The sequence below is a fragment of the Leptodactylus fuscus genome, chromosome 2 (assembly GCF_031893055.1).
Source record: "Leptodactylus fuscus isolate aLepFus1 chromosome 2, aLepFus1.hap2, whole genome shotgun sequence".
Lineage (NCBI taxonomy): Eukaryota > Metazoa > Chordata > Amphibia > Anura > Leptodactylidae > Leptodactylus > Leptodactylus fuscus.
The window spans coordinates 72908323-73196680 of record NC_134266.1 but is presented as its reverse complement, the minus strand read 5'-3'; the positions used below and the strand labels follow the sequence as shown (position 1 = coordinate 73196680).

Genomic DNA, 288358 nt, shown 5'->3' with positions numbered 1-288358 from the left:
ACATTATGCTATGTGCAGGGCTGCTATGAGACATTATACTGTATGGAGGCCACTATGACACATTAGAGTGTGTGAAGGGGCTTCAATGGAACATTATACTGTATGCACTATGGGACCTTAGTCTTATAGGGTCCAGGAATTGGACAACCTGCAGAGGGGTCCATGGAAGGTGGAACTTTAAGAAATAAACATACTAACCTGTCCCAAGTGCTCTGGCGTCCACCGCTACAGCCCATTCTGTTGTACATAGGGCCTTGTTCTGTGCACCCTACATCAGGCATGTCAAACATGCGGCCCTTTACAGGCATATCTGCGGCCCGCACAAAAGTCTCAAACTTTGTCTCTAAGAGACAAAGTTTGAGACTTTTGTGCGGGCCGCAGAGGTGCAATACTCACGCGGCTATTCGCTGCTGTGTAGACGTGATGTGACGTGATGACATCACATCACGTCTAAATCTTCAGACGGAAGCCGCGCGGGTTGAGCCGCACGGCTTTCGCCCCCGGCAGCTCCCTCCTATGTCGGCTCATTCATTTGAGCCGACAGCGGAGGGGAAAGCCGCGACCGCGATGGTCCCGGCAGGCGGGAGAGAGAGAGAGAGAGAGTGCGGCGGGGGAGCGAGGACTCGGAGTCGTCGGAGAAGGTAAGTTTAATGTGTGTATGTATGCATAGAGGTGGAACGTGAAACAGGGCAGATGAAGGAGGGGACGGCATGACACTGGGGACAGAGATGGGGGACATGAATCTGAGGGCAGAGATGGGGGACATGAATCTGAGGGCAGAGATGGAGGGGACATGAATCTGAGAGCAGAGATGGAGGGGACATGAATCTGAGGGCAGAGATGGGGGACATGAATCTGAGGGAAGAGATGGGGGACATGAATCTGAGGGCAGAGATGGAGGGGACATGAATCTGGGGGCAGAGATGGGGGACATGACACTGGGGGCAGAGATGGAGGGGACATGACACTGGGGGCAGAGATGGAGGGGACATGACACTGGGGGCAGAGATGGGGGACATGAATCTGGGGGCAGAGATGGGGACATGAATCTGAGGGCAGAGATGGGGGACATGAATCTGGGGACAGAGATGGCGGGACATGAATCTGGGGGCAGAGATGGGGGACATGAATCTGGGGGCAGAGATGGGGGACATGAATCTGGGGGCAGAGATGGGGGGGACATTAATCTGGGGGAAGAGATGGGGGGGACATGAATCTGGGGGCAGAGATGTGGAGACATGAATCTGGGGGCAGAGATGGGGGGACATGAATCTGGGGGCAGAGATGGAGGGGACATGAATCTGGGGGCAGAGATGGAGGGGACATGAATCTGGGGCAGAGATGGGGGGACATGAATCTGGGGGCAGAGATGGGGGGACATGAATCTGGAGGCAGAGATGGAGGGGACATGAAACTGGGGGCAGAGATGGAGGGACATGAATCTGGGGGCATAAATGGGGGACATGAATCTGGGGGCAGAGATGGGGGGGACATGAATCTGGGGGCAGAGATGTGGAGACATGAATCTGGGGGCAGAGATGGGGGGACATGAATCTGGGGACAGATATGGGGGGACATGAATCTGGGGGCAGATGAAGGGTGTGTATGTAAATAGATAATTTTCTTTTATGAAACTAACAAAATCTTCTCAGAGAACAAGGCTGACTGATCACCACTTATAATCTAAAAAAAGATTGAAAAAAATGATAGCAAATAAATGTTTAGTTTTTAATTGCTGTATTTTTGTTAAATATTAGAGATGAGCGAACACTAAAATGTTCGAGGTTCGAAATTCGATTCGAACAGCCGCTCAATGTTCGTGTGTTCGAACGGGTTTCGAACCCCATTATAGTCTATGGGGAACAGATACTCGTTAAGGGGGAAACCCAAATCCGTGTCTGGAGGGTCACCAAGTCCACTATGACACCCCAGGAAATGATGCCAACACCTCTGGAATGACACTGGGACAGCAGGGGAAGCATGTCTGGGGGCATCTAACACACCAAAGACCCTCTATTACCCCAACATCACAGCCTAACAACTACACACTTTACACACTCAATACCACCTCTCTGACAGTAGGAAAACACCTTGAAACATGTGTATTTGGCACTTGCAGTGAGGAGAGCTTGTCACCAGCAGTGAATTTGGCCCTTGTAGTAAGTTGAGGTTGGCACCAACATTTGTTTTGAAAATCAGGGTGGATTGAGCCTCTAACCAGCAGAGTTTGGGCAAATTCATGGTGGAGGGAGCCTCTAAACACCCCAGTTTGGGCAAATTCATGGTGGAGGGAGCCTCTAAAAACCCCAGTTTGGACCAATTCATGGTGGAGGGAGCCTCTAACCAGCCCAGTGTGGGCAAATTCATGGTGGAGGGAGCCTCTAAAAAACCCAGTTTGGACCAATTCATGGTGGAGGGAGCCTCTAACCAGCCCAGTTTGGGCAAATTCATGGTGGAGGGAGCCTCTAAAAACCCAGTTTGGACCAATTCATGGTGGAGGGAGCCTCTAACCAGCCCAGTTTGGGCAAATTCATGGTGGAGGGAACCTCTAAAAAACCCAGTTTGGACCAATTCATGGTGGAGGGAGCCTCTAACCAGCCCAGTTTGGGCAAATTCATGGTGGAGGGAGCCTCTAAACAGCCCAGTTTGGGCAAATTCATGGTGGAGGGAGCCTCTAAACAGCCCAGTTTGGGCAAATTCATGGTGGAGGGAGCCTCTAACCAGCCCAGTTTGGACCAATTAATGGTGGAGGGAGCCTCTAACCAGCCCAGTTTGGGCAAATTCATGGTGGAGGGAGCCTCTAAACAGCCCAGTTTGGACCAATTCATGGTGGAGGGAGCCTCTAAAAAACCCAGTTTGGACCAATTCATGGTGGAGGGAGCCTCTAAACAGCGCAGTTTGGGCAAATTCATGGTGGAGGGAGCCTCTAACCAGCCCAGTTTGGACCAATTCATGGTGGAGGGAGCCTCTAACCAGCCCAGTTTGGGCAAATTCATGGTGGAGGGAGCCTCTAAACAGCCCAGTTTGGACCAATTCATGGTGGAGGGAGCCTCTAAAAAACCCAGTTTGGACCAATTCATGGTGGAGGGAGCCTCTAAACAGCCCAGTTTGGGCAAATTCATGGTGGAGGGAGCCTCTAACCAGCCCAGTTTGGACCAATTCATGGTGGAGGGAGCCTCTAAACAGCCAAGTTTTGGGAAATTCATGGTGGAGGGAGCCTCTAACCAGCCCAGTTTGGACCAATTCATGGTGGAGGGAGCCTCTAAACAGCCCAGTTTGGGCAAATTCATGGTGGAGGGAGCCTCTAAAAAACCCAGTTTGGACCAATTCATGGTGGAGGGAGCCTCTAACCAGCCCAGTTTGGACCAATTAATGGTGGAGGGAGCCTCTAAACAGCCAAGTTTGGACCAATTCATGGTGGAGGGAGCCTCTAAAAACCCCAGTTTGGACCAATTCATGGTGGAGGGAGCCTCTAACCAGCCCAGTTTGGGCAAATTCATGGTGGAGGGAGCCTCTAACCAGCCCAGTTTGGACCAATTAATGGTGGAGGGAGCCTCTAAACAGCCAAGTTTGGACCAATTCATGGTGGAGGGAGCCTCTAAAAACCCCAGTTTGGACCAATTCATGGTGGAGGGAGCCTCTAACCAGCCCAGTTTGGGCAAATTCATGGTGGAGGGAGCCTCTAAACAGCCCAGTTTGGACACATTCATGGTGGAGGGAGCCTCTAACCAGCCCAGTTTGGACCAATTAATGGTGGAGGGAGCCGCTAAACAGCCCAGTTTGGACCAATTCATGGTGGAGGGAGCCTCTAAAAACCCCAGTTTGGACCAATTCATGGTGGAGGGAGCCTCTAACCAGCCCAGTTTGGACCAATTAATGGTGGAGGGAGCCTCTAAACAGCCAAGTTTGGACCAATTCATGGTGGAGGGAGCCTCTAAAAACCCCAGTTTGGACCAATTCATGGTGGAGGGAGCCTCTAACCAGCCCAGTTTGGGCAAATTCATGGTGGAGGGAGCCTCTAAACAGCCCAGTTTGGACCAATTCATGGTGGAGGGAGCCTCTAACCAGCCCAGTTTGGGAAAATTCATGGTGGAGGGAGCCTCTAAAAAACCCAGTTTGGACCAATTCATGGTGGAGGGAGCCTCTAACCAGCCCAGTTTGGGCAAATTCATGGTGGAGGGAGCCTCTAAACAGCCCAGTTTGGGCAAATTCATGGTGGAGGGAGCCTCTAAACAGCCCAGTTTGGGCAAATTCATGGTGGAGGGAGCCTCTAACCAGCCCAGTTTGGACCAATTAATGGTGGAGGGAGCCTCTAACCAGCCCAGTTTGGGCAAATTCATGGTGGAGGGAGCCTCTAAACAGCCCAGTTTGGACCGATTCATGGTGGAGGGAGCCTCTAAAAAACCCAGTTTGGACCAATTCATGGTGGAGGGAGCCTCTAAAAAACCCAGTTTGGACCAATTCATGGTGGAGGGAGCCTCTAAACAGCCCAGTTTGGGCAAATTCATGGTGGAGGGAGCCTCTAACCAGCCCAGTTTGGGCAAATTCATGGTGGAGGGAGCCTTTAAACAGCCCAGTTTGGACCAATTCATGGTGGAGGGAGCCTCTAAAAAACCCAGTTTGGACCAATTCATGGTGGAGGGAGCCTCTAAACAGCCCAGTTTGGGCAAATTCATGGTGGAGGGAGCCTCTAACCAGCCCAGTTTGGACCAATTCATGGTGGAGGGAGCCTCTAAACAGCCAAGTTTTGGGAAATTCATGGTGGAGGGAGCCTCTAACCAGCCCAGTTTGGACCAATTCATGGTGGAGGGAGCCTCTAACCAGCCCAGTTTGGACCAATTAATGGTGGAGGGAGCCTCTAAACAGCCCAGTTTGGACCAATTAATGGTGGAGGGAGCCTCTAAACAGCCAAGTTTGGACCAATTCATGGTGGAGGGAGCCTCTAAAAACCCCAGTTTGGACCAATTCATGGTGGAGGGAGCCTCTAACCAGCCCAGTTTGGGCAAATTCATGGTGGAGGGAGCCTCTAACCAGCCCAGTTTGGACCAATTAATGGTGGAGGGAGCCTCTAAACAGCCAAGTTTGGACCAATTCATGGTGGAGGGAGCCTCTAAAAACCCCAGTTTGGACCAATTCATGGTGGAGGGAGCCTCTAACCAGCCCAGTTTGGGCAAATTCATGGTGGAGGGAGCGTCTAAACAGCCCAGTTTGGGCACATTCATGGTGGAGGGAGCCTCTAACCAGCCCAGTTTGGACCAATTAATGGTGGAGGGAGCCGCTAAACAGCCCAGTTTGGACCAATTCATGGTGGAGGGAGCCTCTAAAAACCCCAGTTTGGACCAATTCATGGTGGAGGGAGCCTCTAAAAAACCCAGTTTGGACCGATTCATGGTGGAGGGAGCCTCTAACCAGCCCAGTTTGGACCAATTAATGGTGGAGGGAGCCTCTAAACAGCCAAGTTTGGACCAATTCATGGTGGAGGGAGCCTCTAAAAACCCCAGTTTGGACCAATTCATGGTGGAGGGAGCCTCTAACCAGCCCAGTTTGGGCAAATTCATGGTGGAGGGAGCCTCTAAACAGCCCAGTTTGGGCACATTCATGGTGGAGGGAGCCTCTAACCAGCCCAGTTTGGACCAATTAATGGTGGAGGGAGCCGCTAAACAGCCCAGTTTGGACCAATTCATGGTGGAGGGAGCCTCTAACCAGCCCAGTTTGGACCAATTAATGGTGGAGGGAGCCTCTAACCAGCCCAGTTTGGGCAAATTCATGGTGGAGGGAGCCTCTAAACAGCCCAGTTTGGGCACATTCATGGTGGAGGGAGCCTCTAACCAACCCAGTTTGGACCAATTAATGGTGGAGGGAGCCGCTAAACAGCCCAGTTTGGACCAATTCATGGTGGAGGGAGCCTCTAAAAACCCCAGTTTGGACCAATTCATGGTGGAGGGAGCCTCTAAAAAACCCAGTTTGGACCGATTCATGGTGGAGGGAGCCTCTAACCAGCCCAGTTTGGACCAATTAATGGTGGAGGGAGCCTCTAAACAGCCAAGTTTGGACCAATTCATGGTGGAGGGAGCCTCTAAAAACCCCAGTTTGGACCAATTCATGGTGGAGGGAGCCTCTAACCAGCCCAGTTTGGGCAAATTCATGGTGGAGGGAGCCTCTAAACAGCCCAGTTTGGGCACATTCATGGTGGAGGGAGCCTCTAACCAGCCCAGTTTGGACCAATTAATGGTGGAGGGAGCCGCTAAACAGCCCAGTTTGGACCAATTCATGGTGGAGGGAGCCTCTAAAAACCCCAGTTTGGACCAATTCATGGTGGAGGGAGCCTCTAAAAAACCCAGTTTGGACCAATTCATGGTGGAGGGAGCCTCTAACCAGCCCAGTTTGGACCAATTAATGGTGGAGGGAGCCTCTAAACAGCCAAGTTTGGACCAATTCATGGTGGAGGGAGCCTCTAAAAACCCCAGTTTTGACCAATTCATGGTGGAGGGAGCCTCTAACCAGCCCAGTTTGGGCAAATTCATGGTGGAGGGAGCCTCTAAACAGCCCAGTTTGGGCAAATTCATGGTGGAGGGAGCCTCTAACCAGCCCAGTTTGGACCAATTAATGGTGGAGGGAGCCTCTAAACAGCCAAGTTTGGACCAATTCATGGTGGAGGGAGCCTCTAAAAACCCCAGTTTGGACCAATTCATGGTGGAGGGAGCCTCTAAACAGCCCAGTTTGGGCAAATTCATGGTGGAGGGAGCCTCTAAACAGCCCAGTTTGGGCACATTCATGGTGGAGGGAGCCTCTAACCAGCCCAGTTTGGACCAATTAATGGTGGAGGGAGCCGCTAAACAGCCCAGTTTGGACCAATTCATGGTGGAGGGAGCCTCTAAAAACCCCAGTTTGGACCAATTCATGGTGGAGGGAGCCTCTAAAAAACCCAGTTTGGACCAATTCATGGTGGAGGGAGCCTCTAACCAGCCCAGTTTGGACCAATTAATGGTGGAGGGAGCCTCTAAACAGCCAAGTTTGGACCAATTCATGGTGGAGGGAGCCTCTAAAAACCCCAGTTTTGACCAATTCATGGTGGAGGGAGCCTCTAACCAGCCCAGTTTGGGCAAATTCATGGTGGAGGGAGCCTCTAAACAGCCCAGTTTGGGCAAATTCATGGTGGAGGGAGCCTCTAACCAGCCCAGTTTGGACCAATTAATGGTGGAGGGAGCCGCTAAACAGCCCAGTTTGGACCAATTCATGGTGGAGGGAGCCTCTAAAAACCCCAGTTTGGACCAATTCATGGTGGAGGGAGCCTCTAAACAGCCCAGTTTGGGCAAATTCATGGTGGAGGGAGCCTCTAACCAGCAGAGTTGGTGGAAATCAGGGTGGAGGGAGCCTCTAACCAGCAGAGTTGGGGGAAATCAGGGTGGAGGGAGCCTAGTATTAGCAGAATTGTGCAACGCTTATGGTGGATGAGTATGAGGATGCGGAGGAATTGGAGAGGTTGAGTACAGACATGGAGTTTCATGTTGGGGTGCTTTACACAGGTGGGCACAAAAATGACGGCTCTACCCAGTGGTGGTTCATTTTTATCAAAGTGAGCCGGTCGGCACTCTCAGCTGACAGACGGGTGCGCTTGTCAGTGATGATGCCACCGGCTGCACTGAACACCCTCTCAGATAGGACGCTGGCGGCAGGACAGGACAGCACCTCCAAGGCATATAGGGCAAGTTCAAGCCACAGGTCCAACTTCGACACCCAATACGTGTAGGGCGCAGAGGGGTCGGAGAGGACAGGGCTGTGGTCGGAAAGGTATTCCCGCAACATGCGCCTATACTTCTCACGCCTGGTGACACTAGGACCCTCCGTGGCGGCACTTTGGCGAGGGGGTGCCATCAAGGTGTCCCAGACCTTAGACAGTGTGCCCCTCGTTTGTGTGGACCGGTGAGAACTTGGTTGCCTACTGGAGGAACTGCCCTCCCTGCCGCCAACGTCACATGCTGGAAACATCTCCATCATATTCTGCACCAATTGCCTGTGGCAAGCATTGATGCGATTGGCCCTCCCCTCTACCGGAATAAAAGACGAGATGTTGTTTTTATACCGGGGGTCAAGGATAGCAAAGATCCAGTACTGGTTGTCCTCCATGATTTTGACAATACGCTTGTCGGTTGTAAAGCACCCCAACATGAACTCAGCCATGTCTGCCACAGTGTTAGTTGGCATGACTCCTCTGGCCCCACCGGAAAGTTCAATCTCCATTTCCTCCTCATCCTCCATGTCTACCCATCCGCGCTGCAACAATGGGACGATTCGAAGTTGCCCGGAAGCCTCCTGTATCACCATCACATCATTGGACAACTCTTCTTCCTCCTCCTCCTCCTCCTCCTCCATTAAACGCAGTGAAGCGGACAGATGTGTGGACCTACTCTCCAGCTGTGACGGATCGGATGCTATCCCTAACTTCTCTGAGTGATCTGAGTTATCCCTGATGTCAATCAGGGATTCTCTCAGAACACACAAGAGCGGGATTGTAAGGCTCACCATCGCATCCTCAGAGCTCACCCTCCTTGTGGACTCCTCAAAGACCCGTAGGATGTCACAAAGGTCTCTCATCCATGGCCACTCATGGATGTGAAACTGAGGCAGCTGACTTTGTGGCACCCTAGGGTTTTGTAGCTGGTATTCCATCAAAGGTCTCTGCTGCTCAACCACTCTATTCAACATCTGAAACGTTGAGTTCCAGCGTGTGGGGACGTCGCACAAAAGCCGGTGTTGTGGCACATGCAGGCGTTGCTGGAGAGATTTTAAGCTAGCAGCGGCTACTGTCGACTTGCGAAAGTGGGCGCACATGCGCCGCACTTTCACCAGTAGCTCTGGAACATTGGGGTAGCTCTTTAGGAAACGTTGCACCACTAGGTTGAAGACGTGGGCCAGGCATGGAACATGTCGGAGTCCGGCAAGCTCCAGAGCTGCCACCAGGTTCCGGCCGTTATCACAAACGACCATGCCTGGGCCCAGGTGCAGCGGCTCAAACCATATTGCCGTCTCATCGAGGAGGGCATCCCTCACCTCGGAGGCAGTGTGCTGTCTGTCCCCCAAGCTGATCAGCTTCAGCACAGCCTGCTGACGTCTACCAACGCCAGTGCTGCAACGTTTCCAACTCGTAGCTGGGGTCAATCTAACAGCGGAGGAGGAGGCGGTGGCGGAGGAGGAGGCGGTGGCGGAGGAGGAGGCGGTAGAGGAGGAGGAGGAGGGGGGTGTTCTTCTCGTGTCCCTGCCAGGAATGTTAGGCGGGGAGACGAGGTACACCGGGCCAGTTTGGGAAGCAGTCCCAGCCTCAACTACATTCACCCAGTGTGCCGTCAGTGAAATGTAGCGTCCCTGTCCGCATGCACTTGTCCACGCGTCGGTGGTCAAGTGGACCTTTGTGCAAAGCGCGGAACTAAGGGCCCGCCTGATGTTGAGTGACACGTGCTGGTGCAAGGCGGGGACGGCACACCGGGAGAAGTAGTGACGGCTAGGGACGGCATAGCGAGGTGCCGCAGTTGCCATCAGGTCCAGGAAGGCGGGAGTTTCAACAAGCCGGAACGCCAACATCTCCTGGGCCAGCAGTTTAGCGATGTTGGCGTTCAAGGCTTGCGCGTGTGGGTGGTTAGCAGTGTATTTCTGCCGCCGCTCCAATGTCTGAGAGATGGTGGGTTGTTGTAAAGAAACGCCTGATGGTGCCTTTGATGGTGCAGGAGAAGGAGATAAGACAGGACCAGGGGAGGATGAGGTAGAAGTCAACAAAGTGGCGGAGGCAGATGAAGTGGTGTCCTGGCTCGTCCTCTGGAGTGCATCGCCAGCACAGTCAGCAGTGGCAGTGGCAGAGGCAGAGGCAGTGGCAGAGTCAGTGGCAGTGGCGTGAACGGCAGGCGGCCTTTGTCCTGCCGTTGCTGCCTGCCACTGATTCCAGTGCTTGGATTCCAAATGACGGCGCATTGAAGTGGTGGACAGGTTGCTCTTCTCAGAGCCCCTAATCAATTTCGAGAGGCAAATTGTGCAGACAACACTATATCTGTCCTCGGCGCATTCCTTGAAAAAACTCCACACCTTCGAGAAACGTGCCCTCGAGGTGGGAGTTTTTCGGGGCTGGGTACAAACTGGAACATCTTGGGAGATTCCGGGTGTGGCCTGGCTTCGCCTAAGCTGCTGACCTCTGCCTCTGCCTCTAGCTACCCTTTTTGGTGCTGCACCTGCCTCAACATCCACACTACTTTCCCCGCTTGACATCCCCCCTGTCCAGGTCGGGTCAGTGTCCTCATCATCCACCACTTCCTCTTCCAACTCCTGTCTCATCTCCTCCTCCCGCACAATGCGCCGGTCAACTGGATGCCCTGACGGCAACTGCGTCACATCATCGTCGATGAGGGTGGGTTGCTGGTCATCCACCACCAAATCGAACGGAGATGGAGGAGACTCTAGTGTTTGAGCATCTGGACACAGATGCTCCTCTGTTAGCTTCGTGGAATCGTGACGTGGAGAGGCAGGTTGAGGGACAATGAAAGGAGCGGAGAACAGCTCTGGGGAGCAGGGACAGTTTGGGTTATTGTTCTGTAAAGCTTCGGAATTTTGGGAGGAAGGAAGACAAGACTGTTGGGTAATAGGAGGAGAGGAGGCAGAGTCTGACTGGCTGCTGGACAATGTGCTGTAAGCGTTCTCTGACAGCCATTGCAAGACCTGTTCCTGGTTCTCGGGCCTACTAAGGTTTGTACCCTGCAGTTTAGTTAATGTGGCAAGCAACCCTGGCACTGTGGAGTGGCGCAATGCTTGCTGCCCCACAGGAGTAGGCACGGGACGCCCTGTGGCTTCACTGCTACCTTGCTCCCCAGAACCATTCCCCCGACCTCGCCCACGGCCTCGTCCACGTCCCTTTCCGGGAGCCTTGCGCATTTTGAATTCCTAGTTAGAAATTGGCACTGTATACCAGTAGTAAAAATTGTGGGTGCACGTAACCCCAATATATTCTTTGAATTCCCAGTCAGACACTGGCACTATATGGCAGTAGCAAGAAATGAGGGTATTTGTATTCCCAATATATTCTTTGAATTCCCAGTCAGACAATGGCACTGTATACCAGTAGTAAAAATTGTGGGTGCACGTAACCCCAATATATTCTTTGAATTACCAGTCAGAAACTGGCACTATATGGCAGTAGCAAGAAATGAGGGTATTTATAACCCCAATATATTCTTTGAATTCCCAGTCAGACAATGGCACTGTATACCAGTAGTAAAAATTGTGGGTGCACGTAATCCCAATATATTCTTTGAATTCCCAGTCAGACACTGGCACTATATGGCAGTAGCAAGAAATGAGGGTATTTGTATTCCCAATATATTCTTTGAATTCCCAGTCAGACAATGGCACTGTATACCAGTAGTAAAAATTGTGGGTGCACGTAACCCCAATATATTCTTTGAATTACCAGTCAGAAACTGGCACTATATGGCAGTAGCAAGAAATGAGGGTATTTATAACCCCAATATATTCTTTGAATTCCCAGTCAGACAATGGCACTGTATACCAGTAGTAAAAATTGTGGGTGCACGTAACCCCAATATATTCTTTGAATTACCAGTCAGAAACTGGCACTATATGGCAGTAGCAAGAAATGAGGGTATTTGTATTCCCAATATATTCTTTGAATTCCCAGTCAGACAATGGCACTGTATACCAGTAGTAAAAATTGTGGGTGCACGTAACCACAATATATTCTTTGAATTACCAGTCAGAAACTGGCACTATATGGCAGTAGCAAGAAATGAGGGTATTTGTATTCCCAATATATTCTTTGAATTCCCAGTCAGACAATGGCACTGTATACCAGTAGTAAAAATTCTGGGTGCACGTAACCCCAATATATTCTTTGAATTACCAGTCAGAAACTGGCACTATATGGCAGTAGCAAGAAATGAGGGTATTTGTATTCCCAATATATTCTTTGAATTCCCAGTCAGACAATGGCACTGTATACCAGTAGTAAAAATTGTGGGTGCACGTAACCCCAATATATTCTTTGAATTACCAGTCAGAAACTGGCACTATATGGCAGTAGCAAGAAATGAGGGTATTTATAACCCCAATATATTCTTTGAATTCCCAGTCAGACAATGGCACTGTATACCAGTAGTAAAAATTGTGGGTGCACGTAACCCCAATATATTCTTTGAATTACCAGTCAGAAACTGGCACTATATGGCAGTAGCAAGAAATGAGGGTATTTGTATTCCCAATATATTCTTTGAATTCCCAGTCAGACAATGGCACTGTATACCAGTAGTAAAAATTGTGGGTGCACGTAACCCCAATATATTCTTTGAATTACCAGTCAGAAACTGGCACTATATGGCAGTAGCAAGAAATGAGGGTATTTATAACCCCAATATATTCTTTGAATTCCCAGTCAGACAATGGCACTGTATACCAGCAGTAAAAATTGTGGGTGCACGTAACCCCAATATATTCTTTGAATTCCCAGTCAGACACTGGCACTATATGGCAGTAGCAAGAAATGAGGGTATTTGTATTCCCAATATATTCTTTGAATTCCCAGTCAGACAATGGCACTGTATACCAGTAGTAAAAATTGTGGGTGCACGTAACCCCAATATATTCTTTGAATTCCCAGTCAGACACTGGCACTATATGGCAGTAGCAAGAAATGAGGGTATTTGTATTCCCAATATATTCTTTGAATTCCCAGTCAGACAATGGCACTGTATACCAGTAGTAAAAATTGTGGGTGCACGTAACCACAATATATTCTTTGAATTACCAGTCAGAAACTGGCACTATATGGCAGTAGCAAGAAATGAGGGTATTTGTATTCCCAATATATTCTTTGAATTCCCAGTCAGACAATGGCACTGTATACCAGTAGTAAAAATTGTGGGTGCACGTAATCCCAATATATTCTTTGAATTACCAGTCAGACACTGGCACTATATGGCAGTAGCAAGAAATGAGGGTATTTGTATTCCCAATATATTCTTTGAATTCCCAGTCAGACAATGGCACTGTATACCAGTAGTAAAAATTGTGGGTGCACGTAACCACAATATATTCTTTGAATTACCAGTCAGAAACTGGCACTATATGGCAGTAGCAAGAAATGAGGGTATTTATAACCCCAATATATTCTTTGAATTCCCAGTCAGACAATGGCACTGTATACCAGTAGTAAAAATTGTGGGTGCACGTAACCCCAATATATTCTTTGAATTCCCAGTCAGACACTGGCACTATATGGCAGTAGCAAGAAATGAGGGTATTTGTATTCCCAATATATTCTTTGAATTCCCAGTCAGACAATGACACTGTATACCAGTAGTAAAAATTGTGGGTGCACGTAACCCCAATATATTCTTTGAATTACCAGTCAGAAACTGGCACTATATGGCAGTAGCAAGAAATGAGGGTATTTATAACCCCAATATATTCTTTGAATTCCCAGTCAGACAATGGCACTGTATACCAGTAGTAAAAATTGTGGGTGCACGTAACCACAATATATTCTTTGAATTCCCAGTCAGAAACTGGCACTATATGGCAGTAGCAAGAAATGAGGGTATTTGTATTCCCAATATATTCTTTGAATTCCCAGTCAGACAATGGCACTGTATACCAGTAGTAAAAATTGTGGGTGCACGTAACCCCAATATATTCTTTGAATTCCCAGTCAGACACTGGCACTATATGGCAGTAGCAAGAAATGAGGGTATTTGTATTCCCAATATATTCTTTGAATTCCCAGTCAGACAATGGCACTGTATACCAGTAGTAAAAATTGTGGGTGCACGTAACCACAATATATTCTTTGAATTCCCAATCAGACACTGGCACTATATGGCAGTAGCAAGAAATGAGGGTATTTGTATTCCCAATATATTCTTTGAATTCCCAGTCAGACAATGGCACTGTATACCAGTAGTAAAAATTGTGGGTGCACGTAACCCCAATATATTCTTTGAATTACCAGTCAGAAACTGGCACTATATGGCAGTAGCAAGAAATGAGGGTATTTGTATTCCCAATATATTCTTTGAATTCCCAGTCAGACAATGGCACTGTATACCAGTAGTAAAAATTGTGGGTGCACGTAACCACAATATATTCTTTGAATTACCAGTCAGAAACTGGCACTATATGGCAGTAGCAAGAAATGAGGGTATTTGTATTCCCAATATATTCTTTGAATTCCCAGTCAGACAATGGCACTGTATACCAGTAGTAAAAATTGTGGGTGCACGTAACCCCAATATATTCTTTGAATTACCAGTCAGAAACTGGCACTATATGGCAGTAGCAAGAAATGAGGGTATTTATAACCCCAATATATTCTTTGAATTCCCAGTCAGACAATGGCACTGTATACCAGTAGTAAAAATTGTGGGTGCACGTAATCCCAATATATTCTTTGAATTCCCAGTCAGACACTGGCACTATATGGCAGTAGCAAGAAATGAGGGTATTTGTATTCCCAATATATTCTTTGAATTCCCAGTCAGACAATGGCACTGTATACCAGTAGTAAAAATTGTGGGTGCACGTAACCCCAATATATTCTTTGAATTACCAGTCAGAAACTGGCACTATATGGCAGTAGCAAGAAATGAGGGTATTTATAACCCCAATATATTCTTTGAATTCCCAGTCAGACAATGGCACTGTATACCAGTAGTAAAAATTGTGGGTGCACGTAACCCCAATATATTCTTTGAATTACCAGTCAGAAACTGGCACTATATGACAGTAGCAAGAAATGAGGGTATTTGTATTCCCAATATATTCTTTGAATTCCCAGTCAGACAATGGCACTGTATACCAGTAGTAAAAATTGTGGGTGCACGTAACCACAATATATTCTTTGAATTACCAGTCAGAAACTGGCACTATATGGCAGTAGCAAGAAATGAGGGTATTTGTATTCCCAATATATTCTTTGAATTCCCAGTCAGACAATGGCACTGTATACCAGTAGTAAAAATTGTGGGTGCACGTAACCCCAATATATTCTTTGAATTACCAGTCAGAAACTGGCACTATATGGCAGTAGCAAGAAATGAGGGTATTTGTATTCCCAATATATTCTTTGAATTCCCAGTCAGACAATGGCACTGTATACCAGTAGTAAAAATTGTGGGTGCACGTAACCCCAATATATTCTTTGAATTACCAGTCAGAAACTGGCACTATATGGCAGTAGCAAGAAATGAGGGTATTTATAACCCCAATATATTCTTTGAATTCCCAGTCAGACAATGGCACTGTATACCAGTAGTAAAAATTGTGGGTGCACGTAACCCCAATATATTCTTTGAATTCCCAGTCAGACACTGGCACTATATGGCAGTAGCAAGAAATGAGGGTATTTGTATTCCCAATATATTCTTTGAATTCCCAGTCAGACAATGGCACTGTATACCAGTAGTAAAAATTGTGGGTGCACGTAACCCCAATATATTCTTTGAATTCCCAGTCAGACACTGGCACTATATGGCAGTAGCAAGAAATGAGGGTATTTGTATTCCCAATATATTCTTTGAATTCCCAGTCAGACAATGGCACTGTATACCAGTAGTAAAAATTGTGGGTGCACGTAACCACAATATATTCTTTGAATTACCAGTCAGAAACTGGCACTATATGGCAGTAGCAAGAAATGAGGGTATTTGTATTCCCAATATATTCTTTGAATTCCCAGTCAGACAATGGCACTGTATACCAGTAGTAAAAATTGTGGGTGCACGTAACCCCAATATATTCTTTGAATTCCCAGTCAGACACTGGCACTATATGGCAGTAGCAAGAAATGAGGGTATTTGTATTCCCAATATATTCTTTGAATTCCCAGTCAGACAATGGCACTGTATACCAGTAGTAAAAATTGTGGGTGCACGTAACCACAATATATTCTTTGAATTACCAGTCAGAAACTGGCACTATATGGCAGTAGCAAGAAATGAGGGTATTTATAACCCCAATATATTCTTTGAATTCCCAGTCAGACAATGGCACTGTATACCAGTAGTAAAAATTGTGGGTGCACGTAACCCCAATATATTCTTTGAATTCCCAGTCAGACACTGGCACTATATGGCAGTAGCAAGAAATGAGGGTATTTGTATTCCCAATATATTCTTTGAATTCCCAGTCAGACAATGGCACTGTATACCAGTAGTAAAAATTGTGGGTGCACGTAACCCCAATATATTCTTTGAATTACCAGTCAGAAACTGGCACTATATGGCAGTAGCAAGAAATGAGGGTATTTATAACCCCAATATATTCTTTGAATTCCCAGTCAGACAATGGCACTGTATACCAGTAGTAAAAATTGTGGGTGCACGTAACCCCAATATATTCTTTGAATTCCCAGTCAGACACTGGCACTATATGGCAGTAGCAAGAAATGAGGGTATTTGTATTCCCAATATATTCTTTGAATTCCCAGTCAGACAATGGCACTGTATACCAGTAGTAAAAATTGTGGGTGCACGTAACCCCAATATATTCTTTGAATTCCCAGTCAGACACTGGCACTATATGGCAGTAGCAAGAAATGAGGGTATTTGTATTCCCAATATATTCTTTGAATTCCCAGTCAGACAATGGCACTGTATACCAGTAGTAAAAATTGTGGGTGCACGTAACCACAATATATTCTTTGAATTACCAGTCAGAAACTGGCACTATATGGCAGTAGCAAGAAATGAGGGTATTTATAACCCCAATATATTCTTTGAATTCCCAGTCAGACAATGGCACTGTATACCAGTAGTAAAAATAGTGGGTGTATATAGCCCCAATTCTATTGCTAGGGGACTTGCAGGGTATTTCTGGGGTGAAGGTGGGGGGGCACACCGTTGGAACGGGTATCGGGGTATATATCGGGTATACGGGAATACACTGACAGTGTATTCCATTCAGGATCCTGGGAAAGCTGGGTTGCGGCGATTGAGCCCGTCAGTGCCACGTTACACTGACAAGCTTCTCCCTGGAATTTAGCTCTTACAAGAGCTGTTGGTTGTCTTCTTCTTCCTATCCTAGCCTGTCCCTGCCTACCCAGAATCTAAGCCCTAGCTAGCTGGACGGAAACCTCCGTCCTCGGTGAATTGCAAGCTCAGAATGACGCGAACCTGGGCGGCGCTGTTCTTTTAAATTAGAGGTCACATGTTTTCGGCAGCCAATGGGTTTTGCCTACTTTTCTCAACGTCACCGGTGTCGTAGTTCCTGTCCCACCTACCCTGCACTGTTATTGGAGCAAAAAAGGCGCCAGGGAAGGTGGGAGGGGAATCGAGTAATGGCGCACTTTACCACGCGGTGTTCGATTCGATTCGAACATGCCGAACAGCCTAATATCCGATCGAACATGAGTTCGATAGAACACTGTTCGCTCATCTCTATTAAATATATTAGTTGCTGTTACATATTACTACTTCATATCTTGTTTTCATGACTGCTGTTAAAATACGTGTGTGACATTAGCTGCTGTGTGCGGCCCTCGCAACAACTTCTTGTTACTCATGTGGCCCTCGGGGTACCCTGAGTTTGACATGCCTGCCCTACATGATCGCTGAGGCCAATTAACAGTCTCTGTGGTCACTGGAAAGGGACCAGTGATGTCATTCACATACGTCAACAGGTAGCAGACCTTTGTAAGTTAGTTTGTCTGACATGATAATTTACATAGGACTGCTGCTTCTTCCTCTAGGTAAAGCAAACCCCTCAGACTGAAACTGTAATGTACATTATAGGACTGCTGCCTATTCCTCCATGTAATACAGTCATGTGCACAAATACTTTACACATGACTGCTTTACATGGAGGGGCATCTTGCGCTAGCCCTGCCTCCATTGAGTCTGCCTATACAATGGGGCCACTCTCAGTTCCCAATTCCACCTCTGCCACCTGATACCAGATTCCGATTTCTGGTAGCAATGGCCACACTTATTAATGCTGCAACACCAAACAATCCAGGTCCAGTATTTCATGCCCTATCCAAGTGACAACTGCAGGCAGAACAGCAACAGTATTTTGTTTTATTTTAAACTAGCTGGTACCCGCGACTTCGTCTGCGGTGATTGTAGAAGTGGGTATATACAGGCGTGGGTAAGGTTTTCGTACTGTGTATAAGGTATGGGATATGAAATGTAAGTTTGTATCTTGTTTTTTCTGTAATTCAGAGAATACGTGAGACTTTTGTGTTCGATGTAATTTGTATTTGAGCTGCTATATATACTGTGTTGTGAGAAACTTTACATAGTGACTTTGGGACAGAGGTAGTTGAAGTTAACCCTTTCCCGCAGATGGCATTTTTTGATTTTCGTTTTTGACTCCCCTCCTTCTAAACCCCATAACTTTTTTTATTTCTCCGCTCCCAGAGCCATATGAGGTCTTAATTTTTGCGGGATAAATTTTTCTTCATGATGCCGCCATTAATTATTCTATATAATGTACTGGGAAGCAGGGAAAAAATTCAAAATGGGGTGGATTTCAAGAAAAATGCATTTCTGCGACTTTCTTACGGGCTTTGGTTTTATGGCGTTCACTGTGCAACCAAAATGACATGTTCCCTGTATTCTGTGTTTCGTTACGATTCCGAGGATACCAAATTTATATGGTTTTAGTTACATTTTGACCCCTTAAAAACAAATCCAAAACTGTTAAAAAAAATTTTTTTGAAAAGTCGCCATATTCCGACAGCTGTAACTTTTTTATACGTCCGTGTACGGGGATGTATAGGGCGTCTTTTTTTGCGGGGCCGGGTGTACTTTGTAGTTCTACCATCTTCAGGAAATGTTATTGCTTTGATCACTTTTTATTCAAATTTTTATCAGAATCAAAACAGTGAAAAAACGGCGGTTTGGCACTTTTGACCATTTTTCCCGCTACGGTGTTTACCGAACAGGAAAAATATTTGTATAGAGCGGGTGATTTTGGACGCGGGGATACCTAACATGTATGTGTTTCACAGTTTTTAACTACTTTTATATGTGTTCTAGGGAAAGGGGGGTGATGTGAATTTTTAATCCTTTTTTTTTTTTTTAATATTTTTTTTAAACTTTTTTTTTTTGCATTTATTAGACCGCCTAGGGGTATTGACATGGGTGGGCGGTGTCGCGGATTGTCATAGCGGTGGGGGTTGGCAAACATGGCTGCTCCGGAGCGTTAAAGAGAGCCTCCTGGAGTATCGTTAAGGTGAGGGGCAAAGTGGTAAAGTATATGTATATGAGATTGTGTGGGGTTAGGGGCGAGGCTGTAGAGGGCAATATGAATTTTGTGGCTTGCTATGGTCCAAAGTGTGTGAGATTGCAGAGATGGTGATGTGAGTTTGGGGTTTGTGGGGGTCCTGGGAAAAACGTATGTGCGCTATTGTGACGAAAAGTAGCCTATTGCGCAATCGGGTGTATTAACTATGTTTGTGGAAAATTTCAGCCAAATCGGTCAAGCGGGTTTTGCGTGATTGACTAACAAACATCCGAACACACAAACCCACAAACATCCAAACTCACAAACTTTCACATTTATAATATTAATAGGATGTGTTTTTTATTGAAATTTTTCAAATACAGAGAATAAAGGTGGGGGCAACATAAACAATGCTCCAACAGCAAGTTATTGACACAGTCCTAAAGGAATCGGTATAATATGCAGCAATCAGATAGAGTCAAGAAAGAAATTTCCAAAGTGGCAAGCGGCTAATCTATGTGTTATTCATGCCATTTTTATCTACACACAGACTGCACACGATTGTGTGCATGTAGCATTAGGTAGAGCAATCTTTAGACATAAAAGTGCAGGCATATTAAACTACCAGCAAATATGCAGTCATGAGATGTTTGGAAAGTATAGCACTCATATTCAGGAAATGTCACTGAAAAGTGCCAGGGAACTCTGACCATTATTACAGTCATTGGTTCCCTCTGTGGTATGTAGTGCTATGTAGTGCTATCCAACTCTTACAAATAGAATCTAGCTATATTCATACAGCGGTGAGCCAAGGACAATGCCTAGGCCAACTTAGAGACACAACGATAGCTGAATACAGATCCTTAGGTTCTTTTTAGTGAAGGACAACATCTTGCTTTCTGCCTTTAATGTGCAATGAAGATAGAAAACAGATTTAACCGTTAAGGCGCAGAATACAGTCACTTTGCAAACACTGTAGATCACTAGATGATAAGTAACCAGCACTCAGCATGGTAGAGAAATTGGAAATTATTGGATTTTAGCACATTACAGTTTTTCACAAGGAGCACACCATATACCTCAAGTTACCAAAGGCTGAACACTATGTATATATTTACCAAACAAGAAATCTCCTGCGGCACTACGTAGAAGAGTGAAAGCCAAAAAAGCTTCTATGTCAATAAAATAAAAATTGTAGCACTCCACAAAATATAGTGACATAATGCGCAACATTAGCTCAAGAAAGGCTCCTGAATAAATCCACATTTATTTTTTTCACTGCATTTTGTTGAATGCTATATAATAATTTATGATAATTAATAATATAGGAAGGGACAACCCCAGGAAAGTCAGTGTGTCAGAAAGATGGCCATTGACTAATCATGGGGATAGTCCCATCCCCTAAACCCTAAGGGCCCCTTCACACTGAGTTTACACTCCGCTCATTCAGACACGTATACACGAGCGATTCAAAACACATCCCATTCACTACGCATGCTCCCATTGAAGTGAATGGGATGTGTTTTGAAGCGCTCGTGTATACATGTCTGAATGAGCGGAGCGTAAACTCCGTGTGAAGTGGCCCTAAGGGTTTTATCACATGGAGCAAAATGGCACTGTTTAAGGCGCCAAATTTTCCACGTGGAAAAAATGCGTCCCGTTGACTTCATTCAAAGTCAAAGGAATGCTTTTTTTTCTGTGCGGAAAATTCGGTGCCATAAACAGCGCCATTTTGCTCCATGTGAAAGGACCCTTAATCTACAAAAAAAAACAAATATTTCATACTCTGCATTAAAGAGGTTTTCCCATGGTTTACAAATCTAAATATGGTTATGTTCATTGGAAAACCCCTTTTTATACCCTAAAGGTCTCTTCACGCGGTGTAAGCAGTAAAAAGAGCCCATTGATTTCAATGGGAAGCGCGCGTAAATGCCGATAAATGCGCGCTTCCCATTGAAATCAATGGGCTCTGTTTTGAAGCGCCGCGCTCGGACATGTGTATACGTGTCTAAATGAGCGGCGCGCTTACGCCGTATGAAGGGGCTCTAATACTTCAGTTTACTAGGACAGACACATGTAGACACACACATGGGCAAAATTGTTGGTTCCGTTAAAGAACGAAAAAGCCACAATAGTCACTGAAATAACTTGAAACTGACAAAAGTATTAATAAATTTAAATTTACTGAAAATCATCTGATGAAAACAAGACATTGCTATTGAATTGTAGTTTAAAAAAATAAACTAATGAATCAGCCTGGACAAAAATGATGATACCCTGAGAAAAAACTGAAACTGAAAATAATTTGCCCATAGGAAATGAGAAACTAAAGTATGTCCTGTAATAAACATAACACGTCTTCAAACTTCTAAGAAACTATTTAAATGGTGAAAAGTAGCCAATGTGTGGTGTCATGGTGCGCACCACATTCAACATGGAACAAAGAAAGCTAAGGAGAGAGCTGTCTCTTCAGATCCTTAGGTTCTTTCAACAGTAGTATGTCATTCCACATCTCTACCATGTTTCTCTGAAAATAAGACCTACCCTCAAAATAAGCCTTAGCATAATTATTTCAGGATTTTTGGAGTATGCTTGAAATATAAACCCTAATCTGAAAATAATCCCTATTTGGAAAAAAAAAGCCCTAGCTATAGTTCATGGGAAAAAAAAGTATCCAGGCAGCTATACATCTAACAACCAATCTGTCCTATTTCAATAATATTGTAAGAAATATATATGGTAGTAACCTTTCCAGCTATTCTTATTATGGTTCATTATGACCAAAATCCCTAAGATATAAGTTTCGTTCAATAGAACCAAAGCATCTGGGTGTTAAATCTGGAATATGGACAAAACATTCCAAATAAGATCTAGTACTGGAACCGACTGACATATAAAATAATCCTTAGCCAAAGGTTTGTTTTAGAATGCGAGAATAAAATGTTGTGCAGAATCTTTCCTTCCTGCAAATCATCTGTTATAAATACAAGTATATATCGTAACCAAATTAAATTACATCTGCTACATTTTATTTTGTACAAGAAGCACTGGAGACCCTACATTGTTACTGGGATTCTTCCTAGATACTAAGCTCTTTTGATTGTAGTCACAGACACAGCATTAATCAACACTTGCTGAGTATATCGATGTCTGGATTTGATAGCCATATTGTCTCTGCTTGCAATCTTAAATCACTCTCCCTTTCTCTCTCTCTCCCTTTGTGGACATTTTCTTGTCAAGGCAATAAAGAAAGAGCATTACAAATCTTTAGTTTTATACGATCCATATGCACTAGAGGAATAAACAACACATAGAAATAACTGAAGATGTATACATATATTTAGGACAAGATTTCATAATTGACTTTTATTATCTTGCTTCATAATTTTGCAAGAATGAAATGTGTATATCTGATGTATGTGGGAAAATAGCAACCAGGGTACCAGAGTTTAGCTTGAATTTTACACTTAGAGAACAATATATGAACACTTGATTTTTTTTCATAAATAACGTAATCTACAGTGATCAACATTTGAAGGATTTATCAAAGTACATCAACATAAAACCTTTATTTTGCCAAAAACTTGATGATCAAAATTAGAGAACAGCAATGACTGCAGCACAGAGAAAGATAAGTAAACTAGCTTCTGCCCGCGACTTCGTCTGCGGGTTGTTGGCGTCGATGATCCGCCTATATTCAGCAAATTGCTGACGTCGATGGTTTGCCTGCTCCGGCATTTTGGCAGCTTGCAAGCTGTCCTTCTGCTGACCTTGTTCCTCACACTGTGCCTGTGATTGCTCCAGCATCTCAGCAGCTCACTGGGACGCCATCTAATGAGCATGTTGTTGGTGTTGATGATCCGCCTGCTCCGGCGTTTTGACAGCTGTCAAGCTGGCCTGCTGCTGAACTCGTTCATTGATCGCTCTGTACTCGGGATTGTTCTGCTATCCCAGCAGCTCGCTGGGACACCATATAATGAGCGTGTTGCTGGCATTGCTGATCCGCATGCTCTGGTGTTTTGGCAGCTCTCAAGCTGGCCTGCCGCTGAACTTGTTTCTTGCACTGTGCCTGCGATTGTTCCAGCATCTCAGTATCTCGCTGGAATTTAATATAATGAGCGTGTTGTTGGTGTTGATGATCCTGCTGCGGCATTTCGGCAGCTGTCAAGTTGGCCTGCCTGCTGAACTCATTCCTTGAGCTGCGCCCGTGATGGTTCCAGTATCTAATCAGCTCGCTGGGACACCATATAATGAGTGTGTTGTTGGCATCAATGATCCCCCTCAGCTCCCTAACAAACATCCAAACACACAAACACACAAACTTTCACATTTACAATATTAGTAGGATTTTCTGAAGGTAACAACAGTCACCAGTCAGAAGGAAATGTCCAGGCCTTTACTTTGAATGACATCATCACAACTACAGCCACAGGACATCACTAGTCTCTCATACTGGTCTGATGTAAGGAAAATGTTTGTTTTTGTACCGTGTTAGCCAGTGGGTAGGAAATATAAAAACAAAACACTTGAGAGTCTTCAGTAGTTGATACCTTTTTTAATGGCTAACTAATAATTATGACAGGTTACAATGTTTCGAAGCTCTGGGCTTCTTCTTCAGGTATATCTAAAAACAATTTCTGAAGGATGCATATTTATTTACAAAAGGACACTGAGGAATAGAATTCTAGGAAGGAGGGTGGAAGAAGGTTATCAGTTATTGTTACATACAAATAAACAATTCATCAGCTTGCAATGTTCTTATCAGTTCACAGAGTGTCGTTTATAGCTGTTTCAGTTGAGTGATTTCCGTAGGATGCCATGAACCCATGTGACAGATTCATCCCTTCCTGCAATGTTGGAAGCAGGGTCATAAACTTGTACTCATAAATCCGTCTCTGTTTCCTTGATTTAACATTCCCTCTTAAAACCAAAGTTTTCATGTCAATGGTGATATTATGATCTTCATTGCTGAAATGTTTCGACATGGGAAGGTCCATTCTTTGTTCTCTAATAGTATGACTACCATTTTTAAGTGTTTTGGGGGTTTGGTCTAATTTGTTACAAACATGAAAACTACTCATATACTGTTTATACATTATATATTTTCACATACAAGGGGGGGTCAATTTATTAAGACTTGGATTCATACTCTAGTCTTAGGCTAGATTCACACGACTGAGTTTCACCCGTGAGACTCAGTCTGTGTGTCCGCTAGATATACCAGCCTGACCTTCATGCTGGGAATGGAACTCTTAACATCATAATTATCTGATCAGCATAAAGGTCAGTCCAGTAAATTTGCTGAATACATGGACTGAGTTTAACAGTTGAAACTCAGTCACGTGACTCTAGCCCTAAAGGGGTTGTCTACTTTCAGACCAATATTAAGAGACAAATGTTATTGTTTGTATAATAAAAAGATATTCAATTGTCCTATATATTTTCTGTATTAATTCCTTCTAGATCTCTACTTGCTGTCATTCATTATGTTACTTTTTGAGATGAGCGAGTACTATTCGAAATGGCAGTTTCGAATAGCATGCACCCATAGCAATGAATGGAGCCAGCTGGCATGCAGACTGGGCTGGCGTCCTGCCGCCAGTCAGCAACTGGCGTAGATTTCAGGTTTAACTTACTCCACCTTCGTCTTTACCCTACTCTGCCCACTTTCATAAAGAAAAGTATTGATAGAATAGTCACTGAATCAACAATACTGCAAATCTTTGGTGCAAAAAGGGTCAGGCCCAAAGGGTCATACCCATCTATGCTAGAAAAGTGAACAATATGTCTGAACATGTGAATTTGGTAAGTGTTTTGCATAAATTGCATCTTGTTGGGTAAAATATGGGTGGATTTAAAACACATATTTCTGTATTGTATTTTTTCAGAATTTTGGAGAAACCCAATAGATAAATTGTAATTTATTATGCATCTTCTCTAAGCATTTATATATATTTACTGTACATTTGGCTTTATGAGGATGGTTAGGGTTGGTCATGTGGCTATTATTCAGTGTACTGTATATTTATGTAATTCACTTGTAAGCTTGATCCATTAGCAGTGATAGAACATGCCTTAGGCAAATCCATTCTTGTGTATGCACTTTGAATAAAATTATTTTGTTTTTCCTCTATTAAAGTGTCAGCAAAATTGTGGCTTTAATTCACCAACTGAATTGGAATGATGGCAGCGATCTCCTATTTTGGAAAATAAGTTAGATAAGCAAACACAATCATAGACTACGACCCAGTAGTATTATTTTCATACAATCTTCACTTTAAGACTGGCAAACAAGCCACCGAATATTAAAATATAGAATATTTCTAATTCATCTTCATTACCTTTTTCACATTCTACTGAAGCTATATCTAAGTTTAGCTTTGTGTTAATTCTAATTATGTACCTGTCCCCAGGCATTTTGGTCCACTCTTCATGAGCTAACTGCTCTAGCTGTCTCATGTTTGAAGGGTGCCTTCTCCAGACCGCATACTTCAGCTCCTTCTCCAGATTTAGATCACGGCTCATAGAAGGCGACTTCAGAATAGTTTAATGCTTTGCTATTAGCCATTCTTGGATGTTTTAAACTATGTGTTTGGGGTCATTATCCTGTTGGAGGACCCATGACCAATGACTGAGACCAAACTTTGTGACACTGGACTGCACATTTTGCTCCAGAATGTCTTGATAGTCCTGTGATTTCATTGTACCCTGCACAGATTCAATATCAGGAAAAGAGTGTGTTTAGCACTCAATGCCTAGGAGGGATAAATAGGGTCCCAACCCCTCAGATATGGTTTATAAGAGACTTCACACTCAGAAAAGCAATGTCCAAATTCCATTTATTTATCACTGGTTCGGTGCAAGTAGTAATCGTGAACAGAAGTATCCAAATAATATTATAAGATCCGATCAATTGAGTGCGTACAGATGTAAACATTTTCGGAGATGAGAAGCTGGTCCGCTGACCAGATGGGGTAGAGAATGCCAAGAAAACACAGATAAATGGTGAAGTTTTGCTCCAGCTTTGTCTCATCTGCCCAAAGGACATTGTCCCAGAAGATATGTGACTTTTCAACATGCATATTGGTAAACTCCATTCTCAGTTTTTATGATTTGCCTTCAAAAGTGGTTTCTTCCTCAGTTGTAATTCCATTATGCCAACTTTGGCAAAAACAATGACAGATGTTACGATCTGATACATGTTTAGAAGTGGTACTGGGCTCTTCGTTTACCATTCATATTATCTGTCACGTAAATTTTTCATAAAGTATCCCATTGTAGCCATGTCCAGGGAAGTTGGCTACAGTCCCACAGACTTTAACCTTTGGAATAATATATACAACTGTAATAACATGAGCATCAAGGTGTTTGGTAGAGATGAGCTTCAAAAACTTATCTATCCATTCCCTATCTCTCTAAGACAAACACAGCTGCAGTTATGATGCTCCAAAAGTTACCCTATTATTAGGGACAAAAGGTGCTTGCCTTACACACGTGGGTTACACATTAGCCCGTTTTGATGACTTGGAAGCTCTACAGGGTTTTTGCTGTTATTGGACAGACACAATTTTGGCTGTGAGCCTAGCTGAAGAGTGATGAAGAATTGGCTTTTCAAAAAAAAGCCATTAAAAATTATCTCTTGATGGGAGCAAATGTGAAATCAAAATTATTATTTTTTTATATCAACACTGTGGCACCAGCAGTGCGGTATAGGACACTGTGATGGATCAGGCGGCAGGAGTGGCGGCAGAGGTGGTAGTTGTGGCAACATGTGCAGCAGTGCTGTAAGGCTTAATACTATAAATCAGACTTTTCTCTCTGCATTTTTCAAGTGAAATGGGGGACAGAAACCCCCAAAGGAGACCAAGCACTAGTGTGAACCTAGCCTGAAGGTCTAAAGCCTAGCCCACTATACTTTCTAATCAAAACAAAGCGCAAACCAGTAGTAACAAACATTAACCTCTGTGTTTCTTACTACAGGTATGTCAATTATCTGAACACTTGATGGTAGCAAAGAACTACTGTAGTAATATATGGAATGACGCAGCATAACTTACAATGAACATGAATACAGAGTATATAACAAGGGAGGCACATTGGTTTTCAAGTAGGTCATATAAATAGTTAAGTAGTTGACAAGTTCTAGACTTCTCTCTGGTAAAGTAAAAATTGCTAAGCTCAAAATAAAGGGATAGGATGGACAATGCCAGGTTTAGGTCCCAGTAGTATGACATGATAGAGGCTTATGAGCCCCCAACTGGATGACAAACTCTGTTTAATGACCTGAGAGAAGCCACTATACACAGCCCTAAGCACTCCATACAGGGCACGATATCTATGTCATGTCATATCCAAGACAGAATAATTTCTGAAAAAAGGAAGGGGAAGTGAAAGTACAAGGATTTATTAGACCACTAGCTGCTACCCGCGACTTCGTCTGCGGTGATTGTAGAAGTGTGTAAATCGAGTCGCGGGAGCAATTTTACGATCGGATTTATGCGGAGTTAACGCCGTGTACATGCGACTGTAAATGCGCACTGTAAATAGTGCGGCGCAAACGCTCCCGTAACGCGGCGCTCGGCGTAAAAATAAGTACCAAATGAGCGCCGCGTTACGCCGTGTGAATGGACCCTTACACGTGTATTTGTAGACGTGTATTTTCAGCAAATACATGGGCGTTTAGTGGGTGTGAAGGAGAGCAGGGGGTGCGCTGAATAACGCAATGCATTGTAATAGTTATGTATTGCAATGCATTGCCTAATAGTGTGAGTGTATGCAGGCGTAATGTTTAGTTCAGTTAGTAGAGTGGGGGATTTCGGAGGCAGGGATAGGTAATGTGTGTTTTTCACAGTATTGTTTTTTTATTTTAATGCTAATGAGGTTTGCAGGCTGCATCCAGCAGCTTGAGAAACAATACCGTTGTACACCAGCAGGGGGTGTCCTGAACAATGCAATGCATTGCAATCGTAATGTATTGCTATGTATTGCATAATCGTGCCAGTGCTATTGCAGGTTACGTAGCATAGCCTGCAGCAGCCTGGACACAATGAGCTGTGTGGGAGGCGGGGGAGAGCTAGCGGCTGCTATAGGAGCCTTTGCGGCAGCAGCCTAGCCCAGTGTAGGCGGTGGAGATGAGCAGGAGGATGCCTCTGCACAGCGAAGGACAGACAGGAGCCGCGGGACAGGTAAGAGAAGGCGGCGGAGTACGCAAAGTTGGCAGGAACTGGAGACATGACGGGGGTTGTGTATGCGCGATTGTGTAAGGGAAGGGCTATGGCGGGCGTACGGCTACCGGCCACCTGGCAGATGGAAAGTGTCAGCATGCGCCGTAGTACAAGAGCAGAGGCAGTGTGAGCAGAGGCAGTGTGAGCAGAGGCAGTGTGAGCGGTGGTGTGCAAGGAAGCGTCGGCTATGGCGGCCGGTTGCCATAGGAACATCAGTGGCATGGGCTGTAGCAAGGAAAGGTGCTCTACAGAAGTGAGCGAGTACTGTTTGGATCAGCCGATCCGAACAGCACGCTCACATAGAAATGAATGGACGTAGCCGGCACGCGGGGGGGTTAAGCGGCCGGGCGCCGTCAAAGCGGAAGTACTAGGTGCATCCATTAATTTCTATGGAGCGTGCTGTTCGGATCAGCTGTTCCGAACAGTACTCGCTCATCTCTAGTGCTCTATCATTGGGAAAAGTCATTTTTAGATAAGGACATCCTTGCATAGCCTTTAGAAAGACTATTTCACACCTACCTTTTGTATGTAAATCACCTAAGGGCTCGTTCACATCTGCTCCCAGTCTCCTTTCATGCAGGTTTCCGTTTCCTGCACAAAACTGAGCAGGAGACGGAAACCTGCAGGACTCTTTCAAAGCCATTCATTTGAGCCCATTCAGGTGAGCGTTTTATGCGCTCCGCCGCAAAACCATTTTTCTTTTTTAAATCGGACACAGAGTCGGACATGCAGTACTCTGTGTCCAGTTTAAAAAAAAACGGTTTCGCGGCGGAGCGCATAAAACGCTCACTGGCGCTCACGGCCGGACCCGGTCTGACAGCTTTCCATCTTCTGCATGCAGAAGACAGAAAGCTGAGAACGGACTCCGGGCGCTAGTGTGAACCCAGCGTTAGTAGTGTTTGAATAAGTCCATTTTTATTCATATGCTAATGAACTTCCACCATACACCAGAAGTGTCTGTGATCACAGCTCTATGTGTATGTATAGCAGAGATGAGTCATCAGCACAGCAGCCTCTGGTATACATACACATAGAGCAGACAGTGCACACAGACACATCCGGTGCACGTTTGAAGCTCATTAGCATATGCATAAAAACGGACTTATTTAAAAACTGCTGAGGCAATTTACATACAAAAGGTAGGTGTGGAATAGCCTTTCTAAAGCCTATGCAAGGATGTGCTTATCTAAAAATGACTTTTGCCAATGATAGAGCCCCTTTAAATTCATAAATACCAACACCAATATAGAAAAAAAATAAATACCAAAGAAATGTTTTTTTTTATTATTATTTCGGTGGGACAGGTGAAGGGAAAATAATTCCTTCCCTATAGTGTTATCCAGATTTCTTCTATCCTCCTGTTTTGTGGACTCTTTTTCTGCTTTTGGTTCCTATTAGAACAAAATACAAGGGTTGAAAACTCTTCGTCTGTCTTTCCTGCCTCTGCTGCAGGGAAAGACCTTTTTTCATCTGTTGTGTAGTTAAGTCTACTGTTTTTAGTGTCCGCATTGAACTCTTGCGGCTCTGTAAAGCCAAAAAAAAGAAAAACTCCTTTAGGTGTAGCGTAAATGCCGTGATTTTGCCACTGCGTTTTATGGTACCTGCAGAGTGAATGGGATTCTGGTTAATCTCAACCACATATTGCATAGAAACATCTGCAGCAGACATGCTGCGAGTCTAAAAACATGCACGTTAGCATTAGCATTACAGTCAGGTAAAGATTGGTTCTCTCTAACTGCAACTCTGGAGTTGATCTACAAACTGTAAAGCTGCCATAGGTTCATTGGTAATAGCGTCTTTAATTCTTTTTAGGTCAAGCTGTAAATGTTGTTAACAAGTTCAAGCTTCAGTTCCCCTAACCAGGGCAGAAATGGCATTTTCAGTAATCACTAATTATAAACTCATTCATGCCCTTTGATGTCTTCACCAACGGGCAGTTCAATGTAGTCACAGTAAACTTCAACTTTCCAATAGCCTCAAAGATGTGCATAGTTATTAAACACATAGCCTTCTGATTTATATGCAGACAAAATTAATAACTTGCACATAGATGTACCAAAAATAATCATTCCAATTCACCTTGGGTCACCTGCTAATAGAGCGGTAGAGCTATAGCACTAGGTGATTTCACTGGCAAATCATATATCAACCATTTGACTGCTAAGGCTTTTGCTTTGACTTGTTCTGATAAATGCAAGTTTATTATCACTTAAAATAAAACAATGGAAGACGTAATCGTTGTACTAAAACTAGGGCTAAATGCCTAATATTATGAATGTGTTTCTGAAAACTCAGTCTGGAAACACAAATGCAGTTATTTATAATGTGACATTTTTTATTCAATGAGGAAAAGGAGAATAAATTATTCCTTTATATTTCCCATTTTCTTTAGAATGTAATCTTAGTTTTCCCTAAATATAATCTGCGTCAAAAACTATACCACAAACTGTGTGCGTGTGCATAAAAAACTGCTGGTGTGATCCCATTATTAAAAGAAACTAATAAAGTACTGGAGCACCTACACATTACACCTACAGAGGCTTTTATGATATCCCATTTTAAATCCCTAAGGGTCCATTCACACGGAGGAAAATGGTGAGGAATTTGGTGTGGAATTTCAGCACTAAACAAAAGCCTCCCATTGACTTCAATGGGTTCTTTTTTCTGCAAGCAGAATTCAATGGGAGGCTTTTATAAGCACTTAAATTCCACACCAAATTCCTCACCATTTTCATCCCTTAAGCTAAGGCCCCACGGGCCGAAAAACGCCGCGATTTGCCCGCAGTGTAGACGCTGCGGGAAAAATCGCGGCGTTGTACAGTGCAGGCAAAGTGGATGGGATTCATGCGATTCCCATCCCCACTTTGCGGAAAAGATCGCAGCGCGGACATGCTGTGATTTGCAAAGTCATTGCAGCTTTGCAAATCGCAGCATGTCAATTATATTTACGGAAACGCCGATGGCTTTCCCGTAGATATAATGTTAAAAAAAAAGTCCGCAGAGGAAAAGTCTGTGAACTTTCTCTTAAAAGCGCTGCGGAAAGAATCGCAATGCGTTCACGCAGCGGTTCTTCCCACAGCGTTTTAGTGCTGCGGATATGGCCATGGGGCCTTAGCCTAGGCTGCATTCACACAGAGTTTTTTGGTCAGGAATTTGGTAAGGAAACTGACTCAAATTCCTCCTCCAAAAAATTCCTCACCATAGGACTGTGTGGTGAGGCGTTTTTTGGAGGAGGAATTTGTGTCAGTTTCCTAACCAAATTCCGGACCAAAAAACTCAGTGTGAACGCAGCCCGGGCCGGAAACGCTGCGCTAATACGCTGCGGGAACAGCATCGCGGTTCTTCAATGGGTGCCGTCTTACGCGCTACACATTGAAATCAATGGAAGGCTTTTTAACACATTGATTTCAATGTATAGCATGCATAAGACGGCACCCATTGAAGTCAATGGGATTCTGTTTTACAGCACTCACTCTGACACGTGTTTACGTGTCAGAATGAGCAGTGTGTTACTCCATGGGAACGGGGCCTTATGTTTATTTTCAAAAAACAGGGAAATAAAATAATGCCTTAACTACAAGAAAAACACAAATCAAAACCTGCTCGTCTGAGCTCTAAATAATACAAAACCAGACCTAACCATATGTCTGGCTTGCTTCAGCCACACAAACAGAACAAAATAACATATAGTTCTCTCCAGACTATAGTACTCCAAGACAGTCCCAGGTGCCTCCACTCTCTCCCCAGACTGAAGGCTCTACAATCTTTTATTTGGCCCAGTGATGAGCCCAGCCATCACACCTGGCCTGAGGCCTCCTCCCTAGCAGCACTGGACTATACCATCACCAGACATATGTGAGGAACCTGGGGATACTAACATGATTACAGCACCCTGCCTGTCACCTTCTCACAATGTACAAACATAAAATAATAACCATAGTTTATTATTTCATATAGAAATCACTTATAGGTATAGAATTAATAGTGGTTCCATATAAAAATCTTGCAGTTACTTTATTGTATTATTTTAGGTAACCATAAGACCTTTTAATTCTCTCCCTTCACTGTTACAGAACAACACGCATATTTATTCATCAATAACACATTAATAAAATAGAAACAGGATCATTGTGTTAATTAGAAACTTGTGTCCCATTATAATTCTCTATCTTTCCAATTTGCTTGTGTCCTGCTTGCATTGAAATAGCAAGGAAATTGTTTGGCCCAGTGGTATACTGAGAATAAGACTGTATTAATCAAAATACAGATTTGTTTTATGAATGAAGGTCACTTCCTCTGTTGAGAATTGTTGACTTTTTAAGGAAGAAAACCAGTTCTGAAAAGCAAACAAAAAGCACTACATGGTGCTTCCTATTTTCTGTTATACATACATATGTGTCTCAGAAGGTCATCAGGTGAATATGACTTTCACATTAGTAAATAGATTGTGTAGTTATAGGCTATGGACACCTTAGGGGGCAGTAACATTCAATTTTATTGACAGTACATGCTGTAGCACTGTGCTGACTTACTGGGTATGAATGTTCTGATACTGCTACACACTCAGTCCCTTGCAGCACTGACAGTGTGACAGCCCTGATAAGCTACAAAGCCTCCCATTGATTTCAATGAGTAGCGTGCGTAAGCCGGCACCCATTGAAGTCAATGGGATCTGTTTTGACGCGCCTCACTCTGACGATTGCCAATTGAAAAAAAAAATTGCAACTGCACCAGAATCAGTGGAGCAGTGAAGCATGTAAAGATTTGGTAGAGGTAGTAAAAGGTTCTCTTTCAGGGTTGGACTGGTCCACAAGGGAATTCATGAATCTCCCGGTGGGCCCCGAGCCCCAACTATTGGACCTCATTTTGTCAATGCAGATGCATTGGTCAAGGGCCCGATTGGGATGGACAGGAAAATCAGCAGCCTAAGGGAAGGGACCTGGAACGTCACAGCCTTTGAGGACTTCAAAAAGACAGCAGAGCTGCAGGACCAAACCGTGCTGCGAGGACACTGGAGCACTGGGGATAGGCAAGTATTTTTAGTATGGTTTTTTTGGGGGGGAGGGTGGGGTGAGATGGGTTCCCCTTCCACGAACTAGTTATAAAAAAGAAAAAAATTATACTGGACAACCTCTTTAAAGTGTCATACATTAGGGGGGTTATATTAAAGGGGTTGTCCAGGCATAATTTGTTATGGTTTATCCTCAGGATAGATTTTACATCTCTATATGATGTAGTGAGCTGTAGTGAGGGCACCGGGTCACTCTTTAAAGGGTTAATAAAGACCAACTTGAAAAAAAGCCTTTATTTCAAAATAAATACAATGCAATAGTTGAAAAAAAGCATTCATAGGCTGTAATTCTTCAATTTAGTGATAAATATAGACACTAAGAAGAACATTCCACTATAATTATTGTGAATTCTAAATTAGGCTATGCATTACATTTTAGCAAGTTTCAGCACCAGCATTCTGATGTTGATGGTTACGGTAGTTATGTTATCACAAGGATTACTACAGGAAGCACCACTGCCATTTTCATTATAGGGTTATTTAGATTACATGATTCCAAGGCCGTGTATTAACAACCATCACAAAGCCTCATAGACTTTAATTCATGCAACTGTTGCTTTAACAGTTCATGTGACCAATCCGAAAAAAAAAATAGGACATGCTATTTCTCAGGCCTATTTCACAGGTCCCTCAATAGACTCACATCTGTGAAAACTTTTCATGGCCACGTGTACGGCACTGTCGTGTGAATGAGACCATGCAAGTCATTCAAACTATTTCTGTGGTCCCCAAAACAGTGATCCCACATTAAAGGGGTATTCCCAACTCGCCTGTTCACCAACCTGCATGCTGTGTGCTCTGTTCACTTCCTGGTTTTCTCGGTACATTGGTGGGCGGGGTTTCACTTGCTGTCTCCCAGACAAAGCCAGCTCTGCTATCTCTCTTCATAGCAGTACATGTTTGCAATCAGTAATGAGGGATGGTAACAATAGGGTCTGCCAGGTTTCCACCCGAAAAATGCGAAGAGAAGAGTACTGCAGTTTTCAAGCAGAATGGAGGACAGAATTCCTAATCGGTCACCAAATGAATTTGTGACTGTAGCCTGAGTTATCACACTGTTTCTACTGATTTGTAAACTTGATTTGTAAAGTGCTGCAGAATATGTTGGTGCTATATAAATCAAGTTATAATTATAATTATATTACTGCAAGTTAAAATTATAATTATATTACTGCAAAAGAAATTTGTAGTTAGCCACAGCTATCTTTGCAATAACAAGTGAACACTGGGCTGCACAAATTAGTGTTTTCCTTTCTAACATTTAGATCAGGTTAACACAGATCTCATATGCCACAAAACCTTTCCGGTGTGTATTCTATTGAAGTTTGGCACAACATATAATTGTTGGGGTAAACAGACAAGCTGGAGGACTAGGATTTCTAGTTGATCACACTGGTAATTTTTTATATTACACAATTGTCTGTACCCTCTTCTTTGTCTATTACACTACCCATCCTCTCCGTTCTTCCAATGACTTTAGACTTGTATCCTATATTATACAAAGATCCCTCTCCCATCTCCAATTTTGAAGTCAATGGGAGCTGAGCTGCATTACTGGCGCCTGCTCACTTTTCACAGCACAGAGCCAACTGCTTCCGTACCCATGCACTGTATAGTTCACAGAGTGCATCAATTCTGATCATTCCCCCACCGAATGGAAATCAATGACCTATCCCTAGAACAAACAAACATTCTCTTTAAGGATATGCTCACGTATGGCGGATATGCTGTGGAATTTACACGCATAACCATGAATAGAAAATATGCAACATATTACAGTACGAAACACAAAAGAATAAATCTACAATGAAAATTGACCCAAAGTATGGATTATAAATCTGCATCATGTCATTTTATACTGTATTTTCACCATATATTTCACCCTTTCAAAACATAATAATGATAATAATAATTTTATTTATATAACACCAACTTATTCCACAGCCCTTTACAAATCAGGGGATACATAAAAAGAAAATATTTGACATTACAATGTGATAATAATTAACATATCAAACAACAAGAGTGAGGGATTTGCTTGCAAAACCTTATAATCTATGAGGAAATAGGGAGACACAAGAAGTAAGAGGTAGTGGCGTAACTAGGAATGGCTGGGCCCCAAGGTGAAAATTTGACATGGTTGACATGGTCCCCTGGGCCTTCGATCATTATATTCTGGGGTTTGAAAAGAATCCAGAGTATAATGATAGCAGTGTTAGTGGGGTTCGCGCGTCCGTGGCCTCACTTACCGATCCCCGCTCCTGCTCACAACCGTCTCCACTTCCGCAGAAGGGGAAGTGTAGGCAGTCATGAGCAGGAGCAGAGATCTGTATGTAAATAGGGCCTGTTACCTGCTAATAATGCAAAATAACATAAAAAACACTAGCAATACATAAATTCAGCAGCAAAACCACAATAAAATCCATGACAAATCTGCACATAAAATTTTGCCACAGAGACATTGTGGGTTTACCGTGAAAATGCCATTACAAAATCTGTACATGTGAACATATCCATGATGTACTAAACCATCTACATACTCTAGTATAAGGTAGCCTGTTGTCACTGATGACTGTAGAGTACTTCTTCCACCAATGTATGTTTTCAAATGCCTCTTTAGATTTATTTTTCAGAAAATAAACTTACATTGCATGAATAATTGCAATTAACCTATATTAATTCTATCTACTGTTATGTGCAAAAATAGCATATTTTCTACAATTACTCTTAATTTGCAATATTTTAATACAGTGAAATATTAACACTGATACATTTTTGTGGCTTTTGGCTGTGTCCTTGAAAACATTATGCAGATGACATTTTTTTTCACGTTTCATGTAATTTGGCTTGCTTAGATATGGCATTAATACAACTAAATATTCAAATTTCCTTTTAGCCTAAACAGTGAAAGCATCAGTCTCAATTAACATATTGTAACTCAAAGTAAAAACTTGAGGACCCGTAATACACATGTATGTATGGAATTGTCGGTTTTATCATCTGACACATTTCAGGTCACTGCTCAATATACAGGGCCTAGAATCCCATACAGTCAAGGGAAAATGACGCATTAAATTCCTCCCTCTTAAAGTGAACTACTGATTTTGAGTAATATGTATACAAGAACAGATTGTAATATATTCAAAATTCAATTTCTTTGTTCTGTTAGCCTCTTTAGGTCCTGCAATTCCTGTTATTATAGGCACCCATCAACAGAAACTTTGTACTCGGTTTTCTTCAATAAATTACATTACAACATTTCTTCCCTTCTCCTGCATAGGATATGTGATAAGTGTCTTGACAGATATGGATTCCCCACTACTTTCCTGGCTGCGACATCACTGAGAAGACTTTCAGCTATGGGATCTACAGAAAGAGACAATAGCAGAAAGCGTTCTCAGTTAGGTCGCAGCTGGACAAGTAGCGGGGCATCATGGCAGGGGGCTCATCTTAGAGATAGTTGCTGTTCCAATATTGGAGGTTATGGGCTAACACAGCAATCAAAATGAATTTTGAATATATTAGAATATGTTCTTGTACACATATTGCCCAAAAGCAATAGTCGCAAATCTATTCTCCAGGATGTAATTAGGAGAAGAGTGCCTCTGTATGCTGCCCTCTAGGGGCAGCCCCCTTAACATCATGCATGACTCATTTAATGAGACTGCTAACATAATGCGGGGTTTATTGCCAAACTAGTATTTCTATTCCAAAAGGAACAGATTGGAATATTTCAGATTGGAATAGAAATACTAGTTTGGGAATAAACCCTGCATTATGTTAGTAGTCTCATTAAACGAGTCATGCATGATGTTAAGGGAGCTTCCCCTAGAGGGCAGAGTACAGAGGCACTGTTCTCCTAATTATATCCTGGAAATTAGATTTGCATATTTTTTATCCAGCGGAGCAGAAATGGCTTGTAAATCTCTGTTCGCCTGTATAGGTGCACACTCTCCCTAATGTGTATTATTATCCCCCTGACCAAAAGCAACAATTCACTTTAGGAGGGAGGAAGATGGAATTTAATGTGTCATTTTCCCTTCACTTTATGAGATTCTAGGCTCTGTATATTGAGCAGTAACCTGAAATGTGTCAGGTGATAAAACAGACAATTCCATATATACATGTGCATCTATCAGACACAATGTCTTTTGTGGGAAGACCCCTCTATAGGTGGCTTCACATGGGTGGGTCATGTCGGTCTTCAAGATACAGACCAGATGCTAGCCATATTTTCTGAACCAAACCCTGAGCTGGGTCCTAGATGCCCAACATCATAGTCATCTACATCAACATCATATACAATCTACTGTCCTATACTGTAGTCATGTTTAGAGTGCAGGGCCAGTAAAGCCTTGGGAAAGCAGGGACTCCTAGCATCATAGATGACTATGATGCTGAGAATCTGAGTCCGGGCTGATGGTTTGGTCTGAGAAATACATCCAACATCTGGTCTGAATCTCAAGGATCAAAACCACCCAGGTAAAGCCATTATAGTAATTAGCTGAAATGTTAACTTAGGACAGCTCCTTATTAGAGATGAGCGAGTAGTACTCGATCGAGTAGGCATTCGATCGAATACTACGGTATTCAAAATACTCGTACTCGATCGAGTACCACTTGCTGTTCGAATGTAAAAGTTTGATGCAGAACCAGCATTGATGGCCGAATGCTATACAGTCGGCCAATCAATGCTGGTTCTTCTCCTACCTTTAGAAGTCTTCTCCGTGCAGCTTCCCCGTGATGTCTTCCGGCTCTTCATTCACTCTGCCAGGCATCGGGCCTGGGCAGAGCTGACTGCGCATGTCCGCTTGTAGTGCGGGCATGCGCAGTTGGCTCTGCCCAGGCCCGATGCCTGGCAGAGTGAATGAAGAGCCGGAAGACACAGCGGGGACGCTGCAAGGAGAAGACTGTACAGAGGATCCAGCCCGACCCTCACTCGTGGACTTGGTAAGTATAATTTGATCGAACGTTGCCTACCCCTGAAACGAGCATTTTCCCCTCATAGACTATAATAGGGTTCGATATTCGATTCGAGTAGACGAATATTGAGGGGCTACTCAAAACTAATATCGAACCTCGGACATTTTACTGTTCGCTCATCTCTACTCCTTATATGATAATAAGCTCTCATGTTGCAGTCAAAGTGCAATTCTTATTATGACTTTCCAAAACTGCTGCATTTTTCCATTTGTGTTGCCAAAGTAGTTTAACCCCTTCCCGCCGATGGCATTTTTTGATTTTCGTTTTTCGTTTTTGACTCCCCTCCTTCTAAACCCCATAACTTTTTTATTTCTCCGCTTCCAGAGTCATATGAGGTCTTAATTTTTGCGGGACAATTTTTTCTTCATGATGCCACCATTAATTATTCTATATAATGTACTGGGAAGCAGGAAAAAAATTCAGAATTGGGTGGATTTGAAGAAAAAATGCATTTCTGCGACTTTCTTACGGGCTTTGGTTTTATGGCATTCACTGTGCAGCCAAAATGACATGTCCCCTGTATTCTGTGTTTCGGTACGGTTCCAGGGATACCAAATTTATATGGTTTTATTTACATTTTGACCCCTAAAAAAAATTCCAAAACGGTGTTAAAAAAATTTTTTTCTAAAAGTCGCCATATTCCGATGGCCGTAACTTTTTTATACATAGGTGTACGGGGATGCATAGGGCGTCTTTTTTTGCGGGGCCGGGTGTACTTTTTAGTTCTACCATTTTCGGGAAATGTTATTGCTTTGATCACTTTTTATTCAAATTTTTATCAGAATTAAAACAGTGAAAAAATGGCGGTTTGGCACTTTTGACTATTTTTCCTGCTACGGCGTTTACCGAACAGGAAAAATATTTTTATAGATTTGTAGAGCGGGCGATTTCGGACGCGGGGATACCTAACATGTATATATTTCACAGTTTTTAACTACTTTTATATTTGTTCTAGGGAAAGGGGGGTGATTTGAACTTTTAATACTTTTTATATTTTTTATATTTTTTTTTACTTTTTTTTTTATTTTTTTTTTTGCATTTATTAGACCCCCTAGGGGTGTTGAACCCCAGGGGGTCTGATCACTAATGCAATGCATTACAATGCTAATGCATTGCAATGCATTGCAAAAAAGCATCATCTCTTTTGCAGGCTGTATACACCAGCCTGCAAAAGAGAGAATTTGCAGACCAGCTGGGAGCCTTTAACAAGGCTCCCGGCTGTCATGGCAACGGGGGTCGGCCCTGGAGCATGCTCCAGGAGCCGGCGATCCCTGCCAAAATGGCGGCGCATGGCAGCCCTTTGACAGCAGCGCCGGAGGGGTTAATGCCTCCGATCGATCCGGGGACCGATCGGAGGCATTAGAGCCGGTTGTCTACTGCTTAAAGCAGTAGACACCTGGCGGCTATGACGGCCGCCCGGCTCCCGGGAGGTCACCATAGTTACAGACCCGACACGCGCCGTACTATTACGGCGCATGTCGGGAAGGGGTTAATTGAAATGATCATGGCTTACTACATTAGGAGTTAGATTCAGGCAATGTGTGTGTTTGTATTGACAACATAATAATATTTAATTATTAGAAATATGTTTCAGTAACCAATTATCAATGGTTGTGACAAGTAACCATTGGACCCCATTTCAAAAGTTGGAATAAAGCCCCACACCATTATGACCACATAGGCCATAGGTCATTAAAAGCTTATACATTTTCTTCTCTATTGTGTAATTCACAAGGTTGCATAGCAGAGGGAAAATGCATACAGTAATTTCACAGCATTGATAAAATACACACATTAAGGAGATAGTTGATTTGGCGAAGACAGACGTTAAAGGCAATATTTCCTACTAACTATACCTATCCACTCAAATGTATTCCCTAGTTCAGAACACAGAGAAAATCAGCATATGAGATCTTAAAACACAATGATACACAAAGGACCAATCCGGATGAACCCGGCACAAAAGGAACTGCGCTCTTCTTAGTGGCAAATACAGATTTATTGGCAACAAACTCACACACAACGCGTTTCGGGCGTATAACCACGCCCTTCTTCAGGTGTAATAGTTTCTACAATCAAATCATAAAATACAATGTAACATCAAAAAACTACCAAGAGAGGTATACCCAGCATCTATATGCATATTCGCGCCACAGAGTACATTTAAACGTTCAAAAAGTCACAGACCTATGATGTACACACGATAGTGTTAGGAGAGGACAATCTCTGTCTTTTAAGTGGATGTCAAAAATACACTGGCCTTCAAAGAATTCCTTTATATACTAACCAGTCCCTTTTAACAACGTTTGCATGTCATAATACTCACCAAAACACATACAAGGGGGTTGTGGAGGCTTCAAAAATAATAATGAATAAGTATGACCCATAATTCAGTACTGGCCCATGCCCTATTCAGTCCAGCACAATCCTCACACAATAGCCCCAAAATATAAAAATCAATATTAAATATATCATTTTAAAGCTGATGATCTTATACTTATTTATTGAATTTTATATTTATATTTTTACCTATGTCGATATAGTCCCCATAAGTTATTACCAGTCCTACCACTTTTTATTACCTTATCATTTATATTCCCCCCTTTTTTTGGGTGGTTACATGGGATTGGTATTGTTAGAACCAATTATCTTTACACTAAAATCTTATCTGTGTTGTTTTTGTTTTTGCTTTTATCTATATTCTGCCATTATATTTACCATTGCATCTGCGGCCATTTCTATTATGCCCACTTATTTGAAGGTTACAAGTTTGAGAACCAAGTGAGGGGATTGAACCCCTGCCCCTTTGTGAGTTGAGCTCTCAATCGCTGGAACATGTAGGAAGCTTCTGTTAGAGGCTGCTCCGTATGTGTTTCTGGCAGACGCTGACAGTCCGCAGCGTCTGCTAGAGCTCGGAGCGTCTCAGACCGGCACACAAATCTGCGCATGCGCGGGCCGGCCGAGCGGACGCATGCACGCTCTGTATTTTGAGACGCGCTGCCACAGATTGGTACGGGCACACGTGCACCTTAGAGCGCGTGCGCCCGCGCGGGAAGCAGCAGCTTCCTCTATCCACTCCCACCAATGATTTAAATCACCGTGCCTTCCGCTGGGCTGCGAACCTTTTCTCCCAGCAGCGAAGGTAAGACACCCTTATATATGTAATATTGATTTTTATATTTTGGGGCTATTGTGTGAGGATTGTGCTGGACTGAATAGGGCATGGGCCAGTACTGAATTATGGGTCATACTTATTCATTATTATTTTTGAAGCCTCCACAACCCCCTTGTATGTGTTTTGGTGAGTATTATGACATGCAAACGTTGTTAAAAGGGACTGGTTAGTATATAAAGGAATTCTTTGAAGGCCAGTGTATTTTTGACATCCACTTAAAAGACAGAGATTGTCCTCTCCTAACACTATCGTGTGTACATCATAGGTCTGTGACTTTTTGAACGTTTAAATGTACTCTGTGGCGCGAATATGCATATAGATGCTGGGTATACCTCTCTTGGTAGTTTTTTGATGTTACATTGTATTTTATGATTTGATTGTAGAAACTATTACACCTGAAGAAGGGCATGGTTATACGCCCGAAACGCGTTGTGTGTGAGTTTGTTGCCAATAAATCTGTATTTGCCACTAAGAAGAGCGCAGTTCCTTTTGTGCCGGGTTCATCCGGATTGGTCCTTTGTGTATACGGTTATACACCCATGTGGTGTTAGGAACATGCTGCCTCAACCCGAAGATTAACCCTTCGGTCTCATTGTATTGCCATTTCAGAGTTGTGACTTGGGCTCACAACTCTACAAGGTGAGCGTCATTCCTCTGTTTAAACGTTCCAAACGTTTTGTAAGAATACTACACTACGGTCTGCTCGGTGTCTATATTCCCTTTTGTTTTCGAGATTAAAACACAATGAGGCTTGGTTCATACCTGCGCCCGGTCTTCACTCAAGGATTCTGTTCCCACTTTAAAAATGTGAAGAGAAAATTCCTAGGCAAACTTTAGGACAACAGACTTAGTTAAACACTTTATTAATGTTCAATTATTAAATCACCTTCCAACCTCTGGATTGTCTCAGCTGTAAAACTGTGCCCTCCTTGTGTCATACACGACTTAGGCATTACTTAAATTAGTTGTTAACATAAACTGAAGCTTCAGGGCCACAAATCTCTTGTGAACTTGAGAGCATCCATGTATACCATGCTCAATGAACTACAGGTCTAGTACTCAAAAACAAATCAATGAAGTAATTATAAAGAAGCCATATCAATCCTATTAGTGAAGATGTTATGCTTATGCTAACATTTCAGGACAGCACAAGGGCTATTTGTGAATTGAAAAATAATTCTACTTTATCAGTTTTAATATATATATATATATATATATATATATATATATATATATATATACATACATTACTAAGTATGTAACTGTATACATTTCTGATTGTAGCTGTAAAAAACTGTAAATGTATTCAAAGGAGCAATACTATAAAGTTAAAAAAGTAGTAATCGTTACAATGCAACCCATTCCTTATGGAAAATTTTGAAAATTTTATATTAAAATCCAAAGGGCAAATGAATAATAGCTGGCAATAGCCATTTATTTCATTCTCTTCCTTTATCCCCTCCAATAATACCTTCATGTAAAAAAAAATAGGTCTGAAAAAAGGGGAGACACGGCAGGAGTGTAATAAGCCTATAGTCTCTTAAAATCAGCATGATCAGGAATACAATCTGTCGCGCCATTTCCTGACCACAAAAGTAACTGTAAACACACTCGCTTGCATTTCTGTACTTTTTTCAATTGCGGGCACAGACAGACAAAAAAAAGCTATTGGTGGTGTGATCTGCTGAATAATTCTGATATGAACTCATTTTTCATCATATCCTACAAAATTGTGCAACCATTAATCATGGGGGTTTCTGATACATTAATTTGCCATTAATTTATCATATGGATAGTTGTTCAAACAACAACCCATTTCACAATTTAACACATGTTTGGCTGTATTAACCCCCGTCTCGAATCATGACGTAATAGTACCACGTAGTATTACTTAGCGCACCCTGATGCACTATTACGTCATGGCTTTCACTGGTCACCATATCATCCTTATCTATCGGGTCTATGACCAGAGCAGTCTCGGCCCCACTGTCTCTGCTGTTAGTCAGTCAGTGATGACTGGCCAATAGCAGTTTAGCAATGGTTGGGAGGGCGGGCAGACACAGAGCCCATGCTGTAAGGGTAAGTTCACACTGATTTTTTTGGTCAGGGTTTTGAAGCCGTAATCCCTTCAAAACCCTGACTAAAAAGACGGCTACCATTGAAATCAATAGGAGCCGCTCAGGTCTTTTTTCTGGGAGCCATTTCTTCCGGCTCCCGGAAAAAAGAAGCAAGGTGCTCATTCTTCAGGCTGAGTCGCCTCACGATTCGGCCTGAAGACACTCCCTCCTCCGGACTAGGCCCACTCATTGAGCCTAATCCAGAGCGGAGTGCACGGCCAGATGCAGTGCACAGGCTTTCAATCCCTGTGACTCGGCATTTGGACCGGAGCCTGAGGCGGCCTCTGACTCTGATGTTCCTTGAGCTTGAAGTTCACTTTTAATCTCCTTAAAAGTTTTTCTGGACTCTTTTGTTAGCATTCATATTGTTCTTCTCTTTGATTTATCATCAATTTCCTCCTGTGGCCGTGTCCCAGGAGGTTGGCTACAGTCCCATGGATCTTAAATTTCTGAATAATATCTGCAACTATAGTCACAGGAACATCAAGATGCTTGAAGATGGTCTTATAACCTTTACCTTTAACATTCTTGTCTATAATTTTCTTTCTAAGCTCCTGAGACAACTCTTTCCTTCACTTCTTCTGGTCCGTGTTGAGTGTGGTACACATCATGTCACCAAACAGTACAGTGAGTATCTGTAGCCCTATATACAGGCCCACTGACTGATTACAAGATTGTAGATACCTATGATGCTAATTAGTGGACATACCTTGATTTCATATGTTCCTTTGATTACATTATTTTCAGGGGTACCATCATTTCTGTCCAGGCCTGTTTCACGAGTTTTCTTTTTAACACTTAAGTACTATCATGGTGTCTATAATAATGATATGCGTGATAGTGATGTATGATAGACACCATGATAGTACTTATGGGTAAAAAAAAATTCTGTTGAAGCATGGTTGAAGATGAATGCCTGACTTTCATTTGTTCATTTTCATAGAATTTATATTTATTATTACTTTTGTTATTTTCATATAATTTTTATTAATTATTACTTTTGTCACACTCAAGTTATTTCTGTGACCATTGTGGGTTTTTCTTTCATTAAATGAGGGGTACCAACAATTTTGTCAGCGTGTGTATTTCTCCCGTCTGCTCAATCCAGTCCTGGCTTTAGGTAAAAAAAAAAAAAAAATGCAGAAAAACCTGCAATAAAAAAAAGCTGTGTTTTACTAAATAGGGGCCTTAACCTTATTCCAAAATTTTCCAGCTGCATACACCTTGTAGATTTATCTCGGAGGATGAATCCCCCGTTCATTTTAAATGGGAGGATACAGACCCTAAAAATACCTGCGCAATAAGCGAGCAAGTTACGGCATACAGTGTTGGACAAAAGTATTGGCACCCATGCAATTCTGTCAGACAATACTCATTTTCTTCCAGAAAATTATTGTAATCACAAATTCTTTGGTATTATTATCTTCATTTAATTTGTCTTCAATGGAAAACCACAAAAAGAATTGTCAAAAAGCCAAATTGGATATAATTCCACACCAAACATAAAAAAGGGGGTGGACAAAAGTATTGGCACTGTTTGAAAAATCATGTGATGTTTCACTAATTTGTGTAATTAACAGCACCTGTTACTTACCTCAGGCACCTAACAGGTGGTGGCAATGGCTAAATCACACTTGCAGCCAGTTGAAATGGATTAAAGTTGACTCAACCTCTGTCCTGTGTCCTTGTGTGTACCACATTGAGCATGGAGAAAAGAAAGAAGACCAAAGAACTGTCTGAGGACTTGAGAAGCAAAATTGTGAGGAAGCATGAGCAATCTCAAGGCTACAAGTCCATCTCCAAAGACCTGAATGTTCCTGTGTCTACTGTGCGCAGTGTCATCAAGAAGTTTAAAGCCCATGGCACTGTGGCTAAGCTCCCTAGATGTGGACGGAAAAGAAAAATTGACGAGAGATTTCAACGCAAGATTGTGCGGATGGTGGATAAAGAACCTCGACTAACATCCAAACAAGTTCAAGCTGCCCTGCAGTCCGAGGGTACAACAGTGTCAACCCATACTATCCGTTGGCATCTGAATGAAAAGGGACTGTATGGTAGGATACCCAGGAAGACCCCACTTCTTACCCAGAGACATAAAAAAGCCAGGCTGGAGTTTGCCAAAACTTACCTGAGAAAGCCAAAAATGTTTTGGAAGAATGTTCTCTGGTCAGATGAGACAAAAGTAGAGCTTTTTTGGAAAAGGCATCAACACAGAGTTTACAGGAAAAAAAAAGTGGCCTTCAAAGAAAAGAACACGGTCCCTACAGTCAAACATGATGGAGGTTCCCTGATGTTTTGGGGTTGCTTTGCTGCCTCTGGCACTGGACTGCTTGACCGTGTGCATGGCATTATGAAGTCTGAAGACTACCAACAAATTTTTCAGCACAAATGTAGGGCCCAGTGTGAGAAATCTGGGTCTCCCTCAGAGGTCATGGGTCTTCCAGCAGGACAATGACCAAAAACACACTTCAAAAAGCACTAGAAAATGGTTTGAGAGAAAGCACTGGAGACTTCTAAAGCGGCCAGTAACGAGTCCAGACCTGAATCCAATAGAACACCTGTGGAGAGTGTTAGAGTTAAGTCCTCCATCTTTGTATTTTGTGAGCCATCTTGTACTCTTTCACATATAAACTGTATAAGTATGTATTTTTCTGCTTAAGTCAAGGAGGCCCCTTGTTAGACTTTAAGGAATGTGATAATGAACGTTAATGCATAGGTTGCTAATCCTTATCTCTCAAGGGCCTCATTTTGAGAAGATGCAGCTGACTTTGTATATCTCTTATCTCCTTTACATGATGTATGGACACATAACCAACAAAAGTATTAATCTTATGGTATCTGGGCACTTTGTCATATTTTATGGTATATGAAGGTCACTTAGAGTGTGTATAGACACAGAGTCTATGGAACGTGTCATCTTATCTCTTTTGCCATGATATATACATATAGACATAGTCTGGGATGTTAGCTCACACATAAGTATTTTGAATCCTTCTTTGTTTCATGGGAAAGTCCATCCCAGTGTGGAAAGCTATAATGAGATGCAGATTATAATGAGCCTCAGCCAATAGTCATGTGCCAGGCTTGTCTTATATCTCTATAACCAATCATGTTGTACTGAATAGAATAGCCAAGCCAGCTCTTTGTCTGTAATGTATTTAAACTACCTTTTTCTTACAATAAAATTAGAACTCTTTTGATACACCATCTTGTGTCTTAATCAGTTCTCCAGGCCTAAAGAAGATGGCTGCAGTCCATCTAGGCCTGTTAATTAATTATCTAATTAGGACCTCTACAACATACGGAGGGATCCATATGTCCCTATCAAGAGATCTCAAAATGGCAGTTTTGAGAAGGCACCCTTCACATCTCAGGGACCTGGAGCAGTTTGCCAAAGAAGAATGGTCTAAAATTCCAGCAGAGCATTGTAAGAAACTCATTGATGGTTACCGGAAGCGGTTGTTCGCAGTTATTTTGTCTAAAGGTTGTGCTACCAAGTATTAGGCTGAGGGTGCCAATACTTTTGTCCGGCCCATTTTTGGAGTTTTGTGTAAAATGATCAATGATTTGACTTTTTTTTTTTCATTCTCTTTTGTGTTTTTTTCATTGCAAGCAAAATAAATGAAGATATTCTGGAAGAAAATGAGTATTATCTGACAGAATTGCAGGGGTGCCAATATTTTTGGCAACACTGTAACACTGTACAAGCTCTGTGATAGTTCGGGCTGCATCCACCAATTTCAAACTTATAAGGAGGAAGAAAGCCATATAAAGCCAACAGAATGCCCCCCCACCCCCTGCACTCTTCAAAACATTTGTATCTAGAAGCATGGCAGCACATGGAACAGTCAGGAGCAACCTGCAGGGTCTTCTTTGAGTGCTGTTTAGAGCACCATTAAGAAAGAATGGTTGTATGGCCATGTGTTCTGACAGCTTGTTGTGCATCAGTTACAAAGACAAAAGATATGTCGTTTTAATGTCTATATAGGACGCTGTACCAAGGTCACCCACAAGCCCGTAATAGCATGTCAATTATACCTATGGGGAAACACTGGCAATTTCTCTATAGGTATAATTGAAACAGAAAGTTCCCAGAGGAAACCACTGTGGACTTTCTGTGAAAACAAATGTGGGAAAAACTGCAATGCATTGCGCTGTGGTTTTTCCACAGTGCTATTCTACTTCGGCCCGTTATGTGAGGCCTTAGCCTAAATGCTGTTTTGAAATATTTCAGGGGTGCAGTATTTAAAATGTGTTGATTAATAGCGTTTCTAATATAAAGACCTTCTAAAGCCCCTTGGACCGATCAGCCGTATAGAGTCATTTCTTTTTTTTTTTTTTTTAATCAGATAATTTTTATTAACAATTTTTTTTGTACATAAATTCAAACAATTGACAAAACAACAGCAACACAACAACAATTTAAAGTAAATATGGAGACCTAATCCGACATATAAAGGGGGGAAGTCCATTAGGACCAGTGCCGCACTTCTAATGAGGCGACGTGAGGCAATTGCCTCAGGCGGCGCTATGTCGGGGGGCGGCATTTTTACTGACCTAAGCCAGTCCAGGACAAGCTTAGCGTCACGGCAGCCCGGCAGGAGAAGCGAGCGGTGGTTTGGGGTGGCCCTGTGTACGCAGCGCTGCTTCAACTCTCACCTATTAGCAGCAGTGCTGCTCCAGCGGCTGCCCCTCATTCTTAGCAAAGAGCAGGTTGTCTCCCTGACTGCTCTCTGCATGTTAACGCCGCCCCCTCCTCCCGACATGCCGGGTGACATGGCCACGTAAATCAGGCCCGCACCCGACGTGTGCCTGCTCTCCTACGCGGTCTCCAGTGACAAGACCGCTGCACAGGCAGAAGAGCAGAAGCAGGTAAGCTTCTGCTGAAAAAAGTGATAGGGGATAAATACTAGATTGATGATGATGATGGGGGGGTTGGAGTGCTGGGGGGGGTTTGGGGTGCTGGGGAATGGGGAGGGGGGCTTTTGGATGTCTGTCTGGCCCTTCCTTGGGCTTGAGGACTGTTTTTTTTTTCCCACCCACTTGTAATTCTTGCACTTGGGGGTTAATAAGAGCACTACAGACTGTAATGCTTCTATTAACCCCCAAGTGCAAGAATTGCAAGTGGGTGGGATAAAAAACAGACCTCAAGCCCAAGGAAGGGCCAGGCAGACATCCAAAAGCCCCCCTCCTCGTTCCCCAGCACCCCAATCTCCCCCAGCACTCCAACCCTTCCCCTGCACCCCAACACAATAATGGTGTCTGCTGTTTTAGCATTAACCCCCCAGCTTTGACTGAGGCGCCATTTTACCTGCAATCGTAGGCTCCCGGAGCAAGCTTCGGGGCCTGCGTGCGTTTTTATGGCAGCCAGGAGCCTTGTGAAGGCTCTCCAGCCTGTCATTCTATACTTTCAATTGCAGGCTGTTCTATGTAGCCTGCAATAGAAATGCCGGATTTTTGCAATGCATTGTGATGCATTGTATTAGTGATCAGACCCCTGGGGGGGTCTAATAAGTACAAAAATAAAGTAAAAAAAATAAAATAAAGATATTAAAAAAATAAAAAGTATTAAAAATACATGTTAGGTATCCCTGTGTCCTAAATCGCCTGCTCTACAAATCTATAACAATATTTTTCTCATACGGTAAACACCGTAGCTGGAAAAAAAGTCAAAAGTGTCAAACTGACGCTTTTTTTTACTGTTTTGCCTCTGATAAAAATTTGAATAAAAAGTGATCAAAGAAATAAACAATCCCCAAAATGGTAGAACTGAAAAGTACTCCCAGCCTCGCAAAAAACGATGCCCTATGCAAGAAAGTATAAAAAAGTTACAGGTTTTATATACCGCTGGAAAGCCGACAATGCGCTGAATTCAGCGCACTGTAGGTTTTCATGATCTGTGCCCCCAGTGAAGAGCTATCAGTACCGGTACCGTAGCTCTTCATAGTCAGAAGACTGTCTTCCTCACAGCAGTGCCTATAGCACTGTACTGTGAGAGCGGTGAGGAACGCCCCCTCCCTCTGCTCACAGTTCTCGTTCATAGACTAGTACTGGGGGAGACATTCTTCCCTCTCTCACAGTACAGCGCTATAGGCGCTGCTGTGAAGAAGGATGTTCCTGACTGACTGTCAGGAACGCCCTTCGGACTGTGAAGAGCTACAGTATCGGTACTGATAGCTCTTCACTGGGGGCACAGACAAGGAAAGCCGACAGTGCGCTGAATTCAGTGCACTGTTGGCTTTCCAGCGGTATATAAAACCACGTGCCCCAACTCATGAAAGGTCCTCTTTAAGGGGCGTTGTGTAGGAGAGGACAATATGGGTCAGGTTCCTGGAGAAGTGAGGAGTCAAAGATGTCTGTGTTGCAAACCTTACAGAGACAAATCACCTGCTGGAAGAAGTGGTCACGGCGGTCCAGAGGAGCGATTAGTCAGGGACGTCTCCGGTAAGTCACCACAAAATGTTACTCACTGTATTCACTGCTAATGTTACCACTAGCAACCCAGCCTCCCCCCCCCTCCCCCCGGTATTCAGTCTGGCGGTGGGGGGGCACCTTTCTGTCGTCCGCCTCAGGCAGCAGAAAGGCTAGGTTCACCACTGATTAGGACCCCACTAAATCCCCCAAACATCCTTCAATTCATAGCAAATAATAGCGCTCAGGGGATCAGGAAACAGATAAAGTAGAGAAGTGAGAGATCTATCCCTAATCAGAGACGGTCAGGTGTATCCAACCATGCCCCACAAATTTTTTCAAATTTAGTTTGGGCCTTTCTTTGTGTATATAATCCCGTCTCCAGCCTAATAGTATTATTAACTCTAGATATCAATTCCACCAGAGAAGTAGGGCTCAGGTCCAACCAATGGTAAGAACCAATGGTTCTTGCCTGATACAATACCCTAGACAAGAGCTGCTTCTACTGCTTGTCCTGTACACTCGGGGCTGAAAACAGAAAGCTCTGTCCACTATATAGAATCCAGGCGCTGTATCTCAGAACTAATTGAAGTCAGTGGGAGTTGAGCTGCAATGAGGTGCCTGGTCACAATACCACTGACGGAGCTTTTTGCTTCCAGCCCATATTTTGTACAGGACTGGTGCCAGAAGCAGTCCTATACAGCTGATGGGGCCGGGTGCCTCTTAACAATTATGTATTTATGGCCTCTTCAGTGAATTGAGCCACTGTATGGGGGGGCCACTGAAGGGGCCACTATATGGACCATACAGTGGCCCCTTCACTGGCCCCCCTTATAGCGGTATTAGATCATTATTTACCTGTCTGCTCCCCAGTCCTGCTGCTTCTTGAATTGGGCGCAATGTTGTGATGTCATGTGCGCACAGAGCAGGAGAGGCTGGAGAGAAGACTGTGGCCAGATAATTTTTTAATAAAACTTTTGGAATACAAACAGTAAAATAAGCTAAGCTATACAAAATACAAGAAAAATTAGGAAAGGGAAAAAAAGGGAAGGGGGAAAATTCTAGGGGAAAAAACCCAGCAAGAAATAATTAAAAACGCTCTGAACAAGGACATATAGAACACAAAGCATAAAACTCGACACACACAAGGTTTGTGAAACAACAAGAGGGAAGGAAGCGGAAAGTGAGATCAGAGACCATGGAAAGTGCAATATGTATCCCAGGGGGACCAGACTGCCTGAAAGTCATCCGTTGTGTTGCAGAGCATTGCAGTGAGATACTCCAGGCTGCGCACATCTTGGACATGGGCAACAAGGCAAGGACCAGTAGGAGGGTGCACGCTTTTCCAATCAAGAGCCACAGGCATTTTAGCAGCAGTGCAAAGATATGAGAAGAGTTTATAGGTCTTTTTGCCAAGGTGTTGGGGAGGTAGACTAAGTAAATAAACGAGAGGATCCAATGGGACACCCTTGAGAAAGAGGTTGTCAGTCAACCTCTTAACTTCTGTCCAAAAAATATGGATTAAGGAGCAGCTCCAAAACATGTGGAACAACACGCCCCATGCAGAAAGGCATCTCTGGCAAGCTGAGAGAATGATGGGGTTGAGGGTGTGTAAGAGGTCCAGGGTATAGTACCAAAACGTCAGAAACTTATATTGGGTTTCACGGAAGGTAATACATGTGTACCATTTGCCTGAGTAGGGCCATATGATCTGCCATTGTGCTGGGGAGATCTGCCTGCCCTTTGCTTCTGTCCACTTGACAATCCATTTATTTAACAATTGGATTGGCAGAACTGGTTGACTCTACTTACCGAATTCCACTCCTGTTCGTGGCTTCTTTTTCAGCCTTCAATGGGCCCTGTGCGCTGCACATCAAGTCATGTTCACATAATCTGTTGCGCATGGAGGCCCCTTGGAGGCTTAAGAATACTGCAATGAGCTGGGCAGGTAAGTTAATAGGGGCCGTTACCGGACCTCCACTGCCTAATAAGCAGTGACAGTCCAGCAGGGCCACCAAAAGGCATGGGGGACACCGGGGGATTCACCAATACCTTGGTGAGCCAGTGTGAGCCTGCCCACCAGTATTCACTGTGTGGAAAGTGAAAAGAACCTCCCCCCATCTACTCAGTGTCTTTCAATCTTGCTTCTATCTATAATCTAGGAACATACACTACTTCTTTGGCAACAACTGCAAATTAGCTAGAAGGGAGACACCTAGTGGCAGGGACTTTAAAAAATGTTTTTTTAGTTAGAAAGCAGACACTTTTTTCATTCAAAATGTTTATTAATTTTCTAAATAGTGTACAAAAAACACTGGTAACAGTTGTAAAAATAACCAGCAACAATAAACAGTAAGCAGTTAAAGCATATCTCTGGTGTAGTAAGTAACTACATGAAGGTACAGTAGGTAAAAAGGGGGAACGGGGGAGGTATGGGAGGAGTGGTGGAAAAGCAGAGAGGTAAAGGCGAGGTCAGAGAGAAGGGGTATTAGGGAAAGATGGGTGGAAAGCAGAGGAGTGATAGAAAGAGTTACAGAGAAGCCAAACCTGCTGATGGGCCCTAACGTCTGGTTTGAGTTCCTAGACTAGGTTCTCAATACATCTGAAGTACAGGAGCTCATTGAGCCAATCCATGACGGAGGGAGCTAACATACATTTCCACAATCTCGGGATGACTGATCTATCCACAGCTAACATAAAACCAAAAAGCTTATAGTGATGCTTGTTAGGGCTAGTTCACACGGGGACATGGACGCTGATTTTGACAGCGGATTTCGCGGCCAAATCAGCGTCCATACAATGTATCCCTATGTGAACTGCTCGCTTTTTTTTTTCTGCTAGCGAGCTAGCAGAAAAAGAAGCGACATGACCTATCTTTCGGGCGGAAGCCGCTCGCGATGAGCCGCGGCTTCCGCCCAGCCGCAGCGCCCTCCATGTCGGCTCATTCATTTGAGCCGACAGCGGAGGTGAATGCCGCGACCACGATGGTCGCGGCGGGAGCAGTTCACATAGTGTGGACATTGTATGGACGCTGATTTGGCCGCAAAATCTGCTGTCAAAATCAGCGTCCATGTCCCCGTGTGAACTAGCCCTTAATCTTACAGGGGAAAATAGATAGGAGAAAGAGTGCAGGGTCATCACCCAAAACTACTCCCGTTACCTTCTCGACCATCTCTCAAACTTCATGTCAAAAAGGGCGTAAAATGGAGCGTTCTCACCAGATGTGTAACATTGTTCTTCTGTCTCTCCTACACAGCCACATTTTTAATTAAAGTGCATTACATTTTGGTCCAGAATAACATGCTCTATCAGATGAGACTAAGTTGTCTGAAAAGTTAGTAACCATTTAATGAAATATTTATTTTCACTGGGGCAATATGGTGGCTTAGTGGTTAGCACTGCAGCCTTGCAGCGCTGAAGTCCTGCGTTTTAATCCCGCCAGGAACCACATCTGCAAGGAGTTTGTATGTTCTCATAGATTTCATATGTTTGCATAGATTTCCTCCCATTCTACAAAGACATACTGCTAGGGGGAAAAAAAGTACATTGTGATCCCAATATGTGGTTCACAATCTACATTTAAAAGAAAAAAATATTTTCACAGACATGATGCAATAAGATGAGGTCTTTATAGTGAGACAAACCCCTGAATATATAAATTGTACTATCAACCTTCAAGAATGGTGGTCCTTAGTAAATGTATCATTTGAATGGTAAGCATTTCACTTTGCTAATGATCTGTCTAGTCATCTACCTTTGCTATATCCCAACAATAGATCATGTAAGGCCACCCATTCATCTTTGTGTTTTTTCCAACAGTCATTTCAAGGTTTGTTTTTTTTTTATATAAGTTTTCCATACCAGAGTATATGCACACATGTCCTCTGGATTGCCATTTTCCTATGTAACTGCTGAACTACCACCATAAGAGCTGTAGCGGCTGCTACGGTAGCAGGTACCTTAATGTAATTATTGTAATAGTGTCCTCCCACAGTTAATAACATTGCTAATTTTGGGTAGGAGACTGTTATCTGTGGGAAGGTGCTATAAGGACATTGCTAATGTGGGGTGCAGGGACTATTACCTATGGAGGGTACTATTACAGTAAGTCCCCACACTGGGGCTATAATGTTCCTATTACTTTTGGGAACATTATTATCCAATGTGGGACCTATTACTTGTGGGGGAACTATTAGGGTCTGTGAACATGGCGGAATATGACGAAGAATCAAGTCAGACTTCCATCTTAGATTCCTCTGCATTTCTCTTTTCACTCATTAGTCACAGTAGAATGGGGTTTATCAGTGCAGGCTCATGCTGCAGGTTGTGGATCTGGTCAGCAGGCAGAATCTGCAGAAAGATCGAGCAGGATGCTTATTTTTTGCCCAGTGTAGGGAACATTTTAATGGGAGGGGTGCCATTTTAATTTTTCCCTCAGACAACAAATAGCCTTTAATCAGCTCTGTTCACTTTGGACGGTTGGCTATTGGCCAATACTTCTTTCTACCCGGTACTCCTGATGCTGCTAAATACTCCTCTTTGACCTTTTGATCATACAATTTTTTACAAAGGCCTCTTTTTTTTCTCTCCCGTGACTGAATAGAAATTAGCGATCTTTAAACTCTATTCTGGTGCACAGGACGTCTTGAGATTCACCATGTTTATTCATTGTCGTACACCTGAGAGGTCCTATGTACTAGAACAGGGGTAGGGAACGTACGGCTCTCCAGCTGTTGCAAAACTACAACTCCCAGCATGCATACTGGCTCTGCTGTTCTGGGAACTCCCATGGAAGTGAATGGAGCATGCTGGGAGTTGTAGTTTCACAGCAGCTGGAGAGCCAAAGGTTCCCTACCCCTGCACTAGAAAGTGAAACTAGAGATACATATGAAACACTTCATTAGTTATGTGATCACGGTTACTAATGGTTATTGACCGCTTATAACCCCAATCACATAGACAAGGCCAAAGCAGCAAATGCTGGTTCCTACTGTACAGGGAGTTGGGTCAGGAGGTAATGCCTATTTACTGGGAGGGTTTTGCATTCACACCAGTTCATTTCAATTGATAGGCTGTTCCTGTCCTTACAGGTGGTGCGATGCAGATGTGAATTATTGCATGTCTCAATGCCAAGTTAGTTTCACTCCTGTTATGTCTGTAAGTTCTTCATCACTGACACAATTAATGCTCTGGCTAATAATGAAGTGACAATAACACTGCCGTCACTAAATTTCATTTTTACGCCACAAACAGCCTGAATGCGTTTTGGTACATAATGCAATTTTCTGTTTTGCTGGTTCAACGTAAAATTTGTTAAAAGTGCATTTTGCAGGAGTGGGTGGAGAAGGGTGGGCCTGACTTCAAGACAGTACAGGTCTTAGACTTTATATCATGTGCAGTTAAGCACCAGGTATGCTTTTACTTAAACAATGCTGGTAATCTGCAAATCCAGTAATCTCATTCTGGTTAAGAAACAGGTGAGAGAGTATACATGATATTGGCATTTTTAGTATTAATATTGTAGCTCTTGTATGTAAGGTGTTAGTGGGTTTTCCTTTTAGCAGCTATAGGTTTTATATATTTAGGTTATGCTTCTATTTCATGTTTATATTTATGTGAAGAAGGGAAAAAAGCTAAGACCAATATAAATTCTACTATAGCAGTCTGCATTATCTACAGTGTTGGTCAAAAGTATTGGCATCCCTGCAATTCTGTCAGATAATACTCGTTTCTTCCAGAAAATGATTGCAATCACAAATTCTTTCCATCTTGTATATAATTCCATTTCCATCTTCATTTAATTTGTCTTCAATGGAAAACCACAAAAAGAATTGTCAAAAATCCAAATTGTATATAATTCCACAACAAACATAAAAAGGGGGTGGACAAATGTATTGGCACTGTTTGAAAAATCATGTGATGCTTCTCTAATTTGTGTAATTAACAGTACCTGTTACTTACCTGAGGCACCTAACAGATGGTGGCAATAACTAAATCACACTTGCAGCCAGTTGAAATGGATTAAAGTTGACTGAGCCTCTGTCCTGTGTCCTTGTGTGTACCACATTGAGCATGGAGAAAAGAAAGAAGACCAAAGAACTGTCTGAGGACTTGAGAAGCAAAATTTTGAGGAAGCATGAGCAATCTCAAGGCTACAAGTCCATCTCCAAAGACCTGAATATTCCTGTGTCTACCGTGCGCAGTGTCATCAAGAAGTTTAAAGCCCATGGCACTGTGGCTAACCTCCCTAGATGTGGACGGAAAAGAAAAATTGACGAGAGATTTCAACGCAAGATTGTGCGGATGGTGGATAAAGAACCTTGACTAACATCCAAACAAGTTCAAGCTGCCCTGCAGTCCAAGGGTACAACAGTGTCGACCTGTACTATCCATCAGCGTCTGAATGAAAAGAGACTGTATGGCAGGATACCCAGGAAGATGCCACTTCTTACCCAGAGACATAAAAAAGCCAGGCTGGAGTTTGCCAAAACTTACCTGAGAAAGCCAAAAACATTTTGGAAGAATGTTCTATGATCAGATGAGACAAAAGTAGAGCTTTTTGAGAAAAGGCAAAAAAAAAGAAGCCTTCAAAAAAAAGAACACGGTCCCTATAGTCAAACATGGCGGAGGTTCCCTGATGTTTTGGGGTTGCTTTGCTGCCTCTGGCACTGGACTGCTTGACCGTGTGCATGGCATTATGAACAGTGGCGTAACTACCGTAGAGGCAGCGGAGGTGGCTGCCACAGAGCCCGGGCCATTAGGGGGCCCGGTGACAGCCGCTACCGCTGCGTTTTTTTTTTAAATAGGCTGTTACGGGCCCTATTCACTTGCCGATCCTGGCTGGGCCGGGATCGTAAAATGACACCGCGGGCCCCACAAAGACTATCATTATACTCGGGGGTTAAAACTGTGTGCAGGGGACATTATTGGGGTTAATACTGTGTGCAGGGGACACTATTGGGGTTAATACTGTGTGTAGGGGACACTATTGGGGTTAATACTGTGTGTAGGGGACACTATTGGGGTTAATACTGTGTGCAGGGGCCACTATTGGGGTTAATACTGTGTGCAGGGGCCACTATGGGGGTTAATACTGTGTGCAGGGGACACTATGGGGGATAATACTGTGTGCAGGGGCCACTATTGGGGTTAATACTGTGTGCAGGCCACTATTGGGGTTAATACTGTGTGCAGGGGCCACTATTGGGGTTAATACTGTGTGCAGGGGCCACTATTGGGGTTAATACTGTGTGCAGGGGCCACTATTGGGGTTAATACTGTGTGCAGGGGCCACTATTGTGGTTAATACTGTGTGCAGGGGACACTATTGGGGTTAATACTGTGTGCAGGGGACACTATTGGGGTTAATACTGTGTGTAGGGGACACTATTGGGGTTAATACTGTGTGCAGGGGACACTATTGGGGTTAATACTGTGTGCAGGGGACACTATTGGGGTTAATACTGTGTGCAGGGGACACTATTGGGGTTAATACTGTGTGCAGGGGCCAGTAAGGGACATAATAGAGTGCGGAGGAGGGGGTCGGTCGAGGTCTTCGGCATCAGTTGGGATGGGGGGGGGCCCATGTCAAAAGTTCGCCACGGGGCCCCGCCATTCCTAGTTACGCCACTGATTATGAAGTCTGAAGACTACCAACCAGTGTGAGAAAGCTGGGTCTCCCTCAGAGGTCATGGGTCTTCCAGCAGGACAATGACCCAAAACACACTTCAAAAAGCACTAGAAAATGGCTTGAGAGAAAGCACTGGAGACTTCTAGAGTGGCCAGCAATGAGTCCAGACCTGAATCCCATAGAACACCTGTGGAGAGATCTCAAAATGGCAGTTTGGAGAAGGCTCCTTTCACATCTCAGGGACCTGGAGCAGTTTGCCAAAGAAGAATGGTCTAAAATTCCAGCAGAGCATTGTAAGAAACTCATTGATAGTTACCGGAAGCGGTTGTTCGCAGTTATTTTATCTAAAGGTTGTGCTACCAAGTATTAGGCTGAGGGTGCCAATACTTCTGTCCGGTCCATTTTTGGAGTTTTGTGTAAAATGATCAATGATTTGACTTTTTTCATTCTCTTTTGTGTTTTTTCATTGCAAGCAAAATAAATGAAGATATTAATACCAAAGAGTTTGTGCTTGCAATCATTTTCTGGAAAAACATGAGTATTATATGACAGAATTGCAGGGGTGCCAGTACTTTTGGCCAACACTGTATATACACCAAAGGCAATTTTGTTAGGTAGGGTTCACACTACGATTGGTGTCCGCTCAGACACAAGATAAAATCCCATTGAATGGAAATTGCAAACGAACCAGCTAGTGCCCGTTGCTAAAATCTTGCATAGACAATAGCCACAGACACTGCTGAGCGGACACCAACGGTAGTGTGAACACCCCCTTACTCACCTTGTTACAGAAGATGCACTAAATACCTGACAGGTTTATTCATGGCATACAGAATTCATGTAGAAATAAAGTAACACGCTTCATAACATATCCTCTATAAGGTATCTAGAAGCAGTGAATTCAGTATTTCACAAGTAAATTTCGATACAAGAAAATTAACCTCATCAGGAAAGGAACAGCTGCAACACTGTTCTGTTCTGTGTATACTATTTTAGGCCAACATGCTTGTGCTTAAATGCAGAAAATCTAAGACTTGTTTTCTACATGTGACAATAGGTGCTTTCTGATAGCTGTACATTCTCCTAAAGGGGTTCTCAAAGGTTGGATAGTGGTGGCTTAACAGTCACATTTAAGTCATCAATGGTCATCAGTGGGGTCTATAACTCGGCATCTTCTATTCAAGTGAATAGGAGCTCAGCACGTCATGGCCACTACACGGAGTATAGAAAGATTTATTTTCCGCTCCATAAACTGCACTCCATTTAGCTGATTGGTGGTGGTATCGAAAGTCAGACTCTCACCAATCTGACAATGATGACCTATTCTAACAATAAATAGTCATCAGATATAAACTATGAGAAGGTGACAGAGTGCCAGAGTCCCGGTATATCTCACCCAGGATTCTGACATGTCTGGTTCAGGGCGCATCTTGAGTAGGCCTCAGCCTCAGGTGTAGGTACTAGTAGGGCCGCCATCAGGAATTTTGGGGCCCCATACAGCCTAAGTGTCTGCCCCCCCCCCCCCGCCATTTTAAAACGACCTTATTTTGCGACACACCAATTCTGTATTACATTTCCCTTTATTTACATTACATTACAAGGCTTAATCAGATTCTATTTGCAGGTAAAATCTGCTCCGTGTGACAGCGCCTACAGAGAGCCAACACCATCTATAAGAGCTCTCCTAATAAATCCTCAGGGCTTATTCACATTGCGTTTTTGGCCTCCCTTGCCGGGATACGTTGGTAACCAGTCAAAATCAGCTGTCAACTTATCCCTGCATGAAGAACTGGCCATTAAAAAAAAGGGGGCCTGCAGTTCTCCGTGCAGGGATAAGTGGGGAGCTGATTGTGACTGGTTACCAACGTATCCCGGCAAGGGAGGCCAAAAACGCAACGTGAATACTCCTTTACAGTGAAAGTCCCACCCCCAAACAGGCTGCTATGCTAGTAGCATAGCGGCCTACATCATTATTATTCTCCAGCTAAAAACTTATATATTATATATTATTGCCCCAGTTCCCTCTCCGCAGTGCCGCACACCCGATGTCCCAACAATCCCCCCCCGTCCACCCTCTAAACATCTTTCCATTGCCCCCTGTACCCATACCTCCCAATCCTCCTAGAGTCACCCGTAAATTATATGTCCCCCCTCCGTCTCTCCCCCAGCTTCATATACACCCTTCATCTGCCCCCAGATTCATGTCCCCTCCATCTCTGCCCCCAGATTCATGTCCCCCCATCTCTGCCCCCAGATTCATGTGACCTGTGTCAGCTCCTCGCTTCGCCGCCTCTCTCGCTGACACATATGCGGCTGAAGCGAGGAGCTGACCTGTGTCAGCTCCTCGCTTCAGCCGCGTATGTGTTCAACTCAGATCTGCGTCCTCTGGACGCAGATCTGAGTTGAAACAAGCAGGACATACAATGACTGCTGCCGGCGCCAGGGGGCCCGGGCCCCCCCCCCCATTTTTAAATTTGGCCGGGCCCCTGACGCCAGTAGCAGTAGTACTGGCCTATCGGCTGCCCTGGGTCCTAGGCTCATTGCTGGGCCATAAAAGACTGCAGAGCCTGCGCTTCAGAGCAGATCCTGGGAGCGAAAGGAGGCGGTTGGGTCTGTCCTGAGAAACTGGTGAGACTGTACTGTACTACTTTGTTTGTTTGTGTGGTTGGTAGTAAGCCACATATATAGTTAGTTCTTTACTGTTTAGTTAACACTGGTCCGCGCAGGATTTTGTCTTTTTTTAACTGAAGTTAAGGCTGTATTTTCTTTTGCTTATTCTGTGCCTGACATGAAGGTTTGTTTATTTTTGTTGTTTTTCCAAATAAACTTGTTTGCACCAGACATCGTGTCCCTGTCTCTAACTGGTTGGATCTGCACTATTGCTACTACTGAGCAACCTTCCCTACAATATATAAAAACCCATAAATATATTTCACAACCAACAGAGGATGAAAAACTACTCACTGTGGATCATGATGCCTCCCAGCCCCATATAAATGTTTTATAACTGCCCACAGTACATAATAAATAACAATAAATAACTAGATACAAAAATACATCATATTTAGCATGACCACACATAACAATATTCATAAAGAGGAGGGGGTAAAGAGTTATATCAACTACAGAGATATGATATGGGAGTCATATTCCTGTGGTCAGAATAACTCTCCCCCTACTCCCCTTATTGTTATATGTTCTCAGGATAAATATGATGTATTTTGATATGGTTATTATATACTGCAGGCAGTTAGGAAATATGTTTATATGGAGCTGGGAGGTATCATGAGCCACAGTGGGTAATTTTTTTTATCATGTGATGGTTGTGACATACACTTATGTTTTTTATTTATCTATCTGAAGACTAATAAAATGGTATATGTATTTACATTTTATATGTTGTGCTGTGTGATTTCTATTAGTGTTTTATTTGCTATTTTGCAGCACCATTTTCTGGTGTTTTGTAGACCTGGAACCTTAAGGCTTAGTTCACACAGGGGGGCGTATGGGCGGATTTTGACCATATTCTGACACGGGAAGCCACGTCAGAATATGGCCAAAATCCTCCTGCTGTGACTTCCGACAGTCGCGGCACTCCGGTTAGGCGTAGGCCCAAATGAACGGACCTAGTCCGGAGCGTGCTGCTGCGAGGATTCCGCCTGAAGAAAGGGCAGCTTGCTTCTTTTTTCCACTAGCGGCAGCATGCTGCTAGCGGAAAAAAGAACACTAGCGTTCTCCATAGACCACCATTGTAAGGGAGCGGATTATGACGTGGATTCCGTGCCATAATCCACCCCCTCTGTGCCCGTGTGAACGGGCCCTAAGTGTGCTTACCCTAACAATAGGCAATCAATATTCAGTGTTAAAGAACCCTTTTAATATTTTATTCCATATAAAACATGGATAAAACCAAGTGGTAGAATTCTAGTGTATATTTCTGAATTGAATCTTTGCACTCTGACAAAGACAGCTTTTGCACTTCAGATGTATAACTTACTAAAACCTGTCTGAGGCTAAGGCCCCACAGGACGACCCGCAGCAAAAAAAGCACTGAGGGATAAACTGCGGTGGCAACACATCACGGTTCTTCCCGCAGCGATTTAGACAGAAAGTTCGCAGAGGTTTCCTGTGCAGACTTTCTGTTTCAATTATACCTATGGGGAAACCACCGGCATTTCCGTAGGTATGATTAACATGCTGCGATTTCCAAAACTGAAATGGTTTTGGAAATCGCAGCATGTCTGCAGGAGGTAATTTTTTCACAAGGTGTGCATGGTATTCACTCTAAGGGAGCGTTCACACTACCGTCATTGTCCGACAGGCAGTGTCCATTGCTAATGTCCGTTCAAAATCTTGCACGGACATTAGCAGTGGACACTAGCTGTGTCCGTGACATTTTTCATTCATTTCAGTGGTGATCAGGTGCGTTCTTTTGCACTCCGTGCCTGTCCTTAACTGTCCGTTCCTAAAGATGTCCGACTTTTCAAGCGGACAGCAAAACCTGACATGTAGGTTTTTTCTGTCCACTTGAAAAGTCGGACATGTTTAGGAACGGACACTTAAGGACAGGCACAGAGTGTAAAACAACGCACCCGATCGCCATTAAAATGAATGAAAAATGTCACGGACACAGCTAGTGTTCACTGCTAATGTCCGTGCAAGATTTTGAACGGACATTAGCAGCGGACACTGCCTGTCGGACAATGACGGTAGTGTGAACGCCCCTTTATAATAGTAATAACATTTTTTATTTATATAGAGCCAACATATTCCGCTGCACTTTACAATTTGTAGGGTTCAAATACAGACAAAAGATACATTACAAAGAAGCCATTTCACACACTGGGACTGAGGGCCCTGCTCGCAAGAGCTTACAATCTGTGAGGTAGAGAGGGTGTCACAAGAGGTAGCAGGGGCGGCATTGCTTATACAGAGGTGAGACAATGTTGAAATAGAGGTTACTGTCATTACACAAACATAAAACTTTATGAGCCATCACTAGTGGTGTCCTTTAACATGTGGATGGAGCGTGGACCTATAAAATTAGCCTGAAATGGCATCATATCATGAGGGGTAATGTGGAAGCGGGGACAGAGGAGGGTTAAATTTTGGGGATTCTAATTATGGCACAGAATGGTTTACATTAGAAATTGTGATAGGCCTGTCTGAAAGGATGTCTTTAGTTTGCGTTTGAAGCCGTAGAAATTGGGAGTTAATCTTATTGTCCGGGGTAGAGCATTCCAGAGAAGTGGTGCAACACAGGAGAAGTCTTGTATACGAGCGTGGGAAGTTCTGATAATAGAGGATGTAAGTGTTAGGTCATTGAATGAACGGAGAGTATGGGTTGGGCGGTAGACAGAGAAGAGGGAGGAAATGTAGGGAGGTGCAGCATTATGGAGAGCCTTGTGAATGAGGGTGATAACTTTATATTTTATTCTATAATGAATAGACAGCCAATGTAGCAACTGGCACAGACCAGAGGCATCGCTGTAGCGTGTAGCCTGATAGATGAGCCTGGCCGCTGCATTCAGAATAGATTGTAGAGGGGAGAGTTTAGCAAGGGGAAGACCGATTAGTAAGGAGTTACAGTAGTCAAGGCGAGAATGAATCAGAGAGACAATAAGTGTCTTTAATGCATCTCTGGTAAGGAAAGGGCGTATTCTGGAGATGTTTTTGAGGTGGAGATGATCTGAGCGTGCGAGTGATTCAATATGAGGATCATACTGCCTAGGAGTTATAGTAAGGCCTGAGACTACAATGGATATATCAGGACAGATCTATTAGATGGTGGAAACAGTAGTAGTTCAGTCTTAGAAAGATTTAGTTTCAGATAGAGCGAAGACATGATATTAGAGACAGCAGAAAGACAGTCACTGGTGTTCTGTATGAGTGCAGGGGTGATGTCACGAGAAGATGTGTATAATTGAGTGTCAACAACATAAAGATGGTACCTGAAGCCAAATCTGGTGATGGTTTGTCCAATGGGGGCTGTGTAGAGAGAAAAGAGCAGGGGGCCTAGGACCAAGCCCTGAGGAACCCCAACAGCAAGGGAAAGAAACAAAGCCCGCAAATGATACACTGAAAGTGCGGTCTGAGAGATGAGAGGAGAACCAGGAGAGCGCAGTGTCCTTGAGGACAACTGAGAGGAGCATAGTGAGGAGGAGTTGATGGTCAACAGTGTCAAAAGCTGCAGAGAGGTCCAGAAGAATAAGAAGAGAGAAGTCACCATTGGATTTAGTCATTAGGAGGTCAATGGAGACTTTTGTGAGGGCCGTTTCAGTAGAGTGCAGAGCACGGAAACCAAATTGTAAGGGGTCAAGCAGAGAGTTAGCACAGAGATAGCAGATTAAACGAGAGTAGACCAGGTGTTCTAAGATTTTAGAGATGAAGGGGAGGTTAGAGACGGATCGATAGCGGCACAGGACGTGTCCAGGGAGGGTTTTTTCAATAGCGGGGTTATAACAGTATCCTTGAAGGAGGATGGGAAAATTCCAGAAGAGAGAGAAAGGTTAAATATTTCAGTAAGGTAAGTAGTGTCAGGAGGCGACAGAGATTGGAGGTGTGAGGGGAAGGGGTCACTACTGCAAGTTGTAGGGCAAGATGATGAAAGTAGCTGGGAAACTTCCTCTTCTGTAACAGGTTCAAAAGATGAGCATGGACAACCGGAAGTGCGGTTGGTGAGGGAATAAGTACTATGGTAGGTGTGGGAATCAATGCCACCTGGGGATTGGGCAGTTATTTCCTGATGGATCTTATCAATTTTATTATGGAAATAAGTGGCCAGGTCATCAGCCCTAAGGTCTGTGAAAGGCGCCTGCACCTTGGGTGTGAGTAAGAAGTGAAAAGTTTCAAAAAGCCTTTTAGGGTTGCTGAAGAGAGAAGAGATGAGAGCCGTGAAATAGTCTTGTTTGGTGAGGTAAAGGGCAGAACTATATGTTTTAAGCATAAATTTGAAGTAGAAGAAATCTGCAGGTGTACATGATTTTCTACACAGACGTTCGGCACACCTAGAGCACCGCTGAAGAAAAGGTGTCTGTGGCATGTGCCAAGGTTGCTGCTTCCTATGTGGGATTTTATGAGTGATTCACTAGAAATTTTTAGTGACTAAAACGTTTCTGCCACAGCTAAACCATGCCATTTATGCCATATAGGGCCCTGCCCTTAATCATTTTCTTGCCTTTTTGAACGAAATTTACACTTTTTTAATTTTCTTCAATAATATGTTATTTTATCCCTAAAATTTTCACATTCACAAACAGTTAAAGGAGAAAATGCATGTCACAGTTTGTTATGCAAATTCTTCCATGTCCGCACCACAGTTTTTACCGCAAAGTGGGCATAGGATTCCTTAGATTCCCATCCACTTTGCTCTGAATGTAAATTGTGGTGTTTACGTCCTGTGGGGCCACGCCATAAGATAATGTGTTAATGTGGATATTCAGATTAGATTGTAGTGGTTTTCCAGGACTTTTGATTTGATAGGGTGGATCAAGTTGTCATGAACAGACCGTCTTAGAACATGACGTGGATGTAGCTGTCAGGGGATAATTCAATCCACTCACTCAGTCTTGCACTCATCTTTATGCAAATTGAGTGTAACATAGTCCAAGCACCCCAGATACACGCTGCCGCTGCCTACTGATTGTGGGATGGGATGAATCCCACTCACGTATCTCAAACAGTCAGATGGCAAACACACATTAAAAGGCAATAAATGCATAGAGCAGACTTGGACCACTATTAGGGTTACTTCACACGTGAATACCGTGTGGCATAATTTGGTCCGGAAAAAAAACGCTTCAGGAATTATTAGTATTCCTGAAACGGTTTTTGGACACTGAGGCGTTTTTGGTAAAAACCGCCTCAAAAAACGCCAGGCATTTTTTTTTCCTCCAGCAGTGAATGGACCTTGATAAAGATAAGATAATCCTTTAATAGTCCCACAGTGGGGAAATTTCAGTATGTTTCAGATGCATAGTAATACAGATACATGATAATACACAGTAAATATTACAGAAGTAGTAGACACACATATGCTGAGAAAGATATACTAGGAGTCCATAGCAGCTTAGGAACAGAGAAGAAAGGAGGACATTCATAATCATTAGTTCTCTGTGCAGAGTGATCTTCGCTTGGTCTGATGTAGATTATACAGCCTGGTCGCGGTTGGAAGGAAGGACTTGCGATAGCGCTCCTTCTCACACTTGGGGTGAAGCAGACGGTCACTTACAGTGCTGCCAAGTGCCATCAAGGTCTCATACATGGGGTGGGATTTGTTCTCCCACATGGAGGTCACCACGGACAGTATCCTTCTGTCACCCACCACCTGTACTGGGTCCAAGGGGCTCCCCAGGACAGAGCTGGCCCTCCTGATCAGCCTGTCCAGTCTATTTCTGTCCCTGGTTGACATACTGCTCCCCCAGCAGGCTACACCGAAAAAGATGGCTGAGGCAACCACAGAGTTGAAGAAGGCCCTAAGAAGTGTCCCCTGGACTCCGAAGGCCCTCAGCCTCCTGAGCAGGTACAGTCTGCTGTGGCCCTTTCTGTGCAGCGCCTCCAGGTGATCAGCCCAGTCTAGTTTATTATTGAGGAGCACACCAAGATACTTATAGGTCCTGACTATCTCAATACATGTTCCTTGGATCTCCACCGGGGTCGGAGCACTCCTCCGTTTCCACCACCATCTCCTTGGTCTTCCCAGCATTAATCCTGAGCTGGTTCCGCTGGCACCATTCAACAAAATCCCGGTTTAAGTCTCTGTATTCCCTATCGTCGCCATCAGTGATAAGGCCGACTAAAGCAGAGTCATCAGAGTACTTCTGTAAGTAACAGCTGGAGGAGTTGTGCCTAAAGTCAGCAGTGTACAGTGTGAAGACAAATGGGGCAAGAACTGTACCTTGTGGTGCCCCCCTACTACAGATCACAGTGTCAGACACACAGTCCCGGGCTCTCACATACTGAGGGCGGTTTGTCAGGTAGTCTAGGATCCAGTTGGACAGGTGATGGTCCACTCCACCAAGGTTCAGCTTCTCCCTCAGTAGTTCTGGCTGAATGGTGTTGAACGCACTGGATAAATCAAAAAACATTATTCTCACAGTGTTCCCGGGTTTCTCCAGGTGAGAGAGAGCTCTATGAAGAAGGTGGATGATGGCGTCATCTACCCCAATGCCCGGCCGGTAGGCAAACTGGAGGGGGTCCAGAGCGGAGCTCACTAGGGGGCGTAGGTGTGTCAGGACCAGTCTCTCTAGGACCTTCATCAGGTGGGATGTCAGTGCTACAGGTCGGTAGTCATTGTAGTCCATCGGGTTGGGTTTCTTTGGGACTGGTACCACACAAGATGTTTTCCACAGTTGAGGTACCACTCCCAGCTTTAGACTCATATTGTACATGTGCGTAATAATACCACACAGCTGGTCACTGCACATTTTAAGAACTCTTGCGCTTATCCCATCGGGCCCTCCGGCCTTGTCTGCCTTAATCGTCTTGATTTCCCGACACACCAGAGACTCTTTGAGGATCAGACATTCGGATTGCAATTTACTGCCAGTTGGTGGGGGTTGGGTCTTGGTGTGTGAGGGGAGGGGGGTTGCTTGTGAGGGGGGAGTTGGTTTGGAGTCGAATCTATTGAAGAATAGATTAAGCTCATTAAGCCACTTCCTGTCACCTTCTATCTGATGAGCTGCCATTTGTTTATGTCCGGATATCACCTTCAGACTGTCCCAGACCTTTGAGACTCTACCCTCCCCCATCTGTAGTTCCATCTTCCGCCTGTAGTTGGCTTTCCCTTCTCTGATCAGTTGTCTTAGCTGTTTCTGCACCGCCCCCAGGCCATTTTTGTCCCCAGACCTAAAAATTCGCTTTTTCTCCTTAAGAAGAGTTTTAATCTCAGAGTTGATCCATGGTTTGTTATTGGAGAAACACCTCACCTTTCTAGTTGGTACTGTGCTGTCCACGCAGAAATTAATGTAGTCCGTTATGCAGTGTGTGAGTCCCTCAATGTCCTCTGGAAATGAGTCTTGAAATACTTCCCATAGAGTTATATTAAAACAGTCCTTTAGAGACTCGACACTTCCCTCTGACCAAATCTTCACTGTACGGGTAACCGCCGGTTCTCTACGCACCAGTGGAGTGTAAGTGGGTTGCAGATGTACCAGTTTGTGATCTGATCTGCCTATCAAAAAACCACGACGTAGTTTCCACCTCCCATTCACTTGTATTGACTTCCTGAGGTGGAATCCGTTCGGATATTCAGTTTGGATATTCTCTATGTTTGAATCGCGTGATAGTGTCCTTACTGAGTCATGGTCCTTCTGGTTCCATGGAGCTTGGTAAGAACAATAGCCAGTACCCAGCTTGGCTGACTCCAAAGGTGTGACAAAGTTTTTTTTTATATCAACAGTTTTCATAATGATGGGCCTTGTCTCATGATCAGACACCCCCTCTATTCATGAGTCTCATCTAGTTCAGGTGCATCTTTGTCAGGGCATCCCTCCCCTTTATGAGTTGGAAGTTGAAATGTTTCCTTTTTGCTATGGGAAAGCTGGGTTCCCCCCTTTCACTGATGTCCAAGAAGAAATACCTGTGTTTGGCAGTTTATTCCCCTTTCTTCTGCTACTTCAAAAGAATTTCTGTGCACAGACAAAACCACAGGGAGTTCTGTGACCAAAGGAAGATAATATCCTTGTCTTGGATAGTCTTAGACACTAGATACATACACATGTAAACAATATAATTCACTGATGGTATATATAAGTAAGGTTATAAGCAGAGGAGCTCCCTGAGTACTGCATTCACTTCACAGGCCGTGTGACATCACGTTCATCAGTCATATGGCTTGAACACAGCTCATTACCATTCTAGTGAATGGGCTTGGCTGCAACATCAAGAACAGTTGCTGCACAAATATAAGGTACTGTACTTGTAAAGTACTGAAAAGGCTGCAGCACTTGTGACTGCTGCAGCTTCTTTAAAGAGATGATCAGTCAGGGGCCTGGGTCTTAGATCACTAACAATTTTTATTTGATGTCCTATCCTAAGGATAGGTCAGAAATTATGAAGCCTGGAAAACCCCTTTAGCTGCTTGTCAATCGCCCATTGACTTTATACATCCAGTAAGCCGACTGTTAAGGGTTGGTTCACATTAGCGCTTGTATTCCGTCCGCATGGTGACCCCCCCCCCCCCCCCCGAATGGAATACCAACGCTAATGCAAGTGCTGTGCAGTTAATCACACGGAGTGCATAGACTATAATGGGCTCCGTGTGCTTGCCGCGCACTGCCCGCACAATTCATTCATGCGGGCAGTGCGCGGCAAGCACACGGAGCCCATTATAATCTATGGGCTCCATGTGCTTTGCAAGCAAATCGCCTGCAATTGCATTCCGTCCGGGGGGGGTCTCCATGCGGACTCCTTGTGGACGGAATACAAGCGCTAGTGTGAACCAACCCTTAGTCTTCAAGGCTGTAGTTGTATGCCCTTGCAGAGTTAAGCAGCTGTGGTAGCAGGGAATCATCTGGTATTAAAGGAATTTTGTCAGCAGGAAGACTAATGACAGTGTCTTGTAGGGCTGCTTCTACACTTTCCAAAGATGTCTTTCTCATGCTGCAATACAGCTCCATTTTCATGGCTTTAGGGGTATTTCTTCTCTTCCTGGGGCTTCACTCTCTGCTATAGATAACCCATCCTAACTGAAAATAAAATATGGCAAATTGGAAGATGTCACTCAAGCAATGGGGGGCATACTTGGGAGGCAGTTATCCAGAGCAGAGAGTTAAAGGGGTTAGCCTGGGAAAAACTGGACAACCCGTTTAAAGGGATTCTACCATTAGATTTAGGCAAATTTGCCTAACGACATGTTGCAATATCCTTTAGAAAGGCTATCCTATCCCTACCTTTCTTTAACTTTTATCCAACACCATTTTTGAAATACAGACTTTATTCTTATATGCTAATTCTGAGCACAGGGGGTTTTCCTCCTGTGCTCAGAGCACAGCACTGTCATATCCAGTATCTTAATACCTTTAAGTATTAAATAGGCAGGGGCAGTGAAAAAATAAAAAAAATTCATACTCACCTTTCCACAGTGCTCTGGTGTTTGCCTGCGTGGTCTGGTCTTCTGGGTCCCGTGTTGACATGTGGCAGAAGTCCCGGCCACAAATGACCACTGAGACTGCGGCTTCAGCTAAAGGGATTTGCGATGTCACAGCCAGTGAGCAGTTTCTCTTTGAGAAGACGCCAGAGCAGAAGGACTGGAACGTGCCAGATGGACATTGGGAGTATTGCGTACAGGTGAGTATTTTTTTTTTCAACTCCCCCGGTTTCCCAGGCATACAAAAAAAAAAACGCCTGGAAAACCTCTTTAAGCCATGGTAGTAGCCAGAAGACTTCTAAATACCTTTCCATTCCAAATACAATCCTGATTTTCATGATAATGGAGCTGCAATGATGAATAAGAAAGGCATTTCTGCAAAGTGTAGAAACAGCCTTAGAGGGTACTGTCATTAGTCTCACATTGTTTCTGCTAAGAGATATCCGAGAGAAGGCAGGGATTGTCTATTACCATCCCTGCTTTCCTGATAGCTGTATACATAGTGATATCACAGTGCTTATATTGTGTGATCTACTTAGTTACGTTTGCCTCTTTACTTACATCAATTATAATTTACCGGTAATAAAAACTAGAAGGCTCGCGATATTTTGGCCAAATCTTTACATTAATGGTCAGTTTATCAATGTGGCCAGGACTAAGAGTAGATATCATTACAATGGGAAAAATGTCTTGTAGGCCGTTTTCACAGGGGGGTAAATATGGAACAGGTATTAGCCGTATTTCTTGGATCAAACAGTTGGGACCTCAAATTCCATTTACCAACCATTTTTTTCAAGGAAGTTTTTTTTTTTTTTTTTGAAACAAACACATTACTATACTTTTCTACCATAATTTTCAGGCGCTATAGACTTTAAAGGGGCTCTATCACTAGGAAAAGTCATTTTTAACTAATCACACCTTTGCATAGCCTTTAGAAAGTCTATTCCACACCTACCTTTACTATGTAGATTGCCTCAGTGGTTTCTGAATAAGTCCGTTTTTATTCATATGCTAATTAGACTGGTGCACACCTCTCCTATTGTTTTCTATGGGAGACTGCTGCTGCTGCTGATGACTCAGCTTCCTGTTTGCTTCACACACATAGAAGATAATAGGAGAGAGGAGGCTGCTGGGAACTTCCTGAGCTGGCTGGAAGCTCATTAGCATATGAATAAAAAGGGACTTATTCAGACACCAGTGAGGCAATCTACATACTATAGGTAAGTGTGGAATAGAATTTCTAAAGCCTATGCAAGCATGTGTTTAGATAAAAATGACTTTTCCCAGTGATAGAACCCCTTTAATAGAGCTCTGTAGTGGTCCACCCACCCAACCAATATGGAGCATCAACACGCACACTATAAAGGGATCCTATCACTCAGACACAATTTTTTTTATGTACCATGTCGGAATAGCCTTAAGAAAGGCTATTCGTCTCCTACCTTTTGCCGTCTTCTCAGCGTCGCCATTCGCCTACAATCCAGATTTTTCTTGGTATGCAAATAAGCTATCTCGCAGCACTGGGGTCGGGCCCCAGCGCACAAACAGCACTGGGAGCTTCCCCAATGCTGCGAGAGAACGCTTTCCAACGCCGCCTCCATCTTCGTTAGCAGCGTCCTCTTCTTCCGGCGGTGGCTTGTAACTTCTAGGCCTCGAGCAGAGCAGACTGCACATGCCCACACACCACGAGAAAAGGGCCACTTACAATACTGTGAAAGTGGCCATTTTCTCGTGGCCTGTGGGCATGCACAGTCTGCTCTGCCAAATGCCTAATAATTACAAGCCACCGCTGAAAGAAGAGGCTGAAGAGGACGCTGCTGACGAAGATGGAGGCGGCGCTGGAGAGCGTTCTCTCGCAGCATTGGGGACGCCCCCAGTGCTGCGAGAGAGCTAATTTGCATACCGAGAAAAACCGGGATTGTAGGCGAACAGCGGCGCGGAGAAGACGATGAAAGGTAGGAGAAGATTAGCCTTTCTCAAGTCTATTCCGACTTGGCACCTAGAAAAAATTGTGTCTGAGTGATAGGAAACCTTTAAAATAAATGGCTCCACATGCAATCCATAAATATGGCGAACTTGTGAAAAAAGCTTTAGGATGAGTTCACACCTGTAAGCAGAGCTGCGGTCTTGTTACAATAATAGAATCCATTAGTCATAAGTCAGTGAAGTCCAAGGGAATCCACCACGCAGACTGAAATAGCGCCTAAGTGTGTACAATGACCGATATCTAAATTTCATCTAAATTTTCTACAACACAGTAAATAAATGAAGGTGGCCATAATGGATATAGTAACAGTATATCACATTCACCTCACTAGTGAAGCAGCTCCTTTGGGCTAGTGGCTGCAGCCCTTCATTCCCTATGACTGTCTCAGTGCTGGCAATGGCAGCCCAGCATCCAGAAATCCCACACTTCCTATGTGATGATCAATCCCTGCCCTCCCAGCACAGGCTATAGGAAAGCAGGGCTGCCACTCTCGTGCTGACTGAAGCCATTGGCTCGTCACCTCACACAGGCTACTCCCGCCAGCTCCCTATTGGAGAACATGAGTCTTATAAGAGGACAGCACTGCTGGACTAGGAATCCAGGGAATATCAGCAGCCAAGGCAATAGTCGGTGTAGGGAGTAAAGGCTGCGCTCCTTACAGTGAACTGTTACCTCACGTCTCCACTCCCCCTCCCCACCGACGTGCACGACATCGTGTGCGCGCTTCACGTTCACCTCAGGCTTCCCCGGGGGCGCGCAGTAGACCCTTCCCTATTGGAAGGCTAAGGAGAGGTGGAGAATGCGTGCTCGTTCCCCGACGTCATCTACGGAATGAACCGTCACATGGGCGCGCACGGCTCTGCCTCCTCCTAATATCATCTGAGGGGAAGAAGCAGAGCGCGCTCCCGCCTCAGGTTTGAAATGTGGGGCACGGTTATCTGTGGAACGGACACCGCCATTTAAACCGGGGGCGCGCTGCTCGTGAACGACGGCAAGTCGAGGCGCGGTCTCTGTCCAGTGTGTCTCGGCGCCGGGAGGCGCTCGGTTTCCTAGGGATGGCGGAGCGCTGGCTGAGCGGCGGCCCTGAGATGTAGAGCGGCCGCCTGCCGCGGTCCATTGATGAAAGGGGAGCGCCGGGTGTCACCTTCGCCTCTGTCTCGGTGTCATTGTGATAGGATTTGTGCAGCCATCCTCCGCTTGGGACCTAATACCTTCCCGGCTGGACCTCGTTTGTACAGTTCTTTGGTGGTTTAATTGAAATCCCCCCTCAGGACCATGGCCGACGACGACGTGCTGTTTGAAGATGTGTATGAGCTGTGTGAGGTGATTGGGAAGTAAGTTGTGCCTATAGATGAGCGCATCTATATCTCTAATATGTATGCATGCCTGCACAATGACAAATGCAATGCACATCTACTGCAATCCCCCCAGATGTTGTGGGTCCACAGTGCTGGGCGATCCCTGGCTGGATCTAGGCAGGGCATGTTGCAGTGCTGGATTACCTGTGTGTTATCCACCCTGTTCACACCAATCATGATTGTGCATTAGCAGGATGTGACCATATGGCTTTCATGTGAGGCGGGACAAACCTAGATTTTCCATCCCTGTCCCTTGACAAATGGGAGTCTTGTCACAAATTGTACAGAGTTGGGTCTCTCCCTTAAGATGGCTTTCCTCCTTCAAGGGTCCTGAGGTTTTGACAGATGCAAGACTTGCAGGCAGAGGGCTGTGCACTTGCAATGAAGGACTGGCATTCTCTGTGTCCAGCCTGTATGTATCTGCATCATGGTGGCAACCTGGCTTTGCAGAGTAATTCTTGAAAAGCTATTCATTTTCAAGTTATTAGAAGTAGGAGGTGGTTGGACTTGCTGTGCATGATTTCTCCAGTCATTAACGCCGCCCACTCTTTCCATGGCTCTGCTGAATATGTCAGTGTGTGTACAGGGTGCTATGTGGTGGTATAATGCACTGCATGGAGTGCTGGTGTATGATCTGGGATGAGATGGTTAATTGGTGTAGGATCACGATCGTTCACCATTGATGGTTTCAATGAGCAGATCTATAACGCTAGCAGAAAGCTATTGGCTGAGATGTAACTTGAGTGTGTTTTATTTCATCATTGTGATTAATATATTTTCTACTACTGTTTCTAGATGGATTTTACTAGTTGCAATGTTATGTGTGTAGTGGCTGCGGTTATAAGTCTGCTATGGAATATGCTTTTAAAGGAGCAAGTCCTGGATCAACACTGTAGGGATTGTAGGGTTATAGGTTGGACTCGATGTACTGATGTCTTTATCCAACCTCATCTACTGTGTAAGTCCACAGACTATAAAATAACCGTGTATTTCATCAATATGTGTATAAATTTATCTGAAGTGTTTTCCATTAATAACACTTATCCTCTATCCATGTGAATGGAGCAGTGGTTCCTCATTTTTGCTCACCACTATTTCTATTGGACTAGTGAAATGCTGTATTTGGCAATCTCCATCAGTTGTAAAGACTTTAAAGTAGCGGTAGCCGAGCATGCACACCAACGCTGCATTCACATGGTGTGCTTGTGGTTGCTAGGGGTCTCGCCAGTCAGATACTGCAAATAAGGATTTGAAATAGCACAATGCTTGACTGTGTGAGAAGGGTCATTCAAACTCCTTGACCAGAGTAAGGTGAAAGCTAGATGTGACAACCAAGAAGCAAATGCAAAGGATTCAGAAATCTTGGATTTTACAGGTTTACACTGGCCTTACTCTAAACATATGCAGCAGGTAACCAGATTTGCACATTTACTGGCTGCATTGTTTATGCTGATATAAAAGTCAGCAATGGCAAACATGAAATATACATTGTTATTGTAACAAATGCAAGTGTTGCAAGTCCAAGTGACTTGCTGTACCATAGATCCTCTCATTTATCTTTCTGTATGAAAGGACCCTTTGGTTATAAATGGCTGACTTGTTGGACTTCTTTTAAAGGGCTTTTCTGGAACCGATGTTAATGCCCTTAGAGTAGGTCATCAATATTCTATTGGTGGGGGTCTGACAACCATGCCCCTTTGATGAGGTGTTGGAAGAGGATGCAGTGTGTGGACATATGCTGCAGAATCATCGACTGCTTACCAAGCATAGCACCCTGTATAGTGGCTGTGTCTGGTATTGTAAGCACATATGAATGGAATCAAGTAGCAGCATATACGTGACCAATGGACATGATGTCACAGGCCTACTGACTGTGGGGGTGTTGGGAGTTGGATCCCAATGAATATGATGCAACTGATAGGTGCTGCTCCACTCATTTTGACACCAGTTGGAAACTTTCATTAGCCCTCTAGTACCAGAGCAACCGGTCCAAGACCCCCCTCCCCTGTCAGTAGACAGTCTAAATCAGAGGCCATCAACTTTCAGCACTCCAGCTGCTGTAAAACTACAACTCCCAACATGCTCCATTCACTTCCACGGGAGTTCCAAGAACAGCAGAGTAAGTATGCATGCTGGGAGTTGTAGTTTTACAACAGCTGGAGTGCTGAGGTTGCCTACCCCTGGTCTAAATTAGTTTATTGGATGTTGCAATGAACAGAAATGATTGCTCAGGAATGGTGGGGGCTACAAAAAATATTTCAACTGTGCAGGAATAATTTTGATGTTGATCAAACTGATGAAAAGTTCACTTAATGCATTTTCTAAGCAAACACAACTGCTCTATTTTTGGGAAAAGTATCAGTTTGGGGTTGGTCTAGAACAGGGCCCTGCTGACGCTAGGTTCACACCTGCGTTCTTCTTTCCGTTCTGTGCTTTCCGTCTTCTGCATGCCAGAAGACGGAAACCACAGACCGGGTCCGGCCGTGAGCGGCGGTGAGCGTTTTAGGCTCTCCGCCGCGAAACCGGATTTTTTTATCCAGACACAGAGTACTGCATGTCCGACTCTGTGTCCGGATTATAAAACCCGATTTCGCGGCGGAGAGCGCAAAACGCTCACCGCCGCTCACGGCCGGACATCTCTCTCACCCATTCAAATGAATGGGTGAGAGAGACTCCTGCAGGTTTCCGTCTCCTGCCTCTGTTTTAGGCAGGAAACGGAAACCTGCAGTACGGACACCACAACGCAGATGTGAACGAGCCCTGATGTGTATGTGCAGGTGTTTGATCTTTCCAAAAATGGCTGAGGCTGCCTGCTTGGCTATTTTCATGAGACCTGTGGGTCTTTCTTACTTGTGTTCATGATTGCAGCCTTGTTTTTGAGATGGATGAGAGTCTAAAATCTAGAACTTGAATTTATATGTAAATGGAAAGAAAGGAATTTTTTTTTTTTTAAATGCTCAATAACAAATTTTGATGACTATTCAGGTACCGCAGTTATTCCAGCAAGAGCTGAGCATTTTGCCTGACTCTGTATAAACTATTACTCCCATGTTGTACCAATTAAAAAACAAACAAAAACGCTACTGACAAGAGTATGAAGAGGTTGGGCAGTTCTTGTGGTCACTGCTTAATAGAGCTTTTAATTTAGTGAAATATATCCTAATAAACAGGAATTCTTCAAGCTTATTTAAAATAAACCATTTGTTTGTATTACTGGAATAAAATTCAGCATGTGCATTGAAACTTTATTAAAAAGGACCTTTCACCCTCTCTAACAAGTCCAGCTCTTTATATAGTTTAATACAGGGGTGCCCAATACGTTGATTGCGATCTACCAGTTGATCGCAAAGGACGTATGGGTCGATCGCGGGATGCAGCCAAGGATCCCCGATGTCTGAAGGCCCCGCCTGCAAATGTCCGGAGATGACTCTCAGCCTGCGCAGTAAACAAGCACTCCGGACACTTGCAGGCCGGGCAGCAGCAGGACCTGGGGATGATGTGCTCCCCGCTCTTAGGGATGAAGGGAGCTGGGGGGCTGCTTGTTCACAGTGCAGGCTGAGAGTCATCTCCGGACATTGGCAGGCGGGGCTACCGCAGCCCTGACTGCGAACGAGTGCAAGGCCCCGGCCTGCCAGTGTCCAGAGATGATTCTCAGCCTGCGCTGTGAACAAGCAGACATTGGCGATCTGTCTCCTGCTCTCGCGCTCCGCCCCGGCCCGCCCACAAAAAGTGGGTAGTAGATTTTATCCCTTGGTCAGTTTATAAAGTAGCTCACATGCTGAAAAAGTGTGAGCACCCCTGGTTTAATAGGCTCTGCTCCACTGTATCTGGCACTGTTGGAGTTTTTTCTGTAGCACCAAATATTCCCAAGAAATCAATGCTGTTAGTTTTGGTGACTGATGCGCTATTTCCACTCTGTACTGTCAGGCTGGAGCAGACAAGGGGTGCGATTCTAACATTGGGGACTAGAGAAAATAATCCCAACTGCGCTGGAATCTGTGGAGCTAGACCTTTAAGTGATGGTAACAACTTGAATTGGTGGAAGAGGTGAAGGGTCCTCTTTAACTATGACTGCGTGTCTATCAAGCAATGCTGAATTGGTGCTGCTTCTTCTTCATTCTTAGGACTGGTGGGGGTTTGAGGTCAGACCATCATAATTGAGGGCACATTATAGAAATGGAAGTACCGTATATACTCGAGTATAAGCCGAATTTTTCAGCCCAGTTTTTGTGCTGAAAAAGCCCCCCTCGGCTTATACTCGAGTCAGCAAATTTTTTTTTTTTTTTTAGGGGGGTGGGTCTATGACCAGCCACAATATTAATGTATATAATCTCCCATAAAATAGTGCAAAAAAAAAAAAAAAAATGTTCTAAATCGCTCCTTTCCCTAGAATACATAGAAAAGTAGAAAATGACTGTGAAACACATACACATTAGGTATCCCTGTGTCTGAAAGTGCCCGGTCTACTGACTATAGGGTATCTGCAGTGCTCCTGTTCCATCAGGAAGGGGTTAACAGGAGCACTGCAGATACCCTATGTTCAGCCAGGCTGAATTCCAAGTGGGGGAAAAAAAGGAAGGGAAGGGACAGACAAAACTAAAACACCCTTCCCCAGCACCCAGCATCTACTGCACCCAAAAACTCTGACCATTTTAATTTTTGAAATTTTCCAGTAGCTGCTGCATTTCCCCCCCTAGGCTTATACTCGAGTCAATAAGTTTTCCCAGTTTTTTGTGGTAAAATTGGGGGGGTCGGCTTATATTCGGGTCGGCTTATACTCGAGTATATACGGTACCTGTTTAATTTCCAATCAAAAGTTTTTGGAAAAAAACTAAGTGGCTTCATATCTGTGCAATTCTGTAGCAATATCTACTGGATGGCGTTATATAGCATGGATGGTGTGGTCATGTGTCTGCACTGCCTTGACCTCATATGGCCTCTGTTTTGAACTGCAGATTTCTTGCATAAAGAATGTGAAGAAAGATGCCATACTTGTTCATATAATTAAAATTCTCCTCTGTTCCTGTCATATTTTTATTTATTTATTTTGTGTGGATCCTAGCTAAATCTCTATTTAGGCTAAAGACCCTCGTTGTGGAAACGCAACTTTTTTTTGTAGCAGATTTTGTTGCAGTTTTTTGAGCCAAAACCTGGGAGTGGGTTGAGCAGAAGGTAGAAATATAAGAGCTTTCTATACATTTCCCATTCCTTTTGTAGCCACTCTTGGCTGGAAAAAACGCAACAAAATCTGCATTAAAAAAAAAGTAGCGTTTCTGCAACGTGGACCTTCAGCCTTAAAGAGGACCTTTCACCACCTCCACTAGTTAAAGTTCTTAGCATCCGTGAATAGGCGCCCCTCCCACTTTTTTCTCTAGCCCCCTCTATTCCTAAGCAATAATTATAGCAAGGTTTGGTCCTAGATATGCCATTTAGGCTCTGTAATATCAGAAGGGCAGTGTCAGGTAGGGGGAGATAATTCAGAGCTCAGACTCTTACCTCATTTGGGGGAATTCACATGGGTTCCTTTTTCTGCGTGGAACACATTGAAATCAATGGGAGGCTTTTTAACTCATTGATTTCAATGTATTCCGTGCGGAAGACGGAACCCGTTGAAGTCAATGGGAGTCTTTTTTTTTAATTTATTTATTTTTTTTTTTAATTTTTTATCAATGCTGATTCTGCCGCTAGTTATCGTTGCAGAATCAGCGCCACTTTACTCTGTGTCAATGCCCCCTTTCTGCTCCTGCCTGACACCGCCCTCTTGACAGTACAGAGACTATTTATCAGATCAGGCTCTAAGACAAACAGCATTGTTTGCTCAAACTGCGCAGGCTAGATTTTCAACTGTCTGGATCAATGGAACAGCATCAATTGATGTACAGAGGACCTCGCTGTCTCAACCAAGTCTAACTCTTTGCTTGTTAAATAGATGCTACTCCACTAATTATGGCACAGTTGTATCTTTTTTTTTTTTTTTTTTTTTTTTTTTTGTGCAGCCCCCCCTCCCACACTGATACTGAACAGTCATTGCTATTATTTGTACTGCACTACTGCTCTCTTCTGCCAGGTGAGTAGTCCCAGTCTTTCTGCTCCATCCTAGGACTGCCCAACTGACAGTATAATTGTACTGAAACTAATAAAAATGATTCCTGGGAATGGTTGGGGATAGAGAAAAAAAAATCAATCTGTGCTGAACTCAGTGGATCTGTGCCTACTCAAGAATGCAGTGAATTGGAGTTGATGGAAGTAGTGACATGTCCTCTTTATCTAACTTGTGAATGGTTATTTCAATTATGCTTGATCACGTCTTCTGCCAGGTTATTGACAGTGATGTCAGGAGAGGTGGACAAGCTTCCACTTGTCTAGGCTACTGTATGATGCTGGAACTTTCTTTTTATAGCAATGGATGTTGGGTTATAGAGGACTACTGACCAGGTCTGAAAAGCCCAGTGATGTACATCACCTGATAGGTGCGGTCACCCTGAACATTTTGGTGTTTTTTTTTTTTACCCAAACTTGTTCAGCCATTCCAAAGGTATAAGCCCTCTGCATAATAATGCAAACTAGGATCTACGAGCCAAGTAGGTGGTAATGGTACATGAGGTGTAAAACACAATCCATGACCCCAGACAATGAATTATTGCCTACTTGGCTAGTATGTCTTAACTTCCAGTAACACTATCAAGGCCTCCATCTTTGGAATGGCTGAAAGGGTTTGGATAAACAAAACGCCAAAATGTTCAGGAAGATGGTGCTTATAAGATGTGTGCTTTTCAGATTTGGTGGCAGGTCCTTTTTAAGCATTAAATTAGCCCATATGTAAAAGTGGCTATAGACATAATGAAATGGATCAGTCAGCAAATGTCTTTACCACCTTTATGGGCTCAGTAAAATATTTTCTAGCAGGAGACTAAAAAACGGCAATGGAAATATTCCCATATCATATGTATTTTCAACTCTTCTGTTAAAATGTTCAAAAATGTTTTTTTTCTTCTAAAAATATTCAATTACATGGTGAGAAATGGAGTGTAGTTTGCAATTATAATTTCTGGTGAGCTATGCTATACAGTGCAGGTGCATGGTAATAAAATCATCCGAGATGAATGTACTGCAAAGCTGGAGGATCAAAGAACACTTGCTGTCATGTGTTAGTGTGGATTTCCTTTTTTGAAAAATGTATTTTGCTGCTCTAGGTAAAGAGGAGGATTAGCTTTGCATCAATTTAAGTGGTCATCTGACTTTTTTTTAAAAAAAAAAAACTTAGGTAGTTAAAAAAAAAAAAAAAAAAAAAAAAAAAATTCATATAAAGGGCCATTCCACCAGTGCAGGTCTTTTAGTTTTCAATAAAATGAAACTTCTTCATGTTAGGTTTTTTAATTTTAGATTTTCTGCCGGCAAGACGATGCCTTTTTTTAACCTCTACTAGAAATATTGGGGAGATTCTGACGACAGATTTTGACAAATTAAATTTGTATAGCGGAAGTTCTGTTTTTATTCCTCTTATCTCTACTGTACTGACAAGTTAATGTACTCACCGTGATGAAAAGTTGTACAATCTTCTAGTATACGTTCTATATCAATTCCTAATACTCTGCAGGATCGCTGCCTGGAGTCAGTGAATAGGAAGAAGTCGTCTTTTGTTTTTTCCCAGTGGATTAAAATGTGTCCTGGCCATGTCACCCTGGTGCCCCACTTCTCTCATCTTGTCTCAGCTGTACTGTACAGACCTTGCAAATGTGTGTTATGCTATACAGACAGTTTCTCAGCTCCTGGATGTAAACAATGAAGAGTCCTAGTCAAAGACTTTTAAAGATTGGATTCTGTGTGGAATTGATGTAACAAGTGCTCTGGCAAATGTGAAACTATACAATACCTTTTATTTGCTGAAACTAGTATATATTATATAGAATAGAATAAATAAATATATATTTAAATAATATATAATGAAACTGGGTGGCAGGCCATGGTCTGACAACCAATTTGCAGTGCTGGAAACTTAGCTCCCCACCACTGTCATGATGATCTTTCTGCTGTTTAAAAAGTGTTTTTTTGTGTTTTTTTTTAACGCATACACTTCAAAAGTTTAATTTTTTTTTTCAATATTTTTGATCTATTTTTATTTTCTATGTCACTATTTGTATTTTAGAAAGTACTGTATCTTTCAATTTTCACTATAAGGGAGCCTTCACACTGAGTTACACTCCATTCAGAATGAGGGCGTAAAAACCAGATTCCTTTGATTTCTATGGGTGCCGGCATACGTGTGTATCACATTGATAGGTAAAAAAAAAAAGCCTCCCACGATTTCAATGGGGAGCGCGCATATGCCGGCACCCATAGAAATCAATGGAATCTGGTTTTCACGCCCTCATTCTGAATGGAGTTTTACGTTCAGAATGAGCGGAGTGTAACTCCGTGTGAAGGCTTCCTTAGGCTGAGTTCAGACAGAGAGTTTTTTTTGGTCCGGAACTTGAGGCGGAGGACGCCTCAGATTCTGGACCAAAAACCCGTTAGCTACGACTGGATGCTGGTGCACTGCACCGGCATCTAGTTGTGGCACTCCGCTCCGGATTAGGCCCAAATGAATGAGCGTCTTCAGGCGGATGTTCGTGGCTGAACCGGCCGCGGCATCCATATGAAGGATGATCATGTCACTTCTTTTTTCCAAGAGCTGGGACAGACCGCTCACAGGGAAAAAAAAAAGAAATGACCGGCTCCCATTGATTTCAATGGGAGCTGGGTTTTTTTTTTGGTCAGGATTTTAAGGCGGATTCCGCCTCAAAATCCTGACCAAAATATCCCGTCTGAACTTAGCTTTACATTTAAGCCTAATAGGCTAAAACTTTCAAATTCTGTAGAGATTTTATTTGCAAAAGACTTTCTTAAATTGCAAAAATAATACAATGAAAGTTTAACACCTCTAAAGAAAACTTCACGTAATGCTCATTGTTGCCTCCACTACTGCCAATAGATGTTTACAGCTCATTTTCTCCTGCTTGCTCAGACCATGTCCAGAAAACTCTTCCATAGACTTCCAAGGACTCGAATCTGGACAGTTGCAGACCATGGTCATGATTATGCAAGATCACAAAATGCTTTTAGACCAGAGGAAAAACTCAGGCAAGACTGCAGCCTTCATAATCTTATGAATAAAATGGAGTAACACCTACATCTTGTTGTGTACATGTGTAATGTATCACTGGCTCAATTTATATGTTAGAAGTCATTGAAAAGTCAATCCCACCCAACAAAAAAAACAACCCTCATGTTGCTACATCAATGTGCTGTGCTTTTACATCTGAAAGACTATTCCTCATTACACTCCTTTATAAATTCCTTGTGGGTGTAGTTTCCAAAATGGGGTCAGTTCCCAGGAGATTCTACTTTACTCGCTCCTCACAGGCTCTGCAAACTTCACATTGCATCCAGAAATTAAACCATCTCTGTTTATGCTCTGAAAGCCAAATGGTGCTACTTCTCTTCTGTGTACCCAAACAGCAGTTTATGCTCACCTATGATGATGTAGTACCTGGGATTTCCCACTTAAAGGTATCCTATCAGTCAGACACCCTTTTTTTTTTTTTTTTTGTAGGTACCATGTCGGAATAGCCTACCTTTAGTCGTCTTTTGCGTGCCACCGTTCTCGGTATGTAAATTAGCTGCTTACAATACTGTGCAAGCAGCCATTTTCTCGTGGCCTGTGGGCCTGCGCACTCTGCTCTGCCCGAGGCCTTATAAGTTACAAGCCACCGCTGGAAGAAGTGCTTTAGTGTCAGAAGGGCGTTTCTGACAGTTAGCCAGGGACGCCCTTCTGCCCAGCAGCGCCTATCGCGCTGTACTGTGGCGCGGGGAGGAACACCTCCTCCCTCTGCTCACACAGCTCGTCCATAGACGAGTATTATCAGGAGAGGGAGGGGGGCGTTCCTCCCGGCTGACACTCTACAGCGCGATAGGCGCTGCTGGGCAGAAGGACGTCCCTGGCTAACTGTCAGAAACGCCCTTCTGACACTAAACGCTACGGTCCCGGGACCGATAGCGCTTTACACCGGGCACAGATCGGGAAAGCCGATAGTGCGCTGAATTCAGCGCACTGTCAGCTTTCCAGTAGTACATAGAACTGCATGTGCCTGATCTGATGAAAGGTCCTCTTTAATGACTGCACCCCTCAAATGATTTAAGGTTGAGGCCCCACGTTGCGGAAACACAGCTTTTTTTGTTGCAGATTTTTGAGCCAAAGCCAAAAATGGTTACAGAAGGAATGGAAACTATATAGGAAGTTCTTATACTTCTACCTACTGCTCGATCCACTCCTGGATTTGGCTCAAAAAATAGTAACAAAATCTGCAACATAAAAAGCTGCGTTTCCGCAACGTGGGGCCTCAGCCTAAAACTGCTTTTAGGAACTGCTAACTCTTTTAAGCACTTTGCAATTAAAACACAGAGGTGCAATTTATACACTTCATTATTTTTTTTTTCCCAATAATACGTTAATTTATTCCCAAATTCTACACATTCAAAAGGGGTTAAAGGAGAAAATGCATCACACAACTTGTAATACAATTTCTCCTCAGCTCCAAAATACTCCACATGTAGATTTAGGCTACATTCACATAGCCGAAAATGAAAAGAAATTCCCTTAGGCTGGAGCCCCACGTTGCGGAAACGCAGCTTTTTTTTTTTTTTTTTTTTTTTTTTTTTTTTTTTTTAAGCCAAAGTCAGGACTAGATTGAAAAGAAGTTAGAAGCATGAGTGCTTTCTATAGATTTTCGATTCCATTTGTCGCCATTCTTGGTTTTGGCTTAAAAAACTGCAGTAAAATCTGCAACAACAAAAAAAAGCTGTGTTTCCGCAACTTGGGGCCCTTAGCCTTACGTGTTCCGCCGTTTTATTTAGCTGCGGTCTAGCAGCGACTGAATGCCAATGCAGGGCAGCATGCTGAAGACAAGGATCTCTGCTGGGCATTTCAAGGGCAGATTTTGCTGGAACAGTTTTTAGCTTCCGCAAGTGCCCCTATTTTGGAAACACAACCTCTTTATCAAGCGTTATAGTGAGCAGTTTGACCTCACAGCTGTTTACAGATTTAATTAACATTGGGATGCAAAAATGGAAAATCACATTTTTCCCAATACAGTGTCAGTTTAGCACCAAATGTTTCTTTTTCACAAATGGTTAAAGGAGGAAATGCACCACACAATCTAATAGTATGGAAATGCCTCACATGTGGATCAAAATTGCTGTTTAAATACATAGGTTTGGAGCGCCATTAACCTTTTGAAGGGCAGAATTGTTTTCACTTGCTATGACACCCTTTCAGAGCCCCCTAAGGTGCCAGTGTCCTTAAGGCCTCGTTCCCACGGAGTAACGCGGCGCTCATTCTGACACATATACACGTGTCAGAGTGAGCGCTGTAAAACAGAATCCCATTGACTTCAATGGGTGCCGTCTTACGTGCGCTACACATTGAAATCAATGGGTCAAAAAAGCTCCCATTGATTTCAATGTGTAGCACGCACAAGACGGCACCCATTGAAGTCAATGGGATTCTGTTTTACAGCACTCACTCTGACACGTGTTTACGTGTCAGAATGAGCGGTGCGTTACTCTGTGGGAATGGAGCCTAAAGGGGTATCTCCATGTACTGTGTGTGTGTGTGTATGTGTATGTGTATGTATATGTATATATATATATATATATATATATATATATATAATCACCCCCCTTTCCTTAGAACACATATAGGAGCAATACTTTGAAACACATACACATTAGGTATCCCTGTGTCCAAAAATGCCCGCTCTACAAATATAAAAAATATTTTTCCTGTATGGTAATGCTATAGCAGAAAAAAAAAAGTGCCAAACTGCCATTTTTTTTTTTCACTGTTTTACCTCTGATAAAAATTTGAATAAAAAGTGATCAAAGTAATAGCAATTCCCCAGAAAGAAAAGTTTGTCCTGCAAACATGGGTTTGGGGGGAATGGAGGGCAGTCAAAAATGAAAATCGAAAAATGCCTGCGGTGGGAAGAGTTTAAAGAAACGGACACTAAATTCACATATGAAAGGGAGAGCTTTGGTCAGTAATGTTCTCAGACTGACCTGGAGCTGTGACCTCTCAATCACAAGTCGCACACAAGGCTTGCTATTTAGTCGCTGTACTGAATGCACATTCTGAAAGGGGTTACCATACAAAACAAAATTACAGTACACAGGAAACCCTCAGTCTTCAAATGTTAAAGAAAAATAACTAGACTCCACATACAATATAATATATACATATTTCATAAAAATATCTGACAAGCTGTGCACATCATATTGGGCATTGAACTGATTTTTGAAAAGAATTACCATTTTCACACTTCACCATTAGTTGCACATTAATTTCTAGAAAATAAATTTGATGCAACATTTGGAGAGTACAAATGTTCACTATATTCCTGAATAAATTCCCTGAGGGGATTCTGCAGGAAGGAGTTAAAGGGCAAAATTGGACAACCTCATTTAACTTTTAAATTCGCTAGGGGCAGTGGAGAGAGAGAGAGAGAGAGAGAAAAAAAAGTATACTCTTCTGTCCCTGGTGCTCCAGTGTCCTTTTGGCGCCTCCTGGTTCTTCTGCTCTGGCGGCCTGTCCTGGGTCTCATGACTGCTGAGGCCAATCAGCCTTAGTACAACTTGAGCCCCCAGACCAAGCCCCTCTGTCTTTGATTACTTTATGTTGCCAGTACTGCTTCTGCGTGGTGTGACTGGGAGGGCCATCCGGTGATCTAACAGCCTTCAATCTTGTGAAGGCTGCCTGGCTCGTCATAGCAAAACTACTTAGGCTTGCCTGTAGCAGACCTCAGTTATAGTGTCATCCTGTCAGAGGGTGTAAATCAGACCACACATTTACATATCTGCTTGAGATAAAACTGAATGCAGAGTTTTGCAGGGGGACTAGAAACAAATATTTTCTCAGTTTCGCCTCCCATAATAATCAAATAAAAAGTAAAACATCAGACAATACCCCCTCCTCCCCAAAATAATATAAATGAAAAGCACATCTGGCACAGCAAAAAAAAAAAAAAAAAGGCTCCTGCGGCTCTGTATGTGGCAATATTTAAAAAATGAAAAAAAAACTTATGGGTGTCAGAATATGGCAAAGCCAAGAGTTTGTATTTTATTTTTTTTCAAAGGCTTTTTTTTTTTTTTTTTTTTAAGGTGTTCAAACGTAACAAAAACTATGTAAATTTGATATCTCGTAATTGTGCTGACCTGCAGAATACATGCCATGTCATTTTTAGCTACACAGTGAGCTCTATAAGGGCTAGTTCACACAGTTATTGTCAGCAGATTTTGAGTCGGAATCTGCCTGCCAAAACGGCTCCCAGTGACTTCAATGGCTGACTCGTCTGCGGCGCGAGACTCCCTCACGATTAGGCCTATTCATTTGGGCCTAATCCGGAGCAGAATGCTGCGACGGGATGCTGGTGCACTGCATCGGCATTTTGTCATGGCTAGCCCTGCGGTATGTTCACACGCGGAATCCAATCTGCTGTAGTGTGAACCTACCCTAAAACTGAGCCTGTAAGAGTGTTGAATAAATACAATTTATTTATTTTTTTTAATTCTTTTCTTATTCTCTCTCTGAATTTTTTATTTTTTGCGGCAGCATTAAACAGAATATTAAATGGCAAAGTACAATTTGTTGTCCAGTTTCTGTAACTAAATGTTAGTTTGTATAATGAAAAGTTATACACTTTTGCGATATACCGTACGTTCTGCATCAATTCCTCATGATTTTCTATCAATAAAGAGTTGAAACAAAGTATATTGGAAAATTGTATAACTTTTCGTTATACTAACAACCTTTATTTGGTGAAACTAGACAACCCCTTTAAGCCCCCAGCGCTGTGAGCAGATAAATAATACATTTTTGACTTTAGGAAGACTGGGGGTGAAAATTGAATAAATGGCTGCAGTGGGGTTAAAATTGTAAAGGTAAAATTCCATTAAGAACTTGCCACAACTTAATTGAGCATCTGTTACACCGACCTTGTCAATTAACTGGGGACGACAAGAACAAAATATTCATGAATTGTGATCAAGATAACATGTTCATATAGTTGGGAATTTGGTTTTGCTCATGATCTCCCAGACCAATCGCATCGCACTATTCTAACGTGACAAATGCATAGAAATATAGTGATGGATACTTTTGAAGGCTATCTGTCACGATGAAAGTAAAGTTCTTTAGGCAGCATGTTATAGAGCAGGAGGAGCTAATTAACCTTATAGTCTTCAGGTATAACTTTGCATTTGTTCATATAACCCCTGTCCGCTCAACACAGTACTGTTATGCTATGCAAATTGTATAGCAAACCCTCAGCACAATAATGCTGTGGTGATCTGTGACATAAAAGCAGTGCCTTGCACATTGCTGCTGGGTTCTAGCTGTACTATATAGCTGGTGCCAGGCACAATCTACAGTTAGTGGGACAGAACTAGTAGACGTGTATGGAAGTGTAACAACCTAATGCACATCTATAGGTATGTGCAATATACCGCAAAACGGAGGTATTGTAGTATAATGGACAACTTATCAAGCAATGTCACGTTTAAAGGATTATTCTCATTTCAAGGGTTTCCTTGAGAGGTTCATCTGATAAGGAGACTAGATCATGGGGTCTTCTGATCCCTGATAGAATATGCTACAGTACCAGCATGTATTGCGGCTGACTCAGTCATATGCTGATAAGGATCTGCCCCGGAAGGACCTTTTCACAGAGAAGTAAAGATGGTGGACCCAAGAGCCTTGTTCAGAGCCCAGGTTGCCATAGTAACATATCAGCTCCCAAGATCGTGGCATGGGGTATAGAGAACACAATATTAAACTGTCCCCTTTAATGCTGTGGTAGCTATTGACTGACTGTGGCAAGTGTTTTTAATGTGTAGTGTGAATAATGTTTTTAGAAATGAGGATTAGAGATGAGCGAGTAGTGAAATATTCGATATTTGTTTCGAGTAGCCCCTCAATATTCGACCGAATATCGAATCCCATTATAGTCTATGGGGAAAAAAAGCTTGTTTCAGGGGAAACCACAATTCGACTAAGGAAAGTCACCAAGTCCACAATGACACCCCAGAAAATGATGCCAACACCTCTGGAATGCAACTGGGACAGCAGGGGAAGTATGCCTGGGGGCATCTAACATCCCCAAGTCCCAGTATTACCCCTCTATCACAGCCTATCAACTAGACACTTGTCAAACTCAATAGAACCTCTATGAATGTTGAAAAATACTTTGAAACCTTCTTTTCTCCACAATAGTATGGACAGAAACACAAATTTAAAGCTAAAGAATCATTATCATGCACCCCTTTAAATCACGTTGCCCAAGACAACCACAGATGGCATAGACAATGGGAAATCCAACAGCCCCCACCCTTAACTGTCATTGTGTGTGTCTGTGATGTGGTAAGGCCTTCAAAAATTCACTTTTCTGGCCCTTAACGTGAGCCCTTCCAAATTAAGTTAGTCCCTTAAAGGGATTCTATCATTTAGAAGGTATTTTTTCTCCCTAACACATTGGAATAGCCTTAAGAAAGGCTATTCCTCTCCTACCTTTAGATGTCTTCTCTGGGCCGCCTCTGGATAGGCAAATGAGTTCTCTCGCAGCACTGGGGGCGTCCCCAATGCTGCCAGAGAACTCTTTCCAGCGCCGCCTCCATCTTTGTCAGGAGCATCCTCTTCTTGTGTCTTCTTCTGGCGCAGGCGTTGAAACTTGTAGGCCTGGGCAGAGCATACTGCGCATGCCCACAGGCCACAAGAAAATGGCCGCCCCAGTGCTGTTTGTTCTACTTTTTGGCCCTTGGGGTGAGTAGAGCCTTGCACCCGCAGTGTTTTTGGCCTTTTCGGTGAGTTGAGCCTTTAAACAGCAGTGTTTTAGTTTTTGGCCCTTGGGGTGAGCCCTAAAACGTTTTTCTTTTTTTTTTATTTTTTTTTTTTTTAACTATTTGTTAACTGTGAAGGTGGTGGTGTTGAAGGAGGACGAGGAAATTGTGTGCTGGCACAGACACATGGAACTGTGTCGTCAGTACTGTGGATGGGACTAGCTGGTTGCGGGTCCACAATATCTGCTATCCACCCTAGCATAGGTTCCTGGTGCTCAGGCCTCATCAGTGGGGTACCCTGCACCCTGCTTGATGTTATGGCACTGTGACTGTCCCTCTCCAGTAGATAAATTGATCCACAGTCGAGCTACTGCGGCCTGGATCCCCAGCTGGATTTCCTCGTCCTTGTCCCCTTGTGCTAATGGCGAGGGGCACTGCTGGCAGCCCCTCTCCAGTAGCTGGACTGTGGACTGGATCCCCAGCTAGATTTCCCCATCCCTACCCTGACGCATCTTTGGCAGGTTCAGTGTATATAAGCTGTTCCTGCAGTGTAGCTCTGAAAAGAACTGTTGAATTTTTCCTGCCTACCAGTGGTTAAACGCTATCTCACCCTCAGTACAACGTCTTTCCCTATCTCACCAAACTGCATCTGACATGAAAATGGCTGACACTATTCTTATAAATCCGAGATCACCTGATTTCGCCAGCCAATGGCTTTTTTCTATTTTTTTTTTTTTTTTTTATGCCTATGTTTTCCTGCTTCCTGTTCCATCTTCCCTGCACAATTATTTGTGAAAAAAAAAGCGCAAGGGAAGATGAGAGGGTATACAAATTTTTACTGCGTTTACCACGTGGTATTCGATTGGAATCGAATATGTCAAATACCCTAATATTAGATCGAATACCTACTCGATCGAATGGTATTCGCTTATCTCTAATGAGGATCTCTTGTGATCGTTGGTGAGTCTTGCAATAACAGATCACCTCCTATTGCAAGGTGAATCTTCAAGTGATTACACACTTTGAGATGAAAAAAAGATAGTACATGATGCCCATTCAGATGCAGTAGCTCTACACTGGTTTCCATGTATTAGAACATATAAACAGGGGCTTGTAGTAATTGATCAACACACTTTAAAGAGGATCTTTCACCACCTCCATTAATTAAAATTCTTAGCACCTATTAATAGGCGCTGCTCTACTGATTCCAGCACAGTTGGAATTTTCTCTCTAGCCGCCACCATTCTCTAGCAACAAGTACAGTTTGTTTTGTTGTCTGATGAGCTATTTAGGCTCTGTAATGTCAGAAGGATGGTGTCTGGCAGGGGGCATAAGTCAGAGGCAGTCATTGTCAGAGCACAGAATCACACCCTTATCCTGCCTCAGTCTGACACCGCCTTCCTGACAGTACAGAGAATAAAAAGCCTATCTGGTACCAAAAACTAACAGCATTGATTGCTCGGGAGCAGTTGGGGCTAGATAAAAAAAAAATCCAGCTATACCAGAATAAGTGGAGCAGAACCTATTAACTGATGTAAAGAGCTGGACTTATTGGAAGTGGGGTTAAAGTTTTCTCTTTAATTACAACACAGTAATACAGAAAAACCGCTCATACCACTCCTTTGTTTCAGAGCTTTTTTTTTTTTTTTTGCTTTTTTTGACTGATACTATGAATTATTTTATAATCCCTGTTGCCTATAGATAATATGGCTTTTTCTCCACCGATTTCTGTGTGTACTTACATGAGAGGCGAGTTCATTTCCTTACATATTTCCCTCACGTATCAGAAGTCATCTGTGGCGTGCAAGAATTGTAGCAGCTTCTGCACATTAATCAATAGGGTGAAAAGGCTAAAATCCTGGCCATGTGTGCAATGGGTGGGGTATTATTGAAAACTGGCTGTAGGAACGCCTTTAATAACTTCCTCACACACTGATCCAGAGCCCAGTGGTGAAGCTAATGTGAAATCCACAATGTGGTGCTGACCAGTGTGCTGGACTAGTAGTATGAATATAATTGTGGGCTAATGGTTTTTGATGCTATTGTGATCTTGCGTTTTGCACATTTCTACTATGAAGATATTAAAGGGCACAAAGTATAGCAATGAGCACTGTCTAGGGGCTGTGCTCTGTATAATTCATCTCCATCCACTTGAATGGGATTGAGTTGTTGCTGCATCATGTGATCAATGAATGAATGTGATGCCATTGACTCATGCAACAGACTGCAACCTCTTTAAACAGCCAATTGGCTGCAGTCCTGGCTGTTTGGTCCTCACCATTCACATATTAAAGAGGACCTTTCATGGGTTTGGGCACATGCAGTGTTATATAACAATGGAAATCCGACAGTGCGCTGAAATCGGCTTTCCCGATCTGTGCCCCGGGTAAAGAGCTTTCGGTACCAGTACTGTAGCTCTTCACAGTCAGAAGGGTGTTTCTGACAGTCTGTCAGAAACGTCCTTCTGCACAGCAGCGCCTATGGCACTGTGTTCTGTGAGCGGGGAGGAACGCACCCTCCCCTCCTGATAGTGCTTGTCTATGGACGAGTACTGTGAGCAGAGGGAGGGGGCTTTCCTCCCCGCTCACACTGTACAGTGCTATAGGCGCTGCTGTGCAGAATGATGTTCCTGACAGATTGTCAGGAACGCCCTTCTGACTGTGAAGAGCTACAGTAACGGTACCGAAAGCTCTTTACCCGGGGCACAGATCGGGAAAGCCGATAGTGCGCTGAATTCAGCGCACTGTCGGATTTCCAGTGTTATATAACACCGCATGTGCCCAAACCCATGAAAGGTCCTCTTTAATGACCTATCCTTTGACTGTTTGAAGAATACAGGAAGTGAACAGAGAAATGGGGAAAACCTCTTTTAAAGGGAATCTGTCACATGAAAAGCACTGTTCTGTCTGCAGGCAGCATGTTATAGTGCAGGGAGAACCGAGTAGATTGATATAATGGGATTTTTGAAAACGACCTTTTATCCACTGAAATCTCTGCTCTTTCTATTCTGTGAGGTGAAGGTGACTGTGTATTAATGACTGTGCATACAGAGGTAGCTGTCTATCACTGCTAGGACCGCCTCCTTGACTTCTCACCATAGAGAGATTTGAGATGTCAATAAATAAATGACAAATGATATTGAATCTTTTTCAGTTTAATTCTATACCAATCTACTCTGTTGTTCTGTAATATGTTGCCTTTGCGCTCTCTACAAAAGTTGCCTTTAGTTGCTGTAACGCTAGGTTCCTGCTAGTGTTGACTTACATGAAGGCTTTTTTTTCTCTGCCAATTTCAGTATAAAATCAGCGACCCCTCTTTACAGTCTATGGGGTCCTCGGTTTTCCTCGTGCTCTTTAAGTGGATAGGGTTTGTCTTCCGGGTTCCCATGTTAGTCTGCAATCTGAGCGAAGCTTTGGGCATCTTCCACATGTGAAATTCTGCAAAACCATTTTTATTTTTGGAATAATAATAATTAATAATTAAAAAAAACAAAACTACATTCTCATGTCTAAATATTGCTCTTGATTTGCATCAGCCAATGAAAGTGTAGCTGTGTCTTATCCAATGTTTATATTTCAGAGGAAGTGAGAAAAGCAACTTCATGCCGCACGATACTGATCACTTGTGGGACAAAAAGGGTCTAGTCGGGTGGATTTCTTTGCAGTCTTTGCCTGACGATCTGCCAGTTATAAAGTAATAATCTAATCTGTCAGTGCATAAGAGTCATGTCATGAGGGCTACGTTCACATCTTCACCAGAGACTTCCATTAAGAATACATTGAAAATTGGCAGTGGAAAAAGTCCTGAAAGTTCGCCTTTTTTCTCTGCCGGTTTCAGCTTAAAAATTACACCTGATGCTCCCCATTATAGTCAATGGAGTCCACGGGGATCTGTGTGTAACTGTAATCCGTGTCTCCATTGTTTGGGTCCCCTGACAGACCTAAATTATGGAGGGACAGTGTTGGGTTCAAGAGGGTTGTTGCTGTGACCCCATTTTGGACACTACATTCCTAAAGAGAGGTATCTAGGAGTGTATTGTGAATGTGGATCCGACAGGTGCACAGCATCGATTGGAAAGTAAATCTGTAAACGCTGAGGTATACAGAGGTGGTCACCTATTAAACTGGTGATCCATGAATATGTGGTATGCTTTGAAGCAATCTTTTTATGCAGAAGCCAGTGTTTCCAGGGCAGGTTTTATAGTGGTGTATGGTGTCCTTCCTTACCACCCTTTCGTAACACCCTCTTCTCCTCTTCTGTTGCCTTCCCTTCTTTGTAGTTTGGGCAATTTCATTAGGAATATTCTGCCTTAGTACAATACGCCCTGCCTTGGAATGTTCTGCTCCAGTAGTACTAGGGCCCCCTCACTTTTGATTCTGAAATATTAGGGCATTCATTGCTACTCTTGAAAATAAAGCTGTCCCCAACTGGACCTGTATTTCATAATAGTATGTATGCATTATACAGAGCTGTTTGTACAATATGTGCAGCCAGATTTTTTTCTACAAAACTTATTTTATGAAGGGCACTATATGGCTTTAGCACTTGGTCAGATAGAGCAACCCATCCTATGTACTTATTACAAGCCAGGATGCCTCTACAGCAGGGGTAGGGAACCTTCGGCTCTCCAGCTGCTGTGAAACTACAACTCCCAGCATGCTTCAGTCACTTCCACGGGAGTTCCAAAAACAGCAGAGACAATGTGCATGCTGGGATTTGTAGTTTTGCAACAACTGGAGAGCCGTACGTTCCCTACCCCTGCTCTACAGAATAGTACTAAAATGATCAGAGACTGTCCTTGTTTTGAAGAGGTAGGGTCGTTTTGTGGTGGGTGCAGAAATTTCAGGATTGGTTCAAAGTGTGTCCCCTTCATGGCTGTATGGAATAATGGGGTTAGTACATAATATCTGTATCAAATACGGCATAATTGCTGGTTCTGGCTTTTCTTTGTATTATTATACACATATGCAGTATCTGGTCCCAAATTATCATCTATTTTTTATGGGGGTCCTCCTAGCAGATGATGACCTGGGATTTTGGTGTAAAAAAAAAATTGATGAGTAATGGATTGGTTGGGGTCTCCATCAAATTGACCGAATCTTAAGAGATTCCTTAGGCTGAGTTCAGATGGAGTATTTTGGACTGAAATTTGATGCGAAGGCGCCTCAGGTTCCGGTCCAAAATATGTGGCAGTTACGATTGGATGCCGATGCAGTGCACTGGCATCCAGTCGCGGCACTGCGATCCAGATTAGGCTGAAATGAATGGGCCTAGTTGGGAGTGTCTTCAGGTGGATTCACGAGGCGCAATCCGCCTGAAGAATGAGCATATCCATTCTTTTTTTCCGGGAGCCGGAACAAACGGCTCCGGGAAAAAAGAAACGACCGGCTTCCATTGAAATCAATGGGAGCAGTCTTTTTGGTCAGGATTTTTAGGCGAATTCAGCCTCAAAATCCTGAGTTAGAGAAGCACTGAGAAGAAGAATGGTACCGAAAAAGGTGGGGAAGCATCTGAATCTTCAGAGCAGGTTGATCACTCAGACTGTACTTTATATGATACCAACACTGATGAAGTTCAGAGACTAGAGATTAAATACAAATCTGTTTCAGTCCCCGCCCATTCAAACTGTTTAACCACTTCAGTATCGGGTCAGTTTGTGGTCCAGGATCAGACACATTTTCGGGTTTTTTGTATGTTCCGTTTTGAGGGCTATAACATTTTTATCATTTGGGTTGTTCAACTAATTCCTGTGTCTTTTTTTTGGTGACACATAGGGCTTTATTTTATTTTTGCATGTGTTTTAAAAATTTTTTTATACCAGGGGAGGATGGAAAACCTTTCTTTTCTTTCTTTCTTTCTTTCTTTCTTTCTTTCTTTCTTTCTTTCTTTCTTTCTTTCTTTCTTTCTCACAAAGTGCTACTAAAAAACTTTATAAAATAGTATTTCCTCTCCATTACAATAATTTTAAATTTTTTATGGTGTTATCGAGGGTGGTGCTAGAACCTGCATTAAGGGCGTATTATTGACATTTTTTTTTCTTAATGTGTCCCCATAAGGTCATAATAGATCTTTGGGGACATATGATCACAATTTTCTTGGTGGAGGAGGCAGATTTTCTCTATAACTGAGGCTGGTACATTTAGCCCCAGTGGCAAGAGGAACACAGATTCCTGCCCATAACTATAGAGCTGATCTGAGTCCTTGCAGACCCTGATCCCTGTGTATCACGTGACTGCTGGGTCAGAGAGGAGCCACATCATGGCAGCGCCCATAGCTGTGTATACAGCGCTCATTCTCCTTGACCTGCTTAACTACAGTGCTACTGTAGTGCGTTCTGAGTAAATTGCTGTGTGTCTATTCAGGCATTCCACAGACTAACTTCAATAGGCATATAGTTCATAAGGCTTCCAGCAGTCATGACAACTAGATGACTTTTGTGATCCTGCCGGGCAGAAGCTATATGGAAGAGAATGATTGGGCAACATAGGCCCTCCCCTCGCGCCATAATTAAAGGGTTAATATGTGCATTTCAATCATAGGTATTAGGGTTAGTTCACACGGGGCATGGAATGGCTAATTTTGGTCCTTATTGTGACACGGGAAGTCGCGTCAGAATAGGACGAAAATGCGCCTGTCGCGGCTTCCGATAGTCACAGCTTCCAAGAGTCTCGGCTTCCCCCTCTGGAGTAGGCTGAAATTAATGGGCCTAGTCTGGAAGGTGCTGTCGCGAGGCGGACGCCGGGGCTGAATCAGCCGTGGAATCCGCCTGAAGAAAGGGCAGCTCGCTTCTTTTTTCCATAAGTGGCAAAATACCGCTCACATGAGCATCCGTCATATTTATATACCCAACTTCTGCTGTGATAGTAAATCGGATGTCAGGAAAGGGTTAATTACAAATTTAAAAGGCCCAAAATTTCATACACTCATATATTATATAAAATTCATATATTAACACCACTCAGACCAGGCCCTATATTTTCAGTAGCTGTTGGCCAAATCTTGCTGTTTCAACCAGCTGCTGTTTCTAAGACTCCATGTGCAGCATACGGGTCCGTGAAAACTGCATGGATGTCATCCGCGGTCTTCACTGACCCATTCATTCTATTGAATGGTCAGAGCTGCAAATACGGACAGGTATAGGACCTGCTCTACAATTTGCGGCTATTAAATGTGGCCTGGACACACAGCTGCAAAAATTACGTCTGTGTATGGGCCCATTGAAATGCAAAGGCCTGTACTTTTAGGCTTAGTTCACACGTGAATACTGTGTAGCGTAATTTGGGCTGGAAAAAAAACTCTAATTAGGAAGCGGTTTTTGGACCTCGAGGTGTTTCTTTTGGAGCGTTTTTTTTTTTTTTTTTTTTGGGGGGGGGGGGTTAAAAACCGCTTCAGAAAACTGCAGGCGATTTTCCCCCACACCCCCTTCCCCTGCTGAACAGTAAATGGGCCGTAAAAAAACTGCGTTGTGGTTTTTGGTCGCGTTTTTTGCCATAAACTGCACCAAAAACTGCGAAGTGGTTTCCGCCTCCCATTCACTTCTATTGACTTCCTGAGGCAGAATCCGCCTCAAGAAAGGTGATGTCGCTTCCTTTTTCCGCTAGCGCCAAAAAACCACTAGCGGAAAAACGAACGCTAGCGGTCTCCATAGACCACCATTGTGAGGCGGCGGATTATGACGTGGATTCCGCGCCATAATCCGCCCCCTCTGTGCCCGTGTGAACGGGCCCTTCGCCGCAATTGTGGCAGTAGGCATGAGGACTTTCCAACTAGAGTATGTATTCTGCATGGAAGCAAGTCACTGCCAGACTCCTTGGTGTCAGCTAAACTTCTCTGAGAACAAAAGGATCTGTGTTGGAATCATCAGAGAGACCCTAAGGCTGAGACCCCATGTTGCAGAAACGCAGCATTTTTAGTTGCAGATTTTGCTGCGTTTTTTTGAGGCAGGAGCGAGCAGAGGGGAGAAGTATAAGAACTTCCTATATATTTCCCATTTTCCTATTGTAGCAGTTCCTAGGTTTGGCTCAAAAAACCACAGCAAAATCTGCAACAAAAGAAGCTGCATTTCTGCAACGTGGGGCCTCAGCCCCAAATCTGACTCTCTCCCCCCTCCTGCCAGTTTCCCAGTACATTAACATTAGTAAGGCACAATTTGTTGCTCTTCCCCCGCAACTTCCCTGTATTATACAAGCGCCTGCTCCGTACTTCAGTGAAAAGCAGTATACAAAGTGGAAAAGACCAAAGCGAGGTTTCACAGAAAGAAGCCAGTGTTTAATAAAGTATATTATTACCACATTTATTCATCTCACAACTGCTGCCAGAAATTAGTGGGTTTTCATTGTTTAGATGTGTTTTTAGTTATGATGTGCAGTGTAAATGAATGGCATCTGTACTTCATGTTCTTAAAAATGGCGCCCTCCTGCTAGTTTGCCAGTACTTTTTTGGTCATAAACCGAAAATGAACCTTTACCACTTTGCACTATTTTCTTATTCAATGCAAATTGCTCCTATAAATATCCTTCTGAAGAATGGGGAAAATCAAATGTATGAATAGTGTTTAAAGGGGTTGTCCCACAAACAATATCATACAACACAATAGCTATTCTTTGACGACCCCTATAAAGCTGCTAGGGTTTTTTTTGTTGCTTTTTTTTCTCGTGGCATTTTTGTCTTTCATTATAAGCTTTAGATCAATGCTTTTTGTTTGTGCTTTACTTTTAACGTTACGTTCTATAGGTGTAATACTTTACTGCGTTTTTCCATAGGCTTCTCCAAGAAGTGCAGTGCAAAACCATATGTAAAGGAAGTCTAAGGGGTTAAACTTTCTGCCATTTATAGCTACATGTATTACTGTACTAGCGTCTCACAATTTCTGTTCCTAGCGTATTTCCCATCTAACAAAGTAAACCACTAATGGATCATTTTATCTATAATTTATGAAGCTTGAGCCTTTCATAACATATGTGGTAATATGGAGCGTATTCTGGCCCAGTGTCGCCACAATTTCCCTTTATGCAGTTCTGGATATTTCCGATGTTCTTCTTATAAACCTCATTTATCAGTTAAAATCTAACCTAAATCTGCATGTGGTTTATGTGTACTCTGCAGACGTTTGTGTGACTCGAGGCTTTATGCAGACGGCAAATCCTGAGCCTGTACAACGGCCCAGGGAATTGCTGTGGTACAATATACAGAACCATAGGTACTTTGGTTTTCGCTGTGCAGCGCTATATCTGTTAGCTGTAATGCTGTTACAGAAGAATCCGGTAACACAATATCCAATAAAACCTGCCATTAAAAAAATACGCTGTAAGTACAAAGGTAGAGAATGTGCTTAGTGGCAATATTAACTCCTTACTGACAAGCAGCGTACAGCGGAAGTCATAAGGGAACAGGTACAGCAGCAGAGTTGGGGATTATTTTAACCATCTGGTATAGATGGAAAACTTTTCCACAAATGTAAACGTAATCAATGGTATAAGCCAATAGATGTAATTCTGTGATATTTATCTGTGATATTTATTTTTTTTTTTAAATGTAGATTGTGAGCCCCACATAGAGCTCACAATGTACATTTTCCCTATCCGTATGTCTTTTTTTGGAATATGGGATGGAAATCCATGCAAACACGGGGAAAACATACAAACTCCTTGTAGATGGTTTTTTGCCCATGGCAGGATTTGAACACCAGGACTCCAGCGCTGCAAGGCTGCAGTGCTAACCACTGAGCCACCATGTGGCCCCTATCTGTGATATTTATCTGTAAATATATTCCTCCCATCCCACCCAAAACAACAAAACTTACACTCTGAGACATCTGCTGAATTGTCTTCCTTCAGTAAGAGAGACAGCGGGTGACAGATATGTCACAGCAATAGACAGGTCTATGGAAAGGCATACCTCCCAACCGTCCCGATTTCCGCGGGACAGTCACGATTTGGGTGACATGTCCCGCGGTCCCGGTTGGAGGGAGGTATGTCCCGATTTCAACTCAGATCTGCGTCCAGAGGACGCAGATCTGAGTTGAACACATATGCGGCTGAAGCAAGGAGCTGACACAGGTCAGCTCCTCGCTTCGCCGCTGCCCGCATCTCTCTCTGACACACGCGGCTGAAGCAGCTCGCGTGCTCGCTTCGCCGTTGCGTCTCTCTCTCTCTCTCGCTGACACATGCGGCTGAAGCGAGGAGCTGACCTGTGTCAGCTCCTCGCTTTGCCGCTGCCGCCGGCTCCTGGCTTGTAGACGCGATGTACAAGCCAGGAGCCGGCGGCAGCAGCGAAGCGAGGAGCTGACACAGGTCAGCTCCTAGCTTCAGCCGCATGTGTCAGCGAGAGAGACACGCAGCGGCGAAGCGAGCACGCGAGCTGCTTCAGCCGCGTGTGTCAGGGAGAGAGGCGGGCAGCGGCGAAGCGAGGAGCTGACCTGTGTCAGCTCCTTGCTTCAGCCGCATGTGTCAGCGAGAGAGGCAGACAGACAGCGGCGAGGGAGCGGAGGAGAAGGTAAGTTTAATGTGGAGGTGGAACGTGAATCTGGGGGCAGATGAAAGAGAGGACGGCATGACACTGGGGGCAGAGATGGAGAGGACATGAATCTGGGGACAGAGATGGGGGGACATGAATCTGGGAGCAGAGATGGAGGGGACATGAATCTGGGGGCAGATATGGAGTAGACATGAAACTGGGGGCAGAGATGGAGAGGACATGAATCTGAGGGCAGAGATGGGGGACATGAATCTGGGGGCAGAGATGGAGAGGACATGAATCTGGGGGCAGAGATGGAGGGACATGAATCTGGGGGCAGAGATGGAGAGGACATGAATCTGAGGGCAGAGATGGAGGGACATGAATCTGGGGGCAGAGATGTGGGGACATGAATCTGGGGGCAGAGATGGAGGGACATGAATCTGGGGGCAGAGATGTGGGGACATGAATCTGGGGGCAGAGATGTGGGGACATGAATCTGGGGGCAGAGATGTGGGGACATGAATCTGGGGGCAGAGATGTGGGGACATGAATCTGGGGGCAGAGATGGAGGGACATGAATCTGGGGGCAGAGATGGAGGGACATGAATCTGGGGGCAGAGATGGAGGGACATGAATCTGGGGGCAGAGATGTGGGGACATGAATCTGGGGGCAGAGATGTGGGGACATGAATCTGGGGGCAGAGATGTGGGGACATGAATCTGGGGGCAGAGATGGAGGGACATGAATCTGGGGGCAGAGATGTGGGGACATGAATCTGGGGGCAGAGATGTGGGGACATGAATCTGGGGGCAGAGATGGAGGGACATGAATCTGGGGGCAGAGATGGAGGGACATGAATCTGGGGGCAGAGATGGAGGGACATGAATCTGGGGGCAGAGATGTGGGACATGAATCTGGGGGCAGAGATGTGGGGACATGAATCTGGGGGCAGAGATGGAGGGACATGAATCTGGGGGCAGAGATGTGGGGACATGAATCTGGTAGCAGAGATGGAAAAGGGACATGAAACTGGGGCAGATGAAGGGTGTATATGAAACTGGGGGAGAGATAGAGGGGGGACATATAATTTACGGGTGACTGTAGGAGGATTATACTGTGTTAGGGCACATGAAAAATTAATAAGCGGGCGGGGTCAACACAAAAGTGGGCGGGGCTAAATTTGCACATTTTGTCCCTCTTTCGGTTCTTCAAAAGTTGGGAGGTATGGAAAGGGAGTGCAAAGAAGTGAGCAGGAGCCCAGTTATAGAGCAGCAAATGGCTATACATAAGAGCAAACTCCTCATCTTACTCCAAGTGCTTCATTCCAGTCAGTGCTGGTCCATATACACGGTCTACCAGTAAGTATATGGTAGAAAGAAAAACAACATTTATTCCTATACAATAGTTGGTAGACCCCAGCAGATGCTTCCTTACGGATGGTATTGAGCGACACAATACTCCTGGATGCCTGGTGAAACTCCTGGTGTATGTGAGCCATCGGTTGGGTGCGGTCTCTCTGGCCAGCACTCGTCGGTCTCCATCTCCCAGTTTCGGGGGTCTGCCAACTCGGGGCACATTCCAACAATCACCGTTCACCTTCCACTTTGTAATCACATAGGCCACTGTAGATTTTTGGGTAATTCCGTTCATTTGCTATATGTCCCTTAAGGATCAACCATTTCTGTGGTACGCCACAATTACCCCTTTCTCGAAATCTGGCAACTCTGCACTTCATGGCATCTTGCATGTGACTAATGCCAATGCTGTTTCCTATATAATGGCGGAAGGTGTACATCACGACCACAGAGATCTTCATTTGCATGGGTGTCCAAATATTTATTGGTAGTGTATAATAATGTCTCATATGACCCTGCTCATACTTATGAGTGAAAAAAAGGGAATATGAAATAGATTCTCTCCTACATGAATTGAATGGGTACTATACACTTTTGTGGCACATTATTACGGATTAGTCACCTGCTTTTGGCTCCTTACACTATGCCCAAATAGCTGATAACTAGGTTTAGGACCCCCACTTTTTGTAGATTGTGTTACTATCCTAAAGACTGACTAGATAGTCTAGGAAGGGGCTTATAAATGGCCAGATAAATCTGCTCTAATGTAATCAGAGTGCTGGCTTACAATATGGAAACTTGATCAGGGATCATTTTTAACCTTTTTACATATTACAATTACTATAAGATTTTGGAATGAATGATTTTATGCCATTGTTTCCCCCATGCAGGTAACGTTGTTCAAAACCCATCTGAAGGGATTTGCTGCCGACTGACGCTAGGTTCACACCAGCGTCTGGACTCCGTTATCAGGTTTCCGTCTTCTGCATGCAGAAGACGGAAACCTGTCATGCCGAGTCCGGCCGTGAGCACCGGTGAATGTTTTGAGCTCTCCACGGTGAAACCATTTTTTTTTCTTAAACTGGACACAGAGTACTGCATGTCCGACTCTGTGTCTGGTATAAAAAAATCGGTTTAGCTGCGGAGAGCATAAAACGCTCACTGGCGCTCACAGCCGGACACTTTAAGAATGGGTTTGAAAGATGCCAGCAGTTTTCTGTCTCCTGCCCAGTTTTGTGCAGGAAACAGAAACCTGAAGAACGGAGTCCCGGGCGCAGATGTGAACGAGCCCTGACTTGTATGCATGAGAATACAGTCCGTGTCAATAAGGGAATGACTGTTTTTCATTTGACCCAAGGCGGTGGAGTCAGAGTTTGGGCCTATTTGGGTGGAGTTAAATTTTGGTAAAAAGTTTACTGCCTCAGCTTATAAATCAATAACATTTTATACAATTATTGATACTGTATAATACATTAATTCCAAGTTGCTTTACATTTGAGGAGTTTGTATTTTGTGCCTAAACACAAAAATTAGTACTATAGAATAACTTAGAGACCAAAAAATGGATAGAGAACGAGAACCCGACTGCAAAGGCTTCATTGATGAGATAAGGTGGAAAGAGGTGCGGGTGGGGTGATGGCAGTGCGGTTATTGAAGGTTGTAGACTTTCCTAAAGAGTTGAGTCTTCAGTGATCTCTTGAAGATTGTGATTGTGGGGGGACACAGTCTTGTGTATCACAGTTGAGCATTCCATGTGTATAGGACATGTGTGGAAGAAATCTTGGAGGAAGTTGTTTGAAGAACGAATAAGAATAAAGTGAAGGTCTTGAGTGGATCAGAGATTACATGTGGGCAGGGTAGCAAGAGTCTGGTTCAGGGATATGAAGGAAACCGCTTATAGATGGCTTTCTATGTATCTCAAAGTCTGAGGGTTTTTTTTTTTATTTATTTTTGTAAATCTTTCATGTTAAAGTGGAAAATAAAATCCAGCCTTTTTTGCCAATTCTGTAGGGTTTTCTTTTTATCATAGTCACATTATTAACAACGCACAAGATGGACATTATTACAATGGAAGATAACACTGTAACTCTTTGGTGTATCCACTACTGACAATAGACTGCCACATCTTATCTTCTCCTGTCTAGAAAATGCTCTCCTATAGACTTCAATAAGTGGACTCCAGTCTGTTACTCTCCATGGCCATGAGATGGCTGTAAAATAGATCATTAAGTTGCTGTTAACAGCAGGTCTGGGGAGTCAAGAATTGGAACCATTTTTATCTGCAGTCTGATAAAAAGTTACTGATTAGTCTTGTTTCAAAATAAAATGGATAATTGTATAAAAAAAAACAAAAAATGACCAGTAATTTTTAACACCGTATGTTGCATATTTACTTTCCTCGTTCAACTGTTAGATTTTTAATGAATTAGTGGAACTTCGCCGACAACTTCACAGCTATTTGTGAAGGATTCCATCTCTGGAAAAATAATAGTAAGTGGTTCAGTCTACCAATTCTCTGATCCTGGTCAGCAGAACAGAGGGGAAGTTCAGGCAAGATGGCACCCCCCAGATCAGTTAAAGGGAGTCTTTCAACGGGAAAATCCTTTATCAGACTGATGACTGTACCTTGAAGGGCAGCTTCTACTCTTACCAAGCAGAGGGCTTTCTTATTCTGGATTCTCTATTTTCATGAAAGTAAGCATTTTATTTTTATGCAAATTTAACTGAAAAGTTTTAGGGGCGCAACCCTTCTCTCTTGCCAGAGTTTTACTGTCTAGTTCAGGTAACCAACAAAGTATTATCATTAGTCTGATACCAATTTACCTGCTGACAGATTCAGAATAATCATTATTTAGAAGGACCTTGCAGTGACGTCATCACAGGTCCTGTACCACTAGCAGGGAAGAGACAGTTAGAGGCTGTGAATCAAAAGCAGGAGGAGGGACTTACATAGAAGAACCACAGAGGAGAGCGTGAACAGAGTATGACGTGAGGGGTGAACGGGAACGCCCACGGTGCATGGAGGGCTAATTTGCATATACGTTTAAAAAGTAATGCATTAAAACGATTAGAAGAACTTGAATAGCCTTTAAAGGTTATTCAGGCATATGTTTATCTAAAATATCGAAAATCCAGTGATAGGGCCCCTTTAATCCCAAATCACATCAGCTGACGTGACACACTGTGCTGTTTATTAATATTTTAAGATATTTTGTTAGATATTTGTTTTTAGTAACTTTTTTTTTTATTATTAATAATTATTTATTAAGTAGATATGCCTTATTTCTGGATATGGGTGTGTTTGTGTGTGTGTTTGTTTTTTTTGTTTTTGTTTTTTTTCCCCCATATCTCTGAAAAGGGAGTTTGTTGCAAGGTTTTGAGTAGGCAATTTCCATTTATGCGTTGTAGTATATCTGTTTTTCAATAAAAATCCAGTGACTGTATTTATTGTAACCAGTGTGAACGCAGCACAGAAATGGAGAAGCCGGGTGACTGCTATGATATAAACCAGCTAGGGTAATATTTAATAAGATCCTTATCTTGTTTAATTATTCCTAAAGTTGTGTCGTTTCTATAGCTCCTTTAGGTCTTGAGGGAATCAATGAACAGGAAATAAGAAGGAGGTCATTTTGAAAAATGCTGAGTTGAGAATGTTTACGGAGACGAAATTATATTGATATATGCAGAGCAAATTGAAAGCAGCATTCACTTCTCTCCTGGGAAAACCCTGCAAAAACGGAAGACAAAGGTCTACAGTAAAGTGATTGTTGACGTCCTTCACATACATACTTGCTCTTCTAATGTATTCTAACTGTCATGCTATAATACATGATGGGCTGCTAGCGATGAGCTTATTGATTCCCTGCGTAACAAACTTGTTAGAGAATTTCTCAAATCTTTTAGATTTTGGTAAATGCCATGCTTGGAGTTTCTCGCACAAGTCCCGCAGAATCATCGCTGCCATTTACACATCTGAAGACGACTGAATAGAAAGATACCATTATGATTTTAGAAAGTATAAAAAAAAAATCCAGTGCTGTTTACCATGACGAACATCTGTCTACTCCTAACCATATACAGCCATGAATAAAATGAAGCGCACCCTCTCTGAGTTCAATTATTTTTTTTTTTTTTTTTTTTTTTTTTTTCCTTGTCAGGATATTAACCTCTTCAGTACCGGGTTTATTTCTGATCCAGGACTAGACACGTTTTTGGGGTTTTTTAATGTTCCATTTTGAGGGCTATAAACTTTTTATTTACGTTATTCAACTAATTTCTGCATCTTTTTTCAGTGACACATAGGGTTTTATTTTTATGTTTTTTTTAAATATTTTTGCATGTTTTTTTAAATTTTGTTAAGTCTGGGAAAATATAAACAATTTTTATTTAATAGCACAAAGTGCTACTGAAAAACTTTATGAAATAATGTTTCCTCTCCGTTACAGTAACTTTTATTTTGTATTGTGCTGTTGGGGGTGGGGGGAAATATAGCCTCTTGTCCATAACTATAGAGCCAATATGGGTCCTGTATAACCCAGCAGCTCTTACAGACACTGATTCTGGCAGATCATGTGACCGCCGGGACAGAGCTGCTTGGACATACTGGTACGTCCTTTCCAGACATATATACTCTATGGGCGGTCCGGAAGTGGTTTAAAAAAAAAAAAAAAAAGGGGGGGGGGGGGGGATGGAAGTAAACGCAACCTCAGATGTACAAAACATGCTAAATTACACCATGTCATTAATTATTTAACAAACTTTAAACCAAAATGGAAAAGTAATGATACAGTCACTTGTAGAGCTACCTTTAGCAACAGCCCCCTGAAGTACCGTATTTTTCGGACTATAAGACACACTTTTTTTCCCCAAAAATCTGGGGGGAAAATGAGGGTGCGTCTTATAGTCCGAATGAGACTATCGCCATGTTCCTGCCACTGCTGGCTTCCCGCAGCAACTGGAGCATGGCAATGCTGCAAGCCCTGGCACCTGTGCCGGCGTCTAAAACCCCCTTCCCGGCATCCGTCGTTCTATTTCTGGGATGCCGGGTCTGTAAGAATAATGGCGGCCGCTCTGCTGCAGAGCGGTCGCCATAGCAACCGGGTCTCCGCTATACACGGAGGCCCAAAGCTAATGCCCGCAATTAGAATGCATTCTAATTGCGGCCATTAAAACTTAAACCCCCCTTCCCCCCAAAGTGTAGAATACACCCCCATACCTTTAAAGTTGCAGGCCGGCTCCTGCGCGTGGTGAGGTCGCAGGAGCTGACCTGTTCTGGTGACAGCCGGGAGCCTACTGAAGGCTCCCAGGCCTGTCATAGCTATATTACTATTGCGGTTGGTCTATGACCAGCCATAATAGTAATGTAGAGAATCTCCTATAGACTGCAACACACTTCTATTGCCGTCTATGGGACTTGCAATCCAATGATTGCAGGTTCAAGCCACCTAGGGGGAAGGGGCAATAAAATAGTGAAAAAAAAAAAAAAAAAGCTTTAAAAAAATAAAATAAATAAAACTGCTAAATCACCTCCTTTCCCTACAATACATGTAAAAGTAGAAAATTACTGTGAAACACATAAACATTAGGAATCCCTGTGTCTGAAAATGCCCGGTCTACTGATCTTTTTCAAACAACCGTGTTTTTTTTCACTGTTTTGCCTCTGATTTAAATAAAAGGTGATCTAAGCAATAGACATTCTCCAAAATGCTATAACTAAAAAGTACATCTGGCCCCGCAAAAAAACGCTCTATGGATCTCCATACAGCTGCAGGGTCACCTGTCAATGTGGCTTTGCAGCTGTTGCAAAACTACAACTCCCTTATATTAAATATTTTACAATTTTTTTTTTTTGCTTCAAAATTTTTTTTCCCCCTATTTTCCTCCTCTAAAACCTAGGTGCGTCTTATAGTCCGAAAAATACGTATTTTTTTCCCAAAAATTTGGGGGGAAAAGAAGGGTGCGTCTTATAGTCTGAATGTGGTGCCTGGCACCCGCTGTAATAGAGAGGCGGAAGCCGGCAAGTGATAGACGCTGGGGCCTGAGACATCGCTGCGCTCCTCTGCCCTGCATGAAGCCAGCAGCGGCAGGGGCGATGCTATTCCGCTCCTCCGTCCCCCCGCCGCTGGCTTCAGGCAGGGCAGAGGAACGATGTCTCAGGCCCCGGCACCTGTGATGGCGTCTATCCCTCGCCGGCATCCGCCTCTCTAGTACAGCGGATGCCGGGTCAGTATCAGTGGCCCCTTCTCCCCCGGGGCCGGTCCCCACCGGCCCCATACCTGTAAAGTTGCAGGCCGGCTCCTGCGCGGCGATATCGCAGGAGCCGACCTGTTCGGGTGACAGCCGGGAGCCTAATGAGGCTCCCAGGCCTGTCACTGCTATATATTAGTATTGCGGCTGGGTCTATGACCAGCCGCCGTAATACTAATAGACAGAATGTCCCATAGATGGCAATACACTTGTATTGCCGTCTATGGGACTTGCAATCAAGTGACAGCAGGTTCAAACCCCCGGGGGGGAATAAAATATTGCCGTCTATGGGACTTGCAATCAAGTGACCGCAGGTTCAAACCCCCGGGGGGGAATAAAATAGTAAAAAAAAAAAAAAAAAAGCTTTAAAAATATATAATAAAAATATGAAATAAATAAAAGTTCTAAATCGCCTCCTGTTTTTTTTTCAATACAAGGTGATCTAAGGAATAGACAGTCCCCAAAATGGTATAACTAAAAAGTACATCTGGCCCCGCAAAAAAAAAAACACTCTATGCATCCCCGTACAGCTGCAGGGTCACATGTCAATGTGGCCTTGCAGCTGTTGCAAAACTACAACTCCCATATATTAAATATTTTAACAGTTTTTGCTTCAAAAAATTTTTTCCCTATTTTCCTCCTCTAAAACCTAGGTGCGTCTTATAGTCCGAAAAATACGGTAGTTTTCTCTATGACTAACCTACCATCGTTATGAAGAAATTTTGGTCCTCTCAGCGCATTAAGGTTTGTGGTTGTTCATTCATGTACAGTTTTCATGATTCTAACACAACATTTTAATTGGGTTGAGGCCTGGTTCACTGCAACAACTTGATTCTTTGCTTTTTCAGCCTTTCTGTTCTAGATTTATCAGTGTACTTGGGATCATTGTACTGTTGCATGACCTAGTTTCAACCAGACTTCCTGTTGGCTGGATTGCCTCACATTTGACTCTGGACCACTTTGGCATACAGATGAGTTCATGGTCAACTCGACAGCAGGTTGCCCCGGTCCTATAGCTGCAAAACCGGCCTTCCACCACTATGATGGCTAGTTGGTATGAGGTGTTTGGTTTTTGCCAGATGTGGTACTGTGCATTATGGCCAAATATTATGGTTTGACAACGAGCTGAACCAATATATCTGGTGCTGAAATTAACTTCTTGTGAATGGTTCAGGAGATGTGTATAATTATAATTATGCGCAAAATTGCTGAGCCGCCCACTGCTGGAAAGATGTATTCAGCTTTATAGAGGTGGTCCCGTTAACTTATCACTTGATTAGTAGCTACTTGCCCTCTTTAATACCTTTATATTGTACTTACAGTATTTTAGACATTTTAAGAAATATAGATAGACTAGCCTCTGCCTGCGACTTCGTCTGCGGGTTGTTGGAGTCGATGATCTCCCTATATTCAGCAAATTGCTGCCGTCGATGGTTTGCCTGCTCTGGCATTTCGGCAGCTCTCAAGCTGTCCTGCTGCTGAACTTGTTCCTCACACCAAGCCTGTGATTGTTTCGGCATCTCAGCAGCTCGGTGGGATGTCATATAATGAGCTTGTTGGTGTTGATGATCCGCCTGCTCCGGCATTTCGACAGCTGTGAAGCTGGTCTGCTGCTGAACTCGTTCCTCGCGCTGTGCCCATGATTGTTCCCACATCTCAGCAGCTCGCTGGGAAGCCATATAATGAGCGTGTTGGGTGAGGGCTGGCCCATTCTAATGTCAGAAAATGAAGAGGAATTCGAGGCCATCTTCCACCTCCTATTCCTCTCCACTCTCTGGTCCTGTGCATTCTGCAGGGCTTTGGCCTTCCACCATTATTTTACTCATTCAGATACAATGGGCCTAATCCACTTGAGGCTTTTGTGCTGCAGGATCTGTGGATGAGTCAGTTGTGGAATCTGCAGGAAGAACAAGCAGGACACTTATCATCTTTAGTATCCTCTGTTGGACTCTGCTTCCCTTTGAAAATATTGTCAATCATATTCCGGATGAAATATGGAGCTGAACCTTTTATATACCATTCTTCAGAGAAATCTGGGCACTATTGAGTCAGACTCCAGAGTGGAGGAAGGAGTGAGCAGTAGTGGAAAGACCTAGACAGGGGCTGTTGGATCTTTTATGGGTAGTTTCTAACTCTCCCCAAGTGCTTTATTCCCATCAATATTAGTTAGTACTTCTGTATAATGTATTTTATGATCCTACTGCTGTTCCTCCTGAGAACGAGAGATTTATGGAGCAGACAAATTCTCCTTCTGTGTCCTGTGAATGAGAGCTGACCTATGAGCTAGTCTCCACTCACCAGTTCTGAGACAACTAAGAATCGTGGAGATCCTACAGAGGTTCCAGAAATGGTGCTACCACTGGTATACTATTGATTTATGCCAAGTTTGTTAGTTAGGGGTGCTTTTTTAGTTGTGGCCTTAAGGCCCCGTTCACACAGGGCAAGAGGGGGGCGGATTTTGACGCGGAATCCACGTTATAATCCACCCCCTCACAATAGCGGTATATGTAGACCGCTAGCGCTCTTTTTTTCTGTGAGTGGCATGTTGCCGCTCAAAGGGAAAAAAAAAAGCGTGTTGCCCTTTCTTCAGGCGGATTCCGTAGCTGATTCAGCTGTGGCAGCACGCTCCGGACTAGGCTCATTCATTTGGGCCTACGCCGAACCGGAGTGCCGCGACTGTTCGAAGTCGCGCAGGCGGATTTTGGCCCTATTCTGACGCGGCTTCAGAATCAGGACCAAAATCCGCCATCCACCCCCCATGTGAACGTGGCCTAACTGTGTTTTAAAGTAATTAGGTGTACCTTTAATGTTGCAGAAGGCATAGGGAGCTTTTGGAAGGGATATCTGAACCTGGGAGTTCACCTTGCTAATAATACTGAGTTTGCAGGATAAGAGGTTCTGATTTTAATGAAGGCACTTGGATGACACTGGCATTAGTGTGTCTTCTGTATTACATTGACTTCAGTGGAGGGCTTCCATTTCTTCCTGAATGGTTTTCTAATAGCTGGATAGGACATGCTCCATAATCCTGAGAAAAGAGCATAAACCCCCTCCCCCCCTCATGTGAACAACCAGTTGTGCAAATGAGGCCTTAAATAATAAGCGTATACTCACACAGAATGTTTTCATCAGGCAGGAAAAATGTGCCTCAAGAACTTGGAGGGCGATTTTGATGCGTCATTTGAAAAACTGCTGAATAATCTGTTTTCATTCATTTCTATTAGTGGTAAAAACATCAGCCTGTGTTTTCAGTTGACATGAAGGTGTGAACATACCCTTGTGGGATGCCCTTTTTTTGCTTCTATACATTTTGTTACTGTAGGAACCAGCTGTGGTACGGCTCTGTGCATGAGCAATACATGGATTGACTAGATTGAATCCCGTCCTGAAGTCTTTCCTAAAGTTAGTGTTATGGCTGTGTATGGCCGTGAGCTTTCCACACATTATCAGCCTTATTAATTGACCAGACGAGCTACATAGTAGGATGAAATCCCCCAACAGACTGGCATGAATGCTGGCTGTGTATACACTGAGAGCTATATTTTACGCTAATTGGGAAGCAATATCTGCTAGACTGATGCTTTATTGTGATGCATTTTACATTAGTTCTTAAAAAGCCATCTGTTTTTCCTGTGTTGAATGGCTATTACAACAACCTTCTTAAATATGCGTTCTGAATAATTCGGACACACTACAGTGAATTTAATGGCCAGTTTTAGAAGAATTCTGTTTATAATTTCTCATTTATTAAAAGCCGCTAAATCGGATGAGGGAAAATCCTATAGTGGCCACGCTTCTATCTATAAACATATATTTTTGGTGTGATAAATCATTGCTCCAAGCTTTTATCCGCTTTTGCTATCATAATAATCATAGTCATTGAACCTTTAGAGCTTCATGATGGGGCGACGTGACAAGCTGGAAAGACAGGGAATGGATGCCGAAATTCTGGAGTGTAAGCTGGAATGCTAAACCATGATTGAAGGATGTTCAGACATTATGTTGTGGCTCTGTTGCCATTTGCCTACAATCCTGGATGTGTGTTAGACAGTTCCTGGATAGGGTTGAGCCGATCTTGAGATTTCAGGATCGATTTTTAAAATCCGATTTCCGATCATTTTCCAGCCAATCTCGATTGGCGATCGTGAAATTTGCTTGATCGCCGATCGGGATTCAATCTTTAATGATCGTTCAACCCTATTAATGATACATATATGAATAGGGTTGAGGCGATCTTGAGATGACCTCGATCCCACCGGAAAAGATCGGTATCGGAATTCCAGTCGTGTTCTTGAAATTTACTCGATCGCCAATCGGAATCCAATCTTTTCTGATCCTGATCGCTCAACCCTATTCCTGGATGAAGTTATACAGTGGTACCATGTTAAAGGGGTTCTATCATTGGTGCCAGTGGTGTTGAGATAAATACATTCCTGCATAGCCTTTAAAAAGGCAATTCTACGGCTACCTTCTATTTTTTTTTTTCCGATTCTCCCTGCCGTTCCGTTGTAATCCAGGTTAATTACTTTATGTAAATAGCCCACCGAGCACCCTGGGCGTTCCCCAGGGCCTCCGAGCACCCCCTATGTCATACCTTTATTCACGCCCCTCCATTGCTTGTGCTCCGTCTGATCTTCCTACTCCCTGGATATTCTTCCTGCCAGATCGTGCTGCTGTATTTGAATTCTCGGGCATGCGTAGTTCCCTTCTGTTCAGAGTGGTACTGCGCATGCCCAAGCGCCATTTTGTTGTAGCTCGCTATAGAACACAGCATACTGCTCAGTATGCTATTCTTTAGCGAGCTACACCAAAATGGCACTCAAACGAAAACCCAGTGGACTCATTACAGTCTATGGGGTCTGCGGATAACCACTTTATAAAGCGGATTAGATTTCTGTTCGGGACCCGGTACAGAAACCCAAATGCAAGTGTGAACCTAGTGTGAGACATCACAACAACGTTTTTGCATTGTACTTTCACAAAATATAGACCTCTTAAGTTGGCAGTGTAGTTCTACTCTTGTGCCAGGTTACAATGTTCTTACCCACCCACCTATCACAGAAACCCAAATTGCTTTGTGTTTGAGCTTGCAGTTTTTATCCCCTCCTGTATCTGCAGGTTAAATAAAAACTGTACTAGGATTATGTGTATAGACCTGAAACCGAGGTGATGTGAAAGGTCTCGCTCCCACTTAGCACTTTGCATGTAGCTGTGCTAAATGGTTGTTACTTTAAGGTATTTAAATTGGAATTCTAATTCCGATGTTTATTAGATTGACCTCCTTTTCAGTTTCATTCTAGATTTGACAACTTTAGTCAAATGTATCGGCGTTAGCCGTAAAGAGAATTTCTAACTGTATGAAAACATTGTGTTAAACACTTCCCATTGAAACTCCTGGCCTCTGCAGTATTCATAATCTAGGTGTATTGGTGCTGCCTTTTAATTAGGATAACCTCAAGCAAATGTTTGTGGGGTCTAGGCTTGCTATTGGGGAGTTTTCTTATTTTTGTCATGGGCCCAGGACCGTGGTGGCGAACCTATGGCATACGTGTCAGATGGGGCACTCTGTGGGCACACGCGCCATCGCTGCAGCCAGGCTCCTGGATCACTCACTAACGGGGAATTCTGGACAGCTGTCCCAGATCCTTCAATGAGTGATCCAGAGCTTAATTCAGTTGTAAGTGCAAATGCTCATACACCTGAAAACTGTCAGTGAGGGCCACAGGACTGTGGCTTATAAAGACAGAGGATTATACCTCTTCCCCGACACAGACACAATGATGTCATTCATCAGCGCTTGCTTTGTGGTGGAAGGAGTTCACCCAAATGCTCTTGGTGGGAGGGCAGGTAAGTACAGAAGCATACTGTGTGGGGGCCTTTAACTCTTAATATCACACAGTATGTGTTTTATAGCAGATGTGATATTATTGCAGAATGTGATAGCACTGCACAGTCACTATGAAACAGATCCTGTGCTATGAAAATACTGAACATGAATTGATCAAAGTACCAAAAACAAACTTTCAGTACAAGGTTGTTTGTATCAGTATTAATGTATTGCCGTATTGGCACTTTGCGATAAATTATTGGGTTTTGGGTTGCGGTTTGGGCACTCTGTTTCTAAAAGGTTCGCCATCACTGGCCTAGAAGAACATTTTGGAGGAGCCTTAATAGAGAAATGTTGGTTTGACTCTTCAAAGTGGGGCTCGGCACAGTATACTGCTTCGTGTAATACCATGAAGCCACACCATTACATGGACCTGAATTATTTTTAGGGTTTAAAGCTGAAGGTGAAGCTCAACTTGAGACCTGATTTATCTTTATGTTCCATGGGTTGGGAACTTGTTCATGTATTCTGCAGACAACCATGTGAAAGCAACTTAAAAAATGTCTCCATTCTCCAAATGAAGGAACCAGAAGAAACTGATTCCTGTTAGCGCGTTGCAGCATTACATAAGTGGATGTAGATTAGGAAATTACTAATTGTCGATCAGTAAATACGCTTACCAAAAAAGCCTTACCTTTATAATTGCTACAACATTTAATACAGTAAGATTTACACAATAAACTTAAAATTTGACTTTAGTTTTGATTTGTTTGAGTTGAAGTCCATAGAGTAGGTTGACGTCAATGGTACTTAAGTCTAAGGCTTAGTTCACACGGGCGCAGAATAGAGTATTTTGGTCCTGATTTTGATGCGGGAAGCTGCAGAATCCGCCTGAAGAAAGGGCAGCTCGCTTGTTGCCGCTCACGGAAAAAAAGATTACGAGCTTCTTCATAGACCACCATTGTGAGGGGGGTAGATTATGATGTGGATTCCGCGTCATAATCCACCCCCTCTGTGCCCGTGTGAATGAGCCCTAAGGCCAAAAGAAAAAAGTCAGAACATAACATGGGTTAATTCTGTGCAAAACTAGAATCGGTGTTCCTAAGTATACCTCAATTATAAAGTAACTTTTCAGAAACCAATAGTACAAGTAAAGAAACTTTGTAATATATTAACCCCTTAAAGGGGCTCTATCAGCAAAATCATGCTGATAGAGCCCCACATATGCTTTAAAAAGGCTACTCAGGCACCGTAAATGTTATATTAAACTACCCCCCCCCCCCCCCCCCAGTTTTAAAATAAAACCTTAAAAAAGAATGTTATCTACTTACGCATCGTGCACGCTGGGCGGGCATTCAGGGTGCTCCGTCGTCTTCATCCACGCCTCTTCTTCCTCCGATGTCCTCGGGTCCCGTCCTCCTCCGGCGCTCGCGAACTGACATTGATATTAAGAAAATGGCCTGGGCGCTTGCGCAGTAGCATGCGGCTTCTACTACGACTACTGTGCAGGCGCCCAGGCCAGTTTTTTTATATCAATGTCAGTTCGCGAGCGCCGGAGGAGGACGGGACCCGAGGACATCGGATTTTTTTGGAAAAAACAGCAATTGAAAATGCCTAGCTTTTTTTTTTTTTTTTTTTTTTTTCTTTACAGTCCATTCACTTTTGGGGAGGGGAAAACCGCCTGGTGTTTTCTGAAGCAGTTTTTACCAAAAATTGCGCCAGAAAAAGCTCCAATAAACGCCTCAAGGTCAAAAAACCACTTCCTAATTAGGAAGTTTTTTTTTCAGGACCAAAATAAGCCAGGAGGTTTTTACGTGTGAACTAGCCCTTATTTACTTTTTTTGGTGGGACCATGCGAACAAACAATTCTATCACTATTTGTTTTTACGGCGTTCACTCTGCATTAGAAATGACATGGTGACTGTCCATCCGGTCATTACGATTATGGTGATGCCATATTTATATTGGTGTTTTATTACATTTTACCACTTTTACAAATAAAATGTCAGTCTTAAAATGAATGATTTTCCTGGAGTCGCTGTATTCTGGCGCCTATAACTTTTTTACTGTACTGTTGATGGAGATATGTCAGGGTTCTTTATTTGTGGGCAAGTTGTACTTTTTGTTAGGACCAATGTTTGGTATGTGTGACTTTTTGATCACTCTGTTGCTTTTTGGGGAAAGCAAAGTGACCAAAATGTGTTACTTTACGCATTGCGGTTGTGTGTGTTTGTGTGTGTGTGTATATATAATTGTTTGGGTTTGTTTTTATTATACGGCGTTCACTGTACAGGATAAATAACTCTATTTTTGGAAAGTGGGGACTTTTATACACATGGGATACCCAACGTGTTGTTATATTTAAATTATATATTTTTAAATATAAAGGGTTTTTATTTTTCTTAAACTTTTTGTTTTGTTTGTGTTTTTACTATATGTGTGTCATAGTAAAACATAGTATTGTAGAACATCCTATGGGACTCATGCATAGGAAGTCAGGATGTTGTGGCCTAGCCTCCTGGCTGCCATGGCAACCCCTCAGTACCAGCGATCTTATTGGGGAGGGTCCGAGGGGAAGAGGGGGGGACTAGGAGCGGCGCTCTCGCGCCCAGGCCCCTTGGATGCCGTGATCGCTTTTGATCAAGGCATCCCACAATGTAAAGTGATGTGATCAGAGCCTATGGTTTTTGGTTGAGCGGTGTACATCTATGTATTAACCATTATTTTTACTCTTCAGGGGTCCATTCAGTGTTGTCCGAAGATGTATCAACCGAGAAACAGGACAGCAGTTTGCTGTGAAAATTGTCGATGTTGCAAAGTTTACATCAAGTCCGGGACTAAGCACAGAAGGTAGGTTTTTTTTTTTTTTTTTTTTTTTTTTTTTTTTGTTTACAATTCCTATACTTCACTGTACTGCCTGTAGCCTTCACCCGCCCAAATGCATTGTTTTTGTAATGTGCTCTATTACATAAGGTAACCTAAGAGGTCTTGCTGTAATGTATTTTGGCATTTTTACTAGAAACTGCATTAGATTTGAGTTTACTATTGCCATTAGCGTTTCTGTAAAGCTGGGGGATAATTTTACTATTAAATATCAGTTTATTTCTTGTAGCTTTACATTTAATGGCCAGTTTGATTAGTGGCAAACCTTTTTCCTTGATGTTGAGCCATTGCAAGGTGTAAGAAAGTAAAAGTGAAAACCTTAGGAAATCCCCAGTGATTAGTATAAGATTTAATGTGTAAACTGTTTCAATAAAGTGCTGCTGCAAACTGTATCAGTTAGTCTTTTCAAAAGGGAGTATAAGAAAAACATGAACATATTACACATGTGCTAAAAAATGGGGCTGAAGCTTGGGAGGTTATCCCGTTTTCCCCCCAAATTTTGTCTGATGTCCGAAAACCCAGGTCACTTTTCACTCATACAAACAAAAGCAATCCCCTTTTATACCTACTTACCGCCTTCAAAGTTTTTCACAATTTATCAGGCGAAAACTTCATTTTCCACCCGTCCACGGCTTTCTGGAGCTGATTTAGGCCCATTCCTCTGGGCTTAATCAGAGGGGTGTCTTGTGGCAAGATTGGGCAGGACACTTATCTTTTATTCTTCTGCTTTGATCTCTTCCAAAAACAAAAATATAATTCAGGATCCAGAACATTTGAATTTAATAAAACATAGCTTTTATTAAATAAAAAGTGCATAAAATCCATCATACACAAGAAACCATAAAAAAAATTAACAAAAGACACACTTACGAAATGTAGTCACAAAAAAACAGATAAACACGGATAGCCGCCTACGCGTTTCAAGGCCGGAGCCCCTTACTCATGGCCATAAGTGCATCTTTTGTTACATTTTTTCTGGGTTCTTGTGTATGATGGATTTTATGCACTTTTTCTTATTAAAATCTATGTTTTATTAAATTCACATGTTCTGGATCCTGAATTATATTTTTGCTTTTATTTATGTTATCCTGGACCTGGAGGTTTTTCTATTTTTCGTGCACCAGAACTATATGTGTTTTCTGATTTCCACATATATTTGTCGGGGCTGTGAAGTAACGTTCTTTTCTGTTTGATCCCTTCCGCCTATTGTTTTAAAGGGCAGAATCTGCCACTGATTTTGAGGTTATTACTATTGTTTATTTATTTATATAGCACCATTAATTCCATGGTGCTTTACATTTGGGGGTTACATACAGTACACAGAATATACAGGTAGATATAATACTAAGGGTGCATTCACACTTCGGATACGCTGACTGATTCTGAACGTTAAAACACGTTCAGAATCAGCGCGTATAAAGCAGATCCCATTCATTTCAATGGGAGCCGGCATACGAGCGCTCCCCATTGAAATGAATGGGCTGCTTTTTTCTCTACGAGCGCTCCCATTGAAGTGAATGGGAAGTGTTTAGAAGCGCTCGCATGTACGGCTCGGAATGAGCCGAGCGCTTACGCTATGTGAAGGGGCCCTAACAGTGACTGACTGGCACAGTGGGATAGAGGGCCCTGCCCGCAAGGTCTTACAATCTTGAATCCACTTCAGAATCAGCGCCATATTCTAACATATGAACATACTCCGACACCTTGCAGTTCTGAGTCAAAACCTTTTTTTGTTTTTTAAAATTAAGACTTGCTTTAAAAGTGGATGTTATGGTGGTTAAAGTGTTACTCAAGCGGAAAGTTGGATTATGTTCACGCAGCTGAATTTTTGTTAGCTGAATAATTCAGCTTCAGGAATTTAAAGCAGAATTTTTCTGCTATGGAATTTGCAAATTCCACATCAGTCAGGCGGCATTTTTCACTGTCTTGGTTATTATTTTTTTTCCACTAGCTGAAAAAATCTGCTTCTGTCTCCCATTGAAATAAACACAATGCAAACGAAAACCTTGTAAAAATATGTCAAGGTGTGTAAACTAATTTTATATGTGAGATTGTGCTCTGGATTGTATTTGTTTGGGTCAGAGGACATGTTTCATATTGGGTCAGATTTTCTTGTTAGGGTTGCTTGTATACAGAAGATAAATGAAAGTAGCGACAAAAGAAAATCCTGACCTTCCAGCACTTACTAACCTATAAGGGTCCATTCACATGGAGGAAGTTGGCGCTGATTCTGGTGCGGAATCCGCATCAGAATCAGTGCTGGGTAAAAAAAGCCTCCCCTTGATTTCAATGGGTTCCGCACGGAAAACATCACCCATTGAAGTCAATGGGAGGTTTTTTTTTTGTTTTTTTTTAGCGCTGATTCTGACGTGGATTCCGCACCAGTATCAGCTCCAACTTCCTCCGTGTGAATGGACCCTAATGCTAGCTAGCAGTTGCAGAGCTTTTCCTTGCCAATTCACCCGTCCAAATGTCCAGCAAACTCTAGCTCACCTGTATCTCTCACACAAACAGGCAGTCTGGGTCCCTGGCAGAGAGAGAGTTGCCCTCCTTGCCTTTCCTAAATACCCACTTCCTCTATTTAACTAGCAGGTGAGGGCCTGTGCGTGCTACTTTACATAATAGAGGAATATACCTCCCCTGTATAACCAATCCTGCACAAGTATCACACCTATTATATAAAACCAAGAGCTTATACACTCACATGTGGAAACAAAGGCTACAGAAAGAAACAAAGGCTTATGCAGTTACTGCTTTGCCAGGACCTTCTGGCTATGCCTTGCTAAGAATTGAGCAGCAGCAACATAATCTAATACATTAAGGGCATTTTCAGATGGGTGCTTTATTGCTCCTATATTATGGGCACTACACCTGAACCTCCTGTACTTAAACCTTATTTATACACAGTGCCGTTTTTCATGGACTGAACGTCTGTGGAGAGTAGCTGCGTCTGTCCTTCGAAGCCTATTCACAGTTTATTCACATGATGGTGGAATAACTTGTGTGATGAATGTCTATGGTCCGTTCACATAGACCTGTGTCCTGTCAAAACAAAAAAAAGACGGAGATTGTCATGTTCTTGTTGTTTTTTAATATTTAGTTTTTTGACAGCCATGAAAAACCGTGAATGGGTCTATTCATATTATTCACGGTTTTAAAAAAGGCCATGTGATGGCTGTTTGATGTTGTGTGAATAAGGCCTTAGGCTGCTTTCACACGACAGTGTTTGTTCATTTGATTTTGTTCAGTGATTGTGAGCCAAAATTAGGATCGGCGACTGCAGAGATCAGGTATAATAGAAATATTTGTACCTGTTCTGTGTTTTAACCCTCTCCTAGTTTTGGGCTACAGTCACTGCTGAAAATCACTGATAAACTGTACAAGGTCTGGGTGCTGCATCTTAATATGCAGGCAAAAAAACAGATGTATTATGATATCTGCTGCCAAATGATTGATCAGTTTTATTTATTTTGATATAAGTAGTTGACCACAATAACTTGTGATTAAAATTTGTGGCCAATTTTTTTTTTCCGGACCAATATCAGTCATCTCCAGGGTGATACCCAATACACATCATAGTAATAATTATGATTGTTATTGCTAGGGAGGCGTTTAGCCTATTTTGTGCTTAACATCAGGAATAGAGCAGATTGGGATAATGTGTAATCTTTATTGATGTTTGTGTATGCTTGTGGTCTGAGTTACTTGCTTTACAATTAGTTATGTCCAGAGAAGGCCTCCCGTCCTCTTCTAGGCCCATGTGCAGCTGAATAACCTACACCGTGCAGGGTTTCTGCCTCTGCTTCCAGCTAATTCAGTTCATGCCAGAAGTTTCCAAACTTCTGATATGAACTAATAGCATTAACAAAAACAATATATGTATGTTCCAGTCTCATATTTGCAGTAATTGCATTAAGGCATTAAAACCGCAAAGGCAGCCTCGTAGAGGATATTAGACATGGCTTGGTAATAGTTTCTCTCCTTTGTGCCCATTCCCATGGGTAACTGAGGGAACAATTTAGGCTCCGTCCCAGCACACAGCCCAAAGGGGCCAAAGTCAGTAGCATGCTCTGTAATCTTTCTAGGCAGGCGTGCCAATAGACCCTTGGAATTGTAGTGAAAATAATTAAACTCATAAGCTTGCCACGCTTGGCTAATTAATGTAATACAATTGAATGGCACATTTCCATTGTGATCAACGTTAAAAGCTCATGCTCCAGATTTGAGATTTTGTAGGTGATGTGGCCAGATGCCTGGGTTTTTTTGGGGTTTTTTTTGTTTGTTTTTTTTTTTGGACCAGACCTGCCAACTACCTTTTTAAAAGCTGACCTTACATAGGGCAGTATTCCATAAGCTGAATTGATATACAAAAGCAACAATTTTAGAATTTATATGGCATGCATCAATTTCTGTGTGTACAGGGTTTTATTTTTCTTTTATCTATAATCATTTTAAAGGGGCTTAGTTTCTAAAATAAGAGTCTGCATGTACTTGTTTCCATCATCACTGTTCTGGTGCCCCCTTGTCAGTCTCTGTTTACTAGGTTGCATTTATCGGCTGCAGTGGTCCCTTTTGCAAATTGCACCTCATCACTTCTTAGTCCCATTTTTATTTTTGGAGCAGACTTGAAAGGGTCCGCAACAGAATCCAATACCATGCGAGTGGATGGTGTCTTTGCAAAACTTCATTTCACCAGCTAAATTTACGCCTACAGCCATTGCTATGAAACATTGGGTTTACACACTAATATTGTGTATAGCATGTGGTTAAAATCCCCCCCCCCCCCCCCCAATATATTGTAAATGCAGTTTTCAGTATGTTCATATATTTTTCAACCCCTTGCTAAGAAAAAAAAAACCTGTACATGTTCTAGGCCATGCTGTGGATGTTAAAGTATTTAATTGAGGTTAGAATGACAGTCAATCACTAGGATTAATGGTTCAGAAATAGCAGTCAAGTGTCATTATTGCCCAGGGTTGTCTACAAAACTCTGAGCCTACATCGAGGTAAGTGTGAGTCTTCGTGCCTAGAAGTGTGGCATTTGTGACAGTGCCCCTGGGGGAATGGGACAGTAGGAGAGCAGCAGCACCTGCCAATACAGGCCTGTATCTCTTCCTACCTTTGTGCTTCAGTAAGGCTGTGGGTGGACAGCTATGGAAAGGAAGTGTTTATCACATCACATGACCATGGACTGATTTTATTCCACTGAAAGTCTGCAGAATCAATTACAGCAAGAAGAGATGTAGAAAACCGTGAGGAATCTTATACAGAAAGTGTACTGGAAAATTGTAGAACTTTTCATTACACAAGCAGCATGTTCTTAAACCAAGCTTTTATGTTAAAATATAATTTCTAAGAATTTTTGATTTTTAAATTTTCATGTCATAATATATAGTCTAAAAAGTCTCCAGTAAGCCTAGTAGACAGAGACTTGCTAATTCTGTACTAGTTTTTTTTGCAGCAGTTACTTAATTTACATCACAAGCATGAAGGCACCTCCTATAGATGAAGCTATTGGCACATCATTGCATCCACTACTGACAACATATGATGTCTCATCTTGTCTGTTCCCCCATGTCTTGAAGACTCTCCCTTCAACTAGTAGTCTAGAACCAATTACTTGCTTTTTATGATCATAACTAACATATAATGCTAAATGCTAATAAAAACTTTTTGTCATGGCTGCCAAGTTCAACTCTTTTTGTATTCTTTGTATCAGAACATCTGTACTGATTCCGGTACAGTTGCTATTTTTTATCTTGCCGTGCCACCCACCATTCACAAGCAATCAGTATAGGTAGTTTCCGCACACAATAGGGTAGGTACTCTCAGGTGGGTGTCCTAGACTGTCTGCCCTAGCTCAGGACTGCCCACCTGACAGCCTGATTACCATAATGAATAATAAAACTGCCTGAACTGATTGCTCAGTAACAGTGGGGGCCAGAGGAAAAAATATTAACGGCTTCGGAATCAGTGCAGTGATGCCTAGTAACAGATGAAAAGAGTTAGTTACTGGAGGTTGTGAAATATTCTCTAACAGCATTGAGGAAGCTGAGGCAAGATGGCAGTACCTATGATCCTATACAGAAAATAAAAAAAAATCTGCAGTCAGGCTTTAATACATAAATAGAAAAAATTGCTAATTCATTCCTTTTAAATGTTATCTCTAGATTCTATCATGAATACTGGCTTCCCTCCATGGTTTGCCATTCCACATCCTAAAGACAAGGAAGGGCTCGATAGTCTTCTTTTTAAAATCCAGACCCCCTCCCCTTTAAAAAAAAAAAATGTGAGTGATGAAACCTGCAGCTTTTACAGTGCCCATTCAACATAAGTTATGGCTGACACTTCCTGTTCTGTAGAGATCACTTCTCAGTCATTTTATTTTTGTGATCAGTCTGTGATTTAAAATGAATTAATATCCGCATATAGATAACAACAATAATAACTCTGCTGGTTGTTGCTTACCTCCTGCCCCTTCTTGTGCTTTTTACAGTATTTGACTTCTATATGAATGTGTTCCACTAAGGCGACATACACCTGACCAAGTGCGTTCCGCCGAGCCACAATGCCTTCAGTGTGCCGCCTGTGCTTCGTGGCTCCATTCATTGGGGCCAGCGAGCACACACTGCTAAATGAATAGGAATAGGATCTGGCCTGAGTTTTGCTCACTCGTATGTATGGGCCATAGAAATGAATGGATGAGTGTGTTAGCTGTGACTGACACTGCCATGTGCATGAGGCCTAAGACTTTAGTAATCCCCAGACTACAGGTTCATTGGGACTACAGGATATTCCTTATTGCTGTTAAAGGGATCGATCATACAAGGATGCTGTAAGGAAACAGAACAAGAAACCTACAATGAGAAAGTTAGAACGGTAGAAGAAGAGAATAGATTTCACTATCTGGTGAAAACAATGTAAGGGATTGCTTGTGAGCGTGGATGGTTCTGATACACGATGTTGGGTTCGGTTGCAGTATTCTGTGTTCTCTTACGTACATACAGCTGCTGTAATGAGCAAATTGTCATTCTCATTTCACAAAGTACCTGCAGGCAAGGCACAAACAATGCAAGAGAACAGACTAACAGACATGCTGTACTTTGTGATTTTTTTTTTTTTTTTTTTTTTTTTTTTTTTTTTTAGCAGTTCAGAGAATAACAATGCAGCAGCATACTTAAATCCAGCTTTATGTGCCTGCACGATGTGTGACTGCTACAAGCTGCCACTTTGTTTGTAAAATAGTGAGTGTGGAGCACTTTCTCCTCAGCAGGGTCCTCTGATCTATCTGCTATATGTGCTGAGCTGTCACGGTGACTGTAATAAGAATTAGATTTATAAGAACTAGAAGCAGCCTTGCTATGAATGGTTGGAGATGACTGACGTTTCGCAATACTCTCCACTCTGGTGCACTAATGGATCAGGGTGCCTTTCCCTCCATTTATATTATCCTCTTCCCTCCTGTAGTCTGATTTGTCATTGCTTTATCATGTGGAGATGTGAAGGTGTAAAGAAATCCACATGTAATTACATATCTTTTTAACTTGTGAACAGAACCCTGCAGAGACATTAAAACAAATCAGTCCAGGAATTCCTGATTTTAGAACACAGAGGAGTAACATGGGAATGCAAAAGCAGCTGGTTATTACTACAGTATCAGATCAATGTAAGGTTTGTCCAAGACAGAGTAGTTGACTCTTATGAAAGCTTGAAGGTGGTGCGGAACACACCAAAATATGATCAATTTAATGACTTATTAACGAAGCACTCATTAACTCATGTTAATTTCTTTCTGTCTGAATCTTCTTCAGTTAGGTCGTACGATCTCATTCTATTAAAATCAGAATTGGGCACGGTTCACATCTGCATTCGGGGATTCTGTGCCTCTATCCTCATTTTTCACGTAGGAACCGAGCAGAAACCACACGAACCCCATTCCGTCTATGGGGTCTGTGGATTTCCCAAGACAACTGCTTTTGTATGAGGATTAGGTTTCCATTTAGGGGATCCCCCCCAACTGAAACCCAAACGCAGATGTGAACCAGGCCTTAATGTGTTAAAGGGATTTTTCTTTCATTAGAATCCTTTTTTTTTTTTTTTTTTTTTTTTTTTTCAATAGTTTTTATTGAATTTCCAAGAATAACAAACACCACAGAGTAAAACAAAGGTCACATAAAAGACCGCAGTAATAGAAATATTTCGATCGTTAGACATTAACAATTGAATTTTGTGGGATACGTTTAGTATTCATCAATCAGCAGGTAGAAGTATTGCGCGGCCAGTAGGGGTAAAAAGGTACCTGTAAAGGGATGGATAGGGTAGGGGAAAAAATAAAGGGAGGTCCTTACCAAACTATTGCGACAGACAATATTGCTTTGTATTGTGGGTAACCATAGTCTTCAAGTACAATAAAAATAACATTAGAGAGTTCTGGATGACGGGACAGTCTTATTAATTAACTGCAAGGAAGAGGGGCGATGTGCCAGTCATATTGACCATTGAGAGTAGAATTTTTTAAGTTTACCCTCACGACAGGCCAACATGTGCTAACCGGACACAAAGTCTTGCATGTCCGGTTAAAAAAAAAACGTTTTGCCCCGGAGAGGCAGAAGACGCACACAGGCAGTCACTTTGGGTTTGAAAACTGACCGCTGGGTTTCCATCCCCTGTCCAGTTTCTCGGGGCAGAAGATGGAAACCGTCCGGATTGACTAAAGCAGAGACCGGGAGCAGGTGTGGACCCGCCCTAAGTATCACGACATCCCTTATAGTTTCATTAGTTATTTGTACTCTGTTCCTCACACTTGTCCCCTTGTCAGAATATTTTAGTCAAACAATATTCTTTCCTCTTATTGATGTTACAGTAATGAAAGGAGGAGAAATATAGAAAAAAAAGGAAGCGCCCATGGTGGGACCAATAGGGAGCCAGATGAGAGTATAAAATCAGTGACCCAGCTAAGTATAGTACAAAGGATATGCTTTACCCCATAACAAGATTGAGGATGTCTGAAATGTGGCCAGACCTAGACTTCAGACGTTCTGGATCCAGGTAATCTGGCTCAGTAAAGTATGTGAAGGAAAACTAAGTAAGTAAGGACTTGTATCACCGTTGACCATACCACTGTATGGTCACCGACTCTCCAAATAATGATGGAATTACAGTTCAGATAGTTCAGATCACTTTATTTTTATAATCTGTTTAACACATTTTGATGCTAGCCTAATATTGAAACCATATAACGGGTTACAAAGTATTTAAAGGGGTTGTCCCATCACAAGGATCCTATCTATACTGCTTGTTAATGTGGATGTAAGACTTTTCCTAAATACACTGCTTCAGCAAAACTGCTTTGTTTGTCCACTATCTTACTTTATTCAATTCTTTGTGGCCACAGCCCTGACTTATCTGCTCAAAAGTCAAGTGATGCATCTGCTGCTCTCAGGGGGGAGGGAGGAGGGGCTAAGTGCAGGGAGCGAGCCTGTGTATCTAGCTATTCCTGTGTCTACACCATGTGACCTAGGTCCTGCACTCAGATAGAGGAGAGGAGCTGCTTTCATTTCTTCTTTCTCCCAGTTATCAGGCTAGCTAATTCAGTTGTGTTCATTATGGCAGAGACAGTCAGTCTCTGTATGTAACACAGAATGGAGTTGCTGCTGCCTGTACTTCATAGTCCAATATGGGTGGGTGGGGCTACACGTGAATTTGGGGGTGGAGCTAAACGGCAGGTTGCATGTGAAACCCCGCCCACCAAATGATGCAAGAAACCAGGAAGAAAAGATTTTACAGCAGTAAAGACTGATGAGTATGTGACATGGGAATACCCCTTTAAGGCCATTAGAATTTGGGTTGTATCTGAGCAGTATCCTCAAAGCAGCTATTCTGTAGTGTCCGAGCTATCTATGCAGATCCAGTGGCTACAGCAGCTGGTTGGTGTGGGAGCCCTGGGTGTGTTGGACCCTATTGATCTGATGATATTGATGACCTATCCTTCAAATATATCATGAATTTATATCAGACCATGTTACTACCGTGGGTCATGCTGGGACCCTTTAACAAAAATTAAATATTAGCGGAAATGATGGCACTAGTCTTTTTCTTGTGACTCTGTACATGTCTAAATGCAATGAATGTGATTTTCGTATTGTCGTTGCAAGTTCTGTTATCCCACATTATAAAGCACACACACAATCCACCAACAGTCTCTCTGAAACACAAATTATTAATAGATTATACATACATATTTTTTTTTCAATGTTGCCTTGCATTTTCAAGTTGTAAAAGGCAGAGCACATGGGATCCATTGTTAGTTTAATTTTTACATAATCTATTCCTTTTGTACTTACAGATTTGAAGAGAGAAGCCAGCATATGTCACATGCTGAAACATCCACACATTGTGGAGCTCTTGGAAACCTACAGCTCTGATGGAATGCTCTACATGGTCTTTGAGTTGTAAGTTTTTATGTGTTTCTGTGTTTTGTTTTTTTTCTTCCCCTGTCCCCCTCCCCCCTTCTCCCCGTTATCTCATGAATAATTTGATAATCACTTTATTTTATTCCAAGATAGACAGATATAATGATTTCTTTTTCACATGCCCATTAGCTGAGTCAAATGCAGAAACTAGACTCTAGTTTTTTTTTTTGTTTTTTTTTTTTGTTTTTTTTGTTTTTTTTAAAACTCGTTTTATTAAAAAGTGCATAACAGAGCAAATAATACAGTGGAAAAGAATCGAATGTAAGCACAAATCAAACAGACAGAAAAATTGCAAACAAACAGAGATAAGCCACAACATCATCACCTCCCGTCCCCAAACCCCACCCACCGCCCATACAGTTCAGAGCAGAATATTACATATCATACCGACAAAATTAAGCAGTATCATGACAGGGGAAGCCGTGAACCTAACCAACACAAGCTAACCCTTACGGAGTGATGGCGTCAATAGCCGAGCGCATTGAAGGGGCAGAATATTGGGTCGTGGGGGAGTCACACCAAGCTCCCCAAACTTTAGGAAACTTCTGGGGACAACCTCTCCCTTTATATATAATCTGATTAAATGGAAGAACCACATTAACCAGCTTCCGCCACTGGGGAACGGATGGAGATTTAGGGGCCATCCACTGCAAGGCGTTAGCTTTCCTTGCATAAAACAGGCATTCCCGGAGGAAAATGGGGGAGTGATGCTGCCATAACTCCTCCTCCAACACACCGAATAGGCATATTTCAGGAGAAAATGGAACAGGTTGGTGTAGGACGTCCGTCAGAAGGTCCACCCCCCCCCCCCCCCCCCTCCAAAAGGCTTGGATAATCGGGCAGCTCTACAGCATGTGCCAAAAGTTTGCACAAGGGAATGAACACCTAAAACAATTAGGGCCAGGTAACCGACCCATCCGATGTAGACTCTAGTTGTTTTTAGGAATCTCTAAGGTGCTGCTTGCATATAGCTCCCTGATTTGTCTGTTATATCCCTGGTGATCTTTTATGGTTTGTTTTTGTTAGAGGAGCTGTTGCCAAGTACAAAATGCTAAATTACATACTTCATTACTTGATTTTTTTTTTTTTTTTTTTTGTGAACCTAATACGTTGAATGTAAATTTAGCTTTTTCACTCCAAGTGGGTGGTAACCTTTTTCTTCTCTGAAAAAATTAAAGGTTACCACCCACTTGGAGAACAAAAACTAATATACATAAAATTTACCAGGGTCCATATCTCTTGAATGGGTGGGGGTGGGGGTGGGACATTAAGAGCACAGCAGCAATCAAATACTATTGTGAGGTGGGCAGAAAAAAAAAACTACAAAGTGGTGTAAATGAGAGTCATATGCCAAAGATATTTCACCTCGATGCTAGTTTTCTGGCCCATTTGTCATGGTAAATCCCCCTTAAGGCTATGTTCTCACGGTGGAAAATGAAAATGAATTACTCTTCTTTTTCTGCTGCCACTATTTTTGTCCGTGGTCAGCTGCAACCAGATGCAGAGCATCGGCATTCCGACGCGGCTTCCCACTGCTGATTTAGGCCCAGATAAGTAGGCCTAGTCAGCAGGGAGTCTAGAGCCTTGGACTCCGTGGCTGAATCAGCCGCAGGATGCTTCTTTTTTCTGTGTCCTGCGGCAATCTTTGCCTCCCAATGAATACAATTTAAAAACACAGCTTCTGCTGAGAAGTCAGTTTTTATTTTATTTTTTATTTTTTTGAGACACAAGCCTTGGCATCCACCACCTGTAAGGGTCGCTTCCTCTTGACAAGACCAAACTATTACACTGTTATTATAAGTGCTGTTTTCACTTGTGTTAACATGTGGTTTAAATAAACAGTGTCAGTCATTTTCATTGGTAAAAGAAAGAAAAAAAAAAAACGACACTTATATTAATGCAAGTAAAAGCTGCAATGTCATATGTCATAGCTCCTGCTCTGAATTCCACTTTATGTCCCCTATGCGGAGTGTGTGTGTGTGTGTGTGTGTGTATGTGTATATATATATATATATATATATATATATATATATATATATATATATGTATATATATACACACACACACATATACACAGTACACACCAAAAGTTTGGACACTCCTCATTCACAGAGTTTTCTGTATTTTCATGGCTATGAAAATTGTACATTCACACTGAAGGCATCAAAACTATGAATTAACACATGTGGAATTATATACTTAATAAAAAATTGTGAAACAACTGAAATATGTCTTGTGTTCTAGGTTCTTCAAAGTAGCCACCTTTTGCTTTGATTCCTGCTTTGCACACTCTTGGCATTCTCTTGATGAGCTTCAAGAGGTAGTCACTGGAAATGGTCTTCACTTCACAGGTGTGCCCTGTCAGGTGTAATAAGTGGGATTTCTTACCTTATAAATGGGGTTGGGGCCATCAGTTGTGTTGTGCAGAAGTCAGGTGGATACACAGCTGATAGTCCTACTGAATAGACTGTTGGAATTTTTATTATGGCAAGAAAAAAGCAGCTAAGTAAAGAAAAACGAATGGCCATCATTACTTTTAGAAATGAAGGTCAGTCAGTCTGAAAAATTGGGAAAACCTTGACAGTGTCCCCAAGTGCAGTTGCAAAAACCATCAAGCACTACAAAGGAAGGAAGACCAAGAGTCACCTCTGCTGTAGAGGATAAGTTCATCAGAGTCACCAACCTCAGAAATCGCAGGTTAACAGCAGCTCAGATTAGAGACCAGGTCAATGCCACACAGAGTTCTATCAGCAGACCCATCTCTACAACAACTGTTAAAGAGGACCTTTCATCAGATCGGGCACATGCAATTTTATATACTGCTGGAAAGCTGACAGTGCATTGTATTCAGCGCACTATCAGCTTTCCCGATCTGTGCCCGGTGTAAAGCGCTGTCGGTCCCGGGACCGTAGCGCTTTAGTGTCAGAAGCGCTTTAGTGTCAGAAGCACCTATCGCACTGTACTGTGGAGCGGGGAGGAACTCCCCCCTCCCGCTCCTGATAATACTCGTCTATGGACGAGCTGTGTGGGGGCGTTCCTCCCCGCTCCACAGTACAGCGCGATAGGCGCTGCTGGGCAGAAGGGCGTCCCTGGCTAATGGTCAGAAACGCCCTTCTGACACTAAAGCGCTACGGTCCCGGGACCGATAGCGCCTTACACCGGGCACAGATCGGGAAAGCCGACAGTGCGCTGAATTCAGCGCACTGTCAGCTTTCCAGCAGTATATAACACTGCATGTGCCCAATTTGATGAAAGGTCCTCTTTAAGAGGAGACTTTGTGCAGCAGGTGAAATAGCTGCTAGAAAACCACTGCTAAGGACAGGCAACAAGCAGAAGAGACTTGTTTGGGCTAAAGAACACAAGGAATGGACATTAGACCAGTGGAAATCTGTGCTTTGGTCTGATGAGTTCAAATTTGAGATCTTTGGTTCCAACCACCGTGTCTTTGTGTGACGCAGAAAAGGTGAACGGATGGACTATACATGCCTGGTTCTCACCGTGAAGCATGGAGGAGGAGGTGCGATGATGTGGTGGTGCTTTGCTGGTGACACTATTGGGGAGTTATTCAAAATTGAAGGCATACTGAACCAACATGGCTACCACAGAATCTTGCAGCGGCATGCTGTTCTATCCGGTTTGCGTTTAGTTGGCCCATCATTTATTTTTCAACAGGGCAATGACCCCAAACACACCTCCAGGCTGTGTAAGGGCTATTTAACCAAGAAGGAGAGTGCTACGCCAGATGACCTGGCCTCCACAGTCACCAGACCTGAACCCAATCGAGATGGTTTGGGGTGAGCTGGACCGCAGAGTGAAGGCAAAAGGGCCAACAAGTGCTAAGCATCTCTGGGAACTTCTTCAAGACTGTTGGAAGTCCATTTCAGGTGACTACCTCTTGAAGCTCATCAAGAGAACGCCAAGAGTGTGCAAAGCAGGAATCAAAGCAAAAGGTGGCTACTTTGAAGAACCTAGAATATAAGACATATTTCAGTTGTTTCACACTTTTTTGTTAAGTATATGATTCCATGTATGATTCCATGTATGGTAACCATTTCATGGTTTTGATGCCTTAAGTGTGAATCTACAGTTCTCATAGTCATGAAAATACAGAAAACTCTTTGAATGAGAAGGTGTGTCCAAACTACTGGTCTGTACTGTACTGTATATGTGTGTATTATATTATAATATAATATATAAATGTGTATATATATATATATATATATATATATATATATATATATATATATATATATATACACACACACACACACATTATTTTGTTTTCTCTTTTTGGCAGCAGAAATCCTCAGTGTTTCTGACTGTGATTGTTGGTGAGTTCAGATGTAATACAGAGAAGCAGAGGCTGGAATGCGGGTTTTGTCAAACTCTAATATCTCTGGCACTATGAAATGAAAAACTCTGGTTTTGGTGTTATGAGAGATGAGATCCTCACTCATATTACACTGAGGTTGCAGTTTTGCCTTTATTTCCGGTGTTGCCACTACCCTGTCCCTACTGTATCGGTGCCTTATGCTGCGCTGTATCCATTGTCCCTGCTGCTCTGAGATGAGTTAGGAGACGCCTGCTGCCCCCACCCCTGTCCCTACTGTATCGGTACCTGCTGCTGCGCCGCATCCATTGTCCCTGCTGCTCTGGGATGAGCTGGGATAGGCCCGCTGCCGCTACCCTGTCCCTACTGTATCGGTGCCTTATGCTGCGCTGTATCCATTGTCCCTGCTGCTCTGAGATGAGTTAGGAGACGCCTGCTGCCCCCACCCCTGTCCCTACTGTATCGGTACCTGCTGCTGCGCCGCATCCATTGTCCCTGCTGCTCTGGGATGAGCTGGGATAGGCCCGCTGCCGCTACCCTGTCCCTACTGTATCGGTGCCTTATGCTGCGCTGTATCCATTGTCCCTGCTGCTCTGGGATGAGCTGAGGGGGAGGCCTGCTGCTACCACCGCTGTCTCTATTGTATCAGTACCTGCTGCTGAGCTGTGCCGCATCCATTGTCCCTGCTGCTCTGGGATGAGATAGGAGAGGCCCGCTGCCACCACCACTGTCCCTACGGTATTGGTGCTGACAATGGTGGAAGCAAGTGGGCCTTTCCTAGCTCATCCCACAGCAGCAGTGATAATAGAGACATCGCAGCAGCAGGTACTGATATTTATTTATTTTTTGAATTCAACATTTTTTATTCAACATGTGAACTCTTGTTTATGAAAAATAAGATAAGACATCCCCTGAAATTAAGACCTAGCGTATCTTTAGGAGCAAAAATAAATATAAGACACAGTCTCATTTTGGGGGAAACATAGTATAAATGTCTCTAGTGTACAGAGCGCCTGTAACTACTTTCTTTCACTTGCCCTGGGCCATTTATTGACATCACCGCCTCTGACAGCATGTTTGTCCTATATGTTACTGCTACGCTTTTAGTTCACTGCAGAAATCCTTGCTAACTGTTCATTCCCATGGCAGGGCAGTGTACACTGCCGTGAAAGAGTCTGTATGTGTGTTGTTTGTTTTTGTGTAAGTCCAAGTGTACAAATTTGGGTAATCTGTTTTCATGGATCCTAGACTTGAATCTATGACTGGTTCTGTCATGGGCTGTTAAAACAATGGTCATGTGACAAAATCTTTGGGCCTAGCACATGAACAGAGAAACCTGTCATGTGAATAAGCACTAAAAATGTTGACAATACTTTTCTTTGTGTTATTTAATAATCCTTCATCAATAACCATCTTTATGTGCTTGGAAGTATGGGCATTATTCTAATCTTTGCACCACAGTATCCCACCAGAGTTTTGACCGTAGGTTGTCGAGCCTGAAAGCTTGAGAGATGAATTTAGCTGCAGCTCCTGTTCCCCATCAGGAAGTATTGTCCTCATAGCGATTACATTGTCAGATTGTGGTTGGGAGAGTGTTGCTAGTTCCTAGTATTGTTGGCACAGATGAGCAGTAATTTTACCCTTGCCCAAAAGGTGGCAGGCTTTATCTTTCAGTCCAGTAATGTGGACAGCCTGTTGATTTTTAACATGTTACTTAATTTGCATATTGACATGTCCTTCATCTCTTTAGATGTTTAATATTGTACACACTTAACTACAAAACATGATGTAAGTAGTGTTGTGTTTGCTGTACTGCAGACCTTATCCAGAACAAGCCTTGCCAAGCACTATACACATTGCAGCTAAATGTAATGTAATTAATCTGAAAAATAACCTGGAGGGGAAATAACAATAATTGTCATAGTCAGAAAAATCAAGAGCATTTTCAACACCATTTACTATTGCATGTATGCCAGAAAACTGTTGTGCCAGTTTTGCATGTTTGGCATTAAAGACGTGCCACTTGTTTCTGCTCATGACTTTTAAAGAAAGTGGCTGGGGCAGAGATGACGGCTGGATCTTGTACCTGTAGTGGAAAAGATTAGACTGGTGTAGGAAATGCCACTCTGAATCAATTTTCCCCATACTGTTTGAGTCCGTGACCTGATCTGAGTAAAAAAATAAAAACCAAAACTTTCAACTAAAGCACCAGCCCTGTAGAGGTGGAAATGTGTACTTATATATGGAAGTTTTGTGCCCTTTTTGAGAGCTGATATTCGGCTATCTCCAGCAGTCCCATAGAGAACGAGTGTAACAGGCATGCCTGTCTGCCGAGCTATTCCTAAGAGGAAACTGGACTACACATACTCGCCATTCAGACACTTAAGGGTCCATTCGCACGGAGGAAAATGGTGAGGAATGTGGTGTGAAATTTCAGCACTGAAACAAAAGCCCCCCCTAGCAGAAAAAGGAACCCATTGAAGTCAATGGGAGTTTTTCAGCGCCGAAATTCCACAACAAATTCCTCACCATTTTCCTCCATGGGCCACATGCGGTTTTATATACCGCTAGAAAGCCGGCTTTCACGTTCACTATCGGCTTTTCCATTCTGTGCCCCTGGTGAAGAGTTATCGGTGCCAGTACTGTAGCTCTTCACTGTCAGAAGGGCGTTTCTGACAGTCAGGGGAGACCTTCCTCACTGCTCAGCGTCATGGCAGGGTGATAAGCAATGACCTCTCTCACAGTACAGCACAATAGACGCTACTGTGAAAAAGGGTGTTCCTGTTAGACTGTCAGAAATGCCCTTCTGACAGTGAAGAGCTACGGTACCGGCACCTATAGCTCTTCACCGGGGGAACAGAACGGGAAAGCAGATAGTGCACTGAAATCAGCGCACTGTCAGCTTTCTAGTGTTGTATTAGGCTGGGTTCACACAAAGTATTTTGGTTCGTAATGTGGAACGTAGACACCGCGGGAACTTTTGCGGGCCGTATACGCTCCCTTTGTTTTCAATGGGAGCCAGTACCGTATACGCGGCGCTATTTTGCGGCCGCCGCAAAATCACGGCCGCAAAATAGCGCCGCGTATACGGTTCCGGCTCCCATTGAAAACAAAGGGAGCGTATATAATATATGGAGAGAAACCAAGCATGGACAAGCAGAAGCTTTACATACAACGAACACTGTGAAGTGTATATACCTATACACTCTGAATATAAGGGGCTGTTTTTACCAGCTGAAAATTTATATTTCTGTGAGAACATTTTTAATAGTCCTCTACAAAGTTACTTTTAACACACATCTTTTACTTTGGAGGAGTAATCTGGATTTATATTTTTTATGACCTATCTAGGCTATAATAAATAAGCCCGGGCCACCTCTTTAATAGTACGTTGTTGTGTGTGTTTTTTTAATTTATTTACTTTATTTTACCCGAAGTACTTTTTTCACTCCAAACTGTTCTACTGTTTCTCAATAAGTAAGTGCTGAGGAGCAGGAGCACTTGTTTTCTCAATGTCTTGTATATTGGAGACATCAGTCAAACTCCACCTACTAGTTCAGGGACAACTAAAAATTGACGACAGCGCAGAGGAGAAAACTGCTTAAAAATGCAGAAGTCACAATGGTCAGAAATATAGTTACTCCTAATGTGTACACACTGCAGGTCATCCTGAAAAGTCATCCAAATGGTTGGTTAGACTATAAATGTTGCTACTTACTGTAACTACTAACCGATTTGTTGGAATGACATATTGTATAACCCTCCTATGTATACTTCTAGAAGAGTGTGGCATGAGGCAGAGAGACTTTATATAGTCTATAGCTCACCATTTTGTTAAGCTGGGTTCACACTAGCGTCGGTGTCCGTCAGCTAGTGTACGATGTTAATGTCCGCGGAAGATTTTAGCATCAGACACTAGCTGAGTCCGTTACAATTTGCATTATTTTAAATAGGACGTCATGTCGTGTCCGTGGGTGTTCTTAAGTGTCCATGTACATGTAGGATTTAGCTGTCCGCTTGAAAAATCGGACATCTTTGTAAACGGACACTTAAAGGGGTATTCCCATGTACATAACTATTTTTTAAATTTGTAGATAATTAAAAGTTAACCATTTTTGCAAATATAAGTAATTAAACATTTTGCAGAGTTTTAAAGATTTTCTCTACATATCTTGTGGTGACAGTTCTGTTGTCTTGATCGGTTGCCAGTGGATACGAACATGAATGCAGGAACTTTCGAAGGTCAGAAAATCAGCCATGATGTCCTTATTGTGGTCGGGATATCTTCTCATATATGTAGTGTCCCTGCCTGATAACCCTGCTACAATAAAAAAAAAATCATAGCTGGGTTCCTGACAAGTCCCAGACCATAGAAAGTTTCTGCAAGTTAGAGAAAATTTTTAAAACTTTGCAGAATTTTTAATTAATTATGTTTACAAAAATGTTTAACTTTTAATTATCCACAAATATAGATATGATTATGTACATGGGAATATCCCTTTAAGGACTCTAAAGGACACTACATGAAGTCCCATTTAAAATAATGCAAATTGTAACGGACGCAGCTAGTGTCCGATGCTAAAATCTTCCGCGGACCTTAGCATCGGACACTAGCTGTCGGACACCGACGCTAGTGTGAACGCCCCCTTACTGAGCTGTATTTCTTATCACCGTACTATTTTTATTCACACATCAACACTCCTAGTGTATACACTTTGCCTTTTTTCTTTGCAAGCTTCATAAGTGAATTTGATTGATTTTGCTTCACTAAAAGTGCCGTCAGCTCAAATTATATCTGTGTATTTAGGTGAAATGAATTGCTGTAAAAATAGAACATGGATATCAATTGGAAGACCCTTTGTAATGGGTTTCTGCATTTGTTACTCTATAGCAAGTCATTTTGGTCATAAAGATAGTTTGTTACCCTTACAATTCCTGATACGACAACTTTTCCTTGCACTCTGGAGTAGTTAATGAAATATTCAGATCCGGTATGTTTACAAGTGTATTTCTGTAAAACCTCCGACAACTCTTTCGTCCCTAACAGACCTTTATTCTCTTATTACAGCATGGATGGAGCAGACTTGTGCTTCGAAATTGTGAAGAGAGCTGATGCTGGTTTTGTGTACAGCGAAGCAGTTGCCAGGTAGGTTACCATTGCAAAAAGTTTACTGCCTTCATACTTAATTCACATGGTTGTACTTAAATCTTGTAGTAGAGTAAAGGGATCTATGTCTTTAGATACCTTCATGTATGTCGTACTTGTGAACCAACTACTACTGTCCTCATGACTGTGGTGTCTGAGTCGGGCTAGTTTTGGGTGAAGTAGATCAGAAAAAAGTTACAAACTCCAGCTGCAAAATAAAATTATGATTTGTATAGTATTAATACACAACTTGTTGCAGATTTACTTTCATACGAATATAATCACTGGCTTTTTTTTTTTTCTTCCTTAACTTGCCGCTTCTGGCTGACTATGGCTGCCAGCCATTTATGAATGAGTCACAGTTGGGTTGTGGAAATGAGTCGGTGGTTTGGCCTACTGACTGCACAGACCCAAATGTAATTCTAATAAAACAGCGTTTACTTAAAGGGGTATTCCTATGAACATAATCATATCCATATTTATATATTTATATAAGACATCCTGATAATAGATGTCAGTGTGTTTTTGTTAGTTTTTGGGTTTTGTCTTTTTTCTTTTTTTTTTTTTTTTTTAAATTGTGCAGATATTGTAAGTAATTGTTATATTTTTCATTGATAACAAAGGAAACTTAACTTGCTCTGAAACTCTTCACACACCGCATCTAAAGCAGTGACCGTTTCCACTTTTCACCCTCAAAAATGGTTCCCCCAACGCAGATCTTACAAATGAAAGTTGAGGATGCTGCAAGGCTGTACCATACATGTTTCATACATTGCAGGAACTGCATACTTACATTGCTGCTTCATATGCCTCGGTCTAATGTGTCCTCCATGTTATCGCCTTTTTTGGAGTCTTACATTCAGTGTTTTCCTTAGTGACAGCAAGATCTGGTTTCCTGAATATAATGGTAATAAGCCTGAAAATCTGGTATTTATGGTAAATGTCTGCTTCATTATTCTGTCTGATAATTCTAGAAAATATTGAATTTCTGATCTCCCACATAAGTGTGCTTATTTGGATGTGAGCACATTGATATGCCAACTAGCCATCTGTGCACAAACTCGATCCATTTCCATGTTTCTAAGATGGAGATTTCCCCCCACCCATCTGTGTTTTATCCATTAACAAAGGATGGGTTGTTGCAGAGGATGAAGACGTTGAGTAACCCATTTTTGGTCACATTTTCCTACGTATATATCGCCTTAAATAAATCTTCATTTTGTGTGCTTTAAGGCTTGACCTGAATGTCATATGTCTTAGTTAGTTATAAATGTGTTTCTTCATCTTGCAGGGGATAGTTGATCAGCCAATGCTATAGGTGTGAATTTACACAGTGGACATATTGCAGAGATTCCTGTCCTATCCCATTCATTTGAATGTGACTTGCAGAAAATCGTGTCATTCACACAAATTGACGAAGGGTTGTTTTTTGTTTGTTTTTTTTACTGGCAGAAATTTGGTCTGAGTTAATTCATCCCAATTCTCTGTTCATTGCTTCTATAGGATTGGGAAAAAATGGCTGTTTTTTTCCAAAATAGATCACCCACACCGCATCGATTTCTGTAGAGCTATGGTGACTTACTGGACACGACTGATCATCCACTGACTCTTTTTGACTGTCTTGTCAGTTTTTCAAAGCTTCCTTATATTTACCCATGAGGAATTATTAGTGTAACGTTTGACCAATGCCATCTAGATTTGGACATTTATGAAGGTTACTTTGTACTTTGTCTATGGGCTTGTACATATACAGTACACTTTAAAGCGTAACTAAACTTTTGGATTTCTTTTTGATTTTCTGGTAGTATTTGTGTTTCTTACAAATTCTGTAATATATTTTATTAACAGGTTTTGCCTCCTTTCTGTGAAATCCAGCATCTTATTCTTCCCCTTAATTCTTTTTTGAGATCAGGTCCCGCCTCTCACCCAGTAACTGTGTATGGAATACACGGCTGTGTAAAATGCAGAGAAAATGATGGTAGGGCAGAGTCACTTCATAACAGTTATATATCAGGTGTTATATGACAGAAGAGAATCTCCTTTATAACACTAAGTTCCATATATGTATTATTTCCAGAGATCTCACTGGTTGAAAACAGTCAAAATTTGGATTTTTCTATTCTGTGTATTATGCAGCTGCATATAAATATCCTAATCTCAACACTGTTCAACCAGTAATGTCTGGAAATAATATTGATACCACTGAATTGTTAGTGTCATATGAAATTGGAAAACTTCCTCTTCCATATGACACCAACAGCAAGTAATGTTATGTTTCATAACTGCACTAACTTGCAAAGAGGTGCGGCTTCATCAGCTAGAGCGGTGCTCAGGGACCTAATGGGGACACCTCCTGTACGCCATGTGCCTAATTTGCGTAATGGATAGAAGGGAATTTTCTCAGCATTCTCAATCATTTAAAGATATGATATTTCTCAGTGTTAGGGGATCTAGATCACTATAAGGGCAGTTTAAATAGGCTGGGCAGGTGATGGATTCACTTTAAACACTTTCTATATATCATTTATTGAACCCCTCATTCATTTAACCTCAATGGTTTTCTTTTCTTCTTAACTCATTTATACCCATACAGTATCTCTTACAGAATGTGTATAAGGTAAGATGCTTTTAACCCATTCCCAACATCTACCGTAAGAATACCTTTTTATGTTTCAGAGCCCCAGGGATGCTGAGAAAAGTACTTTTATTTTTTATTCAGATGGGGATCTCGGAGCACAGGAGGAGGTTTCTTCTATTAATGAGCATTACTGTATCATCACTAAACACGCCCATCCTGCATTCAGCTCCTCCCTCTGGTCAGTGTGCACTCACCCCTGCACTGAATACAGGATGGGCAAGTTTAGTGATGATGCAGCAGAGTACAGAAAAAGAAGAAAGCCTCCCTGTGCCCCAAGATCCTCATTTGAGTAAAGAACTCTGTATCCCTGGGGCTCTGAAACATAAGAAAGGTATTGGTTTTATTCTGCTAACAGCATCTACTGCATTATGGGAGCAGTTTATAGTAGCTGGGGGCAGTGATGGACTCCCTTTAATCTTAGGCAATCAGATGGGAAAACCTTCCGAATAAAAAAAAAAATGAGGACAAATCCAATAATATACAGTCCTATGAAAAAGTTTGGGCACCCCTATTAATCTTAATAATTTTTAGTTCTAAATATTTTGGTGTTTGCAGCAGCCATTTCAGTTTGATATATCTAATAACTGATGGACACAGTAATATTTCAGGATTGAAATGAGGTTTATTGTACTAACAGAAAATGTGCAATATGCATTAAACCAAAATTTGACCGGTGCAAAAGTATGGGCACCTCAACAGAAAAGTGACATTAATATTTAGTAGATCCCTCCTTTTGCAAAGATAACAGCCTCTAGTCGCTTCCTGTAGCTTTTAATCAGTTCCTGGATCCTGGATGAAGGTATTTTGGACCATTCCTCTTTACAAAACAATTCAAGTTCAGTTAAGTTTGATGGTCGCCGAGTATGGACAGCCCGCTTCAAATCATCCCACAGATGTTCAATGATATTCAGGTCTGGGGACTGGGATGGCCATTCCAGAACATTGTAATTGTTCCTCTGCATGAATGCCTGAGTCGATTTGGAGCAGTGTTTGGACATTGTATTGCTGAAATATCCATCCACGGCGTAACTTCAACTTCGTCACTGATTCTTGTACAGTATTCTCAGGAATCTGCTGATACTGAGTGGAATCCATGCGACCCTCAACTTTAACAAGATTCCCAGTGCCGGTATTGGCCACACAGCCCCAAAGCATGATGAAACCTCCATCAAATTTTACAGTGGGTAGCAAGTGTTTTTCTTGGAATGCTGTTTTTTTGGACACCATGCATAACTCCTTTTTGTATGACCAAACAACTCAATCTTTGTTTCATCAGTGCACTGGTCCTTCTTCCAAAATGAAGCTGGCTTGTCCAAATGTGCTTTTGCATACCTCAGGCGACTCTGTTTGTGGCGTGTGTGCAGAAACAGCTTCTTTCTCATCACTCTCCCATACAGCTTCTCCTTGTGCAAAGTGCGCTGTATTGTTGACCAATGCACAGTGACACCATCTGCAGCAAGATGATGCTGCAGCTCTTTGGAGGTGGTCTGTGGATTGTCCTTGACTGTTCTCACCATTCTTCTTCTCTGCCTTTCTGATATTTTTCTTGGCCTGCCACTTCTGGGCTTAACAAGAACTATCCCTGTGGTCTTCCATTCCCTTACTATGTTCCTCACAGTGGAAACTGACGGGTTAAATCTCTGAGACAACTTTTTGTATCCTTCCCCTGAACAACTATGTTGAACAATCTTTGTTTTCAGATCATTTGAGAGCGGGCTGTCCATGCTCAGCGACCATCAAACTTAACTGAACTTGAATTGTTTTGTAAAGAGGAATGGTCCAAAATCCCTTCATCCAGGATCCAGGAACTGATTAAAAGCTAAAGGAAGTGACTAGAGGCTGTTATCTTTGCAAAAGGAGGATCTACTAAATATTAATGTCACTTTTCTGTTGAGGTGCCCATACTTTTGCACCGGTCAAATTTTGGTTTAATGCATATTGCACATTTTCTGTTAGTACAATAAACCTCATTTCAATCCTGAAATATTACTGTGTCCATCAGTTATTAGATATATCAAACTGAAATGGCTGCTGCAAACACCAAAATATTTAGAACTAAAAATGATTAAGATTAATAGGGGTGCCCAAACTTTTTCATAGGACTGTAGTAGGACAACATGGACATGATGGTAATTTCATGTGGATTTATTAAAAACTGCTGCTGTTCTAGCTATAGGCAGAATGGTTTAAACTCTTATTCACTCAACATATTTTTGCATCAGTATTTGTAGGTCAAAACCAGAAGTGGAGACTACACTGAGATAAGGTATAATGGAAAGATTTGCACCTGTTCTGTTGTTTGAACCCACTCCAGGTTTTAGCTTACAAACACTGATGCAAAACACTGACATGTGAACCAAGCCTTAGGTCAAGTTCACGTTTGTTCTATCAATTCCGTTTTCCCCTTTCATTAGAAGAGCAGAAGAACAGAGTTCAAGCTGTGAAGGATCTGTGATACAGCTGACACCAATTGTGCTCGGCTGATTAATAATGGAGTCTGTTTCTTCATAGTGTCAATCACTTTTCTGTCAGGATTTGCAACACAGATGTGAACAAAACCTTTGCTATAGCTTTCCTCAAGGTTTTAGAGAAACCATAGTTTTAAAAAGCACCAGACTCGGGGAGAAGTGTCCGCTCAGCTCTTATGGCTAAATCTTTCTAAAGAGCGGACAGCATGAACACATTGACAGGTTCCATTTAAACAAGACTTATCTTGTTCCCTTTTTACTTGTAGATGAAGCAGTAGAAGGTGTCTTCAATTATTTGTGCTGGTTTTTTGTTATTTTTTTAATCCATATAGTGGCTTGCAAAAGTATTCAAAGCATTCATGGCAAAGCTACGCGTTTCGGGACTAGCATGTCCCTTCTTCATGGCATAAGGAAGGGACACGCTAATCCCGAAATGCGTAGTTTTGCCGTGAAGTAACCAACTCCTTGTAGTTACGATGTAACTTTGTACTTGGATGGAGATAAAAGTTATTTTTTATACTTACCTTTGAATTAATGAGAATCCTAGCGGGTTGACGCTGGGTTTTATAATTTTTGAACAATTATCTGCTATTTTGTGTTGGTTATCACTTAAAATCTCAGTGAAATGCATTTAATTTTGTGGTTGTAAGGTGACAAAATGTGAAAAAGCTCAAGAGGTGTGAAAACTTTTACAAAGAACTAGAAAAGTTCAAATCTGTGGAGATGTTTATGTCACAGGCTGATTTATCTGTTACAACTTAAAGGGTTATTCTAAATATGCCACTGTGCTTTCTGTACTAATTTCTGACATCGGTATTTCAGGATTTTTGCTTGCATCAATTCAATAGGAACTTTTGTAGAGGAGTGTAGGTATTGTATAATGCACCTCCTATTAAGTGCACTGTAATAAGACTCATGACTGTGTTACCTGGGCAGACTCATCTGCTGCGAATAAAGCTGGCCCTGCATATCGGACATTACACTACTGAAGGGGCAGATTTTGAATGTCTGGGAGCAATAATTCCTATATAAATTTGTGAATGTTTGTTCTACACAGTCAACCATCAACTTAAGTTGGTTGCCACCAAATTTGGTTGTGTTGGATTTTTTTTCCACACCCTCTGCAGTAATTGATTGTATATGGCTACTGACAGACCTGTGGGCTCTTTGTGTATTATGGGCATGTGTATGTACTATTAACACACCCATAAATTGTTGATTTTTGTAAGTGTTTGGGGTAGTGTAAGGTCCCTTGTTTTTGCTGTGTTTACAACAGTTGTCAAATGTACAAATGATCAACAAATTAACGAAAAATAGCCATCAAATGTCTGATGTGTGTTGCCAGTTTTAACCATGAAAGTTCTTACTCACTATGAAAAATCTTGAGCGCAATAAGGAATCCATACAGGAAGTACCCCTTTAATTCTGTGTAAGTTGGGAAGATATGAGGCTTGGCTACATCCCTTATGTTTTTGTTTTGTCTCTTTACAGTCACTACATGCGACAGATTCTAGAAGCTTTGCGCTACTGTCACGATAATAATATCATTCACAGAGATGTAAAGGTAAGAGATGTAATTATTTGTGACATATCCAAGAAGAGTACGGTATATTCTTTTGGGGACTTTCAGTTAAATTGTATATTTTCTTTTTTACAAGTCTTACCATTATTAGCACCACACGTCTGAATGGTGTGTTTGCAGCCGGATGATCACCTGACTTAAAGGGGTTGGCCACTTTCAGACCAAGATTGAGAGACCAATGTTACTGTTTGTATAATAAAAAGTTATACAATTTTCAAATAGAAGGTCTGTATCATTTCCTCACAGTTTTCAAGATCTCTGCTGGTTGTTAATCATTCTGTTGCTTCTAAAGTTCTGATCATGGTCATGTGATTTACAGTCTATGGTCATGTGATGGACACACAGGTGCATAGCTCGTTATGAGGCAGAAATCTGATTACTGTGCTGTGACTATAACGAGCTGTGCACCTGTGTGTACATCACATGACCATGGACTGTACATCACATGACCATGGACTGTACATCACATGACTGTGGTCATAATTTTATCCACTGGAAGTAAGCAGGATGAATGACCGCAAGCAGAGATCTAGAAAACTGTGAGGAATTGATGCAGAAAGTATATTGGAAAATTGTACAACTTTTTATTATACAAACAATAACATTTGTCTCTGAATATTTGTCTGAAAGTGGCCATCCCCTTTAACATATTTATCTAGAATATACACTCAATCAGTCCAGTTTGTGAATCCGATTTTGTAAAAGATCTGAAAAAGGAGTAACTACTAGTCAATATTGATCTGCAGTCATAAATTTTCTTTGAACTTGTGTGGGACCTCTTATCCCCCTCTGTAGCTGCTGTCTTCTTCAAGTGATATAGTTCTTCTGTAACTGACTTGTATGGACACTGGACAGCTGGTATGTGAGTGGTCAGCTGATAAGTGATGGGATAATCAGTGCAAGTTTTAATCAAGTTAATTTTGGTAACTGGGCTTCTTAGGGTCAGTTCACTTGGAAGAATTTGCTGCAGATTCCGAATTCGGTGCAGATTCCTCCAAAATCATCCTCCCATTGTTTTCAATGGGAGGCAGTGATCACAACAGGACGTGGAAAAAAGAAGCATCCTGCTCGATCTTACTGCAGATTCTGCTGCTCGGTACGCCTTCCTGATTAGGCCGGGCCTAATCAGGAGTGGGATGCCACGATGGAATGCTGATGTATTGCATTTGCATCCCGTCGTGGCTAGTCCGCACGAAAATACCGGTAGCGGAAAATGAAGAAGAATTTCCTTTCATTTTACGCCATGTGAACGGACCCTTATTACAACTTGCAGGAGTCCTACTGAGCCTGTTGCCCAAAACTCACCAAACCCTAGAGCTGGCTCTGGGTATTACGTCTGAAACATTCCTGCAGTATACATAAGTTGTGTTTGCTGCCATACCAGTAGACTTGAGAGGCTCCATTCATACAACTATATTATGTCTTTGTTCAGCATGGCAGTGCACAGAGGCGTTTTATCAGCTCGGCATATAGAGGAATGCTTAGTATGTACCATCTTAGTAACAAGACCATATTGAAAGCACATGCTTGTTCTCAATCTTCTTAATTTATACTTAAAAATGCAAATAAGTCCTGGAATGTGGAGAGGAAATAAATAAATGGTGTCTAAAGGATTGTGCTAGTAGGACAGGGACTAAGTTTTAGATTGCTAGTGGTCTGACTGCCATGACCCCCAGTGATGAAAGAAATGGAGGATCGAAAGCTCCCCTATGCTTACTCTTTGTGAATGGAGCACCAGTACTCTTACTTGACTGGTGCTCCATTCACTTCTATGGTGCTGCCAAGCCTGCATTCCTGAATAGCACAACCCCTTTAAGGCGTCGTACTATTGACTAAGAGTTTAGTGCATGAATTTCCGTGAAACCTGTATCTCACTTTGTGTATACAGAATCAATCTTATAAAAAATTGTTCATATGCTTTATTATGAAATTGTGTCTTACTAATATATATTAGAGAGTGAAAGCTTCTTCATGCAAATGCGCTGTAAGACTGAGTGCATAAGCTGTTTCTTGCAAGCTTTCAACACAAAAAAAAAAAATACATTTTCCGTGTTCCTCCTCTAGAGAGAAGTCTGTGGGAAAAATGGTCTCAAACCTTGAGCAGGAAAAGCCCCAAAACACTGTGCAGAAACCACAGTGTTTTTTTCTTAAAAATATTGCAAGAAACCACCCTAAAAGTGAAGTTATATATATTTTTTTTTTCAACAAAATGTACAAAACATCTGCAACTCTGGCCTTAGCACTTCCTAGTCGCAAAGTCCCCCTTCCCCACACACAAGAGGTGTTGGTTTTGGTTACCACAGCAGTATATTTATACACAAGTTCCCCTCTCTATTTACTGAAAACAGCTTCATCCCACCATTGTGGTAACATCTTATAACAGTTATATTGTCTCGTGCTAGCGTATTTCTAGCCCTAAGACATTTGATGATGTTTTTTTTGTATCTGCCATGTTTCGCCAGTGTCCCGGTGCTCGGTTTGGCTCCATGTAGTAATTGCATTTATGAGGGCTTCACCTCTTTCCAGCTGTCATGTTCCCTCCCCAAATGTCCTCATGTTAAAGAAACAGAAGATCATTTTAGTCAGCTTTCGCAGCCTCTGATCTTCTGCCCATGGCAAGCGTTCAATTTTTCATGTGTTGGTATTCATAAGGCTGTGTAACGTCTGTACTCTTGCCTAGTTTGGCTGCTTTTCGGCTTGGATATCCTTTATGTTTGCAGAAAGCTTGTTCTTCATTATTAGCAGTTTCTGGTCTGACATGTAGAAATCTGCTGTGTGAAGTCCTTAAGAGCCCGATTCCTTGGTAACTACGCTTTGCGTAATCCTCACGGATGCTGATGGTTGCAAACTAGTGTGGTTGTTTGCCATCGATGAACTGACTTCTTCAACACTAGCGGTTTTTTTCCAAAATTGTAGAAAGTTCTTTTTAAAGGTGTTGTCTAAGCATAGATAAACAATGGGGTCTGTACAGCTTCTGAACTCCGCAAGACACAAACAACAATTTTTAACTTCAAGCAATGCACTTAGCGTTTGGTAACCATGCGACTGGTCAAATCCTACCAGGACAATCTTGGAGAGGTGATAGGGCATGAAGCAGAGCAGGAGTAAAGCCACGATCATGATGATGTTGCTCTTTACTTTGCTGTGAACCAGATGCTTTTCTCCAATGCAGCTGTTGGCCTGAAGCTGTTGTATATGCTTTATAAAAAAGTAGTAAAACAACAAAACAACCAGGAGGAAAATAAAGAAGCAAATAGATTCCACAAATGAACTAATCTTGTACGCGTGCTGAAAAGTGTCCAGTTCTTTATCAATGCAGTGTTTATCCGGTGCAGAATCCTGGTTTACCAGAAAAAGTATTAGGTTAGGGCATAGCAAAACAAGCCAGACCCCAACACAAAGGAAAAGGGCAAATTTGGGGTTACGGAAGGCTTTAAGAATTTGTCCAAAAATAACTTTTTCGTATGCGGTGTGGGGTTTAGCCTGCATGTGCGTTTTATGTCTTAATAGCATAGCATATCGACTGACTGCAATCCAGCAGAAGATGGTGATGCTCACACACATGCTGCTATGTGCAAGTAAGCTCGCGCCTTGATAGACAATAGAGCATAGGACAGAGTTGTAGGCCCAGTACTGTGCCGAGCTGTAGTAAACTATCTGGAAGGGCATGCCACTAGATACAATCATGTTAGAGATGGCAAGGTTTATAAGGTAGATATGCGTAGATGTCTTTCGACTCAGTCTTTTGAATGTCACAAGAGTCATGATATTTCCAGAGATGCTTGGCAAAAACATCAAGGCGTAAATCACCGGTAGAGCGGTGGAAGTAACGGCACTAAAGGTGAAGCTTACGGTAGCATTACTCATGCTTTCTGGAGGTGCTCTACAAACAAAGAGAAGGGTTTGTAAAAACTGCACATGTACATGAATGGCACTAGAATATTCAACAATTTAATTAAGAAACTCCATTAGCCATTGACATATTACAACTCGCGCTTTCACGCTAGTTTTCAGGAGCTACCCTACATTTCATGTATAGCTCGCACAAAAAAACTAGGCATAGAGTTCCATTCTGGTCAACAGGTGCATGCTTTATTAAAGGGATTCTACCATTAAAACCTCTTTTTGTGGATAAGATGTTGGAATCGCCTTTAGAAAGGCTATTCGTCTCTTACCTTTAGATGTGATCTCCGCCGCGCCGTTCCTTAGAAATACCGTTTTTTACCGGTATGTAAATTAGTTCTCTGGCAGCGATGGAGGCTTCTCCAATGAAAATGCGCTGAAAATGCAATGGGGGCATCTCTACTGCTGCTTGAGAACACGATCCTGCGACGCCTCTATCTTCGGCTGGATCCTCCCCTTCTCTGTCGTCTTCCTCCTGCATCACCTCTAGCGCCTGTGTAGTTGGCTCTGCCAGTGAGACACTAGTAGAGCCGACTGCGCATGCCGGCCGGCGGCCATTTTTGGGAGGCCGCTCTTGCTCTTGTAGTTCAATAAATGGTCGCCGGCTGGCATTCGCCCTCAGCTCTGCTGGTGTCTCACTGGCAGAGCCAACTGCGCAAGCGTCGGAGGTGATGCAGGAGGAAGACGAGAGAGAAGGGGAGGATCCAGCCAAAGATAGAGGCGTCGCAGGATCGTGTTCTCAAGCAGCAGTGGAGACGCCCCCATCGCATTTTCAGCGCTGGGGCCCACCCCCATCGCTGTGAGAGAACTAATTTGCATACCGGTAAAAACCGGTATTTCTAAGGAACAGCGCAGCAGAGATCACATCTAAAGGTAAGAGACGAATAACCTTTCTAAAGGCGATTCCAACATCTTATCCACAAAAAAAGAGGTTTTAATGGTAGAATCCCTTTAATGGGTTGGAGCCTCCATACCTTGCACCTGTCTTGCCCTTTATTAAGACTGGTACAAAACGCCAGTCTTAGTAAATCTGCCTCATTTTTCATGTTCTTCATAATTCTAACCCACATGCAAAGTGCATTCCCACTTGCTGATAGATATTTGTAGTGGCATAGCTTCTGACACACAATAGTTGCAGTCCATAACAATACACTGAATTGCTTTGAGATCCTTTTACAATTTTCAGGTGATGACCTATAAAGATGGGGCTCTGACATTTCTCGCCAAAATCCACAACATTCCCTAATATTTTAAACAAATCCTCATCACATCGTCACAACTTCTATCAGCTCACAATGACTTGTAATGTCATTTACTTGTAGAAGTCTATGAACGGTTTCTAAAACTGCTTCAATGGGAAACTGAAAGAAATTTTATCTGTTGAAGTTAATGGTATGTGGTCCGTCAAAGCCAGCTGTATGTAAGGGGACACAGCTGTATAAGGAGAAACTTCAGCAGAAGATCTATGAAATCTTGACATATTGGTAACTTTTACATTAATTCATGATTACATGGAGATGACATTTTGGTCCAGATTAGACTAGTGCAAATATACAAGTAGTGTTCTACATATAAAAATATAGGAAGCACTGGCTATACTGGTGATATTAACACTATACGCATCTGCAATGTTGTTTTTCTTTGGTATTTAGTTACACAATTTACCATTGGATGAATAGCTTGTACGGTGAGAACAGAAAATGCCATTTATGAAGATGCGTATTAAGAATTCCAAATACAGTGCAAAAGTAAACCTTACAAGTAGGGATGGTGTATTTACTTACAGCTAGTGATGCCTCATCCAGCTTTAGACAGGAACTGAAGTTATAGAAGCCACAGAGTCTATTTGCTGTACTTCTCTCACAAACCACTCCTTACATGACTGAAGTTGCAATTTGTATTTGCTGATTTTCTGCAGAAATCTTCTTCTTAACTGCCTATTGATGATTCTAATGATTACATTTCCGCACTGTGCAGGAAGTCACTACTTCAGGGAAAGTCTGGATTTCAGCAAGGCCTCACTTCTGGAAAAGCTTTGTCCAGGCAGGTCCAGGATTTTTCTGTAGACTATAACAAAGGGTTTGCTCAGACAATGACTGGATTGCATGAGAAACCCTGTTTCTAATGTACTTGAGTGGATTTTTTTGTATCGCAATTAAAACACCCTTGGACTAGGCCCCATGTGGCATAAAACATCACGATTCACCTGTGGCGTATATGCTACGGAGAAAAGCAGCATTTTAGAGTCACAGAAAAGTGGATGGGATTCTAGAGAATCTAGAGAATTCTAGAGAATCCCATCCAACAAAGAGAATCCCATCCCCACTTTGTTGGAACATACACAGTGTGGACACGCAGCTAAACAGCAGTGGTTTTGGAGATCGCTACATGTCAATTACATCATCGGAAACACCGGCATTTTTCCTATAGATATAATTGAAGCAGAAAGTCCACAGAGGAAAACTCTGCAAGCTTTCTGTCAAAAGTGCTGCGGGGAGAACTGCAATGCGTTGCAGCCGTGTTTTCTCCTGCAGCATTTTTTTGCCTTAGCCTTAATATGTTTTAATTGTTTACTTGTACTATTAAACTAACTTGTTTTTTTACCTGTGAGGGCCAGTTCACACGGAGTTTACGGGCGCGCACTCTGGCACGTATACACGTGTCAGAAAGTGAGCGCTCAAAACAGATCCCGTTAATTTCAATGGGTTGTTACGGGCGTATAACACATGTAATTTTGCGTGCACCCTATGGAGTGGCGATATCCCCTCAACCCTGTCTAAGCCGCTCACCTCTGCCAGGTCAGTCCTCTCTGCGCCAAGCTGATGAGATACAAGAACATCGAAACAGCTGTCCTTGGCTGAGGGACTACCTGGTATAATCCTAACATCATTGCAAACAAAGGCCTCTGAGAAGGTCAGCATGATGTTAAAGGGAGCGCCCTCTATTGGTTTGCTTGACTGAGGCTCTGTCTTCCTAGTTACATCATGGAAGATAGACTTGCACATTCTCAGTGAGCGCCCTCTATTGGTGTGCATGCCTGCTGCACTGGCTTCCTAATTACATCATGGAAGTCAGATTTGCATATTCTTCCCAAAAGAATTCTGGTAATTCTCTTACAGATCTTCGGACCTGGATCTCTCTCAAACTCTTTATGATGCATCTGTGGTTTCAACTTCAAGAACTATATGCAAAATCCTGATTGTGGAAATACCTTGATCCCCAGTTCAATGTACTACAGTGTTTCTTAGTTGTAGTACATTGCACTTAGTCTCCCTGTTTGGCCTCCTGGCTGTTGCGGCATTCCCTGGGACCAATATTATCACTGAAGGGGGGTGGGGATGATCTTACCCCCTAATCACTCAGGTGCCATTAACACTATTGCTCACAGCATCTGAAGGGTTAAGTAGTCCGTATTTACAATCTCCAACAGTTAGTTCCAGGTTCTGGTTGTGTAATACAACCAATATCTGCAAGTCCTGCTGCAGGTTATACTATTAAGGTGCTGAGCGTTCATTATATACTGAGCGCAATATAATAGTACAGCTTAGAGCGTTAAAGGGATATTCCAATTAAAAGAAGCCTGCCTCATAACATGCAGTTAAAATGATGTGCGGTAGATCTCTACTGTTAAAGGTAAAACTGATCTATCTGGTTGCCAGAGTAATGCTCACAGCAGTTGTGAGATGACTTACACTTTAACACCTTTACTAGCTTGTCGTGCAAGTCCCGGCTAAATACGTCTTGGTTTCACTTTCATGGTTCTTTGCTCTGACTGAGCATGTGCTATAGCCGTGCATAGAGCTCCTGGAGCTCGGAGCATGTGAGCAATTTACTGTGGAGCAATGTAGTTGCTGGATAGTCACATGCAGTGTTCCCTCTAAGCCCGGGAAGCTGCTGAGCGGAACAGCTAGTGAGCTGGGCAAGGCTCCGTCAATGATGGGCGACCTGATGGCCAAACAGTACCACCAGTAGTAAACAAGAAAACGCTAATCTAGTGTATAGATAGTATAATGATCCTTCCTTAGTCACCCCCTCCCCCACACACAGATTGGTGCTGAGGAAAGTGACGGTCCGACCAGGCATTCAGGGCTCAGGAGGACAGTCAGCAATATGGCGGGTGCCATATTAAACAGCCGTTGGTTGCTGCCTATCCCCGGACGCAGATCTGAGTTGAGTGCTTGGGCATTAATTCTGGCTGAGCGGGGCAGCTGCAATAGGTGAGCGGCCATCCACGCGCGCACGTTATTGGGAAGAGTGGTCACATGGTGCAAGAATGTGCCTGCCCACAGAGAATGAAAGGTGCAGATTTGTAGAGAGGCTGAAGAGTATGGAAACTACAATGCAACATTGTTTTTTTGTTTTGTTTTTTTCTTTTCTTGATGGTGTTAAATTGATGTCCATAACTCAAGATGGTCCACCTCCCCCATGTTGCGAAAATACAGCATTTTTGAAAACTGCAATTTTTTTTTCTAAAGCTACACAAATACTCACTAAATCCAAAATCTGTTTAGTGGTTGTCCTGGGCATAACAACTTTTGGCGTGTAGACCCAGATGGGTCTACTCTGCATTTCAGGGTACAACTGGGAATTGGTGCTCTAGGGTAATCAAGTCTCCATTATGACAACCTGCCTGTAGATAAACTATCTATAGAGAGGTACCGTATTTTTCGGACTATAAGACGCACTTTTTTTCCCCCAAATTGCGGAGGAAAATGAGGGTGCGTCTTATAGTCCGAATGTGGGGGGAGGAGCGGATTTGCAGCATGGCCGCGCTACTGCCACCGCTGGTTTTCTTCAGCGGCAGGAGCGTGACAATCTGCAGGCCCCGGCAGCTAAGACACTCCCCGGCATCCGCCGATCTATTACAGCAGATGCCGGGGACTGTCTTAGCTGCCGGGGCCTGCAGATTGTCACGCTCCTGCCGCTGAAGAAAACCAGCGGTGGCATGCTGTAAATCCGCTCCTCCTCCGCAGGTCCTGGCAGTTAGTTAGCCCCGGGGCCGGTCCCCACCGGCCCCATACCTTTAGTGATGCAGGCCGGCTCCTGCACGGCGAGGCCGCAGGAGCCGACCTGTTCCGATGACATCCGGGAGCTAATGAAGGCTCCCAGGCCTGTCATAGCTATATATTACTATCGCGGCTGGTCTATGACACTCCGCAATAGTAATGTATAGAATCTCCCATAGACTGCAATACACTTGTATTGCCGTCTATGGGACTTGCAATCAAATGATTGCAGGTTCAAGCCCCCTAGGCGGGGGATAATAAAATAGTAAAAAAAAAAAAAAAACACTTAAAAAAAAAATATAATAAAAAATAAAATAAAAGTTCACCTCCTTTCCCTAGAATACATATAAAAGTATAACATTACTGTGAAACATATACATTAGGTATCCCTGTGTCTGAAAATGCCCGGTCTACTAATATTTTTATGTACAGTGAACGTCAAAATCAAAAGTGCTAAACCGCCGGGTTTTTCTCTCTGTTTTGCCTCTGAATTAAATAAAAGGTGATCTAAGCAATAAACATTTCCCAAAATGGCAGAACTAAAAAGTACACCTGGCCCCACAAAAAAACGCCCTATACATCCCCGTACAGCTGCAGGGTCACCTGTCAATGTGGCCTTGCAGCTGTTCCAAAACTACAACTCCCATACATTAAATATTTTACCATTTTTTGCCTGAAATTTTTTTTCCCCTATTTTTCTCCTCTAAAACCTGGGTGCGTCTTATAGTCCGAAAAATACGGTAACTATCTATGGTAGAATCCATATAATTAATTGCCATGGCGAGTCTTCTCTCGCTCTCTGCTAGAACAGTCCGACGGAGGAGAAACAAAGTTACAAGCAATGTGAAATTTTTACTGAAATAGATGTTTGTGTCCACCATGATTGTTGTGGTCCCAATGTCTTGAATTGATATAGAAATTACATTTGCAAACCTGTAGAACTTTTCATTATACAGACCATAACAATTGTGCCTTTTAATATTAGTGTAAAACTAGCCAACCGCATACAGTAAATGGACACCGTGCAGATTATCGAGCATTTCATCACTTTTCAGGGGACATTTTGGAGGCTATTGAGTCAGGAACTCAGTTTGCAATGATATTAGTCAGGTAGAAGTGAAGTTGTGCCCACCTTTGGACCTTCAATGTTCATTTAGGATATGTGAACAATTAAAGTGGTTGTGTCACCAAAGCCAACACAAGATGGATAACTTGCTGGGCGGAGAGGGTCTGACTCGATCGATGTATAAAATACCAGTAGTATTCTGCCCCATGTTTGCAGTTCTGATTTAGTAAAGTATTTTCAGGTGTAAGGAGGATGTATTAATATTATTGTGAGTCAGAATGAAAGTGATAGTAAACAGCATCTTTCTACTGATCAGCTATCTGGGAATTTCAGTGCCCCACCATTTTCTTGCTGTATTAGTCCGGCTTGTGAATGGAGCTGTAATACACAATTTTATTACATTGACATAGATAAAAAGGGCTAGACATGTATAGTTATGTTTCCACAGGCTGGTATTTGTGTCTTACCATCACTGCAGTGTGTGTGTATCACAGTAAGAGATGTAAAATTGTATTGTGTTATGCTAAGTGATGTATCCTGGCCAACACCTCATGCAGCTGCACCTAGACTTTGCATATTACTGAGTGACTTCCTTTACAATGTAGCTGAGCTATATTAATCCTATAAATAACTTGCAATATACGGTAGTTTACTAACATAAGGCCTCTTAATGCTTTTATCTCTAGGTATCAGACCCACTGCTTTTACACACAGCAACAGTCCCTTGATATAAAATAAGTCTTTAAAGAGCACCATCTCTGCAAAACTCCACCAAATGCATGAGACTTCTTGTCAAGTACTGAGCAAACAGATATTAGTAAGCTACCTGGTAGTGAAGGCTTCTACGTATTGGGCCCCTATGAGGCTGCACACATTTGGTATGTCCACTTTGTTGTGCTTTGATCTTTATTTCCTTTGGACACTATCCTCTTAGACCTTCATGAATTTTGTGATTTCATTAGAAGCTGTATAGGACTTACAGAGGTTATAATTTTATTTAAAATATGCCGGGAAGGTGGGGGGAGGGCAAAAAAACAACAACAAAAAAAAACTAAAAGTCATACTCTCCTGTCCCCGGTGCTTGGCTGTACTCCCAGTGCAGTTTGGTCCTTCTGCTAAGGCGTCTTCTCACAGGTCTCTTCTGAGTCCGCTGATTGGCCTCAGTGGTCATGTGATTGCTGTCTCAGCAGACCTCAGGAAAAGACCCGTGATGTCACAGGTAGCAACATTGTATGCCCTTTGCTGAGGCCACTGATAGGCCTCAGCAGTGACGTGTGGCTGAGACTTCCGCCACAGATGAACACTTACTGAGAAGACCTGACTGCGCCGGTGTCACCGGAGTCGCCAGAGCATCAGGGAAAAGGGAGTATAATTTGTTTATTTATTTATTTATTTATTTTGATGGGTTGTTTATTTTTGCCTTTAAGCCTCACATGAACTGTTCCATGTGGAATACACTCTGAATGGTTTGGGTGTATATTCTGGCCCTTTAAGAAGAAACAAGTAAACTTCACTATGGGAAGTGAAGGAGCAGGAACAGCTCAGTGCCAGAGGCAGATTGGCATCTGTGCCTGTCAGGAAGGACCGTGTTGTAGCAGGCAAATAACAGCAGCATGAGAGACAGGGCCTGCTGGAATGTGCAGAACCGCTGCTGTCACGACTGCTATATACTACGGAAACTCATACCTATGCCCGGCAGGAGCTGGTATAGATTTGATGCATAGCTTATGCCAGTTTGTTGGCGACTGTCCCATTTCATTATACCGTTCCCCAAACATACCTATTGTCTCAAAAGCGGATTGCTTTGCGTAAAAAAGTTCAAAAGTTGGAAAATTGGTTGTGTTTTAAAAATTTCAACTTAGAAAGTGAATAACACTTTTAAATAGACCCATCATTATTAGATCTGCAGGGGTCCAACACTCAGGACTCCTCAGATCAGCTGTTTCAGAACAATACAGCCCCGGGTAACGTTTGTGTGCCAGAAGCCATGCTGCCACTCACAGTAGAAAGTATACCAGCAACTTTAGATTGTCCCAAAGATTTCAATATAAAAAGTGTCCTAGAACAGCTGGTATGTGTTGGTCTCTGCTGTTAGACATAAGCATAGGCCATCGATATTAGGAACCAAGTAACTTCTAGTGTAAACCCAATGATAAATCTTCACTACCCCAAGCCCCCACCACCACCATTGTGTCTTTCTAAAGTCAGACAATTGTTCCAGCAAGTAGTTGAGGTGATTCTATGTGACATCAAATGCTGTCTCATAGGCAAGTATATTTTATTATTTACTCCATCCCAATTCTTTCATCCCACAAGCTAAGAGGTGATGCAGGTTGGGACTGGGTGTATGTATGAACGTTGTGTGCTATCCCAGTTACTGCCTGGTACGTTTATTAACTTACTGAACCACCTTAGTTTCTCATACTCCACAAAACGGGAACAAATGATGCTGACAATGAGCCTCTTGGAGATTAAGACGAAAAAAGGAAACTGTAACTTTGCTGAGACAAAAATATTTTCTGGTTCTTTGAGGAGTTAAAATGTTGAGAAGATTTCTTAGGAGATCTCCCCATCCTTGAGATGTGCTTGTTTTACAACATAATTATGAAGTTTGTTCTCCTTTTTATTTCTAGTAAAGTTATTTAAAACAGGTGTTGTGTTTTAACTCCCCTCTGCTGGGAGGTTGTTTTTTTTTTTTTTAAAGCGGTTGTCCAGGCAAAAATGGCAGTGAAAAAAGAAAAAAAGTATACTCACCTGTCCCTGTTACTCCAGGGTCCTCCCGTGCCTCCTGGTTCATCTGCTCCCAAAGTGTCTTCCGGCGTTGTGATGAAGCCTTTGATTGGCCTCAGCGGTCACGTGACCACTGAGACCAATCGGGGAAGGGCCTGAATGCCACTACCTGTGATATCACGAGTCCTCTTCCTGAGGCCACTGATTGGCCTCAGTGCTGTTTGTTTTTTTTACCACTGGCCCCAGCAGATTTAACCTTTTAAAAGTTTGGCCTCCACAACCCCCTTTTAAAAAGATGTGATTTGTTTTTGACTTTTTTATACTATTTGAAAGACCATCGCCTCCTTAGTTATAGTTGTCTATTCCATGTCTTTCCTTTTTATGCCTCGTTCAACTACTTCTATAAGTCTCAAGATCAGTGTACGACTTTTGTTTTTTTCGTTCCATGGGTTGCTGTGCAAACAAGTTGTCTTTCCTTGCTGTTTAGATCTACTATATAACCCTCACTCCTGGTTATTCTGCCCTAGCTCTTTTGTCATAATGGCTCCACACTACTCCTCTGCCTCATATAGCTACAGTCCTATGAAAAAGTTTGGGCACCCCTATTAATCTTAATCATTTTTAGTTCTAAATATTTTTGTGTTTGCAGCAGCCATTTCAGTTTGATATATCTAATAACTGATGGACACAGTAATATTTCAGGATTGAAATGAGGTTTATTGTACTAACAGAAAATGTGCAATATGCATTAAACCAAAATTTCACCGGTGCAAAAGTATGTCACTTCAACAGAAAAGTGACATTAATATTTAGTAGATCCCTCCTTTTGCAAAGATAACAGCCTCTAGTCGCTTCCTGTAGCTTTTAATCAGTTCCTGGATCCTGGATGAAGGTATTTTGGACCACTCCTCTTTACAAAACAATTCAAGTTCAGTTAAGTTTAATGGTCGCCGAGCATGGACAGCCCGCTTCAAATCATCCCACAGATGTTCAATGATATTCAGGTCTGGGGACTGGGATGGCCATTCCAGAACATTGGAATTGTTCCTCTGCATGAATGCCTGAGGATTTGGAGCGGTGTTTTGGATCATTGTCTTGCTGAAATATCCATCCCCGGGGTAACTTCAACTTCGTCACTGATTCTTGAACGTTATTCTCAAGAATCTGCTGATACTGAGAGGAATCCATGCGACCCTCAACTTTAACAAGATTCCCGGTGCCGGCATTGGCCACACAGCCCCAAAGCATGATGGAACTTCCACCAAATTTTACAGTGGGTAGCAAGTGTTTTTCTTGGAATGCTATTTTTTTTGAACGCCATGCATAACGCCTTTTTGTATGACCAAACAACTCAATCTTTGTTTCATCAGTCCACATGACCTTCTTCCAAAATGAAGCTGGCTTGTCCAAATGTGCTTTTGCATACCTCAGGCGATTCTGTTTGTGGTGTGCTTGCAGAAATGGCTTCTTTCTCATCACTCTCCCATACAGCTTCTCCTTGTGCAAAGTGCGCTGTATTGTTGACCGATGCACAGTGACACCATCTGCAGCAAGATGATGCTGCAGCTCTTTGGAGGTGGTCTGTGGATTGTCCTTGACTGTTCTCACCATTCTTCTGTCTTTCTGATATTTTTCTTGGCCTACCACTTCTGGGCTTAACAAGAACTGTCCCTGTGGTCTTCCATTTCCTTACTATGATCCTCACAGTGGAAACTGACAGGTTAAATCTCTGAGACAACTTTTTGTATCCTTCCCCTGAACAACTATGTTGAACAATCTTTGTTTTCACATCATTTGAGAGTTGTTTTGAGTAGCCCATGATGCCACTCTTCAGAGGAGATTCAAATAGGAGAACGACTTGCAATTGGCCACCTTAAATACCTTTTCTCATGATTGGATACACCTGGCTATGAAGTTCAAGGCTCACTGAGGTTACAAAACCAATTTTGTGCTTCAGTAAGTCAGTAAAAAGTAGTTAGGAGTATTCAAATCAATAAAATGATAAGGGGACCAAAATTTTTGCACTGGTCAAATTTTGGTTTAATGCATATTGCACATTTTCTGTTAGTACAATAAACCTCATTTCAATCCTGAAATATTACTGTGTCCATCAGTTATTAGATATATCAAACTGAAATGGCTGTTGCAAACACCAAAATATTTAGAACTAAAAAGGATTAAGATTAATAGGGGTGCCCAAACTTTTTCATAGGACTGTACAATTATAAATTATATAAGAGACTACACAGTTTATTTTATATACTGTACAAACGAAGTAGCTAAAATGATATCTAGGTGCAGAGTTAGGCAAACCTCTATCCTTCCTCCCTGGTCCCCATCTTCTGAAACCCACTACAGGGCCCCCAATTGCCCATCCTCTTGCTTCTGCCTGAGGACTGCTACTGTATGGACATATGTTCCTGCCTCACAGAGCTAAGAGGACCTTGGTTCAAGGCTAGAGCCAGGCAGCAGGCTACCAACAGGACCCCCAGACACAGACAATCCGAGGCAAGGATTCGGCAGAAAGCTGCTACTGAAAAATTTATGTTGGCAATATTTTACGAATTTGTGTGCAGAATGGTGAGGCATTAAGAAACTGGTTTCTTAGCATTTTTAGCTCTAGTTCAGTATTTGGCTTCTGTGGCCACTTTCACTTACCTACAGTACTTCTTACAGAGAGCTACTCTGACAGTCTGAGATACTTCTGCTACGCCATTGTAGGCTGGTAAACTTGATGCCCTTTCCAGACACTGTGACCCAAAGAATTTTATTCCATAGTTGCTGCACTTTACACCAAGCAGCTTCTTTCTTACAGAGGCCCTGACCCACGCTCTTACTTGCCTGTTCTAGGATTCCACGGTCATCATTTGATCCACGTAAAACAATGTTTAGTCGTCTGAGACCTCATCTGTCTCAAGATATTGTAGCTGTTATCCCAACTTTCACTAAGATTGGGTTCACATCTGCGGCAGAATGAAACCGTTGAAGATCAGTGGAGAGAAAAGTCCTGCTTGGGCTCTTTCAGTTTTGAAATGGTGGACCCCATTGCCCAAATGTAACTACTGTTTAATCCATCTGGCTCTCTATCTTTGGGTTTCTCTGGCAGGCTGGAATGACTGAGACCACGGTGCTAGTGTGAAGCTATCATAACATTCCCAACACCATTCCATCATTCCCAACACCAACCAAAGATGCACAAAAATCTCTTGACTGGTTACTACATCTTAATACCCACTATTACCCTGTTTATACAGACAGTGTCACCCGCTTACATGTGAAAAACTGCCATATTACATTGTGGGCCCTTGTCACCACAGTTTGACAAACTTATGTATTTATTATGTTGGCTCTGTAGTCTTTTTCAGAAATGGGAAATGGGCATAGGAACTAGACGTGGGTGACCACAGTAGCATGTTTAGAAATAATGGCCTTGCATGGCTAAAGAAGAACGCCGGAGTGCCACTGGAGATTCCTTAAAAAGTACCTTTCACCACTTCCACCATCTCCAATCCTTTGCTCCCTCCACTAATTCTGCTGCATTTGGATTTTGTTTTTTCTTTAGCCCCCCCAACGTTGCTGAGCAATCATGACTATACGTTTCAGCATAACTTTGCTCCCTATTGTCTCGGTCTTTTTGCTCCCATTCAGGACGGCCCAACTTACGGTAGGGCACAAAATCGTGCTGAAACTAACTGCACTGATTTTTTGGGAATGGTTAGAGGAAAAAAAATGCAACTACATCGATATCAGCGGGGAGGGACGTCTTGAACAATGAAAGGCCCTCTTTATGTAGCGTCCCAGATGATAAGGTACTGGAAGCTGCCCCTTTGTATTTTGTCCAGAATGATGGGCACTATAACTGAAACCTGACAGTCTGCATTTCCAGTCAATGAGATCTGTCTGACTCCATTGCTGCCTGTTATGTAACGGATCCGTCCCCAGCTTGTATTCACTTTTCCTCTCCTGTGACTGACTAGAACTAGAGAATGTTTGACGGATATGTGAACCTGGCAGTAGCCATTCATTCTGATGCTGTGTCACTAAAGCACTGCACCATTTCCCTCCTACATGTTCCTTTGTCTACTATTTTTTTTTTGTATACTACACTAGATGTGAAGGTTTTTTGAACTGTGGGCTGACAAGAGAGGAAGAAGCCAATTAACTCTAGATGGGCTGGAGATATTGCTGCAGATTCAAAAAGAATGGAAAATACCTGGAAATCCATCCTGATCATTTTCTCCGGGTTTTGGTTCAAAATCAGCGAAATTTGCACCAGTAAAGTAGTAAAAAAGTCTCTTGCCTTAAAGGTTGTCTAATTCCAAGCCAATATTAAGAGACATGTTATTGTTTTGTATAATGAAAAGTTGTACAATTTTACAGTATTCTTTCTGTATCAATTCCTCCGGGTTTCCTAGATCTCTGCTTGCTGTCATTCACTCTATTTTCAGTGGATAAAAATCAGTCCATGATCATGTGATGGACATACATGTGCACCTGTGTATTCATCACTTGACCATGGACTGTATCTCACATGACCATAGACTGATCATGGAGCAGAATGAATGACGACAAGCAGAGATATCGAAAACCATGAGGTATTAAAGGGATTCTATCATTAAAAAACAGTTTTTAAACCAAAACCATGTAGGAATAGTCTTTAGAAAGCTTATTCATCTCTTACCTTTATTTTGAAGGTCCACCGCCATTTTTGAATTATTTTTTTTTCTTCATTATGGTAATTGTGCTCAGAAACCCCTAGGGTCGTTGTCATCCTTTCCAGCACTGCCTCTGTCTTCTCCTCTTCACTTCTTACACGAGACCACCGCAAAATGGTCGACCGTGCATGTCCGTTGACTGAAATTGGACAACCCCTTTTAACATATATTGCAAATGTAATACTGTAAGACTGATTTGGGCATCCAAATCAATGGTGTTTTTTTTGCCCTGTTTTTGCATGCAGCAGATTAGCCGCAGCATAATCTCAGCCAGATGTTGTGCAAACAAAAAAGTGCAGTGCAGATTGAGCTAGGTGCAGGTTTTCCGTATGCAGCATATTACTTGCAAGACATTTATGGAGCCTCTGAGATATCTGCTCATAAGAATGTGATACAAAGTTATTTTACTGTATTCTATAGTCATAAAAATTGATTTCTAGAATGTGTAGATTTTTTTTTCTTTAATTGGTAGAAATTCTGAGCAGAGTATAGAAAAAAAAAAGTCTTAAACTTGAGCCTTGCTTAATTTTGTTTAACTTTATTTAAGTACAAACAAGGAATTTACAGAATTTAATTTTACGCTGGTTGCATGCAAGGCTTTTTGCAGAAGGTTATTTTTAATTTAAAGGTTGATGGCAGATATACTTTAAGGCTAAGGCCCCATGGAGCGAAACACAGCTAAAAATCGCAGCATAAACTATTTTTCTCAGTGGATTTTCTGCGCTTATTAAACCTATAGGGAAAACGTCAGTGTTTCCAATGGTATAGTTGACATGCTGTGGCTTTCCAAAATGGAGCCATTTTTGAAAACTCATCTTTTTCCAAAACAGATTTTTTTTCCGGCAGTGTGTGGATGGGATTAGTTGGAATTTTATTCTCTTTGCATGTGCTGGAAAACACGTAAGTTTCTTAGGCCGCATTTTTGCAACATGGGGCTTCAGTCTGAGGCTGAGGCCTCACGTTGCGGAAACACAGCTTATTTTGTTGCGTTTTTTTTTTTTATGAGCCAAAGCCAAGAATGGCTTCAAATAAAATGGGAAATATATAGTAAGTACTTATACTTTTTGCTCAATCCACTCCTGACTTTGGCTGAAAAAACTGCAACAAAATCTGCAACTAAAAAGCTACAGTATGTTTCCGCAACGTGGGGCCTTAACCTAAGGCCGGGGCCCCACTGGTCGGAAATGCCACGGGAAAAATAGCCAGTGATAAGGACCAGATGCAAACTCAACTTGAGTACCAAACCTTGGATAATATTCTTCCACCACAAATGGATATTGGAATCGGCTTTATTGGGCAAAAACACTACGCGTATAAGCCCGAAATGCAGTGTTTTTGCCTAATAAAGCCGATTCCAATATCCATTTGTGGTGGAGGCGCATTATCCAAGGTTTGGTACTCAAGTTGAGTTCGCATCTGGTCCTTATCACTGGTCTACTACACCTGAGAGGTGTCAGGGATTTTACAACTGAAGTCCAGCCAGAGAGGAACCCTCTAGCAATTGGTTCCAACACCTTCTAAAGTGTTGTGCTATATATTCACAAGTCAACCAGGTGAGAACCTTTATATCTATATATCTGTACAGTTCAAGTCAATACTACACTATGGACCACTCGGTGTTTCTCTTTGTTTTCTTACGGGAAAAATAGCAGCGTTTTACAGTAATTGCCAAGTGCATTCTTGCGAATCCCATCCACGCTTTGCGGTAAAAAAGGCAGCGTGGACACGCCACAATTTCCAAAACCGCCGTGGTTTCGGATAGGGTCACTTCAAACAGTTATCTCAGACATTATACAACAGACAAACTTGCTTTTGGTGTCATATGAAAGAAGTGATTCATCCATATGATACGGAGGTTCTATCCAAAGACATGGCTGAAAACACAGTAAGGATTAGGATATTTATATGCAGCTGTATTTTCAACCTGGGAATCATTTTCATAGCACTGTAACCTTAGAGAATTTCTTCTTTCATATGACTCGAAAAACAAATTTATATGCTTTATATTGTCCGAGATATACCGGTTTGTAGTGACCCTTCCCTATTCTCAGACCTGTACACAGCAACATTCAGCGAGAGGCAGAAATTTCTCTGAATAAGGGAAAGGGTGAAGAAATGCAGGATTTCACAGAAAGAATCCAAAATTTGTTAATCAAGTATATTACAAAATGTATTAATGACACAAATACTGACAGAAAATGTAAAGTTGTCCGGAAATTTAGTTCTACTGTAAAGTCTATAGCAAATTATTCAAAGGCCTATGCCTAAATGCCAAAATGCTTTAAGCTCTGGGTCCTGAAACTGCACATAAGTGGGTTAGAAGCCATTTTGGTGGCGAGACTCTCTATATGGATCACTTTAGTGTGTTTAACTAATAAGTGTTTGCTTTGTCCATTGTCCAACTCGCTCATGCATTCTATAAGTTGTCACTTACAGTCATTCTAATTCTTCTTATAGTTAGTGGAGTAGGGGTCTGGGAGTACGCATGGTTGGTACTTTCTGGTAGAGTATGTCCTGGATGAAGGTCTGATGTGTTGCTTTCACTTCTGCTGCTATCTCTGCTGCCTTTGCAGAGAAGTTGAGTCACTGTTCTCCGAACACTGGTAGACAGATAGAAGTACATGATGGGGTCCAGACAGCTGTTACTGGCAGACAACATCAGGGTAATCTCATTGATTTTGTGAACTTTATCCACCCAGTAACACACAAGGGTTTGCAGTTGAGTTGTGATATAAGCAATCCTGAATGTGTGATAAGGCACAAAGCTGACGGTGAAGATGAAGAGGACAATGAATGACTTGTACGCGGTAGAATTGTACTTTCCAGCATTTGGTAAATAGGCCCGCTCCCTGCAGATCCTTTGAAGGTTTTTCCCAATTTTTACATAGGATAATATCATCAACACAAAAACAATCCAGAAGATGAGCACCACTAGGTAGTTAAATGCCGCTTGGCCGATTTTGTCTCTCCGGTCTGAATACTGGAAACACAGGCTAGAATTAGATTGTTCTCCAATTGATTGTGTAGTAATGAGAATTACCCCGGACAAAATGACAGCGAGCCACAGGCAGCAGCAGATCTGGATGCTAAATCTCCTTTTTGACACATTGCGGCGGCGCTGAGATTTTTTTACTTTATAATACCGGTCAATACTGATGAGACCCAAAAGTACAATACTTATGTACATGTTCATGTAAAACAGGTTGCCAATAACCTTGCAGAAAACAATGCCCATTTTCCACTCTTCTGAAAGGTGATACATTATCCGAAAAGGAAGGCAAACAATCAGCAGGAGATCGGCAATGGCAGCATTCAGGAGATAGACTTGCACTGAGTTTCTCTTATTGTGAATAAATAAAAACACATACAGAGCCAAGCCATTGCCCAGCAGCCCAATAACAAAAATGACGGTATAGCAAACCGCAAGAAAATATTTAAGTGATACTTCATCCACTGGACATGTGCGGGAATCGTCCTCAGAGGTGGAGTTTTGAACATGTGACGTAAAATTGTCCATTTTATCTGTTAAAGGCATCGTCCATGTGATATAAGGAATTCTAGTGGTATCCATGGGTTGTTCCTGTAAGGGCAAGAAAAGATACATTTTTTTGGTCAGAGCATTTTAGCAAACACTTCTCTATTCTCCATAACATAACAATTGTGGATTATCTTTTCTTATAACTGCATTGTTCCATTGGTACCATCACAAGATTGAGTAAATTGACCACTGGTTGCTGGGGAGGGTGGAGGGGTGGATTTGCAAACCCTCATTCTGTCCTGTCCTGCCTTGTTCAGACTACATAGGCACACACCCATTTTGAGTGGGTGTAGTTCAGTTATCAGAGCACTGTCTCTACTGTACCTGTGTCCATCACATACAAGGAGAGACTGTGATAGCAAAGCTCTTGCACAGACCTAAGCTGTTAATACTGCCTGGCTGTAGCTAGAAGTATATGGTCATGCAGGAACTGCCTCACAAGGTGGGACATCTAACCTTGTACTATTGGCATCCTATAGTTGTCGAGATACAAGCCATCTTCATGAAGACTACCTGTAATCGTCATGTGATCATATCTTGATACACGTTTTTTCTTGCTGGAGAACGCAGAGCTGATTTCATGAGTATCTTCTGGTGCATTTTTTTTTTCTTGGCGCTTATTGTAGTTGTGTAGGTTGCACACACAATGGTATGTGTAGCGTATAGCTATATATATATATATATATATATATATATATATATATATATATATAATCTCATTCTCTATAGTAAATATATATATGTATGTATGTATACATTTTTTTGCAAATTGGCTTCTATACAAATTTAAGAAGCGACGTGTTACATGGTGGTTTTTCGCACAATCTACAGCATATAATACTAGTTTATGCACTAAACGCTTGAAAATGTGTATATGATATTCTGCTTTGTCTAAATATAAAAGTGTACATAATGCCCAAAACTGATGGATTGCTGTAATTTTGTTATATGCACTACCACTTTAAAACTCAAGGGGGCACACTAGGCATATTTCAGCATAAAGCAGAAAAAAGGTTTTGAAATTCTTAACTTTCCACATATTGCAAGATAACATTTTTGGTCTGTCAGTGTTACTCGTTGTTATATTATAAAAAAAAAAAATATATATTTAAAACTTAATATATAGATTACATACCAAAACTGAAATGCATATTTGAGTCCTGTTTACTGTGAACTGTGGTGCTTGCACCCTGTAAAATCCCTAAGAGACCACAAGAACCCCTCTCCCCCGCCCCGTTGCTTATCTGGATTAGACTGCATGATTTTCTCATATTTTGCTTAATAAGTGCACCTTGTTGGCTTGAAAGTAAAGTATATTAAAAATGAGATCCAAGTAGTTTCATGAATGCAGACTTCAGTATTTTCCTTTATAGCACTGTCTATGCACAAAAACTTCAACAGTTCCACAAAATATCTATGATTTAATGTAGATTTAGCTATCACCTATTATAGTTGTGTGCATTTATTCATGCCTATGTACTTATATATTTGGAACAACCTCTTATAACCGACGTATTAAAGGATCAGTTTCCAGATGCTGAGCGTTATACCTGAGTAGCTGTGTAATGTAGCACCTATAATATAGTTCCTAATCCTTTGTGGTATGGATGGTCTAGGCTTGCATAGTGATGGATTTATTCCCTAGAATTTTGTAGACAAATAATTTTATATTGCTTACCTTTTATTGTCCTTGAAGAGTGAGACTTAGCAATGTCTTCTCCAGATCATCTAGTGCCTTGTAGGATCACATTGTGACGATTGCTTCCTTGTTTCTTGTCTTTTCTAAAATGCTGTGCAAGTAGAAATCTCTGAGTAATGATGAAATGTGTGTACTGTTATATAATGGTAAAAGGAGGATTACTAATAATGTATACAGCTTCCTTTACATTAGAATGACTTCTATATTAGAGGCCCTTGCCTCAAGTTGCCTCAAGTGCCTAAAAAAGAAATAAATAAATTTTGTATTTTGATTAAGGCTTTTAATTGTATTAAATAAGACAGGCACATTCACAAGTAGGCTATGGTCAGTAACCAAAATTGTAAATCTAGATATGTAACTTTGGCCACACATATAAGGAAAGCATGAAAACTCCAATGTAGCTTCAAACCCAGGATCATTGATATAGTCTCTCTGATATCCTATGGATTAGTTTTATTCAGGGTTCCTAGTGTTGCAGTCATGGTTTAGACATATCCCTGCATTTAGGATAGGCCTATAATGAATCACAATTAACACATTGGGAGGTATATTTTTTATTTCATTATACGTATTTATACCCTGGGTTTTTCATTTTAACGTATATCAATAAATGATTAGTTTTAAATTGTTGCCATTTCAGTGGGAATCACAATTATAATTACTCTGTTATGTAAGTCATTGTTTTAGTTTTGGAGAAAAATGTTGAATGGTTACGCAAATGAAGCAGTTTGTGCACTGGGGGTGGGTCTTAAGCTGTAGGAGCACTGCTACTGCTGTTCAAGTAGGACGTGATGTTACAGCAGTGGGAGGACCAACTCTGCACAGGCAGGAGATGGTAGGGATCAGATTTGTAAGAGCGGTGCCCACAGTGCACTGACTGCCTAAGGCCTCGTTCACATCTGCATTGGTATTCCGTCCGGGGGAATCCGCATGAGGACCTTCCCCCCCCCCCCCCCCTCCCCTTCCTTTCAAACGGATAACCAAACGCAACTGTAAGCGCTGTGCAGGGAAAGCACACAAACTTCATAGACTATAATTGGGTTCATGTGCTTGCTGTCAGATCTCTGCAGGGATCATGCGGACAGAAAAGTACTCTACTTTCCTGCCCACATGATTCGTGCGGGCAGCATGTGGCCAGCACATGGACCCCATTATAGTCTATGGGGTCCATGTGTTTTTACTGTACAGCGCTTGCAATTGCGTTTAGTATTTCGTGCGGGGGGTCCCCATGCGGACTTCCCCGGGCGGAATACTAACATGGATGTGAACGAGAGGTAAGGCCCGATTCACAACTGCGTTCGGGCCATTCTGTTCCCCTCTCTGCATGAAAAAATGCAGAGGGAAAAGTCCTGCAAGCAGCACTCTTCTCTCCACATTTTTTTGTGCAGAAATCACACTGTCTATGGGGTCCGTGGGTTTCTTTAGGTAACCGCTTTTTATGCAAATTTGGCCTACTGACTATACAGCCCTGGCAGAAAACGCAAGTCTTGGTCAGTTTTAGTCAACCGATGATGATGCCTTTCTAAAAGTCTCTGCATCAAACAAGACACGTCGGGCCATGTGTGCCTGGCTTCCCCTTCCTGTCATCCGTTATGCAGCATTATTCTGTATTGAAACTGTTCTAAAATGTTGATTTATAAGAAACTGAACGCAATGTTTTTCATTTGGCTTCATTCATGGATGCATTTCACATTTTTCACGTTTTATGAGTAAAATCAGTTGTACGCTCATCTGTAGAAAATACTTGTGCATTTGCTCTGTCACCTATTTTGTAGGAAACATGTTTGCAGAAGTGGTTGAACAGATTGTGAAATAAAGTTCCGTTTTTTTTGTTTTTTTTTTGTGTGAGCGTCTTTGTTTTATAAGACGTATAGTTTATTTCCTTCCCACAATATAGCAGCTGCAGGTTATAGTAGTACATTTTACTTCTGTATACATATTTATGAATGTCTGTCTGTATAAAGCATACAAGAGCTAAGACAAAGACTATGGCACTAGATCGTATCTAATCTAGGGTACAGTTGCACTCTTGAACTTTGTCATTTGAACAAGAAAAAAAAGAAGGGGAAGGGTTAAAGTGCTAAGGTTAGGGCTGAACTGCAAATTTTTGTCATGGCTTTTGTCACATGACCAAAGATTGTTGTGTCACTCTGTAATTCCCTCCCGGTGTCGCAGTGTTACCCTTCGTTCACATTTGCATTCAGTATTCCGTTCATAGAGTCTGCATGGGCACCCCCCGAACGGAATAACGAACGGAACTGCAAGCGCTGTGCAGTAAAAGCAAACGGACCCCATTGACTATAATGGGGTCCGTGTGCTCGCTACCCGCATGAATCATGCGGGCAGGAAAGTAGATTGTGAACTACTTTCCTGTCCGCATGATCCCTGCAAAGATCTGGCGGCAAGCACACGGACCCCATTATAGTCTATGGGGTCTGCGTGCTTTCTCTGCACACCGCTTGCAGTTCTGATCGGTATTCCATTGAGGGGGTCCTTATGCGGACTTTCCCCAGACGAAATACAAAAGCTGATGTGAACGAGGCCTGACTCCATTTACATACATGAGTGAAGGAATCGTGGCCACAGTCACTGAGTGGTCCTAGCCTAAATCTGCTATATCCTTATCTTGTAAAGTCAAAATATCTTGTATGTAAATAAAAAAAAATAAAAATGTTTACCTGAAGAGAAGTTTTTATATTTCTCCTTTTTTGGGGAAATCTTCTCACTTCAAAACTACTCAGAACATTACAGTTTATACTCTAAGGGAATATTCACACTTGACAGATTTGTTGCAGAATTTTCATTTGTGTGAATTTGTGCAGTAAGCTAATTGTGCAGACATAAACTAATCCAGCTCTATATCTATACTGTGCATTGTAAATTGCATCTACTATTCCACCCAAAAATGTGCCTGACGAGCTAAAAAGTAAGCCCTGAGCATTTCTGTGACGTCGCCTGATCCCTATCAGGCAGTATAAGATCGGTATTAATTTTTATTTATTAATTTTTTTATTAATTTGCGTCAAAAGACTGGGTGCAATTGTGGAATTGCGTGGTACAGGATTTGTGCCGTCATGTTGTTCTGTCGGATTTGGCGTGGAGTGTGAAGAGACACAGCTGCATGGTCAAGGTGGCCATTCCTAAACCAATGCCGGGAACTACTCAAATTTAGGCCTGTGCCTTGGCAATCCAACTCCCAGCCTGCTGCTGTTGTTTTTTTTTTTAATTTCCAATGGCTGACGGGTTCAGAGAGTAAACCTGGACAAGCCTTTTAAGGCAGCAGCAGATGTGTTGGGTTCCTCTGTCCTTGCTCTATGCTTTATTCTTGTAAAGGGTCTGCATGTGTTCAAGTAACATGCAAAGCCATATATACATATATACAGCCATGAGCTCAAACATGCTAACAGGATTTCATATTTTTGTTTTTTAGCCACACTGTGTACTACTTGCTTCGAAGGAAAATTCTGCTCCTGTCAAGCTTGGAGGTTTTGGAGTTGCAATACAATTGGGGGAGTCTGGCTTAGTAGCTGGAGGTAAGTTTCTTTTGTTTTTTAAAACATTGGTCTGAAGCTAGGTTTGCTAGCCACTTGGGAGTGTGAGTGTATATTTCATCTGTATATAGATGGAGGGTACATAGGCATTCACAGCAACCATGAGTTAGGAAGCTGATCTATGGAGAGGAGCGAGGATGACGGCTATGTACCAATTCTAGTCAAGCTGAAACCCAGCAGGACAGTTATTGATCCTAAAGAACTATGTCCTTTGAAAGGAAACTTGTCAGGTGTTTTTTCCCTTTCAAATAAACTGGCCCCAGGCTATAAATGGATGCCAAATTAAGTCATTTTCAGGTACCTTCACCTTGCTGTATACCATAGGAAAGGACACCCAATGGGTCCAGTTTATGGTGGAAAACCCATCTGACAGGTTTCCTATAACACTTAGGGTGCATTCACACTACTGGTAGTAGTGTCCATTGCTAGCATTAGTTACAAAATATTACCAAAGGACACTAACAGATCTGTCATAAATCTATTAAAAATCCCGTGGGATTTGATCTGTTGTCTGTTAGTGTCCGTTACATATCCGTAATCTTAGCGGACACAATAACACAGGGTACAGGACTTTTGTGTCCACTCAAAATAACAGACTTATGACAGACAGTAAGCGGCCGTTATTTTCTTGTCTATGACTAATGTCTGACTAATACTAACGCCCCTTTATGGAAAGCTACCGGAACACCCCTTTAAATCTATCACTTGTACTGAGGCTTGGATGACTGTGGTCTTAGTTGTAGACTAAAAATGGAGTGAAAGTTAGTGTAGAAAAATAGTGATGTATGCCAAAACTCCACTGTACTAGCATGTGGTTCCGAATTTCCAAAGATAATCTAAAATCTGAAACGTTCCATCTAATGACCATACTTTGGATAGATTTGCTTTCCGTGGCTGCTCCTGTGTAGAAATTCTTTATTGCATTCTGGTAGATGTTGTTTCCAGGGTAGTATTGTATTAAGCAGGCATCTTCTCTTTCTTTCCTTCACTTTGTGGGTTATGTCTTATTTCAGGCTTATATTTTCTGAACGGTTTCACATCATCGAGAGCAGCAAATCCTGTAACCAGTTTTTTTTTTACAGTGGTTTCTACGTATTTGTTGTCCTCTATCCATCTGTAATATTTGCCTCAAAAGTAAATGTGAAACCTGAGATAATAAAGGGACGTAATGACAAAACAAATCCTGCTACTTCCTCCCTTTGTCGCTTTTCCTTAGGCCGTATTATGTTTCATAATTAAAACTGAGAAGTAACATGTAGTGTGTGTCAGCAGCTCAGCCATGCCGCTCCCTCACTGTCTGTACTGTGCCGTGTCAGCAGTTGAGAAACAGATTAAAGCAGTTGTCCAGGGATTTCAGAAGTCAGGGAAGAGGCCAGGAAGGGAAGGTGAAAAAAAATTCACCTGTCTCTGACTTCTGAGATTTCTGGACAACCCATTTTTATGTCTTGGTTTTTTTTTTCTTATGGCTTAGTTTTGCCCTTTCAGTATCTAGCACATCACACTTGGTTCACATCTGTGATTTTATTATAACTACTGACAGTGGACATCAAAGGTCCCTTTTACCTAGAATGGGGGTTGTCTGATGATTCCAGTAAAAAAAAAAAAATAAAATAACATACAATATACAGTATGTGTGTATATATATATATATATATATATATATATATATATATATATATATATATATATAACTTTTTCATTTTTTACCTAATGAGTTCTGACTGATCTGCTTCGTATGGACACCTGTTGCAGATCTGAACATAGCCTTACCCTTGGTTCACATCTGCATTGGTAGACATTGCAGACACCCCCAAACAGACTACCAAACGCATTTGCAAGCGGTGTGCAGTCAAAGCACACTGAACCCATAGACTATAATGGGGTCCGTGTTTTTGCCATGAGATCTCTGCACAGAACATGTAGACAGGAAAGTAGATTGTGAAGTACTTTCCTGTCTGCATGTTCCCTGTGTAGATATTGTGGCAAGCATACAAACCCCATTATAGTCTATGGGGTCTGTGTGCTTTCATTGCACACGGCTTGCCAGTGCATTTGGTAGTCTGTTCGGGGGGGTTCCCATGTGGAATCCCCCAAACAGAATACCAATGCAGATATGAACGAGGCTTTAGCAGATTGGAACCTTTGTGACAGACTGCACAATTCTCTGCATGAATCTGACAGTTATGCAGATAACAGTGAGAACAACTAGATTTCCTGCTGTCTTCCACCATTTTGGGGGTTTGGTGCCCCTGTAAGTTGTTTTCTGACAGGGAGCAGTTTCCTGTGCTGCTGTACATGTTTTTTTGTGTTAGCTGAACTGAGTGTAATGTGGACCCCGTGGTCCGTGTAATTCCTTTAGCTACAGAAATTGATTTGCTCCTATTTTTAGCCATCTTTCTTTTGTGTTTATAAGTTAACTATTCCGTCTGCAAATATTTCTCAATAAATGATGAATAGACATGAATAGTTCCTGTCCTAATAAGTGGTTTGCCTGTCCTAAAAATGTCAAGAGGTTACTGAGTTGTGCGGTGATTTTTTCTTCTTAGGTTGGAGGTAGTCTGAGGTCTAACCCTTCTGTCCACGGGTTACTTCTGCTTATTAGTTTACTTGCATTGGCCATAAAATAACAATTCTAGAGGACCTTTTCTTCCAATTCTGTGCTTTGCCATTCCTGTCATTTCTCTGGGTGTTGCCACTACCTTTGTCAATGAGGCATGTCCCTACACAATCCAGCACTGTCAACTCCAATCAGCCAGAACGTAGTTGTCAGTTTGTTCTTCAGTTTTTTGTAAGGAATAGCCAGGGAATGGCAAAAGTTAAGAGATGCTCCATTAACATTGCATTGTGAGGAATAAAATCCACAAAGTTGACTTGACTTTCTAACTTGTAGACTGGTAATGTGCTTTCTGTCAACTTTTACATTCCATGTGCTATAGTGTAACTTAAGTAATACAAACTTCACTGTCTTTTTTTCAATAGGTCGAGTAGGAACACCGCACTTTATGGCTCCAGAGGTGGTGAAAAGAGAGCCTTATGGAAAACCTGTAGACGTCTGGGGATGTGGTGTAATTCTTTTTATCCTGCTAAGTGGCTGTTTGCCTTTTTATGGTACAAAGGAAAGATTGTTCGAGGGCATTATCAAAGGAAAATACAAGGTAAGCAACTCTGCATTTCTATGAAGTGTCCCCACGTGTAGCCATATTGTGCCCTGCAGGGGATCAGAGCAATAGACATTCACCAAAATTGTGTATCTGAAAAGGCAAGGCAATATGGGAGGGGCCAGAGCCACGCTGCAGGTGGGTCGCGCAAGGAGGGAGGGGGTTGCGGACGAAATTGCGGGTATTGCTAGTATTCCATACAGTGAAACTGAACTGCTTGTGCAGCATGTGCATGGATTTCTGCAAAACCTTTTCAAATGACTAAAACCTCATGCTCTCTCAGCTGCCAGCCTATGTTCACTTGTATTTAACAGTTAAAGTGCATATTTTATTTTTAATATTAATTTATGACCCCTTCAAGTGAAAAGAAAATGCATACAAGGCATTAACTAACAGTTCTTGGTGCATCAGTAACATCGCTACTTCAGTTTGTCTTTTCCAATGGGAGTGAAAGTGTCTATGCAAGTAGATCAGGTTATGGTCAAAATGTTCTGTCGCTTTGTCATATGTTTGCGATATGTTTATAGGACAAACGGTATTCCGGATTGGTGTTTCATACACACATCTTCCTATGCTTAACTCCAACTGTAGATATAAAATTATTTTATATTCATGTATATTCATTTATTTTAACGAGTGATCTACCTCCTGAATTTCCTGTCGGACCAATAAACTGTAAATGAGCAGAACATTGGCTAGTTACTACTTTTTTGTTGTTGTTCTCTTTTTACATAAAATTTTACTTTTTTAGTTTGAAATTTTTTTTAATGGATTTGCAAAGCAGTAATAATGTTTCAAATATATAATATTTTATACCAAAGTTAATTTGTTGCTATGGTTTCTGGGGGGAAAAAAAATCTTGTCTGTGCAATATTGTGGGAAAAGACTTAAGCTGGTTAGTCATTTGTGACCGGACAGACGTCATTGGTAATGTGGTGGGCTTCTTTTTTTTTTTTTTCTGACCTGTCCTTTAGTTAACCTCAGCAAGATGCTTAGAATTGAGAAACCTATGTAAGTCTTAGGTCTTGTGCAATAAACAGTGAATTTTACTACTAACCTAAACTGAGTTCATTGTTCTCATCCAAAATGATTAGGGGAAAAATGAACAATTTTCTCATGTAATATAGTATCTGGCTATTAATAATGGAAGACCTAATTCTACTTAATTGTATACCTCATAGATTGTAAGCTCTTGCGAGCAGGGCCCTCAGTCCCGTTGTGTGAAATGACGTTCTTTGTTATGTATCCGTCTGTATTTGAACCCTACAAATTGTACAGCGCTGCGGAATATGTTGGCGCTATATAAATAAAATTTATTATTATGATAGAAAATGACTAATGTATTCAGAAAAGAAAGTCCTGCTACCACAAATGGTTTGTGATTTTAGTAGCACACCATCCAACTAGAATCGGCCCTTGTAGTTTAGTTCCTACAAAACTATAATATAAGTAGAGCCGATCAATAGTCTTTTCACGTACATTGTTAAACATTATTGATTATTGCTTATTCTCCTGTTCTCCTGAAGTTCTGGAGATTTACCTGCAAAACTGCATGGCCAGTAACAGGTAACAAGCAATCAATACAGGTTTAACAACGTACAGTAAGTGACGGAAACACAAGGCTCATGTATATTCACCCTCAGGGTGAAGTGGATTCACATAGATTCTTTTGTTATGCTCGAAAAGCAGCTCAATATTTTTATTTTATTATTATTGTTTTATTTTATTTTTTTAATTTAACTCTCTCTTTTTTTTTGAGCAATCTTTGTAGCGTTTTTTTTCTTCCACAAGATAAGTTAGACACTTTCAGGCATTTTTGCCGCAAAAAAAAAAGCCTCAAACCCACCTTCATAATTGCAGAGTGAATGTTTATTACTTTTCATTGGTAGCTACTAATTAACATTTACTTTATTTTAATAAATAGATGAATCCCCGACAATGGAGCCATATATCTGAAAGTGCTAAAGATTTAGTACGTCGCATGCTTATGCTGGACCCTGCAGAAAGAATAACAGTATATGAGGCACTCAATCACCCCTGGCTAAAGGTAAGGAGACTAAACTGGTGGTGGTGGTGGGGGGGGTCGAGAATCCCGAATCACACAATTTATTTTTATTTTTTTTAATAAAAAGTGATCTAAACTTCACATATTCTCCAAAATTATATTAAAGAGTTTATCCAGTTTCCAAAAAATATCTGCAAATACATCCACAGCAGTGCTAAATCCTCACTATTTCCCTGTCGCACCCTTTTCTCGTCTTTAATTTACTTATGAAGCTGTGAACAAACTACATTTCCCATGATTCCTCTCCCTGCTCTCACTCTGTGTACCCCTCCCTTCTCCACTATCCGCTGCAATGAAATCACAGGTAATAAATCACTCCCATATCTGAGGTCACATGCTGCCATGATGTTTAATTTGTAAGTTAGGTTCAGTGTTGGAAATACTGCCGACATGTGATCCATATCTTGATAACTTGCCAAAAGGAGAAAGCTGAATGATAAGCATATGAAATTAAAGCTATGACTTCCTAAGGTTTGCTGAAATATATCCTTGGGAGTAACTTCCAAAAAACTAAATGCATAAATAACTTTAATACACTCGTGTGCACTTTCTATATATTGCGTGTTTAAAAGTTTTTGTGAAGACTATATGAATGGTAAAAAATGGTGCCTGATTCCCAGTCCATTGTGTATGTGTGTATATCGCCAAAGGACCTTTCCACTGAATAGATCTCTGAGTCAGCACTCTCGCGTTTTCTACTAGTGATGTGGTAGTAATGCAGAACCTGTAAGGAGCTAACTGGTTCACATCTTTGCCTACTTGATCAAAACACACGATAACTCATATAATATGAAAATATACATCTGATATTTATTAAAATCAATCTTTGAAATATTATATGCATATTATATGCCGGTCTTAATGTCCTCTGTGCTAGTAGAATGCATGTTTAGTTTATGAGGCTGTGCCCCATTTTTAATTTGGTGCACCCTTACACCTAGGCACAAGTGCCTTGGTTTACCCCAATTTCTGAATGAGGAGTGCGGCAGCACCATGCTCTGCCCTGGTCACACCAATTTTCATAAAAGTGGCAATGGCAGAGCAAAAATGTCACTTGCAATTACTTTAGTTGTGAGTGGTGGTAAATAGTCTCAGATTGCTGATTTGCAGATATTTACTCTACAAATGTGCTGTGTCCATAATGGTGAATTCCATCCAGTGTGTTTTGCTTGCCTACATAACATTTGCTTTGATGATGTACTTTGTGGAATAATGCAGCTTTCCTGTTATAGGAGAGAGATCGCTATGCATACAAGATCCACCTGCCAGAAACTGTAGAACAACTAAGAAAATTTAATGCAAGGAGGAAATTAAAGGTAAGATCTCAGCAAACTTTACAGTTGAAAGCTTTTTTTCCAGCAGTCACAAAAGATATACCTTTCTGGATTTAACACTCAAAGAAGTTTTTCCATCTGAGCAGTTGTTCCTTTATCTATGCAATAAGCTGCAGAAATTGGTGGCGCTCTGACCCCCATTGATGAGAAATGGGAACAGAAGTTTTGTATTTTCACGATTGGTAGGGCCCTGACTGCTGAGGCCCCTCACCAATCTACAAGCTATCCTCTATCTTATGGATAAGGTATAACTTGTTCAGATGGGAGAACCCCTTTAAGGCTAAATGCACAAACATGTGTATTTATGCATCTGTTAAAGGGTGTCTTTCACCAGATCCTACCATATCAATCCAGGCCTACAGGTGGGTTGGGGTCATCTGAATTAAGTGGCGTTTCCCCATTGTGAATCAGTGCTTCCACTGTGGAGATTTCCCTGGTTTTGTCCATATGCAGATGAGCTCTATGGAGTAATGACAATGTTTTCCTTGCTTCAGAAGGGTCACCAGCATGTGGACCAACTTTAAAGGGGCTCTATCAGCAAAATCCTGCAGATAGAGCCCCACATATGCGTGCATAGCCTTTAAAAAGGCAATTCAGGCACCGTAAAAGTTAAATTAAACTACCCCCCGTTTTAAAATAATAACTTAAAAAAGAATGTTCTCTACTTACGGAACGTGCACGCTGGGCGGGCATTCAGGGTGCGCCGTCTTCTTCTTCCATGCCTCTTCTTCCTCTGACGTCTTCGGGTCCCGTCCTCCTCCGGCGCTTGCTCGCGGACACTGATAAAAAAAAAAGCACGCGGCTTCTACTACGGCTACTGCGCATGCACCCGGGCTATTTTTTTTTTATCAGTGTCCGCGAGCAAGTGCCGGAGGAGGACGGGACCCGAAGACGTCAGAGGAAGAAGAGGCGGGGAAGAAGAAGACGGCGCACTCTGAATGCCCGTCAAGGGTGCACGTTCCGTAAGTAGAGAACATTCTTTTTTAAGTTATTATTTTAAAACGGGGGGGTAGTTTAATTTAACATTTACAGTGCCTGAATAGCCTTTTTAAAGGCTATGCACGCATATGTGGGGCTCTATCTGCAGGATTTTGCTGATAGAGCCCCTTTAATCTTATATTTTATTTAATATACATTCCAGATAGATATGTGATTGTTACTGTCGGTACATCCAAAGTTACATCTGCCCCACACAGACAAATGGCAAACCTTTTAGTTTGAGCCATCTAGCCTACATTATTGGTTTTATATAGAAATTAAGGAAGAGGTGGTCAGCTCTTCTGGTTATGCAATAAATCACGACTTGCTGTGGTAGTAACTTTACATCTAGAACAATAGTCAGTACATGCGGAATTGTGTGATCTTTGTTCAGTGGTTTTATCATGCTCTCATTCCATCTTATTTTTTACCAGTCATTTCCTCCCATGGTTTGCAAACAATTACTTAGTGTCTAATGATTATACAGAAAAGTAAATGGAAATGGGAACAGAGTTATGTGTACGCCTATTCATTCTGTCTGAAGGAGTCTGTATGCATTAGATTGTTGTTGGCTGATCCGGACAGCCAAATATTATCTGATGTGTATGAAGATATACCTGCTTTCCCCCAAAAGATGGTGTTGAGAGGAAAGAGTCGAGTGTGTTGAAATTTACACAAGCTTTTATCTAGGGGGCTGCTAGAGGTTTAGGCTTAGCTGAGCATGCATGTGTATGGAAGAGTTGGGCAGACCTAATTCTAATTCAGCCAACAATTATTAAGAGTATAATATCTCATCAATAGAGATGAGCCAATATATTCGATTGAATACCTCCGCCGCATAGCTCCCAGTGCAAAAACACTTCCGGGGCATCAAATTTTTACTGCCCCTCCCACCTTCCCTGGCGCCGGGAGCTATGCGGCGGAGGTATTCCATCGAATATACTCGCTCATATCTACTCATCAATTAAAACATATACATGTACACCATATGAAATATAAATGGAAATTGTCTTGCTTATAGCAATGTGTGTAACAGATCTACATGTACTAAATGAACCACTTCTTTGTATATTAATTGGTTTACATTGACCTGATGTATGACATGTTTTTGTACCACAGGGAGCAGTTTTAGCTGCTGTCTCTAGCCACAAATTCAACTCATTTTATGGGGATCCTCCTGAGGAGTTACCAGACTTTTCTGAAGACCCAACTTCATCAGGTATAGTTATTTCCCCCATGATCTTATTTCCAGCCCATATCTTTTTACAGTCAAACTCTTTCTAAAGTACCTCCCTCCAGATGTTATGTTATTTAGGTTTTAGGGAATGTTTTGTAGATTTAGATCCCTCATTGAGGAACTAAAGTGGAGTCGGTGTTCAGTGATCATCCAGAGCTGTAAAAGGGGTTGTCCGAAACTGTAATGTGGAGCTCCACTTTGTCTTATCAGGCCAGTGACATTACGCCAATTGGTCTCTTAGCTATACTACCAGTCCTATTCATGTGTATGGGGCTTAGCTGCACTACCAAGCACAGCCACTATACAATGAACGACGCTGGGCTTAACAAGCTGTGAAAGGGCCACAGCAATCAATGTTGTAGTTCTGAACAACCTCCTGAAGGACTTCTTCCCTGTGTCAGACAGAATGTCTGAAGGGAACGTTCACACTACCGTTGGTGACCGTCAGCAGTGTGCGTACCTGTTATCCGTTACAAGATTTTAGCAACAGACACTAGCTGAACCCTCAGAAATCTGTTGACTTTTCCATTCATGTTATTGAGATTTTATAGTGTGTCCGTTTACACACAATCCGTCAGAAGTCCGTTTTTTTTTTTTTCCAGCGGACAAACAATCCTACATGCAGGACTTTTGTGTCTGTTACAATAAATGAACGGCAAGTTTCCATTATTTTTTTTTTTTTTTTTTAACACTGAGGTCTATGGGCAATGGACAGTAACTGATAGCCATCAGTTGCTGTCCGTTATTTTGTGTCCGTTTTTTCTGTGCATGCTCAGAAAGCAAACCAAACCAAAAAAATAAATAAATAAAAGGACAGTATAAAAAAAGACACACTAATGATACTAGTGTGTCCGTTTTTTTTTAATTGATCCATTAAATGGTTCAGTTTTGTTTTGTTTTTTTGTTTTTTTTTAAACGGACACCTTCATAATGGAGTTCTGCGGTTGTATGAACCCAGCCTAAGGGTTGGTAGACTTGTAGCTTACAATGCCCCAGGTTTTAGAATTTATAAATATTGTGTGTGCTTGGTTTTAGGTGTTAAAAAGGACCTTTCACGTCCTCGGTCACATGCGGTGTAATACAGACTTAATTCAGCGCACTATCGCCTTTCCCTCTCTGTGCCCCTGTTGAAGAGCTGTCTGTGCCATTACCGTAGCTCTTCAGTGTCAAAAGGGCGTTTCTGACAGGAATGCCCCTCCTCACAGTAGTGTCTGTTGCGCTGTACTGTCAGAGGGGGCGTTCCTTACCGCCCAGCAATGACGTTGAGCGGTGAGGAACGCCTCCCCTACTCCTGATAGTATTCATAGACATAGACGAGTACTCAGAGTCACCCCTGAGCAGTAAGGAACGCCCCCTCTGACAGTACAGTGCAATAGACGCTACTGTGAGGAGGGGGCGTTCCTATCAGACTGTCTGAAACTCCCTTCTGACACTGAACAGCTATGGTAACGGCACTGATGGCTCTTTAATGGGGGCACAAAACGGGAAAGCCTATACTGCGCTGAATTCGATGCACTGTCTGCTTTTTAGCCGTATATTACACCGCATGTGCCCGAGGACGTGAAAGGTCCTCTTTAATGCCTTAATAGTAAAATTATATGTAGTACAGTTTTTTTGTTTTTTTTGTGGGTGTTTGAGGAGTTAAAATATTCTCTACTGCAGTTTATCTGTGAAATTACGGTTTCCTGATGTCAGAAAGATAAAGAAACCACACAGCTTTTCCGATCTTCCTGATAATACTGGTGTTCTCTTTAATAGTTCAGCTTGAGAAATCTTGCAATATGGTTGCTATGAAGTAAGAGTATTTTTCATGAAAACTGTTATTCAAATCTAACTGTTTGATTTCTGAAAGTATTTAAGCCCGTGTTGGCAAACCTATGGCACGTGTGGCGCCGTCGCCCCATCCAGCCTCCCTGATCGCTCACTAACAAGGATTCCCTGTTAGTGAGCAAGCGCTTCTTTGCAGAATAAAGCTGAAAACTGTCAGTGTTGACCAGGGGTTCGTGAGACCACAGTTTACACTCACAGAAGAGTGTGATCTCTGCCCTGACGCAGATTGGCCTCAGCAGTCACGTGTGAATGGGCTGTCATGTCAAATGAATGAGAGTTGAGCTGTAATAGCATTTATCCACTGCATAGTGTACAGAGCAGTCTGGCTCCATACACTGTGTTTAAAAACGGTTGGGGTGGGGGTCCACCACCCATGCCTAAGGATTGGTCAGCAATTGAGGGACTCTGACCAGCCATATAATATTTTTGTTTACCACTCAATTTATTTATGTTTTTAATCAAAATGGATAATAACAGAAACCCGGGCAAACAGATCAGTCTGAATTAAAGGAAAATCAATATTGCATTATTGTTCTAGGAGCAAAACCGTGACCAGAAGTGAGTCAGTTGATGTGAAATGGGTACATAGGTTGTCAAGTAGTTTCAAACAGTCTGTTATCTGTCAATATCAGGAGGTTTGTACATTGATAGTCTTTCCTCTGATTTGTTTGATATGGACGGTCCCTAAAGTTACATGAATTATGGACAGTGAGAACAGTGTAAGTGAATCTGATGCTTTTGAGTTGAGAATCAATACTTGGATAATGTGATAGATGATGGGAATCTCGTTCAGAAAGGTTTTGGAGAAATGTAATACTGGTTCACAAGCTTCGTCCTTATCCACCAAAGCTCGAGCGTGGTTTCAGCAGTGAATTGATGCTACCTGGTCTTTCTGCAGCGTATTCATGAAGGTGTGATAAAACCACCTTGAATAACTCATTGCTACCAAATTAATACATCTGTAATCTCACATTTTCTTTAGAGCCTAGATAAAAATAGCCTAGTGTGATAAAGAAAAAAATCCGGTTTTTTTCTGAATCTTCAAGGCAATACATATATAACAATTACCGAATCTACTTCTTCTATTGGGACTACTTCTTTTTATGTATCACAGTGCTTGTGTATATAAGTGAAAATCCAAAGGGAATCCTGTTTATTTTTCATAACTAGTAAAGTGTAACTTAGGGAGACCTTTTTCTCTGCTATTGTGTCAGAGTGGGTGTAGAGAACATTTTTGTAATATACTTAATTTTTCTATCAAACCTCCTTTTAATAGAAAACAGGTTATAAAGTTCTTATAAGTAATGATCTAACTAAGGGCTCGTTCACACGGGGCAAGAGGGGTCGGGTTTTGACGCCGAACCCACCTCAAAATCCACCCCCTCACAATAGAGGTCTATGTAGACTGCTAGTGTTCTTTTTTGCGCTAGCGGTTTGTTCCCACTCGCGCAAAAAAAGCGAGCTGCCCTTTCTTCAGGCGGATTCCGTAGCTGATTTAGCTGCGGCGTCCGCCTCACGACACCTCCCTCCAGACTAGGCCCATTCATTTGGGCCGAATCCGGAGCAGAAAGCCGCGACGGGATGCCGTGCACTGTACCGTGACTAAATGTGCACACGCGGAAACCCCATGTGAACTGTCCCTTAGGAATGTCTGAGACTCTGTCCATTATATTGTAAATATGCAGAGCTGAGGCTTTGGGGATGGTCACTTCAAATTCAAGGGGCTCATGGAAAAAAGTCCTACATGCAGGACTTTTTCTTCCAGTATAAAAATAGAACGTACATGATAGAAGATAGTGTCAGTTTTTTACATTATAGTCAGAAAACAAACACAACTGGAAGGGACTCCATCTGTGTACTATTACCATTCATATCCGTTGCAGTCATCCTATGAAGGTTGACTTCAATGGACCGTAATAACGGTAATGTGAACATTCCCTTATTGAAACCCTGATTATAGGCCATTTCCCATTACTGGCCATACAGTGTTACTGTGTGGCCTGTAAGTAGATGTAGTCCGTGTTTATCAGTGAATCCAGACCCAAATCTTGCTATGCCAAGGCTGGGAACACCATGTACCAGCACCCTTCTTATGCTATGGAGAATGCGTTTGATTGTTTTATATGTATGTTGAATTTATTAACCAGTTGCCTAGCTTATAATATAATTATGTTCACAAAGTACATGAGGTGGGTTCCTGGTGAGAGGGCATATTTACTTTGGAGTTCCCCTACATGCCCCATTAGTGGTTCTTCACATAGCCTAATGCTTTCTTTAACATCACAATACATTGTCCCCAGGTCCCACATGTTCTGATTTCCCCACTATAACAAATCCACACAGTGTGGAGCCTATAGAGGGTAGTGTAAATTCTAGTAGTGTCCGCTCTTAAGCAGTACGGCTCCTAGAATTTGGAGTCCTTAGAGCGTGAGTACTGATAATGGTACTCTTTGCTCACTCTCCCGGCCCTGCTGATACTCAATGAGTGCTTCATCACTACTGACGGAAATGATCATTGGCGACCACTCTTCATTTTACTGTGCTCTGATGCCTTTACACAACATCACATGGGTAGCTAGAGCCAGTACCCTCTGTACCTGCTTAGAGGAACATGTAATTGACCCCTCTATGTATAGAATGCAGTGGGCATTGTATTTGGGGTCTATGTACGAGTGTTAATCTCTTGATGCAGTTGATATGATTGGTAATAAGCTATAGTAGGGGCTGAAACCTGATTTGGAAGGTAGGATTCTCATTAATCTCTCCTCCGATTTAGAAAGTTGTCTTAATATAGTTTCTCATCAGAAATACATTGTTAATGGTTTGGTCAAAATGATGGTAGTCATAAGTGGTATAAGTTCAGACTAAGTCTACTCACCTTTGGTTAATTTCAGAATGGTGTCTATGGTTTGACAGAAGCACGATTAGTCTTATTATTTTGTTACACACATGCAGTAATATTTTCCTAGGAATTTTCCAGTCTGGTAAGTCTTTTATGCCGCAGTACATTTATTGTGTTAACGCAGAGTATGTGTTGGCATTCAATGAGTCATGAGAAGAAATTATATTATCCTCTTAAGCTATCAGTCTGCGCCTGAGAAGTGATTTATAGCGTTACTTCTGCCTCAACTGCTTTCAAGTGTTGTAAGAATCATTCTCCTATTTTTTATTGTCTTTTACGCAAGTTATATATATGTATGCTAGTTCTACTGTTTAGTGTTTGTGTACTTACTGTAGCTTGCTTAGCTTACGCTTGCAACTAACTTGCCGTTTCTAAAAATCTCTACACTTTTGTCTGCCTTAATGCTGCCCCAATAGGACTTCTAGCTGCCGAAAGTAGGTATTCCCTTGTTTTCCTTTTAACTGCATTATGCTTTGTCCTCGCTGCTTTTTGCTTTTTACAGATTAAGCACCTTTGCTTTTTGGAATATTTGCACATTTATGGATTTATTGGAATTATAACAAAGGCTATGTGTCCGCAGATGCTAACAGGGCTAGGTAAGAGTCCTGAAGAGCGGTTTGGACATGCTTATGTGGGTAGTCGTAATACTAGCATTACTTTGAAAGATAGTGTTTTTTGGTTTTCTTATTTTGTTTTTTTAATCTGCTGCTCACTGCTCTCACAAGTGCCTAAAAAGTTTGTCTCTTTGTGGTGGTTGCTCCACAGTCATTCCCCCCACTCTCTTAGTAGGTCCTTCAGAACATGGAGAATGGGTTGTGGAACAGGTTAATGTTAGGGATCACCTCCTGGGCATTTTTGAGACCAAAGCATGACAGGTTAAACCCTTTCTTTTGAGGTACTCCTCTTAGTACAATCATCCACATAAGCCTGTTATAATGGCTTTCCAAGACACCTACCTAGCGCTGTTCACAAAGGTGATCCTACAATACTGATGACTGATAAGGGAACCCATTGGGTCACTTTTCTTCCCCAAACCAGCACCAGCATTTCATTTTTTGACAGCAAACCTGTCAGTCAACTTTCTGATCAGAAAACCTAAATTTTGAGATAATTTTTGGCAGAGACAGCCATAACTGCTCCTGCGCAGGATTTCAGCAAGCTGAAGTGTCTGTCCAATGTGACTAGTTCAGATAGATTTGCATTCTTAGAACTGATTTATAAAAGCTTATAACTTTATAAGCTTTATGATCAGAAAATTCACTAAGGAGCATAATTGTAAAGGGTAAAATGAATGCAATAGGTTAGGTGCTGGTTGGGGGGATGAAAAATGACCTAACAGGTTCCCTCTCTGAATATCTAATCCAATTTATCCATTATAAAAAGATATGTTCTATAGTCTGTTTATTCTCCATCTTCCTTAGAACGGTATTTCATACCCTTATTCCATTAGATCAGCTTTGCTGTAGATCAAAATGACTATTCTTATCCGTGTCCAACGGGTTACAGACCTGAGCAAAGGTAACCTGTATGGCTGGAATTCCTCATCCACATTCTCTTCTCTTAAGATAATAGGAAGTCACTCATTCAGCGTTGTTATAATAACACTCTTAAGACCTGCAGTTTTCTCCCAGATTTCAAAACCCAAAACTAGGGTGTGAAAAGACCACTAAGAGTTTGTACGGAGCAGTTTCCTTGTATGGTATAATGAATGAAACAACTTTGCAATACATAGTATTAATTCACTTTTAAGACCTGTGTTCTCCCATAAGCCAAAATGCCCGCCACTTGCTTATACAGCCGATTGTCTTATTATATAAGTGTAAGAAGACGTTCAGCCTATAGATCAGACCGTTCTAGTTTTGGGACAGTTGCCTGTATGGATACACTGAGCTAGATAAGGTCTTTTTTCACTCTTAGGGTCCATTCACACGGAGTTACGTGCCGCGTGACCTGGCACGTATACAGCGTGTGAGATTTTGAGCGCTGTAAAAGCTCCCATTGATTTCAATGGGAGCCTGAATCGTATACACCGCTAAATAACGCGTAAAAGCTCCCATTGATTTCAATGGGCGCCTGGATCGTATACGCTACTAAATAACGTGGTGTATACGATGCAGGCTCCCATTGAAATCAATGGGAGCTTTTACGGCGCTCAAAATCTCACACGCCATATACGTGCAGGTCACGCGGCACGTTACTCCGTGTGAATGGACCCTAAATGTTTCCATGTGTAGTAAAAGTTTATAACAAATGCCACTTAACGTCTTCAATTTGCCCATATGGTGTACCTCTGGTGAAGTATAAGGCACTTTTCTTGTAGTTGTCTTAGGGTTTAGTCTCACATGTACACATTTCAAAAATTCCCAATGTGTTTGGCGGCTGTTTGTGCAGTACAGGTGCTTCATAACGGAATCTTAAAATGTGTTGTTACGTAGCTCCCCATACCAGCTGACAATGGTAATATTCTTCATAATTTTGTGCATACCCTTACATTACATTGTAATTTATATCCATATTGTGCTATTGTCTGATTTCAATTCGTTTATTCCAAGCCAGGGCTACTACTGTGCCTGATGTTGGCTGCCTTTGGTGTATAACATGATCTTGTGGCGGGCGGACTTGTATTGCTATTGAACTGTTTTTAGTTCTGTTCCCTTTGTCCCTTGTCATGCCTTTCATTAATTAATCTGCCATGTTTCTATAGTCTCTGCTCATAGAAGTCATCTTTACTTTTACTGGTTCATATTTTTATCCCTTTGTTAACCTGTTCCCGCGTCTTCCTTTTTTCTAAATGTCTCTGGATGTCATTGCCTTTTCAGGTAATGGCTGCCATTAATCACAGTTAGTCAACTCCTTTATTGTCCAAAGGTCATTTTGCCATGGAAATGTACCTCATAGTTTTTGTCCACCTTCTTGTTTGCTTCTAGGAGCCGTGTCTCAAGTACTGGATAGTCTCGAGGAGATCCATGCGCTTACAGACTGCAGTGAGAAAGACCTCGATTTTCTGCATAGTGTTTTTCAAGATCAGCACCTGCACACACTACTAGATGTAAGTTTTTCTACTTCTTGTTTCAGAAATGCCAAAGACTACCAGAGAAATCACAAATGTCTACTAACACTAAAACTAAGGCTTCATGCAAATGACAGTGTGTGGAATGCGAGTGTCTTCCAGTGCACCAATAGTTTTAGAGCAGATCCTGTTTGGATCCTTTGGATTGGACTCATGGACCCAGAAGTTATTTGTCTTAGATAGCAGAGCCTGTGCATGAAGCCTTAGGCCGGGTTCACACATGAATGGTTTTTGGACTGGATTTTGGGGCGGAGACCACCTCAGAATCCGGTCCAAAAACCGGCTAGCCGTGACTGGATGCCAGTGCAGTGCATACAGTGCAGTAATACCATTTTTTATGGCTTAAGTATAGGTTTAAAGGGAGTTGAATCAGTATATTTATAGTGCTGAGTGCCATGATCACAATTCTATAACAGGTTTGAAGAATGGTTGCTTAAATTTCATAAAAAAACTATAAATTTCATATGTAAATAGATAGAATTGCATGGGGGCGTGGCCAAGTGCGGCCAAGCATTGGAGGATTTTCTGCTTATTTCAGTCCTCTTTCTAGCAATAGTGACTTCAATAGTTCTTTCCTTCCTGCTTCTCCCAGAGTGCGGTTTTGTGAGGCGTGCTGTACTACTCTATGCCTCATGCCCTCCTACACCAGGCGTGCCGATTTAAATAAAAAAAAAATAAAAAAAAAAGATGAGGTACTCGAGTGCCGCACAATAATTTTTAGGCTGATGACACCTACAGTAAAGTCATATAGAACAAACCGTAACATAGGGGTGCTGTCATACTGCACTCCTAGTCACATGTGTTTATTGTTATTTGCCTTGATACACCTGTACTTTTGCATTAGAAGCAATGTAAGTACATATGTAACCTACAATTCATGATAACATATGTGACTGGTAGCAGGGTGAGGTAACACCTGTAGAGGGGTGACACACTATCTACCTGGATGCTGCATCACCGGTCGCCAGTACCTTCACTTTTCTGTAAGTGAAATGTGGATTAATTTCAGCCACTTTTAATTCTTGGTGGCACGGTAACAGCTAAACCACATCCAGGAATTAATGGGTGTCACACTTACACCACAATGACAGTGCTGGTGCCCAGGAACTGGATTTGGCTTTAGGAGCACCTGGGTATATGGTGTCACTACCCAAAAAGGAACACCCTAATTTTGCTGTGTTTTTCTCAGCTTAAGTGTATTGAGAGCAAGGGAGACATATAAGAAGCTTCCTAAATATTTCTCATTCCTTTTGTAGCCATTCTTGACTTTGGCTCAAAAAAACCGCAACAAAATTTGCAACAAAAATGCTGTGTTTCTGTGTGTGGCTTCAACCTTAGGCCTCCTGCACACAAATGGCATGGATGTGGTTTTTACTGACCTATAGATTAAAAATTAATTGACAGGGCTGCAAATGCAGACAGGTATAGGACCGGTGTAGGAAAGGTATAGGACAAATATAGGACCTGCTCTATATTATGCAGCTCTTCAATTAAGCCCGGATACACAGCCGCAAAAACAGCATCTATGTGTACGGGCACATTGAAATGGACAGGTCCATTCTTTTATCCTCAATTGTGGATAAAAGTACGGTCATATGCATTAGTTTAGCAACTCCATGTGCCTCATAGTAATAACAATTAACTCTATCATGTCCCTCACATTAACCCCTGTGTAACAGTTGCTGATATGTGAGACATATGGAGGTAATAGTTAAGCATCTTCATTATTGAGGTCTTTTATTATTACCTCCATATGTTTCACATGTTAGTAACCCTTATATGGGGTACACAGGGGTTAATATGACGGACATTATGGGGTTAACTGCTATTAATGTGAGGCACATGGGGTTACTAAAACTAAATGAATAACCCCAAATGTCTGACATTAATAAGATTAGTAATCCAACATCTACCTGGTGTTTTTTTTTTTTTTTCACTTTGCTGGCAGTTCTCCTCTCCTCGTGGAGCCTTTGCAGGGATGCAGATGGCAGGAGCTATCACCATAGGAGGCAGAGACCACAGTGATTAAGCTCCACCTCCTGGGCTTCCTTCAACCTTCTTATTGGTGGGCAGTGAGAGAAGGGGTCCTATAGCTCAGCTCTAGCAGAGCACTGAAGGACGCTCCCTCTTCATGTAATTCTTGAAAGTCCTGTGCTGCTGCCGTGCCAGTGAAGTATACCAGGAGTGCCACTCTTGGCACGCGTGCCAGGGGTTGCTGACCCCTGTCCTACACCATCCAATGCTCAGCCACGCTTGGTCTTTCCCCTGATGCGCTCTTAACTAGTTTACATAAGAAAGAAAACTTTTTACATGAAATTCAAGCGACCGTTCTATAAGTTTTTGAGGATTTATTTGCTGTCAAAATCCCTTTTTTATTCTTCATCTTAATTAGATTTTGGTGTTCTCATGAGTAACCCGCTAACCTCTACCCCTCATGGTGGGACTCATGAATACATTGAATACTTGGTTCGCCCGGTATCCGTACTTCTGGTCCATTGAAGGACCAAAAAGAATGAACAAATTGACCACAAAAATAGCGGATTGTAATGGGGCCCGTTGGATGGCTGTTCTTTTTAACTGAAATCGCAAGATGAAAAAGTTGGAGTTTTGCAGAACCTTTCATCTAGTGATTTATTACTGATCTGTGCCGCATGTACCAACTCCTTGGAACACATTGTAAATCTCCATAATAATCTGAGCTTGTTCATGTCGTATGCTTGTGTATGTATTTCTCGAAGATTGAGCACTTTGACAAATGACAGCTGCAGCTATTATTTTGCTTTTTCCAGCAGTTTCCTCTCCATCCTCCCCTCTCCATAGAGTCCTATAAAAAGTAATTTGGCTCAATAAACAGTGAAATAAGTTTTTATCTCAACTTGTTACAATCACACATAGGACTCGTTCACATCTGCGCCCGGTCTCCGTTCTGCAGGTTTCCGTTTCCTGCACAAAACAGAGGCAGGAGACGGAAACCTGCAGGAGTCTTTCTCACCCATTCATTTGAATAGGTGAGAAAGCTGTCCAGCCGTGAGCGACAGTGAGCGTTTTATACTCTCCGCCTTGAAACCGGGTTTTTTAATCCGGACACAGAGTCGGACATGCAGTACTCTGTGTCCGGATTTAAAAAAAAAACGGTTTCGCGGCGGAGAGCATAAAACGCTCACGGCCCGGACCCGGTCTGTGGTTTCCGTCGTCTTGCATGCAGAAGACGGAAACCACAGAACGGAGACCCGAACGCAGGTGTGAACCTAGCGATACTATTGTATTTCTGAAGAGTGTTTTTCTTTTTTTCTGTCTTGTTTTTAAATATGATATGGAGGTAAGCTTTAATGCTAACAATGGCTAGTTGGGCTTTGAAGATTTGGCCATATGCACTATTATCCAACTTTTCAGGTAGCAGCAGATGGGCACTTACAGATAGTAATTTTTTTTTAATATATATATATATATATATATTATTAATAACCCTTTAAAGCAGTTTCTGGTCGGCGCTGCATTTGTAGCCTTTACATTATTATCATCTTAGACACATTGGGACAGATTTAAGACTGGCATACTCTTAATAAGGCCACAGCTGGTGCAGAGATCAAGAGATATTTGAAGAGGCTCCAATCAAAAAAAAATTATTATTTTAGGCCACTCTTTGTTTTACATACCGTATTTTCCGGACTATAAGGCGCACATAAAAACCTACGATTTCCTCAGAAATCGTAAGTGCGGCTTATAGTCCGGTGCGCCTTATATATGGATGGAAGCGGCGGCAAAGTCTGCGTGCCGCTTCCATACATACATAAAAGGCACCGTAAGGGTGCATTCACACTACCGAACGCCGGCGTGTATCACAGCCGTACACGCCGGCGTTACAGCAGGGCTGCCGGACACTTCCCATTCTTTTCTATGGGAGCCGGCATGCGAGCGCTCCCCATAGAAATGAATGGACAGACACTTCCCATTCATTTCTATGGGAGCCGGCATGCGAGCGCTCCCCATAGAAATGAATGGAAAAAAGCAGTCCATTCATTTCTATGGGGAGCGCTCGCATGCCGGCTCCCATAGAAAAGAATGGGAAGTGTCCGGCAGCCCTGCTGTCACGCCGGCCTGAAACAGAACGTGAAACTTACCGAGCGGTGCAGGGCGGGCGGGCATTCAGGCTTCCTCTTCCTCCGATGTCCTGACCACTTCCTCCGGCGCTCGCGAACTAATGGCCTGGGCGCATGCGCAATATCATAATGCTTCTACGGCTACTGCGCATGCGCCCAGGCCATTCTCGGCGGAGGAGGAGGACGGAACATCGGAGGAAGAGGAGGCCTGAATGCCCGCCCGCCCTGCACCGCTCAGTAAGTTTCACATTCTGTTTCAGGCTTTTATTTTAAAACGGGGGGGGGGGGGTAGTTTAATCTAACTTTTACGGTTGGGCTCTATCAGCATGATTTTGCTGATAGAGCCCCTCCTCGCCTGCCGAGCGCTTCCAATAGAAGCGGCTGGCACGCGGGGGGTTAAGAGGCCGCTGGCAAAGTCTGCCTGCCGCCGCTTTCAATGACATATAATGCGCACCGGACTGCGGCTTATAGTCCGGTGCGCCTTATATATGAACCGAGACTGACTATAAGGCGCTCATGGGTAATGCGGCTTATAGTCCAGTGCGCCTTATAGTCCGTAAAATACGGTACTTTTTATATGGTTTTGGTAATTCACTTATCAGCATTTCTGACTACATAGTATACATAGTGATATATCCATTAGCCAATGGCATTGTGAGACAGGATGGCATGGATAGAAAATAATTGAAATAGTCGATAAGAGCAAGTTTATATCCATTACTTGAGCTGACTTTCAGTCATTTTTCGATGAATTGCCCCAGATCCTAGTATACCTGAATACACAGGTCACCACTGCTGAAGAAAGAAGTTCTCATTGCCCTGATAACACAAGCATCATCTCTTTAGTGGCAGTGTGAACAGTAGTAAATATATAATTGTCACTGACCCTTGTTATAGTCATTTCTGATGGGCCTCCTGTAATTTCTGTCACTAGCTGAAGTTAGGCATGCGAGAAAAATCAGTATTTTGTACACTCAAGCAAACCGGTCACATTCCAGGAAACGTTTTCTGAATACAGATGTCAACCATTTTACTAGTTAGATTTCCCTTGCGCAGAAGAACAATATCTCCTTTTGTTGACCGCGGGCCAGTCTGGGATACAAGGTTTGTCTGCTTGTACTTGCGTCTCTTTAATTGTAAAGCATTTGGGCAGTGTGTTCAGTATACGGCACATAGAGAAGATGAGCTCCTCAATGAGGTGTAATACCAGGAGATGCTTCAAGCTCCCACACTGGTGAGTGGCTGGCCGCTTCTGTAGGGTTACTCTGCAGGGTTTTACAGTCCTAGTTCCACAAGTTCTAAGTTTGCCTATTGGCCTTTCCAGCAGCATTGTATTACCTACGTCACCCTGCTGTCTACCATTCAGTTTCTCAATGCAGTTTCTTATTTATTTATTTTTTGTTATTTATACCAAGTTTATGTTCTGTTTAACCCTAAATATCCTGACCGACAATCTGCTTCCCCCACAAACTGCATGAATTGGTTGCAGCTAAGACTTACAGGGGAATGCTTTGCCTTCTACAAGTATACACGGTTGTGCTGGTTGAATTACTAGATCTTTTTATTAACCTGTCCAAGTGATGTATTTCTTGATTTCTTTCATTTGTCGGATCAGCACTATGCACTTTCTTTTGAGAGTTGCATAAATATTATTTCCAAGTTTACAAATGTGATGCTGGAGATTCAGATTTCTTGGTGCCGCGAACCATCTTGAAATCTTCCTGCATCTACTACATACACAGAATACAGGCTGAAAATTGCTGAGCCATGGTCGGATGATTGTAAAAGGCCACTTTACTTGATCAGCATTTCGGATATAATTTGCATCACTATTGGGCTAAAACTGTCATTGAAAAACTTATACCTCTGCCATGTTCTTTACCCACTACTGGTTTTGGCTTAGAAATACTGATGCAAAATACTGTGTGTAGTTAAAGATGTTTTCTAAGATTTTTTTAGATGGCCTGTTTCACCAGTAAATGTAAAACTGTGGAAAAACACATGAAGTTGTGTATGTGTCTTTGCAAAGTAGTTTTGATTCAGTTGTAACTGCATGAATCTGTACCTTGTGAGTGTATCCGCCATGCTACATTTCTCTACAGCCTCACTACATAGCTGACTAAGCATTACACAGTAAGAGAGCAATTGCCTATGAAGGACCTTTTCTGTACTAAACAGACACATTTCACTGTGCCCAAGAGATGAGGCTCCCGAACAGAGAACCCCCTCTATTAACTCCGAATTTCCTTACCGTACATAGTAAAAAGGATTTCTAAACCATAATGTACCGATCATATGGGATTCAGTAATATTTCATTGTGGATGTTCTATTACATGCACCTTTATTCTATTTGCATTGACTGGTAAAAAGGGAGTGTTTTCCATAGTAACGTAGGTGAGGCTCTGCTTTGGTTTCTTAATCCTTAGAAAACAAGTGAATAGTGATCGTGCGTAGTAGTATTTTAATTCCCAGTGCAGGGGGGCAAAGTAAATGTAATACGGAAAATGTGAATAAAAAGAAGCCATGTGACATGAAATAAGATACAAGTATAAAACCATTATTCAATTAAAAAAAATATATATATATATATATGAGGAGGCGAAAAGGAAATTAATACTTAAAGGGGTTTTGCAGACCTTTTAATTGATGACCTATCCTTAGGATATTTCATCAACTAAAGATTGGCAAGTGCCTGGTCCTTGGACGCCATATAATCAACTGTATGAAGAAGCTGCGAATACCGTTGCTTTTTCACTAACATTCCAGGCACAGCAGCTCATATTTGTATATGTATAATATCCAGCTCAGCCCATGCACTTGAATGGGACTAAGCTGCGGTTAGGCCATGTAACCAATGATCGTGACATTACATGGCTTGTAAAGAGAAGTTGGTGCTCAGAGAGTACTGGTGCCTCATCAAACTGGACACCCAAGGATCTTCAATGCAAAGGATTGGTCATCAATTAAAATGTCCAGGAAGCTCCCTTTAGGCTAAGGCCGCACGTAGTTGCAGCAAAAAAAAAAAAAAAAAAAACACTGGTAAAAACTGCAGTGGAAACGCATTAGGTCTTTTTCCGCTGAGTTTCTCATTGCGTTTTGCAGGGTTTTTCTTTGTAGACTTTCTGCACTTTATTATACGGAAAATTGGAATGGGAATTAGCACATAAAATTAACTTTTATTACGTTTAAAATCGGCGCAAATGATTAAAACCCATTAATTCCCATTTCTATTCTCAATTCATGTAGCATTGATACCTTTTAAATAATTATACGGAAAATTGACACGCTGTAATTTTCAAAAACACATTTCTAAAAACGCAGCTTTTCCGCTTTTTCTGCAATGTGTGGCCAAAACACTGGGTTTTTACAACGTGCGGCTTCAGCCTTAAAGGGAGATAAAAACTGAGGTGTCAATGTACACTGCATAAATAAGTCGCTATCAGTTCAGATAAGTAATTCCCACCAGGTGAGCCAAAGAAAACGTAGTCCTAAGAAATAAAAAAATAAAATAAAAGGCTTTTAAAACTTTTTAAAGAGTTGGGTTTAATAGATTCATGGTGTATCATAAGGTGTGTCCTCAATTACTGTCTGTGATTATAGATGTAGAAATTTCCAATGGGAAGCAATATAAATGCAAGTGAAAATAAAGGTATATTGAAAGAACTTATTGACTGGTTTGTGGAGATGCATCTGTTTATCTTCTAGGGGATATGTTGAAGAGGTAATGGGGAATGAAGCCAAGATCTGACAGGCAAAATTCACTACACTGTATAAGACTAGCAAGATGAATGCCTATAGTGGAGCAACTTTTATAATAATGGAGACCAGAAGGGGAAAATCTGTTGCAAAAGTCCTGGTACTAGGAAAGTTCTATGAAAACCTGCCGACTTCTTTTAGAGACCGTAGTACAAAAATAATGCCAGCTAGGCGGAGTCATGATCATTCAGAATTTCCTCTATCCAGTTGTATGTAAAAGGGAGGTGGTAGAGTATAGTAGACAGAAAAGTCCTCTTTGAGTAGGTAGTGCTTTATATTATAGTATACAACCCTAGAAGTGAAATGCTTTTATTTTTTGTCAATTAGAGTTATAGGTTGGACTTGATGGACTAATGTCTTTATCCAACCTCATCAACTATGTAACTGACAAAATGCAAAGTGAGCCAAAGACAGATGTAAATCTCATCAATATTTGGGGTGACCACCTTTTGCCTTCAAAACAGCATCAACTCTTCTAGGTAGACTTGACCATGGTTCTTGAAGGATCTTGGAAGGGAGGTTGCTCCATACATCTTGGAGAGCCAACTGCAGATCTCCAGTTGTAGGCTTGCTGAAAATTTCTGGTTGTAGGCTTGCTCAGTTTGCTGGTTGTAGGCTTCTTTATGTTGAGATCAAGACTCCTCCATTTCCATGCCTGCTCCTATCAGGGTTCCTTGGACACTGTGTGATCTGGGGCACAAAATGTGTTCCATATGTCAACTGGATTTCATGGACTTCTATCATCATAGATCCCTGTGATGTGAGGAGTCCCAGTCTCCGGCCTGGGTATGGGCAGGGAAATCTAACCTTTACACTAGTACACATTGTTTCATGTTTTGTATGTAGTTAAACTAATACAGGACAGACTTTAATAATGCATTACAGTTGTATGATTGGCTCAACTATGTTTCCCCATGGAGAGCTCGACTTGTTCTGTTTGCTCTTTACCCCATTTGACTTGCAACACCTAATTGTAATACGGAGCTCTTGGGTCTTTGGATGCTGTTGGACAACACATGAGAGATACACTGTGAGGTCCTGATGGGGGTTTGGGAGGTTGAGCTGAGATTGACAGGTTCCCCTTAACAACAGCCTGTATTTAAAAATTGCAGCAAAACATTGTTTGGCAATAAAATGATGGTTCTCACTTCCTCAAGTTTTCTTCTTTTTTTTCTTTTTCTTAATAATTGCCTACAGCCTGATTACAGCCACAGCATGAGTTCTTTTTATATCCGAGCAACAGGAAGCATATGACTGCTAATATATATATATATATATATAGAGAGAGAGAGAGAGAGAGTATACATATACACACATATAGACACACAATTTATTAAATCTTTCCATCTGTGCAGAACAACAGTTAATAGAATTCGTTACACTGTTTCAGTGAAGGTTTTGTGCATTTGAAGACATAATGTTGGTTTTTGGGTTTTCTTCTATTGCTTTGCAGTGAGTGAAATTGGCCACAACATCCACATATCATGATGCTGATTTGCACTTTGATGGTTTTGTGGCTGCGTTGTGTATATTCTAACCTCATAATGGAGGTCTGGGTCCCTCCTAGGCTTGCCTTATATACCACATTGAGAACTAGAGGATCGGGATAAACGAATGACAGGTACTGGTTTAGAAATTGAAAGTTAAAAAATATTTGGATGTCAGTGAACCAAATTTCTTATCCAGGTATAAGGTATCCACTAAAGAAGTAAATCACCATATTGTAGATTACCTTATGGAACTGTAACACTATCGAATATTATCAGCAAAAAGATAGTTCTAATAGTCTTGTTTTAGTTCATATAAAATGTAATGGTTTCCTATGAATGTCTGAAAAGATCATGAGCGTGTTGTAATTTTGAAAAACTGGAAACAAAACTCCTTTTCACAATAGTCATTGACCACATATGGGAAGTTCTCTGCTTATGTGATTTTTAGTAGATTTTAATATTGAAGGGATCAGTTCTCAAAATACAGCTGAGACTGTCACATTACTGAAGATAGGATGTAAAAATCCATACCCATGCTGCTATAAATGGCTACATTCGGATGTGTGTAACAGGTTTACCATGTATAATGTGAGCCGTTTCGGTATTCCTTGACCTTGTTTACAGGTATTACTGTATATATTATATACATTTCACTTGGAAATATAAGCTGTCAATTCCAGCATAATTCTAGGTTCACGCTTACACCGTGCTCTCCACCGCCATGGGACCCGAACGACTGAGAGCCTGTCCACTAAAGCAGCGGTTACCATCGGACCCAGTAAACTATAATGGGGTCTGCCCTGTGTTTCAGTATAAAACAGGTGGAGAGAAAAGTCCAAGATGTTTGGTGGAATCTGCCACTGAGTCTTTTACGTAGACTCCGACTCAGATGTGAATGAAGCCTAAGTTATCACTTATCACTCACTTAGAGGTCATTGAAGAAAAATAATATGCCTAATATTCATATTTTTATAATTAAAATATTCTATACAATTAATACCAATTTCTTGGCCACTAAAAAAAAATCCCCTATCCCTCAGTGCAGTATCACTGAGAATTCAAGCGATTACTCTTAGAACAGTTTAATGGATCTGCTAAACCGATCTGTATGTATATATATATATATATATATATACAGTCCTATGAAAAAGTTTGGGCACCCCTATTAATCTTAATCATTTTTAGTTCTAAATATTTTGGTATTTGCAACAGCCATTTCAGTTTGATATATCTAATAACTGATGGACACAGTAATATTTCAGGATTGAAATGAGGTTTATTGTACTAACAGAAAATGTGCAATATGCATTAAACCAAAATTTGACCGGTGCAAAAGTATGGGCACCTCAACAGAAAAGTGACATTAATATTTAGTAGATCCTCCTTTTGCAAAGATAACAGCCTGTAGTCGCTTCCTGTAGCTTTTAATCAGTTCCTGGATCCTGGATGAAGGTATTTTGGACTATTCCTCTTTACAAAACAATTCAAGTTCAGTTAAGTTTGATGGTCGCCGAGCATGGACAGCCCACTTCAAATCATCCCACAGATGTTCAATGATATTCAGGTCTGGGGACTGGGATGGCCATTCCAGAACATTGTAATTGTTCCTCTGCATGAATGCCTGAGGATTTGGAGCGGTGTTTTGGATCATTGTCTTGCTGAAATATCCATCCCCGGCGTAACTTCAACTTCGTCACTGATTCTTGAACATTATTCTCAAGAATCTGCTGATACTGAGTGGAATCCATGCGACCCTCAACTTTAACAAGATTCCCTGTGCCGGCATTGGCCACACAGCCCCAAAGCATGATGGAACCTCCACCAAATTTTACAGTGGGTAGCATGTGTTTTTCTTGGAATGCTGTTTCTTTTTGGACGCCATGCATAACACCTTTTTTTATAACCAAACAACTCAATCTTTGTTTCCAAAATGAAGTTGGCTTCTCCAAATGTGCTTTTGCATACCTCAGGCAACTCTATTTGTGGCGTACGTGCAGAAACGGCTTCTTTCTCATCACTCTCCCATACAGCTTCTATTTGTGCAAAGTATTTGTGTATAGTTGACCGATGCACAGTGACACCATCTGCAGCAAGATGATGCTGCAGCTCTTTGGAGGTAGTCTGTGGATTGTCCTTGACTGTTCTCACCATTCTTCTTCTCTGCCTTTCTGATATTTTTCTTGGCCTGCCACTTCTGGGCTTAACAAGAACTGTCCCTGTGGTCTTCCATTTCCTTACTATGTTCCTCACAGTGGAAACTGACAGGTTAAATCTCTGAGACAACTTTTTGTATCCTTCCCCTGAACAACTATGTTGAACAATCTTTGTTTTCAGATCATTTGAGAGCGGGCTGTCCATGTTCGGCGACCATCAAACTTACCTGAACTTGAATTGTTTTGTAGAAAGAAATGGTCCAAAATACCTTCATCCAGGATCCAGGAACTGATTAAAAGCTACAGGAAGCAACTAGAGGCTGTTATCTCTGCAAAAGGAGGATCTACTAAATATTAATGTCACTTTTCTGTTGAGGTGCCCATACTTTTGCACTGGTCAAATTTTGGTTTAATGCATATTGCGCATTTTCTGTTAGTACAATAAACCTCATTTCAATCCTGAAATATTACTGTGTCCATCAGTTATTAGATATATCAAACTGAAATGGCTGCTGCAAACACCAAAATATTTAGAACTAAAAATGATTAAGGTTAATAGGGGTGCCCAAACTTTTTCATAGGACTGTGTGTGTGTGTGTGTGTGTGTATATATATATATATATATATATATATATATATATATATATATATATATATATATATATATACTGTCTGTGTGTGTGTGTGTATATATATATATATGTATATATATATATATATATATATATATATATATATATATATATATATATATATATAAAATGTGTGTATATATATTTACTTATTACCAACAGGGCTGTGTGGTGCAAGTTGAAACCAATTCTGGGTACAGCCGAAGTCAGGAAAAGCTTAAAATTTTTAGTTATTTATACAGTTATTACTATTGAATTGATTATTTATGTTCTTAGTGATTCAATAACTAGCTTTAGAATGCGTCAGAGGATCTTTACAGCTTCTGTGAGCCATTTATGAAGGAGTTTGAATCTGGAAAGCAGTCGGTCTGTGGAAATAAAGTAGTTGGAGTCCGTGGTTTGACCTACCTAATAATTATATAGCTTTGTGAACTTAACACTATTTTTAGAAGTTGTTACTTGAAACAAGTGTGAGAAGGTGACAGGCAGAGTGCTGGAGTCCAGGTATATCAGCCCAAGATTTCTGACGTATGTGAGGTCCAGGGCGGATCTGGAGTAGGCCTGGGTGTAGATCCTTGGCTCATTGCTGACCCATAAAAGGGTGCAGTTCATGGCAGTTCCATGAGGTGAAAGGAGGTGTGTGGTTCTGTCCTGTAACCCTGAGTCCAATGAGACAATATTGCGCCTGTTGTGTTCATGTGGCTGGAAGTAAGCCACACGTATAGTTAGGTTATCAGTTCTGTTAGCTAGTGGCTCAGATGAGCAGGTTTTTTATTTTGTTTATTTTGTTTTTGCCGACGTTAAGGCTGTATTTTGTTTTAGTTTTTTGTGCCTGAAGTCAGTTTTTTTGTTTTCCTGGTTGTTTTTTTTTTGTTTTTTTGTTTTTTTTTTTGTTTTTTGTTTTCTAAATAAACGAGTTTGATGCATTTTTGTGTCCCTGTCTTGACTGTTTGGGTCCACACTACTGCTTCTACCAAGCTAATGTAAAGCACCATGGAATTAATGGTGCTATATAAATAAACAATAATAATAATAATAATAACTTCCCCACACAAGGAATTGCTATTCCTTTCACATATATACGTTTGTTCAGTTCAGAAACAGGTGTGACAGGAGCTTATAGGCACCTCAGACTATATCCAATAGTAAGACAGATTAGTCCCTTCATCTTACCTTCCTCTCCTCTGGTCACAGTGAGACCTCTGTCCACTGCTGTGATTCTCTGTCTGCTGACAGGAAGGTTTGTGTGAGCAGAACATCCCTGGCTATTGCATATTCCTGTTCTGGCATTAGTTTACACTCCTAGTGCTTTCAGTGCCTACAGTCAGACTTGAATCAAGGCTTATTAGATGTCTTATGCATTACATGTGCCTTTTGTGAGAAATGTACCCTCTTCATGCAGAAGTTTATCTTGGGTTCGGTTATTGATACTGTGATTTATCTATTTATTGATTGATTATAGATTATTGTGACGTAGTAGCCAATGACGGGATGAAACTTCATGAGGTTTAGATCTCAATTCCTAAAAGGGCTTAATTTAAACTACAGGAAATTAAGAACATGAGGAACAAGTGAAAAAAGTACCTAACATTTCAGGATATTAAAATAGACTTGAAGATGACTATAAAAGCGAAGCAATATTAGAGTATCCATACAAGCAAAAATATCAGAATCTGACTTTGTAAATGAATTGCTTTCCTGTTGCTTATGTGTCAACGCATCTTTTGTTGACTGGTGTAGTACAACAACTGTACAATGCCTGAAGTGTCTAGTGTGTGGTTACCTTTTTTAAAGCAAAACATAAAAAAATTAGAATATTACTACAAAGCAGATGGGAAACCCTTCCCTGAGATGTTGGGGACTACCGTATTTCCCTGTATGCTAAGATCCGATCCTCCAGTCACTAATCTGGGCCGTTCTTTGCTGAGGCCAGTGATTTATGGCAGTCATCACTGGTTATACAGGCACATATACAAGATATGAGTGCTGGTGTAGTAGGGGATTTATTAAGTAGCTGTTGTGGTGTTTATTTAGTTTCCATCATATAGCTAGAGAAAAAATTCTTTAAAGGGGTTTTCTGGGTAGAGGGAATAATTTTTCAAAAAAGGTCGGTTAGTGCTATTAATAGGTTAATAAGTGCAACCAAATGCCTTTTAGCAGTGTTTTGAGTGATTTCTGGGTTTCTTTGGGAGCTCCTGACATCTTCTGCATTTGTTTACATGAGTATCTCCCTATTCTGTTTTCCTACTACCTTTATACCTTGCGGTTCATTCAGAGCTGACTCCTTTTCCCCCCCTTTCTCACTCACAACTGCTCCCTTTTTCTCTAACTAGACTCCACTACTAGCCCTTCCTAACCAACTCAATCCCTTCCACCTTATCATACTTACTTTCTGGGCATGGAACTTCATTACTTCTGGATGGCCAGCGTCTCCACTTCTTGACGACTGCTGGCTGCTTGGCACAATAGAGCCGGCGTGCATAGTAGCCCAGAACAAGTGACGTCCCATACCCAGAAGGTCCAAACAGAAAGACAGGTAAGTATGATGGATTTGGGGGTATGTTAGTATTGGTGACCTTCTGCTTCACCAGAAAATGTGGGTGGGGCAAGATAAACTTGCTCCACCCTCTGTTTACTATAGGAACAAGAGCAAAATCTTTTAAACTAGCAAAGCCTTGTAGATATTCTATATAAAACACGTCTGTTTCCTGATGATCTGTTTAGGTTAATGGGGCAGGGCAGTTGAACATAAGACACTTGGTTGAGTAGACTCCTGTTGTTGCCATTTTGTCTGCATCATGCAAGGACGGTGAGGAAATTAGGGGGCGTCTTGGATGAGCTTATTGAGTGACTAATAAGAGATGATGATATTAAAATTGGATTTAAAAAGGAGATTTATGAAGAAATTTTTTTTAGTTGGTGTTTCTTTAAATCTGCTGTGCACCATGAAACCTCAAATAGTGCCTTCTTTTTATAGACCATGTATTTACCTAGCCATAGATGATAGTTTAGGTAATGGACTAAAGTTCATCTTTTCATCAAGCTTTGTTGTACTGTACATTATTTACTAAGGAAACTGAAGCCATTACTTTGATTATTAATCCTGTTCACTGTTGACTGAGCTCCACCTGCTTCCACATGAAATAGATAACAGCCCAGAGAGGACTTTGTCACTGGCAAGCAGGAAATTTACAGCTTTCCTTTGTGGAAGAGGAAAACATTAAATGGGAATGATTACAGCCCAAGGTCATTACACAGCGACTGTACAGCGAGAATCCGTGCTCTAGCTCTTACTATTGCACGACTCATAAAACACATTTAAGTAATTTGCTTTTGTATTGTGGTGCTTGGAGATTCAGAATATGCACTAACTCAAAGAAACGGCGCCATTCGTTTCTAAAGTGTTGCACTTGTAAAAGGCGGCTTTACAGATGTCTATGGGGGGATTTTGAAAAATGCGACGTTTATTAGAAATATATATATTAAATATATGCAGTACTTTGCAATTTAACACACCTATGTAAAGCTTTCGCAAAGTATTAATGTTAATATTTTTTGAATAAGATGAAGTGAATGAGAAATCTAAATCGCATCAATATTTGGTGCCTTCAAGACAGCATCAAATCTATTCTGTACACTTGCACATAGTTTTTGAAGGAACTTGGCAGCAATGGTATTCCAAACATTTTGGAGAACTAATCACAGATCTGTACATGTAGGTTTGCTTAAACCCTCTGACACTTCATGTTATACCAGGCAGACTCAGTGAGATCAGTATTCTGTACGGGGGCCACGTCATCACTATCACTCCATGTTCTTTACTATTAATTTGGTTCGCAATAGCATTGGCTGCATGTTTGCAGTCATTGTCATCTTCAGTATAAAGCAAGATGGATAAATATCATTTGCCTGCATTTCTTAGCGTTGAGAACACCATTAATTTTGATCAAATCCCCAACTCCATTTCCTGAGACTTGTCCGTCACCTCCACCATGCTTCACTGTTATCTGCAGATTCTCATAACCGAACCGCTCTTCAGCCCTTCAGTGCACAAACTGCGTTGTGTTACAGACAAACATTTCAAATTTAGAGATGAGCGAACGCTGTTCGGATCAGCCGTTCCAAACAGCACGCTCCCATAGAAATGAATGGAAGCACCTGGCACGTACACTTTGCCGGTCGCCGTGCCAGGTGCTTCCATTCATTTCTATGGGAGCGTGCTGTTTGGAACGGCTGATCCGAACAGTGTTCGCTCATCTCTATTCAAATTTTGACTCCTTCAGGGCATTTCAGGATGTATGAGACCAATTTCTCAAGAAATGGGTAATTGTGTACTTAATACAAGGGTCCCATTCACCTAAAATGTGTTTTCTGGAGCTTTTTTCAGTACCGCTGAATAAACCTATGATTTAGACCCCAAGCACACAATCGAATGTGTTTCTGATGTGGGACACTGTGTGACCCACCAACATCTGAGTTTTTTCTGTTATGTATTCACGTCCGTGGGGTTCACGCAAAATAACGCGGCGTATATGATCCTAACTCCCATTGAAATCAATGGGAGCTTTTACGGCGTGCAAACTCTCACACGCCGTATACGTGCCAGATCACGCGGCACGTTACTCCGTGTGAACGCACCCTTACAGTTTTGAAGGGTTGCAAGGGCAATTTCTTCAGTTTTCTTACAAGTGAAAATGGAATCAATTGTAGGTGGGGATTAAAGGAATATTTTAAGACTTTAAAACTGACAATCTATTCATATAGTGATAGGAAAGGTCATCAATACCGGATTGGGTGGAGGGGAAAGATGTCCTACTCCAGACACTAGCACAGTTCAGTACACTATGGCTGGGAAAGGTACTGTAAGCTCTGTCTTATTAAAGTTTAAAAAAAAAAAAAAAAAAAAAAAAGATTGACCTCACAGAATTGTTTGCAGCCTCCGCACTGTATACAGCGCTGGCTAGTTCTGGTGCACTATGACTTCTTTGATCCACTTTTTGTGTGTGTGTTTCTCTGGATCATCTGGCGATAATGTAAGGCCGGAATATGCAGAGTTGGATTTTTTACAGGGAGTCCTCGCTTACTATCCCAGCACTAATGTACAGCCGTACATCATTGCCGGGAGACTGTGGGGAATCTCACTCTCAAAAAATCCAGCTATGCATAATCCACTCTGCCTATGCCCCTGATGGGTTACTTTATTATGTAGAAAAAAACATGTTAGGTATCTTAATGAGGAGTAATAACAGTGTCTGGGAGCTGATACACGATTGATTTGCAGCTGTATCCCTTCTTAATGCATTTAAACAGTTCTTTTAAGGCAACATGAGGATAATACGAGTACATCAGTATCTGGCACCCTATGGAGTCTTATTGAGGCTATCTAAGTTAGGCTGGGTTCACACGATGCGTATACGGTACCTGCTCCCATTGAAAATAATGGGAGTGTATACGGCCCGCAAAAGCACCCGCGGCGTCTGCGTACCAAATTACAAGCCAAAATACTCCGTGTGAACCCGGCCTTAGGACACTTGCGTATCAGTTTTTTTCCAGAGCACTCAGGTCTCCACGTGTTTATATGTTGGGTGCTGCGCTGTTCCATTCACTGCGTTGTTGATAATCGCAGTTATGGATGTTATAGTTGTATCCATTTGAAGTATCTGAGATACCGCTACAGTGCCCATATCTGGTGCTATCAAGAATGCTCTGTAGAGGGCTCCGGTTAAAGTTTTTCATTACTGATGTCCTGTGACCACTGGAGCCCATCACTGGCCTGATTCTAGTTATCGGCTGCAACAGTGATAGGTGTAAAGGCAGGTTGTGGTCAAGTAAACAGAACCCATTGGGGACAAACTTTACTGAACTTTTACAAAACTGGGGAGACTTGTTTAGTTTTGTTTTTGCCTCTCGTTGATTTGGCATGCCTATCCAGGTTAACACATAGCTAAAAATAAATTTGATCGTGTGATGTGATATATGATCTGTTTACTGCTACTAGACACATGATGACTTGTCTGTAGAACTTCATGATAAGCTTCAAATGTTGTCCTGTAAGTAACATTTTACTTTTGGAGGTTTTTGCTTATTGAACACTTTAGGTTTTTCTTATGTGCTCTCCCATTTTTATTGTGACTGACAGTGTTTACTTTATAGGTCTCTGTAAGTGTAAGTGATTTAGTTAACATTATATACATTATATTTATTGTCATCTGCTGTTTATTGAATTACCATACTATTTGATTTACGAATGGTTAAAGTAAAATCGTAACTGCAGTAAAGTCTCCACTTGTGTTGTCAGTCATGGTAACTGAGTTATTAGGATGTTACTATTCAGTATGTTATTAGGTTTATATAGCGTTTCTTTCACTAAACTTTGACTGATGTAGATGCTATCTCCTTCGCGTCTGAATATTTTAGTAATGATCCTCGGTGCAGTTTCTAGTACTGTGCCATCCCATAGAAGAAATATATTCAGCGGTGTTCTAGTTCATAAATGGTAATAGGGAAGCGGTTGTAGCCTAATCTTACGTCTTCACATTCCTTGCAGGAAAAAAACAGCTTGCCAGAGCTTAATTAGGGATTTTCATCACTTCCTCGAGACAGCTATTACAGCAGGAAACTTTCTAGAAGTGTACTGCATTAGGAAGGACTTGTACATTATTCCCAGCATTTCTGTGTGCTGGAGACCAAATACAAGCAACCCTTAAAGAGCCTACTTAAAGTACTGCTTAGTACTCAGTTATTAAAAATCTGGATTTTTATGTACTTCTATCATGTTTGATCACAGAACCTTGCTTCATTCCATTATTCTTGTCATTTGATTTTAGCTTTATGACAAAATCAATACAAAGTCTTCGCCACAAATCAGGAATCCTCCGAGTGATGCTGTACAGCGAGCCAAAGAGGTAATTAGCTTTTTTTCTTTTTTTCTCTTCCATTTTACTATTCATGCTTTTGATCTCATTACAGTGATTCAATCAAATCTCGATTCAGGTCTATTTAGAATGCACTGTTAATGCTTAGAACGGGCCAGACACAGGAAGATGTAATAATGAGCGCAATATCCACTCTCTGACACTTAGTCACTTGGTCGGAGGCTTTCTGTAGAACAAATCTCCCTAATGAATTGCTCTATTATTTAGCTGAAATCTGGCTTCTATTTTGTAGGCAACAAATCCTAAGAGCAGGTATTATTCTTCAATAAGTATTTGCTATGTTTATGTAGGATTTTTATCACAGGTCATTTAAACACGTCCTGTCTGCTTAATCAGCTAACAAAATGGAGAAATTACTGAAGTCAGTCCAATTACCATTAAAGGGAACCAGTTGTTTATTCCCATGACTTGGCCCCATCACGTGCAGGATCAAGTAATTCCCTTTCCATTGTTGCCGTCCTGTAATCTTTCTGTTGCATCAATATGATGATATAAATGTTTGAAAGTGAAAAAAAAAAAGTCATATGCAAATTAGGCTAAGTAGTCACAGCGGGTAGAGAGCAGCTTCAGCGTAGTCGCAATGTCAATTTACTAATCACCCTTCCTGGTCGTGATTGAGATCTCCCGTACAGTGTCCTCGCCCCTTGACGCCACAAGGGAGATGTAAATCATTCTCAGAAGGTGTGACTAGCAAGCTGCTCCCGCCCACCATAACTACTTCAGGTAATTTGCATATGGCTTTATTTTTATTTTTTTCTACTTTATAATTTTGGTGCAACAGAACAATTACAGGAGGGCAGCAATAGAAAGGGAATTAATTGACCCCGCACATGATGGGGCAGGATAAAGTACTGTCGCTACAATTTACTTCATGTGACTTTCTAATAGAACAGAGAATAAAGTGGTACAAAATGAAAACATAATCAATTATTCATATGTGTATAAGAATTTCAGATACAATTATGGGATGGCCTTCATTTGGGCATTTCATGTGTTCTTAGAATATAGTTTTTCTTAGTGGGTGGAAGAAGGAACTGTACATTTTGTTCTGCTAGGAGCCGTCACGGTGTATTTCCTCCTTTCTGTTTCCTTTAATTACATAATATTGATTTTATTCGGAATTAATGAATAAAATGTATCATTAAGATAGAGTTTAACCTGCAAAGAAAACATCTGTCCTAAATTTTGCCATTACATAAAACATTTTAAGTGGTGAAGTTCAGAATCTGAATCTGCCGCTTTTCCAATCCCAATATCACCCACATGAGAGAAACTATAATTGTAAATTTACCATATATACTCAAGTATAAGCCGAGTTTTTCAGCACAGTTTTTGTGCAGAAAAAGTCTGCCTTGGCTTATACTCGAGTCATTACAGTAGTTCAGCAATATTTAGTGTTACAGACCCGGCATACAGACACCGGGGCGGGTGCTGGGCCGCAGCATCGCCACACTCCTGTTAGGAGCGTGGTAATGCTGTTCATTTCAAACTGCAGAAGTACTTGCAGTACTTCTGCTAGTAGGCCTGGAACGCAGACCCTGCTCCCCCCACTCCATCACACGCTGGGTGATGTGGCCACATAAACTCAGGCCCGCACCCGGCATTATCTGCGTTCCGGGCCTGCTAGCAGAAGTACCGTAAGTACTTTTGCAGTTTGAAATGAATAGCATCGCCATGCTCCTGCCAGGAGCGTGGCGATGCTGTGGGCCCGGCACACGCCCTGGTGTTTGTTTGTCAGGTCCGAATGCCGGGTCTGTAACTATAGTGGCGCCGCTCTGCTCCAGAGCGGTCGCCATACCGACCGGCACCTCCGCTGTAACTCTTACAGCGGTAATGCCGGAGCTAATGCCCGCAATCAGAGTTCTACAAATCTATAAAAATATTTGTCCTGTACGGTAAATGCTGTAGCAGGAAAAAAAGTTGTCGAACTGCCCCTTCCCTGAGACTAGGTTTTTTACACACACACACACACACACACACACACACACACACACACACACACACACACACTTGGAATTCAGCCTGACTACAGTCAGGCTAAATATAGGGTATCTGCAGTGCTCCTATTCCGTTGGGAAGGGGTTAATAGGAGCACTGCAGATACCCTATATTCAGCCAGGCTGAATTCCAAGTGGGGGAAAAAAAACAGTGCTCAGGGAAGGGGCAGACAGACAACCAAAACACCCCCTCCCTTTCCCCAGCATCTACTGCACCCCAAAACTCCGACCATTTTAATTTTTTAAATTTTCCAGTAGCTGCTGCATTCCCCCCCTCGGCTTATACTCGAGTCAGTAAGTTTTCCCATTTTTTTGTGGTAAAATTAGGGGCCTCAGCTTATATTCGGGTTGGCTTATACTCGAGTATATACGATACATACCTTCAAAAATACATTTTATATATTTGTGAATTTGATGAAAAATTCCTGTTGATATTATGGATAGTTCCAACATAGCTCTAAGAGTTGTCACATGTTGCTATGAAAGGCATTTACCACTTGATTTATGGTAAATCAATTGTTTAGTGTAAAAGAAAAAGATGAATGAACACAGTAAAGTCACTCATATTGATCCTTACGCTGTCTATTGTAAATCCTACTACTGTACATGATTTGTAGGGCAAATTCAGTATCTCCAAAGTAAAAACATATCAGCAATCAGTCATAGCGGTATTTGCACAAGAATGTATGGTGTCTTTTAAGCCCCAGGACCTGGAAAATTGTCTTATTTATGAAGGAGTCGTGAATTCAGAGATCTAACAGAACAATTCTTAAACAGAATGGAAGCTGAAGTATAAATTGGGTATCCAGCAAGTCTGAACAAAAATGTAATAACAAAAGAGATATCAAAGAATAGATAGCGGTAGGAGTCATATGTAAGGGATGTAGAGCACAAATTCTTTTTACAGCACTATAAATCAGTGTGTACAATCTAAAATCTAATGCTCAGGAATTTCAACAGTATGAATTGTGCTCAGCAATGGAAATTATAGAAATAGAGAAATTAATAGAGATGAGTGAGTAGTATTCGATCGAATACCTCCCCTGCATAGTTATTGGTGTACTCTGTCGAATACCACGCAGTAAACGCAGTAAAAATTTGTTTCCCTTCCCACCTTCCCTGGCGCTATTTTTACACCAATAACTATGCAGGGGGTATTTGATCGAATACTACTCGCTCATCCCTAGAAATTAACAGATTCCCTGTAAAAGCGACTATATCCTCTATACTGTGGATAGGGAATAAGTTTCAGATTTGCAGGGGTCCAACCACTTGGCTCTATACCTTCGGCTCTCCAGCTGCTGTGAAACGACAACTCCCAACATGCTCCATTCACTTCTATGGGAGTTCCAAGAACAGCAGAGCAAGTATGCATGCTGGGAGATGTAGTTTTGTAACAGCTGGAGAGGTGAAGGTTCCATACCCCTGCTCTATACTCTCCTGTCAGCAAGTACAGATGGTGCTGTATCTAGCTGTCCATGTGATTTGTGTACTCATCATGGGGCTGATGGAGAGTACAGAAGGGGAGATCTGAAAAATGGTGTATAAACTGTGATAGACAATCAGGTGAGTTCAGTTTTCAGGATCTATCTGGCCAGGAATTATGGCTGACTTAAAACTCCCTTTAACCAGGCTGAGAAACGCAGTCCATGTTTTACTTAATAAACCAGTGAAACTTATTCTTTTTTTTTTTTTTTTTTTCTCTAGTTCGGGGTTTGTTTTTTAGTTTTTTCCTGGTTGTGGATTTTATTTTTTTTTTTGTCTGTGTTCTTTCTCTCCATTATTATGGATGTAGCCGTCTTACCTGAGCAGCATTAGAGAGATCCTAAAGAGGTGATAAATCATAGACACAATAGACAAGACATGTTTATTGACATCTGTGGAAGAGTGTTCTAGGTATTGCCCTGTGCAGAGAAGAGAAGTAGAAAAGCTGTGTCCATTAGCTATTGTGTATTCCTGTGCTATCTTTACATACAGTTACAATCAGAATTATTGCAAATTACGCTTGTTAGCAAAATGCATTAAGTTTCATCTGTTTGCAAAAAACAGTCACACAAGAAAAATTTAAATGGCTTCAAATTCAACACAACATGTCACTTTTAATAACTACTGCATCATTCAACCCCGTGAAAAGAATCCCCAAAAAGTGATGAGCAGATCATTGCTTTGCAGAATTATATTAAAAAAAAGGTACAAAAATATAGGAATCGCACCAACTGTTTCTAGAGATACTCTTGGAAGCCTAGTCAGCAAGTAATCTGGTCTATAGGACAGCGCTGCAGTACCTACTACACTCACCACTATAGTTTATACCGTGAGTGAGCAGCTCGCCTCACAGTATGAAGCTATTACAGAGAGCTGTGCTGTGATCTGCAGGGGTCCTGGGTGTCAGACCAAATACTGATAGTCTGTCAGTGCTAAAAACTGGAAAACCTATTTACCTGGCCATAGAAGAAAGAGGTAGCTGCTACCAGGAGTAGTGACTACAAAAGCCCTGCAACAAGGTTTGATGGCAGCAGGCACTGACGTTTCAGTATGCACAGCTAAGCACATATGAAAGTTTCCATGCCTGGTCTCCAAGACCTTAAAGGGGTATTCCCATGACCATAAATATTTTTAAATTTGTAGATAATTAAAAGTTAAACATTTTTGCAAATATAAGCAATTAAACATTTTGCAGAGTTTTAAAGATTTTCTCTAAATATCTTGTGGTCACAGTCTGTTATCTTGATCGGTGGCCAGTGGATACGACCATGAATGCAGGACCTTTCTAAACTCAGAACATCCGTCATGATTTCCTTATTGTGGCCGGGATATCTTCTGATACATGTAGTGTCCCTGCCTCATAACCCATCTACAATAAGAACATCGTGACTGGGTTCCTGACAAGTCCCAGACCATAGAAAGTTTCTGCATTAGTGGTCGTATCCATGGCAACCGATCAAGACAACAGGCTGTCACCACTAAGAAAGTTAGAGAAAATCTTTAAAACTTTGCAGAATTTTTAACTACTTATGTACAAATATAGATATGATTATGTTCATGGTCTATGGACAAGTGCTATCAGGAGGGGAGGGAAGCGTCCCCCCCCCCCTCCCCCCGCTTTCACAGTACAAAGCTTTAGACGCTTCTGTGAGGAAGGGCATTCCTGACTTACTGTCAGAAACGCCCTTCTGACAGTGAAGAGCTACGGTACCGGAACCGATAGCTCTTCACCAGGGGCACAGAACGTGAAAGCCGATAGTATGCTGAATTCAGCGCACTGTCGGCTTTCTAGCAGTATATAAAACCGCATGTTCCCCAGGAGGTGAAAGGTCCTCTTTTAAAGCTGTGGTGGAGAACCTTGCGCACTTACTGCATTGAATCTGGAAAAATAAACTTTTCCGAAGTGAATTTATTTCTACATACTCCTCCATAATTACCTGAGCCCTATCTGCTTATCATGGCTTGCATTTGAGGTTTCTCTGACCCCACTATTGCGCTTTTGAATTTCTTGAGACCCAGCGTAGTATTACATGGAATGGTGTAAGGGGATCCAGAGGTCTTGGCTTTCTTCAGACTCTACCTTTTATGTTCTCATCAGACCTTTCCCGGCAACAATTTGAACAGTTTTATCTGATGGCGATCATGTTTCGGTGGCTGCACCACTACTCCAGATTTGGTTGGCTGAAGAGTTAAAAAATAAAAATGTTTCTAAATTCTAGTAATACTGTAATTCTTTGCTGTTAATGACACTTCTAACTCTTTGCTGTCATTTGTAGGTTTTGGAAGAAATATCTTGTTACCCTGAAAATAATGATGCAAAAGAGCTGAAGCGTATTCTGACACAACCTCATTTCATGGTAAATATTTTATTTATTTTTTTTTATTGAGGGGGGGGGGGGAGGGTATGCTGTAGCAGATAATTCTAATGAATGTTTTATATTGAAATGGTTCCAATGAACATAATGCTCCACTGTGACCATAGGAGAAAAAAGGTTGGATGGCATTTAAGGTTCCATTCACATAGAGTTTTTTGACGCTGAATCTGCGTCAGAATCCATGTGGGGAAAAAAGCCTCCCATTGACTTCAATGGGTTCCTTTTTCCGCTTTTCCACGTGGATTCTGGTGCGGATTCAGCGGCAAAATCAGCAGCAAAAAACTCTGTGTGAATGGACCCTGATAGCGGCCCAATGATCATTGTAAGTAGCCCAAAAGTGTACCTTTTGTAGGAAAATATGGAGGTAGTGCATCAGTTTCATTAATATCTGTGACCCTATCGCAACAAAGTTTCTGTGAAGCGTTAAGATCTTTATTCATATGAGATCATTGGGCTGCACCCAACAATTTTGTCTAGCCAACTATCTCTTATGTATAGGAGACCTAACTTCCTTATCAGATTAAGTTGGGGGCAAAGTTTAGAATCCCATCCCTTCATCCTATTGTATATCCTGCATTATAAAAGGAATGGTTACTTGGACGCTTCTCTGACTCTGGTTTCATTTCTAGTTTATAACTATTATTGCACTTGGCTACTGAAAACTGGCTTTAGTTCTGGATACTGGAGTGTATGATATTGTATACTGGTGGATACAGGGTTGTTTTTATGTGCACATGTTTTGAGGATTTAGACTAAAAATCCATTTCAGATCAGAATTAGTATAAAATCAGTTACATTCGTCCTTGGTAGTAAGCCACTATGGAGAACACAATAAAGACTTGCCACGTGGTGGCCTGATAGAGAGAAAAAACATATCATTTATACCATGCATAAGGATTCATCTCTCATCTTGTATTTTTAAATACATATATTGACTACATTGGCACACCATTGTGTGTACTATATAGCTCAGTCATTACATAAGACCAAAGCTTTGCATTTATGATCACACATTCCCAGTTGCTTAAAGTGTAACCCAGATTTTATTTATTTTATTTGTATTACCATATATACTCGAGTATAAGCCGAAACCCCTAATTTTACCACAAAAAACTGGGAAAACTTATTGACTCGAGTATAAGCTGAGGGGGGGAAATCCACCATTGCAGATATAAAGTCTGGTCATGTGCATTGCAGCTTAGTAACTCCATGGGAATCATAGTAATAGCAGTTAACCCCATCATGTCTCTCACATTAACCCCCTGTGTGCCTCACATAACAGTTACTGATATGTGGGACATATGGAGGTAATAACTAGGTATCTTCATAATTAAGGTCCTTCATTAGTACCCTCATGTGTCTCACATATTAGTAACCCTTATATGGGGCACATGGGTTAATATGAGGGACATGATGAGGTTAACTGTTATTAATGTGAGGCACATGGAGTTACTGAAACTAAATTAATAACCCCAAATGCTTGACATTACTAGGCAGAGTAACTAAAGGAAGGTCCCTGTGTGTGTCACGTTACTGTAGCTTCCTCTCCTCCATACAACAGACATCTTCCATAAGACACAATGAATCCTGGCCACTCATCTGCAGGGTAGATGCTAAATCCTAGTGTGCTAAAGGACCTCTGATGATGTCATGACCATGTGATCGGACTCGGGTGTGGGCGGAGCTACTAGGATTTAGACTCAACCTTATCTGCAGATGTTACATACCAGTGACTACAGGACCTTTGATGACATCACAGTCACGTGACCTCATGACAAGCCAATCACTGAACAGTAGCACTAAAGGACCTCCCCCTTCCAGGTCCTTCCAGTTTTCTGTGCTCTGTGGACCCTGACTCGTGTATAAGCCGAGGAGAGCTTTATCAGCATGAAAAATGTGCTGAAAAAGTCGGCTTATACTCGAGTATATATGGTACTTCTTTTTTTGCTGTTTTGTCAGAGTGGCTGTGGTGAACATTTTTAATCTATCAAACTTCCTTTTAATAACGCTACGAAAGTAGAGTTAAGCTCTTAGCATTGCCAGAGAAATTGTGTACACCTGTACTTAATGCAGCATGTAGAGTTTAAAGAGGACCTTTCATCAGATTGGGCACAGGCAGTTCTATATACTGCTGGAAAGCTGACAGTGCGCTGAATTCAGCGCACTGTTGGCTTTCCCGATCTGTGCCTCAGGTAAAGCGCTATCGGTCCCGGTACCATAGCGCTTTACAGTCAGAAGGACATTTCTGACAGTTAGGCAGGGACGCCCTTCTGCCCAGCAGCGCCTATTGCGCTGCACAGTGTGAGCGGGGAGGAACGCCCCCTCCCCTCCTGATAATATGGACGAGCACTGTGAGCAGAGGGAGGGGGAATTTCCTCCCCGCTCACACTCTACAGCGCGATAGAACTGCCTGTGCCCCGGACCTTGAGAGGTCCTCTTTAAGCATTTACCAAAGGGGGAATGGTCGCTGCAGATAGCTGTACCTTATAGTTTTAGCTTTCATATGCTGTCAAGATTGAAGTACTAGATATAACAGAACCTGAAATTAGATTTATGTTTGGTTTTTTTTGCTTACTTGTGTAGCACCAACATATTCTGCTGCGCTTCAATCAATGTCCCCTATAAGGCTCACAATCTACATTGCCTATTAGTATGTCTTTGGAGTGGCGGAGGAGACATAGAAAAACATGGGGAGTGCATACAAACACCTTACAGATGTTGTGCTTATATGGATTCAAACCTAGGACTCCAGCTCTGCAAGGCTGAAGTACTACATAGTAGATGAGGTTGGATGAAGACATCAGTCCATCAAGTCCAACCTATAACCCTACAATCCCTACAGTATTGATCCAGAGGAAGGCAAAAAACCCCATGAGGTTCATGGCAATTGCCCCATTTCAGGGGAAAAAAATCCTTCCTGACTCCAATCTGGCAGTCAGTATAAAAACTCTGGGTCAACCACAGAGCTAATCACAATCCTAACTGTGTGTTTAGTAAAATCTCTTAATTCTTTTCTAGTTGCTACTGCCTGACAGCATGTAAAAGCTGAGAATCTCAAATTTGTTGTGATACCAGAACCATATTTCTAGTTGGTATAAAACCAAAGATACAGCTATATGAATTGACCATCCTACTTTTGGCAAATGCTTCAGCTCTGCATAATCACAGCACAAAGTAGAGTTTTAGAGGGTTGAAAGGAGAAAGTTACGTCCTATTTTCTATTAGAAGGAAAGTTATGTAGGTTAATAATAAAGTATATTACAGAAATGTTCCCCAACAGCCCCTGACACAATAGCAAGAAAAAGGGAGTTACAATGTAACCTTTTTGAAAGAGAACCTGTTACTTAGATGTACTAGTGTAATATGGCAGCCTAATAGGAGGGCAGGTCCACTGAACTTTTTAGCCTGAACTGTGCAAATATTTGGCTAATATTTCCTAAAAATATTAAAAAATATACTGTAGTAGACTCTAGCAGTCGCCTCCGCCACATCTTAATGCTCTGTGTATCTAAATTTATATTTATAAAAAATAACATATAAAACAAAGATCAAGAAACTTATAACCATTTTAAGTAAGCCTGGACCTAAACTCTGCGTCGGATAACTTGAGAAAAACTTGGTTATTAATTGGCTCTAGTGATGAGTTCCCTTTCACGATGTTAGTTGCTCTGAGGATGTTTTTCAGAGTCAATGTTTCACCAAGGATCAGTGGAACACATTGTTGTGTTTAATAATACTGTCAACGCTAAACAGGGGTAAGGTGCCATGGTTACCCAAAATAAAATTGATCAAGGGTCTATTCCTGTCTGTGGCACAAATCACGTTATGGATGTTTTTGACTGTCTATTCAAGAGGAAACCATGAGAATAGAAGAGAGAATCAATTGGTATCTCATCTCTACAATTTTAGTTGATAGTTTGTAGTCTTGGTTTAAGGCTGTAAGGCCACATGAGACAGTTCTTCCCGCAGCACTTAGAACAGAAAGTTCACAGAGTTTTCCTCTGCAGGCTTTCCGTTACCATTATATCTACGGGAAAACCGCCGGCATTTTCCGTAGATATAATTGACATGCTGCGATTTCCAAAACCAACGGATATGACTGTGGGAACTTTGGGTCGTGGTTCAGTTTGGGTATCAAAAGTGTGCATGTGTCTGTAAATATATCTATCACACAATGGTTTTTGTATATTGTATTGAAAAGTTCGGTCATGTACGTTATAAGCCAGAGGGATGGTATCTTTTATATTATTCGCTTGTATCCCCATAAGTGAGGCTGTGTTAAGTGCAGTTTTAACATCCTCGTCTATGATGTCCTCCTCCAATAAGGAACAACTGTTCCTCAGTAAGTTTGGGCAGAGTTATCAAGTCGTGAAAGTGATTGATTATTTGCATGTCCATGCAAATACGTTTACACCCAAGTCTGTTTTTTTCCAGCAGACAAAAAAAATCGTACATGCAGGACTTTTCTGTCTGATAGAAATAAATGGACAGCAAGTGTCTGTTATTTTTTTTAACATTGAAGTCTATGGGAAACTAAGTTATAACAGACAGTAACTGATAGCCATCAGTTAGTGTCCATTATGTTAGGTGTCTGTTTTTTGGGGGGTTTTGGAACGGACACCTTCATAATGGAATTCAGTGGTAGTGTGAACCCTACCTAACCTGATAAGTATAAGCCGTATCCAGAACCTGTCTTGTCCATGTGCCACTTAGCATCCCTTTTGTTATGAGGACTAACAATGTAATGCTCGTTCTTCCTACTATCTCTTTGAGTCTCGTTTGGATGGATTCATTTCCATTCTACTAATGTAACATCTGCTTGTAATCTTTTCACAGCCTTTGCCTCATTTTACACTAGGTGGCTCCCATTCGATGCTTTCTGCTGCTGGATTTATATACTTAATCACAGGGTTAGAATAACAATTTGCAAGCACAGGGATATTGTACGAGCCAGATCTCAGATAAGGGAATTGTTAGAACATTTTCTTTTTGAGGAAAAACACAAGGGAAAATGTCTGGTTCCTGTGCCAGCCTGGATATAAAAACGCTCCTACAAACAATAGTTTCTATTGATTCTGCATCCTTTGGGAAACCACTGTTAAGTGCATATTACCTCATTGCTGGAGAATGAATTTATTGGAGGAGGTAGTGTTCTAGAGCTGATCAGCCCTGCGTCGCTTGCAATATCATTACAAATTGTGATTTTATTTGTTGTTACCTTTTTCGAGTATTCCAAACTAAATGACTTGACTCGTATCTCATCGTGGTATGGGAGTAATAGTAATTTTATGTGGTACTTCTACACTTACAGCATAAGTACTGAACAAGAGAATGGCTTGTACAGCTGTAAAGCAATTCATATAATGTCAGGTAAATGGCCATTAACTGGAAACCCCTTCCACTAATGACAATTGATGACGGAAACAAATACCGCTAAACAGTGGTTTTGCTTGAAAAGGAAGCTCATGTCTGAGTTAAGGAAGCCATTAATGGTTATTGATGAGATTTATTTGTTTGTTTTTTTAACTTTCGATGCAAATGTAGCAATGGATAAAAGGCAATGTTAACACTGTACTAAGGGAATGCTTGTTTCCGCTACAAATTTACATTTCCTGTCAGTGGATATTTAACGTCTCACAGAGTAACGGATTGGTGAAGAACAGGGGTTAGGATGGGCAAGTGCCAAGATGCCATCACCCTGATGATTTAGGCAGTCGAAACCATAGCACTCCATGATGAAGATTTGGTTTATGGCATTAAGACAGATTCTCCTAACAATATATTCTCAGTTTTAGATGTAGTATTTGTTTTTCCTGTAACTCGCCCCGTTGATGAATGTTGTGCATGGGGGATTGAATACGTGTACAGGATAATAAATCTCTGAATTCAGGCATATTCTGCTCATCTGTTGGTACAGCTCGTTGATGTGTACAGATGTGTACAGATTAGGATTCAGGAAACCTGGACATTGATCTATAGCAGTATTTCTCAACCTTTTCATTTCAAGTACCCCCTAATGAGTGTCCCAACCAAGTGTCCCCAACCAAGTAGTATTCACTCTTATAAATGACTTATAACCGTTTTGTGGTGGCCCCCACATGTAAGTTAATGGCCTTCACACTGAGCAATGCCTATATTACACTCTTGCTTTGGAGCGCCATGTTTTAGAAGCACAGTGAGATGTTCTATCAGTACTGATAAAGGTGCTCATTTCAGTTAATGGCACCCCGGGAGCGAGTTGCGAGCTGCATTCATCGGCATGCAGAAGAGCGGTGCGTGATGAATGCAGCTTACCGCTCGCTCCCTAAGCGTCAGTAGCTGCAGTGAGCATCTCCATTGGTACGGGTTTCAAACATGTATTGCACATGGTACCTGTGGCTAGCGTAGGTGTCCTTCCTGGGCAAGGGGGACCTGCATGCAGTGCTGCATGTAATATGGTTCTTGACCATTGAGAACCATTGATCTACAGCAAGCTACTATCCAAAACTCTAGAGCAAGTTCCCGTTTCCACCAAGGAGGGTTATTTGCATATTCCTTTCCCATATTCAGACAACACATACTTCTTTCGTAGTATTCCTTTTTGCCTTATGGCTTTTTTTTCTTTTTTTGAAAGAGATTTCTAGTATGACTTTTTACTGATTTTATTCTGTATTCAAGATAAGTGTCTTTATTGCCTCACAAGAACCATTACAATGCTTAAGTTTTATGTTTCAAGGTATATTGGTAACATGGGATGTATATAGTCAGGATTAGTTTTAGAAATAAGTTCTTGATGGCTTCTTTTTTATATTGCAGCTGGTCTTTAATAGCTCTGCATATCCCCATTTTTCATCAGCGCCTGCTCCTCATCTATTTTAATAGAATCCTTGGTAGCAGCTTATTTTTTTCCCAACAAAGAAAGGAACGTAGATCAAGGTGGGGAAACATATGTCCATTGAGTTCAGCCCTCTAATTGGCTTTGGTAGTCATCCATTATTTATAGTGGTATTGATTGTAAGGGAGACAAGCTACAGAGGCCGGTGAAGGATTTGCCAATTATGTCTTTCAAGCAGAATGTTCCTTCCATATCTAAAGTACTAGATTCTGTTGTTACCAACACCCTTACTATGTGTTATCTGATTCAGCATATCCTGGTGTGCCTTTTATCATAGTGAGCCTTGTCTACCACATCTATTGTTTGTAAGGCATTTCCTTTAAAATGTGTAGAACCGTAAGTTAAGAAAAGAAAAGTTCATTCTAAAACCATAATTTTAAAGACAGTCATACATGTTAAATTGATGTTTGACAAACCCCTATTTTGCCTGGAGAGACCATTTAATTTGTATGGTATTCTCCCAACTCCTCTGTTACTGCAAGGCAAAAGGTCTGGACTGCTGGCAGCGTTGCCTTATCCATTTAATTTAGTTACAGGAGATCTGACCCCTGACATTGACTTTCTTACTATCCAGATTAAGAAAGCATGCGTTCCCAATAGAGCTCAGCATGCATGTGTATGAGCATAACCCACTGGTATAGCTATCATTTCAGCAAGGGTTTGACAGACAACTGTCTAATATGCCCCTCCTCCCATCTTATACATCTGCATGTTTTATGAGTGGGGGGAATCAGAAATAAGGCATTGCCAAACTTTTGGTGGAAGCACTCATTAGGACAAAAGAACAAGGCATGGGGCCACACGGTGGCTCAGTGGTTAGCACTGCAGCCTTTGCAGCGCTGGAGTCCTGGTGTTCAAATCCTGCCAAGGGCAAAAAACCTATCTGCAAGGAGTTTGTATGTTCTCCCCGTGTTTGCATGGATTTCCATCCCATATTCCAAAGACATACTGATAGGGAAAAATGTACATTGTGAGCCCTATGTGGGGCTCACAATCTACATTTTTTAAAAAAAAAAAAAAAAAAAAGAACAAGGCACACTGAAATACAATGCTCTAATCCTTCCTTCAAGTGACTTACACTTTTAGGGATGAGAATCAGAACGTTCCCGATGATGAATCCTCTGTATCCACTAATTTTGGCATATAATGAATATGGACCACCTTAAAACTATACATTGTGTATGATGAAAACATTACATTTAGTGCAGCACAAGAGTAATATCTCATTTTGTTTTTGTCTGATCAGAAATTACATACATTTTTGATCTATGGTCACAGTATTGGCTCACAGTATTTAAAGCATGATTTTCACTTAGGACTTTAGGTGAAGGAAAATCATGTAAACCCGGTGTCTATAATGGTCAAGAATAACACGTTAATGACAACAAAATGGATGTTAAAATGTTAAAACACGGAGAGTATGTCTGCCATATGATCAATCTACTTTTACCTGGAGAAAATAAAATTACTAGGGTAGCTACCCTGAAAATCACATGTTGTGCTTTATCCAGTGGAAATGTATAGTCCATAAGAAAGCTACTAATAAACTCACTAATGCACATATATGTCCTTAGAAGTATAATCCTCAGCAAATTTTGTGCAAGAAATTCTACTATCCAGTTTGATCGAGATATGGATGCTTTAGAGGAGCTCTATATGGAGAAAGTTCAGTTAGCTGTAGGGAATATGGCTACTGAGAGAGCCCCAGGAGGGATGATCTTGTTCTATGGTTATTATCCTACTAATATTATAAATGTGAAAGTTTGTGTGTTTGGATGTTTGTGAGTTTGGATGTTTGTTCCTCAATCACGCTAAAACGCCTTGATAGATTTGCTTGCAATTTTCCACAAACATAGTTTTCCCTTAGGATTGAGTCACAGGCTACTTTTGGTGCCACTAAACAACATGGCTTCCTAGCAGGAGACTCACAAAAGCAGGACTCCTAGCCCCAGCTATAGACTCACACACACTGCCTGCCATTTCCTGCCTCAACCTGCCTGCACACTCCTTACTGTCACCTCAGGAGTAGCCCTCACTCTACTCACTCACCTTTACATATAGCTTTCCACTATACATACACAATACAACACATCACATTGTAATTACATGTATCTCCTATCACTGCTATATACAGTACCTGATACATATATACTCCTGTACACAGGCTGTATATACTATATAATTACATGTATCTCCTATCACTGCTATATACAGAGCCTGATACATATATACTCCTGTACACAGGCTGTATATACTATATAATTACATGTATCTCCTATCACTGCTATATACAGAGCCTGATACATATATACTCCTGTACACAGGCTGTATATACTATATAATTACATGTATCTCCTATCACTGCTATATACAGTGGGGTCATTCCATATCAAGTGATCCAAATAGGAATATTTTTTTTACCTGACGTCTTTAGATTTTTTTTATTTTTATTTTTTATGAAGTACAACTTAAGCTAATTACAAATAAAAAGTTTTGAATTTTTTTCTTCATCAGTTAATTTTTTATAGACTTCTAAAGTTTTAAAAAAGTGTGAATTTTGGCCTGGTATGGCTTTACATTTTTTAACATATCTTGGGCTAGAATTAAGATAAATAGGTGGGAGAGGCATCATTTTTCTCAGAGCGGTACCGGCTTTCATTTGATATGTCACAAGACGATATTTCTTTATATTTTGTTTTGGAGAAATCAAATTCAAAATTTTGATGCGCAATTGTGAAAAAAGCATATGTTTTAAAATTGTGAAAAAATGCATTTGTGTTACTTGTGTTCTTGGTTATATTTGTACAGGTTTTCAACTTGGGACCAAATTGGGATCAATTTTTTTTTATAATTTTTTTTTAGCCTTGAATCATCTGATTTTATGTTTGTGTGAGCTTCTTCCTTTTTTCTTTTCAAATTACAACTTGCTGAATTCAATATTTATATGCAACAATAAAAAAAACATAAAAAACAAATACTGTAAGTGCCAGAACAAATACATCTTATCATCAGAACTAGAGATGAGCGAACAGTGTTCTATCGAACTCATGTTCGATCGGATATTAGGCTGTTCGGCATGTTCGAATCGAATCGAACACCGCGTGGTAAAGTGCGCCATTACTCGATTCCCCTCCCACCTTCCCTGGCGCCTTTTTTGCTCCAATAACAGCGCTGGGTAGGTGGGACAGGAACTACGACACCGGTGACGTTGAAAAAAGTAGGCAAAACCCATTGGCTGCCGAAAACATGTGACCTCTAATTTAAAAGAACAGCGACGCCCAGCTTCGCGTCATTCTGAGCTTGCAATTCACCGAGGACGGAGGTTTCCGTCCAGCTAGCTAGGGCTTAGATTCTGGGTAGGCAGGGACAGGCTAGGATAGGAAGGAGAAGACAACCAACAGCTCTTGTAAGAGCTAAATTCCAGGGAGAAGCTTGTCAGTGTAACGTGGCACTGACGGGCTCAATCGCCGCAACCCAGCTTTCCCAGGATCCTGAATGGAATACACTGTCAGTGTATTCCCGTATACCCGATATATACCCCGATACCCGTTCCAACGGTGTGCCCCCCCACCTTCACCCCAGAAATACCCTGCAAGTCCCCTAGCAATAGAATTGGGGCTATATACACCCACAATTTTTACTACTGGTATACAGTGCCATTGTCTGACTGGGAATTCAAAGAATATATTGGGAATACAAATACCCTCATTTCTTGCTACTGCCATATAGTGCCAGTGTCTGACTGGGAATTCAAAGAATATATTGGGGTTACGTGCACCCACAATTTTTACTACTGGTATACAGTGCCATTGTCTGACTGGGAATTCAAAGAGTATATTGGGAATACAAATACCCTCATTTCTTGCTACTGCCATATAGTGCCAGTTTCTGACTGGGAATTCAAAGAATATATTGGGGTTACGTGCACCCACAATTTTTACTACTGGTATACAGTGCCATTGTCTGACTGGGAATTCAAAGAGTATATTGGGAATACAAATACCCTCATTTCTTGCTACTGCCATATAGTGCCAGTTTCTGACTGGGAATTCAAAGAATATATTGGGGTTACGTGCACCCACAATTTTTACTACTGGTATACAGTGCCATTGTCTGACTGGGAATTCAAAGAGTATATTGGGAATACAAATACCCTCATTTCTTGCTACTGCCATATAGTGCCAGTTTCTGACTGGGAATTCAAAGAATATATTGGGGTTACGTGCACCCACAATTTTTACTACTGGTATACAGTGCCATTGTCTGACTGGGAATTCAAAGAATATATTGGGGTTATAAATACCCTCATTTCTTGCTACTGCCATATAGTGCCAGTTTCTGACTGGGAATTCAAAGAATATATTGGGGTTACGTGCACCCACAATTTTTACTACTGGTATACAGTGCCATTGTCTGACTGGGAATTCAAAGAATATATTGGGGTTATAAATACCCTCATTTCTTGCTACTGCCATATAGTGCCAGTTTCTGACTGGTAATTCAAAGAATATATTGGGGTTACGTGCACCCACAATTTTTACTACTGGTATACAGTGCCATTGTCTGACTGGGAATTCAAAGAGTATATTGGGAATACAAATACCCTCATTTCTTGCTACTGCCATATAGTGCCAGTGTCTGACTGGGAATTCAAAGAATATATTGGGGTTACGTGCACCCACAATTTTTACTACTGGTATACAGTGCCATTGTCTGACTGGGAATTCAAAGAGTATATTGGGAATACAAATACCCTCATTTCTTGCTACTGCCATATAGTGCCAGTTTCTGACTGGGAATTCAAAGAATATATTGGGGTTACGTGCACCCACAATTTTTACTACTGGTATACAGTGCCATTGTCTGACTGGGAATTCAAAGAGTATATTGGGAATACAAATACCCTCATTTCTTGCTACTGCCATATAGTGCCAGTGTCTGACTGGGAATTCAAAGAATATATTGGGGTTACGTGCACCCACAATTTTTACTACTGGTATACAGTGCCAATTTCTAACTAGGAATTCAAAATGCGCAAGGCTCCCGGAAAGGGACGTGGACGAGGCCGTGGGCGAGGTCGGGGGAATGGTTCTGGGGAGCAAGGTAGCAGTGAAGCCACAGGGCGTCCCGTGCCTACTCCTGTGGGGCAGCAAGCATTGCGCCACTCCACAGTGCCAGGGTTGCTTGCCACATTAACTAAACTGCAGGGTACAAACCTTAGTAGGCCCGAGAACCAGGAACAGGTCTTGCAATGGCTGTCAGAGAACGCTTACAGCACATTGTCCAGCAGCCAGTCAGACTCTGCCTCCTCTCCTCCTATTACCCAACAGTCTTGTCTTCCTTCCTCCCAAAATTCCGAAGCTTTACAGAACAATAACCCAAACTGTCCCTGCTCCCCAGAGCTGTTCTCCGCTCCTTTCATTGTCCCTCAACCTGCCTCTCCACGTCACGATTCCACGAACCTAACAGAGGAGCATCTGTATCCAGATGCTCAAACACTAGAGTCTCCTCCATCTCCGTTCGATTTGGTGGTGGATGACCAGCAACCCACCCTCATCGACGATGATGTGACGCAGTTGCCGTCAGGGCATCCAGTTGACCGGCGCATTGTGCGGGAGGAGGAGATGAGACAGGAGTTGGAAGAGGAAGTGGTGGATGATGAGGACACTGACCCGACCTGGACAGGGGGGATGTCAAGCGGGGAAAGTAGTGTGGATGTTGAGGCAGGTGCAGCACCAAAAAGGGTAGCTAGAGGCAGAGGCAGAGGTCAGCAGCTTAGGCGAAGCCAGGCCACACCCGGAATCTCCCAAGATGTTCCAGTTCGTACCCAGCCCCGAAAAACTCCCACCTCGAGGGCACGTTTCTCGAAGGTGTGGAGTTTTTTCAAGGAATGCGCCGAGGACAGATATAGTGTTGTCTGCACAATTTGCCTCTCGAAATTGATTAGGGGCTCTGAGAAGAGCAACCTGTCCACCACTTCAATGCGCCGTCATTTGGAATCCAAGCACTGGAATCAGTGGCAGGCAGCAACGGCAGGACAAAGGCCGACTGCCGTTCACGCCACTGCCACTGCCTCTGCCTCTGCCACTGCCACTGCTGACTGTGCTGGCGATGCACTCCAGAGGACGAGCCAGGACACCACTTCATCTGCCTCCGCCACTTTGTTGACTTCTACCTCATCCTCCCCTGGTCCTGTCTTATCTCCTTCTCCTGCACCATCAAAGGCACCATCAGGCGTTTCTTTACAACAACCCACCATCTCTCAGACATTGGAGCGGCGGCAGAAATACACTGCTAACCACCCACACGCGCAAGCCTTGAACGCCAACATCGCTAAACTGCTGGCCCAGGAGATGTTGGCGTTCCGGCTTGTTGAAACTCCCGCCTTCCTGGACCTGATGGCAACTGCGGCACCTCGCTATGCCGTCCCTAGCCGTCACTACTTCTCCCGGTGTGCCGTCCCCGCCTTGCACCAGCACGTGTCACTCAACATCAGGCGGGCCCTTAGTTCCGCGCTTTGCACAAAGGTCCACTTGACCACCGACGCGTGGACAAGTGCATGCGGACAGGGACGCTACATTTCACTGACGGCACACTGGGTGAATGTAGTTGAGGCTGGGACTGCTTCCCAAACTGGCCCGGTGTACCTCGTCTCCCCGCCTAACATTCCTGGCAGGGACACGAGAAGAACACCCCCCTCCTCCTCCTCCTCCTCTACCGCCTCCTCCTCCGCCACCGCCTCCTCCTCCGCTGTTAGATTGACCCCAGCTACGAGTTGGAAACGTTGCAGCACTGGCGTTGGTAGACGTCAGCAGGCTGTGCTGAAGCTGATCAGCTTGGGGGACAGACAGCACACTGCCTCCGAGGTGAGGGATGCCCTCCTCGATGAGACGGCAATATGGTTTGAGCCGCTGCACCTGGGCCCAGGCATGGTCGTTTGTGATAACGGCCGGAACCTGGTAGCAGCTCTGGAGCTTGCCGGACTCCAACATGTTCCATGCCTGGCCCACGTCTTCAACCTAGTGGTGCAACGTTTCCTAAAGAGCTACCCCAATGTTCCAGAGCTACTGGTGAAAGTGCGGCGCATGTGCGCCCACTTTCGCAAGTCGACAGTAGCCGCTGCTAGCTTAAAATCTCTCCAGCAACGCCTGCATGTGCCACAACACCGGCTTTTGTGCGACGTCCCCACACGCTGGAACTCAACGTTTCAGATGTTGAATAGAGTGGTTGAGCAGCAGAGACCTTTGATGGAATACCAGCTACAAAACCCTAGGGTGCCACAAAGTCAGCTGCCTCAGTTTCACATCCATGAGTGGCCATGGATGAGAGACCTTTGTGACATCCTACGGGTCTTTGAGGAGTCCACAAGGAGGGTGAGCTCTGAGGATGCGATGGTGAGCCTTACAATCCCGCTCTTGTGTGTTCTGAGAGAATCCCTGATTGACATCAGGGATAACTCAGATCACACAGAGGAGTTAGGGATAGCATCCGATCCGTCACAGCTGGAGAGTAGGTCCACACATCTGTCCGCTTCACTGCGTTTAATGGAGGAGGAGGAGGAGGAGGAGGAGGAAGAAGAGTTGTCCGATGATGTGATGGTGATACAGGAGGCTTCCGGGCAACTTCGAATCGTCCCATTGTTGCAGCGCGGATGGGTAGACATGGAGGATGAGGAGGAAATGGAGATTGAACTTTCCGGTGGGGCCAGAGGAGTCATGCCAACTAACACTGTGGCAGACATGGCTGAGTTCATGTTGGGGTGCTTTACAACCGACAAGCGTATTGTCAAAATCATGGAGGACAACCAGTACTGGATCTTTGCTATCCTTGACCCCCGGTATAAAAACAACATCTCGTCTTTTATTCCGGTAGAGGGGAGGGCCAATCGCATCAATGCTTGCCACAGGCAATTGGTGCAGAATATGATGGAGATGTTTCCAGCATGTGACGTTGGCGGCAGGGAGGGCAGTTCCTCCAGTAGGCAACCAAGTTCTCACCGGTCCACACAAACGAGGGGCACACTGTCTAAGGTCTGGGACACCTTGATGGCACCCCCTCGCCAAAGTGCCGCCACGGAGGGTCCTAGTGTCACCAGGCGTGAGAAGTATAGGCGCATGTTGCGGGAATACCTTTCCGACCACAGCCCTGTCCTCTCCGACCCCTCTGCGCCCTACACGTATTGGGTGTCGAAGTTGGACCTGTGGCTTGAACTTGCCCTATATGCCTTGGAGGTGCTGTCCTGTCCTGCCGCCAGCGTCCTATCTGAGAGGGTGTTCAGTGCAGCCGGTGGCATCATCACTGACAAGCGCACCCGTCTGTCAGCTGAGAGTGCCGACCGGCTCACTTTGATAAAAATGAACCACCACTGGGTAGAGCCGTCATTTTTGTGCCCACCTGTGTAAAGCACCCCAACATGAAACTCCATGTCTGTACTCAACCTCTCCAATTCCTCCGCATCCTCATACTCATCCACCATAAGCGTTGCACAATTCTGCTAATACTAGGCTCCCTCCACCCTGATTTCCCCCAACTCTGCTGGTTAGAGGCTCCCTCCACCATGAATTTGCCCAAACTGGGCTGTTTAGAGGCTCCCTCCACCATGAATTGGTCCAAACTGGGTTTTTTAGAGGCTCCCTCCACCATGAATTTGCCCAAACTGGGCTGTTTAGAGGCTCCCTCCACCATGAATTGGTCCAAACTGGGCTGGTTAGAGGCTCCCTCCACCATGAATTTCCCAAAACTTGGCTGTTTAGAGGCTCCCTCCACCATGAATTTGCCCAAACTGGGCTGTTTAGAGGCTCCCTCCACCATTAATTGGTCCAAACTGGGCTGGTTAGAGGCTCCCTCCACCATGAATTTGCCCAAACTGGGGTGGTTAGAGGCTCCCTCCACCATTAATTGGTCCAAACTGGGCTGGTTAGAGGCTCCCTCCACCATGAATTTCCCAAAACTTGGCTGTTTAGAGGCTCCCTCCACCATTAATTGGTCCAAACTGGGCTGGTTAGAGGCTCCCTCCACCATGAATTTGCCCAAACTGGGCTGTTTAGAGGCTCCCTCCACCATTAATTGGTCCAAACTGGGCTGGTTAGAGGCTCCCTCCACCATGAATTTGCCCAAACTGGGCTGTTTAGAGGCTCCCTCCACCATGAATTGGTCCAAACTGGGGTGGTTAGAGGCTCCCTCCACCATGAATTGGTCCAAACTGGGGTGGTTAGAGGCTCCCTCCACCATTAATTGGTCCAAACTGGGCTGGTTAGAGGCTCCCTCCACAATTAATTGGTCCAAACTGGGCTAATTAGAGGCTCCCTCCACCATGAATTGGTCCAAACTGGGTTTTTTAGAGGCTCCCTCCACCATTAATTGGTCCAAACTGGGCTGGTTAGAGGCTCCCTCCACAATTAATTGGTCCAAACTGGGCTAATTAGAGGCTCCCTCCACCATGAATTGGTCCAAACTGGGTTTTTTAGAGGCTCCCTCCACCATGAATTTGCCCAAACTGGGCTGTTTAGAGGCTCCCTCCACCATGAATTGGTCCAAACTGGGCTGGTTAGAGGCTCCCTCCACCATGAATTGGTCCAAACTGGGGTGGTTAGAGGCTCCCTCCACCATTAATTGGTCCAAACTGGGCTGGTTAGAGGCTCCCTCCACCATTAATTGGTCCAAACTGGGCTGGTTAGAGGCTCCCTCCACCATGAATTTGCCCAAACTGGGGTGGTTAGAGGCTCCCTCCACCATTAATTGGTCCAAACTGGGCTGGTTAGAGGCTCCCTCCACAATTAATTGGTCCAAACTGGGCTAATTAGAGGCTCCCTCCACCATGAATTGGTCCAAACTGGGTTTTTTAGAGGCTCCCTCCACCATGAATTTGCCCAAACTGGGCTGTTTAGAGGCTCCCTCCACCATGAATTGGTCCAAACTGGGCTGGTTAGAGGCTCCCTCCACCATGAATTTCCCAAAACTTGGCTGTTTAGAGGCTCCCTCCACCATGAATTTGCCCAAACTGGGCTGTTTAGAGGCTCCCTCCACCATTAATTGGTCCAAACTGGGCTGGTTAGAGGCTCCCTCCACCATGAATTTGCCCAAACTGGGGTGGTTAGAGGCTCCCTCCACCATTAATTGGTCCAAACTGGGCTGGTTAGAGGCTCCCTCCACCATGAATTTCCCAAAACTTGGCTGTTTAGAGGCTCCCTCCACCATTAATTGGTCCAAACTGGGCTGGTTAGAGGCTCCCTCCACCATGAATTTGCCCAAACTGGGCTGTTTAGAGGCTCCCTCCACCATTAATTGGTCCAAACTGGGCTGGTTAGAGGCTCCCTCCACCATGAATTTGCCCAAACTGGGCTGTTTAGAGGCTCCCTCCACCATGAATTGGTCCAAACTGGGGTGGTTAGAGGCTCCCTCCACCATGAATTGGTCCAAACTGGGGTGGTTAGAGGCTCCCTCCACCATTAATTGGTCCAAACTGGGCTGGTTAGAGGCTCCCTCCACAATTAATTGGTCCAAACTGGGCTAATTAGAGGCTCCCTCCACCATGAATTGGTCCAAACTGGGTTTTTTAGAGGCTCCCTCCACCATTAATTGATCCAAACTGGGCTGGTTAGAGGCTCCCTCCACAATTAATTGGTCCAAACTGGGCTAATTAGAGGCTCCCTCCACCATGAATTGGTCCAAACTGGGTTTTTTAGAGGCTCCCTCCACCATGAATTTGCCCAAACTGGGCTGTTTAGAGGCTCCCTCCACCATGAATTGGTCCAAACTGGGCTGGTTAGAGGCTCCCTCCACCATGAATTTCCCAAAACTTGGCTGTTTAGAGGCTCCCTCCACCATTAATTGGTCCAAACTGGGCTGGTTAGAGGCTCCCTCCACCATTAATTGGTCCAAACTGGGCTGGTTAGAGGCTCCCTCCACCATTAATTGGTCCAAACTGGGCTGGTTAGAGGCTCCCTCCACCATGAATTTCCCAAAACTTGGCTGTTTAGAGGCTCCCTCCACCATGAATTGGTCCAAACTGGGCTGGTTAGAGGCTCCCTCCACCATGAATTGGTCCAAACTGGGGTGGTTAGAGGCTCCCTCCACCATTAATTGGTCCAAACTGGGCTGGTTAGAGGCTCCCTCCACAATTAATTGGTCCAAACTGGGCTAATTAGAGGCTCCCTCCACCATGAATTGGTCCAAACTGGGTTTTTTAGAGGCTCCCTCCACCATGAATTTGCCCAAACTGGGCTGTTTAGAGGCTCCCTCCACCATGAATTGGTCCAAACTGGGCTGGTTAGAGGCTCCCTCCACCATGAATTTCCCAAAACTTGGCTGTTTAGAGGCTCCCTCCACCATTAATTGGTCCAAACTGGGCTGGTTAGAGGCTCCCTCCACCATTAATTGGTCCAAACTGGGCTGGTTAGAGGCTCCCTCCACCATTAATTGGTCCAAACTGGGCTGGTTAGAGGCTCCCTCCACCATTAATTGGTCCAAACTGGGCTGGTTAGAGGCTCCCTCCACCATTAATTGGTCCAAACTGGGCTGGTTAGAGGCTCCCTCCACCATGAATTTGCCCAAACTGGGCTGTTTAGAGGCTCCCTCCACCATGAATTGGTCCAAACTGGGCTGGTTAGAGGCTCCCTCCACCATGAATTTCCCAAAACTTGGCTGTTTAGAGGCTCCCTCCACCATTAATTGGTCCAAACTGGGCTGGTTAGAGGCTCCCTCCACCATGAATTGGTCCAAACTGGGGTTTTTAGAGGCTCCCTCCACCATGAATTGGTCCAAACTGGGGTTTTTAGAGTCTCCCTCCACCATGAATTGGTCCAAACTGGGGTTTTTAGAGTCTCCCTCCACCATGAATTGGTCCAAACTGGGGTTTTTAGAGGCTCCCTCCACCATGAATTTGCCCAAACTCTGCTGGTTAGAGGCTCAATCCACCCTGATTTTCAAAACAAATGTTGGTGCCAACCTCAACTTACTACAAGGGCCAAATTCACTGCTGGTGACAAGCTCTCCTCACTGCAAGTGCCAAATACACATGTTTCAAGGTGTTTTCCTACTGTCAGAGAGGTGGTATTGAGTGTGTAAAGTGTGTAGTTGTTAGGCTGTGATGTTGGGGTAATAGAGGGTCTTTGGTGTGTTAGATGCCCCCAGACATGCTTCCCCTGCTGTCCCAGTGTCATTCCAGAGGTGTTGGCATCATTTCCTGGGGTGTCATAGTGGACTTGGTGACCCTCCAGACACGGATTTGGGTTTCCCCCTTAACGAGTATCTGTTCCCCATAGACTATAATGGGGTTCGAAACCCGTTCGAACACACGAACATTGAGCGGCTGTTCGAATCGAATTTCGAACCTCGAACATTTTAGTGTTCGCTCATCTCTAATCAGAACACAACTTGTTCAGCATTTTCAACCTGAATGCATTGAACAAACCGAAAGAAAAAAGCTGCTCATATCCTCAAGTGCGATTTTCTAAATAGTCTCATCCTAATTATATGTTAACAAGAGTACAAGAACCAATATTTAGGCTATTCACGCATATGTGGGGCTCATACAGCAAAATTTTGCTGATAGAGCCCCTTTAAACACACACACCAATATTGTACACAGACTTCCTTGATGCCTGTGTAGAGACTGTTTGATCAAGAGTGAACATGGCCAGGCCTGTTAGGACATGAAAGTTCTGAAGCTCTGTCTGACTTCCTGACTCTGCGGTGGACAGATACTTCACATGACTGACAGAGTTGCTGGCCTGTCATCTGCTCTGCATTCACTGTCTACCCCTGTTCATTCCCAGGTTGAGCCCTAACAAAGCTTTCTCCTCTGTCCTCTCCCGCTTCTAAGCTGTAACATAATAAAATAATACAGTGATATCTAAAAATCATGGATTATTTGGTAATTATATGTTGCACACCTAATGAGTTGACACTGGTGTGGTTGGGGGGTATTAACGTTTATCTGTAATAATAAGGGACATGCATCAAACATGGAGATTAGGACCTCCCTTCTTATTGTTATGAGGTGCACTACAATGAGTGTCCTTCCATACTACCTAGTAATTGTACATTAGCATCAAGTCCTCAGTCATTCCTTACATCAGTGACTGCATCAACATATACTGAGCAATGCAATATGAGAACATAACATGACTTCTGTATTAATTACTCTACTCTACCTTTAATAATAAGGGACATGCATCAAACATGAAGATTGGAACCTCCCTTCTTGTGGTTATCTGAGGTGAACTACAATAACACACCTCTGAGAGAGATGGTCGCACTCTAGTGTCATATTACAGGGCCTGTATACTGCTAGTCTGACAATAGTTAACATTACAATTTTGTGAGGTGGATCATTCTCTGTACATATCTCACATATAGACCCCACACTTTTAGACCACAGGCTGAACAGATCTGAATTCAAGATTTTCGGAATGACACTGTAATAGTTATGTTTTAAAATATTATCCTATCGCGATCCCAACTTGAATTTTGGTACAGATGTGGCTAAGGGCATAGCAGACCCATGTGCATTTTTTTGAAATTTTTAAATAAAACGTTTTTTTTTTTCGGAAATGCGTTTTAAAATTTTGCGTTTGCGTTCACATGAGTAAAATATTAACAACGATACTCTTGTGACATATTTGGTGAAAGCCTGTATAGTTCTGAGTAGAATGGTGTTTATTTTGTTTCTCTATCTTTTTTCTAGCCTAAGTTATGAGGAGAAATGTAAAGGCAGGCAACACAGAAATTCACACTTTTTCTGAACTTTGAAAATCAATTAAAAATCCAAAAAAATTTCTAGAATTTTTTTTTCTTCACATTTTGCATTCTCTGACACACTATTACCAAATACCAAAATCTCAAAAGAATTAAAAATATAGAGGGAAAAATCATTGGTTCACTTGACACGGAATGACCCAGTGCCTGATACATATATACTCTATAATTACATGTATCTTCTATCACTGCTATATACAGAGCCTGATACATATATACTCCTGTACACAGGCTGTATATACTATATAATTACATGTATTACCTATCACTGCTATATACAGAGCCTGATACATATATACTCCTGTACACAGGCTGTATATACTATATAATTACATGTATTACCTATCACTGCTATATACAGTACCTGATACATATATACTCCTGTACACAGGCTGTATATACTATATAATTACATGTATTACCTATCACTGCTATATACAGTACCTGATACATATATACTCCTGTACACAGGCTGTATAACACATCACATTGTCTGTATCACAACATACACAATATAACACATCAAATCACATTTGCTAGCCCACCAAACTTTTTAAAGCACTTTTACAGTTTCACACGTCTGTGTCCGCCCAATACTCAACTCACCGCAGACGAAGTCGCGGGTAAAAGCTAGTCCGTTATATAAGGTAGATTTGATGGACGTGAGACGCAGTAGTGTTGGGCCTGCCTAAAGAAGGCAAAGATTTGACTATGGCGATTCTTAGCAACTGGTCTCTTTCACGTCTGATGTTGACATATTGGTGAAGGATCTGTTCAGCATAGTGATGAGAAATCTAGTTCATTCTGGAGAGTAGTTCCTTATGATCTAGTAGTTTATTAAAAAGATTAGTTCACTTTGTTCATTTATTTCACTGTCGCTAGGATACTGTTAAGAACATAGATCTATCCTATTATAGAAAACAACTAGAAATTGAATGAGTTAATGGGGTTTTCTGGCCTGAAATGGAACTTTCATACTGATGACCCATCCACAGGATATGTGATCTTTTGAGGTCCGACACCTGCGCTCCACACAGAATTTATTCTAGCATTCCTGGATGTTTGGTATTATATATAGTTAGAAAGCCAGCTGTCTGCTTTCCTGGTATGTACCTCAGTTCTGGAGATATCAGTGCCATTCATTTGGTCATTACTAGGCTGTGAGGAACGCCACCCCCCCAACAGTACTCTTCCATAGACTTGTAGTGTCATAGACTTGACACTGAGCTGTAAGCCCCAACCTTTTGACAGTGGGGGAGATACCTGTGGCAAAACTAATGGCACCAATATATCCAGCATCGGGTCACACACTGGCAAAGCCAACCTGTAGACTTTCAAGCAGTATACTGCACATCGATGAGGAAGTGAAATGCTGAACCCTGCCAAGGCAATAATCTTTTTCATTTTCAACTTATTAGGGCCGCCATCAGGAATTTTGGGGCCCCATACAGCCTAAGTGTCTGGGCACCCCCCCCCCCCCCCCGCCATTTTAAAGCTACCTTATTTTACGACATACCAATTATGTGTTACATTTCCCTTTATTTAGCAGCAGTGCAAGGCTTAATCAGATTCTATTTGCAGGTAAAATCTGCTACGTGTGACAGCGCCTATAGAGAGCCAACACCATTTATAAGAGCCCTCTTAATAAATCCTCAGGGCTTTTTCACTTTGCGTTTTTGGCCTCCCTTGCCGGGATACGTTGGTAACCAGTCAGAATCAGCTGTCAACTTATCCCTGCACAAAGAACTGGCCATTAAAAAAAAAGGGGGGGCCTGCAGTTCTCCGTGCAGGGATAAGTGGGTTGCTGATTGTGACTGGTTACCAACGTATCCCGGCAAGGGAGGCCCTTGCGGACTACATCATTATTAATACAAAGCACACATACCTTTGGAGGTATTATGTGCTTTGTAGTTCTCCAGCTAAAAACTTATATATTATTGCCCCAGTTCCCTCTCCACAGTGCTGCACATCCGATGCCCCAACAATCCCCCCCCCCTCCAACTTCTAACATCTTTCCACTGCCCCCTGTACCCATACCTCCCAACTTTTGAAGAACCAAAAGAGGGACAAAATGTGCGGCGCGCTTTGCGCGCCACGGCAAATTTAGCCCCACCCACGGTTATGTTGACTTTGCCCATTCTCATTAATTTTTCATGTGCCCGCACACAGTATAATCCTCCTACAGTCACCCGTAAATTATATGTCCCCCCTCTATCTCTCCCCCAGCTTTATACACCCTTCATCTGCCCCCAGTTTCATGTCTCCCCCTCCATCTCTGCCCCCAGATTCATGTCCCCCCCATTTCTGCCCCCAAATTCATGTCCCCCCATTTCTGCCCCCAGATTCATGTCCCCCCATCTCTGCCCCCAGATTCATGTCCCCCCATCTCTGCCCCCAGCTTCATGTCCCTCCATCTCTGCCCCCAGCTTCATGTCCCTCCATCTCTGCCCCCAGATTCATGTCCCTCCATCTCTGCCCCCAGATTCATGTTCCTCCATCTCTGCCCCCAGATTCATGTCCCTCCATCTCTGCCCCCAGATTCATGTCCCTCCATCTCTGCCCCCAGTGTCATGCCGTCTTCTCCATCTCTGCCCCCAGATTCATGTCTCCACATCTCTGCCCCCAGTGTCATGCCGTCCTCTCCTTCATCTGCCTCCAGTTTCACATTCCACCGCCCCCTATCTGTGGAACAGCTAGTAAATATCATGAAATAACATCCCCAAATACCATGTTTCGATGTGGAGAGTTAGGAGAACGCATAGCACTTTATGCGGATGATTTATTATTTCTAGGATGTGCAGATGGTAGTTTACCAATATTTCTGGATATTCTTGAGTACCTACAAAGGACAGTACCAGACATTGTATAGTGGCTGTTCTTGGTATTGCAGATAAATACCAATTCCTTTGGATGGAACTGTGGTGCAGGGTTGACTATAAGACCAGGAATACCCCTTTTACTCTACCTAAAGCTGAAAACTTCTTAGGCAATAAATAAGAACAGTTTATCTGTTTCTTATCAACTGACTATTTGTATCTGCAATCAATGTATAATATGTTCTGATTGCAGGATATGAGCATTTTATTTTAATAATCATATCCTGTGCTATAACCAGTCTCAATTTGTACACTTGTTATATGCAATGTAATCCTAATAATCTGTAATATTATTTTTCAGGCCTTACTACAAACTCATGATGTGGTAGCCCATGAAGTTTACAGTGACGAAGCATTAAGAGTTACACCACCTCCAACTTCTCCATACTTAAACGGAGATTCTCCAGAAAGTGCTAATGGTGACATGGACATGGAAAATGTTACACGGGTCCGTTTAGTACAATTCCAGAAGAATACCGATGAGCCAATGGTAAGTTGCTGCAAATTCTGCATATCCATCAATTGGGCCTTTTTTTTTTCTTGACAAGTGGAATGATAATATCACCATGATTCTGGCAGTCTCCTGCAGAGAACTAAGTTCTTAATCTCCTGCTGATCTGCTCCATCTTTCACTAGAAATCAAGTGAGCTGCTTGACTTGGTCAAGGAATAGGAGTCAAAGGATTTGTCCGGGATGACCCTAAAACCCTACACTAATATAAACACCCTTCTTTCTCCTCCCCCCCCCCCACTCCCCTCCCCTTCCCTACCCGGGGAACGGCTCCACCTCCTTCGATGGCGTCGGAGCACGCAATAGAGTCAGTATCGCTGCAGCCGACAATACATCTCCATTGTGCATGCTGGGAGCCTGCACAATAGAGAAGTATTGAAGGCTATGGGCACAGTTCCCGGCAGAAGGAAGACCTGAAGAAGACAGGTAAAGTATAACAGAGTGGGGGCTAAGTGAGTTAGGAAAAGCTAGCAGTGGGAGGAATAGCTGGGGAGACAGGCAGTAGATGTTACAGGGGGGAGAGAAGTGAGCTGGAGATAGTGTGAGAGCCTGCAAGTACCAGAATTCATGGCTGCAGGAAGCTACACACCTTGTAAACAAATGCAGAAGATGGTAGACCTCAGAGGAATCCAGAAATCACTCAAAACACTAATAATGTGATATGGGTGCGCTTATTGACCCATAAATAACACTAACAGACCTTTTTTTAAAAAAAAAAAAAAAAAAAAAAAAAAGTCTTTTTCCTACTGCAGCCAGGACACCACAGGAAAGCTCCTGCTCCAGCAAGTTGTAAGGGTGCATTCACACGGAGTAAAATGGAGTGTAATTTTGAGTGTAATTTTTACACGTGTAAAAAATTTACACGTGTATTTTGGAGTGGTTTTTTTTACACGTGGCGTTTCAGTAGCGTTTACGGAGTGTTTTTTGGAGCGTTTACTGAAGCTGTTTTTTTACACGTGTAAAATGCTCCAAAAAACGCTACTGAAACGCCACATGTAAAAAAAATACTCCAAAATACACGTGTAAATTTTTTACACGTGTAAAAATTACACTCCATTTTACTCCGTGTGAATGCACCCTTACAGTCAGACTCCGTTCTTCATACTCCCTGGTTACTGTCCTCCTTGGCGAGACCCTTTTTTATGTTTTAACTTAAATCTAAGGCAAAATAGAATACAAGGAATGAAGGAAATTACAAGAGAAAGTGCTGATTATTTTTTGTGCATTTCCAGTGCTTCTTGTACACAAAGATCCTAGTGTTAGTAAAGTGTCTGTCCAGACTCTTGCAGGTAGTGAAATCTACTATAAAAACAAGAATTTTTTTACAATGTCTTACATACAGTATACTGCTGTTTATAATGTGAGACCATTATCTGTGAAAATCCTGACAAAAGATATGTATGTTTTTTGACAGGGAATAACTCTAAAGATGAATGAGCTGAACCACTGCATTGTTGCCCGAATTATGCATGGAGGAATGATTCACAGGCAAGGTACAGTAACTGACTTCCAGACTCGGTGATCATGTAACTGCTGTCATGCAATTCACAGTTTAGCGCTCCCAATTCATGCTCGAATGGCTTTTACTATACTGCTGTGAATGAATAGTGTTCTTAATGAAATTGTAGAAGAAAACGCTGTAAGAATTTATCTGAATCAGTCAAGCCTTTGGTGCACAATTAGTTATGTAATCCTCATCTGAGACTTGGCAATGAGATAAGTGTATGGTAATACAATTTAAGCAGCAGAACAGCTGACAGCACATACTGTACCGGATTCCCCATTAGTGAGCGATCCGGGCGACGATGCACAGGCCACATGTCGCGGGCTGGACAAATGTCCTCGGTGGGCCGCATTTGGCCCGGGGGCTGTAGTTTGAGGACTCCTGATTTAAAGCATGCAAATATATGAATATTTACTTTTAATATATTTAAGTATTGATCTTTTGTATTCAAACTAAGCTAATGTTTTAAAAAAAATCAAATAAAAAAAATAGTTGCTTATGTGGAATTATTTCCAAGAGATTATTAAATTGGACATTTCATGTGTTCTATGACTTGTATATTGCTGTAAGGCTCACTGTGCGCTCAATTCGGTATGCGGTCAGTTTTGCAGGTATGCTCCCTGTTGCCAGAAAAAGGGGTGCCGTTAGTTTCAGCTACCGGTATCATTGTACATATCAGAGGGGTCAGCCTCACAGCTCAGCATCATTGATTGGGCGATGTGGAGTACCCCCCCCTTATAGTACACATCTATAGCCTTATAGTGGTCATGCTGAGCTGTGAGGCCGACCGCTTTGACAGTGCAGTGGTACATACTTGCAAAACTGACAGCTGCTCTTCAGCAGTCTAATTCTGAATTTAGGAACCTGTGCTCATGAAAATGTAGCATAATCTGCATCCATCTTATAGGGAAGGAGATGCTGAGCAGACTGATTTAAAACCTTGTAAGAAAAGATTCCATATAATTTGTCAGTTGTACATTTACTTAATTTTTCTATGCTCAGAAGGAGTAAGGGAAGAATATGCAAATCTGACTTCCATGATGTAATTAGGATGCCAGTGCCTCAGGCATGCACACCAATAGAGGGCACTGACTGAGAATGTGCAAGTCTATCTTCCATGATGTAATTAGGAAGACAGAGTCTCAGTCAAGCAAACCAATAGAGGGCGCTCCCTTTAACATCATGCCGACCTTCTCAGAGGCCTTTGTTTGCAATGATGTTGGGATTTTACCAGGTACAGTCTCTCAGCCAAGGACAGCTGTTTCGATGTTCTTGCATCTTATCAGCTTGGCGCAGAGAGGACTGATCTGGCAGAGGTGAGAGGCTTTAGACTGGGTTGAGGAGTAAGTAAATCTAGTGGACAGCTCTAGCAGTGACTGACAGCCTCCCCTCTGACTGTGCTTACAGAGATGGCTGTCAGTCACTGTTAAGACCACCTACTTGACTTACTTACTCCTAATTACATAGAACAGAGAAATTGATTAATATAGCTTGTCATTTTATTCCTTTTTTTCCTTATATATCAGTCTGCTCCTGCCCTACATGCATATACATGCTGCCTTCAGGCTGTATAGCATTTTCATGGTGACAGCTTCCCTTTAATCATATGTTGCTGTGTTTCTAAATTGAATGGGTTAAAATGCTAAATAACAGGATTAACCACTTCCATAGAACCTCTCTCTTGCAAATGTTGTGGAGGACTTTATGGGAAGGGTGGTGATTAAGCTCTTTAGTTTTTTTTCTTTTTGTGTATGTATTTTTTTATACTTGGCACTGTATTCCACATATGACCTTTTCATCACCATTTTTAGTAGCATGACTGCTGCTTTACTGTTGTGTGAAATGCAATTTGTTTTAATGTCAACTGCAGTTGATAAAAAAAATATTAGTGATTTTTTGCAAGAGTGATTCTAAAGTATAAGGTCAGAAATATATTTTCCTGAAATCACACATGGATAAACCTGTCTTTGCACTTCAGTTTCAAGTTGTTCATGTATGTAGTAACCCAGTAGATTTAATAAATTCTCTTTTTTGTGCCCTTCCTTTTACTGAGGGGGGGAGGGGAGACTATAAACCTGCCTCTTTTTGTGCTGATGACCTTTCCACAGGTCATCTGGATGTGATATGTGGGGTTCAGAAACCCGTATCCTGTGCAGGCCTTCCCTATTCAAATAACTGGAGCAGCACAGAATCCGGTCCACTATATGGTGGTGGTTCCGCAGTAGTGCAGCATTGCTCCTGTTATTTGAAGAGGAGAGTCTGCGTGTTGTCCCCATCCATTACTATAGCTTTGGGCGTACAGATGCTGCCATAGAAGCTGATCTATGTTGGGTCCGGTGGATAAGTCATCAGTATTAAACTCAACACTTTTTAAATAGAGTTAATATGTGTATGGATCTATGGCAGAGTCAGTTGCAAATCAGCCCTAGGAACCAGAGGTTTTCTGAATTTTCATCCATATCAGCAACTGATTTTTCATTGCGAAATATCACTTGTGTAGACATACCCTTACTATACCCAGTATTCACACACACAGTTATTGGACACTTTATCCGCAGTCCAGTGGACAGGGAATAAGTGTCCATAACTGCACAACTCCTGTAAGTATGTGTGATTTATCTTAGCCTATGTAATATTAACTGCTGGGTTTTAATTTTTCTTTACTGGAAACATACATTGCAGGCTTTTAGACCTAGGTAGAAACATTTCAAGCAGTAATGTGAAGGAAATAACACTGTGTTGTAACGTGGCTGGAAGAGATGAATGATGTAGGAAACTGGAGTTAAAGGGGTATTCCCATAACTCTTGTTCACCAACCTGCAGGCTCTGTGCTCTCTTCCCTTCCTGGTTTTCTTGGCACATTGGTGGGCGGTGTTTCACTTGCTCTGCTATCTGCTATGTTTGCCACAGTATGAAGCTAATGTAGCAGAGCTGGATTTGAGTCATCTTGCATTACATACAGAGGTACTGGACTCCTTATGGCAGCCCTTATCAATTAAACTGGAGCTCCGCTACTTGTCAGACATACACAGCTCAGAGCTGCTCCCAGCACTCACCCCCCCCCCCCCCCCTGACCTGACTGAGCAGATAAGTCCGGGGGCCCCTGGTGATGGAAACTGAGTGTAAACAATGAAGTGAATAAATTAAGATAGCGGCCAAACAAATCAGTTTTGATAAAGCAACGTATTTAGAAAAAGTCTTAAATCCACATAAACTACCAGTATAGAGAGGATCCATAAAGTCTATTACAAAGTTTATCTTGACATGCACAATGTATTTCTGGAAAAATAATTGTGTAGTTGCACTTTAAACTTGTCACTGCAGCATTTTCTGCATGATTCTGACATACTGTGTAGAAATCCAGTGTATTCCCTTATAGATCTGTGTTATTTTTGGCTATAGAATATCAAGATTGGTCAGGGAAACATGGTCTATACACTGAACACTGTTATGTGAATTGAACCTATGGCATCATAGAGATATGATACTGTGAATTCCCAAATGGCTGGATTGCTGCAGTAGTGAACTGACATAATGTTGCAGGTTCAGTCCTGTGATACGAAGGTCAGGAGATCCCTGCATCATAACGGAGTACGAGGAGTTCTGCTCACATAACGGTGTTTAGTCTGGGTAATACGTCCCACACACAGACTGTTTCCTGTTTGTGTGGCCTTAGCCAGGGAGGTAGGGGCTTGCGGACAGAGCAAAGTGGGGGTCTCCTGCTGCTTGATGTCCCACAACCAGACACAGCACTAGAAGGCTGATTCTTATTAGATATTGGTTTTTAACTGTAGTATGGGAAAAATGGGATAAAAGGAAAAGAGCAGATTTGACCTCTTGTTCCATAGAGTACCGGTACTATTACGTCATGGCGGGGAGCATATTATACTTATAGCTATATAAACTGCAAGGTCCAACTGTTTGGATTCATATGCAAATGAGGGGGAAATGTTTAGCCCAGGAATCTAGACCTGAGACCAAAGTACAGACTTACAAGTAAGACCCCCCTAAAGCACTTTATCAAGTCCTTATACATACGTCACAAAGTATCCTGAAGCTCATGAATAACCTTTGGTAGCACAGGGAAAGAGCAGTTTAGGCTATGTAACGCAATATATTTCCATAGAAAAGTGCTACTTAGCCAGTCATTTACTAGTAAACCACTCATAATCTCTAGATACCCCTCCAAACACAGCTCAGCCATATTCACCATTAAATCCTGCCTCCCCCTTTCCTGTATTTTCCTGGTAGATTATGAAATACCAAGTCTTCAGAGGTTCAGATTTGCTTTGTAGTTGTTTGCTTTAACATACTGTATCCTGTCTTGTATGGTTTTACTGAAACATCTTAAACTTGTCTTGTATTTGTTTTTTGTTTTTATCCATTTCTCCAGGTACCCTCCATGTAGGTGACGAAATTCGGGAAATAAATGGAATTAGTGTAGCAAACCAGACAGTGGAACAACTCCAAAAGATGCTGGTTAGTTGTCATATTTTACATATGCCTTCTCCATAAAATACAGAAATAGATTATATAGTATAAGTCGTGCAAGATGATACTGAATTTGATTTACCCAAATTACATCACTATAACCCCTTCCCATTTTTAGCTAAAACAGAGAGGAATCTGTGATTTTAGGTAATGTAACTCATGTATATTGGAGGCACACCCTTCCTGTATTGTCTGTTGTGTGTGCTTTATGGCAGCTGCAATTAAAGTCAATGGACAAAAAATGTCAGACTATTCCCGTCCACAAGTCATAGAAAAGATGTACTGTGTTCAGTCATCTTTGTGTGTAAAGTTACTATCCTTCCTTTTTCTAGGTAACCCACAGTACTTTATAGGAGTTCTCTGATATTATGCATACTACCCCTCTTTTTAGTCTGCTGATTGACAGATTTCTCCCTATGTACAGTAATCTGCAGAACTAATTCACCCCAATAAGTGTCAGACTGTGTGCTGCCAGTCAGAGAAGGCAACATAACAAAGTTGATGGTTCCCTTTAAATCCCATGTCCTTGTCTATACAGCAAAGCTGACAAGTACACTACAGGAATATTTGCTTGGTGTGCATGTGCACAGATGGCTTTCTGAAAAACAGGAATATTTCACTATATAAAATTAGGTTTTTATATTAAAAAAAAAAATGTCTAGTACCGTAATTGCTGATTAGACTTGCTTTTTTTTTTTTGTTTAGTGAGTATTCAGCCTCTTAAATCTGCTCACGAATATACAAGCATATACAACAGTTCCCTTGTGTGTACAAATATACTCCAGAGTCTAGATATTCTCGTATAATATAATGTCTGGGGGTGATGTCAGTCCGACCCGCCCCAATGTCAATTTCCAAGGGATTGCATTGACGAAATAGATTGGATTTAATTATATTTTACCCCCAGCCATCTGTGTATGGTATGGGTTGAGTGTGGGGTGATGACTGTCTCTTTAATATCTATTGTTAGTCTTTAGGTCTCATACAAAGGTCTTTGGCAACAATTACGACAGGTAAATGTTATATGAAAGAACTATTTGTATGTGCTATGAAGCGCTATTAGTCAGAATTATAGACTGCTAGTTCTCAAGATTTTACACCTAGATATTTCATCCCCTGGATTTCACAGTATATGTTCAGTTTGGAGCCTTCTTGCAAAATCTATTACAAATCCTGCATGCAGCACTTTCTCATACAATAAAATGACACTAGACCAATAATCTCAATGGACCCCATTATAGAAAATGCGATCTCTTGGGCTTCGTTGGTGTCCGTCATTTCAACCACCCGATGCTCCTGTATGCATTGTTTTCCTATAACCGAGCAGAACAGAAGAAGCAGGGCCACTTTATATTGACTTTATGACTTTAGATTTACTGCACCAGGGAAGTGTTAACTCGATAGAAAATACTTTTAAGGTGACTTATTTGGGTACTTTAAAATTCCAGTCTTTGGTTGTTTTTGGTATATTTAAATTGCTGTTTAAGGGTGCATTCACACTTCGGATACGCTACTGATTCTGAACGTTAAAACACGTTCAGAATCAGCGTGTATAAAGCAGATCCCATTCATTTCAATGGGAGCCGGCATACGAGCGCTCCCCATTGAAATGAATGGGCTGCTTTTTTCTCTACGAGCGCTCCCATTGAAGTGAATGGGAAGTTAGAAGCACTCGCGTGTACGGCTCGGAATGAGCCGAGCGCTTACGCCGTGTGAAGGGGCCCATAGAGAAAAAAGCAGCCCATTCATTTCAATGGGGAGCGCTGATATGCCGGCTCCCATTGAAATGAATGGGATCTGCTTTATACGCGCTGATTCTGAACGTGTTTTAACGTTCAGAATCAGTAGCGTAGCCGAAGTGTGAATGCACCTTAATGTATTGAATTCGCCTGTTCTTTATAATTCTATATTCACATATTGCCGTCTTTCTTTTTAGAGAGAAATGAGGGGCAGCATCACATTCAAGATTGTTCCAAGTTACCGTACTCAGTCTTCTTCCTGTGAGGTAATAATATAATCTATAAGTGGAAGTACTTTCCTGTTTTCCTGGTGCTAACCACCTGCTGATGGCTGACTGTTATCTGCTTTTTGGGGATCTGTTTCTGCCTGTGCTCATAGACCATGCACACCAATTTTACAACAAAGATAACGGAACAGAACGTGTGGTTTATGCCTTTATAATGCTATTGCTGAAAATTGATATATTTTTTTTTATTGAAAAAGGTTTCAGTATTCTAACTAATATTCATAATATCTCAATACTATATTAGTAAAGATTACAACTATTCAATTTAACCGATTGTTATTTGGTGTCAAAACTGGATGCCATCTCCCATGTTTTTCAGCCTCTGTGTGTACAAGATTAGTGTCATCTCTCCTTTACAACTTATACTTTGTTAGTTGCTTAAATCAATTGATGGTTAAGAAACATATACAGCCAGAAAAACTTGATTGTAGCATTTGTACTATGAGACATGCCCATTAAGGATGTCTCCTATTCCATCCACTTGGTCCCTTTGCATCCTACTTCTTCCCTTTTAAAATGTGTTTCAAGCAAAAACAATGGGTTAGAAAGTAGGTGGCCATGGTCTGCCCACTATATCCACCTTTACGCTTTGCCAAAGAAGGTACCAGGAGGAGATGGCCCTGTTTTTTTTTCTCCACCTTTCTGTAACTATGACATTATATTCTGTATCTGTCCATATGAAGCGCTGTAGAACACACTATTAAAGGGGTTTTCTCACCTCTGATATTGATGTTCTATCCTATGATTGCAGAATTGCTCAGGGTTTGTGTGTATTCTGTCACTATGGATACACAGTTTTGCACAAGAGCTTTTGATTTAAAAAAGGAGAAATATTTTTAATTTTTTTTAAGGACTCTTAAGAAAGTTACTTTACTAATTTTTGAAGCACTAAAGTAAAGGCCAAGAGAGTGCGCTTGCCTTTTTAATCCATTAATTGCCATAATCCCTAATTGGGGATCGGGTACTTTAACCCGCTGACGAACGCAATCTCTCTTTGAGGAATAGAAACAGGACATTCACATACTCCAGCAGGATGTCACCCGTAATAGGAAACCTAAACTGATCACGTGCATGCATTGCCTTGCGCACACGAGGTCATTTTCACGGCGCAGTTCCCGTATTATTATTTTTTATTTTTTCTTTAAAGGCAGTTAATGGGTTAAAGTGTATTTCCTGCAACACAAGGTGATATGGTAACGGATGTTTCCCTGTGCAAATTTAGTTTTAAAATAAGCAAAATGTGGTTTACTTTTGTATAAACTGCAGAGCACCCATATATTGTTATATCGGGGGAAATCTGAAAATAGCATGGCTACTTTGGGAGTTTTAGACTGTGGCCTTATCAGTTAAAGGGATCCTATCATTAAAACTGAATTTTTTCTGCCTAACACGTCAGAATAGCCTTAAGGAAGGCTATTCTTCTCCTACCTTTTGATATCTCCTCCACGCCGCCGTTTGGTATATAATCCGGTTTCCGTCTGTATGCAAATGAGTTCTCTGCAGCACTGGGGGCGGTCCCCAGAACTCAAACAGCACTGGAGGCGTCCCCAATGCTGCGAGAGAACTCTCCAGCACCGCCTCCATCTTCTTCAGGAACAGGTCTTCTTCCGGCGCTGGCTTCAAACTTCTAGGCCTCAGGCAGCCGACTGTGCATACCTGCCGGCCACAAGAAAATGGCCGCTTACAATACTGTGTAAGTGGCCATTTTCTTGAGGCCAATGGGCATGCGCAGTCGGCTTTGCCCGAGGCCTAGAAGTTTGAAACCACTGCTGGAAGAAGATGTGGAGAAAGGCCATTCTTGAAGAAGATGGAGGCGGCGCTGGAGATTTCTCTTGCAGCATTGGGGACGCCCCCAGTGCTATGTCAGAACTCATTTGCTTTCTGACAAAAAACGGATTATATACCGAATGGCAGCGCGGAGAAGACATCTAAAGGTAGGAGAAGAATAGCCTTTCTTAAGGCTATTCCTACGTGGTAGGCAGAAAAAAAAAAACTGTTTTAATGATAGAATCTCTTTAACTATACCACCACCATTTTACTACAAATGGATGCAAGTACTATATACTGCACTGTGTAAGTGAATGAAGAAATACTATATGACTTCATACATATATAATTAAGCACAAAAGCTCATTGTAGCTTGGGCATTTATTTTATGGTTCGCATACATTTCTTTGGAAGTAATTGTGTGAACATATAAAAGCTCGTGAGTTTTCTAGCCAAGATAAAAATGGATATTTTAGTGCAATTGTATATAGATTTCTATGATTGTCTGAGAAGAGCAGTCATGTATTTACAACTGTTGAGCAATGTGTTACTGTCTGGACAATGGGCTCCCCTTGGTGGAGAATTGGTGAACTGCAGTTATGTCTATTTTTTTTTTTTTTTTTTTTTTTTTAAATGTACTGCTTGGCTATTGCTGCAGAATTCATGTGATTTTTAAAGAAGCAGAAGAACAATACAACTGGTGTACAGAATTCTTCATTGTTGATTCAGTGGTAACTATGCGCTTTTGAAATAGTGAAATGTGTTAACAAAACTTGTATCTTATTTCAGAGAGATTCCCCCTCTACATCCAGACAGTCCCCAGCTAATGGTCATAGCAGCATTAACAATTCTATATCGGTAAGATCAGCAACTACATATACACGCACACATAAACAGGGTTGCAAGGAATGTTGTCCTCAACAAATTCTGTATTAACATGTGTTTTTAAGTTCATGGATAACCATTCCCATCCTAACGTGACTTCAGTTTTGTTGGAGATTTTTTTGTTTCCCCTATTTCTTTCTTTATTTTTTCTCTTTTGGTAAGTTGTCGAAGGACATTTTTTGTGTTCTTTTCTGTGCTTTCTATTTCAATACAAACAGTTGAGTGATTTCTCCTGCCCAGTCTCAGAGCAGTATGTGGTAGAGGCTGAGAAGCAAATCTCTAAATATATGTTTGTGATTTGAAGCAGGATTTTTGTATTAAAAGCAGAGTGAAGCCTGGCCGGCGTCTTAGGGTAAATTCACATGGGTTTTTTTTAAATCAATGGGAGCCGGTCAGTTCTTATTTCTGGGAGCCGTTTGTTCCGGTTCCCGGAAGAAGAAGCGAGATGCTCATTCTTTCAGGCATTCTTTCCGCCTGAAGACACTCCCTCCCAACTAGACCCATTCATTTGAGCCTAAACTGGAGCTGAGTGCGCGACTGGATGCCGGTGCAGTGCATCGGCATCCAGTCGCAGCTACCCATATTTTGATCTGGAACCTGAGGTGGCCTCTGCTTGCATCCATTTTAGCATATCTGCTAAAAATGTGATGTGAACATAGCCTTATTTTCTTTTTAATCATATATCCTGCTTCATATATTATATGCTGTATCTATAGCTCAGGTTTTCTCCCATTATGACAGTCCGCTGTCAGATAATGAAACAGAAATCATCTGTCAGGTTTGCTTTAAAGGGGCTCTATCACTGGGAAAAGTCATTTTTATCTAAACACATGCTTGCATAGGCTTTAGAAAGTCTATTCCACACTTACCTTTTGTATGTAGATTGCCTCAGTGGTCTCTGAATAAGTCCGTTTTTATTCATATGCTAATGAGCCTCCAGCCAGTACAGGAAGTTCCCAGCAGCCTCCTCTCTCCTATTATCTTCTATGTGTGTGAAGCAAACAGGAAGCTGAGTCATCATCATCAGCAGCAGTCTCCCATAGAAGACAATAGGAGAGGTGTGCACCTTCTATCGTGCACTAGACTAATTAGCATATGAATATAAACGGACTTATTCAGAAACCAGTGAGGCAATCTACATACTATAGGTAGGTGTGAAATAGACTTTCTAAGGGCTATGCAAAGGTGTGATTAGTTAAAAATGACTTTTCCTAGTGATAGAGCCCCTTTAAAGAGGACCTTTCACCTTCTCTACCAATTCAAGTTCTTGACATATGTTAATAGGTACCTCTCCAATGTTACCAGAGCCTTTTTTCTCTAGCCCCCACTATTCTTGAGCACCAGTAGTTTTGATTCCTGATGTGTTGTTTAGTCTCTGTAATGTCAGAAGGGCAGTGTCGGGTAGGGGGGATATGATTCAGTACTCCAATCAGAGGCAGCCCGTGTCAGAGCTCAGAATCACACCCCTTGCCTCCTTCTGCCTGAGGCCCGGTTCACATCTGTGTTCGGGTTTCCATTCTGGGAGTCCACTTGGGGACCCCCCTGAACAGAAACCTATATACATTAAAAAGCTGTTACCTAAGGAAACCCGTGGACCCCATAAACAATAATGAGATCCATGTGGTTTCAGCATGAAAAATGTGGAGAGAGAGGACATTTCTCTCCAGATGTTGTATGTGATTCCGCGGGTTTCCTTAGGTAACCGCTTTTTTATGCGTATAGGTCTGTTTTTGAGGGTCCCCAAGCGGACTTACAGAGTGGAATGGAAACCTAAAAGCAGATGAGAACCGGGCCTAACACCCCCCTCCTGACAGTAAAGAAACTAAATGGCATATCAGAAACCACAACTAACATTGATTGCCTGGGAACGGTAGGGACTAGACAAAAGATTCCAAATATGCCAGACTCGGAGGAGCAGCATCTATTAACTGATGTAAGGAGCTGGACTTGGAGGTGGCAAAAGGTTCTCCTTTAGGTTATGATTTTTCATATAAGAGAAAACTCTACTTGACATATTTGAATGGAATACAGCTTTTCTATTTCTAGGAACTTTCTAGTACATTTGGCTTATCCTCAGAATCCACATCCCATTGTCATTTGGAGTAGACAGGCCACAAATTTGAAAACCAAAAACTGGACCTCTGTCTGGACCCAGAATTTAGTTTCCGCTATCTGAGTTAATGAATTGGTGTGCCCTCAGCTGCTGTGTTACCTGCAATTATTCTGCATAACATGAGCCTGGCCTATTATGTATAAGCTCTCCGGTGGTAGTTGGGTTAATTTACGCTGAAATATTGAAATGTGCCTTAGCTGCACACAGCTCTTCAGCCCTTTCTCTGGAACATCTTTAACACAAATTGCTTGCTATATGACGCAGTGAGAGCTGCTTCTGCAGACACAGCTTTTTAAGCAAAATCCCATATTTAGTGTAATCACATTTGTTCTAGCTTAACAGCAAATTTGCATGTTGGCTTTTCATTTTTTTTCCTATTCCAAGACATTGATTGTAGCGAGGAAAAAAAACTCTGCTATAAGAAGTTCATATTTATAAATGTATGATACCAAAGAGGTTATCTTCTCAGAGGTAACCCCATTCAAATTACAGTACCTGAGATGAGCAAGTGGTTGGCCAGGTCCCCGCCAATCAGCCAATTTTTTTTTTGGGTGGGGTAGCGACTGATGCCAGTCAGGTATTTCCTCCACAAAGGCAGTGTAGTGTTACTTGGCAGCCGTTCAGATAATGACCACCCTGTAACTTCCACATGCCCTAAGAGGGTATATGGATTGGGGGTTGTCTTTATGAGGTTTTTGGAAAAATGCTGCATCTTTCCATTCTGCTTTTTGAGTAAAGAACTTTAATTTCACCTACTACTTTTGGCTTTGACTCAAAAAACTTAATTAAAAAGTTATAGCGGTTTTCCAAAATATATAGTGTTTTTGTTTTGGGGTTTTTGGGAAATTTCATCAATATTAATATTCGCAGTTCTTTACAATAACTCAGTCAGGTCCGTCTATACACAAGCATTGACTGAACATGACACTTGCTATTATTTTACCAATGCATTTGTGTTGAAGATGCTGATAATCTTGTTTTGTTTTGCTGAGCATCATTCCTGTGCTTACAACGTTCTGCTTCCTTAAGCTTCAGCTAAACATCTCCAGCTTTGTTTTATTCTGTGTCAACCATATTTATTAATTACACTATTACATTGAAAGTGCTAATAATGTCTGCTATAGAGATCAAACTGTTAATAAGATGCACATGTCTTCTGGGTTCACTTTGTTCTGCAGGACATACCATCAACTACTCAAACAAAAGGACGACAGGTGAATAGACTATGTGTGAATTGTTGGTCTTCTAATCTATTACATTCATAATTATTCTTGTTAAATCTCATCCATCATTATTAATCTCACTTTACATATGCTCAGAAAAAATGTTTCATCACACAGATATTTCCCTTGCTTAGATGTAAAGCATGTATTAGAATTAGAGATGAGAAAATAATTGTATATAATGCATTTTAATCAATGGGGCACAGCCACCACAGCCCTAGGATGCCAGAAAATACCACTGGGAGATTCCTTTCACTTGGACAATAGTTCCTAAAATAGCCTGTAGATCAGTGGCGTAACTAGGAATGGCGGGGCCCCGTGGCGAACTTTTGACATGGGCCCCCCCAACCGACGCCGAAGACCTCGACCGACCCCCTCCCCCGCACTCTATTATGTCCCTTAGTAAGCCCTGCACACGGTATTATGTCCATTAGTGGCGCCCCTGCACACAGTATTATCCCCCATAGTGGCCCCTGCACACATTATTATAGCCCATAGTGGCCCCTGCACACAGTATTATCCCCCATAGTGGCCCCTGCACACAGTATTATAGCCCATAGTGGTCCCTGCACATAGTATTATGTCCCTTAGTGGCCCCTGCACACAGTATTATCCCCCATAATGGCCCCTCCACTCAGTATTATCCCCCATAGTGGCCCCTGCACACAGTATTCTAGCTCGTAGTGGTCCCTGCATACAGTATTATGTCCATTAGTGGCCCCTGCACACAGTATTATAGCCCGTAGTGGTCCCTGCATACAGTATTATGTCCCTTAGTGGCCCCTGCACACAGTATTATCCCCCATAGTGGCCCCTGCACACAGTATTATCCCTCATAGTGGCCCCTGCACACAGTATTGTAGTCCATAGTGGGCTTTTCAGACCCCAGAGTATAATAATCGGAGACCCGGGGGAATAAAAACATAAAAAATTGCTATTTCTTACCTGTCTCCCGGCTCCTATGCTGTCTTCTCCACTGCCGTCCTTGTTCTATGACGTCGGACGTCACATGACCTGGGAAGCAGGCCAGGTTCATGAGACGTCAGACAAGAAGGAAGGAGGCCTGCCAGGATTGTGGAGAGGTAAGTAACAGTGTTTGTTACGTTCCCTTACCTCTCCCGGTGCGCCGATCATTATACTCGGGGGTCTGCAAAGACCCCCGAGTATAATGATAGCAGCGGTAGCGGCTGTCACCGTGCCCCTAATGTCCCGGGCCCTGTGGCAGCTGCCTCCACTGCTATGGCGGTAGTTACGCCCCTGCTGTAGATATAGCCATAAATGTCCTGATGAGAATACTTCTCACTTTCTACATTATGTTTTTGTGTGTGATTCTATGTTACACTTACATTCTTAGGATGAATCCCTCTAAAACTATTCATTGTATTGAAGAAGCTAAGACACTATTTGGATAAGGATAGATGCTAAACGCCATCCTGCTTCGTCATTATTTTACGTTAAACTAGTCTGTTACTGTTAGACCATATATTATATAGCGTTAGTTGTTCCGTTGTGATTTTATTGTATCTCAGTATCTGTAGGAAACATGTCTATTCTCCTTGCATGCTTTGCTCTGCAAATTCTTCTTTTTCGTGTGAGCTAGCAAACATTTGTCTTGTCATGTATCAGTTTAACCTATTTTTCTTTATAGATCTATTCATAGATTTCTCTAGCTATAAAATATACATATGTATTGTTTTCTAGATATATGTACGAGCACAGTTCGAATATGATCCTGCAAAGGATGACTTAATACCCTGTAAAGAAGCCGGCATCAGATTTAGAGTTGGCGACATTATTCAAATTATTAGTAAAGATGATCACAACTGGTGGCAAGGCAAACTGGAGAATGCTAAAAATGGTACTGCCGGGCTCATTCCTTCTCCTGAGCTACAGGAATGGTAAGTGATTACCGAAGGGGGTCTTTCAGGAAATAAAGAAACATGTATTTGAGAGAGTCTATTGTGAATGTTTGATATATATGTGTAGGATGGGGCTTGATGTGGATAGTACATAGAGTTTTATTCTTTTATTAGGTAGTTATTTATTTATCTGTATTCAAGAATCAAAGAAGCCTTATTGGCACATCTGAATAGATATTTGGCATTGCTAAAGCAAGTAAAGTGGGGAGGGAAAGTCGAGGTTGGGGGGAGGATGGTGGGTGTGGGGCGGGTGATTTGGGGTATAATAGTCTTTGGGGTCTCATTTTCCCCTCACTTGGTGGCATGTGGACACATATTGGGCAGCGATCTCCACAGTCGACTCTGTTTCTGTTTCTTGCTTTGGTCCTGGTGTGCATTTTCAGCACAACAGAGAGGATTTCTTTACTGCTTATTGCCAAGCACAACTATAACCCGGGAGGGTGGAGGTCTCTTAAATCTGAGCAGCGCTCCTTCACTATGCATGGTGTTGCCTTATGCCTTCCCATTAGTGTGACTACCAGAGGACAGCATGACTGAGACAAATGAGTAGGGAACATCTGGCAAGTTAGAACATACTCACACCTTCTTCCCTTTTCACAATACTCCGTTTTACTACCCTGACATGGAAACCATTAATTGTAATTTCCTGTAAAATGGAGAAAAATTCCATACAGTTCTCAAATGCAGAGTTATGTAGGGACACAGTAGTGGGGTCCATCACTGTGAGCTATCTAATGGAGGCCATGTGCATGGTCACCCAGCTTAAAAAAAAATAAAAAAAAAAAAATAGGATTTTGTGCTCTTCAGACCTTTGTCTATCTTATTTAGAAATACCCCAAGATGTATACATGATTAACATTACAATACTTGTTACCCAACTTTCCCAGAGATTGAAATGGTAGGATTACAAAAAAGTATTCCCATATAAATATCATTTCATATCTTTAAAAACCTGGGAAGGCTTAGTGATTCTGTTTTAAATCAATCAGCTTTCCCAGATGAAGAGTATAATGAAGTGATATTAAAATGTGCCTTTAAAAAATGTGCCTTTTGGTCACACAACGGGAGCCATGACCAAAACTATGTAGCCTATCCTTATAATGAACACGCCCTGCAGATAATATCTTTCTCGTACATCTTCAGTGAACCGACAGTGGACAGCCTTTCAACTGAGAATATGTAATTGTGATCACTGATATAAAGGACAAGATTATTTTTCATTTTTTTATAGCATTAAACTTCCAAAAGTTACAAAAAAAAATAGTTCTGGATGATTTTCATATTAGATATATTTCTAATATTTAAAATAACTTGCACAAAGGAAGCAGAGCCTTAAGTTCACATATCTCTTAGAAATCCTGTATCTTGCAACTAACTACTAAAGTTACCCATACACAGAAGAGTAACATTGGTCATCCTTAAACCATCACTCAACCCGTCCTCTCCACCCAACTGTCGCCTCATTTCACTGCTTCCATAAGCATCAAAACTCCTTGAACAACATGTTTACTTTGAACTATCCTCCTGTATCTCGTCCCACTTGGGGTAGCTGCACACGACATTGTTTCACCCGTGAATTCAGCCGAGTGTGTTAGTCATATTTACCGGCTTGAACTTCATGCAGGACTCATAGCAGTATAGTAATCTATATACTGTAATTGGTACAGAGGTAGGGTCTCCTACCATCAAAGAAAATTAGGAAGCTAGGAGTCCCGCTCCCAGCATGAAGTTCAAGCTGATTAATCTAGCTAACACATGGACCGAGTTGGTGAAACACGGTCCTGTGCATCTACCCTTACTCTTTGACAGACTACAGTCAGACTTCCACCCCATCACTGCACTGAAGCCATCCTAACCAAAGTCTCAAACTACCTGCTGTCAGACTGCACTACTCTGTTCCCCTCCTCCTCCTAGACCTCTCCTCTGCCTTTGACACAGTTGAACACTCCCTCTTGTTGCAAACTCTTATGCCTTGACCTCACAGTTTTGGCCCTCACCTGGATTTCTTCATATCTCACCAACCGCACATTCAGCACCTTCTTACCACGCTCTCTTTCTGTAGGTATCTCTGCCCTGGACCCTTTCCTTTCTCCAACTATGCCCTCGGCCAACTCTTTCAATCCAATGGTTCTCAATACCATTGTTATACCAAAGACACTTAAAGGGATTCTACCACTAAAACACATTTTTTTCTAGTTACCACGTCGGAATAGCCTTTAAAAAGGCTATTCATCTCTTACCTGTGGAAGTGCTCTCCACCGCACCATTCGTTCAAAATACCGGTTTGTACCAGTATGCTAATTAGTTCTCTCGCAGCAATGGGGGCGTCCCCATCGCAGGAGCAGCAATGGGGGCGTCCCCATTGCAGCTCGAAAACCGACCGCAGTGCCGCCTCTCTGGTCTTCTGTATCCTCCCCTTGCTTCTTCAGCGTCTGTCGGACGCCTGCGCAGTATGCTCTGTTCGGCGAAGATTGCCGAACGTACTGCGCATGCGCGAAATTGCGGTGCCCGCACTATGGCTGGGACCGCAATTTCGCGCATGCACAATACGTTCGGCAATCTTCGCCAAACAGAGCGTACTGTGCAGGCGTCCGACAGACGCTGAAGAAGCAAGGGGAGGACACCGAAGACCAGAGAGGCGGCGCTGTGGTCGGTTTTCGAGCTGCAATGGGGACGCCCCCATCGCTGCTCCTGCGATGGGGATGCCCCCATAGCTGCGAGAGAACTAATTAGCATACCGGTACAAACCGGTATTTTGAACGAACGGCGCGGCGGAGAGCACTTCCACAGGTAAGAGACGAATAGCCTTTTTAAAGGCTATTCCGACGTGGTAACTAGAAAAAAATGTGTTTTAGTGGTAGAATCCCTTTAAGCTCTGGTCAAGAGAGGTAATGTCTGGGCTAGAAAGATATGTATTTGAGAGTCTAGCAGACTGCCTCCTTACCCTCTTAATGCTTTTTCAAAAACAGAGTTCATAATCTCACCGCCCCTATGTTGACCCATCTACCAAAGTAAAGGTGCCACACTTACCTATTCCCACTAGTCCATTATCTGGAGTAACCTTTCATTCCAACCTAACCTTCAAGCCCCCACTCCTTTCTCACCCCTGAAACTTCAGAAATGCTAGTCCACGCCCCATTATCTCGCATTTAAGATTACTATAACACCCTTCTCCATGGCCTCCCAGCAGTTGCTCTTGCTTTCCTCCTGTCCACCCTAAACTTCGCAATTCACTTTATCCACCACTTACACCCTCATCCTTGTTCAGTCTAACTAATCCTTTCACTGGTTATCTATTACCCAGTGAATAGCGTTTAAAATTTTAAAGGGGTTGTCCAGACAAAAATAGGCAACCCTTTTAAATCACCCAGGTCATTGAAAAATATTTAAAAAAAAAAAAAAGCAAAAAAGCATACTCTCTTGTCCCTAATGCTCCAAAGTCCTCCCGTGCATCCCTGTTCTTTTGTTTCGGCAGCTTCTACTGCGTCTCTTCTGGAGGTCTTCTGTGACTTTACGGGTACTCTTGCTTAGACCACTGATATGCCTCAGCGGTCACGTGACCACTCCAATTGGGAAAATTTACAAAACTGCCATTGTATCAAATACTTATTTTCCCCACTATATTTATTTAAGTATGTGAAAACTATGAAAATGCCTCACAGCACTCTGTATGCCTTAGGACTTCTCCCCTAGAAGCAAAGGTATGAAGCTGACAGAAAACATGCAACAGAGGGCGCTCTCTAGTGCAAAACCTTACTAATATAAAACCAAATGTATAAACAAGAACCCCCCACCTTCTATGGGTGGGACTGTACCTTATGTTGCTGTGTGAGAGATGCCGCTTAAGTCAAGATGTTGAGGTGCTGCAGGGTTTCTGTCCTATCCCTGAGATTTTCGCAGATTAAAATAAAATTTACAATATTACAGTAGGTTTACAAGGGGATGTCTAAACTTTAAAACTGAAATGCCACAATTCATGTTTTCAGTTCATCTCAATCTCAAAAAAAAAAAAAAAAAGTAATAAAAATTGATCAAAACATCTTATGTGCCGACAAAATACATGGTCTTGTAAAGCTACATTGAAAGAAAAATTAACAAGTAATAAAAGCAGGATGCAGACAGAATTAAAATGTTAGGTTGCCACATAAGGCACCAGAGATATGTGCCAGCAATATTTATTAGAACCATAAATTAAAAATCTGCAAAAGTGAAAAAATTTTTAGATGTTTTTGCAATTTTTATGTGACTAATGAGATGCTTAACCCCTACCCACCGCTATGGGCCTGCGGGTACTTCTAAAAATTATACTGTCAGCAACCCCATAGCAGGGAATGGAGCACTGGTCACACAAGGAGGCTCTAGAACAGACCTGGGCAATGTACGGCCCGTGGGCCACATCTGTCCCTCTGACTGCTTCTGTCCGGCCCGCATAGCTTTTGGAAGTGTGTTCAAGGACCTGTGAAGATGTCATCACAGCCTATCACCAGGATAGGCTATGACTCATTAGTGGGCGGAGCCACACGGGACTGTGTGCTTGCTGCAAGCTGCCGGCAATGGAGGCTGCTGGATGATAGAGAGAAGAGACAGCATGTGTGAGCAAGAGGGGGGGAACTAGGGGCAGATGTAGGGGGACAGTTAAACTGAATGCACATGGAGAGGGGACATTAAACTAGGGGGAAGATGGAGGGTGACATTAAACTGGGGCAGCTGGAGGAGGATATTAAACCATGGGGGGTAGCTGAAGGGGGACATGTCTGCCTCTAGTTGCCCCCAGTTTAATGTCCCCCTCCAACTATCCCCACTGTTTAATGCCCCCTCTAGTTTCTGCTTTATACTGGGGCACCAGGAGAGGGACTTAACACTTTGGGACAGTTGGAAGGAAACGTTATAATGTGGAGGTGTATAATGTTAGGGTGACTGTAGGAGGATTATACTTTGTGGGGGTACATGGAAAGATCATTGAGAATGGGCGGAGTCAGCGTAGAATTGGGTGGAGCTAAATTTGTCACGGCGCACATAGCCCTCTAGAACCGTTACAATTTCTCATGCCAAAATTAATTGCCCACCCCTGGTCTAGAAGGACTTTTGGTCCCCTGTTGTCCGTGATCCAGCAATTGGGCCCCCAGCAGTCAGATACTTATCCCCTAGTCTTTGTATATGGAATAAGCAGCTTAGCAGCACAACCCCTTTTAAATCTGTCTGTTGTAAGAACTTTACACTTAGTAAATGTATTGCATCTATTCATGGACCTGCTTTTAGATTCCCCTCTTCAATGAGAATTACTGTCAGTTGAAATAAGCCGTGGTTTTATGACCCTATTTACAATTCAGTTGTGTGGTAAACATTCATCTGTTGGGGCAGATTTACTTTTATGATGATCTAATTGCTGTATTTTCAGCATCTCCTGGGAAACAGGGTAAAACAAATTTTAAGGCACAAAATATACTGTTGTCCTTTGAAAGCAACAAGGTAATAGCATTTGTGCAATTTACATTTAAAGTGCATAGATTGTGAGATAGCAGCCTTTGGGCTGTTGTTGGATCACTATTGTTCGTTGTTTAACAGCGTTAAATATGCGCTGTTTCAACAAACCTACATAGATGAATAGTACAGGAGAATGTAAGCAACTTTGTAGTGTGTCTTATCGGAGAGAAATGCTTTACTGCTCTTATAACGCTGTTTCCCTTCTATCCCCTCTCCTATACTACCTTTCACTCCAAAAATTACTGCGATGTCTGTTTTGAGAGTGACTGCAGATCATATGACAAATGACCCATATCTGCAAAAGTCTATAGAGAAGAAAACAAGTGTAGACTCCTGCTGTAGCTTTATGTCACACCTAAAGTGCTTTATTTGCATCAGTACAGGTCACTACTCTATGTATATTCAGCATGGTCCTGGGGATGTTTGAGAGTGAGAGAGATATAGTAAAATAGAAGATGAGATTAGAAGAGCACACAGGTCTGTGAAGTCCAACCTTTGCAGGTTCTCCTGTACTTACTGTGAGCCATGTATGGTAGGTAGTCTCCAGCCATCAGTTTAAAGGGAGTTACAAATTCCAGCTTCAGCATTCAGAGGGGATACTACTAAATATAAATCCTATAATGACCAGGATACACTGCTATGTCTGTACACGAGGAGTAACATGATTTCGGAAGTGTCCAATAAAGTAACAGGTGCGCTTAAAGTTGATACTACAGTATACATTTACCTAAATATCCTATTGTTTAAATGCTACATTTCTGAACCATGCCTTTGTAGAGCATATAAAAGAAACCCTACACCTAGTAATGAATTAAGAAAGAATCGTAGCCCCCGATTTATTAGTCTGCAGATTGAATTTTCACATAACCATGACACAAACTAACAAAAAAAAGAGAGAATCCTGCAGAGATCACAGGGGTTAACCTCCTGCTGGTCAGTTCATCTTGGATGGCCATCTAGAGGGGGCGGGACTTGCTCATTGTTCAACAGTGGTTCATTGTTGATCTGCAGTCAGAGGTTAATGGATCTATATTTTATATAGATCATTTGTATGTTCTGAGCAGCTTGCGCTGCAGCAAATTTAACCCTGCCCACTTTGTGTTGACTCCGCCCACTCATTAATTTTTCATGTGCCCGCACACAGTATAATCCTCCTACAGTCACCCGTAAATTATATGTCCCCCCTCAATCTCTCCCGCAGTTTCTTATACACCCTTCATCTGCCCCCAGTTTCATGTCCCCCTTCCATCTCTGCCCCCAGATTCATGTCCCCACATCTCTGCCCCCAGTTTCATGTCCCTCCATCTCTGCCCCCCAGATTCATGTCCCTCCATCTCTGCCCCCAGATTCATGTCCCCCCTCCATCTATGCTCCCAAATTCATGTCCCCTCCATCTCTGCCCCCAGATTCATTTCCCCTCCATCTCTGCCCCCAGATTCATGTCCCCTCCATCTCTACCCCCCGATTCATGTCCCCTCCATCTCTTCCCCCAGATTCATGTCCCCTCCATCTCTGCCCCCAGATTCATGTCCCTCCATCTCTGCCCCCAGATTCATGTCCCCTCCATCTCTGCCCCCAGATTCATGTCCCCTCCATCTCTGCCCCCAGATTCATGTCTCCACATCTCTGCCTCCAGATTCATGTCCTCTCCATCTCTGCCCCCAGATTCATGTCCCCTCCATCTCTTCCCCCAGTGTCATGCCATCCTCTCCATCTCTGCCCCCAGTGTCATGCCGTCCTCTCCATCTCTGCCCCCAGTGTCATGCCGTCCTCTCCATCTCTGCCCCCAGTGTCATTCTGACACAGGTCAGCTCCTCGCTTCGCCGCTGCCGCCGGCTACTGGCTTGTAGACGCGATCATCACATCACGTCTACAAGCCAGTAGCCGGCGGCAGCGGCGAAGCGAGGAGCTGACCTGTGTCAGCTCCTTGCTTCAGCCGCATATGTGTTCAACACAGATCTGCGTCCTCTGGACGCAGATCTGAGCTGAAATTGGGACATACCTCCTTCCAACCGGAACCGCGGGACATGTCACCCAAATCGTGAATGTCCCGCGGAAATCGGGACGGTTGGGAGGTATGCAACTGGCAGACCGCAGTCTAAACCCAGACCATGGCCTCCAGCAGTCCTGATCCCTGCCTCCTTGTATTGCGAAAGACTGATCTCTAAACCACTGTCACTTTCTCACTGCTACATTACAGCAGCAGCGGGGACCTGCAGTCGTCTCTGCTGCCTACACAGCTAACCAGCCACTTTACTCCTGTGTATGCAGCAGCAACAGATACCAATCCCCAAACTAAGAAACGACTGTCATTCCCTGCTGCCACAACTATAAGTGGTGTGGAGAAAGAACATTTTACATTTACATTTTACCATATGGATGCTCCTAATAAATATTATAGTGTGTGGAGGCACTAAGGTCGTATCCTGCATGAAGAACCAACCATTATACTGTATGGGGGACACGGAGAAGGGCACTATTTCTCTTTGAGGTCAAAGGGGGCATAGGCAGAACTGAACAGAGAGAGGGGTAAAATGTACGGTAAATATTGGGCACATTCAGCTCAGACCTTCCTCTAATGGCAGACGCAAGTCAGGGGACACTTACATAAAGTAGTCACCATATTCATCTTGTTTTATCAACTGGAGATTACAAAATTGGTTTCAAAGTGTTTTAAAATTAGGTTTTAACCATAGACTACATTTACGTTATTCTGATTGTGTGTTTTTTTGCTTTTATTTTTTATTGACTCCTGTTTGCTATTTTTTTTGTCCACAACGATACATCCAGAAATATTTGGGCAGTGACACAATTTTCATGGTTTGGCCTCTGCAGTCACCGTGTTGGATTTCAAATAAAGAAATCTGAGATACAATTGAAGTTTATACTTTCAGGTTTAATGCAAGGGGCTGAACCAAAATATCCTGTGAAACATTTAAGAATTGCAGCCATTTTACTAGAAAGCCACCTCTATTCAGGGGCTCTAAACTAATTGGACAAATTAAAATAGCCATAAATAAAATGTTCTTTTTTTTTAATATATGTAGAGTATTCTGTGCAGGCAATGGCAATGCAACCCATGTACATCACCCAATGCTGGGTTTCCTCCTTTGTTATGCTTTGCCAGGACTTTACTGCAGCTCTCTTGAGTTGTTGCTTGTTTGTAGGTCTTTTTGCCTTATGTTTTCTCTTCGGCAAGTGAAAAGCATGCCCGATTTCGTGATTGACTGGCCATTGCAGAATATTCCACTTTTTTGCCTTTAAAAAAAATCTAGAATGCTTTTGCAGTATGTTTTGGGTCATTGTCCATCTGTACTACGAAGCAATATCCAATCAACGTTGCTACATTTGGTTGAATCTGAACAGAAAATATATCCCGGTACACATCAGAATTCACCCGCTTGCTCCTGTCTTCTGTCACATCATCAATAATAACTAGTGACCCAGCGCCATTGGAAGTCATGCATGCCCATGCCATCACACTGCCTCCATTATGTTTTATAGAGGATGTGGTGTAATATGAAACATGAGCATTCTCCATACTTTCTTCTTCCCATAATTCTGGGACAGGTTGATCTTTGAAAACTTGATAAAAAATAAATTCAGCTAAAGCGTTTGTCATTTCCTGGTAACTATGATTGAAATTGAAATTGTGTTGCCTTTTGATAGTCAGAGAGATATTTTATCCTTCAGTATATTTTTTTATTTCATTTACATGGATTTATAGCATAACATTTTGTATAGGGGTTCTGCTTTTATATATATTTGGGTCTATTAACATTGATATTTTTATGTTGTCATTTTTCAGGCGTGTTGCCTGCATCGCAATGGAAAAGACAAAGCAAGAGCAGCAAGCCAGCTGTACATGGTTTGGCAAGAAAAAGAAGCAGTATAAAGACAAATATCTGGCAAAGCACAATGCAGGTATGAAATGTCAGTGCAAAGTATTCAGGAGTGTTGTGTAGAGAATGTTTGCCTGTCTTCACTTATTAAATACTAAGTGACTTTGGTTGATCAAAAGCCGTTCACATTTCTCCTGCCGTCTTTCCCTGTTCTACAGAATAAAATAAGATGGATTCCCTACTGGTAAACTCACATAGCGGTTGCTGCTTGATACTACTGGGATATAGCTTCTAATCAGATAATTGTAGTCAGATGTGAAGATAAATCTGTATATTTTTAGCAATTTCACAGGATTAGATTTACCATACAAATGAGTGTAGAGTTGCTTTATTTGTATCTATCTTATGTATATTCCTTGTTCAAAGAGTCTGGCTCCATACGGGAAACTTCCCATTGCGGGACATCAGCAGTAGATTTTTCAAAATGAGCAAGTTTCTTGTGGCTGAATTGACAGGGCAAGCGCCGCAGGTTGGCTGCTGCCGTTACCCTTTTGCATTGCAACTTGTGGAACCTGCAAGGCCAATTTACACTTTGTGCAGATGAGATTTGTTGAATTATCAACCACTTTGCTGCCACACTGCAGTGCAAAGTCTTCCACAGGTAATCTGCTACTAGTATGTCCTGTGTGGACTCAACCTCACTACTCTACATTGCAGTTTAATTTTGGAAGTGCAGTGATTCTTGCAAATAGACAGATTGCCAGCCATTAGAAGGCTGCACACCATTTTTACAGAAAAATCTCAAGATTTAGGCCGCTGTCGCATTCAACGTTTTTTTAGAACTTTAAGGCTAAGGCCCGATGTTGTGGAAAAGCATCTTTTTTGTTTCCGTTTTTTTGAGCCAAAGCCAATAGTGGCGTAAAAAGGAATAGGATATAGAAAGTATGTATACTTCTACTTTCTGCTCAGTCCGCTCCTGGTTTGGCTGAAAAAAACACAGCATAATCTGCAGCAAAAAAAAAGCTGTGTTTCTGCAACATGGGGCCTAAAGGCCCCACAGGATTGAAACGCCGCAATTTGTCTGCAGCGGAACCGCCGCTTGAAAATTCGTGGCATTTTACAGTACAGGCAGGTTTTGAAATTGCAGCCTGTCAATTATACCTACAGAAACGCCATCGGTTTTCCCATAGGTATAATTGTAACAAAGTCCGCGGAGGAAAAATCAGCGAACTTTCTGTTTGAAGCGCTGCGGGAAGAACAGAGATGCGTTGCCACTGTGGTTTTTCCCATAGAGCTTTTTAGCTGCGGGACATCCCGTGGGGCCTAGCCTAAAAGATGTTTTAGTTATTACCATACCATGTGCCCAAGTTCTCCAGTCTTTCATTGTAGAGCACTTAACTATCTTTTAGTCAAGTATATCCATGTAGATTGTTATGATTATGTTCACATTCCCCTATATATTCTGTATTACTTTATAGTTCTTGAAATGTGCTTTAATTGAGGCTCATCCATCATTTGCTAATTGTAACCGCCTACTGTCCTGACCCAGTACCTTAAATGATCCACTAGGGACCATGGCAGCGTCCCATCACTGACTACCATAATGCTGCTTTCATCCTTGCATCTGTCTGGTACTGCCTCTCAATCATGTTCATGTGAGTGAAACTGAACTGTCCTGCCACAGACAGCCATAGGGACATGGATGCCACCGAATCAATTGTAGTGAAGCGGACCCCACAAATCACAAAAGATGAATCGTGCACTTTATAACTGCAGCAAAATCTGCAACGAAAAACGCTGTGTTTCTGCTACTTGGGGCCTAAGCCTAAAGAAGCTTTCCCAATGTACAATTTAAAAATATGTTTTTTTTGTCATAGTAATGTTACATGTACTGTACAAATTTATTTATTAGGCAATGCACCAACATATTTTTCTGCTTTCCAAATTAGTTATATCAAATTATTCCCTGTCCCCTTCTGCTTGCATGGTCAGCCATTTCATTCATCTGGGAGTACACTGGACCTTTAGGACTGGTTTGGACAAAATACCCCTATTTATGTACAGAGAACCATTAAAATAGACAGTAGTTACACCATAGACATTAGTGCCAAATCTGTCAGCAGATTTAGGGACTGTCTCTGATTAAACCAAGATCATTACTCCTTGGCTATGTTGTGCATGTGCTTGATGTGCAGTACATGTGGACAACAAGTAAGGTTATGATGTCCTGTCCTTGAAGAACCAGAGATTAGTATTAAAGTCTTTTATTAAGGAACCAAAGGGCAGACAGGTCTGGCATAAGCAGGTTTGGACCACTAAACCATTGCTACATAAAGCCTTTCTTTTGGTTTGTCTCCAAACTTGGATGGACATGGTGTTTAAATTCCATCACTCACAAAAAAAATGAAAAACTGCAGGAATCCCCCCTGGGTCTCCTACTGATTTCTCCAGCAGGATTTGTCAGTGTCTTCGCTCACTTGTCATATCCTATCAATATACCATAACAAATCCCCTTGCGTCTGCAGCACTGACTTGTAGATATCACTTAAAATATTATTTTCCTAACAGTTCTATGGCTTTGCTTTAAAAGGTAAGTAATCTTTTATTTTTTTCAGAACCCTAATGTGCAGGTTACGGGAACAAACTTTGCAATATACTTTATTAAAGAAGAGTGCCGGTTTCCGTAACTATTTACTTGTGTCTTTACTTTTTATCTCTCCCTGACCTAGTGATTTTGTTTGTACACTGTAAACAAGCAGATCCGTATGCAATGAAGTCTATGGAGTAGGGGTAATGGACAGAAAGAGTTAAAAAGAAATATGAGGTTGTCTACTGAAATTAAGACTTGGTTCACATCTGCGTCAGAGTCTTAGAGACCACCGAAGATCAGAGGCCACTTGCACTGGAGGACGTTTTTCTTGAACGCTTTCATGTTTTGAAAGTGTGGACGCTCAGCGGACTCCATTATAGTCAATGAGATTAGCTGGTCTCCATGTGTAACCGTTTTTGTTGCAGTCTGGTTCTCTGTCGTTCAGGTACCCTGTCGGAGATCCTGGCACTAGTGTTAACCAATCGTACTTCATTGCTGTCAGGAGAACAATGAAGAATAGTTCCTGACAACCTAGCTGTGTTATGGATGAGAACTGTCAGTCCATAATGCAGAGGGGTCTTTTATTTCACTGATGTATTTCTTCCCCAAAGAGTCCTACTCTTTCTTCCTTTTTCCTTTTACAAAGGCTTCTATTGTACAGGTTAGATCTGTGGCAAGAGGTAGGAAATGGGTGAATAAACAGGCATTTTTCTTGAACTAAAGTGTAACTGAATCTTCTGGCAACTTTTGATATTCCGGCAGTATTTGTGTCATTAATACATTTTGTAGTATACACTACTTTATTAACAAATGTTGGCCTGAGGATATACAAACCATAGAAACTTGCTTTTGGTGTCCTATGAAAGAGAAGCTCATCTCATAATTTATGTAACTCACTTGTTTTTTTAAGATTTGTGGAGATTTTTATAATCTATTTAATTTAATGAAATTAAAGGGGCCCTATCATTGGGAAAAGTCATTTTTAACTACGCACATACTTGCATAGCCTTTAGAAAGGGTATTCCACACATATCTTTTGTATGTAGTTTTTGTATAAGCACGATTTTATTCATATGCCATTTAGCCAGCAACGACCACCAGAAGTCTGTGAGCACTGTCTGCTATGTGTGTGGGAGATCAGGGAGGCTGATGATGACTCATATGTCTTCTTCCCTGCACTTGCACACAGCAGACAGTGCTCGCTGAGACTTCCAGGGTGCACACTGAAGGCTAATTAGCATATGAATAAAAGCTGTCTCATTCAAAAACGACGATAACGTACAAAAGAGGTGATAACGTACAAAAGATATGTGTGGAATAGCCTTTCTAAAGGCTATACAAGTATGTGCTTAGTTATAAATGACTTTTCCCAATGATAGAGCCCCTTTAACTTCCTCTTTTTAATAGAAAGCAGGCTGGGAAGTTTCCAGTAGCTAACTAAATCTGTTAAACATTGCAAGGGAGAGTCTATCCTGTGCACCTGTACTCAGTGTAATACGCAGAGCATTTGCCAAAGGGTGGATGGCCATTTCAAATGGCTGGCTGTTGGTTGTCTACAGTCTAGAAAAATGGTTTAGGTCTCGAATGAAACCTTGCAGTACTAGTAAAACAGAGAGATACCTAGTTAAAAACACAGTTGGGAAAGTGCTTTTCATATGCAGCATGAGCCGCTGCCTATAAAGCTCAAATGGTTGGGTTTTTAACTAGTGATATCTCAGGTTATTTTCCAGCTAGTACTGCAATCGTGGCAGCTTTCATATGATACAGAAACCATTTTTCTAGGTTATAAAACTGAAGATGTAGCCATTTCATGTGACCACCCCGTGCTACAACTCTACATACTGGCAGTACAAATGAGTACGGGTTTTCCTTTGTAAAATCTCCCTCTAAATAAGCAGTTACTGTCTATTATCTATTACAATAGAAATTTTAATAGTTTTAAGCATATTACAAAACTGTTTAGCAATAACCCTCTGACATAGTAGCACTTCAACCCTTGAAATAGTATGCAGGCAGATTTTGGCTTTGGTGGCCACTCGGGAGCTAAGCTGGCCTGGCGAAGTGCCTGCAATCTGTGCCCGCACTGTTAACAGATGTTAATCTCGCCAGCAACTCTGTCTGTTTTGGGTGCTGCCATTTTGTGGTGCATCGCTAGCCCCCGGTACAAGATAGAATACAGGTGGCGTATCATTTTGACTGCACAGTGAAGTGAACATCGTAAAAAAAAAAAAAAAAAAGCTCGTAAGAAAGTTGCAAGCTATTTTTCTCCAGTTCCACTCCATTCTGGGTTTTTTTTTTTCTAACTTCACAGTACACTGTACAGAATGTTAAATTGTATCATCATGACATACAATTTGTTCTGCAAATATTAAGCCCTCATATGACTCTGAATGAAAAATAAAGTTATGGAATTGGACGGGTAGGATGACAGGGAGTCAAAAACGAAAATTGAAAAATTCCTGGAGCGGGAAGGGATTATAAGATTTCAGCTCCACATGTATGTCCAAAGATGATATGGGTTGAAAACACAATCTAGATTTGGGAGCAGCTGCTTATAAATAATAGAATCTATGTTCTTATACAAGGCCATGTGTTTTGTCTTTTTTTTATTTTTTATAATGCGAATATATAATGTAAGATATAACTGACCCTCCCCAACATTACACAGTGAGAATTGGAGTAAAGCTCTTAACAGAAAAACCAAGAAAGAAAGATGGAGCCCAAATGTGTTAATAAAGTATTTTACAAAATGTATTAATGAGGCAAATAATGGCAGAAGATTGAAAGTTCAGCGTGTTGCAAAATTTAGCTTCCACTGCACAATGGGTTTAGGAAAAAAATAAAAGCTTTGTCACGCTTTAAATGTAAAAATATAAATTGCAAAGTCTGTACAATGATGGCTTATGTTAGATGAGGTTTTAATATGTAATTTGTTATTAACTGAAAGTGATGTGTTTGTGTGTTATTTGCTTTGCGTCTATATAATTTTATTTTGTGCATATTAGACAATGTGTTTCATTGATATATTGCAAGCCATATCTGACCCCTGTGCATTTTTCATGCCGTCTTTCTCCCAATGGCCTCTGTGCATGTAAGTAACCTGTCAAGTGATGATGCCTGCTTTTTTTGTTTTTTAATTTAATGTTGACTTTTCAATAATTTTATTCCTCAGCTTATAGCACAGAGTATAAAAAAACACAAAAAAAAACTATGAACAGCCTGAATGTTATACTCTTTAAGTTCTGCATATGTATGGCATGATCGTTCAAGTGTTTTGTTTTGGTGCTTTTAGCAATATACTTTGCTGCTAAGCATGTTACCATTTTCATATATTTTTATAAGTGTTATATGTTGTCATTTGGTGAGCTAGAATTGAGATTTTTCTGCAACCTGCATAAAAAATAAATAAATACAAATATATTAACAGGAAAAGAAAATATTGCAATAGATGTGCCCATGGTAAACTGTCTATAAGAGATAAGATAAGATAATCCTTTAATAGTCCCACAGTGGGGAAATTTCAGTATGTTACAGCAGCATAGTAATACAGATAAAGGATAATACACAGTAATATATTACAGACGTAGGCACACATATGCTGAGAAGAGAAGATATACTAGGAGTCCATAGCAGCTAAGGAACAGAAGAAGAGAGAAGGAAGACTTCATAGTTATAATCATTAGTTTTGCGATGGCGCTCCTTCTCACACTTGGGGTGGAGCAGACAGTCACTTACAGTGTTGCTAAGTGCCATCATGGTCTCATACATGGGGTGGGATTTGTTATCCTGCATTGAGGTCACCACAGACAGTATCCTTCTGTCACCCACCACCTGTACTGGGTCCAGGGGGCTCCCCAGGACAGAGCTGGCCCTTCTGATCAGTCTGTCAAGTCTCTTTCTGTCCCTGGTTGATACACATGACATGTTAAACCTATAGAACTGTGAAGAAGAACTCTGTAGACTTTTAGTGCTCAGAGACTTCTATGTAATACATTGTGGCCTTATTTTACATCCGGCTTCCTGCCAGTAGTGAAGTATTCTTAATATAAAGGAAATGGAAAAGCAGACACTTTCCAAGTGGCTAAGGATATGACCTTCACATTACACTCCATGAGTGCTGTATTATCAATTAGATTGATAATTTACTACTCTAGAGAAGCTAATTCGAAGCATGTTTGATGTGAAGCATATGTCCTCTTTGGAATGGACCCAAATACTAAAGTATGTGCAATAATTAAAAATTTTAAGAGGATCTGCCAATTCTCCTGATGTATCTGTAATCTGAAATAATTATATTCCCTGTGGGGGAACATATATATATATATATATATATATATATATATATATATATATATATATATATATATATAATCTGTGTTGTATTGCATGTGTTTGATCCTCCAGAACCGTTTTGAATCCAACCAAGGACATCTGCAAGGAATTTGTATGCTATCCATGTGATTGCATTGGTTTCCTCTGGTTTACTCTCACCCTTTAACCCTTTCAGGACTAAGCGTCATTCATGCCCCAATGCCCAGGCCAAATTTAGCACTTTTGTATACATTGTTTTACACAGCAATACATTTTTAATAGTTTTACACATCACAACTATTTTTACCATTATTTTTTTTTTCAGGACACATAAAGCTTGAAATAACTAGCCTTATTTGTTAAATAACAAACTACTAAGGAAATGGCACAATTAAAACCGAACTATTATTGGTAAACACTAAAATTGATAATCCTGGGTAGAAATATACAATTAGATATAGGAAACTATATACACTTCCTATCAAGGGGAAATGAATCCCTCCCTATAAACTCCCCATGATACAAAATTTTTTTTAGATACCTGGGAAGTATATTTGGTGCTGATGAATCAGCTAACTTATTAACCCAAGAAAAGCACACCCAGATTCCTTAATATCAATTTATGCAGCTTGATCACTGTAGGATGCGGTGCGCATCATTTGAGTATCAAATACAGGAGTGTAAAAAAAATAATAATTCAATTCCACATGCCTCTGGATAATCCAACACTGGGACTATAGATTAAATTCCCCGTCAGATTTTTAAAAATAGAAAAAATCCTGGGGTATTAACAGTTCAAATAGCGCTCAGCATCTGCGGCAATTAAAACCGCTTCAGAGCATAAGATATAGAGGGGTGCCAGGTAATGGGTGTGCTTGGGTTAATACGTTAGCTGATTCATCAGTATCAAATATACTTCCCAGGTATCTAAAAAAAAATAATTTGCACCATTAGGAGTTTATAGGGGGGGGGGGGGGGATTAATTTGCCCTTGATAGGAAGTGTATATAGTTTTCCTATATCTAATTGTATATTTGAACCCGGGATTATCAATTGTAGTGTATATCAATAAAAGGCAAGTTTTAATTGTGCCATTTCCATAATAGTTTGTTGTTAGAAACGTCAATTCCCTAGGTCAGTTACGTTATTTGTTCAATAAGTTGAATATTTTAATTTTAAATTTTAATGTAAATTAAAAAATGTAAATTTTGCTTCTTTTACCTGAAACCAAATAGTTTTTATATATATTATTCCACATAAACATATTAAAATTTGCTTTCCTAGTTCTTCTGATCACAAGGACTACACATTTATATACTTTTTCAACAAAAATGAAGTTTTATATGGTTTTTTGTCTTATTTTCTGGACCTCTAGTGCATGTGTAAATTACCCAGTAGTTTAGTAATAGTGATAAAAGTCCTAATAGCTTCTCTTATCATAGTGTAACTCCTGGACAGTAACTTCAGCATGGAGAAGTTCTCACTCCTGCAGGATCAGTTGTAAATCACAGGTGTTAGACATTAATATGACTGCAGCATTGGGCAGCAGATAAAGCAAAGTAAAAAGGCAGATTGGCGAAGCCTAGGGGTTAAAGAGGACCTTTCATGTCAGAGGGGGCATTCCTCACAGCCTATCTAGACTGTCAGGAACGCCCTTCTGACAGTTGGCAGAGATCGGTGCCGAAACTAACGGAACCGATACCTCCAGCCCCAGGACACGTAACAAGAAAGCTGACATTGCGCTGATTTGTGAGCCCTATATTGGACAGGAAAGAGAGAAATATACATCATATATACCATATTTTTTCGCACTTTTTTTCCCTCAAATTTGGGAGGAAATTGGGGGTGCGTCTTATAGTCCGAATGTGGATTATAAGGGGGGGGGATGCAATTACAGGATCGCCACGCTCCTCCCGTGATAGTTTCCTGCAGCGGCAGGAATGTGGCGATGCTGCAGACCCCGGCACTTGTCCCGGCAGTTAAATCCCTCTCTGGCATCCACCGTTCTATTACAGCAGGTGCCGGGTTTGTAAAGCTAATGGTGAACGCTCTAGTTCAGAGAGAAGACTTGTCTGTTAAATGACCGATCAGCAGGTATTCTATGTTGTATGTTGCTCCAATCGTCCCTTTTTAGCAATTCCATGACATAATTGTATTTACCCGGTAAATCATTGCTATTCACTATAACTGACGTTGCAGTTGTAGATTTGTGACATTTAGAACAAGTTGTGCATGTTATAGTTAGAACAATAACACTGCTTAGTCTTTTCAGTCCCAGCGTGTGCTGTATATTTCATGCACTACTAACTGTACAATGTAATTATAGTCTATAGCAAACCGGTGGTAAGCACGGGCATTAATTTGTATTTGCAATGCATTAACCACCATTACAAGTAGTAAAACCAAGGATGAGTTTCATTAAAGACAATGGTGCTTGAAAACTGCAATGCTGCACAGTGTGTGTGTCTAAAGGCCGCATTAGTTTTAATCACAAACTGTATTTAGATATGGTCTACCAATATAGACAAGGTTTGTATAATAGCTTTGTAGAATAGGGAAAAAAATTAATTTGTCATATAGATTCATTACCTTGTCACTCTTCCCAGCCTATATATTGAGAGAAACCCATGATGAAATCAAATCATTACTGTTGCATGATACATCCAGTGAGTCTGGTAGGCGACGTCCGCTGCCCTATATGAGAGCAGCATGTCAGGGAGAAAAGTTGAGGTCTGCAATATGTAGGTTTTTTGATCTGGAGCAGGATTTCTGAGTGAAAAACACAGCATATCACTACTTTATTGAACACTGAAGACCTGGCCTCATAGTCCTCTATGGTGCTTATCACAGGACTATTGTCCCATACTATAATCACATGTGTATTCATGTGGTGCACTCAGGGACACCTCCTGATCGCTCCTAGAGGTTGCACCCTAAACGATCAGTCATTTATCACGTATCTTGTGGAAGCTGTAGTAGAAAAACCCTTTAAGGCTGAGACCCCACGTTGTGAAAATGCTGTGATTTTTGGAGCGTTTGTTTTTGTTTGTTTTTTTTGTTTTGTTTTTTTTGGGGCGTTTTTTCTTCCAGCACAGTGAATGGAGCTTGAAAAACCGCCTGGGATTTTTGAGGCGTTTTTTTGCCGCCCCCCCCCCCCAAAAAAAAAACACCGTGCCAAAAAACGCTAGCGGTTTTTCCGCTGCCCTTTGACTTATATTGCTTTTCTGAGGCGGAATCTGCCTGAAGAAAGGTCATGTCACTTCTTTTTTCCGCTAGCAGAAGTTTTCTCTCTGCGTTTTTCAGGCAGAAACCGAGCATACTCAGTTATAGTCTATGGGGTCCACAGGTAACCACTTTATAAGTGGATTGGGGTTTGGGGTTTTTTTGGGTCCGTATAGCGTAAACCTGAGCGCAGGTGTGAACCGAGCGCAAGTCCTCACTTTGTCAATATCCTAATAGAACCTTTAAAGGGATTCTACCACTAAAACACATTTTTTTCTAGTTAACACGTCGGAATAGCCTTTAGAAAGGCTATTCGTCTCCTACCTTTGGAAGTGCTCTCCGCCGTTCCGCCGTTCATTCAAAATACCAGTTTGTACCGGTATGCTAATGAGTTTTCTCGCAGCGATGGGGGCGTCCCCATTGCAGCTCGAAAACCGACTGCAGCGCCGCCTCTATGGTCTTGGGTATCCTCCCCTTGCTTCTTCAGTGTCCTGTTCCACGCCTGCGCAGTACGCTCTGTTCGGCGAAGATTGCCAAACGTACTGCGCATGCGCGAAATTGCAGTGCCCGCACTATGGCTGGGACTGCAATTTCGCGCATGCGCAGTACGTTCGGCAATCTTCGCCGAACAGAGCGTACTGCGCAGGCGTCCGACAGGACGCTGAAGAAGCAAGGGGAGGATACCCAAGACCATAGAGGCGGCGCTGCGGTCGGTTTTCGAGCTGCAATGGGGACGCCCCCATCGTTGCTTCTGCGATGGGGGACGCCCCCATCGCTGCGAGAGAACTCATTAGCATACCGGTACAAACCGGTATTTTGAACGAACGGCATGGCGGAGAGCACTTCTAAAGGTAGGAGATGAATAGCCTTTCTAAAGACTATTCTGACGTGTTAACTAGAAAAAAATGTGTTTTAGTGGTAGAATCCCTTTAACAAAAAATTCTCCTAACCAATTGATTTACAATTTTATATGGAGCAGGGCCTGATGGAGAAATCGTATGACTTCTGACTTATGCCTAGAGTGTTTTCTTACAATGGCTCCAAGGTGGAGCTCCACTTTAATAACATCACAAGCCAAAAAGAAACCAAACTAATGTTCCTATGACTAAAAGGTTAAACCTTCTTGCTTACTAGCTTAAATAATCATTAATCTGATATTCTTCATTTAGGGACTATTAAATTCTGTTGTGTACATTGAGCAGCTGAGCGAAATATATTATTGAAATGTACTGAAGTTTCAGATTCACTTTTTTCCTTTTGTAGTTTGTGTAAAGCACCACATGTCATATTTTTATTGTAGAACAGTCTTTTATGTTAGTGACTATCCGCTTCAAATATATTGGGTAAATGTCACACTTGTAGAAAACTATTTTACATCCCCGGCACTCTACTAAAATACAGCTCAAGAATTTTCTGTTCTACAAATAAAAATCCTTCTTAGCATGTTTTTTTTTTTTCTTTTTTTGTTGTTGCAAGAATCATTGCATGTGAAAAAATTAAAACCTTGCACACAATGTAAAGGCATGTACAAACTAGGATCTGCTTGCTTTCTACATTAGTTGAAATGTATTTAGTTATATCACCATGTACCATGCTTTCCTTTTTAAATCCGTAAACTAAAATAAAGCTGTTTACGTATTGAATAAAAATAGTGACTTTTTAATAGAGACCTTCTTTCTATTCCGTACAGCCTCTCTGAATGTGGCTAGCCGTGTGAACAGTGTATGCTTTTATTCTGGTTGCCATGGTTACGAGACGGGCTACTTTTCTGAAATATTTAAAGTACAATGAGTGTCTCAAAGAATAATGTTTCTCGCTACCGTGAAACTTCTTTGACGCAAGGAAATAGTTCTGTCTATATACAATGCACATTGGATGTACTAACAGCGAATCAAACCAAAGTACAGTAAAGCCAGCACTTAGCTCGGAGCTTATGACATATCTATAAGCTATTCCGTGACTGTTTGACACATATAGGTCTCACTACCTGCACCTATATGAGAATGGTGAGGAGAACTCTACCTCAAGGTGGAGAATAAATAAGACGTGTTCGTGGATGTTGAGATTCTATTTAGAGTTACTGAAACGGCCAAGTAAGGGCTCGTTCACACGGGGCAAGAGGGGGCGGATTTTGGCCCGGAATCCACATCATAATCCACCTCCTCACAATAGAGGTCTATGTCGACCGCTAGCGTTCTTTTTTCCGGCATGTTACCGCTAGTGGAAACAAGAAGCGAGCTGCCTTTTCTTCAGGTGGATTCTGCAGCTGATTCAGCCGCGGTGTTCGCCTCGCGACAGCACCCTGTGGACTAGGCCCATTCATTTGGGCCTAATCCGGAGCGGAAAGCCGCAACAGAATGCCGTGCACTGCATCGGTAGCCGCGGCGGAATATGACATGCGGAATCCCCGTGTGAACTAGGCCCAAGGGTTCTTGACTCTTAACATAATACCCACAGTAGTGAATGGAAATGGTTGCAACTTTTACATTGTTGGGTTATCTTAATCCAGGACTTGCCTCACTAGATGAGTCGGGAAACTGCACCTCTTCATATAGATGCTGATCCTAGAAGTTGGCCCCGCACCTGTCAGACATTTGTAAATGTGACCCTCTAATATATAAATGTACTACAGTCATATAGTAGGCAGCATTTGTATCTGTCACTCTGCTATCAGTTCTTCCGATCCCTTGCTGGATCAGAACAACAGACGATCAACTCGGTGTTAAAATAACCCTATGCATGTTGGCATAAAAACCAGAATTGAACACATTCACTGTTTTTATTAATGGCTATATTCAGAGAGGTAAAAACCAGGGTACGATGGGTAAAAAAAAAGTTTCTTGCAAAATGACTGTTTTTTTGTCTTTATTTACACCCCCTTAAAGTGTCTTTTAGTAAAATTTATATATTTGCCCCAATACTTCTAGGAATGAAATATTTTAAGAGGGGCTTTACTCCTGCTTGTTACCTCTGTTTAGTCAGCTGTAGTAGTAAAATTACACTAGGTACATCCATATTGAAATGCTCTGCCTGCCACTCTCAGCAATGAATGTGGCTGTATATTGTATGAGGACTACAATGAGGGATCAGGATTATAAAATGATATAGATTGATACATGTTACCGTAGAGCCATAAGCAGAATACCCAGCTATGGACAGTCACTGTGATATTCATCTGTTGCTTTTCTCAGATTTCTATATAGTACATTGACTAAATGCCAAGAGAGCTGCTAGAAAAATAAATCTAGTTTCCATGCAGACAAGTGAAAGTGCGGACTAAGTTGGGTTCCCTGTACAGTTGTTATAGAGGTTTGGAGAAATATTACATCACTCCCTTTTAAATAACTTGACTACAATATTATTACGGTTAACAAATAATTGACTAAATTTTTTTATTTATTTATTTTTTTACCCCTAGTTTTTGACCAACTAGATCTGGTTACTTATGAAGAGGTGGTGAAGCTCCCAGCCTTCAAAAGGAAAACACTAGTCCTCCTAGGTACCTTATTTTGTGTGTGTCTCGTGTATACACTACACAGTGCATTCATACAGAGTATGCGTATATATGTGTATCTATTCTCTTTTTGTAGGTGCACATGGTGTTGGGAGACGACACATAAAGAACACATTAATTACTAAACATCCTGACAGATTTGCTTATCCTATTCCACGTAAGTTCAGTTAGTTGATAATTTGATAAAGCCATGGATATGGTCAGTATATGATACACAGAATGCAAAAACCGCTTGGGCTCCTGGCTTATGCCTGGTGACGGTTCAGTCTGGTTTATTGCTGTAGGTAATAGATTTCAATGACTTGTTCGGTGACTATGCGTTATCAGTGTAATGTTTAACTGTACTACATCTGTACGTTGAAAATATTTATTATCTATGCATTATATGGTTAGTACATGGTTAAGATCTTGACTGTTTAGAAAATGTACAGTAAAGTGCTCCTGAGATCAATGGTGTAACTTGAGTTGGTGCAGAGGGTGTGGTTGTGCCCAGGAACCTTAGGAGAACCCTAAGGCTAAATTCACATGGAGTCTTTTGGTCAGGATTTTGAGGCCGTATCCGCCTCAAAATCTTGACCAAAAAGACAGCTCCCAATTAAATCAATGGGAGCCGCTCTGGTCTTTTATCCGGGAGCCGTTTCTTCCAGCTCCCAGAAAAAAGAAGCGAGGTGCTCATTCTTCAGGCCTTTCAACTTGAGATTCGGCCTAAAGACACTCCCTTCTCCAGACTAGGCCTATTCATTGGGCCTAATCTGGAGCATAGTGCGTGGCTGGATGCCGGTGCAATGCATCGGCTTTCAGTCGCGGCTACATGGTACTTTAAAAATCCCCATGTGAACTTACCCTAAGGTGTCTCTTCTGAGACCAGTAGTACATATTATACATTATAGTTGGTGCATATTTTGCATTTGGGCCCAGGAGCTTCACATTTATGCTTCTGCCTGACTTCATTTTTTTCAGACACAACCAGACCTCCAAAGAAAGATGAAGAAAATGGCAAAAATTACTTCTTTGTATCCCATGACCAAATGATGCAAGATATCTCTAATAATGAATATCTGGAATATGGCAGCCATGAGGATGCTATGTACGGGACTAAACTGGAAACAATACGAAAGATCCACGAACAGGGACTTATTGCAATACTTGATGTAGAACCTCAGGTACTTACACTAGATCCGTGTAAACACACATATAACAAACCTGATGAAAAGTACAAAAGCTTTGACTGCATTGATCTTTGTTAATCTATGAAATTGCCAAACTTCTATCATGTCTCAAATCACTTGAAAATTTAGATTCCATTCTCTTATAGGGCTCTGTAACCCCATTTCAATCATTCCTTAGATTTGCAGAAAAATCACTTTTTAAAAATGTTAAACCTTCTTGGTGCACAGAACATGGCAATGCCCATTCCCCACTCTGAACCAGTGTCATGCCTCCCGTTTTTTAAATTTTTACACTCTTGTCAGGCAACCAGATTGTAAGGGTATGATCACACAGTAGACATATTTTGGACATGTTTTTGGACATGTTTTCCATGTTAAATAGTTTTGGGGGGTTTTCAGCATGATTTTTGATGCAAAAATCAGTGATAAGAAAGAAAAAGTTTCTCCAAAAACAGTGTAAAAAAACATTTAGGAATTTACTGTGTCACTTCTACAATACAAATTTCTGTTGCACTGTCAAATTGTTGCATTTTTTTTTTTTTGAGAGAGAGTGCTGAAGGAATGCTCTACATACATAAACTAAATTGTATTAATAATATGTAATTGTGCACTTCTACTCTTTCCATCTATAATATGTTTTTAAAGTACCTAGCCTCTTAGTATTTTTTTTTCTCGGTATTTTTTTTTTCTTTGCAGTGATTTTGGGGAGTTTTTGTTGTTGTTGTTGTTGTTTTTTTGTTTATTGGGGCAGAATCATGATATTGCAGCAAAATATATTCTCCTGTAAATACTAATTTCCTTTTTCATACGTGTAGGCTCTGAAAGTCCTGAGAACAGCGGAATTTGCTCCTTTTGTGGTCTTCATTGCTGCACCTACTATTACCCCAAGCATCAGTGAGGTAAGTTTAATGTACTATGAGACTATATACAGTAATCCTACAATGACTAGGCTCTTTGAATGTAAAACATCCTGTTACTTTTTGACTTATATTTTTGTAGAATTAAATCAATTTCAATGGGCTTACAAGACATGTATGTGTGTGGTTTTGGGTTTAGTTCACAATTTGTTCGCTCTTCACATGCAGTAAGTGTTAGGACCTGTGGTATAAATGGTGCCAATAGGAGATGCAATTTGTCACACTAAAAACAAACCCTCATTTGGCTATGTGATCAGAAAAAACTATAAAATACAAAAACTAATTTAGCAGAGGTGGTGAGAGTCAGACCTAAAATTAAAAAAAATAGACAACTCCTTTTAAAGGGGCATTGTCACCAGGTATAAAAGGCTAACTGACCTACTGTACCACATTTTATTGCTGAGCTCCTGATCAATTCAGTGGCGTTTTTTTTTTTTCTTTTCTATTTTTTTCTGTTTCTGTCCACCAGTTCAAAAAAATATAGCCAATGGACAGTTAGACATATGTAAAAATTTATCAATGCTAAATTGATCAGTCACATCAATCAAATGAGGTACAGGATGTTATTTTGTTAGCATTTTGTACAAGGTGGCAGGTCTTTAACTTTGTCTTAAGGTATATTATGGTTAAAGTGTAGAGGGACGTCCTTGGGATATTCTTTGTGTGTATTTTCTGTGTTTCCTGTTGCTGTTTATGTATCCATTTATGCTGGTAGAACTTGAATGTATGCCCTTTTTATAATGATGGCTGTCACTCTATGGCCTGCAGCCATTGCTATGATTAAACCGGTTATTGTATGTAATCCAGCTACAAGTACCGTAGACTGAAATCCATTGAGGGCTCATTCACACGGAATTCACGTCATAATCCGCCCCCTCACAATAGAGGTCTATGTAGACCGCTTGCATTCTTGTTTCATCTAGCGGCATATTGCCGCTAGAGGGAGAAGAGAAACGAGCTGCCCTTTCTTCAGGCAGATTCTGCCTCGGTGTCTGCCTTGCGACAGCACCCTCTGGACTAGGCCAATTCATTTGAGCCTAATCCGGAGCGGAAAGCTCCGATGCAGTGCATCGGCACTTCGTCGCGTCAGCTGCGACGGACTATGACACACCGAATCCCCGTGTGAACTAGCCCTTACTGTAACTTCAACAAGTGGTTGATTCAGCTCTCAGCATGAGCCCACTGTGAATAAGGGGGGACTCGAATTTGGGGATCCTGACCCGGATGTGATTTGTGTCTTCTAAATAGCATCCTATTTGCAGATTAGTGCTAATGTATACAAGCTATTACATCTGGTGTGATCTGTTTCTTGAACATTTCCTGCAGTCCATTAGATATAAGTAGGCTAAAAAAAAAATGTTCCTCCCTGATATAAAAGTAGTTAAGATAAAACTTTTCACAATCCACTCCTACAGTTGCGTGATGTATCTTCTTGACAAGCAGTGTGGTGTGGTGTTCTAGACTGCTCAGTCAAAGCAGACTGAACATTGGTGGAATTTATGGTGGACTGATCAAAGAATATGTGCTATCCATCGTGGATGCTGCAAAAAAATCTAACCCATAATACTAGTGTATATACTTCATCTAGAAAACACAAAAAAATATAAAAAATAATACCTGCGTAATTCCTAATAAAATTATTACCATTAAACTTTATTTTAGCAAAGTTAGTACAATTATTTTTGTCTGCTGAAGGTAAATGCTATGTAAAATATGGGTGAATTATATATATTTCTTTTAGATTTTCTTTCTTTTTCCTCATATTATGTACTCCATTTTTTTTATTATTGTTTTCTAGATTTTCTTTCTTTTTTTTTTTTTTGTTGTTGTCATAAACTTGTCTTTTCCTTTCACTTACACACTTGCAAATTTTGCTAAGCTTCCAAGATGGTGCAGAAAATTACCTGTAAGTACTGGAAAGGACCTCAAATATGCACCCCCCTTTACCCAGTGCTAACTGTGTAGATTATGGTAGATGCTTCTTTAACACGTCTGTTGCTTTTACATATTGCTTATTTAGATTACACAGATTATATGTCCCTTCGGCCTTTGGGAAGAAAATACATTTATTGTACATCAATAAATATACCAATCTTTTTATTATACATTTTAGTTGTATAGATATAGAGAAATGTGCACCTTTACAAGTCTGTAGTAATTGGAGCTCTTTATTAGAGAATAAATCATGTTTAGACGATTGTGAGGTGATGGAGTAACAAAAGGGAATTTTTATATCAGTGTGTAATGAAAGAGGACGTGTCACCAGCTTTGAATTAGTTTTCAATTTTTATTTATTTTTTTTAATTTAGATTTTTGGGGGGTATTTTTTTTTTTTTTTGTTTTTAACATTGTTGTTTTCAAGGCATGGTTCTTTTCAACTATATGTTCATGTTCACTTTTTTTTTCTAATTTATAACTGGAAATCTGATTTTAAATTAAAACTATTTAACATGGAGTAGGATTGGTAATGTTCAACAACACGTGTATATAACTAGATTTAATTGGCAAACATTTAAATTGAAGGGGTTGTCCAGGAAAAAATGGACGACCTGTTTAAGTTTTAAATAGGCTGGTGGCAGTGACATTTAAAAAAAAAAACAACAAAAAAAAAACTCCTACTCACCTTTCCATGGTGCCTCCCTGCACGGTGCAGTCTTCTCAGTGCTGTGCTGACTTGTGGCAGAAGTCCCAGCAACACATGACCACTGAGGCTAATAAACTGTCTCAGCAAAGGGTGTGTCCCTGATTGGACAACCTCTTTAAGGCTAAGGCCCCACGGGCCGTAAATGCAGCGCTAAAGCGCTGCTGGAAGAACTGCGGCGTGAACACATTGCGGTTCTTCCCGCAGCGCTTTGGAGAGGAAGTTCACGGAGTTTTCCTCCACAGACTTTCTCTTACCATTATATCTACGGGAAAGCCGTTGGCATTTCCGTAGATATAATTGATATGCTGCGATTTTTTTGGAAAACGCAGCGTGTCCGTGCTGCAATTTTTTTTATCTGCAAAGTGAGGATGGGATTTGCATGAATCGCGGATTTGCAAATAGTGGCGTTTCTGGCCTGTGGGTCCCCGGCCTCAGTTTAGTCTTTATGCCTGGACAACCTCTTTGTTTAGTTCAGCCGCCCAACAAGGAAAGTTTCCATAGACAAAACCTTTTATGCCACGTTTGCTTATGAAGAGTTATGACCATTATGGCTCTCTGAGTTTATTTAAAAACAGATGTAAATCCTACTTGTTCGTTTTAAGGTTTGTCTAATGAACTAAAAAGATGTAGAACTGTTTTAGCTTCAAATTCCTGTTCTCCACAGCAGTCACTTGACGGCAACATTGCTAAATATATATAAATTGCAGCAAAGCATTCCATCTATCAATTATGTAACGTTCCGATGTGCCTTATTTGGTGCACAGTGATAATTTGCACAGACGTCCTGTTCATTCCTAGAGCACAAAAACACTGTATGGAGAATGGCAGTCAACATCAGGAATGATGGGGGTTTGGAGCCCAAATTAAAAATATAGTATAATATACAGTTTCTTCACCTATTCCTACACACAGTCCTGCGCTTTTTTAGTTTGCCTGACATCCCTTGAACGGTCACTAACTTTTCAGACAGTTTCATTTCATACAGCATCTGATTCTGATACAAAACGTAATTTACTTTAATTAAAAATATGTCTGCTCTCTGTCTGAAAAACCACTCTAAGACTAAGGCCCCACGGGCCAGAAACGCCATGCAACCACAGTGGGAATGCATCGCGGTCCTTCCTGCAGTGCTTTGGACAGAAAGTTCACATGGTTTTCCTCTGCGGACATTCTTCTACCATTATATCTACAGGAAAGCCGCCAGCATTTCTGTAGATATAATTAACATGATTTGATTTTCAAAACCGCATCAGTTTTGGAAATCGCAGTGTGTTCGCACTGCAGATTTTAACGCAAAGTGGGCAAGGGATTCGCATGAATCCCATCCACTTTGCTGTTACTGTGTAATGCCGTGATTTTTCCCACAGCATTGCTGGCGAATCACATCCTTTCCGGCCCGTGGGGCCTGGCCTTAAGTTCCTGCCACTATGTGTTTCCCTTCTAGTGAATATACTGCTTACTCTTTTGTTACTAAGTAAAGCCTGTCCATAGATTCTCCATTCCACTCCATTCCATTCAGTCTTGCTTGTCTCAGTGAGTGTAGAGGGCAGTTTTCTCTCACAGTGAATGGAGGGGGAGGGGGATTCTGCTCACAGCCTGCACCGTCTTGTCTGCAAACTGTTGTGTTGAAAAGTCAATTGACTCTGCAATCTTACAACTTACAATGTAAGAAAAGTTTTCTACTGTATCTACTGGCTGTTTGTGTGATTACAGATGGGATATCATTCACAGACAGCAAGCAGCTTTACAGACTGTGCTGAAATATATTTTTTTCTTGTATTTTATCTGCTTGGTTCTATGTATTTGTCTTGTATTTGCCGTCCAGCTTTCCTGGACTTTTGGTCACTTGGGCTTCCTGGATATTATGGTCAATTGGGTTTTTCTCAGGTATTTGTTTGCACTTGTATAGTTATTCCTGGCAAAATGGCAGAGCATTATCAGCAATGGATAGCGGAGGGGGGCAGACTGTACAATAAGTACACGCCCACAGCCTGAGACAGAAATGCAAAATGGATAGGTACTAGAGACGAGCGAGTACTATTCGAAACTTCCGTTTTGAATAGCACACATCCATAGGAATGAATGAATGCCGCTTCCATTCATTCCTATGGGTGTGTGCTATTCAAAACGGGAGTTTCGAATAGTACTCTCTCATCTCTAATAGGTACCATGTATGGAGGATTATGCAGTCATAGAACCGACTGCCCAATAAGACCCTATACATGGTACAACTTTTCAATAAAACACAGGTACCCTTTAAGGCTCAAAATGGGATGGTAGTTAAGGGTTAAGCATCACTTGTGTACTAAGCTAAAACGCTTTTCTAAGTATTACTTTAAGCTGAGATATTTTAAGAGTAGACATAATGCACATCCTAATTTTTTGTTACCATAAGAATTGTGTTATGTAGTATTCTCTTCTTGGTGGCCACATAGCGATAAAAATGTTGCCATGCAAATTGTGAACATTCTGTTAATGTGAAACCTAAATGTGTAGAATTCTATGTGCTGTATATATTTTTACATAGTATCGTAGCTCATATCCAGTTCTGATGTGCTTGATGTTCGCTTCAGATGGATGCCTGGTTTACATTATCATAACAGTTGTATGAATAGAGATTAACTGCGACTCTGTATCGGAATCACTGAGTTCCACCTCAATTGTAGTTCTTAGAAGGCTTAAGAATACGTTTGTGCACAGTGTATATAACAATGGTTTATTTTTACCCTACCTTTTAGGATGAATCCCTTCAACGACTGCAAAAGGAGTCCGAAATTCTTCAGAGAACATATGCACACTACTTCGATCTAACAATTATCAACAATGAGATTGATGAAACTATTAGACATCTGGAGGAAGCCATTGAGCTTGTGTGCACGGCGCCACAATGGGTTCCTGTATCCTGGGTCTATTAGACCATTTTCAAGGGAACTGTCGGTGTTTTAATACTTCAAAATCACCTTGTGCAGTACTTGGAGAATCCTCTCTGTTGGCGTTCTGTCAACTGGTCTTGGCCCCTAGAGACTACCTAAATGTAGTGTGATCTAAATTTATAATTATTGTCATGTCCTAATAGGTGGGAAGGAAATCAAAGCAAACTTTCAGTGCTAATTTAAAGAGACAGTATCTGTTTTTTTACCTTTTCTTTCTCCTAGATTGTATTAAAATATACCTTTTTAAAATATATGCATTATTCAGTCCTTTTGAATGTTATATTTTTGGAAACCATAGCTTTTTGTTTTCAAGGCCTCTGGAAACTGCACAAGTGATATGCTGCTTTCTATAATCTATTTTAATAATGGGGGAATTTGGTTACCTTAGCAGGGGTGGAACACTACATTCTTTTTAGTCTTATGTCATTCATTCAATAGCAAAGGCACTATAATTTATTTACACAAATAGCCTTCATCTATTGGAGGGAGATACCACGTATTTAATGGCCTTTTTCATTTAAGATATCTTCCTTAAAGTATTTACTGCATAAAATAGTTTTATTTGATACTGTCTCTTTGAAGAACTATAAACAATATAGAATTATGGAAGTGGGTCTTAATGCATGTGGACAGTCGCAAGCGTTTATACTGTTGGTGTATCTGTGTTGAACAAATCTGTAACTTACTTACAGAAACATACATTCCGTTCATGGGAATTCGTACCCGAGGGAATTAATTACAATTATTATAACCAAGTTGTAAACCTATGCACATCCCTTGCATTTTGGGCAACTTTATAAAAGAAAAAAAAACATGATTTTTATTATTAATCATGTAGTGTAATGTGTTTGTAATTTTGTCTCAGTTTAATTTGTTGTAAACAGGGGAAGGTAACAACTGTTTTGTTTTTTTTTGTTTGTTTTTTTTTCCGTTTTTTTCCAGCTTTTTTTGCCATTTTAAATCTATGTTGTCAACAAGAGTATTAGTGTTTTAATTGAAGAAAGACAAGAAACTGCTTTGTTTTTTATGCATTGTAATTGTTCAAAATGCACAAAATATGATTTATGTAACAGATGGTTTTGGGGACCGATATCAAAACAATATTCCGTAATAATGAAAGAAAAATCAAATGCCCTGTAAATTCAATAGCAGAGTTGAATCAAAGTTTAGCTTGACCAATATTTTATTTTATTTTTAAATATATTTCCTTTTACGTGTTCAATGATTTTGGGTCATTCATTTATTGTATTATTAATTTTATAATTCTTGTGGCACAGTAATTTGTCTTACTGGTTGCACATTACATGTGCTCTTTGGGAAGTGGATGATGGGTTAAGTTTTGCCCGTTCTCTTTACTTCTTTTTTCCATTGGCACAGTTTTAATTCCTAAAGCACAAAATGTACAGAACATTGAAGTCACTACAAAGTATTTGTAACCCATCAATTTACAAGAGGACTTTGACTCATATTACACCTAGTAAGCATAACTTTCATAGATAAGGCCTTACTGGCAGAGGCATTCATTGTCTCCTGAATTTGCAAAAGATCGGTTTTACACTTTCTAATACTTCCCTCATTTTTCACTGTTTTAACCTTTTAATTTTATCAAAAGCAAACTCTTAATCCTCCTTTTGTAGATACAACAATCTTTCTGTAGATTAGACACCTTGACTTTACCTCCCATTTGAGCATGTTGGTGGCAAAGGAGAAAAGCACTCCATTTTGAAATTTGTATAACTGTAAACCAAAAATGTAGTGTCTTTATCCAACACGTATTGTTCAATCCAACAATATGGAACACTGACTTTTTTTGATTTCTTTCTTTGTAGTCTTGTACATCTGAGAGTTCAATGTAAACCTCCATAAGAATCTTTATGCTCAAGGTTGGCTGATTAGAGTAAATAGTGAAAAAGAAAAGACCAGTTCACCATGAGAGTATAAATAAAATCAGATTTATTTTGTGCCGTGCTATTTTTTATTTGCCTCCTCTTTCCGTTCTACAGATAATGTACTGTATATATTGATCCTATCTTACATTTCACTACGAATTAAAGCAAAGGACTGCCTCATCGAGAGTTACATTTTTTTTTTTTAATCTGTAAAAAAAAGTGTGTTCAATACAACTCCACATGACTTGTGAACATTCTGAATAAAAACCTACCCATAAATATATACATATATTTATATATTCTAGAAACCCCAGATGAGAGTTCAGTATATTCCAGGATGTGATTCTTAATTCTTAAGTGACTTGGTGAATTTCTGTACATTCACAATGATTTTGTGAATTGTCTTTTTACATAAAAACTCTGGAGTATAATTTATTTTTCATATCAGTTGTAGTTTCTAAGATAACAGCCTCTCATCCTTAAAATACTTGGATGGGAAATTACTGGTGCTAGAGAAACCGAATTACTACATGTTGCAAAGTAGGTTTCTTACTTTAAAAGACAATGTCAATTGCTTTCTTAGGCTTCCTAATCTCAATATCTGTTTCAATATCTTGCCAAGAAAATGTTTTTTTTCAGTGCCTGTTACCATTACAATACAAAAAAATTAAAACCTGTATATTAATTAATGTACAATTCATCAATCATCTTGTAATTTCATTTAGAATTGCTATCATATACATCCATTATGGTGAATGTTGGGGATTTGTTGTTGTTGCAGTAATCCACTCCGGGCAAAGGGCTACATCACTGCTAATAAATGAGAGATGTAATGAATTTCACTATTAAAAAATAAAAAAAGGAAATAAAAAGAGAAGAAAAATCACAGTGCTACTTTTCAAGGTGCCACGCTCCCCTAGAGGTAAAGTCTTCGGCCGGATGGGATTAATACATTGACAAATGCCAACCACTGTCTTTGTGAAAGTATGTACATTTGGATAGAATATGCTGTGAAGAAAAAAATAATCTGATATCTAGGTTTCAACTGTACATTAGCTCATCAATCATAAGAAAGCAGATTCTGTCACTTTGTAAGATCGGTTAATCAGAATTAAAGCCAGGTGAAAGATCTTTGCAACATGTTATCCCTGTGTTGATTTCTTCTGTACAGTCTTTTCTTTTCAATCCTATTGGGAAGTGATTGTTAAAAATAATAATTGCAATATTTTACATTAATGACTCGCTTTTTTAGATCTAGAAAAAGGCTGTACTTGAGGTTGGTTTCTATATTTCTGCTGTATGCACGGGTTCTAGGCGCTAACATTAATTTTTAGAAAAATATAATGCACCAACAATTCTAAGTTCTGAAAGTGCAAGTGTTTAACGCATAATAATCCTATTGGTCGATTGCAAGAGATCAGACAACTACATGACCATTAGTATTTACCTTGGGATGAATTATTGTGTTTAACCCCTTCCCGACCCATGTGGTACTATTACCACATGGATGTCTAGTGCTTCACGACCGATGTGGTAATAGTACCACATGGATGTAAACAATCCCCGCAGCGCAGTGCGGGTGTTCTTGGAGCAGGTGTTAGTTGTATCTGACACCTAACATCCTGCTCCATCCCCCTCCATCAGACATGAGTGCTGATTTTGGGTTTTAACCCGTTGATTGCCGTGATCAAACATGATCACGGCAAACAACGGGTTGCCCGATCTTGTAGGGATCCCCGGCACCCCCCGCTGCGAGATCGGGGGGTGCTGGTATCCCTACCATGTAGCCAGGGGTCTGATTAGTCACCCCTGGCAGTCCTGAGTCCCACTTACCTTTGTATCCTGGCCGGCGTCTTCTGGAGCTGTACTGTCCCGTCCGTCTGCACGAGCCGAGCTTCACTTCCTGTTTACAGAGTGATAACGTGCAGGCTCTTACTGAAGCCTGTGACTCACTCTGTAAACAAGATCAGTGATGCAAGCTTCACTCATGCAAGTGTCCCATAGGGACACATGAAAAAGTTAAAAAAAAAAAAAAAAAAAGTGGAAAAAAAAAAAAAGTGTTTTGAAACAATTAATAAAGTTATCAAGCCCCCAAAACCCTTTTTTTCTATAGAAAATGAATTATAAAAAAAAAAAAACTAAAAATTAATAAAAACAATACATATTTGGTATCGCCGTGTCCGTAACAATCTGTACAATAAAACTGAAACAATATTTAATGTACACGGTGAATGACGGAAAAAAAAAACGGAAAAAACCCGCCGGAAGTAGTGATTTTTCGCCATCTCACCTTACAGAATGTGCTATAAAAAGTGATCAAAAAGTCAAATGCACCTCACAACAGTACCAATAAAAAGCACACATTGTCCCGCAAAAAATAAGCCCCCAACCAACACTGTCAACCAAAAAATAAAAATGTTACGCCTCTCAGAAGATGGCGATGCAAAAAACATTGATTTATGTCTCCAAATGTGTTTTTGTTCTGCAGAATTAGTTACGCATAAAAAAATAATATAAATGAGGTATCGCCGTAACCGTACCGACCCACAGAATAAAGATAATATGTTACTTATACTGTATGCTGCATGGCGAAAATTTTACAAGGTAAAACGCAATACCGGAATTGATTTTTTTTATTTAAATCCAGCAAAAAAAGAGTTAATAAAATGTATTCAGTAAGTTGTAGGCACCCAAAAATGGTGTCATTACAAAATACATCTCATCCTGCAAACAACAAGCCCTTATATGGCTGCGTCACCAGAAAAGTAAAGAAAATATAGCATCTAGTAATGCAAGAATAAAAACCCGCAAAAATCGCCAAATCATTAGAATACAACTGGCGGCGTCAGGAAGGGAATATATAAGCTGTGCGAGCGAATATCAGGGGACACCCCAGATTTAGAGCTTACGAGGGAAAATATACCAGAAGTGACCCCAAAGTGACCCCCAGAGTGACTCCCCCAATTATAGGAGCTACTGGGACCTAGTAGGAAATTCGGTGTTTGCAATGTCCTCCGCACAGCTTATATATTCACTCTTCGCCATCCGCTGTGCAGTCACGTCTGGGATACTAATACTCACTACACCCCCTGATAAATTCTTTGAGGGGTGCAGTTTTCAAACTGGGGTCACACCTTTGTGGAATCCACTTTTCTGGTACCCTACAGGCTCTACAAACATGACATGGCGTCCAGATACCAAACATCTGAATCTGCGCTCCAAAAGCCGCATCGCGCTCCTTCCCTTCTGCGCCCTGCTGTGTGCCCAAACTGCATTTTATGCCACATATATGACACATGTATGATACTGGTGTACCCCGGATAATGCACGTAATGTCATATGTGGGTATAAATTGATATTAGGGCACAGCCAGACACAGAAGGGAAGAAGGGTTATTGGGTTTTTGTAGCACAGACTTAGACGGTTTGTTTGTTTTTTTTTGGATGCCATGACACTTTTGCAGAGACCCTAAAATTGCCCTTACAGAATGGGGTCACTTCTTGGGGAATTCCAGTTCACTGGCACCTCCAGGGCTCTGCAAAAACATCATGGCACCCAGAAAGTCCCTCTAAATCTGTACCCCAAAAGCTAAAAAGCGCAGTGCTCCTTCCCTTCTGAGCCCTGCTGTGTGCCCAAGCAGCAGTTTATACCTACATATATAATTTTTTGCCCCTCAGGATGGCCCACTTAATAGTTTTAGGAGTGCAGGTCTCTGACAACACGAAGTGGGTGCAACGTATTGGGCACCGAAATGGCAGATTTCTTTAAAAATTAAAATTTTCATTTTGTACATTAATTTTTGGGAAGCATTTTTAGGCTCAAAATGATAATACCCCTTTATTCATTCCTTGACAGGTGTAGTTTCTAAAATGGGGTCACTTTTGAGGGGTTTCCATTGTATTGGTACTTTAGGGGCTCTGCAAATGCGACATGGCACCAGAAAACTGCCCTCAAAAGCCAAATAGCCCTCTTTCCATTCTGAGCCCCGCCATGTTCCCATACAGCAGATTATGGCCACATATGGGGTATTGCCGTGTTCAGGAGACATTGTGTGACAAACTGGGGGGCTTTTAATTCTCTAACTACTTGTAAAAATTAAAAATATGGCGCTAAATGGACGATTTATTGGAAAAAAGTAATTTTTCATTTTCACATCTCAATGGTAAAAAAAAAATCTGTGAAACACCTGTAGGGTCCAAGTGCTCACTAAACCCCTTGATAAATTCCTTGAGGGGTCTAGTTTTCAAAATGGGGTCATTTGGGGAGGGGGGTTCCACTGTTCTAGCACTTCAGGGGCTCTCCAAATGCAACATGGTGCCTGAAACAGATTTCAGCTAAATTTGCCCTCTAAAATCCCAATAGCGATCCTTCAGCTCTGGACCTTACAGTGTGCCCATACATCACTTTACATCCACATAAGGGGCATTTCTGTAGTTGGGAGAAAATGCTTGACAATTTTTGGGGTGCATTTTCTCTTTTAACCCCTTGTGGAAATGCAAAATTTGGGGTTAAAGCAACATTTTATAGCAAAAAATGTCACTTTTCCTTTTGTTGGGCCAATTCTGTTACAATCCTGTAGGGTCAAAGTGCTCACTATACCCCTTAGTAAATTCTTTGAGAGGTATAGTTTCCAAAATGGGGTCACATTTGGGGGTTTCCACTGTTTTGGCACCTTGGGAGCTCTGCAAACGGGACATGGTGCCTGAAAAGTATTGTTCCAAAATCTGGACTACGAAATCCAATTAGCGCTCCATCCGCTCCGAGAGCGACCGTGTGCCCGTACATTAGAGTACCAGCACATATTGGGTATTGTCGTGTTCGGGAGAAATTTTGTAACAAAAAGTGGGGTGCAATTTTTCCTTTAACCCCTTGTGAAGATGAAAAATTTGGGGCTACAGTGACATTTTATTATAAAAAAAAGTAATTTTTCATTTTCACATCTCAATGGTAAAAAAAAATCTGTGAAACACCTGTAGGGTCCAAGGGCTCACTATACCCCTTGATAAATTCCTTGAGGGGTCTAGTTTCCAAAATGGGGTGACATTTTGGGGGTTTCCACTGTTTTGGCACCTTGGGGGCTTTGCAAACGGGACATGGCGCCTGAAAAGTATTGTAGCAAAATCTGGCCTACAAAATCCAATTAGCGCTCCATCCGTTCTGAGAGCGATCGTGTGCCCGTACATTAGGGTACCAGCACATATGGGGTATTATCGTGTTCGGGAGAAATTGTGTAACAAAATGTGGGGTGCAGTTTCTCCTTTAACCCTTAGTAAATGTGTAAATTCTAGGGCTAAATGAATATATTAGTGACAGAAATTGAAAAATGTAAATTTGACCTCCATTTTGTTGTAATTGTTGTGAAATGCTGAAAGGGTTAAGAAACTTTCTAACTGCTGTTTTGGATTCTTTCAAGAGTGCAGTTTTTAGAATGGAGTGATTTTCGGGGGGTTTTATTAGAGAGGCCTTTCAAGTACCCTTCAGAACTGAACTGGTCCCTTGAAAAATGTGTTTTGGAAATTTTCTTGAAAATTTGGAAAATTACTGCTTGACTTGTAAGCCTTATAATATCTGAAAAAAATGAAAGGGTGATTAAAATTTGATTGCTACATAAATCAGAGACATGGTTAATTATATTTATGAAAAAATTTGGGTAGTATGGA

General features: G+C 41.9%; 3 protein-coding genes across 13 annotated transcripts; 1 reads left to right on the top strand and 2 right to left on the bottom strand.

The window, feature by feature from the left end:
* The first annotated feature begins 72500 nt into the window (after positions 1–72500).
* On the top strand, positions 72501–283570 carry CASK (calcium/calmodulin dependent serine protein kinase). Of its 11 annotated transcripts, none has more exons than XM_075264007.1 (28): positions 72501–73235; positions 115751–115863; positions 126242–126347; positions 135767–135844; positions 142442–142514; positions 168620–168722; positions 171720–171895; positions 173823–173945; positions 175196–175279; positions 177395–177494; positions 182661–182678; positions 185172–185293; positions 204274–204351; positions 210140–210220; positions 234048–234236; positions 235671–235749; positions 240154–240239; positions 242188–242256; positions 244834–244902; positions 248221–248256; positions 249967–250163; positions 259477–259592; positions 273066–273131; positions 273223–273303; positions 274107–274309; positions 275131–275214; positions 277112–277138; positions 280615–283570. In XM_075264007.1, the coding sequence occupies exons 1-28, from the start codon at positions 73177–73179 to the stop codon at positions 280789–280791; spliced, it is 2793 nt and encodes a 930-aa protein (XP_075120108.1). In that variant the 5' UTR covers positions 72501–73176; the 3' UTR covers positions 280792–283570. The 11 variants fall into 11 exon arrangements, with proteins under 11 accessions (XP_075120108.1, XP_075120113.1, XP_075120114.1 ...); XM_075264006.1 differs by having other exon boundaries at positions 72502–73235; positions 273051–273131; XM_075264012.1 differs by lacking the exon at positions 244834–244902 and having other exon boundaries at positions 273051–273131.
* On the bottom strand, positions 145317–146428 carry GPR82 (G protein-coupled receptor 82). Its single transcript, XM_075266386.1, has one exon. It carries the CDS (start codon positions 146397–146399, stop codon positions 145317–145319), a length of 1083 nt encoding a protein of 360 aa, XP_075122487.1. The 5' UTR covers positions 146400–146428.
* Positions 162251–165277, bottom strand: GPR34 (G protein-coupled receptor 34). The gene is made up of 2 exons (XM_075262663.1): positions 165169–165277; positions 162251–163532 (listed from the first exon to the last, which is right to left on the bottom strand). The coding sequence occupies exon 2, from the start codon at positions 163521–163523 to the stop codon at positions 162369–162371; it is 1155 nt and encodes a 384-aa protein (XP_075118764.1). The 5' UTR covers positions 163524–163532; positions 165169–165277; the 3' UTR covers positions 162251–162368.
* Positions 283571–288358: the final 4788 nt, after the last annotated feature.

Coding starts and splice junctions, on each gene's coding strand:
- GPR82 (XM_075266386.1), bottom strand. CDS start 146,399: ATGAGTAATGCTACCGTAAGCTTCACCTTTAGTGCCGTTACTTCCACC.
- GPR34 (XM_075262663.1), bottom strand. CDS start 163,523: ATGGATACCACTAGAATTCCTTATATCACATGGACGATGCCTTTAACA.
- CASK (XM_075264006.1), top strand. CDS start 73,177: ATGGCCGACGACGACGTGCTGTTTGAAGATGTGTATGAGCTGTGTGAG. Junction 273,132..273,222: donor GAAAACACTAGTCCTCCTAG/GTACCTTATTTT, acceptor CTCTTTTTGTAG/GTGCACATGGTGTTGGGAGA. Junction 275,215..277,111: donor TTACCCCAAGCATCAGTGAG/GTAAGTTTAATG, acceptor AATTTTGCTAAG/CTTCCAAGATGGTGCAGAAA.